Genomic DNA, 271,851 nt, shown 5'->3' with positions numbered 1-271,851 from the left:
AGAGCTTCATGGCAAAGGGTGTGAATAGTTATGTACAACTGATTCCTTGGGTTTTTTTAATAGTTTTCAAACGTCTAAAAAAAACCCTATGTTTTTTACATGGTCATTATGGGATGCTGTGTGTAAAATTTTGAGGGGAAAAAATGATTTAATCAATTTAAAAAAATGACTATGACATACCAAAATGTGGAAAAAGTGCAGTGCTGTGAATACATTCCAGATGCACTGTACCTCATGAATACACCAAGAGTGATGACAATCGGGGCAGTACAACTGAAGTTATCTCAATCAGAAGTGAAATATTGCATGCATGACTGACTGACTCCCTGCATATACTGCAATAAAATCTGGCACACTGGCTGTACTGTGTGAAAATGTCACATTTTTCAAACTGTTTTTCATGTCACAGATGTCACATTGGTATCATTAAACCACACTGTAGATTTTTTTTTAGAGCTGGTACTTAAAATTTTAATAAATATTAATAGAGTGAAACAGTATTTGTTAAGGTGGTTCTGTTGCAAAAAAGTCAATAACATTGCTAAAAGGTAACATTCTTATAATTTTTTAATTTATATAATTTACCACTCTTCATAACTTAAATATTGGTGTAAAGGTTTTGTTGGAGTTTTAAAATACTAAGAAAAGTCTACCTGACAGATCCTGTAGATCTTGTGTGAACGTAAGAACTTCCATGGCTAAAGTTTAACGGTCATGTCATTGTTTTACAGTGTGAAAGTAGCAAGTAAATATTCACCTCAACAACCACTGAAATAATTTATTAAAAAGCAGAAAAAGCACTTGTAAAATGTTTTACTTTTTTAAGTAATTTTTTTTCTTTATACATGATGTTTTTGTCACAACAACAACAAAAAATGTGATGTAAGTGAATATTTGTGCTGAATATCAAGCTTTTTTAACGGCTTCTTACTCTGCTTTTGCACATTAAAAACATGTAGGTTGCTATTTTTGTTTGCACTGTTACTGCATTGTCATAAATCTACAAATTTAAGGTTTTTAACATTTCAACAATACCAGCAGAGATCACTAAATTTGGAAAGTTCGGCATTAACAGTTATTTCGTAAACCTTACTTGTCACAGTAACCAGTAGTTTCCACTCAGTTGTGGTTGTCACACTGTAAAAAATGTCCGTGAAAATTACAGTGAAAAACTGTGAAATGGCAACAGGAATAAACCATAAAGCAAAAAGAAGCTTATTGTTGTAGAATAAACATTGAATTACCATAAATTTAAAAACTGTCAAAAATGTTATTTTTAATTGTTTTAACATGTGAAATATATGGTGAAAAGCTGAAATGGTGACAGCATTGGACAGTCATATTAAAAATAGCACATTACTGTATTATTCACACAATATCACCCAAGTCATCCAGAGGCATACATTTTTAACTTATGGTTCAAATTTTAACCTACTCATTTTGGACAAGTTATTTAAAATTACTGTCATGTCTGAAGTTTTATAAAGTGAAAATATCAGATATATGTTTTCGTTTTAAAATAATGTGCTAATTTTTAAGAACCAATCAGTGTTTAGCAGAGGCACTTTTACCCAGAATGCTTTGCAGTCTGTGTTTGTTACAAAACCTCAGAATTAGTGCATTATTCAACATTAAAAGATATATGTTATATTTTAAGTTTGTACAAATGAAGTACATTTTAACTTTTGTACAAATGACAGAATTGACATTAATGACATTAATTCTATCAGTATTTTTACAAAACCATAAGATAGTATGACTTTATTTTTCAAGACCTCCGCCTGACCGGAGCATTATGATTAGTAAAGAGCTGATTTTGTGGGTGCTGTCAGGATTTGTCTGTGCAGCTTCATACAGTGGGCAGTATGGACAAACATGGAAGTACTGGCTCATTCTTTGGGTCTTTTGTCTCTTTTGATGTTTTCAAAAGCAATCATGTTAAGTCAATTTTAGCTTCTTAGTAATTGCAGATGTACCAGAAAAAACACTGGAATTTATCGATCATCTGTAACTTCCGATACATTTTTGTGCTCTTGTTTTTAGCAGGAATAAACCATAAAATAGGGTAATAAATTATGTGGAATGGATAGAAATTCACCTTAAAAGCAAAGGGTTTATACTGTGAATTGAACAGTCATACCGTCAAGGCATAAATAATTATGCTGTTGTTTTAACAGAAATTGACCATAAAATAGGACAATAAATGCTGTGGAATGGATAGTATTTCACTTAAAAAGCAACAGGGTTACATTGTGAATTGTACAGCTCACATGCGGTGTGATCAAGCTGAGTGCTGGTGCATTAATTACATACCAAAGCAGAAGATAATTGCGTGTCAAACCAGCCAAAACGTGGTCTAAATCAGTATTTGTGTTATTGAAACAGCACAAAATTAAACTGCCATGAAATTAAATAAAATTTGGGATAGAAAAATACAAAACTTAACCTTCCAGCTTTGCTGCTTTACCTCAGGGAGCTTTGGTGGCTGTTGTCTCTGATGTGTTGGCTTGGCACTGATCCGTTAGCTCTCCATAAAACATGCACAGAGAGTCCCGGAAGATGATCCTGGTGCACCCAACCTGTGATTATTTCAGCTTATGTCCAAAACATGCCCATGACTAAAGATAAACACCACCCTCTAAATAGCAAAAAATATGTTGGACATTTCCAAAATTGATTGACACTATGTGTTGTAGACTGTGCACAATAGATCAATACAGGGTCTAAAAAAAACACCCTGTTTCACAGAAATTTGTACATTTTATTAAAAAGTAATCAAACAAAATAACAGACCTTTTCAAATAATGCAAAACCTGCATTGTTTTTTAAGTTTATAGCCCAGTGAAAATTAGTAGATAAAAGGAAAATGTAATTTGAAATATTCAGGAGACTTTTTTTCTCCAGCCAGAAGGTTTAGTTTTCACCCTCATCTCTTGCTGCTGTTGTTGTTTATTTATTTATTTATTTTTTATTGTTTATTTGCAGGATTATACAAAGGAGAGATGAATACATTTTTACAGAACCTTAGTGGAATGGTTGGGCACAGGCCAAGGAAGAACCCATTCAATCTTGGTGTGACCTGATCAAGGGACAGATCAAAGGTCACAATCAGGATCAAAGATCAGTATTTAGGTTCAACGGTCAAGAATGAAATATAAGCAATAAGCAAAGGTGATGGTCGAGCAGTTAACTGCATTTTTTTTTCCCACTGCAGAAGGTTCCCGGTTCAAGGCCACTCCTACCCATTCTCCATGTTACTGTATGTGGCGTTGCTTCAGAAAGGATGTAAAACCTGTGACAAATCAACATGCAGACGTATCTCGGATTTCCTGTAACAACCCTGAGTGAAACAAGGGAGAAGCCGAAGGAACTTAGGATCAAATATTTGACATAAAGATCAAACGTCAGGAAGCTGATCAAAGATTAATGATCAATGTCAAAATTCAGGACCAAAGTTTAATCAATCAGGACCAGCAGTCAGTATTCCAGCTCAAAAACCTATATTTTGGTAAAAGATTAAAGATAAGAATCACCAGACATAAACATAAAAAATTTATGATCAATGTAAAAGTTTAAGATCAAAGTCCAGCAATCAAAATCAAAAGTTATTGCCCAAGACTGCTGCACCCAGCGATGCTCCTCGGGTTGTTTCTAAGTCAGTAAAAACACAAGGACACACAATTTTACAATCCATCCTCCTCCAAGGTGCAGCATATTAATTTAAGCATATTTTATTTAGCTGCGGCTCATATGGACACTGGACGCAGACCTGGACTTACAAAGTTGCCATCAGCATTCTACTCCTGTTTTCACTCCAATTCCACCTCAAATGTCCCTGACACCTGAATCCAGATGACTTGTCATTTATGGAAATTGTGGATGCATTAGGATTTCGGCAATGCATTCGGGATTCGACGCACATTAGTGGAAATACCCTGGATCTGGTTCTTGCACGTGGTATTGCTGTCACAAATATTGACATCATGCCTCTTACATCAGTGGTTTCTGATCACTCACTTATTAAGTTTACAGTTTCACTGCCGTGTTTAGTGGAACAACAACCTTATTTATCATTACAGTGATACATCAACTCCTCAACTAAGACTGAACTACAACCCCTGGCAAAAATTATGGAATCACCGGCCTCGGAGGATGTTCATTCAGTTGTTTAATTTTGTAGAAAAAAAGCAGATCACAGACATGACACAAAACTAAAGTAATTTCAAATGGCAACTTTCTGGCTTTAAGAAACACTATAAGAAATCAAGAAAAAAAATTGTGGCAGTCAGTAATGGTTACTTTTTTAGACCAAGCAGAGGGAAAAAATATGGACTCACTCAATTCTGAGGAATAAATTATGGAATCACAAATTTTCATCCCCAAAACTAACACCTGCATCAAATCAGATCTGCTCGTTAGTCTGCATCTAAAAAGGAGTGATCACACCTTGGAGAGCTGTTGTACCAAGTGGACTGACATGAATCATGGCTCCAACACGAGAGATGTCAATTGAAACAAAGGAGAGGATTATCAAACTCTTAAAAGAGGGTAAATCATCATGCAATGTTGCAAAAGATGTTGGTTGTTCACAGTCAGCTGTGTCTAAACTCTGGACCAAATACAAACAACATGGGAAGGTTATTAAAGGCAAACATACTGGTAGACCAAGGAAGACATCAAAGCGTCAAGACAGAAAACTTAAAGCAATATGTCTCAAAAATCGAAAATGCACAACAAAACAAATGAGAAACGAATGGGAGGAAACTGGAGTCAACGTCTGTGACCAAACTGTAAGAAACCGCCTAAAGGAAATGGGATTTACATACAGAAAAGCTAAACGAAAGCCATCATTAACACCTAAACAGAAAAAAACAAGGTTACAATGGGCTAAGGAAAAGCAATCGTGGACTGTGGATGATTGGATGAAAGTCATATTCAGTGATGAATCTCGAATCTGCATTGGGCAAGGTGATGATGCTGGAACTTTTGTTTGGTGCCGTTCCAATGAGATTTATAAAGATGACTGCCTGAAGAGAACATGTAAATTTCCACAGTCATTGATGATATGGGGCTGCATGTCAGGTAAAGGCACTGGGGAGATGGCTGTCATTATATCATCAATAAATGCACAAGTTTACGTTGATATTTTGGACACTTTTCTTATCCCATCAATTGAAAGGATGTTTTGGGATGATGAAATCATTTTTCAAGATGATAATGCATCTTGCCATAGAGCAAAAACTGAGAAAAACATTCCTTGCAAAAAGACACATAGGGTCAATGTCATGTCAATGTCTCGAACCTGCAAAGCTGATCAGAGAAAGTTGGAGCCAGATTGATGAAGAGTACTGGTTGTCACTCATTAAGTCCATGCCTCAGAGACTGCAAGCTGTTATAAAAGCCAGAGGTGGTGCAACAAAATACTAGTGATGTGTTGGAGCGTTCTTTTGTTTTTCATGATTCCATAATTTTTTCCTCAGAATTGAGTGATTCCATATTTTTTCCCTCTGCTTGGTCTAAAAAAGTAACCGTTACTGACTGCCACAATTTTTTTTCCCCTGATTTCTTATAGTGTTTCTTAAAGCCAGAAAGTTGCCATTTGAAATGACTTTAGTTTCGTGTCATGTCTGTGATCTGCTTTTTTTCTACAAAATTAAACAACTGAATGAACATCCTCCGAGGCCGGTGATTCCATAATTTTTGCCAGGGGTTGTAGAAGCTAGATTGCCTGATGTCTTAGCCTCACTTTTGACAAATACCCAGTCAGTAGACAGACTTGTGGATAGTTTAAAGTCAGTGCTCAAAACGACACTCGACATGATTGTACCACCTGTGTTGAAACCGCGCTCCCCCAAATCGCAGTCACCTTGGTTCAGTGGTTACCTGCGTGACCTCAAGCATAAAGCAAGAAGTCTAGAATGGAAATGGCGTTGTTCAAAATTAGAAGTATTCCACCTTGCATGGCGTGATGCTATCTTAGACTATAAGCATGCACTATTGGCTACAAAACGGACCTATTACTCTGATTTGATCAACAAAAACAAGCATAACTCAAAGTTCTTGTTCAACACGGTGGCAACACTTATTCATGGACAACCACCTGTAGTTTGCTCTCCTTTTACAGCACAAGATTTCCTGGATTACTTTGATAAGAAAATAGATAACATTAGGTTGAACATATCCCAGCATGCCTTAACCCAGCCACTACACCCTGCTATTGAGGTGGGCGCCACTACTGAGGTATTACCTAGATTTACAGAATTTGACAGTATCTCTCTAGACATGCTGACGAAACTCGTAATGTCAACAAAAAGCACAACCTGTTTATTTGATCTTATACCAACAAAACTGTTTAAGGACCTGTGGCCCACTCTTGGGCCGATTGTGCTGGAAATTATTAATCTTTCTTTAACTTCTGGATCTGTTCCTAAATGTTTCAAATATGCAGTGATTAAACCATTACTTAAGAAACCTAATCTTGACCCTAGTGTACTGACAAACTATCGGCCGATATCAAATCTATCATTTTGCTCTAAAATTCTGGAAAAAGTGGTGTCACGGCAGCTTGTAGACTATCTTACTGAGAATAATCTCTTCGAGCAGCTGCAGTCTGCTTTTAGAAGATATCATTCCACAGAAACGGCTCTCACTAAAGTAGTGAATGATCTTCTGCTTACAATGGATTCAGACACCACTACGGTTCTGTTGCTGTTACATCTCAGTACTGCATTTGATACAGTGGATCATCATATTCTACTTGATAGGCTGGAAAATCATTTTGGGATTACTGGGAGTGCCCTTGCATGGCTGACGTCATACTTGACCAGTCGTTCTCACTGTGTTTTGTACAGTAACACTACCTCTAACCTTAGTGACATAAAATTTGGGGTTCCTCAGGGGTCTGTCTTAGGCCCCCTGCTTTTCTCCCTTTATATAGCACCCCTTGGGCACATATTGCGGCATTTTGGGATTACCTTTCACTGCTATGCAGATGATACTCAGTTATATATGCCGATAACTGCTGGTAATCTGGTTCACATAAAATCCTTAGAAGATTGCCTTGCATCAGTGAGAAGTTGGATGTCTAGAAACTTCCTACTTTTAAACTCTGAAAAGACTGGAATGATGGTTCTTGGTCCAGTGAGACATTGGCATCAATTTGACTAGTTAACACTCAGCCTAGGCCCGTGTGCCATACATCACACTGACAAAGTGAGGAACCTTGGGGTAATTTTTGATCCTTCGTTGTCCTTTGGCCCCCACATTAGAAATATTACTAGGACTGCTTTCTTCCACCTGCGAAATACAGCGAAGATTCGTCCCATCCTGTCTATGGCTGATGCTGAGACCCTGATTCATGCGTTCATCTCTTCTAGATTGGACTACTGCAATGTTCTATTTTCTGGTTTACCGCAGTCCAGCATTAGGGGTCTCCAATTGGTTCAGAATGCTGCAGCCAGACTTTTGACACGAAGCAGAAAGTTTGACCACATTACACCCATTTTGGCGTCTCTTCACTGGCTTCCTGTCCCAGTGAGATCACATTTTAAGGTTCTGCTACTACCCTATAAAATTATTCATGGACTGGCACCTCCCTACCTAGCTGACCTAATTAAACCTTACGTACCGGCCCGGGCTTTACGTTCTCAGAGTACAGGACTACTTTGTGTCCCTAAGGTGAATAAGAAGTCTGCGGGTCACAGAGCTTTCTCTTATCGTGCCCCTGTTCTGTGGAATGATCTCCCTGCGTCAATAAAACAATCAGATTCTGTGGAGACTTTCAAGTCCAGACTTAAGACGCACTTATTTTCCCTTTCATATGGCTAGCATACTGGTGCAGTTTTGTTTTACGCTTTTTACTCTTTTGATTCATGTTATTAGTAATTGAAGTGGGCCACGGCCTCAACTTCATCTAAATTCTGGGTCTTTTAGTGAAGCTTAGGGCTAGCGGCCGGCGATCACTTTAGTATTTCTTCTGTTTTCTTGTTGATTAATGCTGGCAAATTATACAGTATTTTTTGTCTTTCTGATGCCTGATTCTGTTTTTTCTCTGTTTAAGGTGCAGCTCCATCCAGAGATGGGAGTTGTGTTTGTGCTGGCGATCCTCCTGTCCTGTGATTCTTGTATATTCATCCGTGAATTGCTCTGTGAATTATTTCTGTAATTTATGTTTGTAGCATGGCCCAAGCAGAGGGTCACTCCTTTGAGTCTGGTCTGCTTGAGGTTTCTTCCTCAGAGGAAGTTTTTCCTTACCACTGTTGCTCTGGGGGTTGGTAAGGTTAGACCTTACCTGTGTGAAGCGCTTTGAGGCAACTCTGTTGTGATTTGGCGCTATATAAAGGAAATAAATTGAAATTGAAATTGAATTGAAATTGTAGGAGCACTGCAACTGACACAAGAGTTATGTGTGTTGAGTCTGAGATTTACTGCCAATCTGGTTTAAGTGCACGCCCAAGGCTCGAAGTCATAATTAACAATGTGGGATTTGGACTCTCAGGTTTCCACTTTATTCCATAATCAGAGTGATAAAGTGGCACTAAGCTGGTTTGGCTGTAAATTTGTCGTTGGTAATAAGGAGAATGGCTGCAAGCCTGCATGCATGGAAGGAATTCACGTTTTAATTGGTGGCTGAGTCTTGTTATGTCATAAACAGTGTTTTATGACTTGATGGCTCTTGGGAATGTATCATCTGGCAAAGTGTGAAGTGTCTCTCGTGACTGCAAATGTTTCAGTGAGAAAGGCTCAAGAAACACATTTGACACATGACACATGAATTGCCCCCAGCCGCACTCTTTCCCTTTAAACTAAGCTTAGAAAGCTGATTTGTTGTGACGGCACTAGGGGATTTTAAAAAAATCGACAAGGAGGGCAAAAAATAACTGGATTGTGTGAGTCTCTATAATGTTGTACACAGTTTGTTTCCAGGGCGATAGGTTTACTGAGGTGGTATCCGCAAGGTGAGGCTCCGAGCTGTCGCGCCAAAATAAGCAGTATTTTTAAATGAGAGTCCTTGGACTTAAATAGTCAAGTCAAGTCAAGCCTGGGAGTATGTGCTGGTCCATTCCCATATCACTAAAATAACTATCTGTCTGCCCCAGCCAGATGAAATGTGGCCATTCTCTTGGCCTTCACCAACTACTGGGGGTTCTCAACCCTCAGGCACTTGCGTGCTGGATCATGCAGAGACACATGGGCCACATGGCCAAAATATCTTAGCTGACGCGCCCTCATAATGCAAGTGATACTCCTTATTCTAGTCTCTCTTAGTAACTACTTGATTGATACAAAGTCATTCCAATGGTACCAAAAGGAACCTATGAAGACACCAAGTACCAAAGACATCCAGTCTTCACCTTCGGTCACTGGGTCGTGTCCAAGTCTCACAACCATGCAACAAGACAGGCAACACCAGGACTCTAAAGGACTGCAAAGGTGTCAACATCGCCAAACACCTCTGTCCAGTGATCTCATGACTCCATAAGATCTTCCCAGGTGCCTCTTGATCTCAAAGGCAGAGGAGGCAGAATTATGTATGTCACTGCTGAGATAAAGTGAATGTCTCTACAAGTTCAACTCTTTCACCACATACAGATACACATCTGATGGCCGAGTCCAGGAAGTTGTTAAAAGTCTGACTTTTTGGGTTTTAAACAAAAGGTGTCAGACAAGGTACCACAGTCTCATGGCATTAGTAAATTTGGGAGCATTTCCATTTGATGCTACCAACTTAATCCAACTCTATTCACGTTTGGCACCAGGTACTTTCTTTTTGCACTGCCAGTTGTAGTACCTCTAAGTTGTCCTAGAAATGATGCATGAAACTGCTGTTGTGTCATCTTCGAAAATGACCCGTTTGGCCATTGCATGTAATGATGATGCAGCGATAGTGACAATTCTCTCTGACCAGTCAGTAATCTGCAGTGTTTTTACACCACTATTTGCTCACTTGGAACCACTACAAAGGTTATAACAAGAACAAGACCAGGTACGAGGCACCAGGTTCGGCCAATGGAAACCCAAAAAGGCGGGTACAGTCAAGTTGATACCATAAAAATGGCGTTAAACTAATTTCTATCCCAAGACATCAAATTGTGATGCTTTATATATTTTTTGATCTGTGCCCACACTTTTGTAAATTGTGCAAACAGATTGCAAAAACTGTGAAATGAATGTAATACAAGATTACACAATGAAAGCTGTAGAATGTACAATGAAAGTCCAAGACACAACACAAAAATGACCTTAAATCTACACTTTATCAATCAATCAATCAACTTTTTTCTTGTATAGCGCCAAATCACAACAAACAGTTGCCCCAAGGCGCTCCACATTGCAAGGCAAGGCCATACAATAATTATGAAACACAGTCTACGTCTAAAGCAACATAACCAAGGGATGGTCCAGGGTCACCCGATCCAGCCCTAACTATAAGCCTTAGCGAAAAGGAAAGTTTTAAGCCTAATCTTAAAAGTAGAGAGGGTATCTGTCTCCCTGATCTGAATTGGGAGCTGGTTCCACAGGAGAGGAGCCTGAAAGCTGAAGGCTCTGCCTCCCATTCTACTCTTACAAACCCTAGGAACTACAAGTAAGCCCGCAGTCTGAGAGCGAAGCGCTCTAATGGGGTAATATGGTACTACGAGGTCCCTAAGATAAGATGGGACCTGATTATTCAAAACCTTATAAGTAAGAAGAAGAATTTTAAATTCTATTCTAGCATTAACAGGAAGCCAATGAAGGGAGGCCAACACGGGTGAGATATGCTCTCTCCTGCTAGTCCCCGTCAGTACTCTAGCTGCAGCATTCTGAACCAACTGAAGGCTTTTTAGGGAACTTTTAGGACAACCTGATAATAATGAATTACAATAGTCCAGCCTAGAGGAAACAAATGCATGAATTAGTTTTTCAGCATCACTCTGAGACAAGACCTTTCTGACTTTAGAGATATTGCGTAAATGCAAAAAGGCAGTCCTACATATTTGTTTAATATGCGCTTTGAATGACATATCCTGATCAAAAATAACTCCAAGATTTCTCACAGTATTACTAGAGATCAGGGAAATGCCATCCAGAGTAACGATCTGGTTAGACACCATGCTTCTAAGATTTGTGGGGCCAAGTACAATAACTTCAGTTTTATCTGAGTTTAAAGCAGGAAATTAGAGGTCATCCATGTCTTTATGTCTGTAAGACAATCCTGCAGTTTAGCTAATTGGTGCGTATCCTCTGGCTTCATGGATAGATAAAGCTGGGTATCATCTGCGTAACAATGAAAATTTAAGCAATACCGTCTAATAATACTGCCCAAGGGAAGCATGTATAAAGTGAATAAAATTGGTCCTAGCACAGAACCTTGTGGAACTCCATAATTAACTTTAGTCTGTGAAGAAGATTCCCCATTTACATGAACAAACTGTAATCTATTAGACAAATATGATTCAAACCACCGCAGCGCAATGCCTTTAATACCTATGACATGCTCTAATCTCTGTAATAAAATTTTATGGTCAACAGTATCAAAAGCAGCACTGAGGTCCAACAGAACAAGCACAGAGATAAGTCCACTGTCCGAAGCCATAAGAAGATCATTTGTAACCTTCACTAATGCTGTTTCTGTACTATGATGAATTCTAAAACCTGACTGAAACTCTTCAAATAGACCATTCCTGTGCAGGTGATCAGTTAGCTGTTTTACAACTACCCTCTCAAGAATCTTTGAGAGAAAAGGAAGGTTGGAGATTGGCCTATAATTAGCTAAGATAGCTGGGTCAAGTGATGGCTTTTTAAGTAATGGTTTAATTACTGCCACCTTAAAGGCCTGTGGTACATAACCAACTAACAAAGATAGATTGATCATATTTAAGATTGAAGCATTAAATAATGGTAGGACTTCCTTGAGCAGCCTGGCAGGAATGGGGTCTAATAAGCATGTTGATGGTTTGGATGAAGTAACTAATGAAAATAACTCAGACAGAACAATCGGAGAGAAAGAGTCTAACCAAATACCGGCATCACTGAAAGCAGCCAAAGATAACGATACATCTTTGGGATGGTTATGAGTAATTTTTTCTCTAATAGTCAAAATTTTGTTAGCAAAGAAAGTCATGAAGTCATTACTAGTTAAAGTTAATGGAATACTCAGCTCAATAGAGCTCTGACTCTTTGTCAGCCTGGCTACAGTGCTGAAAAGAAACCTGGGGTTGTTCTTATTTTCTTCAATTAGTGATGAGTAGAAAGATGTCCTAGCTTCACGAAGGGCTTTCTTATAGAGCAACAAACTCTTTTTCCAGGCTAAGTGAAGATCTTCTAAATTAGTGAGACGCCATTTCCTCTCCAACTTACGGGTTATCTGCTTTAAGCTACGAGTTTGTGAGTTATACCACGGAGTCAGACACTTCTGATTTAAAGCTCTCTTTTTCAGAGGAGCTACAGCATCCAAAGTTGTCTTCAATGAGGATGTAAAACTATTGACAAGATACTCTAACTCCCTTACAGAGTTTAGGTAGCTACTCTGCTCTGTGTTGGTATATGACATTAGAGAACATAAAGAAGGAATCATATCCTTAAACCTAGTTACAGCGCTTTCTGAAAGACTTCTAGTGTAATGAAACTTATTCCCCACTGCAGGGTAGTCCATCAGGGTAAATGTAAATGTTATTAAAAAATGATCAGACAAAAGGGAGTTTTCAGGGAATACTGTTAAGTCTTCTATTTCCATACCATAAATCAGAACAAGATCTAAAATATGATTAAAGTGGTGGGTGGACTCATTTACTTTTTGAGCACAGCCGATAGAGTCTAATAATAGATTAAATGCAGTGTTGAGGCTGTCATTCTCAGCATCTGTGTGGATGTTAAAATCGCCCACTATAATTATCTTATCTGAGCTAAGCACTAAGTCAGACAAAAGGTCTGAAAATTCACAGAGAAACTCACAGTAACGACCAGATGGACGATAGATAATAACAAATAAAACTGGTTTTTGGGACTTCCAATTTGGATGGACAAGACTAAGAGACAAGCTTTCAAATGAATTAAAGCTCTGTCTAGGTTTTTGATTAATTAATAAGCTGGAATGGAAGATTGCTGCTAATCCTCCACTTTAGAAGAGTAGTCTTGATGCAGCAGTCTTGAACAACTACAGACCCATATCAAATTTGCCATTTTTAGGGAAAGTCCTGGAGAAAGTGGTTCACAAACAGCTCACTGACTTTCTCGTTTCTAATAAGGTTTTTGACACTTTCCAGTCGGGTTTTAGGCCACAACACAGCACAGAGACAGCTTTGATTAAAGTGACAAATGATATCCGTGTAAACACAGATGCAGGCAAAGTCTCAGTCCTGGTTTTGCTGGATTTGAGCGCTGCCTTTGACACAGTGGACCATGGGATTCTACTACAAAGGTTAGAAAATTGGGTGGGAATCACTGGTACTGCATTAAATTGGTTTAAGTCCTATCTTGAAGACAGGACATACTTTGTTGAAATTGGAAATTGTGTCTCGAACAAAGTGGCGCTGACCTGTGGGGTTCCCCAGGGGTCTATCCTGGGACCACTCTCATTCAATTTGTACATGCTACCATTGGGTCAGCTGATACGTAGCAATAATGTATCTTACCATAACTATGTAGATGACACTCAGATCTATGTGTCATTGACAGCAGGTGAACTGGGGCCTGTAGATTTACTCTGTCACTGCATCGAACAGATTAGTTTGTGGATGCAAAACAACTTCCTCCAATTAAATTCAGATAAAACTGAAACCATTGTCTTTGACCCACAGAAACAATGAGAAAGTGTCATCAGTCACCTCGAGTCTCTCTCTTTAAAGTCTAAAGATCAGGTTAGAAACCTTGGAGTAATCATGGACTCAGACCTGACTTTAAACTGTCACATCAAATCAGTAACATCAGCAGCTTTTTACCATCTAAAAAACATTGCTAAGATTAAAAATATAGTGTCCAAATCGGACTTAGAGAAGCTGATCCATGCTTTTATCTTCAGCACATTGGATTATTGTAACGGCCTACTCACTGGCCTTTCGAAACGAGCTGTTAAACAGCTACAGAACATCCAAAATGCTGCAGCTTGAGTCCTGACAAGAACCAGGAAATATGACCACATTAGTCCAGTGCTCAGATCTCTGCACTGGCTTCCAGTCGCTCAGAGAATAGACTTTAAAACAGCTTTGCTTGTGTACAAGTCTCTTCATGGTTTAGCACCAAAGTACATCTCTGATATGTTAGAGCCATATGAACCATCGCGGGTCCTGAGATCCTCTGGGACTGGTCTTCTACTGGTCTCCAGAGTCAGGACTAAACACAGAGAAGCAACGTTTCAGTTTCATGCAGCTAAAATCTGGAATAAACTCCCTGAAATGGTGAGACTGGCTTCATCTGTGACAATGTTCAAATCCAGGTTGAAAACTGTTCTTTTCAGCTTGGCGTACGAGAATTGAGAGTCATCTATTTGCCCTCTTCTTTTTAAATGTAGTTTTAAAGTGATATTTATGTTTTTATGATTTTGTGTGTTTTTGTGATTCTATCTGTATCTTGTAATGTTTATGAAGCTGTGAAGCACTTTGAATTGCCTTGTGTACGAATTGTGCGCTATAAATAAATACAGTGGTGTGTGTGCTCCGTGAATATCTATGGATGGTGTAGAAACATAAACAGTGACAAAGCTGTGTGAAAATATTGGAAAACTGTGGATTTAGATTGCAAAACCATGCGCATAGATTGACTACTCTGGGGCACAGTTTTGCAATCTGTTTGGATAGTTTATAAAGGTGTGGGTGCGGACTGAAACAATTGTGCAAACGGTGATATAAGCACCAAATTGGCACAAATACTCCTTAGACTTTACTCTTTTGAAAAAACCGACTGGCCGTTTGAATTTTCAGTAGGCGGCCAGGTAGGGGTCAATTGAAGAATTACACAGGGATCAAAATTTAAAATGCTCAAATTATTTTGAAAACTACACCACATTATTTGTCTGATCATAAAGATTCCAAAAAGGTATAGTTTGGACTATCTATGACTGAATGATCAGGAGTTATGGGGTAAAAACAGCAAAAATGGTGACAAAGGTCAGTTTCAGTTTGTACAGGGGTCAAAAGTTAAAGTTCCTTCAATTTTGGTAAAAAGTGATGCAAATTATTGGTTGAGCTAATAGGATTAATAAATGGAATAGTTTTGATTGTGTTGAATGTTGGTCTCCAAAGTAAAGGTCAAACAAGGTCAACGTCCACTGGATTCTATGACATGTGACATATGTTACCCCGTAACGTGATAACTAAGCATGACACATGGTCCAAACTATTCCTTTTAAAAACCCTGTTAACTCAACTAATAATTTGCCTCTTTTTTTTTTTACCGAAAATGGAGCAACTTTAACTTTTGACCCCTGGCTAAAACATTACTGTTACTTTGCTTGCCTCTACTGGTGGTTGGCTCTCACTGCGGTATTGTATCACTTCCTGTTCCGGAGCACAGCGGTGTTTTTCTGTATCTGTTAGCTGTTTAATCTGCGCAGTTAGATTGATCTAGTTATCTAGATTACGATTTGTTTCCCAGTGTAATCTTGACGTGCCTTAACTAAAGCACTCCTTCTGCTGAATCACCTCTAAATTATTTACACATTATTCACTTTGCGTGTTTTTAGGAATCCGCTAGCTTAGCGTAGCTACTAGCTCTTAGCCGATTTAGCATGGCGGCTTCTCCTGTCTCTCCCGCACTTTTCTGCTCTGGGTGTGAAATGTTTAGTTTTTCCTCGGCCTCCTTTAGCAGTAATGGTACTTGTAATAAGTGTAGCTTATTCGTAGCTTTGGAGGCCAGGCTGGGCGAATTGGAGACTCGGCTCCGCACCGTGGAAAATTCTACAGCTAGCCAGGCCCCTGTAGTCGGTGCGGACCAAGGTAGTTTAGACGCCGTTAGTTACCCCCTGGCAGATCCCGAGCAGCCGGGAAAGCAGGCCGACTGGGTGACTGTGAGGAGGAAGCGTAGCCCTAAACAGAAGCCCCATGTACACCGCCAACCCGTTCACATCTCTAACCGTTTTTCCCCACTCGGCGACACACCCGCCGAGGATCAAACTCTGGTTATTGGCGACTCTGTTTTGCGAAATGTGAAGTTAGCGACACCAGCAACCATAGTCAATTGTCTTCCGGGGGCCAGAGCAGGTGACATTGAAGGAAATTTGAAACTGCTGGCTAAGGCTAAGCGTAAATTTGGTAAGATTGTAATTCACGTCTGCAGTAATGACACCCGGTTACGTCAATCGGAGGTCACTAAAATTAACATTAAATCGGTGTGTAACTTTGCAAAAACAATGTCAGACTCTGTAGTTTTCTCTGGGCCCCTCCCCAATCAGACCGGGAGTGACATGTTTAGCCGCATGTTCTCCTTGAATTGCTGCCTGTCTGAGTGGTGTCCAAAAAATGAGGTGGGCTTCATAGATAATTGGCAAAGCTTCTGGGGAAAACCTGGTCTTGTTAGGAGAGACGGCATCCATCCCACTTTGGATGGAGCAGCTCTCATTTCTAGAAATCTGGCCAATTTTCTTAAATCCTCCAAACCGTGACTATCCAGGGTTGGGACCAGGAAGCAGAGTTGTAGTCTTACACACCTCTCTGCAGCTTCTCTCCCCCTGCCATCCCCTCATTACCCCATCCCCGTAGAGACGGTGCCTGCTCCCAGACTACCAATAACCAGCAAAAATCTATTTAAGCATAAAAATTCAAAAAGAAAAAATAATATAGCACCTTCAACTGCACCACAGATTAAAACAGTTAAATGTGGTCTATTAAACATTAGGTCTCTCTCTTCTAAGTCCCTGTTGGTAAATGATATAATAATTGATCAACATATTGATTTATTCTGCCTTACAGAAACCTGGTTACAGCAGGATGAATATGTTAGTTTAAATGAGTCAACACCCCCGAGTCACACTAACTGTCAGAATGCTCGTAGCACGGGCCGGGGCGGAGGATTAGCAGCAATCTTCCATTCCAGCTTATTAATTAATCAAAAACCCAAACAGAGCTTTAATTCATTTGAAAGCTTGACTCTTAGACTTGTCCATCCAAATTGGAAGTCCCAAAAACCAGTTTTATTTGTTATTATCTATCGTCCACCTGGTCGTTACTGTGAGTTTCTCTGTGAATTTTCAGACCTTTTGTCTGACTTAGTGCTTAGCTCAGATAAGATAATTATAGTGGGCGATTTTAACATCCACACAGATGCTGAGAATGACAGCCTCAACACTGCATTTAATCTATTATTAGACTCTATTGGCTTTGCTCAAAAAGTAAATGAGTCCACCCACCACTTTAATCATATCTTAGATCTTGTTCTGACTTATGGTATGGAAATAGAAGACTTAACAGTATTCCCTGAAAACTCCCTTCTGTCTGATCATTTCTTAATAACATTTACATTTACTCTGATGGACTACCCAGCAGTGGGGAATAAGTTTCATTACACTAGAAGTCTTTCAGAAAGCGCTGTAACTAGGTTTAAGGATATGATTCCTTCTTTATGTTCTCTAATGCCATATACCAACACAGTGCAGAGTAGCTACCTAAACTCTGTAAGTGAGATAGAGTATCTCGTCAATAGTTTTACATCCTCATTGAAGACAACTTTGGATGCTGTAGCTCCTCTAAAAAAGAGAGCTTTAAATCAGAAGTGCCTGACTCCGTGGTATAACTCACAAACTCGTACCGTATTCACTTTATACATGCTTCCCTTAGGCAGTATTATTAGACGGTATTGCTTAAATTTTCATTGTTACGCAGATGATACCCAGCTTTATCTATCCATGAAGCCAGAGGACACACACCAATTAGCTAAACTGCAGGATTGTCTTACAGACATAAAGACATGGATGACCTCTAATTTCCTGCTTTTAAACTCAGATAAAACTGAAGTTATTGTACTTGGCCCCACAAATCTTAGAAACATGGTGTCTAACCAGATCCTTACTGTGGATGGCATTACCCTGACCTCTAGTAATACTGTCAGAAATCTTGGAGTCATTTTTGATCAGGATATGTCATTCAATGCGCATATTAAACAAATATGTAGGACTGCTTTTTTGCATTTGCGCAATATCTCTAAAATTAGAACGGTCTTGTCTCATAGTGATGCTGAAAAACTAATTCATGCATTTATTTCCTCTAGGCTGGACTATTGTAATTCATTATTATCAGGTTGTCCTAAAAGTTCCCTAAAAAGCCTTCAGTTAATTCAAAATGCTGCAGCTAGAGTACTGACGGGGACTAGAAGGAGAGAGCATATCTCACCCATATTGGCCTCTCTTCATTGGCTTCCTGTTAATTCTAGAATATAATTTAAAATTCTTCTTCTTACTTATAAGGTTTTGAATAATCAGGTCCCATCTTATCTTAGGGACCTCGTAGTACCATATCACCCCAATAGAGCGCTTCGCTCTCAGACTGCAGGCTTACTTGTAGTTCCTAGGGTTTGTAAGAGTAGAATGGGAGGCAGAGCCTTCAGCTTTCAGGCTCCTCTCCTGTGGAACCAGCTCCCAATTCAGATCAGGGAGACAGACACCCTCTCTACTTTTAAGATTAGGCTTAAAACTTTCCTTTTTGCTAAAGCTTATAGTTAGGGCTGGATCAGGTGACCCTGAACCATCCCTTAGTTATGCTGCTATAGATGTAGACTGCTGGGGGGTTCCCATGATGCACTGTTTCTTTCTCTTTTGCTCTGTATGCACCACTCTGCATTTAATCATTAGTGATCGATCTCTGCTCCCCTCCACAGCATGTCTTTTTCCTGGTTCTCTCCCTCAGCCCCAACCAGTCCCAGCAGAAGACTGCCCCTCCCTGAGCCTGGTTCTGCTGGAGGTTCTTCCTGTTAAAAGGGAGTTTTTCCTTCCCACTGTAGCCAAGTGCTTGCTCACAGGGGGTCGTTTTGACCGTTGGGGTTTTACATAATTATTGTATGGCCTTGCCTTACAATATAAAGCGCCTTGGGGCAACTGTTTGTTGTGATTTGGCGCTATATAAAAAAATTGATTGATTGATTGATTGATTGTACAAACTGAAAGTGACCTTCGTCACCATTTTTGCTGTTTTTACCCCATAACTCTTGATTATTCAGTCACAGACAGTCCAAACTATACCTTTTTGGAATCTTTATGATCAGACAAATAATGTGGTGTAGTTTTCAAAAAGATTTGAGCATTTTTAATTTTGACCCCTGTGTAATTCTTCAATTTACCCTTACCTGGCTACCTATTGAAAATTCAAGTGGCCAGTCGGTTTTTTCAAAAGAGTAATGTCTAAGGAGTATTTGTGCCAACTTTTGTGTTTGTATCACCATTTGCACGATTTTGCTCTAAATATTCTCTTAGCTGCTGCATTATGAGGGCATAGTTCATGAGGTTATCTACAGAATTTCAACACAAGCTAAAGTAACTGACCATAGAAGGTCATCTACAAATGTTGCCGAAAGACACTAACAAAGTGTCACACTGATTATTTGAAATGAAAATATGGATACTTCTCCTTTTTCTTTTTAATTTTCTTCTTCTTTGTCTTCTTCCTCTGCATTTATTGCCACTTGTTTCTTGGATGAACGTGTCTAACCAGCATTCATGTACAGTCAACCCTGCACATCTTCCAAACTCAGCCTGTATAACCGGGAGCACATTTAACCCACTACGAGGTCTGTGAGAAAACTATCCGACCTTTTTATTTTTTTCAAAAACTATATGGATTTGAATCATGTGCGCTTGCATCAGACAAGCTTGAACCTTCGTGCGCATGCGTGAGTTTTTTCACGCCTGTCGGTTGCGTCATTCGCCTGTTGGCAGGCTTTGAGTGAGCACTGGTCCACCCCCCTCATCAGATTTTTATTGTTTAGGAATGGCGGAGCGACTGCCGCTTTGTTCCATGAAAATTTTTTCAGAAACTCTGCCAGACAGCCAGATGGAAACCATTTGGAAGATTCAGATGGCTTTCGGTGAAGATTCTATAGGTATCACACGGATTAAGGACCATTAAAACTGAATTAAAAACGGCCCACGGCGGCGGAGGGCACACCACGCCCCGAGCGGCCATCGACAGGCTGGAACGAGCAGATCACTTCCAAATTTAAGGCTCTGTTGATGCAGGACGTCGTGTGACTAGAAGAGAAGTTTCAGAAGAGGTCGGGATCAGCACTTTATCGGCACATTCCACTGTTAAAGGAGATTTTGTAATGAAAGACATGCGGACAGATTCTCGCGTCGCGACGCAGCCGCTCATGGCGCGGGACAAACACCACCTCCGTGTTGAAACCATTCGTAAGATTCAGACGGCTTTCGGTGGCTTTACAGTCGAGTGAGTATTTGAGAAATTGTTTAACAGCTGGGTATGTTACAACTTGTCCTGTGAGACTTCCAACACGGAGGTGTTGTTTGTCCAGCGGTTAAATAATTGACCAAGCATGACCGTCACTAATTTCACACCTAGGGCTTTGAATATATGAGGCACACACCCACAGTGAAACATACAGGATACCACTCTGCAAAATTAATGATCAGCTTTTGCTCGCGATAATGAGGATTACAAAGCCAGAAGCCCTCCCTCAACAAAACAGCCACCGCTATCAGATGTCACTTTACACAAGCAAAGCTCCACATTCTGCACCGCGCATCTTGCACGCAACTGCGATGTATTATAGCGTATTACTACACTATAACTGTAGCGGATGTGTGTGTGTATGTATGTGGTGACCCTCACTCTACACACACACACACACACACACACACACACACACACACACACACACACACACACACACACACACACACACACACACACACACACACACACCAGGCTGCAGCCATACAAGATGCCCAATTGCATACAAAGAAATTTGTTTATAGAGGGCAAGTTTATTATATTTTTTATGCCCTGTGCAGCACCTATTGCTCGCAAAAACTTCATATTTGGTGGGTACATGCCTTGGAGGAGTACTTCACATGGGTTCAAAGGCCAGTGACCTCGACCTACTTTTGAAGGTCACCTATGGTCACAACTGTCAAATCCTTCGCCGCAACATAGCTTGGCACCTATTGCTCGCAGAAACTTCATATTTGGTGGGTACATGCCTTGGAGGAGTACTTCGCATGGGTTCGAAAGGACCTTAGTGATTTTCCAGTCAGGCGGAGATTTGAACCGAGGATCTTCTGGTCTCAAACCCAGCACCTTAACCACTGGACCATCACCTCCCCCAATTTTTATTGTCTGTCAGGGACTACGGATGGAAATTAGCCCATGGCTATAATCTGACATATTTACACTTTATGTGTTCATTAATATGTGTTGTCCCTTTTAAATAAATAAATGAAATGAAACAAATGTTAGAGGTTAGCGGTAACCGATAAACCGCTAAATTTATTAGCGGTTTATCGGTTTAGCATTATAAAAATGAACTCTTCAGTTAGCGGTTTAATGGTTATCAAAGCGAACTTTTCAGTTAGCTTTGCTCACCACTGGTAATTTGTAATGTGCTCTGCCCATTCTCAACAGTACTGGAAGACGAAGATGAAGAAAAAAGGTCTTTATTGTCATTGTACGAGGTCTGTCCAAAAAGTAACGGACCTTTTTATTTTTTTCAAAAACTATATGGATTTGAATCACGTGTGATTGCATCAGCCAAGCTTGAACCTTTGTGCGCATGCGTGAGTTTTTTCACGCCTGTTGGTTGCATCATTCGCCTGTGGGCAGGCTTTGAGTGAGCACTGGTCCACCCCCCTCGTCGGATTTTTATTGTCAGTGAAATGGCAGAGCGACTGCCGCTTTGCTCCATGAAATTTTTTTCAGAAACTGTTAGAGACAGCCAGTTGGAAACCATTCGAAAGATTCAGATGGATTTCGGTGAAGATTCTGTCGGCGTCACATGGATTAAGGAGTGTTAAAACTGTATTAAAAACGCCCACACCACGCCCTGAGCGGCTATCGACAGGCTGGAACGAACAGATCACTTCCAAATTTAAGGCTCTGTTGATGCAGGACGTCGTGTGACTAGCAGAGAAGTTTCAGAAGAGGTCGGGATCAGCACTTTATCGGCACATTCCACTGTTAAAGGAGATTTTGTAATGAAAGACGTGTGGACGGATTCGCACGTGGAGACGCAGCCGCTCATGGCGCTGGACAAACAACACCTCCATGTTGGAAGGTGAGACTTCCAACATGCACGTCTTTCATTACAAAATCTCCTGTAACAGTGGAATGTGCCGCAAAAGTGCTATGTCCACCTCTCTTGCCATTTCTGTAGTAGTCACACGATGTCCCGGATCAACACAGCGTTCAGTTTAGAAATGATGTGGTCGTTCCAGTCTGTCGACGGCCGCTCGGTGTGCCGTGCGCCCTCCGCCGCTGTGGGCCGTCTTTAAAAAGGTTTTAACACTCCTTAATCCTTGTGATTCCGACAGAATCTTCACCGAAATCCATCTGAATCTTTCGAATGGTTTCCAACTGGCTGTCTCTAACAGTTTCTGAAAAAAAATTTCATGGAGCAAAGCGGCAGTTGCTCAGCCATTTCACTGACAATAAAAATCCAATGAGAGGGGTGGACCAGTGCTCACTCAAAGCCTGCCCACAGGCGAATGACGCAACCGACAGGCATGAAAAAACTCACGCATGCGCACAAAGGTTCAAGCTTGACTGATGCAATCACACGTGATTCAAGTCTATATAGTTTTTGAAAAAAATAAAAAGGTCCGTTACTTTTTGGACAGACCTCGTACAATACACACAATGAAACGTCATCACACAGCTTCTATGAGGACAACAAAGATGGTGGACGGTGGCTCAAAAGTCCGCGGAGTTAACTTTTCAGCAAAAAAAAGACTAAATTTCTATCTCATATCATTAATAAAAAGTTATTTATAATTTAGTAAAGCTTGGTCTCAGCTGTCATATACAACGCCGTCGGCCCCAGAGGGTTAATCCCTTAGATCTTCAGCAAATGTATTTATAAAGAGAAACTGCATGAACTGCAGGTTTTTTTTATTTTCTAATAAGTATATTCATTGAGGAGAAACAAATGCTAAATTATTGTTGTGTCGTAACTTAATTTTTGTTCAGCCTTTGTGACCCGTCTTCATGAAGTTAGATGCAAAAATGTTGAAATTGGCCCTATCCTGCAATGATAAGGAATCCTTAAAAAAATTTCTGGATCCGGATCGTGTTCTGGATCATTACCAAAATTTAATGACTTCTAGGTTACGCCAAGATACACCCCTAGTAAAGTGAAAGAGAAGCAAGAGCATCTACAGGAGGAGCTGGAGGCTCAGAAGAAAATCATGGAGAAAGAATGGGTAGCTGTGAAGGCACAGTTTGAGAAAGAACTGAAAGTCAATCAGGAAAACTACCTGAAACAACTGGAAGCCCACAAGACTGAGTGGAGAAAAGAAATGAAAGAGAAGCAAGAACGTCTACAGGAGGAGCTGGAAGCTCAGAAGAAGATTTTAGAGAAAGGACTGGCGGCTGTAAAGACACAGTTTGACAAAGAACTGAAAGCCGAGCAGGAGAAGAACCAGAAACAGCTGGAAGCTCACAAGACTGAGTGGAGAAAAGAAATGAAAGAGAAGCAAGAACGTCTACAGGAGGAGCTGGAAGCTCAGAAGAATATGATGGAGAAAGAACAGGCAGCTGTGAAAGCACAGTGTGACAAAGACCTGAAACCAAAGTAGAAAAACTACCAGAAACAACTGGAAGCCTACAAGTCTGAGTGCAGGAAAGAAATGAAACGGGAAGAAGCCAGACACCAAGAGGAACTGGAAGCACAGGAGTCCGGATTCAAAAAGATAATTGAATCTAAGACGGACAAATCCTGGATGTACATTTTTGGTGGTGTTTGTCTTGTTGCTGGGTTCCTGTCAGCAAACTTTCTGACAAATTAGGTCCCGGATGAAACTGATTGAGGAAACATCTGCCGAAGACTGCATTTCGTGTTGACCCTTTGATGAAAAAAGTTAAATTTTCTGAAAATTCTGGAGTGTTTAAAACATTTACACACACACACACACACACACGAACACAAGCACACAGCCGGCTGCAGCCATACAAGATGCTCAACTGCACACAGAGAGAAATTTGTTTATAGAGAGCACCAGTGGTGGGCACAGTTCCGATAATTCAATAGCCGATAATTAGCTAAGATAATGTTTTCATTATCGGATTATCATTTCAGATAACTTTGAAAACCATTATCTGACTAATTATCTTCCGATAAATTTTTGTTCGATAATTTTTAGACCGTTAACGTGGCAAACAAAGCTGAACAGCTACAAACATTTATAAAATTTTAAATCAGTTGAGCACCTACCTGTTAAAGGTTTTGTAGCAGATGTCTATCCTCTGCAAGCAAAGAACTGGTCATCTCTCACACACACACACACACACACACACACACACACACACACACACACACACACACACACACACACACACACACACACACACACACACACACACACACACACACACACACACACACACACACACACACACACACACACACACACACACACACACACACAAAACTCATTTCTTTTAACCCCATACTGATATGATAGCAATATCACCCAAGTCATCCAGAGGCATACATTTTTAACTTATGGTTCAAATTTTAACCAAACTAATTTCGGAAAAGTCACGTGTGAAGTTTTATAAAGTGAAAATATCAGATATATGTTTTAGTTTTAAAGTAATGCACTAATTTTTAAGGTTTTATTGGGGACATGCTGTGTCCAGGTGCATTATGGGTATAGGATAATCTCAGTATGTTCACGACATGAAAAATGCATTTGAGACACTCTGATCAGGCTCCACGGATAACAGCATTAAACTCTAGTGCCTAAAACTCTTGTGAATATATTCTCTGGGTTTATAGATGTTATTGTGTTTGCATTTATTAAATTCCACACATCTTAAACGTAGCAGAGTAGCAGCAGACACAGATTATCTGGAATTTTGTTTTGGCAAGTCTCTACTGCCATCTACTGGCCAGTAGTGTTCATGGCAGTATTCAAACTGAAGCTGGGCTGATATTTTCAATCACTGTACTCGGTTCAAGCTCAGCTGTACCACAGAACCGCACGGTGTAAAAGTTCTGACCGCACGATTTATGTTCTCACACACATTGTACATTCAAAAACCACACATCTGTCTCATGTTTCCAGAAGCAAAATGTAAACAGAAGCTTTTTTTTTCAAACTTAATTTACAAAAACTCTCAATGGGAGACATCAAAGTTAAAACAAAACAAAACAAAAAAACATTACAAGACAGGTTTGCGGTGTTTGCACAGGCACAGTGCAAGAGGTGGTCTTGAGATGTTAAACGTAACTCGTTACTCCATGTATACTAAAGATGCAGGACGCGCGATTAACCTGAAACTCGGTGTGATCCAAAAAATTCTCGCACCAATGAAAAATCAACTGAAAAAGGGCCAAAACTCGCACTGGCACCAGTAGATCATGGCAGTGTTGTATTTATTTTTGAGCACGGTTATCTAATTACAACTTGGCTTTTTTTTTTTTTGAAAATGCCTTTTTTTACAAATAAAAAATGGAATATTTTACAAAGCACATTTATCTGTAAACACCAACACACGACACACCTCACCTTAACTTGTAGGTTTACATAACCAATTAGTGAGCGGAGGCACATTTTACCCAGAATGCCATCTGTCTGTGTTTGTTACAAAACTTAAGAATTAGTGCATTATTCAACATTAAAAGATATATGTTATATCTTAACTTTGCACAAATGACAGAACTGACATTAATGGAGTTATTCTATCAGTATTCATTTTATTTATACACCAAACCATAACTCAGCACTGCTTTATTTTCCAAGACCTTGGCCTGACGGCAGCGTTGTGATTGGGTAAAGAGTTGAGCTTTGTGGCTTCTCTAAGCTGCGTTTGTGCTGGAAGCCATGTAGTAAACTGGAGCTTCCAGCAGGGGGCAGGGCACTCAAAGACAGAAGTGCTGACTCATTGTTTGGGTCTGTAGTTGCCTTTGATGCTTTCAGAAACAATCATGGTGTTAAAACTCAAAATCAGCTTGTTAGTAGTTGCAAGTGTACCGGAGACAATACTGGAATTTATCGGTTATGTGTAACTTCTGATACATTTTTAGGTGGTTTATCGTTTTAACTTTATCAAAGATAACTTTTCAGTTATCTGATTATCTGTTATTGAAGTTAATTTTTTGGTTATCTGTGCCCACCAGTGGAGAGCACACACACACACACACACACACACACACACACACACACACACACACACACACACACACACACTCATCTTCAACCACTTAATACAATTAAGGGTCGTGGGACGCTGGAGAATATCCCAGTAGTCATAGAGTGCAAGGCAGGGTACACCCAGGATGCCAGTCTGTCGCAGGGCCACATATAGACAAACAAACACATTCACACCCGACACGCACACCTATGGACAATTTAATATTCCTAATCCACCTAGTCTGCAATTTCTTTGGATGTGGGAGGAAGCCGGAGCACCCGGAGGGAACCCACGTAAACACGGGGAGAACATGCAAACTCCACACAGAAAGGTTACAGGTGGGAATTGAACCCATGACCTTCTTGCTGTGAAATGAGTTTACGCTGGCCTATTTTGCATATTTCAAAATATTGCGAAAAAACTATTGAAGCACAAGTGGGCATAACACCCATTGGAAAGAGCTCACTATGCCAATGACAACGGTATATCGTTTTCTTATGTGCGAGTGACAGATCAGAAGTTATGAGAAGATGTTTTTAGGAAAATATTTTAATTATTTATAACACCACCTAGCAATTTTCACTGGCCATTAATATGATGCTGGTAGTTTGCAGTGGTGGGCCCAGTTCTGCTAACCGCTAATTAGCAAAGCTAATGTTTTCGCTACCAGAGTAGCTTTTCAGCTAACTTTGAAAACCAATTAGCTTTGGCTAAATTTAGTTCCGCTAACTTTCAGTCCACTAACATTTTTTTTTTTACTGCTGGTTAAGTGAGTAAATTTAATGGTCAAAAACATTTTTACAAAGTTTTTTTTACCCATTCTAATTACAGTTAGACACAAACCAACACTAGGACCAGCACCCAGGAACCAACTTGAGATGTAGAGACGCTGTCTTGCTTTGGGGCAGAGAAAGGAGGAGACCCTAAATAAGCCTTTTTTTTTGATTGTGGGAGGAAACCAGAGTGCCCAGTATTGCAACGTACCATTGAAAATGCTTTTTAATTTTCAAAACATTGATGCATTATTCGACTCACAAATAAAATGAATATTCAATCAACCTATTTGAATATTAATTTTCATCTTCAAAGCTGCAGAAGAGACCTTCATCTGGTCCAGAGAATCCAGCATAATATCACCTGCTTCTAAATAAAAGGCTCTTTCAACAGCAACTATTTTATTATTTTTTAAAAAGCTGTTTCATTTTATATTTTAACAATAAATGAACGGATCATTAAAAATGTCCACAAAATCAAAGTCAAAACACATTTGCACAGGTAGAAGCTCGCCACTTATTGTGCTCAAATTCATATTTTAGAAATGACTCTGTCCTGATAACAACATTAAAGGCAATTACATATTTTGATGTAATTACAAGTTGAAATGACTATAAAAAAATCATCATGAGGTTTATGTCACAGAAATCCTACTTTACAATCAGTGGCGGTCCTAGAGTGATTTACTCCCCGGGCGAAACCCCCTGTGTGCCCCCCCCGCGCACACTAACGTGGCCACCACCTCCGCCCCACCACCCATGAAAACACTAACTTCGTCCAGAACACCCACAATTCCACAAATTAACTCACAACAGCTATTTTCAAGAACAAATTTCCGGTTTTAATGACTACTGCAATAACAAACACAAAGATAAACAATAATTACTTCAATAAAGTTTTTGAACATAAAAAAACAAAAGACTCAGTGACTTCACATTACAACTATGTACAGTACAGGTATTTAAGAAAGCACAACTGCACTACAGCACCACCCGATGGTCACAATATTGCACTTCATTCAGTTTTACCAACAGAGTGCACTTTGCATTATCATATCATCATTATTCACCATAATGAACAAGACTTAAACCTCCATTAAAGTCGCACCATATAAATAAGTGCTCACTATCCGTGATGTGAAATTCCATCGAGTAGGAGCATTTCTGGGCAACCTTGAGCAGCCTGCAGACTCAAGAAAAGACATCCTCTTTGTGGATTTTGAGAAAAATGTGGCAAACCCAGAGAGTGATGCAAAAAATATTCTGCACTCAGATAAGCATTTAGCCCCCTGAGACAGAACCAGATTCAGTCTGTGTGCATAGCAATGCACAAACATTGCACTGGGGGCTATTGCTTTAACTTTGGCCTGCAAACCATTGAGAGCTGAAGCCATGACAGCAGACATGGCTTCTTCGTAAGGAAGACTATCAAATGGCTTCGCCAAAATCCGGTCCACAACATTCAAATTGTCTGCCATTATGTGCAGCTTGCTACCTAGCTAGCTCGCTAGCTGGGACTGGCGCGAGGCTAGTGTGAAGTTTGTCCGCATGTGAGTGCTTTTTGACGTTGGAGGAGCTCAGCAGCACCCGCTGCTCTGTAGGAACAGAAACTGCGAAGTCAGCAAGAGTGATAGAAGTCAGTCTCCAAACACAAGCAGCCACAAAAAAAACACCAGAAATGGAAGCTCGATTTGTCGTTAGTCGTTTTTAACAAAGAAAATGCCGCTAAGATGATTAGGAAATTCTCCAGTTCAACTCAGAACAGAATGAAAATTAAAAAATGCTCCCACGGATGTTTACACCAAAAGATCGCTCATTTCGCTGTCAATCAAAAAGGGATTCAGCCTCAGACAGATCATCCAATCATCATGCAGAAGCTGAGCGTCCGGGCCAGACGAGGCCAGCCCACTGCCCCATAGACCCCCAGAGACACTGAGCGTCCGATGGGCGGGACAAAGCCCAGCATTTATCCAATGACTCGTCTCGTTTCACTGCACTCTTTGCTTCGCTTTTGAACTCTGTCTACACTGTTTAAAGCACTGTGAAGCTGCTAGAATGAGTGAGAGGAAAGCCGCGTCATTACCAGTGATAAGAAGTTGATTCTGAACAAAAGTTGAGGATGTTGCAGTAATCCTGGAGGAATGCATTATTTTGTGCGAGTTGCGAGATGTACCAAATGGCTTTGCGATGCTGATTGGACTACTTTACTGCATCAACATTGATTATCCTGATGGACTAATGGACACCTTCGAGGTCATTCAGAAGGTAATCATGGACATTGGGGGAAGCACCTGCTCTGCTCGGGCTCATGGACTGCACAACAAATTGCTTCAGCACACAGTGTAGAGATGTTCTACCCTGTCATTTGTATTCTAACACTATTTGTTGAATGTTTTCAGTGTCCTGTTTACACATATGACACACACAGATGTTCTGCATAACAAAGTAGCCACCTATTTCCACATTAGTTAAGCCATACCTGTTTCCAGTACATTTTCAAAGAATTACAAGGAATGTGAAAGAAAAGTTTTAGTTTTGTGCAAGTTTTGTTTTGTGCTGGAGTTACAGGCACACACACACACAGCCTCAGTAACTGTACATGCAGACAGGGACCGTAATGAGCAGCAAGAGCAGTTGGCTGCCATTCATTCTCAATGGACGCTGGCATCGTAGGGTGCTGGGCGCCAAGGTGCTCTATAATGCCAGTGTCCATTTAGAATGAATGGCAGTCAAGTGCTCTTGCTGCTTGTGATGGTCCCTCTCTGTGTATCCCCAACCCACACACTGACACGTGGTAAGAGACAATCTGTCGTTTTGTTCTGTTTGTAGTTATGTTAATGATTTAAAAAGCTGTTTTAAGAATAACTTGAAATGAATGTTTACTGAATAAATTGTTTCAGAAATTAATTGGTTTTACTTTATGCTCTACTTGGTAGCCTATTGTTTTCAAACAAAGTAGTTGAAGATGGCCTTTCTCAACACAGGATTTTTGTCAGATTCGAACCCTGACAGCTGCAGTTAAGAGTAAGCCTTTGATACATTCTGTAAAAAAAAAAAAAAAAAAAAAAAAAAAATCCCAAGTTGACTTAACTTAAAATAATTTGTAACCTCGCTACCTTAAAATTTTGATTAAGGCTAGCAAATTATTTCAGGTAATTTCAACTCACAACTAAGTTGAAATTACTTGATATACCTTGTGAGCCTGATTTAAAAGTGAGTTGAGATTACTTGACTATTGTTGTTGATGGAACAAAAAATATTTGTTTATTTGACTAATAAAAGACACTTCCCAGAACAAAGCAATAAGTCATGTGAACTTGGTCTTTAAAGTTGGAGACACTAAGTTGTAAATTCAAATTACCTAAAATAATTTGTGAGCCTTAATCAAAATTTTAAGGCAGTGAGGTTACAAATTATTTTAAGTTGAGTCAATTTGGAATTATTTACAGTGTACCCACAGATAGGCAGTGTGAAGCAAACACCTGGAATTGAACCAGGTTCCAGACATTGGTCATCCAACTCCTACCCAGGCTTTCAAAAGTCACATAGAATGTCCACTGAAGCCTTTCTGAGCTTCATCAACATTTTTAATGATAAAAACAAACAGATGGTAATTTATGCATGGAAAGATGAATATTTCTTTTCAAGTTATGCTTAATAAATCATACAGTGTAAATTGCACATTGTCCTCAAAACATCCTCGAGTATGACTCCATTATCATTAATATTATATATATCCATTTTTTAAAACTTGGAGTAAAAGTTATGTCTTTCACAGTGTCACTGGCGAGGTAATGCATACAATTAGCAGTTACATTTTGTCATTACAGTTTTCCATTATTACAAAGTCTGTGAAGATTTGTTTTCAGCTCATCAATAAACAAGTAGCACAAAAGCGTGAGTGAAAGTGAATCACATCCACCAATCATTCCTGTATGGTAGAGTGGCCAGGTGGAAGCCACTCCTTAGTAAAAGGCACATGGCAGCCCATCTGGAGTTTACCAAAAGGCATCTGAAGGACTCTCAGACCACGAGAAACAAAATTCTCTGGTCTGATGACACAAAGACTGAACTCTTTGGCGTGAATGCCAGACATCATGTTTGGAGGAAACCAGGCACCATCCCTACAGTGAAGCATGGTGGTGGCAGCATCACGCTGTGGGGATGTTTTTCAGCAGCAGGAAATGGGAGACTAGTCAGGATTGAGGGAAAGATGAATGCAGCAACGTACAGAGACATCCGGAATGAAAACCTGCCCCAGACTGCTCTTGATCTCAGACTGGGGCAACGGTTCATCTTTCAGCAGGACAATGACCCTCAGCACACAGCCAAGATATCAAAGGAGTGGTTTCAGGACAACTCTGAATGTCTTTGATTGGCCCAGCCAGAGCCCAGACCAGAATCCGATTGAACATCTTTGGAAAGATCTTAAAATGTCTGTGCACTGAGACTCCCCATCCAACCTGATGGAGCTTGAGAGGTGCTGCAAAGAGAAATGGACAAAACTGTCAAAAGATAGGTGCACCAAGCTTGTGGCATCATATTCAAGAAGACTTGAGGCTATAATTGCTGTCAAAGGTGCATCGACATAGTATTGAGCAAAGGGTGTGAATACTTATTCCACATGATTTCTTAATTTTTTTTCTTTTCTTTTTTTTGAATAGATAGATAGATAGATAGATAGATAGATAGATAGATAGATAGATAGATAGATAGATAGATAGATAGATAGATAGATAGATAGATAGATAGATAAATAAACTGGGGATTCCTGGAGCTTAGGCCTGGGTGGAGGGAGGCAGGCGAGCACCTGATGACAAGCCATGGGGCTCAGATGGTCTCAACCCAAAGAAACAACACAGTGTTGCCTCCGTGTGGTCTCTGCACCCACAAGATGAGAATGAAGGTCTGATGTGCTGTTTGACTGGCAGTGAATGGGGCACAGGCTCACACGATCTGACACTCATCCACTTCACACTGTGGAATCCAGGGATAAACTCTGGTGCCAGGGCCAACATAGGAATTACTATCAAGACACATTTTTTTTTCTAATTCCATCTTTTGATGTTGCCAAGTTGAAACTGTGTGGAGTGTTAAGTGCAGTTTCGGTGCTATATTATACGGCAGACAATTAAACTGCCAACAGCAACCAGAAGATTGGCGTGGACAAGTACATCTGGGCAAGTACATCAACATGGTGGAGATGGGCATCATCGACCCCATCAAGGTGGTGAGGATGGTGCTGCTGGATGCAGTGGGAGTCGCCTCCCTGCTTGCCACCACTGAGGTGGTCATCACAGAGATCCCAATGAGGACAAGGAGCTGCTGGGAGGCGGGATGGGTTTCTAAGGTTGTCCCCTCAAAGCACTGTACAGAGTAATGGGCGGGGCTGCACCTGGAACAGGTACTGTGCAGGAAGCACCGCCCCTCCACTAAAAGTCTCCTTTCTGGTGAGGAAAAAACTGACCTTCAAAGCTGGTGTTCCTTGAGCGCGAAACCTCCATTAAAGTCGCACCATATAAAAAGTCCAATCTGAGGCTAACCCAGACTGCCGTATATGACACAGTATTTTTTCCTTTTTATTGTTGTTTATGCACGAATGACACCAGATCAAATTCCTTGTATGTGAGAACTTAATTCGATTCTGATTCTGATTTTTTAAAGTAATTTTGGTCATGTTTACTTCTACTACCAGTCATTTTTTGACTTTGTTTCCAAGGTGCTTATTTTGGCTTCTTCTGGAGAGGGAAGTCTCTAATTCGATGCTTGTCTTCACAGACGTTGCTTGTTTCTGGCAATACTTCTACTTTGATGACTCAGTTTCTTTATTGATGACCTTCCACCAATTGCATGAAATCACTTTAATAATGAGCAATGCTTTCCAAAAAGCACAGACAGAATGCTTCTGCAGACGCAACAATGGCCAATTCTTTTTGAGAATGGATCACTCAGAGTATTCTATTTTCGGTCCTGTGACACATTATTAAAAAGTGTTCTCCATTGCAAAGTTTACTGTATAGGGGCATAAAATTTGATTTGGCTGATAGAGAAATGGCTAAAAGTGTAAAAAAAATTGCAACACAAGATTTGACAGAGACACCTGGTTCTGTTCCATCAGTTAATGGATGTCTTGGAGAAGCATCTTTTGGTGGAAGACTCTGGTCTTTCACTCATAGAGCATGTTTGTCTGCAGAAAAGCTCCTTGTAAAGTGAACCGGTGAGACGTTCATTCATTATTCATAGCATTCAAGTGTGGCCGTGCCTCTCCGTCTACTGGGAAGGACCTTTTGTATTCGACACGATGCTGTTGCACTGCTGGCACGTTTGTCTCGTCACATGAAACGATGAGTCCAGGCTCAGCGTGAACTGTACCAGCACCATGTCATGGCAGTCAGTGCATTTTCTAAAGACTGAGCCAAATGTGGGATCACTGTATTTTATTCTGTTTGATGATAGTGTAGCTAAAAACAAAAAATGGAAACGTAATATTGTCAGAACTGATGTAAAGCTCTGCTGAATAATACTTAGCCATAAGACTCAAATGCAAAAATGAGGTTTGTGCGTGCGTGCATGTGTGTGTGTGTGTGTGTGGCTATTTTGGCATTTTAGTGTGAATTTCAAATATTGAATCACTTGGTTTCCACTTGTGTTGTGTAACTATGGCCTTTCCCGTTAGCCATTCTAGCTGAGAGCACAACTTCTCAGTGCTAAAACGTGTTTAAAACCACTACTGGGTGGGGAGGTGATGGTCTAGTGGTTAAGCTTTGGGTTTCAGACCACAGGATCCTTGGTTCAAAACCCAGCCAGACCAGAAAATCACTAAGGGCCCTTGGGCAAGGTCCTTAATCCCCTAGTGTATAGTGAGCGCCTTGCATGGCAGCACCCTGACATCGGTGTGTGTGTCTGTGTGAATGTTTCTGTGTAGGCTCTCAGTTGTCCAGGTGGTTTCCATAGTAGAGAAGCTTGAATCTTCTACTGGACTGGGTTGCTTGACGTGAGGACGTTTCGCTTCAAATCACAGAAGCTTCCTCAGCTAAAATTCTTGCTCTGGTAGTCTGACTTCTGTCTTGACTCTTGTAGAGAAGAATAAACCAGAAGCCAACAAAAGCTGGAGTTTTTTAACCTAACCAGACCCCACCTACTGAGAGGCTGACTGCTATAGGCTAGTGACTAAACAATAGCTCTAATTAGCACCTATTGTGCTCTAGTTAGCACTCTCCTAATGACAGGATGGAAGCCTTCCCTGATGGCTCCCTTGACGACTCTCTCCTGATGACGTGAATGACTCATTACCATGAACAAAAGACTGAAACTGCTTTGACCTGAGTACCACATTGTAAACAGGGGACAAAGCGTGTCTGAGACCCGCTATATATATTGTGGGCACCTTCAACACACAGCCCTACAGGTGCCCACAACTGCAGAGGGAAGGGCTAAAGAGCAACAACTGGTACGGAAAGCCCTCACAGTATGTGGGTACCCATGTTGGTCCCTGGACAAAGTGCAGAAGTCCCAGAAAACAAAGAGACCAGATAGACTGGAGATGGAGACAAGAAGAAGAGGAGTGTCTCTCCCTTATTTAGCAGGAGTAGGGGAAAAACTACAGAGGATCTTCAGACAGCACAAAATCCCAGTTTACTTTAAACCAGTCAACACCTTGAGACAGAAATTAGTTCACCCTAAGGACAGGATCCCTAGTTACAAACAGAGCAATGTAGTGTATTATATCAGATGTCAGGAAAACTGTAATGAACACTACATAGGTGAGACGAAGCAACGTTTACACAAGAGGCTATACCAGCACCACAGAGAGGTCGTCAGTGGACCTCAGTCTGCAGTTCATCTCCACCTGAAAGACACTAACCACACGTTTGAGGACAAGGAAGTTAAAATCTTAGCCAGAGAGAAGAAATGGTTTGGGAGAGGGTCAAGGAAGCATTCTTTGTAAAACAGTTGAAACCCAGCCTTAACTGCGGAGCAGGTCTCAGACACGCTTTGTCCCCTGTTTACAATGGGGTACTCAGGTCAAAGCAGTTTCAGTCTTTTGTTCATGGTAATGAGTCATTCACGTCATCAGGAGAGAGTCGTCAAGGGAGCCATCAGAGGAGGCTTCTGTCCTGTCATTAGGAGAGTGCTAACTAGAGCACAATAGGTGCTAATTAGAGCTATTGTTTAGTCACTAGCCTATAGCAGTCAGCCTCTCGGTAGGTGGGGTCTGGTTAGGTTAAAAAAACTCCAGCTTTTGTTGACTTCTGGTTTATTCTTCTCTACAAGAGTCAAGACAGAAGTCAGACTACCAGAGCAAGAATTTTAGCTGAGGAAGCTTCTGTGATTTGAAGCGAAACGTCCTCACGTCAAGCAACCCAGTCCAGTAGAAGATTCAAGCTTCTCTCCAAAGTCTGTGTGAATGTGAAGCATAACTGTAAAGCACTTTGAGCATCTGATGCAGATGGAAAAGTGCTATATGAATACAGTTCATTTACCATATTCAAGTATTGAGGATGGCAGAGCAACTGTTTAGTTAATAATAATGTATGATTTGTTATTGTGGGCAACACGGTAGATTAGTGGTCAGCACGGTTGCCTCACAGTAAGAAGGTCATGGGATTGATTCCCACCTGTTGCCTTCCTGTGTGTAGTTTGCATGTCCCCCCCATGTTTGCGTAGGTTCCCTTCGGGTGCCCTGGCTTCTTCCCACATCCAAAGACATGCAGGTTAGGTGGACTGGAATCTTTAAATTGCCCATAAGTGTGTGTGTCCCTGCGACATGTGTTGCATGTGTGCATGTGACGTGTGCATGTGTCCCTGCAACAGACTGTTGTCCTGTCCAGGGTGTACCCTGCCTCATGCCCCATGACTGCTGGGACAGGCTCCACCTCCCCCAGCCCCACGCCATGACCCTTAATTGGCGTAAGCAAAGACTTTGCATCCATCTGTCCGTCCATCTGTCTGTGCTCAGCATAACGCCATTCCTGTAACTGTCAGGGTGTTCAAATTCACAGGGACCGTTCTTGGGACACAGACCTTGGACAAGTTCAAAGATGGCTAACCTTGACCTACTTTAAGTGGTCAAAAGATCACATTCTGTTTCCTAATTTTAGGCTGATACAGCCGAGGGGATTTTAGCATTGCTTTATATTTTACATTATTTACATGCACCCCCCCACCCAAAAAAAATGTTCTATTGCTGCCCTTACCATATACCTATAAATGATACACCAATATAATTGGATAAAACACTAAAGAATAAATAGCAATACACCCTTTTCGCAGACAGGTAATATTTTTCATACCACCCAAGTAATCAGCCAATCCGGACAGTGGAGCAGCGCCACGATGAAGAGGCGCGGTCAGAGGAACTGTGAAATACTGTTGAGTCACTATTAATAATTTCTTACATGTCCAACATCGTAGGTTGATCGTTAAAATTAAATTCGTTAGTTCTAAAAGCCATCATAATTATTTATAGGAAAACGTTCTATTATTTTTCTACTAAGGTTGAACTTTGAGTGTTTACAAAGGAGAGAAAAGTGAGAAAATGTTAATGCCTGTTTGAGGAAAGTGTATAAAGTGTGTAGTGAGGGGTTTTACAGCCGTAAAACATCTATAATAATTGTAAAAAATAACGCTGACTACTTCGCAGATTTCGCCTATCACGGGTTATTTTTAGAACGTAACTCCCGTGATAAACGAGGGACCACTGTATATGATAAAATCGTTATCAAGTTATTCACCAATGAATATGGCTTTTTACACCCTTCAGAAAACCATACAACATTTATCATTTCTAGGTATATGATAAAATAGTTATCAAGTTGTTTTACCAATGAATATGGCTTTTAACACCCTTCAGAAAACCATACAACATTTACCTTCGGTCTCAGCGTGTATGGTTTTCTTCAGGGTGTATAAAGCCATATTCATTGGTGAACAACTTGATAACTGATAATGCTAAAATACCCTTGGCTGTATGAGGCCGTTTTGACCCCTTAAAATAAGTCAAGGTTAATCATCTTTGAACTTGTCGAAGGTCTGTGTCCCCAGAATGTTCCCTGTGAATCTGAAGACTCTGGCAGTAATAGGACCGGACTAAATCTAAGCACAGACAGACAGACAGACAAACTGACGGACGCAAAGTCTTTGCAATACCAGATGGTCATATTTTGGCCACAGGTAATAAAAACAAAAAGTCTGACTTGAGAAATGATCAAATGAGTTGCAACAAAATGCGTCTTCTCAGTCTAATAACTCAGAACATTCCTAAACTATCGACTTTGGATAACTGATTAAATTTGGTGATTAGATTGCAATTATCCTAAAAAAACATCCTTGATGTCCACCCAGGGCTGGTGCTGGCCATGTGGGTGCCTAAGCACAAATGTTTTGTGGTAGATTCTGTTAATTACTGGATTGTCTCAGTTTTAAGAGTCAACACAATACCGTGGGCAGTACGAAAAAAATCTTCACACAGAAAAGCTTTTGAATTTTAAAGTCTTTACTTATAAATACAAAATCATAACACAATGTACATATTTATTATATACACACACAGATGGGGCACACAGACACTGGTGTCAGCAGAGGCAGAACATCCTCCTGAAAGCCTGAGTCAGGTGTCTCCTCCAGGTGGTCCTGGTCTCTGCTTGTGCCTCTAAAGATCACACAGAAATATTTGTTAGATTGAATAAAGCAATAAAGATACGAACACTGTGGGAACCGTGGAACATCTGACTCTCCACGCTGGATGGCTGCTCGTTCTGCTTCCTCCTGTATGATGGGGTGAGGTCCTGAGTCAGATCCAGATTTTCCTCGGCCCAGACAAGATGTTGGCAAAGTGTAGTGACACGGACCCACAACAGGGGGCGTAAATGAACAGACAATGGATAAGCCAAAATATAACAATTTAATGTTGCAAACTGTGCACAACAGAATACAGACAAATGCAGTTTGTGAATGATAATCAATTATACGAAAAGTGACGTGTGGGCATGCTCAAGGATAGAAGACGTCCGTCCAGAGAAGAGCCGGGTCCCACACGGCTTCCACCGCCAACGGATCTAAGAACACCGGAGCCGACAAGCCCTGAATCTCCAGGTGGCCACCGTCTCCAGCTGTCAGACCTGGTACTGCTGGCAGGAAGCAAAGACAGTTAATGGTGGGTGTGTGGATACACACCCAGTAAATCCTCAGACACAGAAAACAGTTCTTCCAGGAGGGAGCACCTCCACCTCCGAAATAGGAATACGTCAGCAGCTCCTGTTACCACTTATCTGGTTGGAGTGAGAGGCGAAGATGTCGGCACTCTCACAGACCGCCAACCCAGCTGACAAGTCACCACAGGACAACGGCTGCAAACAGATCACACGTAAGTCAGCGTTCAGACTCAGCAGAGAATATTACCTAGTTTGATAGATGATATCTCGGCAGCGAGGTGGAGTTGCTGCCCGGCTTTTATGGTGATGTGGTGATGATGAGTGACAGCTGGTGCTGTTAATGAGTGACAGCTGTCACTCCCGGTTGCTCCGACACCCTCTCGTGCCTGAAGCCCGCACTTCAGGCAGGGCTCCCTCTGCTGGTGGGCCAGCAGTACCTCCTCTTCAGCGGCCCACATAATAGGTCCCCCCCCTCAACGGGTGCCTCCTGGCGCCCGACCAGGCTTGTCGGGGTGTCAGGTGTAGAAGTCGGCAAGGAGGGCCGGGTCCAGGATGAGGCTCCTCTTCACCCAGGAGCGTTCCTCAGGTCCATACTCCTCCCAGTCCACCAAGTACTGGAACCCCCAGCCCTTCCGACGGATGTCCAGGAGCCGGCGTACTGTCCATGCCGGCTCTCCATCGATTATCCGGGCAGGAGGTGGCGCCGGTCCGGGGGTGCAGAGTGGTGAAGTGCGGTAGGTCCTTGACACATGAAAGACAGGATGGATCCGCAGTGAAGTTGAAGCTACCAGCTTCACTGCGGCCGGACTGAGGACTTTGAGGATGGGAAACGGTCCAATGAATCTGTCCTGGAGTTTGCGGGATTCCACTTGTAGTGGGATGTCCTTGGAGGATAGCCAAACCTCCTGCCCGGGCTGGTATACAGGGGCCGGGGAACGCCGGCGGTCTGCATGGGCCTTGGCCCTCATCCGGGCTTTCAGCAGGGCAGAGCGGGCAGTATGCCACACCCGAGGGCACCTCCTGAGGTGGGCCTGGACCGAGGGCACCCCGACCTCTCCCTCCACGAGCAGAAACAATGGGGGCTGGTACCCCAAACATACCTCAAATGGGGAGAGGTTGGTGGCAGATGAAATTTGGCTATTGTGAGCGTACTCGATCCAGGCCAGATGGTTGCTCCAGGCCGTCGGATGTGCGGAGGTCACGCAGCGGAGAGCCCGCTCCAACTACTGGTTGGTCCGCTCTGCCTGTCCGTTCATCTGGAGATGGTACCCGGACGAGAGGCTTACGGTGGCCCCCAGTTCCCTGCAGAAACTCCTCCAGACTTGCGAGGAGAACTGGGGACCACAGTCGGTGACAACGTCAGATGGAATCCCATGCAGACGTACGACATGGTGGACCAGGAGGTCTGCTGTCTCCTGGGCCGTCGGGAACTTCGGGAGGGCCACGAAGTGGGCCGCCTTGGAGAACCGGTCCACTATCGTGAAGATGGTGGTCATGCCCTGGGACGGCGGGAGGCCCGTGACGACGTCCAGGCCGATGTGGGACCAGGGGCGGTGAGGCACAGGTAGCGGTTGAAGGAGTCCCTGTGCCCGTTGGTGGTCAGCTTTTCCCCTGGTGCAGGTGGTGCAGGCCTGGACATACTCCCGGATGTCGGCTTCCATAGACGCCCACCAGAAGTGCTGTCGGACCGCTGCCATGGTTCTTCGCACCCCTGGGTGACAGGAGAGCTTGGAACCGTGACAGAAGTCCAAGACCGTAGCTCTGGCCTCTGGTGGGACGTATAACTAGTTCTTTGGGCCAGTTCCTGGGTCCGGGTTCCATGCCAGGGCCTCCCGGACGGTCTTCTCCATGTCCCAGGTGAGGGTGGCCATGACAGTGGACTCGGGGATGATGGTTTCCGTGGGATCTGACAGCTCGGTTTTGACCTCCTCTTCGTGAACCCGGGACAAGGCGTCAGATCTTTGGTTCTTGGTCCCGGGGCGGTAGGTGATTTGGAAGTCAAAACGCCCGAAGAACAATGACCAGCGGGCTTGCCTGGGGTTCAGACGCTTGGCGGTCCGGATGTACTCCAGGTTCCGATGGTCAGTGAAAACCGTGAATGGAACCGCAGCTCCCTCCAACAGGTGTCTCCACTCCTCAAGAGCCTCTTTCACCGCAAGGAGTTCTCGATTGCCCACGTCATAGTTTCGCTCAGCCGGGGTCAACCTGCGGGAAAAATAGGCACAGGGGTGGAGGACCTTATCGGACTCCCTGCTCTGGGACAGCACGGCTCCTATCCCTGAGTCAGAGGCATCCACTTCAACTATAAACTGGCGGTTAGGATCGGGCTGCACCAGAACTGGCGCAGTAGAGAACCTGCATTTCAACTCCCTAAACGTGGCTTCGCACCGATCCGACCAGGTGAAGGGGACTTTGGAGGAGGTCAGGGCTGTCAAGGGACTGACCACCTGACTGTAATCCCTAATGAACCTCCTGTAGAAATTTGCAAAGCCGAGGAACTGTTGCAGCTTCCTACGGATTGTTGTTTGGGGCCAGTCTCTCACCGCTGCAACCTTGGCCGGATCAGGGGCGACGGAGTTGGAGGAGATTATGAACCCCAGGAAGGACAAAGAAGTGCGGTGGAACTCGCACTTCTCGCCCTTCACAAACAGCCGGTTCTCCAACAACTGCTGCAGGACCTGACGTACATGCTGGACATGGGTCTCAGGATCCGGGGAGAAGATGAGTATATCGTCTAGATATACGAAGACAAACCGATGCAGGAAGTCCCGCAAGACGTCATTAACCAAAGCTTGGAACGTCGCGGGCGCATTGGTGAGGCCGAACGGCAGGACCAGGTACTCAAAGTGACCTAAGGGGGTGTTAAATGCCGTCTTCCACTCGTCTCCCTTCCGGATTCGAACCAGTTGGTACGCATTCCTAAGATCAAGTTTGGTGAAAATTTGGGCTCCATGCAGGGGCGTGAACACCGAATCCAACAGAGGTAACGGGTATCGGTTGCGAACCGTAATTTCGTTCAGCCCTCTGTAATCGATGCATGGACAGAGTCCGCCGTCCTTCTTGCCCACAAAAAAGAAACCTGCACCCATCGGGGAGGTGGAGTTCCGGATCAACCCGGCAGCTAACGAGTCCCGGATGTAGGTCTCCATTGATTCGCGTTCTGGACGTGAGAGGTTGTACAGCCTGCTGGATGGGTACTCAACGCCCGGGATCAAATCAATGGCGCAATCGTATGGCCGGTGCGGGGGGAGAGTGAGTGCCAGATCTTTGCTGAAAACGTTAGCAAGATCATGGTACTCCTCAGGCACCGCCGTCAGATTGGGGGGAACTTTGACCTCCTCATTAGCTGTCACACCGGGTGGAACCGAGGATCCTAAACATTCCCGGTGGCAGGTTTCGCTCCACTGCGTCACAACCCCAGACGGCCAATCTATCCGGGGATTGTGCTTTACCATCCATGGAAATCCCAAAATCACTCGGGAGGTAGAAGGTGTTACATAAAACACAATCTCCTCCCTGTGATTCCCAGACATAACCAATGTGACAGGCTGTGTCTGGTGTGTGATTAATGGGAGAAGGGTGCCATCTAGTGCCCCTACCTTCACCATTGAAGAAGGAGCCCAACTTCCTTTGCCCATCTGCTATCCAGCAGATGCCTTTCCGACCCCGTGTCCACCAGTGCTGGGGCGTGAAGGGGTAGATCCCCACTCAGGATCATGACTGGGATGCGTGCGGATTTATGGGGTTTCCCCACGTGAGTGTTATGACCCACCCTTAACCCAGTCTCTAAGGGCGGGTGTTGTAGTTTAACCACTTGGGGCACGTCCTCTGTACATGCTCACTCGAGCCACAGAAAAAACACTCCCCACGGGCCAGCCTCCGTTGTCTGTCATTTGATTTAACTTTGGCCCTGCTCGTGTCCATAGCTTTGTCAGCAGGGGGAGCTGTTGCTACACGGAGCTCTCTGGCTGTGGAGCGTGGGGACGGCGGCACCCTTTCGGACCCGGAAGAAAGAGGGACTGCTCGTGCCCGGCCATGCCCTTCGCCCCGCTTCCGACGATGTTCTTCTAATCGGTTGTCTAACTGTATAACCAGGTCGACAAGCCCGTCAAAATCCCGTGGTTCGTCCTTAGCCATCAGGAGACCGTCTGTTTATGAAGGCAGCGCAGAGTGCAACGTTATTCCAGCCGGACCTCGCTGCCGCGATGCGGAAGTCGACTGCATACTCGGCTGCACTCCGACGCCCCTGTCTCATTGACAGCAGCACGTTTGAAGCAGTCTCCCCTCTATTGGGGTGATCAAACACTTGCTTGAACTCCTGCACAAACCCAGCATATGTTGTTAGGAGCCACGAATTCTGCTCCCAGAGCGCCGTAGCCCAGGCGCATGCCTCTCCTCGAAGCAGATTTATTACATAAGCCACCCGGCTTGCATCTGACGCGTACATGACGGGACGCTGTGAAAAGACGAGCGAACACTGCATTAAGAAGTCTGCACACGTCTCGACACAACCTCCATACGGCTCCGGAGGGCTTATGTATGCTTCAGGGGATGGGGGGGGGGGTTCGTTGAACAACCACTGGAATGTCTGTATTTGGTACTCGGTCAGCAGGAGGAGGCGCTGCAGCAGCGCCCTGTGTGTGCGCTTCCACCCGAGCGGTGACAGCCTCCATCCTCCGATTGAGTATAACATTCTGCTCGGTTACCAAGTCCAACCGAGCAGTGAAGGTGGTTAAGATTTGCTGCAGCTCACCTAACACGCCTCCTGCTGGTGCTTGTGCACCTAGCGTTTCCATTGGTGGTTCATCCGATGGTTGACACCCCTCGGGATCCATGGCGTTGGCCAAGATATCCTGTTGGGAAAGTGTAGTGACACTGACCCACAACAGGGGGCGTAAATGAACGGACAATGGATAAGCCAAAATATAACAATTTAATGTTGCAAACTGTGCACAACGGAATACAGACAAATGCAGTTTGTGAATGATAATCAATTATACGAAAAGTGACGTGTGGGCAGGCTCGAGGATAGAAGACGTCTGTCCAGAGAAGAGCCGGGTCCCACACGGCTTCCACCGCCAACGGATCTGAAGAACACCGGAGCCGACAAGCCCTGAATCTCCAGGTGGCCACTGTCTCCAGCTGTCAGACCTGGTACTGATGGCAGGAAGTAAAGACAGTTAATGGTGGGTGTGTGGATACACACCCAGTAAATCCTCAGACACAAAAAACAGTTCCTCCAGGAGGGAGCACCTCCACCTCCGAAATAGGAAATACGTCAGCAGCTCCTGTTACCACTTATCTGGTTGGAGTGAGAGGCGAAGACGTCGGCACTCTCACAGACCGCCAACCCAGCTGACAAGGCACCACAGGACAACGGCTGCAAACAGATCACACGTAAGTCAGCGTTCAGACTCAGCAGAGAATATTACCTAGTTTGATAGATGATATCTCGGCAGCGAGGTGGAGTTGCTGGCTTTTATGGTGATGACAGCTGGTGCTGTTAATGAGTGACAACTGTCACTCCTGGTTGCTCCGACGCCCTCTCGTGCCTGAAGCCCGCACTTCAGGCAGGGCGCCCTCTGGTGGTGGGCCAGCAGTACCTCCTCTTCAGCGGCCCACATAACACAAGAGGTTCATCTGCCACTTCCGTCTGCAGACTGTCCTCTTCAACATCCGTCTCCAGACTGTTCTCGTCCAAGGGATGTTTAAGAACATCGAGAGGTCTGATCCGCTGTTCGTTGTTGAGGCACATCGTGCGTTTCAGAAGGTCCACAAACTCACAACCCTCCTTCTCTGTGGTATTTGTGTCCATCATCTGGTGAAGCAAGAAGTCAGAAAGACATGTCACATGAACCAAATGACTGGTGGCCATCATAAACTCCATAGATCTTGGACAAACCCTCTGTGACATCACCAACAGGTTTTCTTTAAAGAGGTTCTGAAGCTCAAATCATGCAGCTTTTGATGTTTCCATTTTGATCGTTCGTACTGAACCTAAGACCATTAATGGATGAAGAGGTGCAGGGGCGGATTCAGGGTTTTGTAAAGGTGTGTGTGTGTGTGTGTGTGTGTGTGTGTGTGTGTGTGTGTGTGTGTGTGTGCGTGCGTGTGTGTGTGGAGTGGGGGGGGGGAGTGGGTTTGTGAATGTGTCTCGCTCTGGGGCCATGCCCCCCCTGAAAACTTGTAATTTTTTGTGCCATTTCCTGCATTTTGGTGCATATTCTTCTCTGTGATTATAGAACAGGTTCTATAACCTGTGTTTTATTCATTTGAACTTGTGTTGTACGATCTTGAATGTGATGCTGTGAAGTTATGATGACAAGTAACAGTACCCGGTTGCAATACCAGGCTAAAGTACCAGACTGGGATGAATAAATCCTGAAAACATTTGCATCTTAGAGTTATCGAACAAACCAAAGCTAACGGGCTAACCTTGGTTTGGGTCTTTTATTAATGTGTATTTTACAGACTGGGTGGTGGGTTTCGTGACGGGTGGTTTCGGAGCTGATATTAAAACTTATGACAAGTTTATTGTCTCAGTAACTGTGGAATATCTGTGACACAAACCTCACCAAGCTGCCCAAACCTGCTAATGGTGCTATTATACAAATGAAATAACAAGAAACTTTCACTGGACAGAAAAGCCAACACAAACTTCTTATTTGGTCTTTTAGTGACATTAACAGCACAACAATCCACATGATCTCAGATACTTAAAATAAAATGCTCTGGACACAGCTGTCAGTCAAAGTGAGCACTCTGCTAATTATTCATAAACTGATGAAGTGGGAACAAACTATAGAGGCCAAAACTGCTTTCTGCACGAGGGCGTAAACTTTTTTTTCTGTTTGAAAACTGGACATTTAAACATGCAGGTCAATGGACAGTGACTCACTATAGGAGCCAGCCTCAAGTGGCCATTCAAGGAATTGCGTGATTTGTTATTTTTGATTTTGCTTCATTTAACAGGACCAGAGTTTGGAACTTGGTGGTCACTCAGTCAGTGAATTAAACATTGGAGCCATACATTTGTTGAAGGTGGTTGAAGGAATGACTGAGAGGCCACGAATGAGCAGCTACCTCCATGATGTCCTCCAGACAGGTCAACACCACTGTTCTGGTGCCAGAGAATTTGTGCCCCGTCTGCATCTGAATCAGTGCAGGAGTCTGCAAAGAGACAGTGTTAGAGTTAACGCTCAGAAAAAAATGTATGTATGTATGTATGGATGGATGGATGGATGTGATGGTACCTTCAGTGTCCAGGTGTCCTGACCGTTGATGCGCCGTCTCTCAAAGCAGTGAGCGGAAAAAAGAGCGGACGGACGGCGGAGACAACCGGAGAAAAGTTAAACAAAAATGAAGGATTACGCCAACAAACACAAACCTAGCCATAACGTATTTTGCCCAATCGTTTTGGAAGAAGTTTGATTGATTGATATTTTTTTTCCACGTTGAACGAAGATTTGTTGAGTTGAAACGTTTTATTTTCCTCCTTCCATTTTTTTTATTTTATTTTTATTATTATTTATCCTGAACAACTGTATGTTGGTGCACAAACTAAGCTAGCATGTTGTAAGTGAATTTATATTTGTTATTTAGCTCACTGTGTAAAGTGAGTTGCTAAGCGCGACCAGGATCAGCCGCCATGTTACCACTCGCATCTTTCTCCATATCTGTAACCAGGCACACGTAACTTTATTCTTTGCTATTTTGTTTTTAAAAAATGCCTTCATGTGCAACTATAAACTGCGTAAATCGCTCATTTAAAGGCTGTGGACAAACATTTCATCTGTGAGTATGATTGAAATAGGAAGTAATGGAAAATAATTTAAGAGTTCTATACCTTATTCCAGCATATAGACATAGATAATAATAATAAGTGGCTTGTGTGTAGCCACATGTTGAGTTTTGTGTTGGGAGAACTATTTTAACACAGTAGTTTCGGGTCTACTAAAATACGAAATGGCGTGAAATGGAGCCCGATAATCATGAAATGGAGGTAAAATGTAGCAGGCTGACCCAGACTGACTCCAAATATGATTAAATATGATTCATTTAATTTCTTTTATTTAGGTATTATTAAGCAAAACAGGGACTGATAATAATGTAACGGGTAAAACATAGCGAAATTGAGCAAACTGACTCCAAATATGACTAAATATGATTCAATTAATTACTTTTATTTAATTATTTTTAAGTGAAATGGGGACTGATAATAATGAAAGAGGGGTAAAACATAGCGAAATTGAGCAGGCTGCCTAAATATGATTCAATGAAGTACTTTAATTTTTTAGTGAAATGGGGATTGTTTGTTTATATATATATATATATACGAGGGCTGTCAATAAAGTTACGGTCCTTTTTATTTTTTTCAAAAACTATATGGATTTCATTCATATGTTTTTACGTCAGACATGCTTGAACCCTCGTGCGCATGCGTGAGTTTTTCCACGCCTGTCGGTGACGTCATTCGCCTGTGAGCACTCCTTGTGGGAGGAGTCGTCCAGCCCCTCGTCGGAATTCCCTTGTCTGAGAAGTTGCTGAGAGACTGGCGTTGTTTGATCAAATTTTTTTCTAAACCTGTGAGACACATCGAAGTGGACATGGTTCGAAAAATTAAGATGGTTTTCAGTGAAAATTTTAACGGCTGATGAGAGATTTTGAGGTGATTCTGTCGCTTTAAGGACTTTTCACGGTGCGAGACGTCGTGCAGCGCTCTCAGGCAGCGTCATCAGCCTGTTCAAGCTGAAAACCTCCACATTTCAGGCTCTATTGATCCAGGACGTCGTGAGAGAACAGAGAAGTTTCAGAAGAAGTCGGTTTCAGCATTTTATCCGGATATTCCACTGTTAAAGGAGATTTTTTTAATGAAAGACGTGCGGACGGGTCCGCGCGTCGGGACGCAGCCGCCGCGACGCTCCGCCACAGGAAAAACACCTCTGTTGAAAGCCTTAAGGACAAGTTGGAACATGTCCTGCCTGTTAAACAATTTCTCATATACTCACTCCACTGAAAGCCATCAAAAGCCGCCTGGATTTTACAAATGGTTATCAACACGGAGGTGTTTTTCCTGTGCCGCCGCACGTCCGCACGTCTTTCATTAAAAAAATCTCCTTTAACAGTGGAATATCCGGATAAAATGCTGAAACCGACTTCTTCTGAAACTTCTCTGTTCTCTCACGACGTCCTGGATCAATAGAGCCTGAAATCTGGAGGTTTTCAGCTTGAACAGGCTGATGACGCTGCCTGAGAGCGCTGAGCGACGTCTTGCACCGTGAAAAGTCCTTAAAGCGACAGAATCACCTCAAAATCTCTCATCAGCTGTTAAAATTTTCACTGAAAACCAGCTTAATTTTTCGAACCGTGTCCACTTCGATGTGTCTCACAGGTTTAGAAAAAATTTTGATCAAACAACGCGCCAGTCTCTCAGCAACTTCTCAGACAAAGGAATTCCGACGAGGGGCTGGATGACTCCTCCCACAAGGAGTGCTCACAGGCGAATGACGTCACCGACAGGCGTGGAAAAACTCACGCATGCGCACGAGGGTTCAAGCATGTCTGACGTAAAAACATATGAATGAAATCCATATAGTTTTTGAAAAAAATAAAAAGGACCGTTACTTTATTGACAGCCCTCGTATACACGAGGTCTATTAGAAAAGTATACGACCTTATTATTTTTTTCAAAAACCATATGGATTTGAATCACGTGTGACAAGCTTGAACCCTCGTGCGCATGCGTGAGTTTTTCCACGCCTGTCGGTTGCGTCATTCGCCTGTGAGCAGGCTTTGAGTGAGGAGTGGTCCAGCCCCCTCGGCGGATTTTCATTGTCAGGAAATGACGGAATGATTTGGGCTTTTTTTCCATCAGAATTTTTTCAGAAACTGTTAGAGACTGGCAGCTGGAAACCATTTGAAAAATTTATCTGGCTTTCGGTGAAAATTTTACGGGCTTCACAGAGAATAAGGACTGTTACTACAGCTTTAAGGACGGCTTTAAGGACGCTCGGCGCGCCGCGCTCCGTGCCGCCATCGAGAGCCACAAACCACCAGATCATTTCTAAACAGATGGCTGTATGGATCCGTGACCGTCGTGTGCACTTTCTCTGGTTATCACAAGAGCTGGACATCAACCATTTTCCGGCAGATTTTACTTTTAACAAGAGATTTTGTCATGGAAAGTCGAGCGGAGGCTTTGCGCGTCACAACTGATTTGCTGATGGAGCGAGACAAAGGAACACCTCCGTTTTGGTCTCACAGGATGGCTTTGAGATGGCGTTCAGACAGCTGTCGGTGGTTTTTCGAGTGATTATCCGAGAAATTGTGGATGTGCCTGGACATGCCAGAACATGTCCTGTGAGGCTTCATCACGGCGTTGCTTTGCGCTATGCGGCACCACAGCAACGCACGGAATTCCTCCGCACGTCTGTCTCAATGTGCCGAAAAAGTGCTGATGTCCACGTCTTTTTACAATTCCTGTGCTAGTCAGACGACATCCCGGATAAAACACAGCGTCCAGTTTGGAAATGAATGGCACATTCCACTGTTACAGGAGTTTCTGTCATGGAAAGATGAGCGGAGGCTTCGCGCGTTGCGGCGGTGCCGCATGGCGCACAGCAACGCCGTGATGAAGCCTCACGGGACATGTCTATCTCGGCTTTCAATGCTTACCAGTCCAGTAAGTATCAGTGAAATTGTGGCGAGCTGGACATGTCCAAACTTGTCCTCTGACACGCCGAAACAGAGGTGTTCCTTTGTCTCGCTTCCAAAGCAAATCGGTCTTTACGCGCAAAGCCTACGCGCGGCTTTCCATGACAAAATCTCTTGTTAAAAGTGAAATCTGCCGGAAAATGGCTGATGTCCAGCTCTTGTGATAACCAGAGAAAGAGCAGACGACGGTCTCGTATCCACAGAGCCATCCTTTTAGAAATGGTCCGGTGGCTTGTGCCGCGTTGTCGCAGCTCGGAGCGCAGCGTGCCGAGCGTCCTTAAAGGGGTCCTTAAAACTGTAGTAACAGACCTTATTCTCTGTGAAGCCCGTAAAATTTGCACCGAAAGCCAGATAAATTTTTCGAATGGTTTCCAGGTGCCTGTCTCTAACAGCTTCTGAAAAAATTCTGATGGAAAAAAAATCCTTTTCATTCCGCCATTTCCAGACAATGAAAATCCGACGAGGGGGCGGGACCACTCCTTCCCAAGGCGTGCTCACAGGCGAATGATGTCACCGACAGGCATGGAAAAACTCACGCATGCGCATGAGGGTTGAAGCATGTCTGACGTAAAAACATATGAATGAAATCCATATAGTTTTTATAAAAAATAAAAAGGAACGTTACTTTATTGACAGACCTCGTATATACGAGGGCTGTCAATAAAGTATAGGTATAGGTATAGCTGAAAACCTCCACATTTAAGCCTCTGTTGACCCGGGACGTCGTGAGAGAACAGAGAAGTTTCAGAAGAAGTCGGTTTCAGCATTTTATCCGGATATTCCACTGTTAAAGGAGATTTTTTTTAATGAAAGACGTGCGGACGGGTCCGCGCATCGGGACGCAGCCGGCGCGGTGCGGCGGCACAGGAAAAACACCTCCGTGTTGATAACCATTTGTAAAATCCAGGCGGCCTTTGATGGCTTTCAGTGGAGTGAGTATATGAGAAATTGTTTAACAGCTGGACATGTTCCAACTTGTCCTTAAGGCTTCCAACGGAGGTGTTTTTCCTGTGGCGGAGCGTTGCAGCGGCTGCGAGCCGACGCTGCAATCCGTCCGCACGTCTTTCATTAAAAAAATCTCCTTTAACAGTGGAATATCCGGATAAAATGCTGAAACCGACTTCTTCTGAAATTTCTCTGTTCTCTCACGATGTCCCGGGTCAACGGAGGCTTAAATGTGGAGGTTTTCAGCTTGAAACAGGCTGACAATGGTGCCTGAGAGCGCTGCGCGACGTCTCGCACCGTGGGAAGTCCTGAAAGCGACAGTATCACCTCAAAATCTCTCATCAGCCGTTAAAATTTTCACCAAAAACCAGCTTAATTTTTCGACCCGTGTCCACTTCGATGTGCCTCACAGGTTTAGAAAAAATTTTGATTAAACAAAGCGCCAGTCTCTCAGCAACTTCTCATACAAAGGAATTCCGACGAGGGGCTGGATGACTCCTCCCACAAGGAGTGCTCACAGGCGAATGACGTCACCGACAGGCGTGGAAAAACATTGGAGCCATACATTTGTTGAAGGTGGTTGAAGGAATGACTGAGAGGCCACGAATGAGCAGCTACCTCCATGATGTCCTCCAGACAGGTCAACACCACTGCTCTGGTGCCAGAGAATTTGTGCCCCGTCTGCATCTGAATCAGTGCAGGAGTCTGCAAAGAGACAGTGTTAGAGTTAACGCTCAGAAAAAAATGTATGTATGGATGGATGGATGGATGGATGGATGTGATGGTACCTTCAGTATCCAGGTGTCCTGACCGTTGATGCGCCGTCTCTCAAAGCAGTGAGCGGAAAAAAGAGCGGACGGACGGCGGAGACAACCGGAGAAAAGTTAAACAAAAATGAAGGATTACGCCAACAAACACAAACCTAGCCATAACGTATTTTGCCCCATCGTTTTGGAAGAAGTTTGATTGATTGATATTTTTTTTCCACGTTGAACGAAGATTTGTTGAGTTGAAACGTTTTATTTTCCTCCTTCCATTTTTTTATTTTATTTTTATTATTATTTATCCTGAACAACTGTATGTTGGTGCACAAACTAAGCTAGCATGTTGTAAGTGAATTTATATTTGTTATTTAGCTCACTGTGTAAAGTGAGTTGCTAAGCGCGACCAGGATCAGCCGCCATGTTACCACTCGCATCTTTCTCCATATCTGTAACCAGGCACACGTAACTTTATTCTTTGCTATTTTGTTTTTAAAAAATGCCTTCATGTGCAACTATAAACTGCGTAAATCGCTCATTTAAAGGCTGTGGACAAACATTTCATCTGTGAGTATGATTGAAATAGGAAGTAATGGAAAATAATTTAAGAGTTCTATACCTTATTCCAGCATATAGACATAGATAATAATAATAAGTGGCTTGTGTGTAGCCACATGTTGAGTTTTGTGTTGGGAGAACTATTTTAACACAGTAGTTTCGGGTCTACTAAAATACGAAATGGCGTGAAATGGAGCCCGATAATCATGAAATGGAGGTAAAATGTAGCAGGCTGACCCAGACTGACTCCAAATATGATTAAATATGATTCATTTAATTTCTTTTATTTAGGTATTATTAAGCAAAACAGGGACTGATAATAATGTAACGGGTAAAACATAGCGAAATTGAGCAAACTGACTCCAAATATGACTAAATATGATTCAATTAATTACTTTTATTTAATTATTTTTAAGTGAAATTTCTCTGTTCTCTCACGATGTCCCGGGTCAACGGAGGCTTAAATGTGGAGGTTTTCAGCTTGAAACAGGCTGACAATGGTGCCTGAGAGCGCTGCGCGACGTCTCGCACCGTGGGAAGTCCTGAAAGCGACAGTATCACCTCAAAATCTCTCATCAGCCGTTAAAATTTTCACGAAAAACCAGCTTAATTTTTCGACCCGTGTCCACTTCGATGTGCCTCACAGGTTTAGAAAAAATTTTGATTAAACAAAGCGCCAGTCTCTCAGCAACTTCTCATACAAAGGAATTCCGACGAGGGGCTGGATGACTCCTCCCACAAGGAGTGCTCACAGGCGAATGACGTCACCGACAGGCGTGGAAAAACTCACGCATGCGCACGAGGGTTCAAACATGTCTGACGTAAAAACATATGAATGAAATCCATATAGTTTTTGAAAAAAATAAAAAGGACCTATACTTTATTGACAGACCTCGTATATATATACGAGGTCTGTGAGAAAAGTATCCGACCTTTTTATTTTTTTCAAAAACCATATGGATTTGACTCACGTGTGATTGCATCAGCCAAGCTTGAACCTTCGTGCGCATGCGTGAGTTTTTTCACGCCTGTCGGTTGCGTCATTCAACTGTGAGCAGGCTTTGTGTGAGCACTGGTCCACCCCTCTCGTCGTTTTTTTATTGCAAATAAATGTCTGAACGATTTGGAGCTTTGCTGCATCAATTTTTTTCCAGAAACTGTGAGAGACCTCCAGGTGGACACCGTTTGGAAAATTAATATGGCTTTCAGGGACGATTTTATGGGGATTACACAGATTAAGGAGTGATCCAGATGGTTTAAAGACCGCCCACAACTGCTGAGAGCGCGCTGCGCTCCAAGTGCCGATCGACAGGCTCAAACAACCAGATCATTTCCAACGTGAAGGCTTTGTTGATCCGGGACGTCGTCTGACTTTCACAAAAAGGCAGAAGGCGTGGACATCAGCTCTTTTTCGGCACATTCCACTGTTACAGGAGTTTTTTTCATGGAAAGAAAAGCGGAGGGACGCGCCACGGAGCCGTTCATTACGCGGCACAAAACCACCTCTGTGTTGGTCTCACAGGATGGCTTTCAGGTGGCTTTCAGATGGCTGTCGGTTGCTTTTCAGTCGTGTGATTATCTGAGAAATTGAGCATGAGCTGGACATGCCCCAACATGTCCTGTGAGGCTTCATCACGGCGTTGCTTTGCACCATGCGGCTCCACCGCGACACGCGGAACTCCTCCGCACGTCTGTCTCAATGTGCCAAAAAAGTGCTGATGTCCACGTCTTTTCACAATTCCTGTGCTAGTCAGACGACATACCGGATCAAGACACCGTCCAGTTTAGAAATGAATGGCACATTCCACTGTTACAGGAGTTTTTGTCATGGAAAGAGGAGCGGAGTTCCGCGCATCGCAGTGGAGCCGCATGGCGCAAAGCAACGCCGTGATGAAGCCTCACGGGACATGTTGGGGCATGTCCAGCTCATGCTCAATTTCTCGGATAATCACACAACTGAAAAGCAACCGACAGCCGTCTGAAATCCACCTGAAAGCCGTCCTGAGAGACCAACACGGAGGTGGTTTTGTGCCGCGTAATGAACGGCTCCGTGGCGCTTCACTCCGCTTTTCTTTCCATGAAAAAAACTCCTGTAACAGTGGAATGTGCCGAAAAAGTGCTGATGTCCCCGCCTTCTGCCTTTTTGTGAAAGTCAGACAACGTCCCGGATCAACAAAGCCTTCACGTTGGAAATGATCTGGTTGTTTGCGCTCGGAGCACGGCACGCTCTCAGCAGTTGTGGGCGGTCTTTAAACCGTCTGGATCACTCCTTAATCTGTGTAATCCCCATAAAATCGTCCCTGAAAGCCATATTAATTTTTTGAACGGTGTCCACCTGGAGGTCTCTCACAGTTTCTGGAAAAAAATTGATGCAGCAAAGCTCCAAATCATTCAGACATTTATTTGCAATAAAAAAATGACGAGAGGGGTGGACCAGTGCTCACACAAAGCCTGCTCACAGGTGAATGACGCAACCGACAGGCGTGAAAAAACTCACGCATGCGCACGAAGGTTCAAGCTTGGCTGATGCAATCACACGTGATTCAAATCCATATGGTGTTTGAAAAAAATAAAAAGGTCGGATACTTTTCTCACAGACGTCGTATATATATATATATATATATATATATATATATATATATATATATATATATATATATATATATATATATATATATATATGTGTGTGTGTGTGTGTGTGTGTGTGTGTGTGTGTGTGTGTGTGTGTGTGTGTGTAAAAGCTTGCTGATGATTACACAAAACTTGTGTAAACATTGATTAAAGAATCATAATTTTTAGAATTGAATATTTGTCCCAGTGAGATCTGAGTAATTGAGAACAGAAGGGGAGAAAGTTAGTAAAAGAAAAAAGGAAATAAAGCAAATAGCTAATCATGGCAAACATTGATTAGGAGGGATGAAGGTTACATTATCTGGAGAACAAAAATAAGGAAATGAGAGAATCAGCTCAGTTATTACATGAAATTGCTGATGTTCTAATAAGCCGTCTATGTGCGACCCATATAACTTGCAAGTGGTAAGATGGCACCCGTTTTCTTCAGTGGTTTGTACAGCGTGTGTGGTCCAACGAGCTATCCAGTGTTATATTCAGATCAGTGAGCATGACAGTCTAATGCCGCGTTCACACCGGGCGTGATCAGACGCTACAAATTCGCGGGGGTCGCGTGGCGACGGATGTACCTCCTTCGCCCGGTGTGTTGCTCTGCTTTTGCTGTGAAAATTCGCCCCGGTGCGTCATCAAATAGGAGGAGCTTCCATTCCGCTCGCCGGTTCCGGTTGTTAGTCAAGTTAACATGACGGACCTTGATCACATGGAGCGAGTTGTTGTGGAAAGCTCCCAATACAGAGAGTATCATTATTTGCTGCAGGAGCTGCGTCTGGATGACGGTCGCTTTCAGTGGTCCTTCCACCTCTGCGGGACCCAGTTTGAGGACCTCCTGTCCCGTTCATGCGCGCACATATAAACAATAAAAAAAAAAGAAACTCCGCTGCTTGCTGCAGCTCGCTCCCCCCAAAAAACTCTGTCATAATTGTGTTTAGAAACCAGTCACCATTTGTTTTATTATACATCTGTGTAGTTAATAAGTAAAATAATCTTCAGGGACGATTCGCTCGTGTGCGCACGTAAAAAAAAAAATGAAAGAAACTCCGCTGCTTGCTGCGGGGCTGCTCCTCGCTCATCCTCAAAAAACTCTGTCATAATTGTGTTTAGAAACCAGTCACCATTTGTTTTATTATACATCTGTGTAGTTAATAAGTAAAATAATCTCCACGGACGATTCGCTCACGCCCGCACGTAATATAAAAAGTGAAAGAAACTCCGCTCCCCCTGCTGTGGGGCTGCTGCTCGCTCCAAAAACTTTGTCATAATTGTGAAATAAAGGACAAAAGAGGCATAAGTCCTGCTCACAGGCTGCTACCAGAGACAGGACATGTTCACATCTTCAGTCAAACTCCAGACATCTCCACATCACTACATATTCAGTCCCTGATTGGTCATCGCGACGAGAGGAAAAAAGTTCAGATTTTTGAACTTGGGGAGGAGGGCAACATGACGTGATGAGATGCAATATCGCACCACAAACACAGCAATCGCTCAAAATCGCTTCACTCGCGTTGCTTCATTCGCGTCCATCGCGTTGCGCTGCATGACTTGGCGCCAAAACACGTCCTTACATAGGGATTACATGGCAACCTGTCGCTGCAGTCGCTCGCGTCGCGCCCGGTGTGAACGCGGCATAACATAAGCCCCAGTGTCATCGTGGATTTTTATTTATCTTTTGCTTCAAGGATGTGAAGTTACATAATAGTGCAAAACCCATCACACATTGTGCAAAAAGAATGATTTAAATATCTAAAGGACACTGGATTACTTCATCGCATCGCTATGGCTGCCAGGAGTTAAGGTTTTTTAAAATCTCATTGATCACTCACCAGCCCGGTAGTTGGCGGTAAATGCACCTTAAGAAGCATGTGAAAAAGGCGGCAGCTTTTAGTTCGCAAAATCGAGATAAACTGTGACATCTAATACTGTGTTTTACTGCTTTTGAAAGATGATGACAGTGTTTGGGGTTTTATTTTTTTATTCATTAATTTTTCATGCGTTCTTGTGTGTTTGTGATATTTGAATTTACCCAGCAGCCCCTGCAGCGCTTAAAGTGAAACTGGTTTATCAGAAGCCAACAGTGTAATCTGATGTGGCCGCGTCCGAATCAATACTAAAAGTTATTGGTTTTCTGTAATAAAGATAAAATTTTTTAGCAGTTTATCGGTTTATCGTCGTAAAAGATAACTTTTCAGTTATCTGATTAATGGTTATCAAAGCTAAGTTTTTGGTTAGCTGTGCCCACCACTGCCTGCTGAGACACCAGATCACGAATGAAATCATCTGCTGAGGTGATTGGTAGTAAGGAAAACCTGCAGTGTCTCGGCCTTTCACGGCACATGATTCTTCGCTCCTGCACTAGAGAGTATTAAAGTGATGCAGTGGCTTTAAAAAAAACATAGACTCTGCATCTGGAAGATTCAAGTTCTTACATGAAAAACAGCAGAAAAACTCTCACTAATCCTCCAAGTCATTATACTTTCGCTCTCCTGAAATGTTAAAGACGAGAACAACGTGGTTTTCTTCTTTAAAAAAACTGGCAATATTCCGATGTGGCAACAATGATTCCATTGCACAGTCTGGATCGTTACCTGCATGATCAATCAGTCTGTGTGCGCGGTTCTCCTAGGCTGAAAGAAGACAAGAGGAGAGTCCTGCACTGTCTTCTCCTGACAGTGCAGGACTCTCCTCTTGTCTGTAGCGCAGCGCCGAGACGTGCAGGCCGCGGCAGCCTTTTTTGTCAGTGGAAAACTGTCTGCTAGAGGTGGGCAGATCGATCCTAATATCGATAATATCGATACCAACGCTGGTACTGATATTGAACGATCCTCGTTTAAAAAGATCGATACTCAAGCTTTTTTCTCTCCGCACTGACTGCTGTGCATGCAGATTCATCAAAGTCTACTCTCTGTCTGCAAGAGCAGCACTGCGCTGCGTCACACAACATAGAGCAGCACACCCTCCCCCCTCTGGTCTTTTGTTGTTGCGCCGTCACGTGGCTCAGCGGTGCCAGCCAACAGCCATTCAGGTAGGCTCAGCCTGGCCCGCCCACTTTTCAATATGAAAAAGTATCTGTATCGATATCAGCGATACTGGGCCTGTATTTACTTGGTATCGGATCAATACCAAAATTCCCGGTATCGCCCACCTCTACTGTCTGCTGTGACACAGGCGGTGCCACATGCACAGAGGCTGCCCACGCTGGTTCCTGCTTGTATGCCTCCTCCTCCAATTATTTTTGCTTATACCTATTAACATGCTTTACACAAATTTTAGATATATCATTGCTAGTAGCCTATTAGCATGATTTTTCACGAGCTTGGTTTTTGTGATGCTCCCAGGCAGCATGGTGCCATACACACAGTGCGTAATTTGCGTGTGTGGAATGACGGCACTGGGTCCACCCATTTGATTCATCTTCGACTGTGCATGTTCCAGTAAAGTGCACACAGTTTTTGGCAGGTTGGCAGAACATGGCACAACACCGTCTTCTGTGCAGAGATATACACTGAATGTAATGGGTTTCAGAGCGGCGCACAGTGCTTCGCACATTAACAATGCAGTTGCTACCTAAGCAAATGGAATTTTTATGTTTATACTAGCTGTGCAAAAGTTAGATTTAGGAGGCACAGGCACACTCAAGGCTACACTGTAGTTCTATCATGGTAGCTCATATTTTTATAGATAACGAAATTGGTAAAAATGTGTCCACTGACGCCAAGTCCAAAGAAGAAGTTGCTCCTCAATTATTTTCATTTTTTATATATCAATACAACTGTGACTGGAATAGATTCAGCATGTAAGAACACATAGAAAACAATACAATTACATTGATTTAAAAAAATGTAAGAAAAAGGTTTTAGCTTGGTGTGACATTGTCATGCTTTGTGCCTGTGCTTTAGGTTTTTATGGTTTTCTCTGTGCTGGGTTTTTACTGCCTGCTCTTTTTCTGTCCCTATCTCTCTTGCTTGTGTCTCTTGGTGCTTGGTGGTGGGCGTTGCACTCGGTTTTGGCCACACCCAGTTCTGGATCTTTCCATACACCTGTTTCTAATCTGTATCTCATCACCAGGGTGTATTTATGTCCCACTGGTGGCACTACTCCTTCGCCAGATCGTTGCGCCTTGTGCCTTCTCTTCCAGCCTTGTGTTCCATGTCTCCAAGTCCTGCTACCACGTTGTGTTTCGACCACCTGCCTGTTTGTATTGACCATGCCTTAAGCCTGATGTTTTTGATCTGTTTGCTTGTTTTGGACTGCCTTGCCGTGTACCGGACCCCACTGAATCCTTCAGTAAATGCCTTTATGAACCAAAGCTACGTTGTTGAGTCCTGCAATTGTGTCCAGACATTTCTGTCCACCATTCCTGATAGAACGATCTGGCCAACAATGGACACAGTGGACTCGAACACATTCCAGCTAGCGGTTCGTTAACATAGCCGCCAGCTAGCAGAACAGGAAGATCGCCTCAGAGACCTGAGTTCTGGCATCAGCGACCTCGCTAAACGGCAAGACGCTTTCATGACCTCTGTAAGCTCACAGATCGATCAGCTTATAGCTGCTGTGACACATCAGGCCTCTTCTGACTCGTTCCCCACCATTAACAACCAACCACTTCTGGGAGCGAGTGCTGCCCCGCCGATACCTAAAGCTGCTCCAATTTTTTGTAATCAGCTGTCTCGACCTGAGAATCCGGAGATGCTACACCTTTTCTCACCCAATGTGAACTTCACTTTGAGTTAATGTCAGCAATGTTTCTGTCCGATTGGACGAAGATAGCATTCATCATTACTCATCTGATCGGCCAGGCGGCAGCGTGGGCCTCGGCAGAGTGGAGCAGGCAGTCACCGGCATGCGACTCCCTCCAGGCGTTCAAGACTGCTTTTCTCCGAGTTTTTCAGCACACATCACCGGGACGTGAGGCAGCCCGTTCCCTCATGCGGCTCCGGCAGGGAAGCAGGCGAGTCGCTGACTACGCCATCGACTTCCGCATCCTGGCAGTACAGCGTGAATGGAACCCGGCGGCACTCCAGGATGTGTTTTTCCGGGGGCTGGATCTGACCAGATCCAGAACAAACTTGTTGCCATTAATCTTCTGGAAAATTTGGACAAACTCATCGCACTCACCATCCGCACCGACCAGTCTCACCAACCGCGGACCAGTCTCAACGCGACGCACGCCTCCCAGCTCAGAGCATGGAGTGGACTCCAGCTCACCACACTGGGTCTCCTCCTCCTGGCTGCAGCGCTCCACATCCTTCCACGGAAGAGCCCATGCAGTCGGATTGCGCCCGGCTAACTGCTAAGGAACGGCAGCGACATAAAGACCTGGGCCTTTGTTTTTACTGTGGGCGGGCTGGACATGTGGTCACTGAGTGTCAATCCAGGGGTGCCCTTGCACGGTCACAACCAGTACTGCGGGTGAGTCAGAATTCCATTTCTTCGGTAACTCTTCAAAACGTAATCACAGCCAGGTTTTTCTCAGAGCATGTATGGTGCCAGTGTTTATTGACTCTGGCTCAGACGCTAATTTGATGCAATCTTCTTTCGCCAGGTCCCTACATCTTAAATTAAACCATCTCCCATATCCTCTGGTGATGCATGCTGTGGACGGCCATGAGCTCGGTCGTATCACTCATTGCACTGAGTCAGTAAGGCTGATTATTGCAGAAAATCACTCTGAGACGATAAGTTTTCACGTATTTGATAAAATGACTCATTCGGCTATTTTGGGGCACCCCTGCAATGTCCACAGTTAAATTGGTCCACGGGACAAATTAGTTCCTGGGGACCCGACTGCGCAGGTCGGTGCCTAATCAGTTCCGCTAAAACAGTCTGAACATCTACTTCCGATCTCACTGGGGTTCCTTTGTGTTATCATGACCTTGCAGAAGTTTTTAGTAAAACCAAGGCTAAATCGCGACCTCCCCATCGTCCTTACAATTGTGCCATTGAGCTACTTCTGGGTACCAGTTCTCCACAAGAAAAAACGTTTTCTCTGTCTGCCCCTGAATGCATCGCCATGAATGAGTATATCCAGGAATCATTAGAGGCAGGTTTGATTGGACCCTCATCTTTGCCCGCAGGGGCGGGGTTCTTTTTCGTGGAAAAGAAAGACAAGTTACTCCATCCATGCATAGACTATCGCGGCCTTAATGATGTTACTGTCAAGAACCGTTATCCCGTGCCTCTCATCACCACTGCGTTTGAACTACTAGAGGGCCCACAATCTTTGCCAAGCTTGACTTACGTAACGCATACCATTTAGTGCGTATAAGCAAGGGGATGAATGGAAAACAGCATTCAATACCCCTACAGGCCACTATGAATAAGTTTGTATTTGTTTATCTGGACGATATTCTGATTTTTTCTCCAGATGAAGAAACTCACATGCGGCATGTTTGCTCAGTTCTGGAGACCCTGTTATGCAATCACCTATCTGTAAAAGCTGAAAAGTGTGAATTTCATAGATCCACTGTGTCGTTTTTAGGGTTCGTGATCTCAAAGGGGGAGATTCGGATGGATCCAGGGAAGGTGGCAGCAGTTCACGATTGGGTTACCCCTAAGAACCGAAAGGAGGTACAGAGATTTCTTGGATTCGCTAATTTTTACCGTAAATGTATCCGTAATTTCAGTTCCATAGCCGCACCACTGCACGTCACCTCATCCCTCCGGGCCTTTAATTGGACTCCTGAGCGTGATGAGGCCTTTCAGGTCCTAAAGAATCGCTTTACAGCAGCCCCCGTACTACTCCTTCCTGACCCCGCCCAAGAGTTTATGGTTGAGGTTGACGCTTCCGACATAGGTGTTGGAGCAATCCTGTTTCAGTATGACCCATCTGACAAGAAATTACACCCATGCACTTATTTGTCTAAAAAATTATCTCCTGCAGAACGTAATTATAGTGTAGGTGACCGAGAACTGCTGGCGGTTAAAGTGGCCCTGGAGGAGTGGCGCCATTGGCTTGAGGGGGCACAAGTGCCATTCTTGGTATGGACTGATCACAAAAATTTAGAGGATTTGCGCTCAGCTAAACGATTAAATTCCAGGCAGGCTTGTTGGGCTATTTTCTTTAGCCGTTTTAATTTTGTACTGTCATACCGCCCTGGATCCAAAAACGGCAAACTGGATGCACTCTCCCGACAAGGGGATCCTTCTATTGCTCCGTCAGAGCCTAGTACAGTCCTTCCAGAGTCTTGTCTTGTTTTTGCCATCACCTGGGATATTGAGTCTAAGGTTCATTCTGCTGTACGTGACGTACCCGTTCCTCCAGGGTGCCCTAAGGGGAAACTATTTGTACCTGCGTCTCTAAGAGGGGAAGTTATATGCTGGGGACATGACAGCCGGTTTGCCTACCACCCAGGCATCAAGAATGCTTTGCGCATCGTTCAGGAGAGGTTTTGGTGGCCTTCCCTGCTTTACGATATCACTGATTACGTCAAGGCCTGCCAGACCTGTGCTATGCATAAATCCTCCACACACTCACCATCCGGTAAATTACTGCCTTTGTCCATTCCAACAAGACCTTGGTCTCACATTTCCATTGACTTTGTCACAGGCCTCCACCCCCTCTAAGTGGTACACAGTAATATTAACGGTTGTGGATCATCTCTCTAAAATGGCCCATTTTGTACCCTTGCCAGGACTACCTACCGCCAAAGAGACTGCTGAAGTTTTGTTGAATAACGTTTTTAGACTGCATGGTATCCCACAGGGCATAGTCTCTGATCGAGGGCCTCAATTCGTTTCTCATTTCTGGAAAGAGTTCTGTCGCCTGCTGGAGGTCACCTCCAGCCTAACCTCAGGACACCACCCACAAGCCAACGGCCAAACTGAAAGAGTTAATCAAGAGTTGGAAAAGGGCCTGTGTATCCTGGCTTCTCAGCATCTGGCCACCTGGGCCTCACAATTAGTGTGGATTGAGCTAGCACATAACTGCTTACCATCTGCATCCACAGGCGACTCCCCATTTCATGTGTCACATGGATTTCAGCCATCTTTGTTTCCTCCCACAGACTTGAACCCCCGGGTGCCCTCTGCCTTGTCCCTCATCCTTCACTGCTGACAAACCTGTGAGTGGGCTAGTCAGGCTCTGCAACGTTCGTCAATGGCCTATAAAACCGCAGCCGATAGGAAGAGGTCTTCATCACCAGCCTACACCCCAGGTCAGAAAGTCTGGCTCTCCACTCGCCACCTGCCCATCCATGGCCTCCCCAGGAAGCTCACTCCCAGGTTTGTTTGTCCATTCCCCATCTCTAAAGTGATTAACCCTGTTTCAGTCCGTCTGCTTTTGCCCAGGTCCATGAAGGTGCACCCCACCTTCCACGTCAACCATGTGAAGCCTGTCCACACTAGCCCTTTGTGCCCTCCGGCCGTTCCCCCGCCTGCCGCCTGGTTTGTGGGTGGTGGGCCAGTCTTCTCTGTTCAGCGCCTCCTGGGATCTCGGCAGCATGGGAGGGGGGTGCAGTACCTGGTGGACTGGGAGGGGTATGGGCCTGAGGTACGGTCCTGGTCCCCTCCCGCTTCATTCTGGACCCGGACCTTATCGCGGACTTTCACGCTCAGCACCCTGGTTCCCCTGGGCCGTGAGGGGTCGGCCCTTAGAGGTGATGGTCCTGTCATGCTTTGTATCTGTACTTTAGGTTTTTATGGTTTTCTCGGTGCTGGGTTTTTCCTGCCTGCTCTTTTTCTGTCCCTATCTCTCTTGTCTGTGTCTCTTGGTGCTTGGTGGTGGGCGTTGCACTCGGTTTTGGCCACACCCAGTTCTGGATCTTTCCATACACCTGTTTCTAATCTGCATCTCATCCCCTGGGTGTATTTATGTCCCACTGGTAGCACTACTCATTCGCCAGATCGTTGCGCCTTGTGCCTTCGCTTCCAGCCTTGTGTTCCATGTCTCCAAGTCCTGCTACCACATTGTGTTTCGACCACCTGCCTGTTTGTATTGACCACACCTTAAGCCTGATGTTTTTGATCTGTTTGCTTGTTTTGGACTGCCTTGCCGTGTACCGGACCCCACTGAATCCTTCAGTAAACACCTTTACGAACCAAAGCTATGTTGTTGAGTCCTGCAATTGTGTCCAGACATTTCTGTCCATCATTCCTGATAGACATGTATGTTTTTTAAAATTGTATATCAAACAATGTGTGTGCAAAGTATGGTGCTTTCACCATAAAAAGCACAATAATAGTGACATTTTGCACATTTATGCTCCACTAGGAAAATGTGAATTTTCTGATGAGGTTACAGTGGAACACTGAAATCTTTGAGTGATACGGGGGGTCCCTGCCCTAGGACCTCCTGTGATTCCATGCAGTAGTTCAGTCCTAATGGTGAGATCGGATTGTGATACACTACATATGCTGAGGCAGCAGCAATTGGTTTATAGAGAACTCACATCTGTGTTCTTTTCAGAGTAGTCGATATCAACCAAAAGCTGCTCAAAACAGATGCAGCAGAGATCCAGATTTGTAAAAGGTGCGATATGAGACACTGTGCACCAGTCGTGTACTTTTGCTCTGAACAAACCTGAGGTTTGTAATCTAATTTCAGTCTAAAGCTCTTTTCTGTCTTTGCTCAGCAGCTATAAAACAAGTCATCCTTACTTTCTGCTTTTGTCAGGTGTGGCATTGCAGTTCTCATTTATAATAATCACTATCTAGCCTCCTCCTCGGATGCAATGATCCACATCTCTGTATTTCTCCCCCCTGTGTTGCATTTGACTTTTTTCCTCTTTCCTGCTGTTCCTCTCTCTTTGCCTCCATGGAACCAGTGGTACCACTTTTTAGCTTTTCCGCCTGCATTGTTAGAGGCCTGGGGGTTTACGACTACCTTATCTCGTTTAGCAAAATTAACAAAGTGACAAAAAGTCAATGGCTGGTTTAATTAACCAAGAACATGTTTGTGGGTTTCTGAAACTGCAGCAGTGTTTCCTGTGACACCTAGAAAAATCACAAGACATTAAGGAAAGCAGTTGTGCATCCAATCAAAAAAAAAAAAAAAAAAAAATTGGTAGGCGGTGTGTTTTTGGATGGTTGACAACCTGGCAACATAATCATGTTCTACATGTGATGTTAGGCAGGTGAGATGATCATGGTAGAGTACATTAGGAGTCTGGACCTTCAGGTGAAAGGATGAGGCACAACAGTTTGCCAACAGATGCAACCTACATCCAGGAGCATGCGCTGGTGCCTCATGTTGCCACATGATGCCAACCGCCCAGGCAGACAACTGGTCCATCCCCACCTCTGAAAAGTATCTTCTGCACCCAGGTGAAACATGGGCATGTTCTTGGCCTTCTCCAGCCCCTGGTGTCCTCAACACTGAGGCACCTGAATGACAGATCATGCACAGAGAACTGCACCACATGACCAAACTGTCATAGGTGACACTCCCTCACAATGCAACTGATGCTCCTCAGCTTAGCAACCGTTTGCTTGATAGAAAGTCAACCCAGCAGTACCCAAAGATCGTCCACTACACGGCAGCTCCAGATCCAAACCAGAGAAGGCTCATGTGGGTGGACGCATGGAACGTCTTTTGCCTGAGAAAAGATTGCCCCCCCCGCATTCTGCAGGACTGAAAGTGTGTGGTCATGTGCACACAGAACACATTACAACATTTGTCTTTGTACTGTTTTCATTTGAGTACAAGGTTCAAATGGTGTGAGATGATTAACTTTCTGATTTTCTTTACTTTTTATAGTGTTCCAACTTTTAGTTATTTAAGCTAAAGTTTTTTTTTGGGGGGGGGGGGGGGACTGTGCAGTACATGGGCAGCACAGTGGCTTAGTGGTTAGCACTGTTGTGTCACAGCCAGAAGGTCATGGGATTGATTCCCACCTATACCCTTTCTTTTTGGAGTTTGTATATTCTACCTGTGTTTACATGGGTTCCCTCCAGGTGTTCCGGCTTCCCCCCACATCCAAAGACATGCAAGTTAGGGGAAATGTGTTAGTCTGTCTATTTGTGGCCCTGCGACAGGCTGGCATCGTCCAGGGTGTGCTCCCCCGCCTCAAGCCCTATGGCTGCTGGAATAGGCTCCAACCCATCGATACGATTTTGGATAAGTGGTTGAAGATGAGTGTGTGTGTGTGTGTGTGTGTGTGTGTGTGTGTGTGTGTGTGTGTGTGTGTGTGTGTGTGTGTGTGTGTGTGTGTGTGTGTGTGTGTTCAGTACATTAGTTAACAGATGCAGGAGTCCAGGTGAATTTTTTCTCAAATTATTAGTCTGTGTTTTAAAGGGATGGTGTATGTGTGTCTCATTTGCATGTGTCTCACTTTGTGATTTATGTTCTGGAACATAGGGAGGGGTTTTCTTTGGTGTGAGGTGGTTTGGGGTGTAAATTGTTGTTATATTTCATTGTGGTCTTTCACTTTATACATTTCTTCTGTTGTTTATGCATGTTTCTGCTGTAAGGAACATTGAGTTTACTCAAGTAATAAAATATAATCTACAAGTAAATTGTCTTGTTTTGTCTTTCGTGGTGAAAGTTAAAAGAAATTTATGATGACACATTTTCCAACTTTTACAGCACATTCACCGGGTCTTTTTTGGGAGTAAACTATTTAATTCCTTCATTGCGTTGGTCTACCACAAGGTCTGCTGAATTTATTTGATTTTTATCATATATATATATATATATATATATATATATATATATATATATATATATATATATATATATATATATATATATATATATACATACACACACACACACACACATACAGTGCACCCGGAAAGTACTCACGGCACTTCACTTTTTCCACATTTGATGTTACAGATTTAGTCCAAAATGGCGAAAGTTCATTTTTTTCCAACAAAATTCTACTCACAACACCCCATAATGACAACATGAAAAAAGGGGTTTTGAAATTTTTGTAAATCTATTTTTAAAAAAAGCCTAAGAAGTCTATCTTTGGGCAGTTTTGTGTTTTCGTCAAGGTTAGCATGGTGACATCACTTCCTGGTGTAGCTACTTGCTAACAGCTTTGTTTCTGGTATATTATGTAAAAGCTAGCAAGAAATAAACACTTATAAAACTGAAAGCACTGCTTTTGTAACCTGATAACACCTCTGGAGGCATTTACAAGACATTTTGCGGATGTTAGCTTGCGGCCTACGTTTTGCTAACTCAAAGCTAGCTTACTATGGAGTTAAATCTGTCTCATTAATAACTGCAAATGAGAGTGATCTACAAATATTACTTGATTTGGACAACATGTACAAATGATGATTTGATTTGAACATGTACAAACTACGTAAGACAATAGGATCTCAAATAATTAAACAACTGCAAATTATACTGTACATAAGTTCCTTTGGCTGCTCCCTTGTTTTTCACTCAAGGTCACCACAGCAAATCCAGTGTGGAGCTGCATGTTGAATTGGCACACATTTTGCACCGGATGTCTTTTGTGATCAATCAATCAATCAACTTTTTTTTTTATATAGCGCCAAATCACAACAAACAGTTACAATAATTATGAAAAACCCCAACGGTCAAAACGACCCCCTATGAGCAAGCACTTGGCCACAGTGGGAAGGAAAAACTCCCTTTTAACAGGAAGAAACCTCCAGCAGAACCAGGCTCAGGGAGGGGCAGTCTTCTGCTGAGACTGGTTGGGGCTGAGGGAAAGAACCAGGAAAAAGACATGCCGAGAAGGGGGGCAGAGATCGATCACTAATGATTAAATGCAGAGTGATGCATACGGAGCAAAAAGAGAAAGAAACAGTGCATCATGGGAACCCCCCCACAGTCTACGTCTAAAGCAACATAACCAAGGGATGGTCCAGGGTCACCCGATCCAGCCCTAACTATAAGCCTTAGCAAAAAGGAAAGTTTTAAGCCTAATCTTAAAAGTAGAGAGGGTATCTGTCTCCCTGATCTGAATTGGGAGCTGGTTCCACAGGAGAGGAGCCTGAAAGCTGAAGGCTCTGCCTCCCATTCTACTCTTACAAACCCTAGGAACTACAAGTAAGCCCGCAGTCTGAGAGCGAAGCGCTCTAATGGGGTAATATGGTACTACGAGGTCCCTAAGATAAGATGGGACCTGATTATTCAAAACCTTATAAGTAAGAAGAAGAATTTTAAATTCTATTCTAGAATTAACAGGAAGCCAATGAAGAGAGGCCAACACGGGTGAGATATGCTCTCTCCTGCTAGTCCCCATCAGTACTCTAGCTGCAGCATTCTGAACCAACTGAAGGCTTTTTAGGGAACTTTTAGGACAACCTGATAATAATGAATTACAATAGTCCAGCCTAGAGGAAATAATGCATGAATTAGTTTTTCAGCATCACTCTGAGACAAGACCTTTCTGATTTTAGAGATATTGCGTAAATGCAAAAAGGCAGTCCTACATATTTGTTTAATATGCACTTTGAATGACATATCCTGATCAAAAATGACTCCAAGATTTCTCACAGTATTACTAGAGATCAGGGAAATGCCATCCAGAGTAACGATCTGGTTAGACACCATGCTTCTAAGATTTGTGGGGCCAAGTACAATAACTTCAGTTTTATCTGAGTTTAAAAGCAGGAAATTAGAGGTCATCCATGTCTTTATGTCTGTAAGACAATCCTGCAGTTTAGCTAATTGGTGTGTATCCTCTGGCTTCATGGATAGATAAAGCTGGGTATCATCTGCGTAACAATGAAAATTTAAGCAATACCGTCTAATAATACTGCCTAAGGGAAGCATGTATAAAGTGAATAAAATTGGCCCTAGCACAGAACCTTGTGGAACTCCATAATTAACTTTAGTCTGTGAAGAAGATTCCCCATTTACATGAACAAACAGTAATCTATTAGACAAATATGATTCAAACCACCGCAGCGCAGTGCCTTTAATACCTATGACATGCTCTAATCTCTGTAATAAAATTTTATGGTCAACAGTATCAAAAGCAGCACTGAGGTCCAACAGAACAAGCACAGAGATAAGTCCACTGTCCGAAGCCATAAGAAGATCATTTGTAACCTTCACTAATGCTGTTTCTGTGCTATGATGAATTCTAAAACCTGACTGAAACTCTTCAAATAGACCATTCCTCTGCAGGTGATCAGTTAGCTGTTTTACAACTACCCTCTCAAGAATCTTTGAGAGAAAAGGAAGGTTGGAGATTGGCCTATAATTAGCTAAGATAGCTGGGTCAAGTGATGGCTTTTTAAGTAATGGTTTAATTACTGCCACCTTAAAGGCCTGTGGTACATAACCAACTAACAAAGATAGATTAATCATATTTAAGATTGAAGCATTAAATAATGGTAGGACTTCCTTGAGCAGCCTGGCAGGAATGGGGTCTAATAGACATGTTGATGGTTTGGATGAAGTAACTAATGAAAATAACTCAGACAGAACAATCGGAGAGAAGAGTCTAACCAAATACCGGCATCACTGAAAGCAGCCAAAGATAACGATACATCTTTGGGATGGTTATGAGTAATTTTTTCTCTAATAGTCAAAATTTGTTAGCAAAGAAAATCATGAAATCATTACTAGTTAAAGTTAATGGAATACTCAGCTCAATAGAGCTCTGACTCTTTGTCAGCCTGGCTACAGTGCTGAAAAGAAACCTGGGGTTGTTCTTATTTTCTTCAATTAGTGATGAGTAGAAAGATGTCCTAGCTTTACGGAGGGCTTTTTTATAGAGCAACAAACTCTTTTTCCAGGCTAAGTGAAGATCTTCTAAATTAGTGAGACGCCATTTCCTCTCCAACTTACGGGTTATCTGCTTTAAGCTACGAGTTTGTGAGTTATACCACGGAGTCAGACACTTCTGATTTAAAGCTCTCTTTTTCAGAGGAGCTACAGCATCCAAAGTTGTCTTCAATGAGGATGTAAAACTATTGACGAGATACTCTAACTCCCTTACAGAGTTTAGGTAGCTACTCTGCTCTGTGTTGGTATGACATTAGAGAACATAAAGAAGGAATCATATCCTTAAACCTAGTTACAGCGCTTTCTGAAAGACTTCTAGTGTAATGAAACTTATTCCCCACTGCAGGGTAGTCCATCAGGGTAAATGTAAATGTTATTAAAAAATGATCAGACAGAAGGGAGTTTTCAGGGAATACTGTTAAGTCTTCTATTTCCATACCATAAGTCAGAACAAGATCTAAAATATGATTAAAGTGGTGGGTGGACTCATTTACTTTTTGAGCAAAGCCGATAGAGTCTAATAATAGATTAAATGCAGTGTTGAGGCTGTCATTCTCAGCATCTGTGTGGATGTTAAAATCGCCCACTATAATTATCTTATCTGAGCTAAGCACTAAGTCAGACAAAAGGTCTGAAAATTCACAGAGAAACTCACAGTAACGACCAGGTGGACGATAGATAATAACAAATAAAACTGGTTTTTGGGACTTCCAATTTGGATGGACAAGACTAAGAGACAAGCTTTCAAATGAATTAAAGCTCTGTCTAGGTTTTTGATTAATTAATAAGCTGGAATGGAAGATTGCTGCTAATCCTCCGCCCCGGCCCGTGCTACGAGCATTCTGACAGTTAGTGTGACTCGGGGGTGTTGACTCATTTAAACTAACATATTCATCCTGCTGTAACCAGGTTTCTGTTAGGCAGAATAAATCAATACGTTGATCAATTATTATATCATTTACCAACAGGGACTTAGAAGAGAGAGACCTAATGTTTAATAGACCACATTTAACTGTTTAGTCTGTGGTGCAATTGAAGGTGCTATATTATTTTTTTCTTTTTGAATTTTTATGCTTAAATAGATTTTTGCTGGTTATTGGTGGTCTGGGAGCAGGCACCGTCTCTACGGGGATGGGGTAATGAGGGGATGGCAGGGGGAGAGAAGCTGCAGAGAGGTGTATAAGACCACAGCTCTGCCTCCTGGTCCCAACGCTAGACAGTCACAGTTTGGAGGATCCAAAAAAATTGGCCAGATTTCTAGAAATGAGAGCTGCTCCCTCTAAAGTGGGATGGATGCCGTCTCTCCTAACAAGACCAGGTTTTCCCCAGAAGCTTTGCCAATTATCAATGAAGCCCACCTCATTTTTGGACACCACTCAGACAGCCAGCAATTCAAGGAGAACATGCGGCTAAACATGTCACTCCGGTCTGATTGGGGAGGGGCCCAGAGAAAACAACAGAGTCCGACATTGTTTTTGCAAAGTTACACACCGATTTAATGTTAATTTTAGTGACCTCCGATTGGCATAACCGAGTGTCATTACTGCCGACGTGAATTACAATCTTACCAAATTTACGCTTAGCCTTAGCCAGCAATTTCAAATGTCCTTCGATGTCGCCTGCTCTGGCCCCCGGAAGACAATTGACAATGGTTGCTGGTGTCGCTAACTTCACATTTCTCAAAACAGAGTCGCCAATAACCAGAGTTTGATCCTCGGCGAGTGTATCGTCGAGTGGGGAAAAACATGCAGCTCCACATTATCCCATAATGCCAATCTGAAAAAAAGTTTTTTTTTTAAATAAATTTATTAATAATAATAAAAATGCCACAAGCTTGGCACACCTATCTTTGGGCAGTTTTGTCCATTTCTCTTTGCAGCCTCTCTCAAGCTCCATCAGGTTGGATGGGGAGCATCGGTACACTGTCATTTTCAGACCTCTCCAAAGATGTTCAATCAGATTCAGGTCTGGGTTCTCGCTGGGCCACTCAAGGACATTCACAGAGTTGTCCTGAGCCACTCCTTTGATATCTTGGATGTGTGCTTAGGGTCATTGTCTTGCTGAAAGATGAACCATCGCCCCAGTCCTGAGGTCAAGAGCACTATGGAGCAGGTGTTCATCCAGGATGTCTCTGTACAATGCTGCATTCATCTTTCCCTCAATCCTGACTAGTCTCCCAGTTCCTGCCACTGAAAAAAACATCCCCACAGCATGTTACTGCCATCACTATGCTTCACTGTAGGGATTGTGTGAGTTCAGTCTTTGTGTCATCAGCAGTACCCAAGGATCGTCCACTACACGGCAGCTCCAGATCCAAACCAGAGGAGGCTCATGTGGGCTCATGTCTGTTGGTTAAGGTCTAGTGGTTAAGGTGTTGGGCTTGAGTCCAGAAGATCATGGGTTCAAATCCCCGCCTGACTGGAAAATCACTAAGGGCCCTTGGGCAAGGCCTTTAATCCTCTATTGCTCCCGGTGTGTAGTGAGCGCCTTGTATGGCAGCATCCTGACATTGGGGTGAATGTGAGGTATAATTGTAAAGCGCTTTGAGCGTCTGATGCAGATGGAAAAGCGCTATATAAATGCAGTCCATTTACCATTTATCATCAGACCAGAGAATTTTGTTTCTCATAAGTCCGAGAGTCCTTCAGGTGCTTTTTGGCAAACTCCAAGGAGTGGCTTCTGTTTGGCCACTCTACCTTACAGGCCTGATTGGTGGATTGCTGGAGAGATGGTTGTCCTTCTGGAAGGTTCTCCTCTCCACAGAGGAATGCCGGAGCTCTGACAGAGTGACCATCAGGTTCTTGGTCACCTTCATGACTAAGGTCCTTCTCCGATCACTCAGTTTAGACAAGCGGCCAGCTCTAGGAAGAATCCTGGTGGATCCATTTATGGAAGATGGAGGCCACTGTGCTCATTGGGAACTTCAAAGCAGCAGAAATGTTTCTGTACCCTTCCCCAGATTTGTATCTTAACACAATCCTGTCTCGAAGGTTTACAGACAATTCCTTTGACTTCATGCTTGGTTTGGCAGCACAGTGGCTTAGTGGTTAGTGCTGCTGTCTAACAGCAAGAAGGTCATGGGATCGATTCCCATCTGTGAAGTTTGCATGTTCTCCCCGTGTTTGCATGGGTTTCCTCTGGGTGCTCCGGTTTCCTCCCACATCCAGTCTCCTTTGCAAAAGAGGCCTTGATCTCAATGGGACTAACCTGGTTAAATAACCAGGTTTAATTGTGTTCTGACATGCACTGTCAACTGTGGGACCCTATTGTAGACAGGTGTGTGTCTTTCCAAATCATGTACAATCAACTGAATTTACCCCAGGTGGACTCCAATTAAGCCGTAGAAACATCTCAAGGATGATCAGTGGAAACTGGTTGCACCTGAGCTCAATTTGAGCTTCATGGCAAAGGCTGTGAATACATATGTTTTTATTTAATAAATTTGCAGATATCTCAAAAAACTTTTTTTTCTTATATTGTCATTATGGGCTATTGTGTGTAGGATTTTGATGGAAAAAAAATAAATGTCAACCATTTTAATAAGGCTGTAATAAAAAAAATGTGGAAAAAGTGAAGCGCTGTGATACTTTCTGGATGCACACCGTTTGTGTGTGTATATATATGAGGTCTGTTAGAAAAGTATCTGACCTTATTATTTTTTAAAAAACCATATGGATTTGAATCACGTGTGATTGCGTCAAACAAGCTTGAACCTCATGCGCATGCGTGAGTTTTTCATACCTGTCGGTTGCGCCATTCGCCCTGTGAGCAGGCTTGGAGTGAGGTGTGGTCCACCCCTCTCGTCTATTTTTTATTGCGAATAAATGTCTGAACGATTTGGAGCTTTGCTGCATCAGTTTTTTTCCAGAAATTGTGAGAGACCTCCAGGTGGACAACCGTTCGAAAAATTAATATGGCTTTCAGGGACGATTTTATGGGGATTAAACAGATTACGGGGTGTTACTGCCGCTTTAAGGACGGCCCACAACTGCTGAGAGCGCGGCGCGCTCCCAGCCCCCATCGACAGGCTGACACCCCGCTGGAACAACCAGTTCATTTCCAACGTGAAGCTTTGTTGATCCGGGACCTCGTCTGACGTTCACAAAAAGGCAGAATATGTGGACATCAGCACTTTTTCCAGCACATTCCACCGTTACAGGAGTTTTTTTCATGGAAAGAAAAGCGGAGGGACGCGCCATGGCTCCGTTCATTACGCGGGACAAAACCACCTCGGTGTTGGTCTCTCAGGACAGCTTTCAGGTGGATTTCAGACGGATTCCGGTTGCTTTCCAGTCGTGTGAATATCCGATTGTGATTGTGCATGAGCTGACATGCCAGAACATGTCCCGTGAGGTGGACGCGTGGTGGAGCAGCTTCTCTTTCCATGACAAAAACTCCTGTAACAGTGAAATGTTGCCGTTCATTTTTAAACTGGGACGACTGTCTTGATCAGGTATGTCATCTCTACTAGCACAGAATTGTGAAAAGACGTGGACATCAGCACTTTTCCGGCACTTCACCTGTGGGCAGTCTTTGAGTGAGGAGTCGCCCACCCTCTCGTTTTTTTCATTGTTTAGGAATTGCTCAGAGACTGCTGCTTTGTTTGATCAAAATTTTTTCAAAACTGTAAGGCACAACTGAGTGGACACCATTCGTAAATTCAGCTGGTTTTCGATAAAAGTTTAAACGGCTGATGAGAGATTTTGGTCTGGTAGTGTCACCGTAAGGACGGCCCACGGCGCCTGACGGCATCTGCACTTCGAGGCGGCAGAGTCTCGCCGTTCAAGTTGAAAACTTTCACATTTCAGGCTCTGTTGACCCAGGAAGTCGTCAGAGAACAGAGAACTTTCAAAAGAAGTTGGCATGAGGAGTTTATTCGGACATTCCATTGTTAACGGACATTTTGTAATGAAAGAACGTACGGGCAGAGTCGCATGTCGGGCCGGACCCGACCGCGGGCGTCGCGACAGGAAAAACACCTCCGTGTTGGAAACCTTAACGGGCAAGTTGGAACATGCCCAAACTGTTAAACAATTTCTCAGTTACTCACTTGTTGAAAGCCATCAAAAGCCGCCTGAATTTTACAAATGGTTTTCAACACGGAGGTGTTTTTCCTGTCGCGGCGCACACAGATTCGCCGAGTCATCACGGAAACGACTCGGCGAATTTGCGCGCACGTCTTCATTAAAAAATGTCCTAAACAGTGGAATGTCCGCATAAAGTCCTCATGCCGGCCTCTTCTGAATCTTCTCTGTTCTCTCACGACGTCCTGGGTGAATTAAGCCTTAAATTAGGATATTTTCAGATCGAAACAGGCCGACGACGGCGCCTGGAAGCGCTGCAGGACGTCCCGCTCTGTGGGAAGTCCTTACACCGACAGAAACACCCCATAATCTCTCATCAGCCGTTAAACTTTTTCACTGAAAACCAGCTTAATTTCTCGAATAGTGTCCACTCGGATATTCCTCACAGGTCAGAAAAAATTTGATAAAGTGCGCCGTCTGGAGCAGCGTGTGAAACAAAGGAATTCAGCCGAGAGGGCGGACCACATCTCACTCAAGGCCTGCCTACAGAAAATGACGTCACCGACACGCGTGAAAAACTCACGCATGAGCACGAGGGTTCAAGCATGATTGTGTAATCGCACGTCATTCAATCCATATATATATATATATATATGAAAAGCTGCTTTCAAAATCACTGATCACAATCAGTGATCATATCTAGGGTCTGGAAATTCAATTACACCTACATGTAAATTTAATTACATCTGCTACTAATTTAGTCATGTATGTGATGATAAGATTTTTCCATGCAACAAACCCATACTTATATGGTATATGTTTTGTTGTAGGTAATTTTCACTCACTCACTCCTCTTCAACCGCTTATCCAGGACCAGGTCGCGGGTCAGTAATTTTGTTTCCTCAATTTGTAAATTAGGTTTTCACTTCCCAGCTACCATAGTTCGAACTGATAGCATTCATTATTATTATTATTATTTTGAGTTGACATTTTAACAAATACATAATTAAACCCCATTAAAATAATAATAAATGTTTTGGGCAGTTTTAAACTTTATTGTAAAATTGAAAATTAAAAATATTTTTCATTTTCCAACACGGCCCACCTGCAGTATAATTCTTGTCCACCACAATTCTGTGACCCACGCTTTGGGAAACGTTGCATTGATGTATCAATAATTATAGCAGATGAGTATATATTTTATTGTAAAATGGACCATTCTGCATATTGAACACTTTAGTTTTTGTATTTTAATGAGCTGTCTATGTAAAAATCAGGCGGCTGCCTATGTAGGTGTCCACATGGCCTGACTCTGATTTTGATCAAATTTTCACCAATTACCCTTCAAATAGACTGATTTGGTAAAGTTTGTTTTTCCATCAGGCAAAATTTTATTTGCGTTTGGTCAATTCAAAATTTGATGTCAAAACAGCCTGAAGTCTTGTTACATTAAAATATATAGTAAAAATGCCCAAATTTGAGGCAACATTGCCCATCTAGAAGTGCGTGGTTTGAAAAACTGGCTATGGGGTATCATCACCCATCATCCAGATATCAAAGATTCATTGTCTGTCTGGCAGAACTTTTTTGTATATTTCAGTTATTCAAATTTTTCAAAATTCATATGTTGCCCTCCCAGGGTCAAATTCTGGAGGAGTAGGGAAATTAAAAAATGGTCATAATGCACACAACTAAATGACGCCTGCACACTTTCAAAATAAGGTGAATTAAGTGAACAGAAAGTTAATTATTGCAGTACTGAGCCTGTTGCCTGTAGTATAGTTAAACATGTGACTGATTTATAAAAAAGTCCAGTCATGCCTGAAACCAGATTGCAGCCATGCCACAGCACCTGACGCTGCTGGTAGGTTATATCTCAAATTATTCCATGTATTGTGATTGACTAAAGAAAAACTGTAATGTGTATCTACATTAGTAACATTCATTGTAATTAGCTGCAGTTCACTGATCACTTCTTCATTTGTGCAGCTGGAATGTCCTGTTGTAATCGCTCTCATTTTGATCTCTGGTATTGGCGGAACCTTTCAGTATGGATTCTGTGTATGTTCCATGACCTCTCCCTCTGATGTAAGTAAAAGTACTTCATGACTCAAAGTCAGGCATAAATTTGCAAATTAAATATTGTATAAAAAATGAACATGTTTGAGAAGAAAATGGTAACAAGTGAATAATGTGCTTGTGATCATTTCAGTTCATAAAGGAGCTGGTGAACAAAACTTGTGTGCAGAGATACAATGTGTTCTTGGAGCAATGGCAGGTGTCTCTCATTTGGTCCTTTGCTGTATCTATTTTCTGCATTGGGGGGTTATTTGGCTCATTGGTGGCGAGTCAACTGGTCTCAAAGTGTGGCAGGTCAGTATAAGGTGGACTACACAAACTGAAAACATGCAACTTTGTTCATTTTTACCCAAAGCCATCAAATATGGCCATTGGGTATTGCAAAGGCTTTTTGTCCATCTGTCCATCTCTCTGTCTGTCTGTGCTCAGCATAAGTCCAGTCCTATTACTGCCAGACTCTTGAAATTCCAGGGGAACATTCTTGGGACACAGACCTTGGACAAGTTCAAAGATGGCTAATTTTGATGTATTTTAAGAGGTTAAAAAAAAAATCACATTCTGTTTCAATCTGATCCATTTTGTTTTTGAGTGACACAGGTGACAAACAATCAGAGTAGAGCTGCACTGTGACATTATTCACTGGTCTCTTCAAAACTGCTTTGTTTTTGTGTTTCTATATATATATGTTTCTCATATATTATGTAAACACTAGTGAGAAATTAACACACCCATAAAACTGAAAATGCTGTTTTTGGAACCTAATAACACCTCTGAACTTTTATAATATTTTATAATTTAAAATGAAGTAACATAAAATCTGGAAAAATGTCAAGTTGTGAATACTTTATGAATGCACTGTATACTTAGAACCTTAAATACAGACAAACATCCTCAAATTATGCTAATTAGTCATTCAGAAACCCTTACAAGTATTTTTTTAATCCGTTTCTGGAATCTGCTGAACATTCGGCGCTGTTTATGTGAACTGTTGACCCGCTGGAAATCTGTCATGTTGAAGGTTTTTGCTATAGGTAAGGTAGCATATGTAAGCTGTGCAGTTATCCTTTGCACAGGCCTTCAAAAGGTACTTTTAACTCCTGATTAATTTTACTGTTGTTGCCAACAAAACTCACAATGGGCGTCATGTATCAAAGTTGCGCACTTGTGGCGTAAATTTATGGTGTAAATTTGAAGTACACCAAAGTTGCCGTGACATGTATCAAGCAGTGCGCACCTGCCCATTTCCAGCGTACGCCCGACGTGACCTTGATAAATGCGGCGGGTGAAAACAATTGTAATTATAACAAACACCCCATAAATATTCAGACTCCGCTTCAGACACACTCTCATTTTATGACATGGAAGCCAGGAAGACGGCAAAGAAAAAGAACTCCACCAATCACGATGCGTGCCAATAGAGCGTCAAAAGCGGCCGTCGTATCAATTGTTTTGTAGTATAATCAAAAAAGTGTTACTGTGGTACCTCATTTATCGCGGGAGTTACGTTCTAAAAATAGCCCATAGTACGCGAAATCCGCAACGTAGTCAATGTTATTTTTTATAATTATTACTATAGACGTTTTAAGGCTGTAAAACCCCTCACTACACACTTTATACACTTTTCTCAATCAAGCATGAACATTTTCTCACGTTTCTCTCGTGTGTAAACACTCTCAAAGTTCAAACCTGAGTAGAAAAATAAGACCAACCTGTTTTCAGGCCCAAACATTTGTTTGAGAAATAAAATAGAACGTTTTCCTATAAATAATTATGATGGCTTTTAGAACTAACAAATTTAATTTTAACGATCAACCTACGAGGTGGACACATAAGAAATTATTAATAGTGACTGACCAGTATTTCACAGTTCCTCTGATCGTGCCTCTTCGTCCTGACGCTGCGCCTTTTTCCACTGAGTCACACCTCGCTGCAGGTGTCTTTTTCCGAGTGAAGAACACAGTTATGAGTAGTTGTTGGCGCTCTTTTTTCTTCTAGGCGAGAAGATTCTTATAAACAGACACGCAGAACACAGTGCACTGTAAAAAAAAACAAAAAAAAAAACAAAGCATGCAAAATTGGACTAAAAAAATCCACGAAACTGCGAGGCCGCGAAAGGTGAACCGCGTTATAGTGAGGGACCACTGTATTCTCTTTCCACGTCAGTAATTCTTGACATGTTGATATTTGCTCGCTCAATTAATAAGACACGCCTAATTTTTCAGATTTCTTTATTTTTAAAATTTATTTATTTATTTTATTGTAACAAACGAATGGAGAAGACAAAACCTGATTGCAGCACGGGTGAAGGGAATGACAACACTACAGTTGTAATTATCAATTTCATTGTCTAAAACGATCACACCACATAAAGTTAAGCTCAGCGCTGCTCAGGCTCCAGGCTCTGGAGAAAAAGGCGAGCAGCGCTTTCTTTGCGGTCAGCGCTGAGGTCACGGATCGTGCTCGATAGATGAACAATCCCACAAAAGCGGAATTTGTATTAATTATTATGTAGGACAATCAAGAAAGTGTTATTTATGTAACATATGCATTGATTTGTATAATGGTACTGTTTTATCATGTTGATCATTTTTATGTGGATTCCAGCGCTGGTTCATTTTGGCGTATAATTTACACCACCTCTCGACCTGGTGTATATTTTCAGCGCAGCGTACGCCAACGACCACATTGATAAATGCCAAGTAGCGCAGCCATTTTGGCGTACACCCCATATACACTCAAATATCGCCGTACGCACGTTGATACATGAGGCCCAATGTGTTTTCTTCCACAGAAAACAATGTTTGCTGTTCAATAATATTTTTGCTGTAACTGGAGGTGTGCTGATGTTTCTGAGCCAAAGAGCCATGTCGTTCGAGATGATCATGGTGGCGCGTTTACTCTATGGCATCAACGCAGGTGAACGCATCACATCGCCATGCTGTCAATCATTTAACCTTACAGAAAATCATTACATTCAAAGCTCCTTCTCTCTCTTTAATCATTATTAACTGTACTGCAAACTTATGACCTTTTTTTGGCTGCAGGAGTCAGTTTCTCCGTTCACACGTTATACGTCACTGAATGCTCCCCCAAGAAGCTGCGAGGGATGGTCAGTGTGACTAGTTCTACTTTCATTTCCATAGGGAAGTTCTCCGCGCAGCTGCTGGGGATCAGGTCAGGTGGCTGCTGTCGTACATATTTTGGTCAGCTAACGGATCATGTGTCATAAAGATCAATTTATCATTGATACTGCACTTTGTTTTTGTTTTTTGCATAGAAATTCTGTACAAATAGAGCAAATTTATTTGACTGTCATTGAAAATGATGAAATTAACAACAGGCTTTCATGCAAGAACATTTTCATAAACTGAAATGCTACATTCAGGAAACACTTGGAACTTCATATAACTGCGTAAATGGTGTGTAAACATATTGAAAGGTACCCATGTGTTCACAAAGGTAGTGAATTAACATAAATAAGGCCCCTACAATACCATATAAGGCTATGTGCCCCGCCCATATATGTCAAAAGTGGAAGTTTATGAGTTCACAGGTTGACGTCGTGCTGTCAGAGCTCTACAAAAAAGTCTGTGTAAACAGTGCAATTAAGAGACCTGCTGAAGGCAGCGAATCGGGAAAAAATAACGAGCGCTATTAATGCCATGTCACCCGAGGGTCGGACTGAAATAAAAAAAGAAATAGTTCAACATAAAAATGGATTTAACATAAAGTCTTGCCACAGTGAATGGAATGAGAGGGGCTCGAGGGTCAGTCTCCATCATGGTGATGAACAAAATGAAATGTGCCATGAGTGAGACGTTCATATTGATTTTGTACTGTTAAACAACAGCATTGAAGATGCCATGTCTGTGGTTGGGAGGGGTCACCCAAAAATGCTTGTTTGCATCTGTTCACCTTCGTACGAGACACATCAGGTGACAGCCTTCCCAAAATTTAACATCTCTCAAACTGGTTGACTGTTCCCTTGGCGGTTGGCGTGAGCTTTGCGATTCTTGCACATTTCCCCAGTGAGGTATAAATAAAGGAATATTGTATTTTAAATGAATAATATTGTTAGGCAGTATGACTGAATTTAGAATGAAAATATACTGTGTGCTTTACACAGCACAGTATAAATGTACAAATGAATACACACATATGTCTGCAATGGTATTTTTGACTATGTATGCATGACTTGTGATTTCATTAAGCAGTCATTCATACCAATCACAAATGTTTTGCTGAACAATATATGCTTTAGATCGTTCATCTCTGCTTATTTTTTTGTTGAGATATAATAAATAAGGTGTTTTTCAGACCATATATTTCCTTGACCTTTACTTAACATCTCCAAAATGTAATCACCTCTAGATATCTCTCTAAGTAACATTCCTACCAAATTTGAAGGAAACCCGGGCGGCTATTTTTGAGTTATCTTTTTCACAGACACACAGTTCCACTTTTGCCGCTTTGCCAATACACAAGGTAATTATGTTATGAATTTAAATATATTTGCCCAGTGACAGACTGCAGACCTGTCCAGAGTGTATCCTGTTTTTAGCCCAATGACCGCTGGGATAGGCTCTAGCTCCCCGCGACTCTTAATTGGAGAAAGCGGTTGAAGATGAGTGAGTGAGGTTTAGAAAATGAATGCATTTACTCATCACACATGACTCTGATTACTGGTCTGATCCACTCTTAGTTTCTGTTTCATGGCTACAAAAAACTCAAAATATGTAAAAATTGGTAAACGAGGGATGTCCTTTTAAATCATTTGTGTTGGTTCTTGTTTGTGCACAGTCCAGCTCTGATGACCATGACTTTCTGTTCTTGCAGTGAGATATTCGGCACAGAAGACATGTGGCCCTGGCTGCTTGGTTTTAACTGCTTCACTGCACTAATCCAGCTCCTCACGCTGCCTCTCCTCCCAGAATCTCCCAAACACCTGCTGCTGGATAAAGGAGACCGACAGGCCTGTGAGAAAGGTAGCAGCAGGAGAACAGTGCCAAAACAATGAGCAGATTAATTGATTCGGTAGGAAAATAACATGAAGCCAGAAACCACAAGGATATGCCATGGTGTTACAATGCTGTTTATAGTGTCAGGAAAAAAAAAAAGTATTTTGCACAATTTAACCTGATTAAAGTGGATTTAAAATGTGCAAAATAAACCATTTGTTTCTAAATTGACTGGTTTCTGGTCCTTTATAAGATAAGCTCACCCTTAATTATCTTGAAGGAAACTGTTTTGCCATAGTAACAAAACAGAGACTTTAAACAGGATTTAAGCAAGTTGAAAGTCAATATTTGCAATTTTTGAACTTGTTTTAAATGGCTAAACTCCAAAAAAGAAGAAAAAAGTGTTTCAAAACTGGTGGTAAACTTGGTTAAAAAAAACAAACAACAACAAAAAATGTATGTCAGAATCCAAAACAGTATTTCCAATTTTGGTCAACTAATGGTCAGACTTTTGCCAGTGTTTTTATTTGTATTTTTTTTTTAATGGGCTGAACTTGATCCGTTTAGTCCATGGGCCAAGCAGGTTTTCGGTACCACTTAAGGTGGCAAAACAGCAGTCAGAATCCAGCCTCAGTGTACCATGGCCTACACAAAAATGTATGATAACCATCCCAGGGTGGCAGCTGTAGCCAGCTAGGGGTCTTTGAAGAATTACACAGAGTTCAAAATTTAAAAATGCTCCAATCATATTGAACGCTATACCACATTATTTATCTGATCATAACAATTCCAAAAAAGTATAGTTTGGACTATCTATGACTAAATGTTCTGGAGTTATGGGGTAAAAACAGCAAAAATTGTGACAAAGGTCAGTTTCAGTTTGTACAGAGGTCAAAAGTTAAAGTTGCTACAATTTTGGTACAAAGTGATGCAAATTATTGGTTGGGTTGATAGGATTCTAAAAAGGAATAATTTGCACCATGTGTCATGCTTAGTTATCATATTACAGGGTAGGGTTAGGTACAATCCAAACTATACCTTTTTGGAATAGTTATGATCAGACAAATAATGTGGTGTAGTTTTCGACATGATTGGAGAACTTTTTAACTTTGACCTCTGTGCAATTCTTCATTGACCTCTACCTGGCTACAGCTACCACCCTGTGATGGCTGTCATACATTTTTGTGTAGGCCATGGTACTACACTGAGGCTGGATTCTAAGTGTCATTTCGTCACCTTAAGTGGTACCGATTAGGTCAAAATTGATGGCTGGCTCATGGACTAATTGTTAAGATAATCTACAGATGAAACTATTACAATATTTGTTGGTTGCAGTTTTGCTGTAGGTATATCCTAAGCATATGTTAAAGGTGTAAAACGGTCACTGTGGTAACTGTGGTGCTGTCTCAGCTTTACGGAGGCTGTGGGGCCACATGGACTACAGCATGGAGGTGGAGGAGATGCTGCAGGAGAAAGCTGCTCTACAGAACACCCGAAGCCACACCGTGATGGAGCTGATCAGCAACAAATCACTACGGTGGCAACTCATCACTGTCATTGTTACCTTCACTACATTACAGTTCTGTGGCATCAGCGCTGTGAGTATGATGGAATACACTCAAAGGTCAGCAAGTTCTGGGAGCCTCTCAGCTGGGGCTGTAACTCAGAACAGAATTTCATTTAGCGTACCATAACCCTACAACATTTTACATTTGCTGCTCAGAATCCTTTGTTTCACACCAACAACTAAGCAAGTTCATGCCACACAGATAACACAATATATATAAAGTATTTATTTATTGCTTTCAATATTGTACTGCTGTAAGAAAGTTTTGTTTTTCCTTGTAAAGCAACTCAGTCAGAAACTTGTTCAAATTGGTGATTGGAGGAATGACAGACAAGCATTCACAACAAATCAAAGCGAGCAGCGCCACCTACAGGGCTGAATACCGACTGTGCTTTTTGTTGTTAGTTTCTGTCCTTGCATTTCCCCAAATTTTGAGAATTTGCAGGTGTATCATATTATGTTTTTTAAACATTTGCTGTTAGTAGTTACTAGTTATGCTGCTGGTTATTATTATTATTATTATTATTATTATTATTATTATTATTATTATTATTATTATTATTATTATTATAACACTTAAAAACTGCAAAGTGCTTAAAACAGTTCAAGTAACAAATCAGACACAAAATCAACACAAACAAACAAATGAGTTATTTTATATTTGTAAAATTATAATTATTATTTTATATTTATTTATTTATTTCCTACACTATTTGTTTGTTCCCTCAACTAAATATTGTAACCAAAAAACAAAACAAAAAACAAAACAAAACAAAACAAAAAAACAAATCCATGTTATGTGTGTATATAAATTCTCAAACTAAGAATTTATAAAAATTGTTGAGAGTTTCTGCAGTGGGTGTTTGCAAAACCCATGTAAAAACAATATCTAAAAATCAGTAAAATTGTGTATTGGCAAACAGCTTTTAATGGAAAAACTAAGAATGTGAACCATTTCGAAATTTAAAACCACCTTCAATTTAGAGAATGTGCATTGTCACACAAATTAAGCAAACAACAAAGAGTCAAGTAAATTAGATCAATTTATTTTGCTGTGAACAGTATATGATTGATTCTGATTCGATGAATGCTTCTAAAACATCAGTAGCGTGCTTCTTAGTACCTTCTTAGTGTCTTTGGCATCCTTGGAGTTCAGTATTTCCACCAGTTCCTCCTCTGTGAACTCAGCAAACCTCGCTGGCAGACGATTTTCTGCTGTTGTTGACATGTTTGTTGCCATTTTTTTCAACCAGCGTCTGTCAGCTAGTTCCTGACCTTCGTATGCCGCGCTCTGATTGGCTAGCTGTTGGTCAGTGGGAAGCGATCCAATAGACCTTTTGGTCCTAGCCTTTTTGGATCCTTTTGGATCCAACATAACTTTCTGGTGCCAAGCATGCCAAAATACAGGTAAAGATGGACAGGAAGGCTAATCTGTGATTGCCTGCATTAAATGTTTTCACTCATATCATACATCAGATTTATTCGCATTAACAGTTTGGTCACTTTCAGTTATTAATTCATTTTCTACCATGTATCCGGGTACGGGTCGTGGTGGCATGAGACCAAGCAGCTCAACCCACACTTCCCCATATTTGGCTATGTCTTGTAACTCTTCTCAGGGGGTCCACAGGCGTTCCCAAGCCATCTGGAAAATATAATCCCTCCTGGCTCTTCCCGGGGTCTCCTTCTATAATTGGACATGCCTGGCAGACATCAGCAGATAACCAGGTGTCATCCTCACCAGATGCCTGAACAATCTCAGCTGGCTCTTTTCGATGTGAAAGAGCAGTGGCTCAACTGCGAGTCCCTCCTATGTAGTTGAGCTTCTGTCCAGTCCAGATCCCCAACAGAGGAATCTCATTTACGCTGCTTGCGTCCATAATCTCATTCTTTCGGTCATTACCCAAAGTTTATTACCATAGATGAGGACAGGAGCGTAAATCCAGTCACATTCATCATTGAATTCAAAGCACTCTATTGAACATGTGTTTACACTCACTACTGGTTTCAAGCGCCACTGAAACTACAGATCCCTCCATGAGAAAAGCTTACTTTAAAATGGCTGACTGTAGATTTTTTCTGACTGAAACACATCAAATATCTAACATGGTTTGTTGTGTCTCTGTGTACTTTGCAGGTGTTATTTTATTTGTTTGAGGTGTTTCGTGCGGCAGGAATCCGTGAGCACCAGTTGTGTTATGTTGCTATGGGAACAGGACTGTGCGATTTGCTCACCGCTCTGGCCTGCGTGAGCTATTCACACAAAATTTACTTTTCAGCTGTAATATCATCATGACATCCTAACATACTAATTGTCCTTTTTTTGACTCTTACTTGTGATTCAGGATCATGAGGTGTTTGTCACATCTTCTAATGTATAGTTACAGCGCCCCCCGTGTGGTTGTTGAATTATGTGCAGGTCTAAACAGGTGACTCGTCTTTTGATGTTTCAGTTCATGATCGTTGGGAGGATAGGGAAGAAAGCTCTGCTCTTCAAAGGATACATGGGGATGTCCACTACACTCGTTCTTCTCATCATCACTTTATACCTGAAAGTGAGTCATCTCGCCATCGCCACCTACACCACAGGGGCGTGGCCACAAACTGTTCACTCACTGTTCACTACAGGTCACCATTGTAGTGTTTCAAACATTTTGAAATGGAGGAAGTTAATATTCCAAATCTAAAACAAGAGCAATCTGAGATTTCTGATGTCCACCAAGGGTTGACTCAAAATAAAAGACGTGATTCACATCGTGACCTGGACTTTACCTGGATCCGGATTCCACAACACAATGCAATAATAATTGCATACCGATCCAGATGTTGCAATCTGATATTTAATTCACAAGCTGAAAGAAAATAGTGTCTTCCTGATCTTGGTTTTACATCATGATGTTGTATGTTTCTGCTGCAGAACCTGCAAACTGATCTGGATCACTCCCAATATCCCACACTAACATGGTCTTACATGTGATTTAAATTTTGTCAAGATCCATCAAGCAGATTTGAGATGATATTCAAAATTTAAGAAATGATCCAGAATTAGGATCTTCCTGATCCACTCCGAAATTTATTGGAGTCTTCTGTGGTGCAAATTTGGTGAGAATCCTTGAAGTAATGTATTCTTTTTCCAGAAATCTTGGTGAGGAATCTGCATCCTGATCACCTCCAAAAGTTAATGGAGTGTTCTGTGGCCTAATATCTATCTGTGGTGAAAATTTCATTAAAATCAATGCAAGTAGTTTTGATGTAATCCTGCTAAAAGACAGACAAATAAACACAGATGATTTTATTATGTCAAATCAAAAGATCCGTTAGTGTTGATTTTATATAGAATTTTCCAGTGGACATGACAGACCAAATGTGCCCCAACATTGGGCAGCCTGGGATGAAGAAGAAGCCTTAACAGAAAAACAGCCTTAATAAAAAAATAAATAAACCCTTTATGAGGGTTTGTGTGTATCTTGTTGTGTGGGCCGCCAGAAGAGGAGGTACTGCTGGCCCACCACCAGAGGGCGCCCTGCCTGAAGTGCGGGCTTCAGGCACGAGAGGGCGCTGCTGCCAAGGACACAGCCGAGGGTGACAGCTGTCACTCATTATCTCTTGACAGCTGTCACCCATTCATGCTTCATCATCTCACTCCATAAAACCCGGACGTCATCTCCACCTCATTGCCGAGATATCGTCGAACCGTTCATGTACTAATCTCAGCTTTAAAGTAAACTGTGTGTCAGTCTGAACTCTTTTTTGCAGCCGCTTTCCTGTGGTGTTCCTTATCTGAGAGACCGGTGTTTGGTGTGATCAGCGATGGCTTCGCTTCACACCTCTACCAGATAAGTGGGTAGACAGGAGCTGCACGAGTGTGTGTTAGAGGTGGAATTCCCACCGTTGTTGTTACTGGGTGTGCACACACCCATATCTTATTGTCTCTGCTCCCTGCCAGCAGTACCAGATCCGACCTTCGAAGACGGTGGCCACCTGGGGACTCGGGACTTGGTGGCTCCAGTATTCTCCGGGTTCGGTGGCGGAGGAAATCGTGTGGTTCCGGTTCATCTCAGGACAGACGTCTTCTGTCCTTGAGCCTGCCCACACGTCACCCTTGTGATTGACTGTCTGCAAAATTTCACATTCCTCTGTGTTGTGCTCATTCACAACAGTAAAGTGTTCATATTCGACTCTTTCATTGTCCGTTCATTTACGCCCCCTGTTGTGGGTCCGTGTCACTACACTTTCACAACAGGATATCTCGGCCATCGTCATGGATCCCGAGGGGCGTCACCCATCTGTTGGACAGCCAGTGGAAGAGCAGGGTGCACAGGCATCTGCAGGAGGCGTGCTCGGTGAGTTGCAGCAAATCCTCACCGCCTTTACCGCTCGGCTGGATTTGATGACCGAGCAAAACGTCATCCTTAATCGCAGGATGGAGGCTCTCACCGCACAGGTGGAAGCGCGCGATCAGTGCGCTGCTGCGGCTCCTCCTCCTGCCGACCCGGTGCCGGATATTAACGTTCCACTGGTCGTTCAACGAACCCCCCCACCATCCCCTGAAGCATACATAAGTCCCCCAGAGCCGTACGGGGGTTGTGTGGAGACGTGCGCGGACTTTCTGATGCAGTGTTCGCTCGTCTTTGCACAACGACCCGTGATGTACGCCAGCAAGGTGGCTTATGTTATTAACTTGCTTCGTGGTGAGGCACGCGCTTGGGCTACAGCGCTTTGGGAGCAAAACTCACGGCTCCTTACCTCTTATACTGGTTTGTGAGGGAGTTCAGAACCGTGTTTGATCACCCTAACAGAGGAGAGACCGCTTCAACAGTGCTGCTGTCAATGCGACAGGGGCGCCGGAGCGCAGCCGAATATGCAGTCGACTTCCGCATCGCGGCTGCGAGGTCCGGCTGGAATAACGTTGCGCTCCGCTCCGCCTTCATAAACGGACTGTTGTCGGTCCTGAAGGAGCACCTGGTAGCTAAGGAAGAACCGCAGGATTTAGATGGGCTTATCGATCTCGTTATAACGGTTAGACAATCGGTTGGAGGAACGCCGTCGGGAGCGAGACGAAGGACGTGGCCGGGCACACGCCGTCCCTCTCCCTTCCGGGTTCGAAAAGGTTCCGCCCTCCCCACGCTCCACAGCCTCAACGCTCCGTGTGGCTACAGCTCCCCCTGCTGACGAAGCTATGGACACGAGCAGGGCCACATTTAGACCACCTATCAGACAGCGGAGGCTGGCCCGCGGGGAGTGTTTTGTCTGCGGTTCAAATGAGCACATGCAGAGAGACTGCCCCAAGCGGTTAAACACCAACGCCCGCCCCTAGAAACTGGGCTAAGGGTGGGCCAAGACATTCACGTGGGACATACACATATTTCCACATGACTCCCAGTTACAATCCTAAGCGGGGATTTAACCCTTCAGCCCCAGCACTGGTGGACACGGGGTCAGAAGGGAATCTGCTGGACAGCAGATGGGCAAGGGAGGTAGGGCTCCCTCTGGTGGTGCTCCCTTCACTATTGCAGGTGCGGGCACTAGATGGCACCCTTCTCCCTTTAATCACACACAAGACACAACCAGTAACTCTGGTGGTGTCTGGAAATCATCGGGAGGAGATCGAGTTTTTTGTGACTCCTTCTACCTCCCGCGTGATTTTGGGCTTCCCATGGATGTTGAAACACAATCCCCAGATTGATTGGCCGTCTGGGGTTGTGGTTCAGTGGAGTGAAACCTGCCATCGGGTGTGTTTAGGATCTTCGGTTCCTCCCGGTTTACATACTAAGGAGGAGGTCAAGTCCCTCCCAATCTGACGGCGGTGCCGGTTGAGTACCACGATCTTGCTGACGTCTTCAGCAAGGATCTGGCACTCGCCCTTCCCCCGCACCGTCCGTACGATTGTGCCATTGATCTGATTCCAGGCGTTGAGTTCCCGTCCAGCAGGCTGTACAACCTCTCACGACCTGAGCGTGAATCAATGGAGATCTACATCCGGGACTCATTAGCTGCCGGGCTGATCTGGAACTCCACCTCCCCGATGGGTGCAGGTTTCTTTTTTGTGGGCAAGAAAGATGGCGGGCTCCGTCCATGCATTGATTACAGGGGGCTGAACGAGATTACGGTTCACAACCGATACCCGTTGCCGTTGTTAGATTCCGTGTTCACCCCCCTGCATGGAGCCAAAATCTTTACTAAGCTGGATCTTAGGAATGCGTATCACCTGGTTCGGATCCGGAAGGGAGACGAGTGGAAGACGGCATTTAACACCCGTTAGGTCACTTTGAGTACCTGGTCATGCCGTTCGGCCTCACCAACGCCCCCGCGACGTTCCAAGCCTTGGTTAACGACGTCTTGCGGGACTTCCTGCACCGATTCGTCTTCATATATCTGGACGATATACTCATCTTTTCTCTGGATCCTGAGACTCATGTCCAGCATGTACGTCAGGTCCTGCAGCGGTTGTTGGAGAACTGGTTGTTTGTGAAGGGCGAGAAGTGCGAGTTTCACCACACTTCTTTGTCCTTCCTGGGGTTTATCATCTCCTCTAACTCCGTCGCCCCTGATCCGGCCAGGTTGCAGCGGTGAGAGATTGGCCCCAACCAACAAGCCGTAGGAAGCTGCAACAGTTCCTCGGCTTTGCAAATTTCTATAGGAGGTTCATTAAGGGCTACAGTCAGGTAGTTAGCCCCCTGACCTCTCCAAAGTCCCCTTCACCTGGTCAGCTCGGTGCGAAGCCGCGTTCAAGGAGTTGAAATGACGGTTCTCTACTGCTCCAGTTTTGGTGCAGCCCGACCCTAGCCACCAGTTTGTGGTTGAAGTGGACGCCTCTGACTCAGGGATAGGAGCCGTGCTATCCCAGAGCGGAGAGGTTCTTCACCCGTGTGCCTACTTTTCCTGCAGGTTGACCCCCCGGCTGAACGGAACTATGACGTAGGCAATCGAGAACTCCATGCGGTGAAAGAGGCTCTTGAGAAGTGGAGACACCTGTTGGAGGGAGCGTCTGTGCCGTTCACGGTTTTCACTGACCATCGGAACCTGGAGTATATCAGGACCGCCAGGCGGCTGAACCCCAGGCAAGCCCGCTGGTCACTGTTCTTCGGGCGTTTGACTTCCGATCACCTATCGCCCCGGGACCAAGAACCAGAGATCGGATGCCTTGTCCCGGGTACACAAAGAGGAGGTCAAAACTGCGCTGTCGGATCCACCGGAGCCCATCCTTCCTGAGTCCACTATCGTGGCCACCCTCACCTGGGACGTGGAGAAGACCGTCCAGGAGGTCCTGGCACGAAGCCCGGACCGGGGAACTGGACCAAAGGACAGACTATACATCCCACCAGAGGCCAGGGCTGCGGTCCTAGACTTCTGTCACGGTTCCAAGCTCTCCTGTCATCCGGGGGTGCGAAGGACCGTGGCAGTTGTCCGGCAGCGCTTCTGGTGGGCGTCTATGGAGGCCGACGTCCGGGAGTACATCCAGGCCTGCACCACCTGCGCCAGGGGCAAGGCTGACCACAGGAAGTCCCAAGGACTGCTCCAACCGCTTCCTGTGCCTCATCGCCCCTGGTCCCACATCGGCCTGGATTTTGTCACGGGCCTCCCACTGTCCCAGGGCAACACCACCATCCTCACGATAGTGGACCGATTCTCCAAGGTGGCCCACTTCGTGGCCCTCCCGAAGCTCCCTACGGCCCAGGAGACAGCGGACCTCCTGGTCCACCACGTCGTCCGTCTGCATGGGATACCTACTGATGTTGTCTCAGATCGTGGTCCCCAGTTTTCCTCTCAAGTCTGGAGGAGTTTCTGCAGGGAACTGGGGGCCACCGTGAGCCTCTTGTCCGGGTACCACCCACAGACGAACGGACAGGCAGAACGGGCAAACCAGGAGTTGGAACAGACCCTCCGCTGTGTGACATCCGCACACCCGACGGCCTGGAACAACCACCTGGCCTGGATCGAGTATGCACATAACAGCCAGGTGTCTTCTGCCACCGGCCTCTCCCCGTTTGAGGTGTGTTTGTGGTACCAGCCCCCATTATTTCCCGTGGTTGAGGGAGAGGTCAGTGTGCCCTCGGTCCGGGCCCACCTTCGGAGGTGCTGTCGGGTGTGGCGCACCACCCGTTCTGCCTTGTTGAAGGCCCGGACGAGGGCCAAGACCCATGCAGACTGCCGGCAGTCCCCGGCCCCTGCATACCGGCCCGGGCAGGAGGTGTGGCTATCGACGAAGGACATCCCGCTTCAAGTGGAATCACCGAAACTGATGGACAGGTTCATCGGACCCTTCAGAATCCTGGCAGATCCTCAGCCCTGCCGCAGTGAAGCTCCAACTCCCAGCTTCACTGCGGATCCACCCGGTATTCCACATCTCCAGGATCAAGCCACACCACACCTCACCCCTCTGTGCTCCCGGTCCGGCACCGCCTCCTGCCCGGATCATTGACGGGGAGCCGGCCTGGACAGTGCGCCGGCTCCTGGACATCCGTCGAATGGGCCGGGGGTTCCAATATCTGGTGGACTGGGAGGGGTATGGACCCGAAGAATGCTCCTGGGTGAAGAGGAGCTTCATCCTGGATCCGGCCCTCCTGGCCGATTTCTACCGTCGACACCACCGATAAACCTGGTCGGGAGGCGCCAGGAGGCGCCCGTTGAGGGGGGGGTCCTGTTGTGTGGGCCGCCAGAAGAGGAGGTACTGCTGGCCCACTACCAGAGGGTGCCCTGCCTGAAGTGCGGGCTTCAGGCACGAGAGGGCGCTGCCGCCAAGGACACAGCCGGGGGTGACAGCTGTCACTCATTATCTCTTGACAGCTGTCACCCATTCATGCTTCATCATCTCACTCCATAAAACCCGGACGTCATCTCCACCTCATTGCCGAGATATCGTCGAACCGTTCATGTACTAATCTCAGCTTTAAAGTAAACGGTGTGTCAGTCTGAACTCTTTTTTGCAGCCGCTTTCCTGTGGTGTTCCTTATCTGAGAGACCGGCGTTTGGTGTGATCAGCGACGGCTTCGCTTCACACCTCTACCAGATAAGTGGGTAGACCTGAGCTGCACGAGTGTGTGTTAGAGGTGGAGGTGGAATTCCCACCGTTGTTGTTACTGGGTGTGCACACACCCATATCTTATTGTCTCTGCTCCCTGCCAGCAGTACCAGATCCGACCTTCGAAGACGGTGGCCACCTGGGGACTCGGGACTTGGTGGCTCCAGTATTCTCCGGGTTCGGTGGCGGAGGAAATCGTGTGGTTCCGGTTCATCTCAGGACAGACGTCTTCTATCCTCGAGCCTGCCCACACGTCACCCTTGTGATTGACTGTCTGCAAAATTTCACATTCCTCTGTGTTGTGCTCATTCACAACAGTAAAGTGTTCATATTCGACTCTTTCATTGGCCGTTCATTTACGCCCCCTGTTGTGGGTCCGTGTCACTACACTTTCACAACATATCTGTGAGCTTGTTATTGAGTTTTAGTACTTATAAAATGATAGCATGTGATTTATTGTGTTAACAAACTGGAGGGGATCAGCAGCCTGACTGTCAATGATAACGCCAGAAACCGTCTCAGTTTGGGGCACAAAATGGGACATGTGGTCGCCCTCGGGTTGGGGGAGTAGGTGTTGGAGTTGGGATTAGACTTAAAGTTTTGTGAAGCAATTGGTTCATTAACTGTTTCAAGAATTTCAAAAACAGTAACTATTACTAGTTTTTCCAGCATTGTGAAACAGTGAATCATTTTACAAAGTAAGTCTTCATTTAGTCTTTTAAAACAGATTCTCTTTAATTTACCGTTTTGTCTAAGTGAATTGCTTTGTGAAACACAGTCATTTCAATAACTGTTCTCCAAGCATTTTAAGACAATGAATCATTTTGTGCGCAAGTGTTTCGTTTTATTTTGTTTTTGAATTTTAAATCGCTGATCTTATTTTTTTTGACTGAATCCATTGGTTAATTTACTGTTCTGTGACGTTTCGTTTCCTCCTCAGGATAAGGTGTCCTGGATGCCGTATTGTAGCATGGTCCTCGTTTTTATGTATATCATCTGTTTTTCCAGTGGACCGGGTACGTTTAACACTTGAGGTCTCTGCTGAAAGACTTTAATGAAATCTAACATTCATCAGTGATGCCATTATTGTACCATGTTTAAATCCTGTTGGCGTACTTGTCACTTTCAGGTGGAACAACAGTTTCTCTTCCAGGAGAAATATTCACTCAGTCGTACAAATCTGCTGCATTTACCATCGCCTGCATGCTCAACTGGATAGGGATGTTTTTACTGGGGATAATATTCCCTATATTAGTGGTAAGCACAAGATCTGATCACAGAAATTAACATTTCTTACCATCTAAGACACCATCTAAACTGGACTCAAAACTCCTTCTTTTAAAGGACAGTCTGGGCTACTTTTGCTTCATCATATTCCCGTTTTTTCTGCACCACCGCTGGACTGTTCGTTAGGCTATACGTGCCAGAGATGAAAAATCTGACAGTGCTGCAGATCGCCGAGGAGTTCCAGAAGCTTCACTGCAGATCTGCACAAAAACTCAACAAACAGCAGCAGAGCAGGATCAAAATATGTCAGACCAAATTCTAATTCTGGTCAAATTCAAGTGTGAAGCTGTCAGCAGACAGAGTGGCCTCCAACCACACTGACACAACACCTCTGCAAAGCATCATCAATCAGTGTGCTTTCCCCCCTGATGAAATAAACCTGATTTCAAAAACCAGTTCAAAAAACATTTTTCATGAGACAATCGGCAAGTGAAATTACACACAGTATCGGTTAACCTGAAATATACAGTCCTGTGCTAAGGTTTTAGGCACCCCATGTTCATAAAAGTGCAGTATTTGATTTTGTTGTTGTTGTTGATGTTAAATGCTTCATTGTATCACTCTGGAAAAAAGGAAACATAACTTAAATGTGTACATCGGTGGCACATGATCACAATGGGTCCAAATAAAAATTTTTCTTGTGTTTCTCAATTAGACACGTAAGAAAATGATCTTATTTGGACACATTCTGATCACGTGCCACCGATGTAAATATTAATATCAATTAAATCCAACAGACCTAATAATAACGGGCAGCATGGTGGCGGGTATACAAAATGAGTGAGTGAATAAGTAAATAATGATAATAAAAAATGTAGGCAGCATGGTGGCTTAGTGTTTAGCACTGCTGTCTCACAGCAAGAAGGTCATAGGTTTGCTTCCCACCTGGTACTTTCTAACTGGAGTTTGCATGTTGTCCCCGTGTTTGCATGGGTGCTCTCCAGGTGCTCTGTTTCCTCCCACATCCAAAGAGATGCAGGTTTGATGTAGGGCTTCAACAGACGATTATTTGGATCATCGATGAATCTGATGGGGTTTTGACATGATTAATCGATTAATCGGATTAGCGGGGAATTGTTTTTTTTAAATGTGCCAGGGAAACCATTTTTCTCTCCTTCCATCACTTTATTTAATAACAGAACATTATTTGAAAACTTAAAATACTTGAAAATCAACAAATTGTCAAATGTCCCTTGGCTGTTGAAATATAAAATAATAAAGAATAAAACAGTTTATAATAAAGAACAAAATTAATTATTTCAAATGACATTGCTTTATCAAAGTGCTGAGTTGCCGTAACACAACATTGAATATATAAATGTTATAAAATATATGGTGAAAAAAAGAGGTATTTTTGTTGCTCCAAATGAGCAATTAGCATAACCAGTTAACCATAAAACCTAAATCAAAAAGCCAGATTCATTATTTGTGCAACATTCTCTGTATAACTTGTAAACTATGTGGTCATTTCACAGTGACACATGACTCATGTCTCTTTCTCTAAAATTGTATCATTATTAGTTATTATTACTATTATTATTGTTGCTATTATTATTATATAAATACAATTAATTATATATAATTATAATTTATTAATTAATTAATTAATCAATTAATAATTTAATTATTATATAATTATAAATTTTAAAAATTATAATTTGTAATACATTTGACTCTTTTACGACAACAAACGCTGAGCCATTAATTATTATACAGAAAACAAATGCACAAACATGCAGAAATGCCAGCAGCTTAATACTAACTTTAACATTGAAAACGCCATAGACATGCTAATGCATAGCATCGGCATTAGCATAAAATACATCTATCAACTGTTTCAGAAGACCATAACAGGTCAGTTTAACATAAAAAGGTAAATATTCCTCACAGACATATGCTCTTTAGGGTTTTAGTGGGGAAAAATTAAGATAAAGTAAGATAAATAAAACAAATGAAACCAACGAAGCAGCAGCTCGAAGCACTTCTTCACTGGTTCAACATTCAAAGCAAAGCTCGGTTGATTATATGGAAGAAATGAAACATTTGCGGTAAAACAAAGTTATTTAGCAACTAATCGATGACTTAATTAGTTGACAACTATTTAATAATCGATTTTAATCAATTAACTCGATTAGTCGTTTCAGCTCCAGTTTGATGAAACTTGGAACCTTTAACATTGAGTGTGTGTGTGTATGTGGCCCTGCAACAGACTGGCATCCTGTCCAGGATGTACTTCTCACACCCTGTAACTGCTGGGATAGGCTCCAGACCCCCAGTGACTATTAAATGGAGTAAGCAAGCATAGAAAATGGGTGGATAATAAGTGCAACTTATACTCCAGAAAATATGGTATGTCCCTTTTATCAACATGGGGGCTCCATGAGGGGCCCACTGCCTTGGAGATAAGAAGGTTCATTTTAACCTTATGAAAACACATCGTTTAGTTGCTGAAGGGAATTTATACACTAATGAACAGGTGGTTATGAACTCTATTCAGTTTGAGCCGACAAACACCCCTAAATCAAACACTGTACTTTTCAACATTTCTTCTATGATTTGAGCTGTATTTAGGTTTTTCCGACAGTTCCAGTAAGTTTTCTTCATTTAGATTTTAAAGGCTGTTTGACAATAAAATAACCCTTGTTTTATCTTAAACTGGAAGATGTTCCACAATGGATTGGGCTTTGGACATTTACACTTTGTTCAACTTTGCCCTTGTAGTGTAAAGCCATGTTTGACCTTTGAGGTCTGCATGCATAACATCCAGGATAAACCAATGGGAATCAGATCATCCAGAATGCAGGACACTCCATGATCGCTGCAGGACAACAACTGGGTGTTAATCCGCTCAGAAATCCTGCTGAATTGTGGCGTGTTTAATCTGAAAGCACATGGAGTACTTTAAATGTGATTTGTGCGGAAAAAACAAAAACCTGTTTGGGTCACAGTGGGACTCAGAGTACAGGCTGAACTTCTCCCAGTTACGCAGGCGAGCGGCCCCGCCAACATGTGTGCACTTCTGATAAGACAATCTACACACTGAAATGTGCAACAGCTCAAAAAAACCCCACACAAACAAAAATCCTAAAGCTGTGCGTGTGCGTCATACTGATGTTTACATCATCAACACGCAACCACCTGTCTCAAGGAAGAGCTTCGAGAGAAACATCACTCATTTTAAATGACTCAGCAGTGACGGACTTAAAACAAGAAAACCCCAACGATAGCAACCTCCAATTACAGGCTGGACCGGGTCCAAATGGACACAGTGGACACAGATGACATCAACACCTTTGATGAACACAACACCAACACAACCTCTGACCAAAGGTGAGTCCTTTGACTTTGATCAGAACTTATCAACTGGAGGCCCAGGGGCCAGTTATGGCCTGAAGAACTTTAGATCTGGGCCACAGGTTAAAGCAAATGATCGACTGAAACACTGTGACCATGTACATACAGGGTGGGCCAATAAAATGTTACCACTTTTTGATCGTACACAATTTTATGAAATGAGAATTTATTCAAAAATTTTATTTACAGACTTGTAACAGAAGCATCAAATTAACATTTGATACCAAAAGTTTCCCACTTTGTCTCTTGTTTTCCGCACAGTTCAATAATTGATGACGTGTTCAATCCACGCTCCTCTTCAGTGGATTACAAAAGTGGTAACATTTATTGGCCCACCCTGTATGTGTTAGTGTGTAAATAACACATTCTCAATAATGTCTTGGATTTTCATGTGAAAATAATACAAATATGTTTTAAATGTTTACTGTTGGCTACAAGATGACACAATTTTCTTGTTGTCCGACAGTACTGTTCTGTAATAAATAATTCTGATAATTAGAATTTTTGTTAAAATACAAGATAGACATAAATGACTGAGTGTGAATACTAAGAAGTAAACATCCATGTTCAATCAAAACATGTTTTAACCTTAGCAGTACAGCATACAGAAAACTACGGTTGCTTATAATAGTTAATATAATTCTGTTACAGAGTTTCAGCTTCTCAACTAACATTCACATTATTTGCTTAAAACAGTTTTACAAAATTAATGGAGCTTCCAATAATAGTTACAATTTAGAAATGAGGGAACAAGTCCAAAACATTTTTTTAGGGGGGGTTGCATATCTAATATTGATGCCTCAGAAATGCATCAAACTCTAGAAGTTTTGTGAGATTCAAACTGATGCCTTGGCAAGTTTTGTTTCTGTCAGAATGTTATGATGTTAATAATACTTATTTAAAATTATATCTGAGGAAACAATACACAGATCTCAGAGATGTAGATCAGCCGCTTCCACCCTGTTTGAAATGTGACATAAACAGTTGAGCAAAAACAAATAAAACAAATCCATGTCTCTGAAAGTTTGTGAGCTTAATTTTGCCAATAAATAAATAAAATAATTTTATATGAAGCATCTTAAAATTATGACATGAGTCATAATTAGAAAGCATTTTCTGATAGCGCTGAATAGGAATGCCCACACCATGATTATTTTGGAAATGCTAAGACATAAATTCAAGTTAAAACCCATAATTATCAATACTAGCATGTAATTACAAGAAAATAAGCCTTTATTACATCATAATTAAGTGATATTAAGTCATAAATATTGGCAGCTAAAGATTTAAAGTTAGTAAACCAAAATTATATGATATAGATCATAAGCAAAAGAAGAAAGCACAGTCCTGAGATAATAAGTAGTAAATATGGCAAAGTCATGATTAAACATTAGCAACCCATAATGATTGAAATTTAATCATAACTACAAGGTTTTCAGACATATGAGGTACTGTCTAATAAATATCACGATGTGTGTCCTAGTTTCTAGTACAGAATTATGAGAAACTAAATCACGGCTTCTAGATAACTTACAAAAGCAAAAAGAGGAAGACATCACAATTATGTTAATTATAAATAATAATTATGAGACACAAAGCCATAATTATGAAAGTCTTAATTTTTTATGAGATACTAAGTTATTCTTTATGATGTAGCAATTTTTAACAGTGATTAGCAGTTTTATAAATGAGCAGCTCATATTTTGGCTTCAATATGATTTAGTATCATTATTTTAAAAACTTTTCAACATTTTTTCGGATATGCGCCGATTTGTAATTCTGCGCTATTCTATGTGTGACGGGGTATAAGACTTGCTCTCATATAACTGTAAGATGATGTCTTAGATGATTTAATACCTTTTCTTTTTAATTTATTGGAATGGGCCTCCTAACAGGTTAATTTCTGGCTTCTACTAACAGGCTTGTGATCACTTTCATCACCAAGTCACATAACTTTGTTAAAGGGGATGACGTTTTCTCTGTGGTCATTATCTCCTGAACCCCAAAGTGGTGAAACATGACTGTAGATATCTTTTTGTGATGGTGTGTTTTTGATGACAGGGTGTTTGTCAACAGAAGTCTGACTCTGGGGAACATCAGATGCTACGGCTTTGACATGGACTACACACTGGCAAGTAGGTGATATTGTCACCAAACGAGCCTTTGGGCTGGAAACAGTTTCACAATAATTACTTACTTGCACCAGGTCCGACACCAGATTTCTCAGAAACATGTGGACCAATTTTTAAAAAACTTGGAGGAAGGGAGAGGCACGGACCCGGAAACAACTAGAGGTCGGCCGATTATCGGTACCGATCATCAGTCTGGCCGAATATCGGTTGTCTCCTAGAAAGAACATTACTTTGTTTGCATGACTCTGGATCTGGTGCATTTAGGACTTCTAATTTTTTTTGTCACATTATGAGATTGGCCATTTAAAAAATGATTTTCTTAATTTCACATGGATTCAATAAGGCACAACCCTTTAATTATGTCATTTTATTCTTTTGGTGTCTTTGCAGTGTATAAATCTCCTGACTATGAGAACCTAGGGCTTTGTGCTGATAAGAGACAGGCTGCTGTCTATTGGCTACCCTCATGAGATTATACGCTACAGTTATGACTCGCAACTTCCCCACACTGTTTGTTCTCACTGTTATAATTCACATCACATCAATACCATCCTTACTGAGGGAGCAAAACAGTAAACACTTAAGAAAAAGCCTGTGGGTAAAAACAACATGAAAACAATGATTCTTCACATTTGCTGTCTTCAGCATAGAAAAATTCAAACTAACGCAGCAAATTTCTTACATTAATTTTCCACATTGCACACCAGAAGCCAGTATTTGACATGGCGCAATAACTATATGTAATATGTAATTAAATTGTCCCAGTGGCTCAGTTTTTACAAAATAAACGGATAAAGATCATTTTTGCTGTGTTAGCTCCATAAATTAAAATGTTTCATTTTCAACATAATTTATACATATGCACTGTGAAATTTGAAAGGAAATCAGCTCAACCTTTATTTTATTTTTATTTTACCACTATGTTATTTGTTGTATTTTATTAGTTTCATTAATTTGTCCAGTAAACACAATTTGGAATGTGCATTATCACTGTCAGCTGCTGTGGTTGGGTTCTGAATTGTGACCCCAAAAGCAGAGAACCAGTATTGCAACAGATAACAGAATATTTACAGAGGAAGCTTTCAAATGGTGAAACAGCACTGTAATGTGGCACAAATACCCTTAGACATTACTCTTTAAAAAAAAGAAAAGAAAGAAACCAGAGTAACCACTTTTAATAGGAAGGCCAGGTAGCGGTCAATTGAAGAAATACACAGGGGTCAAAATTTAAAAATGCTCCAGTTATATTGAAAATTATACCACATTATTCATCTGATCATAATTATTCCAAAAAGGTATAGTTTGGACTGTCTATGACTGGAATGTTTTGGAGTTATGGCGTTAAGCTTGGAATGCCTGACTGAAGACATTAAATGTTGTACAAATGTTTACAAGTTCAAAAAAAATGCATAAGGGTAAAATTATGAGAGAATACAGTAAATTAGAAGAAAGGGAATGCAGCTGCTGAAATGTAAGGACATAACTGTCTTATATGTCAGACAGACAAACCATGGTGTGCATACAACAAAAAAAAACTAAGAACCAGCAAGCAGAAATCTGAGAAGCAGAGTTTAACAGGCAACACAGAGGATGCAACACAAATATTTAATGATGTTTATTTGATGTTTGGTGATGACAAGGAGGTGGTTGTTGCGGTTGGAACTGTGGAAGTTATGGATTTTTTTATGAATTTATGTTATTAGGGACAATGGTTACAAGATTTATCTTCTATTGTTCCTTGTTCATGGAAATGTTTCTTCATGAATAAATAAAGTAAAGTAAGTTATGGAGTAAAAACAGCAAAGATGCCCTGATCTACCGGAAAATTGACAAGACGGCGGCATCAAGAACCACGGCCCCTCGCTTGTCTGTCATGATTAACGAGGTGGGCAAGGCAGTGCATTCTCAGACTGCGATGACTCTTGAACTCAGACACATATTGGATGACATCTTGGAGCAGATGCGCACCTTGCAGATGAAGATGAAGATTTTGGAGGCCGGGGAATATTCTTAATTCATAATGGGGATTGGTTGTTCAAGTGTAAGCTGTAAAGTGTTTTTTCACCTGCTCAAACCACAACACGGCAGGCTTATCAGCCTGAAGGACAAATTGCCCGACAGTTTTCCTCCAGAGGAATGTCTTCTTGGCCTTGGTGAACATTTGGCTGTTTCTTATCTCAACTCACAAAGACAATAAACTGTTTCACAGGACTGAAGCATGCTCCACTCCCTCTCCCCACCCCCCCCCCTACCCCCCATCACACACCCCACTCTGGCTTCTGCTCACATCATCCCTTCCCTTCTGCAGGGGCAGCGCGGGTTTAGCTGCAGCTGGTCCCCTCCCCCCCAAGCTGACGGTGGTGCAACTCAGGGTTGCTGCGTGACCTTCACCCACTTGCCTCAATTTGGATAATGGGCTTCTTCAAATTTAGTGCACATAAACAATGTCAAATGTGTATGTGCTGTCTTTAATTCTGATGTGTGCCATTATTACGGTAAACAAGTAATAATTGTGGACTAATTGCTGTCTGAGGTAACTGGAGTGTAAACATAATTTCTCCACCGTGAGATCAATAAAGTGTATCTCATACACTGCAATTTGCAAGTTCACCCACTTACAAGTTATGGAGGAGGCTGACATTTTCAGCGTATGTGCAGTTCTACGGTGAGAGACAGAATCTAAAAAAAAAAAATGCATGCATTGCATGAAAAAGGTATTTGATACATTAGAATTCTGGCATTCACAGACCTCTTAGTTCTCCTTTAAGAAGCCCTCTTGTCTCCTCTCATTATCTGTATTACCTGCACCTGTTCGAACTCATTAGGAGTATAAAAGACACATGTGCGCACACACAAACAAACCCCAACCTCTCCACAATGGCCAAGACCAAAGAGCTGTGTAAGAGCACCAGGGATAAAATTATAGACCTTCACAAGGCTGGAATGGGCTACAGGAGAATAGCCAACAGCTTTGTGAGAAGTCTACTACTGTTGGTGCAATTGTCAGAAAATGGAAGGATTCAAGACAACAGTCAATCTCCCCTCGGTCTGGGGCCCCTTCCAAGATCTCACCACGTGGGGTATCAATGATCTTGAGGACGGTGAGGAATCGGCCCAGAATTACACGCCAGGACCTGGTCAATGACCTGAAAGAGCTGGGACCACAGTCACAAGGAGGAATTTGTAACACACTACACCATCATGGATTAAAAACCTGCACCGCACTAAAGGTACCCCTGCTCTAGCCTGCACATGTCCAGGCCCGTCTGAAGTTTGCCCATGACCATCTGGATGACCCAGAAGAGTCATGGGAGAAAGTCGTGGTCAGATGAGACCAAGATAGAACTTTTTGGTCGAAATGCCACTCGCCGTGTTTGGAGGAAGAAGAAGGATGAGTACAACCCCAATAACACCATCCCTACTGTGAAGCATGGAGGTGGAAACATGCTTTGGGGATGCTTTTCTGCACAGGGGATGGGACGACTGCACTACATTAAGGGAAGGATGAACGGGGTCATGTATTGCGAAATCGTGGCCAAAAACCTCCTTCCCTCAGTCAGAGCACTGAAGATGGGTCGTGGCTGGGTGTTCCAACATGACAATGACCCAAAGTACACAGCCAAGATAACCAAGGATTGGCTCTGTAAGAAGCACATCAAGGTCCTGAAGTGACCTAGCAGTCTCCAGACCTGAATCCAATAGAAAATCTCTGGAGAGAGCTGAAACTCTATGTTGCCCAGAGACAGGCAGTAATCTGAAAGATCTGGAGAAGATCTGTATGGAGGAGTGGGCCAAAATCCCTGCTGCAGTGTGTGCAAACCTGTTAAGACCTACAGGAACGTTTAGTCTCTGTAATTTCAAACAAGGTTTTTGTACCAAGTATTTTCTGTATTTCTAATCTATCAAATACCTTTTTCATGCAATGAAATGCAAATAAATTATTTAAAACTCATACAGTGCGATTTCCTGAATTTTTTTTTTTAGATTCTGTCTCTCACAGTAGAACTGCACATACGCTGAAAATGTCAGCCTCCTCCATAACTTGTATGTGGGTGAACTTGCAAAATTGCAGGTGTATCAAGTACTTTCTTTCCCCACTGTATATAATATACAAATAATGAATGTTGTATGGTTTGTTCCAGCTTTCACCAAATGAAATATTCATTCCAAAGAATTTAAAAAAATTCATTATTTGTTTTAATATAACGGCTAAATAGATCTTGTCATTTGATATTTTATAATTTCTAAACAACAGAAAAGGGACTTACATTTTACTGTTCCACTGCTGCTAAAGTCCAATGTGACTGTAGTCGGTGATGCAGTGCACTGACTTTGGACTTTACATAAAAACAAAAAGGAAGACTTCATGTAGTTTCCTCAGTCCAGCCAAAAATCACATCAGCTTTTCAGCTTTTCACCTGAACAGCTCTTCATGCATCCATACGGCTTACAGCGGAGTGGATTGTGTTGTGTGTGTGTGTGTGTGTGGTGTGTGTGTGTGTGTGTGTGTGTGTGTGTGTGTGTGTGTGTGTGTGTGTGTGTGTGTGTGTGTGTGTGCAGACTGCAGTGGTACCAAACATGGAATCAAAATTTGCACTCTAAATGGAACCAAATGCACTCTAAATGCAATGCAATACAAATGGGACAAGTAATCCATGTCATGTGACATACAAAGTACCAGTCAAATGACAAGGATCCACTCAGGCGTTATAAAAATGGAATAGTTTGCACCATCTGTCATGCTTAGTTGTCACGTTACAGGGTAACATATGTACATGTCCTAGAATCCAATGGATGCCGAACTTTATTGCACCTTTATTTTGCAGACCAAACATTCAACACAGTCAAAACAATTCCATTTATTAATCATATTGGCTCAACCAATAATTTGCACCACTTTTTACCAAAATCGGAGCAGCTTTAACTTTTCACCCTGTACAAACTGACATTGACCTTTGTCACCTTCTTGTTGTTTTTAACTCCATAACATTCAGCACAGATAGTCCAACTATACCTTTTTGGAATCTTTTTATGATCAGACACATAATGTGATATAGTTTTCAATATGATTGGATCATTTTTACATTGTGACTCCTGTGTAATTCTGCAGTTGTCCACTACCTGCTCACTTATTGAAAATTTATGTGGCCATTTGTTTTTCAAGAGTCTTGAAGGAGTATTTGCACCAATTTTGCCACACATACTCCAGAAATGAACAATGTTTTACCGTTTTTCTGCTCCCCCTACCGCAGGACACACTCAAAAAGTGATGTTTAATCAAAGTCAAGCGCAGTATAGAAGGTCATACACACTGTGATCTTTGTTTTAAAACACAACGTCCAAAAATCAAACAGCAAGGTCAAAGGTCATGAACAAACAAATGCAGGTCTAAACAAGGAAATCTGACTTAGAAGACACAAAAACACAGAAAAACCATGGCGGCATAAAAAAAACAAAAAAAAAAAACTAAGAACCGCAAGCAGGAATCTGAAAAGCAGAGTCTAAACAGACAAGCAGGTGATTACAACTGACCAAGGTGCACTGATGGCGAATCAGTTTCAGGTGTGAGCACACCAGGTAGAAAGCAAACAAACAAGAACAGATAAGGACTGTGTCAAAGTAAAACAGGAAGTAGGGGTAAACCTGATGAGCCAGTAGACTAAAACCAAAGTAGGACATTTAACAACCACTTAATTTAGGGCCTTATAAACTAAAGCTCATTAACACTAAAACAAGACTGAAACCAATTATCGTGTACACTTAAAGGATAAACCAGAACTAAAACTACTAAAGAGTTACACGGACAGACCCAGAAACAATTTGTAGAACACAAACTTAACCAAACACTGTAAGACTGTAGGATAAATATAAAACTGGGAATGAACCACTAGATGCAACCCCCCCCCCCCCCCCCAAAAAAAAAAACTGGAACTTGAACAGCAGTCAGCAGGTTTTAGTAATTCAGTTCTATATAGACATGTAGGGCGATCCTTTAAAAAAAAAAAAAACAGAGAACACATAAAAACTACACTGTGCCAAAGACGGAAAATAAAAAATACTAAAATTTAAAAAATCTGAAAAAATTTATTGAAAATAAAACAGCTGAGTCAAAGTCAGAAATTAAGAAAAGGTTTTTCAGCTTTTCAAGAACACAAAAATTGCTGTCTGGTTGTTTTTTTCAGTTGATGTGTAAATAACTCTGTTTCTTCTTTGAACCCTCAGCGGTTTAGTGATTGACACAAATATGGGAACCTGCTGAAGGTGGATTCAAACGGGAATATTTTAGCCTGCAGTCACGGCTTCTACTTCTACAAAGGGTAACGTATCAGAGTCCGTGAAGGCATCAGAAAAATGCTGTTAAATTATACAGCAGCACATGACCAAATGATATTTAAATGCCATCTGATGGTGGAGATATTAATATTATGGACACAAATCAGAATAATTATTCAAACATCATAATCAATGCAGATTTGTGCAATACATTTTTGAGAATAAACCATTAACACCTTTGATCGAGTGTCTAAGACTGATCTGATCGGAGTCAAACTGCGTGAGTCATTCAGTTTTTCAATATACATTCAATTTTCAGTCACTTCTAAAAAGTTTTCAGAAACACTCATGAGTGTGAATACTTTGGATATTAGTTAAATCCTTCTGTTATTTAATAACAGTTAAAAAATCAACAGCTAATAATTTTGTCAAATCAGAGCTTTTGAATGTGATTTTTACCTGATGGATGTTGTGATGGACAAAATACAACTTTACCTCATCTCAATACTGTGCTATGAAGAGTCTGTAGGAAACAGAAACCTACACATTAATCACAGAAAGAATGTGATTTTACTTTTTTTGGAGTTATTATTAAAAATGTTCCAGTATAAAAGCGCTCACTCTGCTTTCTTGTAGATTTTTGTCTCACCATCAAAACATGTACAACTGTTGTATTTATTTATTTATTTATTTATTTTATTGTATACTGACCAGGACTGCTTTTTTCCCTAATAGGCAAGAAATTCAAAGTTATTATCCCAACAACTTTATTCAGAAAGGAGACACTGACCGCTTCCACATCCTCAACACCCTTTTTAATCTTCCAGGTACAAATAACTTTTATTGTCCTTTATGATATTATTAAAAAAAATCACAATAGTCAGACAGGCTTAAATCACATGTATTCATATGATGTTTTCTGTCATTGACACTGACTGTATGGAATTAGTTTGTGTGAAAATTGCTGGAATAATAATATCGCTCACTCACTAGTTCTCACTCACTCCAATTAAGGGTCACGGGGGCGGGGCTGGAGCCTATCCCACCAGTGGAATAATAATAGATATTTTTAAATCTACAGTACAAGAAGTAATAACTACTCTTGTTATTATTTTATTTGTGTGAGTCTGGAATTATGGGCCCAGAACACATTATTATTGTGTAAACTGATATCATGTTTGATTTTCATGTTTTTAATAATTGTGTTTTTAATTTTTGTGTTTTAATTTGGACTGCATTGTAAAGATTATTTGAACAGAGTTGTACAAAGTATTATTTGTTATTGTTATTTTTTAATTGTTGCATTATTATTATTATTTAAATACCTATAAATGGACACACGTAGGTATAAGTTAAATATATGTTATTTGTAAAATGAAGAAAACTTCCCTTTCTTATATTTCACAACTTGTGTGTACGAAAAAATGTACGTATTCAACCTATCACATTAAAATTTATTAAAATTAATTACACAATTTTTAATCCAATACATCAAATAGCGATGATTCACTGAAGCCTCTTGGGGCTGCTCTATACATGATGTCCTTTCATGTTATAAGTTTATTCGCTGTATTGTACGGTGGCCAATAGGGGCCACAACATTTCCAAATTACGACAATAGAAAGTACAGAAAACATTTACGCATCAAACAAACAAACATTTGCATCAACATAATAACAGGTTGTTCCATTCAAAAAATGTCTTGCAAATTGAAAAACGCTTGCAAACACAGAACACGAAGAAATGTCACCTACAGCATGTTACAGAAAATTCAGACGACATGCGTGAAATGAGAGACACTTTGCAAAGATCCACAACACATCAGAAATTATGAGAACACAAAAACAAGCTTCTGTCCAGAAGACGTTATCTGACCTTTATTCTTCAGTGTGTTGCAAATTAAATAACAAAATGAATAAATACATAGCTAGCATAAGAGTAAAATCACAATAAGGCAAATAAATAAAAATAATTTAGTCAGTTCCGCTGATCAGGTAGAGATCACAAGTGGAGCGCTGCGATGCATGAGATGGTCAATCAGTAAATGTTATCAGGGCAGAATCCTCTTTTTGGGTTGCTGGTACTTCTATTATGTTTTGATGGTTTGTGGCTTTTTGGGTGTGATGTGTGAATTTGCAGTAGACGTGCTATCATATAAAATTGTTATGTGTACTATCGGTTCAATTTGTTTGTGTCCTCTGTGTTTACAAGTAGGTTGTTTTTTCTTCAGTTAGCAAGACATTTTTGATAAACTACCTCTTGTTGAATTGATGCAGCTGGAGGTTCTGTTTATATTTGTAAGTATTCTTTGCATTTGCTAGTGTTGTGGCCCCTATCGGCCACAATAATATTAATGGCAAAAATGTGTATCATACTTTTCAGAATGCTGTTAAACCTCACCTTAACCTTTAACCCTAATTTCCACTCTACCTGTAACAATACGTTGCTCTTCTGGAGAACACATTTAACAAATTAAATTATGTAATTGTACTTTGCAGAGACATACCTCTATGCCTGCCTTGTGGAATTTTTCACGAATTCCCAGAGATACAAAAAGTGAGCAAACATTTACCCTTTTTACTGCTCCCACTCTTCTTGTTGTATACACCTGTGTTCCGTCAACAATTTTAAATTCACCGGTGAATGATTTGTGTCTGTTGGTAACTTTCTTGCAGCCTGTTGAATGGTTACCAGCACGGTGACTTGTTTATGTCCTTCAGAAGCATGTTCCAGGATGTCCGCGATGCAATGGACTACATTCACAATAGCGTAAATTGTGATAATCTGACCTTTTTAATAACGCATTAACACTCGAAGGAACTCACACTTGAATAACAGTTATATCTTTGTGCGTCTATAGGGAACTCTGAAAGATGCAACACTCAAGAATATGGATAAATACGTTATCAAAGATGTGAGTAGTAAACTGAAATGTTATAGATTTAACAAATTGATTGAACAAGTTTACTTTTACAATCTGGTATATGTATATTAAAATGTTGGAAATCAAATGCCTGAATGCTATATTAAGCTTTGACAGTTCCCCATTTTAATGTTGCTGAAAATGAAATAGATGGGCATCAGCGGAGAGCCTGTAGCGGAGATCTGAATGAACTCAAACCTTAAAAATGTATAGTGTAGTTACTCATATTAACATGTTCTTGCTTTTTATGATTATTTACGACAGGGGCTTTCAACCTTTTCTACTCTAAGTCCCATTTATTCATACTTTTTTTTAAAAGGTCCTCAATTATTTTACAATCAATTGTAAAGTATGTTAATGAATTGTAACATCACTCCCTGTTCCAGATGGGAGACCAGGAATTAAATAAATACAATTAAAACAAGCCAATCTGGATTGTTGCAGAACTTTAGTCTTTTTAGGTCAAATAAAACACTTTTTTTTTTTGCTTCAGTAATTATGGTTTTCACTATCTGTCCTTACATCACAGCGTAGAATGTTCACTTGTCAAATGTAGAGTGTCAAACTGATGATGTTTAAAGTTTAACAAATCATATATTATTTCTTATAATAGCTACATGTTATACGTTGTATGTGTTTAAAACATCTTTTTCATCATACATTAGATTAATATTGTACTCTATTGTACAATACTAAGCACCAAATCACACAAACAGTTACAATAATTATGAAAAACCCCAACGGTCAAAACGACCCCCTATGAGCAAGCACTTGGCCACAGTGGGAAGGAAAAACTCCCTTTTAACAGGAAGAAACCTCCAGCAGAACCAGGCTCAGGGAGGGGCAGTCTTCTGCTGAGACTGGTTGGGGCTGAGGGAAAGAACCAGGAAAAAGACATGCCGAGAAGGGGGGCAGAGATCGATCACTAATGATTAAATGCAGAGTGATGCATACGGAGCAAAAAGAGAAAGAAACAGTGCATCATGGGAACCCCCCCACAGTCTACGTCTAAAGCAACATAACCAAGGGATGGTCCAGGGTCACCCGATCCAGCCCTAACTATAAGCCTTAGCAAAAAGGAAAGTTTTAAGCCTAATCTTAAAAGTAGAGAGGGTATCTGTCTCCCTGATCTGAATTGGGAGCTGGTTCCACAGGAGAGGAGCCTGAAAGCTGAAGGCTCTGCCTCCCATTCTACTCTTACAAACCCTAGGAACTACAAGTAAGCCCGCAGTCTGAGAGCGAAGCGCTCTAATGGGGTAATATGGTACTACGAGGTCCCTAAGATAAGATGGGACCTGATTATTCAAAACCTTATAAGTAAGAAGAAGAATTTTAAATTCTATTCTAGAATTAACAGGAAGCCAATGAAGAGAGGCCAACACGGGTGAGATATGCTCTCTCTGCTAGTCCCCATCAGTACTCTAGCTGCAGCATTCTGAACCAACTGAAGGCTTTTTAGGGAACTTTTAGGACAACCTGATAATAATGAATTACAATAGTCCAGCCTAGAGGAAATAAATGCATGAATTAGTTTTTCAGCATCACTCTGAGACAAGACCTTTCTGATTTTAGAGATATTGCGTAAATGCAAAAAGGCAGTCCTACATATTTGTTTAATATGCACTTTGAATGACATATCCTGATCAAAAATGACTCCAAGATTTCTCACAGTATACTAGAGATCAGGGAAATGCCATCCAGAGTAACGATCTGGTTAGACACCATGCTTCTAAGATTTGTGGGGCCAAGTACAATAACTTCAGTTTTATCTGAGTTTAAAAGCAGGAAATTAGAGGTCATCCATGTCTTTATGTCTGTAAGACAATCCTGCAGTTTAGCTAATTGGTGTGTATCCTCTGGCTTCATGGATAGATAAAGCTGGGTATCATGCGTAACAATGAAAATTTAAGCAATACCGTCTAATAATACTGCCTAAGGGAAGCATGTATAAAGTGAATAAAATTGGCCCTAGCACAGAACCTTGTGGAACTCCATAATTAACTTTAGTCTGTGAAGAAGATTCCCCATTTACATGAACAAACTGTAATCTATTAGACAAATATGATTCAAACCACCGCAGCGCAGTGCCTTTAATACCTATGACATGCTAATCTCTGTAATAAAATTTATGGTCAACAGTATCAAAAGCAGCACTGAGGTCCAACAGAACAAGCACAGAGATAAGTCCACTGTCCGAAGCCATAAGAAGATCATTTGTAACCTTCACTAATGCTGTTTCTGTGCTATGATGAATTCTAAAACCTGACTGAAACTCTTCAAATAGACCATTCCTCTGCAGGTGATCAGTTAGCTGTTTTACAACTACCCTCTCAAGAATCTTTGAGAGAAAAGGAAGGTTGGAGATTGGCCTATAATTAGCTAAGATAGCTGGGTCAAGTGATGGCTTTTTAAGTAATGGTTTAATTACTGCCACCTTAAAGGCCTGTGGTACATAACCAACTAACAAAGATAGATTAATCATATTTAAGATTGAAGCATTAAATAATGGTAGGACTTCCTTGAGCAGCCTGGCAGGAATGGGGTCTAATAGACATGTTGATGGTTTGGATGAAGTAACTAATGAAAATAACTCAGACAGAACAATCGGAGAGAAAGAGTCTAACCAAATACCGGCATCACTGAAAGCAGCCAAAGATAACGATACATCTTTGGGATGGTTATGAGTAATTTTTTCTCTAATAGTCAAAATTTTGTTAGCAAAGAAAGTCATGAAATCATTACTAGTTAAAGTTAATGGAATACTCAGCTCAATAGAGCTCTGACTCTTTGTCAGCCTGGCTACAGTGCTGAAAAGAAACCTGGGGTTGTTCTTATTTTCTTCAATTAGTGATGAGTAGAAAGATGTCCTAGCTTTACGGAGGGCTTTTTTATAGAGCAACAAACTCTTTTTCCAGGCTAAGTGAAGATCTTCTAAATTAGTGAGACGCCATTTCCTCTCCAACTTACGGGTTATCTGCTTTAAGCTACGAGTTTGTGAGTTATACCACGGAGTCAGACACTTCTGATTTAAAGCTCTCTTTTTCAGAGGAGCTACAGCATCCAAAGTTGTCTTCAATGAGGATGTAAAACTATTGACGAGATACTCTAACTCCCTTACAGAGTTTAGGTAGCTACTCTGCTCTGTGTTGGTATATGACATTAGAGAACATAAAGAAGGAATCATATCCTTAAACCTAGTTACAGCGCTTTCTGAAAGACTTCTAGTGTAATGAAACTTATTCCCCACTGCAGGGTAGTCCATCAGGGTAAATGTAAATGTTATTAAAAATGATCAGACAGAAGGGAGTTTTCAGGGAATACTGTTAAGTCTTCTATTTCCATACCATAAGTCAGAACAAGATCTAAAATATGATTAAAGTGGTGGGTGGACTCATTTACTTTTTGAGCAAAGCCGATAGAGTCTAATAATAGATTAAATGCAGTGTTGAGGCTGTCATTCTCAGCATCTGTGTGGATGTTAAAATCGCCCACTATAATTATCTTATCTGAGCTAAGCACTAAGTCAGACAAAAGGTCTGAAAATTCACAGAGAAACTCACAGTAACGACCAGGTGGACGATAGATAATAACAAATAAAACTGGTTTTTGGGACTTCCAATTTGGATGGACAAGACTAAGAGACAAGCTTTCAAATGAATTAAAGCTCTGTCTAGGTTTTTGATTAATTAATAAGCTGGAATGGAAGATTGCTGCTAATCCTCCGCCCCGGCCCGTGCTACGAGCATTCTGACAGTTAGTGTGACTCGGGGGTGTTGACTCATTTAAACTAACATATTCATCCTGCTGTAACCAGGTTTCTGTTAGGCAGAATAAATCAATACGTTGATCAATTATTATATCATTTACCAACAGGGACTTAGAAGAGAGAGACCTAATGTTTAATAGACCACATTTAACTGTTTTAGTCTGTGGTGCAATTGAAGGTGCTATATTATTTTTTCTTTTGAATTTTTATGCTTAAATAGATTTTTGCTGGTTATTGGTGGTCTGGGAGCAGGCACCGTCTCTACGGGGAGGGGGGTAATGAGGGGATGGCAGGGGGAGAGAAGCTGCAGAGAGGTGTATAAGACCACAGCTCTGCCTCCTGGTCCCAACGCTAGACAGTCACAGTTTGGAGGATCCAAAAAAATTGGCCAGATTTCTAGAAATGAGAGCTGCTCCCTCTAAAGTGGGATGGATGCCGTCTCTCCTAACAAGACCAGGTTTTCCCCAGAAGCTTTGCCAATTATCAATGAAGCCCACCTCATTTTTTGGACACCACTCAGACAGCCAGCAATTCAAGGAGAACATGCGGCTAAACATGTCACTCCCGGTCTGATTGGGGAGGGGCCCAGAGAAAACAACAGAGTCCGACATTGTTTTGCAAAGTTACACACGATTTAATGTTAATTTTAGTGACCTCCGATTGGCATAACCGAGTGTCATTACTGCCGACGTGAATTACAATCTTACCAAATTTACGCTTAGCCTTAGCCAGCAATTTCAAATGTCCTTCGATGTCGCCTGCTCTGGCCCCCGGAAGACAATTGACAATGGTTGCTGGTGTCGCTAACTTCACATTTCTCAAAACAGAGTCGCCAATAACCAGAGTTTGATCCTCGGCGAGTGTATCGTCGAGTGGGGAAAAACATGCAGCTCCACATTATCCCATAATGCCAATCTGAAAAAAGTTTTTTTTTAAATAAATTTATTAATAATAATAAAAATGCCACAAGCTTGGCACACCTATCTTTGGGCAGTTTTGTCCATTTCTCTTTGCAGCCTCTCTCAAGCTCCATCAGGTTGGATGGGGAGCATCGGTACACTGTCATTTTCAGACCTCTCCAAAGATGTTCAATCAGATTCAGGTCTGGGTTCTCGCTGGGCCACTCAAGGACATTCACAGAGTTGTCCTGAAGCCACTCCTTTGATATCTTGGATGTGTGCTTAGGGTCATTGTCTTGCTGAAAGATGAACCATCGCCCCAGTCTGAGGTCAAGAGCACTATGGAGCAGGTGTTCATCCAGGATGTCTCTGTACAATGCTGCATTCATCTTTCCCTCAATCCTGACTAGTCTCCCAGTTCCTGCCACTGAAAAAAACATCCCCACAGCATGTTACTGCCATCACTATGCTTCACTGTAGGGATTGTGTGAGTTCAGTCTTTGTGTCATCAGCAGTACCCAAGGATCGTCCACTACACGGCAGCTCCAGATCCAAACCAGAGGAGGCTCATGTGGGCTCATGTCTGTTGGTTAAGGTCTAGTGGTTAAGGTGTTGGGCTTGAGTCCAGAAGATCATGGGTTCAAATCCCCGCCTGACTGGAAAATCACTAAGGGCCCTTGGGCAAGGCCTTTAATCCTCTATTGCCTCCCGGTGTGTAGTGAGCGCCTTGTTATGGCAGCATCCTGACATTGGGTGGAATGTGAGGTATAATTGTAAAGCGCTTGAGCGTCTGATGCAGATGGAAAGCTGCTATATAAATGCAGTCCATTTACCATTTATCATCAGACCAGAGAATTTTGTTTTCATAAGTCCGAGAGTCCTTCAGGTGCTTTTTGGCAAACTCCAAGGAGTGGCCTTCTGTTTGGCCACTCTACCTTACAGGCCTGATTGGTGGATTGCTGGAGAGATGGTTGTCCTTCTGGAAGGTTCTCCTCTCCACAGAGGAATGCCGGAGCTCTGACAGAGTGACCATCAGGTTCTTGGTCACCTTCATGACTAAGGTCCTTCTCCGATCACTCAGTTTAGACAAGCGGCCAGCTCTAGGAAGAATCCTGGTGGATCCATTTATGGAAGATGGAGGCCACTGTGCTCATTGGGAACTTCAAAGCAGCAGAAATGTTTCTGTACCCTTCCCCAGATTTGTATCTTAACACAATCCTGTCTCGAAGGTTTACAGACAATTCCTTTGACTTCATGCTTGGTTTGGCAGCACAGTGGCTTAGTGGTTAGTGCTGCTGTCTAACAGCAAGAAGGTCATGGGATCGATTCCCATCTGTGAAGTTTGCATGTTCTCCCCGTGTTTGCATGGGTTTCCTCTGGGTGCTCCGGTTTCCTCCCACATCCAAGTCTCCTTTGCAAAAGAGGCCTTGATCTCAATGGGACTAACCTGGTTAAATAACCAGGTTTAATTGTGTTCTGACATGCACTGTCAACTGTGGGACCCTATTTGTAGACAGGTGTGTGTCTTTCCAAATCATGTACAATCAACTGAATTTACCCCAGGTGGACTCCAATTAAGCCGTAGAAACATCTCAAGGATGATCAGTGGAAACTGGTTGCACCTGAGCTCAATTTTGAGCTTCATGGCAAAGGCTGTGAATACATATGTTTTTATTTAATAAATTTGCAGATATCTCAAAAAACTTTTTTTTTCTTATATTGTCATTATGGGCTATTGTGTGTAGGATTTTGATGGAAAAAAATAAATGTCAACCATTTTTAAATAAGGCTGTAATAAAAAAAATGTGGAAAAAGTGAAGCGCTGTGAATACTTTCTGGATGCACACCGTTTGTGTGTGTATATATATATGAGGTCTGTTAGAAAAGTATCTGACCTTATTATTTTTTTAAAAAACCATATGGATTTGAATCACGTGTGATTGCGTCAAACAAGCTTGAACCCTCATGCGCATGCGTGAGTTTTTTCATACCTGTCGGTTGCGCCATTCGCCTGTGAGCAGGCTTGGAGTGAGGTGTGGTCCACCCCTCTCGTCTATTTTTTATTGCGAATAAATGTCTGAACGATTTGGAGCTTTGCTGCATCAGTTTTTTTCCAGAAATTGTGAGAGACCTCCAGGTGGACACCGTTCGAAAAATTAATATGGCTTTCAGGGACGATTTTATGGGGATTAAACAGATTACGGGGTGTTACTGCCGCTTTAAGGACGGCCCACAACTGCTGAGAGCGCGGCGCGCTCCCAGCCCCCATCGACAGGCTGACACCCCGCTGGAACAACCAGTTCATTTCCAACGTGAAAGCTTTGTTGATCCGGGACCTCGTCTGACGTTCACAAAAAGGCAGAATATGTGGACATCAGCACTTTTCCAGCACATTCCACCGTTACAGGAGTTTTTTTCATGGAAAGAAAAGCGGAGGGACGCGCCATGGCTCCGTTCATTACGCGGGACAAAACCACCTCGGTGTTGGTCTCTCAGGACAGCTTTCAGGTGGATTTCAGACGGATTCCGGTTGCTTTCCAGTCGTGTGAATATCCGATTGTGATTGTGCATGAGCTGGACATGCCAGAACATGTCCCGTGAGGTGGACGCGTGGTGGAGCAGCTTCTCTTTCCATGACAAAAACTCCTGTAACAGTGAAATGTGCCGTTCATTTTTAAACTGGACGCTGTCTTGATCAGGTATGTCATCTCTACTAGCACAGGAATTGTGAAAAGACGTGGACATCAGCACTTTTCCGGCACATTCACCTGTGGGCAGTCTTTGAGTGAGGAGTCGCCCACCCTCTCGTTTTTTTTCATTGTTTAGGAATGGCTCAGAGACTGCTGCTTTGTTTGATCAAAATTTTTTCAAAACTGTAAGGCACAACTGAGTGGACACCATTCGATAAATTCAGCTGGTTTTCGATAAAAATTTTAACGGCTGATGAGAGATTTTGGTCTGGTAGTGTCACCGTAAGGACGGCCCACGGCGCCTGACGGCAATCTGCACTTCGAGGCGGCAGAGTCTCGCCGTTTCAAGTTGAAAACTTTCACATTTCAGGCTCTGTTGACCCAGGAAGTCGTCAGAGAACAGAGAACTTTCAAAAGAAGTTGGCATGAGGAGTTTATTCGGACATTCCATTGTTAACGGACATTTTGTAATGAAAGAACGTACGGGCAGAGTCGCATGTCGGGCCGGACCCGACCGCGGGCGTCGCGACAGGAAAAACACCTCCGTGTTGGAAACCTTAACGGGCAAGTGGAACATGCCCAAACTGTTAAACAATTTCTCAGTTACTCACTTGTTGAAAGCCATCAAAAGCCGCCTGAATTTTACAAATGGTTTTCAACACGGAGGTGTTTTCCTGTCGCGGCGCACACAGATTCGCCGAGTCATCACGGAAACGACTCGGCGAATTTGCGCGCACGTCTTTCATTAAAAAATGTCCTTAAACAGTGGAATGTCCGCATAAAGTCCTCATGCCGGCCTCTTCTGAATCTTCTCTGTTCTCTCACGACGTCCTGGGTGAATTAAGCCTTAAATTAGGATATTTTCAGATCGAAACAGGCCGACGACGGCGCCTGGAAGCGCTGCAGGACGTCCCGCTCTGTGGGAAGTCCTTACACCGACAGAAACACCCCATAATCTCTCATCAGCCGTTAAACTTTTCACTGAAAACCAGCTTAATTTTCTCGATAGTGTCCACTCGGATATTCCTCACAGGTCCAGAAAAAATTTTGATAAAGTGCGCCGTCTGAGCAGCGTGTGAAACAAAGGAATTCAGCCGAGAGGGCGGGACCACATCTCACTCAAGGCCTGCCTACAGGAAAATGACTTCACCAGACACGCGTGAAAAACTCACGCATGAGCACGAGGGTTCAAGCATGATTGGTGTAATCGCACGTCATTCAAATCCATATATATATATATATATATGAAAAGCTGCTTTCAAAATCACTGATCACAATCAGTGATCATATCTAGGGTCTGGAAATTCAATTACAACCTACATGTAAATTTAATTACATCTGCTACTAATTTAGTCATGTATGTGATGATAAGATTTTTCCATGCAACAAACCCATACTTATATGGTATATGTTTTGTTGTAGGTAATTTTCACTCACTCACTCCTCTTCAACCGCTTATCCAGGACCAGGTCGCGGGTCAGGTAATTTTGTTTCCTCAATTTGTAAATTAGGTTTTCACTTCCCAGCTACCATAGTTCGAAACTGATAGCATTCATTATTATTATTATTATTTTGAGTTGACATTTTAACAAATACATAATTAAACCCCATTAAAATAATAATAAATGTTTTGGGCAGTTTTAAACTTTATTGTAAAATTGAAAATTAAAAATATTTTTCATTTTCCAACACGGCCCACCTGCAGTATAATTCTTGTCCACCACAATTCTGTGACCCACGCTTTGGGAAACGTTGCATTGATGTATCAATAATTATAGCAGATGAGTATATATTTTATTGTAAAATGGACCATTCTGCATATTGAACACTTTAGTTTTTGTATTTTAATGAGCTGTCCTATGTAAAAATCAGGCGGCTGCCTATGTAGGTGTCCACATGGCCTGACTCTGATTTTTGATCAAATTTCACCAATTACCCTTCAAATAGACTGATTTGGTAAAGTTTGTTTTTCCATCAGGCAAAATTTTATTTGCGTTTGGTCAATTCAAAATTTGATGTCAAAACAGCCTGAAGTCTTGTTACATTAAAATATATAGTAAAAATGCCCAAATTTGAGGCAACATTGCCCATCTAGAAGTGCGTGGTTTGAAAAAAACTGGCTATGGGGTATCATCACCCATCATCCAGATATCAAAGATTCATTGTCTGTCTGGCAGAACTTTTTTGTATATTTCAGGTATTCAAATTTTTCAAAATTCATATGTTGCCCTCCCAGGGTCAAATTCTGGAGGAGTAGGGAAATTAAAAAATGGTCATAATGCACCAACTAAATGACGCCTGCACACTTTCAAAATAAGGTGAATTAAGTGAACAGAAAGTTAATTATTGCAGTACTGAGCCTGTTGCCTGTAGTATAGTTTAAACATGTGACTGATTTATAAAAAAGTTCCAGTCATGCCTGAAACCAGATTGCAGCCATGCCACAGCACCTGACCGCTGCTGGTAGGTTATATCTCAAATTATTCCATGTATTGTGATTGACTAAAGAAAAACTGTAATGTGTATCTAATAGTAACATTCATTGTAATTAGCTGCAGTTCACTGATCACTTCTTCATTTGTGCAGCTGGAATGTCCTGTTGTAATCGCTCTCATTTTGATCTCTGGTATTGGCGGAACCTTTCAGTATGGATTCTGTGTATGTTCCAGGACCTCTCCCTCTGATGTAAGGTAAAAGTACTTCATGACTCAAAGTCAGGCATAAATTGGCAAATTAAATATTGTATAAAAATGAACATGTTTGAGAAGAAAATGGTAACAAGTGAATAATGTGCTTGTGATCATTTCAAGTTCATAAAGGAGCTGGTGAACAAAACTTGTGTGCAGAGATACAATGTGTTCTTGGAGCAAGGCAGGTGTCTCTCATTGGTCCTTGCTGTATCTATTTTCGCATTGGGGGGTTATTTGGATCATTGGTGGCGAGGTCAACTGGTCTCAAGTGTGGCAGGTCAGTATAAGGTGGACTACACAAACTGAAAACATGCAACTTTGTTCATTTTTACCAAAGCCATCAAATATGGCCATTGGGTATTGCAAAGGCTTTTTGTCCATCTGTCCATCTCTCTGTCTGTCTGTGCTCAGCATAAGTCCAGTCCTATTACTGCCAGACTCTTGAAATTCCAGGGGAACATTCTTGGGACACAGACCTTGGACAAGTTCAAAGATGGCTAATTTGATGTATTTTAAGAGGTTAAAAAAAAAATCACATTCTGTTTCAATCTGATCCATTTTGTTTTTGAGTGACACAGGTGACAAACAATCAGAGTAGAGCTGCACTGTGACATTATTCACTGGTCTCTTCAAAACTGCTTTGTTTTTGTGTTTCTATATATATATGTTTCTCATATATTATGTAAACACTAGTGAGAAATTAACACACCCATAAAACTGAAAATGCTGTTTTGGAACCTAATAACACTCTGAACTTTTATAATATTTTATAATTAAAATGAAGTAACATAAAATCTGGAAAAATGTCAAGTTGTGAATACTTTATGAATGCACTGTATACTTAGAACCTTAAATACAGACAAACATCCTCAAATTATGCTAATTAGTCATTCAGAAACCCTTACAAGTATTTTTTTAATCCGTTTCTGGAATCTGCTGAACATTCGGCGCTGTTTATGTGAACTGTTGACCCGCTGGAAATCTGTCATGTTGAAGGTTTTTGCTATAGGTAAGGTAGCATATGTAAGCTGTGCAGTTATCCTTTGCACAGGCCTTCAAAAGGTACTTTTAACTCCTGATTAATTTTACTGTTGTTGCCAACAAAACTCACAATGGGCGTCATGTATCAAAGTTGCGCACTTGTGGCGTAAATTTATGGTGTAAATTTGAAGTACACCAAAGTTGCCGTGACATGTATCAAGCAGTGCGCACCTGCCCATTTCCAGCGTACGCCCGACGTGACCTGATAAATGCGGCGGGTGAAAACAATTGTAATTATAACAAACACCCCATAATATTCAGACTCCGCTTCAGACACACTCTCATTTTATGACATGGAAGCCAGGAAGACGGCAAAGAAAAAGAACTCCACCAATCACGATGCGTGCCAATAGAGCGTCAAAAGCGGCCGTCGTATCAATTGTTTTGTAGTATAATCAAAAAAGTGTTACTGTGGTACCTCATTTATCGCGGGAGTTACGTTCTAAAAATAGCCCATAGTACGCGAAATCCGCAACGTAGTCAATGTTATTTTTTATAATTATTACTATAGACGTTTTAAGGCTGTAAAACCCCTCATACACACTTTATACACTTTTCTCAATCAAGCATGAACATTTTCTCACGTTTCTCTCGTGTGTAAAACACTCTCAAAGTTCAAACCTGAGTAGAAAAATAAGACCAACCTGTTTTCAGGCCCAAACATTTGTTTGAGAAATAAAAATAGAACGTTTTCCTATAAATAATTATGATGGCTTTTAGAACTAACAAATTTAATTTTAACGATCAACCTACGAGGTTGGACACATAAGAAATTATAATAGTGACTGACCAGTATTCACAGTTCCTATGATCGTGCCTCTTCGTCCTGACGCTGCGCCTTTTTCCACTGAGTCACCACCTCGCTGCAGGTGTCTTTTCCGAGTGAAGAACACAGTTATGAGTAGTTGTTGGCGCTCTTTTTTCTTCTAGGCGAGAAGATTCTTATAAACAGGACACGCAGAACACAGTGCACTGTAAAAAAAAACAAAAAAAAAAACAAGCATGCAAAATTGGACTAAAAAATCCACGAAACTGCGAGGGCCGCGAAAGGTGAACCGCGTTATAGTGAGGGACCACTGTATTCTCTTTCCACGTCAGTAATTCTTGACATGTTGATATTTGCTCGCTCAATAATAAGACACGCCTAATTTTTCAGATTTCTTTATTTTTAAATTTATTTATTTATTTTATTGTAACAACGAATGGAGAAGACAAAACCTGATTGCAGCACGGGTGAAGGGAATGACAACACTACAGTTGTAATTATCAATTTCATTGTCTAAAACGATCACACCACATAAAGTTAAGCTCAGCGCTGCTCAGGCTCCAGGCTCTGGAGAAAAAGGCGAGCAGCGCTTTCTTTGCGGTCAGCGCTGAGGTCACGGATCGTGCTCGATAGATGAACAATCCACAAAAGCGGAATTTGTATTAATTATTATGTAGGACAATCAAGAAAGTGTTATTTATGTAACATATGCATTGATTTGTATAATGGTACTGTTTTATCATGTTGATCATTTTTATGTGGATCCAGCGCTGGTTCATTTTGGCGTATAATTTACACCACCTCTCGACCTGGTGTATATTTTCCAGCGCAGCGTACGCCAACGACCCCATTGATAAATGCCAAGTAGCGCAGCCATTTGGCGTACACCCCATATACACTCAAATATCGCCGTACGCACGTTGATACATGAGGCCCAATGTGTTTTCTTCAACAGAAAACAATGTTTGCTGTTCAATAATATTTTTGCTGTACCTGGAGGTGTGCTGATGTTTCTGAGCCAAAGAGCCATGTCGTTCGGATGATCATGGTGGCGCGTTTACTCTATGGCATCAACGCAGGTGAACGCATCACATCGCCATGCTGTCAATCATTTAACCTTACAGAAAATCATTACATTCAAAGCTCTTCTCTCTCTTGTAATCATTATTAACTGTACTGCAAACTTATGACCTTTTTTTGGCTGCAGGAGTCAGTTTCTCCGTTCACACGTTATACGTCCTGAATGCTCCCCCAAGAAGCTGCGAGGGATGGTCAGTGTGACTAGTTCTACTTTCATTTCCATAGGGAAGTTCTCCGCGCAGCTGCTGGGGATCAGGTCAGGTGGCTGCTGTCGTACATATTTGGTCAGCTAACGGATCATGTGTCATAAAGATCAATTTATCATTGATACTGCACTTTGTTTTGTTTTTTGCATAGAAATTCTGTACAAATAGAGCAAATTTATTTGACTGTCATTGAAAATGATGAAATTAACAACAGGCTTTCATGCAAGAACATTTCATAAACTGAAATGCTACATTCAGGAAACACTTGGAACTTCATATAACTGCGTAAATGGTGTGTAAACATATTGAAAGGTACACATGTGTTCACAAAGGTAGTGAATTAACATAAATAAGGCCCCTACAATACCATATAAGGCTATGTGCCCCGCCCATATATGTCAAAAGTGGAAGTTTATGAGTTCACAGGTTGACGTCGTGCTGCAGAGCTCTACAAAAAAGTCTGTGTAACAGTGCAATTAAGAGACCTGCTGAAGGCAGCGAATCGGGAAAAATAACGAGCGCTATTAATGCCATGTCACCCGAGGGTCGGACTGAAATAAAAAAAGAATAGTTCAACATAAAAATGGATTTAACATAAAGTCTTGCCACAGTGAATGGAATGAGAGGGGCTCGAGGGTCAGTCTCCATCATGGTGATGAACAAAATGAAATGTGCCATGAGTGAGACGTTCATATTGATTTTTGTACTGTTAAACAACAGCATATTGAAGATGCCATGTCTGTGGTTGGGAGGGTCACCCAAAAATGCTTGTTTGCATCTGTTCACCTTCGTACGAGACACATCAGGTGACAGCCTTCCCAAAATTTAACATCTCTCAAACTGGTTGACTGTTCCCTTGGCGGTTGGCGTGAGCTTTGCGATTCTTGCACATTTCCCCAGTGAGGTATAAATAAATGGAATATTGTATTTTAAATGAATAATATTGTTAGGCAGTATGACTGAATTAGAATGAAATATACTGTGTGCTTTACACAGCACAGTATAAATGTACAAATGAATACACACATATGTCTGCAATGGTATTTTTGACTATGTATGCATGACTTGTGATTTCATTAAGCAGTCATTCATACCAATCACAAATGTTTTGCTGAACAATATATGCTTTAGATCGTTCATCTCTGCTTATTTTTTTGTTGAGATATAATAAATAAGGTGTTTTTCAGACCATATATTTCCTTGACCTTTAACTTAACATCTCCAAAATGTAATCACCTCTAGATATCTCTCTAAGTAACATTCCTACCAAATTGAAGGAACCCGGGCGGCTATTTTTGAGTTATCTTTTTCACAGACACACAGTTCCACTTTTGCCGCTTTGCCAATACACAAGGTAATTATGTTATGAATTTAAATATATTTGCCCAGTGACAGACTGCAGACCTGTCCAGAGTGTATCCTGTTTTAGCCCAATGACCGCTGGGATAGGCTCTAGCTCCCCGCGCCTCTTAATTGGAGAAAGCGGTTGAAGATGAGTGAGTGAGGTTTAGAAAATGAATGCATTTACTCATCACACATGACTCTGATACTGGTCTGATCCACTCGTCGTTTCTGTTTCATGGCTACAAAAAACTCAAAATATGTAAAAATTGGTAAACGAGGGATGTCCTTTTAAATCATTTGTGTTGGTTCTTGTTTGTGCACAGTCCAGCTCTGATGACCATGACTTTCTGTTCTTTGCAGTGAGATATTCGGCACAGAAGACATGTGGCCCTGGCTGCTTGGTTTTAACTGCTTCACTGCACTAATCCAGCTCCTCACGCTGCCTCTCCTCCCAGAATCTCCCAAACACCTGCTGCTGGATAAAGGAGACCGACAGGCCTGTGAGAAAGGTTAGCAGCAGGAGAACAGTGCCAAAACAATGAGCAGATTAATTGATTCGGTAGGAAAATAACATGAAGCCAGAAACCACAAGGATATGCCATGGTTGTACAATGCTGTTTATAGTGTCAGAAAAAAAAAAGTATTTTGCACAAGTTAACCTGATTAAAGTGGATTTAAAATGTGCACAATAAACCATTTGTTTCTAAATTGACTGGTTTCTGGTCCTTATAAGATAAGCTCACCCTTAATTATCTTGAAGGAAACTGTTTTTGCCATAGTAACAAAACAGAGACTTTAAACAGGATTTAAGCAAGTTGAAAGTCAATATTTGCAATTTTTGAACTTGTTTTAAATGGCTAAACTCCAAAAAAGAAGAAAAAGTGTTTCAAAACTGGTGGTAAACTTGGTTAAAAAAAAACAAACAACAACAAAAAATGTATGTCAGAATCCAAAACAGTATTCCAATTTTTGGTCAACTAATGGTCAGACTTTTGCCAGTGTTTTTATTTGTATTTTTTTTTTAATGGGCTGAAACTTGATCCGTTTAGTCCATGGGCCAAGCAGGTTTTCGGTACCACTTAAGGTGGCAAAACAGCAGTCAGAATCCAGCTCAGTGTTACCATGGCCTACACAAAAATGTATGATAACCATCCCAGGGTGGCAGCTGTAGCCAGCTAGGGGTCTTTGAAGAATTACACAGAGTTCAAAATTTAAAAATGCTCCAATCATATTGAACGCTATACCACATTATTTATCTGATCATAACAATTCCAAAAAAGTATAGTTTGGACTATCTATGACTAAATGTTCTGGAGTTATGGGGTAAAAACAGCAAAAATTGTGACAAAGGTCAGTTTCAGTTTGTACAGAGGTCAAAAGTTAAAGTTGCTACAATTTTGGTACAAAGTGATGCAAATTATTGGTTGGGTTGATAGGATTCTAAAAAGGAATAATTTGCACCATGTGTCATGCTTAGTTATCATATTACAGGGTAGGGTTAGGTACAATCCAAACTATACCTTTTTGGAATAGTTATGATCAGACAAATAATGTGGTGTAGTTTTCGACATGATTGGAGAACTTTTAACTTTGACCTCTGTGCAATTCTTCATTGACCTCTACCTGGCTACAGCTACCACCCTGTGATGGCTGTCATACATTTTTGTGTAGGCCATGGTACTACACTGAGGCTGGATTCTAAGTGTCATTTCGTCACCTTAAGTGGTACCGATTAGGTCAAAATTGATGGCTGGCTCATGGACTAATTGTTAGATAATCTACAGATGAAACTATTACAATATTTGTTGGTTGCAGTTTTGCTGTAGGTATATCCTAAGCATATGTTAAAGGTGTAAAACGGTCACTGTGGTAACTGTGGTGCTGTCTCAGCTTTACGGAGGCTGTGGGGCCACATGGACTACAGCATGGAGGTGGAGGAGATGCTGCAGGAGAAAGCTGCTCTACAGAACACCCGAAGCCACACCGTGATGGAGCTGATCAGCAACAAATCACTACGGTGGCAACTCATCACTGTCATTGTTACCTTCACTACATTACAGTTCTGTGGCATCAGCGCTGTGAGTATGATGGAATACACTCAAAGGTCAGCAAGTTCTGGGAGCCTCTCAGCTGGGGCTGTAACTCAGAACAGAATTTCATTTAGCGTACCATAAACCCTACAACATTTTACATTTGCTGCTCAGAATCCTTTGTTCACACCAACAACTAAGCAAGTTCATGCCACACAGATAACACATATATATAAAGTATTTATTTATTGCTTTCAATATTGTACTGCTGTAAGAAAGTTTTGTTTTTCCTTGTAAAGCAACTCAGTCAGAAACTTTTCAAATTGGTGATTGGAGGAATGACAGACAAGCATTCACAACAAATCAAAGCGAGCAGCGCCACCTACAGGGCTGAATACCGACTGTGCTTTTTGTTGTTAGTTTCTGTCCTTGCATTTCCCCAATTTTGAGAATTTGCAGGTGTATCATATTATGTTTTTTAAACATTTGCTGTTAGTAGTTACTAGTTATGCTGCTGGTTATTATTATTATTATTATTATTATTATTATTATTATTATTATTATTATTATTATTATTATTATTATAACACTTAAAAACTGCAAAGTGCTTAAAACAGTTCAAGTAACAAATCAGACACAAAATCAACACAAACAAACAAATGAGTTATTTATATTGTAAAATTATAATTATTATTTTATATTTATTTATTTATTTCCTACACTATTTGTTTGTTCCCTCAACTAAATATTGTAACCAAAAAACAAAACAAAAACAAAACAAAACAAACAAAAAAACAAATCCATGTTATGTGTGTATATAATTCTCAAACTAAGAATTATAAAAATTGGTGAGAGTTTCTGCAGTGGGTGTTTGCAAAACCCATGTAAAAACATATCTAAAAATCAGTAAAATTGTGTATTGGCAAACAGCTTTTAATGGAAAAAACTAAAGAATGTGAACCATTTCGAAATTTAAACCACCTTCAATTTAGAGAATGTGCATTGTCACACAAATTAGCAAACAACAAAGAGTCAAGTAAATTAGATCATTTATTTTGCTGTGAACAGTATATGATTGATTCTGATTCGATGAATGCTTCTAAACATCAGTAGCGTGCTTCTTAGTACCTCTTAGTGTCTTTGGCATCCTTGGAGTTCAGTATTTCCACCAGTTCCTCCTCTGTGAACTCAGCAAACCTCGCTGGCAGACGATTTTCTGCTGTTGTTGACATGTTTGTTGCCATTTTTTCAACCAGCGTCTGTCAGCTAGTTCCTGACCTTCGTATGCCGCGCTCTGATTGGCTAGCTGTTGGTCAGTGGGAAGCGATCCAATAGACCTTTTGGTCCTAGCCTTTTTGGATCCTTTTGGATCCAACATAACTTTCTGGTGCCAAGCTGCCAAAATACAGGTAAAGATGGACAGGAAGGCTAATCTGTGATTGCCTGCATTAAATGTTTTCACTCATATCATACATCAGATTTATTCGCATTAACAGTTTGGTCACTTTCAGTTATTAATTCATTTTCTACCATGTATCCGGGTACGGGTCGTGGTGGCATGAGAACCAAGCAGCTCAACCCACACTTCCCCAATATTTGGCTATGTCTTGTAACTCTTCTCAGGGGGTCCACCAGGCGTTCCCAAGCCATCTGGAAAATATAATCCCTCCTGGCTCTTCCCGGGTCTCCTTCTATAATTGGACATGCCTGGCAGACATCAGCAGATAACCAGGTGTCATCCTCACCAGATGCCTGAACAATCTCAGCTGGCTCTTTTCGATGTGAAAGAGCAGTGGCTCAACTGCGAGTCCCTCCTATGTAGTTGAGCTTCTGTCCAGTCCAGATCCCCAACAGAGGAATCTCATTTACGCTGCTTGCGTCCATAATCTCATTCTTTCGGTCATTACCCAAAGTTTATTACCATAGATGAGGACAGGAGCGTAATCCAGTCACATTCATCATTGAATTCAAAGCACTCTATTGAACATGTGTTTACACTCACTACTGGTTTCAAGCGCCACTGAAACTACAGATCCCTCCATGAGAAAAGCTTACTTTAAAATGGCTGACTGTAGATTTTTTCTGACTGAAACACATCAAATATCTAACATGGTTTGTTGTGTCTCTGTGTACTTGCAGGTGTTATTTTATTTGTTTGAGGTGTTTCGTGCGGCAGGAATCCGTGAGCACCAGTTGTGTTATGTTGCTATGGGAACAGGACTGTGCGATTTGCTCACCGCTCTGGCCTGCGTGAGCTATTCACACAAAATTTACTTTTCAGCTGTAATATCATCATGACATCCTAACATACTAAATTGTCCTTTTTTTGACTCTTACTTGTGATTCAGGATCATGAGGTGTTTGTCACATCTTCTAATGTATAGTTACAGCGCCCCCGTGTGGTTGTTGAATTATGTGCAGGTCTAAACAGGTGACTCGTCTTTTGATGTTTCAGTTCATGATCGTTGGGAGGATAGGGAAGAAAGCTCTGCTCTTCAAAGGATACATGGGGATGTCCACTACACTCGTTCTTCTCATCATCACTTTATAACCTGAAAGTGAGTCATCTCGCCATCGCCACCTACACCACAGGGGCGTGGCCACAAACTGTTCACTCACTGTTCACTACAGGTCACCATTGTAGTGTTTCAACATTTTGAAATGGAGGAAGTTAATATTCCAAATCTAAAACAAGAGCAATCTGAGATTTCTGATGTCCACCAAGGGTTGACTCAAAATAAAAGACGTGATTCACATCGTGACCTGGACTTTACCTGGATCCGGATTCCACAACACAATGCAATAATAATTGCATACCGATCCAGATGTTGCAATCTGATATTTAATTCACAAGCTGAAAGAAAATAGTGTCTTCCTGATCTTGGTTTTACATCATGATGTTGTATGTTTCTGCTGCAGAACCTGCAAACTGATCTGGATCACTCCCAATATCCCACACTAACATGGTCTTACATGTGATTTAAATTTTGTCAAGATCCATCAAGCAGATTTGAGATGATATTCAAAATTTAAGAAATGATCCAGAATTAGGATCTTCCTGATCCACTCCGAAATTTATTGGAGTCTTCTGTGGTGCAAATTTGGTGAGAATCCTTGAAGTAATGTATTCTTTTCCAGAAATCTTGGTGAGGAATCTGCATCCTGATCACCTCCAAAAGTTAATGGAGTGTTCTGTGGCCTAATATCTATCTGTGGTGAAAATTTCATTAAAATCAATGCAAGTAGTTTTGATGTAATCCTGCTAAAAGACAGACAAATAAACACAGATGATTTTATTATGTCAAATCAAAAGATCCGTTAGTGTTGATTTTATATAGAATTTTCCAGTGGACATGACAGACCAAATGTGCCCCAACATTGGGCAGCCTGGGATGAAGAAGAAGCCTTAACAGAAAAAACAGCCTTAATAAAAAAATAAATAAACCCTTTATGAGGGTTTGTGTGTATCTTGTTGTGTGGGCCGCCAGAAGAGGAGGTACTGCTGGCCCACCACCAGAGGGGCGCCCTGCCTGAAGTGCGGGCTTCAGGCACGAGAGGGCGCTGCTGCCAAGGACACAGCCGAGGGTGACAGCTGTCACTCATTATCTCTTGACAGCTGTCACCCATTCATGCTTCATCATCTCACTCCATAAAACCCGGACGTCATCTCCACCTCATTGCCGAGATATCGTCGAACCGTTCATGTACTAATCTCAGCTTTAAAGTAAACTGTGTGTCAGTCTGAACTCTTTTTTGCAGCCGCTTTCCTGTGGTGTTCCTTATCTGAGAGACCGGTGTTTGGTGTGATCAGCGATGGCTTCGCTTCACACCTCTACCAGATAAGTGGGTAGACAGGAGCTGCACGAGTGTGTGTTAGAGGTGGAATTCCCACCGTTGTTGTTACTGGGTGTGCACACACCCATATCTTATTGTCTCTGCTCCCTGCCAGCAGTACCAGATCCGACCTTCGAAGACGGTGGCCACCTGGGGACTCGGGACTTGGTGGCTCCAGTATTCTCCGGGTTCGGTGGCGGAGGAAATCGTGTGGTTCCGGTTCATCTCAGGACAGACGTCTTCTGTCCTTGAGCCTGCCCACACGTCACCCTTGTGATTGACTGTCTGCAAAATTTCACATTCCTCTGTGTTGTGCTCATTCACAACAGTAAAGTGTTCATATTCGACTCTTTCATTGTCCGTTCATTTACGCCCCTGTTGTGGGTCCGTGTCACTACACTTTCACAACAGGATATCTCGGCCATCGTCATGGATCCCGAGGGGCGTCACCCATCTGTTGGACAGCCAGTGGAAGAGCAGGGTGCACAGGCATCTGCAGGAGGCGTGCTCGGTGAGTTGCAGCAAATCCTCACCGCCTTTACCGCTCGGCTGGATTTGATGACCGAGCAAAACGTCATCCTTAATCGCAGGATGGAGGCTCTCACCGCACAGGTGGAAGCGCGCGATCAGTGCGCTGCTGCGGCTCCTCCTCCTGCCGACCCGGTGCCGGATATTAACGTTCCACTGGTCGTTCAACGAACCCCCCCACCATCCCCTGAAGCATACATAAGTCCCCCAGAGCCGTACGGGGGTTGTGTGGAGACGTGCGCGGACTTTCTGATGCAGTGTTCGCTCGTCTTTGCACAACGACCCGTGATGTACGCCAGCAAGGTGGCTTATGTTATTAACTTGCTTCGTGGTGAGGCACGCGCTTGGGCTACAGCGCTTTGGGAGCAAAACTCACGGCTCCTTACCTCTTATACTGGGTTTGTGAGGGAGTTCAGAACCGTGTTTGATCACCCTAACAGAGGAGAGACCGCTTCAACAGTGCTGCTGTCAATGCGACAGGGGCGCCGGAGCGCAGCCGAATATGCAGTCGACTTCCGCATCGCGGCTGCGAGGTCCGGCTGGAATAACGTTGCGCTCCGCTCCGCCTTCATAAACGGACTGTTGTCGGTCCTGAAGGAGCACCTGGTAGCTAAGGAAGAACCGCAGGATTTAGATGGGCTTATCGATCTCGTTATACGGTTAGACAATCGGTTGGAGGAACGCCGTCGGGAGCGAGACGAAGGACGTGGCCGGGCACACGCCGTCCCTCTCCCTTCCGGGTTCGAAAAGGTTCCGCCCTCCCCACGCTCCACAGCCTCAACGCTCCGTGTGGCTACAGCTCCCCCTGCTGACGAAGCTATGGACACGAGCAGGGCCACATTTAGACCACCTATCAGACAGCGGAGGCTGGCCCGCGGGGAGTGTTTTGTCTGCGGTTCAAATGAGCACATGCAGAGAGACTGCCCCAAGCGGTTAAACACCAACGCCCGCCCCTAGAAACTGGGCTAAGGGTGGGCCAAGACATTCACGTGGGACATACACATATTTCCACATGACTCCCAGTTACAATCCTAAGCGGGGATTTAACCCTTCAAGCCCCAGCACTGGTGGACACGGGGTCAGAAGGGAATCTGCTGGACAGCAGATGGGCAAGGGAGGTAGGGCTCCCTCTGGTGGTGCTCCCTTCACTATTGCAGGTGCGGGCACTAGATGGCACCCTTCTCCCTTTAATCACACACAAGACACAACCAGTAACTCTGGTGGTGTCTGGAATCATCGGGAGGAGATCGAGTTTTTTGTGACTCCTTCTACCTCCCGCGTGATTTTGGGCTTCCCATGGATGTTGAAACACAATCCCCAGATTGATTGGCCGTCTGGGGTTGTGGTTCAGTGGAGTGAAACCTGCCATCGGGTGTGTTTAGGATCTTCGGTTCCTCCCGGTTTACATACTAAGGAGGAGGTCAAAGTCCCTCCCAATCTGACGGCGGTGCCGGTTGAGTACCACGATCTTGCTGACGTCTTCAGCAAGGATCTGGCACTCGCCCTTCCCCCGCACCGTCCGTACGATTGTGCCATTGATCTGATTCCAGGCGTTGAGTTCCCGTCCAGCAGGCTGTACAACCTCTCACGACCTGAGCGTGAATCAATGGAGATCTACATCCGGGACTCATTAGCTGCCGGGCTGATCTGGAACTCCACCTCCCCGATGGGTGCAGGTTTCTTTTTTGTGGGCAAGAAAGATGGCGGGCTCCGTCCATGCATTGATTACAGGGGGCTGAACGAGATTACGGTTCACAACCGATACCCGTTGCCGTTGTTAGATTCCGTGTTCACCCCCCTGCATGGAGCCAAATCTTACTAAGCTGGATCTTAGGAATGCGTATCACCTGGTTCGGATCCGGAAGGGAGACGAGTGGAAGACGGCATTTAACACCCCGTTAGGTCACTTTGAGTACCTGGTCATGCCGTTCGGCCTCACCAACGCCCCCGCGACGTTCCAAGCCTTGGTTAACGACGTCTTGCGGGACTTCCTGCACCGATTCGTCTTCATATATCTGGACGATATACTCATCTTTTCTCTGGATCCTGAGACTCATGTCCAGCATGTACGTCAGGTCCTGCAGCGGTTGTTGGAGAACTGGTTGTTTGTGAAGGGCGAGAAGTGCGAGTTTCACCACACTTCTTTGTCCTTCCTGGGGTTTATCATCTCCTCTAACTCCGTCGCCCCTGATCCGGCCAAGGTTGCAGCGGTGAGAGATTGGCCCCAACCAACAAGCCGTAGGAAGCTGCAACAGTTCCTCGGCTTTGCAAATTTCTATAGGAGGTTCATTAAGGGCTACAGTCAGGTAGTTAGCCCCCTGACCTCTCCAAAAGTCCCCTTCACCTGGTCAGCTCGGTGCGAAGCCGCGTTCAAGGAGTTGAAATGACGGTTCTCTACTGCTCCAGTTTTGGTGCAGCCCGACCCTAGCCACCAGTTTGTGGTTGAAGTGGACGCCTCTGACTCAGGGATAGGAGCCGTGCTATCCCAGAGCGGAGAGGTTCTTCACCCGTGTGCCTACTTTTCCTGCAGGTTGACCCCCGGCTGAACGGAACTATGACGTAGGCAATCGAGAACTCCATGCGGTGAAAGAGGCTCTTGAGAAGTGGAGACACCTGTTGGAGGGAGCGTCTGTGCCGTTCACGGTTTTCACTGACCATCGGAACCTGGAGTATATCAGGACCGCCAGGCGGCTGAACCCCAGGCAAGCCCGCTGGTCACTGTTCTTCGGGCGTTTTGACTTCCGGATCACCTATCGCCCCGGGACCAAGAACCAGAGATCGGATGCCTTGTCCCGGGTACACAAAGAGGAGGTCAAAACTGCGCTGTCGGATCCACCGGAGCCCATCCTTCCTGAGTCCACTATCGTGGCCACCCTCACCTGGGACGTGGAGAAGACCGTCCAGGAGGTCCTGGCACGAAGCCCGGACCGGGGAACTGGACCAAAGGACAGACTATACATCCCACCAGAGGCCAGGGCTGCGGTCCTAGACTTCTGTCACGGTTCCAAGCTCTCCTGTCATCCGGGGGTGCGAAGGACCGTGGCAGTTGTCCGGCAGCGCTTCTGGTGGGCGTCTATGGAGGCCGACGTCCGGGAGTACATCCAGGCCTGCACCACCTGCGCCAGGGGCAAGGCTGACCACAGGAAGTCCCAAGGACTGCTCCAACCGCTTCCTGTGCCTCATCGCCCCTGGTCCCACATCGGCCTGGATTTTGTCACGGGCCTCCCACTGTCCCAGGGCAACACCACCATCCTCACGATAGTGGACCGATTCTCCAAGGTGGCCCACTTCGTGGCCCTCCCGAAGCTCCCTACGGCCCAGGAGACAGCGGACCTCCTGGTCCACCACGTCGTCCGTCTGCATGGGATACCTACTGATGTTGTCTCAGATCGTGGTCCCCAGTTTTCCTCTCAAGTCTGGAGGAGTTTCTGCAGGGAACTGGGGGCCACCGTGAGCCTCTTGTCCGGGTACCACCCACAGACGAACGGACAGGCAGAACGGGCAAACCAGGAGTTGGAACAGACCCTCCGCTGTGTGACATCCGCACACCCGACGGCCTGGAACAACCACCTGGCCTGGATCGAGTATGCACATAACAGCCAGGTGTCTTCTGCCACCGGCCTCTCCCCGTTTGAGGTGTGTTTGTGGTACCAGCCCCCATTATTTCCCGTGGTTGAGGGAGAGGTCAGTGTGCCCTCGGTCCGGGCCCACCTTCGGAGGTGCTGTCGGGTGTGGCGCACCACCCGTTCTGCCTTGTTGAAGGCCCGGACGAGGGCCAAGACCCATGCAGACTGCCGGCAGTCCCCGGCCCCTGCATACCGGCCCGGGCAGGAGGTGTGGCTATCGACGAAGGACATCCCGCTTCAAGTGGAATCACCGAAACTGATGGACAGGTTCATCGGACCCTTCAGAATCCTGGCAGATCCTCAGCCCTGCCGCAGTGAAGCTCCAACTCCCAGCTTCACTGCGGATCCACCCGGTATTCCACATCTCCAGGATCAAGCCACACCACACCTCACCCCTCTGTGCTCCCGGTCCGGCACCGCCTCCTGCCCGGATCATTGACGGGGAGCCGGCCTGGACAGTGCGCCGGCTCCTGGACATCCGTCGAATGGGCCGGGGGTTCCAATATCTGGTGGACTGGGAGGGGTATGGACCCGAAGAATGCTCCTGGGTGAAGAGGAGCTTCATCCTGGATCCGGCCCTCCTGGCCGATTTCTACCGTCGACACCCCGATAAACCTGGTCGGGCGCCAGGAGGCGCCCGTTGAGGGGGGGGTCCTGTTGTGTGGGCCGCCAGAAGAGGAGGTACTGCTGGCCCACTACCAGAGGGTGCCCTGCCTGAAGTGCGGGCTTCAGGCACGAGAGGGCGCTGCCGCCAAGGACACAGCCGGGGGTGACAGCTGTCACTCATTATCTCTTGACAGCTGTCACCCATTCATGCTTCATCATCTCACTCCATAAAACCCGGACGTCATCTCCACCTCATTGCCGAGATATCGTCGAACCGTTCATGTACTAATCTCAGCTTTAAAGTAAACTGTGTGTCAGTCTGAACTCTTTTTTGCAGCCGCTTTCCTGTGGTGTTCCTTATCTGAGAGACCGGCGTTTGGTGTGATCAGCGACGGCTTCGCTTCACACCTCTACCAGATAAGTGGGTAGACCTGAGCTGCACGAGTGTGTGTTAGAGGTGGAGGTGGAATTCCCACCGTTGTTGTTACTGGGTGTGCACACACCCATATCTTATTGTCTCTGCTCCCTGCCAGCAGTACCAGATCCGACCTTCGAAGACGGTGGCCACCTGGGGACTCGGGACTTGGTGGCTCCAGTATTCTCCGGGTTCGGTGGCGGAGGAAATCGTGTGGTTCCGGTTCATCTCAGGACAGACGTCTTCTATCCTCGAGCCTGCCCACACGTCACCCTTGTGATTGACTGTCTGCAAAATTTCACATTCCTCTGTGTTGTGCTCATTCACAACAGTAAAGTGTTCATATTCGACTCTTTCATTGGCCGTTCATTTACGCCCCCTGTTGTGGGTCCGTGTCACTACACTTTCACAACATATCTGTGAGCTTGTTATTGAGTTTTAGTACTTATAAAATGATAGCATGTGATTTATTGTGTTAACAAACTGGAGGGGATCAGCAGCCTGACTGTCAATGATAACGCCAGAAACCGTCTCAGTTTGGGGCACAAAATGGGACATGTGGTCGCCCTCGGGTTGGGGGAGTAGGTGTTGGAGTTGGGATTAGACTTAAAGTTTTGTGAAGCAATTGGTTCATTAACTGTTTCAAGAATTTCAAAAACAGTAACTATTACTAGTTTTTCCAGCATTGTGAAACAGTGAATCATTTTACAAAGTAAGTCTTCATTTAGTCTTTTAAAACAGATTCTCTTTAATTTACCGTTTTGTCTAAGTGAATTGCTTTGTGAAACACAGTCATTTCAATAACTGTTCTCCAAGCATTTTAAGACAATGAATCATTTTGTGCGCAAGTGTTTCGTTTTATTTTGTTTTTGAATTTTAAATCGCTGATCTTATTTTTTTTTGACTGAATCCATTGGTTAATTTACTGTTCTGTGACGTTTCGTTTCCTCCTCAGGATAAGGTGTCCTGGATGCCGTATTGTAGCATGGTCCTCGTTTTTATGTATATCATCTGTTTTTCCAGTGGACCGGGTACGTTTAACACTTGAGGTCTCTGCTGAAAGACTTTAATGAAATCTAACATTCATCAGTGATGCCATTATTGTACCATGTTTAAATCCTGTTGGCGTACTTGTCACTTTCAGGTGGAACAACAGTTTCTCTTCCAGGAGAAATATTCACTCAGTCGTACAAATCTGCTGCATTTACCATCGCCTGCATGCTCAACTGGATAGGGATGTTTTTACTGGGGATAATATTCCCTATATTAGTGGTAAGCACAAGATCTGATCACAGAAATTAACATTTCTTACCATCTAAGACACCATCTAAACTGGACTCAAAACTCCTTCTTTTAAAGGACAGTCTGGGCTACTTTTGCTTCATCATATTCCCGTTTTTCTGCACCACCGCTGGACTGTTCGTTAGGCTATACGTGCCAGAGATGAAAAATCTGACAGTGCTGCAGATCGCCGAGGAGTTCCAGAAGCTTCACTGCAGATCTGCACAAAAACTCAACAAACAGCAGCAGAGCAGGATCAAAATATGTCAGACCAAATTCTAATTCTGGTCAAATTCAAGTGTGAAGCTGTCAGCAGACAGAGTGGCCTCCAACCACACTGACACAACACCTCTGCAAAGCATCATCAATCAGTGTGCTTTCCCCCCTGATGAAATAAACCTGATTTCAAAAACCAGTTCAAAAAACATTTTTCATGAGACAATCGGCAAGTGAAATTACACACAGTATCGGTTAACCTGAAATATACAGTCCTGTGCTAAGGTTTTAGGCACCCCATGTTCATAAAAGTGCAGTATTTGATTTTGTTGTTGTTGTTGATGTTAAATGCTTCATTGTATCACTCTGGAAAAAAGGAAACATAACTTAAATGTGTACATCGGTGGCACATGATCACAATGGGTCCAAATAAAAATTTTTCTTGTGTTTCTCAATTAGACACGTAAGAAAATGATCTTATTTGGACACATTCTGATCACGTGCCACCGATGTAAATATTAATATCAATTAAATCCAACAGACCTAATAATAACGGGCAGCATGGTGGCGGGTATACAAAATGAGTGAGTGAATAAGTAAATAATGATAATAAAAAATGTAGGCAGCATGGTGGCTTAGTGTTTAGCACTGCTGTCTCACAGCAAGAAGGTCATAGGTTTGCTTCCCACCTGGTACTTTCTAACTGGAGTTTGCATGTTGTCCCCGTGTTTGCATGGGTGCTCTCCAGGTGCTCTGTTTCCTCCCACATCCAAAGAGATGCAGGTTTGATGTAGGGCTTCAACAGACGATTATTTGGATCATCGATGAATCTGATGGGGTTTTGACATGATTAATCGATTAATCGGATTAGCGGGGAATTGTTTTTTTAAATGTGCCAGGGAAACCATTTTTCTCTCCTTCCATCACTTTATTTAATAACAGAACATTATTTGAAAACTTAAAATACTTGAAAATCAACAAATTGTCAAATGTCCCTTGGCTGTTGAAATATAAAATAATAAAGAATAAAACAGTTTATAATAAAGAACAAAATTAATTATTTCAAATGACATTGCTTTATCAAAGTGCTGAGTTGCCGTAACACAACATTGAAATATATAAATGTTATAAAATATATGGTGAAAAAAAGAGGTATTTTTGTTGCTCCAAATGAGCAATTAGCATAACCAGTTAACCATAAAACCTAAATCAAAAAGCCAGATTCATTATTTGTGCAACATTCTCTGTATAACTTGTAAACTATGTGGTCATTTCACAGTGACACATGACTCATGTCTCTTTCTCTAAAATTGTATCATTATTAGTTATTATTACTATTATTATTGTTGCTATTATTATTATATAAATACAAATTAATTATATATAATTATAATTTAATTAATTAATTAATCAATTAATAATTTAATTATTATATAATTATAAATTTTAAAAAATTATAATTTGTAATACATTTGACTCTTTTACGACAACAAACGCTGAGCCATTAATTATTATACAGAAAACAAATGCACAAACATGCAGAAATGCCAGCAGCTTAATACTAACTTTAACATTGAAAACGCCATAGACATGCTAATGCATTAGCATCGGCATTAGCATAAAATACATCTATCAACTGTTTCAGAAGACCATAACAGGTCAGTTTAACATAAAAAGGTAAATATTCCTCACAGACATATGCTCTTTAGGGTTTTAGTGGGGAAAAATTAAGATAAAGTAAGATAAATAAAACAAATGAAACCAACGAAGCAGCAGCTCGAAGCACTTCTTCACTGGTTCAACATTCAAAGCAAAGCTCGGTTGATTATATGGAAGAAATGAAACATTTGCGGTAAAACAAAGTTATTTAGCAACTAATCGATGACTTAATTAGTTGACAACTATTTTAATAATCGATTTTAATCAATTAACTCGATTAGTCGTTTCAGCTCCAGTTTGATGAAACTTGGAACCTTTAACATTGAGTGTGTGTGTGTGTATGTGGCCCTGCAACAGACTGGCATCCTGTCCAGGATGTACTTCTCACACCCTGTAACTGCTGGGATAGGCTCCAGACCCCCAGTGACTATTAAATGGAGTAAGCAAGCATAGAAAATGGGTGGATAATAAGTGCAACTTATACTCCAGAAAATATGGTATGTCCCTTTTTATCAACATGGGGGCTCCATGAGGGGCCCACTGCCTTGGAGATAAGAAGGTTCATTTTAACCTTATGAAAACACATCGTTTAGTTGCTGAAGGGAATTTATACACTAATGAACAGGTGGTTATGAACTCTATTCAGTTTGAGCCGACAAACACCCCTAAATCAAACACTGTACTTTTCAACATTTCTTCTATGATTTGAGCTGTATTTAGGTTTTTCCGACAGTTCCAGTAAAGTTTTCTTCATTTAGATTTTAAAGGCTGTTTGACAATAAAATAACCCTTGTTTTATCTTAAACTGGAAGATGTTCCACAATGGATTGGGCTTTGGACATTTACACTTTGTTCAACTTTGCCCTTGTAGTGTAAAGCCATGTTTGACCTTTGAGGTCTGCATGCATAACATCCAGGATAAACCAATGGGAATCAGATCATCCAGAGTGCAGGACACTCCATGATCGCTGCAGGACAACAACTGGGTGTTAATCCGCTCAGAAATCCTGCTGAATTGTGGCGTGTTTAATCTGAAAGCACATGGAGTACTTTAAATGTGATTTGTGCGGAAAAAACAAAAACCTGTTTGGGTCACAGTGGGACTCAGAGTACAGGCTGAACTTCTCCCAGTTACGCAGGCGAGCGGCCCCGCCAACATGTGTGCACTTCTGATAAGACAATCTACACACTGAAATGTGCAACAGCTCAAAAAAACCCCACACAAACAAAAATCCTAAAGCTGTGCGTGTGCGTCCTCACTGATGTTTACATTCATCAACACGCAACCACCTGTCTCAAGGAAGAGCTTCGAGAGAAACATCACTCATTTTAAATGACTCAGCAGTGACGGACTTAAAACAAGAAAACCCCAACGATAGCAACCTCCAATTACAGGCTGGACCGGGTCCAAATGGACACAGTGGACACAGATGAATCAAACACCTTTGATGAACACAACACCAACACAACCTCTGACCAAAGGTGAGTCCTTTGACTTTGATCAGAACTTATCAACTGGAGGCCCAGGGGCCAGTTATGGCCTGAAGAACTTTAGATCTGGGCCCCAGGTTAAAGCAAATGATCGACTGAAACACTGTGACCATGTACATACAGGTGGGCCAATAAAATGTTACCACATTTTTGATCTACACAATTTTATGAAATGAGATTTATTCAAAAATTGTTATTACAGACTTGTAACAGAAGCATCAAATAACATTTGATACCAAAAGTTTTCCCACTTTGTCTCTTGTTTTTCCGCACAGTTCAATAATTGATGACGTGTTCAATCCACGCTCCTATTCAGTGGATTACAAAAGTGGTAACATTTTATTGGCCCACCTGTATGTGTTAGTGTGTAAATAAACATTTCTCAATATGTCTTGGATTTTTCATGTTGAAAATAATACAATATGTTTTAAATGTTTACTGTTGGCTACAAAGTGACACAATTTTTCTTGTTGTCGACAGTACTGTTCTGTAATAAATAATCTGATAATTAGAATTTTGTTAAAATACAAGGATAGACATAAATGACTGAGTGTGAATACTAAGAAGTAAACATCCATGTTCATCAAACATGTTTTAACCTTAGCAGTACAGCTACAGAAAACTACGGTTGCTTATAAATAGTAATATAATTCTGTTACAGAGTTTCAGCTTCTCAACTAACATTCACATTATTTGCTTAAAACAGTTTTACAAAATTAATGGAGCTTCCAATAATAGTTACAATTTAGAAAATGAGGGAACAAGTCCAAAACATTTTTTTTAGGGGGGGTTGCATATCTAAATATTGATGCCTCAGAAATGCATCAAACTCTAGAAGTTTTGTGAGATTCAAACTGATGCCTTGGGCAAGTTTTGTTTTCTGTCAGAATGTTATGATGTTAATAATACTTATTTAAAATTATATCTGAGGAAACAATACACAGATCTCAGAGATGTAGATCAGCCGCTTCCACCCTGTTTGAAATGTGACATAAACAGTTGAGCAAAAACAAATAAAACAAATCCATGTCTCTGAAAGTTTGTGAGCTTAATTTTGCCAATAAATAAATAAAATAATTTTATATGAAGCATCTTAAAATTATGACATGAGTCATAATTAGAAAGCATTTTCTGATAGCGCTGAATAGGAATGCCCACACCATGATTATTTTGGAAATGCTAAGACATAAATTCAAGTTAAAACCCATAATTATCAATACTAGCATGTAATTACAAGAAAATAAGCCTTTATTACATCATAATTAAGTGATATTAAGTCATAATATTGGCAGCTAAAGATTTAAAGTTAGTAAACCAAAATTATATGATATAGATCATAAGCAAAAGAAGAAAGCACAGTCCTGAGATAATAAGTAGTAAATATGGCAAAGTCATGATTAAAACTTAGAAACCATAATGATTGAAATTAATCATAACTACAAGGTTTTCAGACATATGAGGTACTGTCTAATAAATATCCCGATAGGTGTCCTAGTTTCTAGTACAGAATTATGAGAAACTAAATCACGGCTTCTAGATAACTTACAAAGCAAAAAGAGGAAGACATCACAATTATGTTAATCTATAAATAATAATTATGAGACACAAAGCCATAATTATGAAAGTCTTAATTTTTTATGAGATACTAAGTTATTCTTTATGATGTAGCAATTTTTAACAGTGATTAGCAGTTTTATAAATGAGCAGCTCATATTTTTGGCTTCAATATGATTTAGTATCATTATTTTAAAAACTTTTCAACATTTTTTCGGATATGCGCCGATTTGTAATTCTGCGCTATTCTATGTGTGACGGGGTATAAGACTTGCTCTCATATAACTAACTGTAAGATGATGTCTTAGATGATTTAATACCTTTTCTTTTTAATTTATTGGAATGGGCCTCCTAACAGGTTAATTTCTGGCTTCTACTAACAGGCTTGTGATCACTTTCATCACCAAGTCACATAACTTTGTTAAAGGGGATGACGTTTTCTCTGTGGTCATTATCTCCTGAACCCCAAAGTGGTGAAACATGACTGTAGATATCTTTTTGTGATGGTGTGTTTTTGATGACAGGGTGTTTGTCAACAGAAGTCTGACTCTGGGGAACATCAGATGCTACGGCTTTGACATGGACTACACACTGGCAAGTAGGTGATATTGTCACCAAACGAGCCTTTGGGCTGGAAACAGTTTCACAATAATTACTTACTTGCACCAGGTCCGACACCAGATTTCTCGAAACATGTGGACCAATTTTTAAAAAACTTGGAGGAAGGGAGAGGCACGGACCCGGAAACAACTAGAGGTCGGCCGATTATCGGTACCGATCATCAGTCTGGCCGAATATCGGTTGTCTCCTAGAAAGAACATTACTTTGTTTGCATGACTCTGGATCTGGTGCATTTAGGACTTTCTAAATTTTTTTTGTCAACATTATGAGATTGGCCATTTAAAAAATGATTTTTCTTAATTTCACATGGATTCAATAAGGCACAACCCTTTAATTATGTCATTTTATTCTTTTGGTGTCTTTGCAGTGTATAAATCTCCTGACTATGAGAACCTAGGCTTTGTGCTGATAAGAGACAGGCTGCTGTCTATTGGCTACCCTCATGAGATTATACGCTACAGTTATGACTCCAACTTCCCCACACGGTTTGTTCTCACTGTTATAATTCACATCACATCAATAACCATCCTTACTGAGGGAGCAAAACATTAAACACTTAAGAAAAAGCCTGGTGGGTAAAAACAAACATGAAAACAATGAATTCTTCACATTTGCTGTCTTCAGCATAGAAAAATTCAAAACTAACGCAGCAAATTTCTTACATTAATTTTCCACATTGCACACCAGAAGCCAGTATTTGACATGGCGCAATAACTATATGTAATATGTAATTAAATTGTCCCAGTGGCTCAGTTTTTACAAAATAAACGGATAAAGATCATTTTTGCTGTGTTAGCTCCATAAATTAAAATGTTTCATTTTCAACATAATTTATACATATGCACTGTGAAATTTGAAAGGAAATCAGCTCAACCTTTATTTTTATTTTTTATTTTTACCACTATGTTATTTTGTTGTATTTTATTAGTTTCATTAATTTGTCCAGTAAACACAATTTGGAATGTGCATTATCACTGTCAGCTGCTGTGGTTGGGTTCTGATTGTGACCCCAAAAGCAGAGAACCAGTAGTGCAACAGATAACAGAATATTTACAGAGGAAGCTTTCAAATGGTGAAACAAGCACTGAATGTGGCACAAATACTCCTTAGACATTACTCTTTAAAAAAAGAAAAGAAAGAAAACCAGAGTAACCACTTTTTAATAGAAGGCCAGGTAGCGGTCAATTGAAGAAATACACAGGGGTCAAAATTTAAAAATGCTCCAGTTATATTGAAAATTATACCACATTATTCATCTGATCATAAATATTCCAAAAAGGTATAGTTTGGACTGTCTATGACTGAATGTTTTGGAGTTATGGCGTTAAGCTTTGGAATGCACTGACTGAAGACATTAAATGTTGTACAAATGTTTACAAGTTCAAAAAAAATGCATAAGGGTAAAATTATGAGAGAATACAGTAAATTAGAAGAAAGGTGAATGCAGCTGCTGAAATGTAAGACATAACTGTCTTATATGTCAGAACAGACAAACCATGGGTGCATAAAACAAAAAAACTAAGAACCAGCAAGCAGAAATCTGAGAAGCAGAGTTTAAACAGGCAACACAGAGGGATGCAACACAAATATTTAATGATGTTTATTTGATGTTTGGTGACTGACAAGGAGGTGGTGTTGCGGTTGGAACTGTGGAAGTTTATGGATTTTTTTATGAATTTATGTTATTAGGGACAATGGTTACAAGATTTATCTTCTATTGTTCCTTGTTCATGGAAATGTTTCTTCATGAATAAATAAAGTAAAGTAAGTTATGGAGTAAAAACAGCAAAGATGCCCTGATCTACCGGAAAATTGACAAGACGGCGGCATCAAGAACACGGCCCTCGCTTGTCTGTCATGATTAACGAGGTGGGCAAGGCAGTGCATTCTCAGACTGCGATGACTCTTGAACTCAGACACATATTGGATGACATCTTGGAGCAGATGCGCACCTTGCAGATGAAGATGAAGATTTTGGAGGCCGGGGAATATTCTTAATTCATAATTGGGATTTGGTTGTTCAAGTGAAGCTGTAAAGTGTTTTTCACTGCTCAAACCACAACACGGCAGGCTTATCAGCCTGAAGGACAAATTGCCCGACAGTTTTCCTCCAGAGGAATGTCTTCTTGGCCTTGGTGAACATTTGGCTGTTCTTATCTCAACTCACAAGACAATAAACTGTTTCACAGGACTGAAGCATGCTCCACTCCCTCTCCCCACCCCCCCTCCTACCCCCCATCACACACCCCACTCTGGCTTCTGCTCACATCATCCCTTCCCTTCTGCAGGGGCAGCGCGGTTTTAGCTGCAGCTGGTCCCCTCCCCCCCAAGCTGACGGTGGTGCAACTCAGGGTTGCTGCGTGACCTTCACCCACTTGCCTCAATTTGGATAATGGGCTTCTTCAAATTTAGTGCACATAAACAATGTCAAATGTGTATGTGCTGTCTTTAATTCTGATGTGTGCCATTATTACGGTAAACAAGTAATAATTGTGGACTAATTGCTGTCTGAGGTAACTGGAGTGTAAACATAATTTCTCCACCGTGAGATCAATAAAGTGTATCTCATACACCTGCAATTTTGCAAGTTCACCCACTTACAAGTTATGGAGGAGGCTGACATTTTCAGCGTATGTGCAGTTCTACTGTGAGAGACAGAATCTAAAAAAAAAAAATGCATGCATTGCATGAAAAAGGTATTTGATACATTAGAATTCTGGCATTCACAGACCTCTTAGTTCTCCTTTAAGAAGCCCTCTTGTTCTCCTCTCATTATCTGTATTACCTGCACCTGTTCGAACTCATTAGGAGTATAAAAGACACATGTGCGCACACACAAACAAACCCCAACCTCTCCACAATGGCCAAGACCAAAGAGCTGTGTAAGAGCACCAGGGATAAAATTATAGACCTTCACAAGGCTGGAATGGGCTACAGGAGAATAGCCAAACAGCTTTGTGAGAAGTCTACTACTGTTGGTGCAATTGTCAGAAAATGGAAGGATTCAAGACAACAGTCAATCTCCCTCGGTCTGGGGCCCCTTCCAAGATCTCACCACGTGGGGTATCAATGATCTTGAGGACGGTGAGGAATCGGCCCAGAATTACACGCCAGGACCTGGTCAATGACCTGAAAAGAGCTGGGACCACAGTCACAAGGAGGAATTTGTAACACACTACACCATCATGGATTAAAAACCTGCACCGCACTAAAGGTACCCCTGCTCTAGCCTGCACATGTCCAGGCCCGTCTGAAGTTTGCCCATGACCATCTGGATGACCCAGAAGAGTCATGGGAGAAAGTCGTGGTCAGATGAGACCAAGATAGAACTTTTTGGTCGAAATGCCACTCGCCGTGTTTGGAGGAAGAAGAAGGATGAGTACAACCCCAATAACACCATCCCTACTGTGAAGCATGGAGGTGGAAACATGCTTTGGGGATGCTTTTCTGCACAGGGGATGGGACGACTGCACTACATTAAGGGAAGGATGAACGGGGTCATGTATTGCGAAATCGTGGCCAAAAACCTCCTTCCCTCAGTCAGAGCACTGAAGATGGGTCGTGGCTGGGTGTTCCAACATGACAATGACCCAAAGTACACAGCCAAGATAACCAAGGATTGGCTCTGTAAGAAGCACATCAAGGTCCTGAAGTGACCTAGCCAGTCTCCAGACCTGAATCCAATAGAAAATCTCTGGAGAGAGCTGAAACTCTATGTTGCCCAGAGACAGGCCAGTAATCTGAAAGATCTGGAGAAGATCTGTATGGAGGAGTGGGCCAAAATCCCTGCTGCAGTGTGTGCAAACCTTGTTAAGACCTACAGGAAACGTTTAGTCTCTGTAATTTCAAACAAAGGTTTTTGTACCAAGTATTTTCTGTATTTCTAATCTATCAAATACCTTTTTCATGCAATGAAATGCAAATAAATTATTTAAAACTCATACAGTGCGATTTCCTGAATTTTTTTTTTAGATTCTGTCTCTCACAGTAGAACTGCACATACGCTGAAAATGTCAGCCTCCTCCATAACTTGTATGTGGGTGAACTTGCAAAATTGCAGGTGTATCAAGTACTTTCTTTCCCCACTGTATATAATATACAAATAATGAATGTTGTATGGTTTGTTCCAGCTTTCACCAAATGAAATATTCATTCCAAAGAATTTAAAAAAATTCATTATTTGTTTTAATATAACGGCTAAATTAGATCTTGTCATTTGATATTTTATTAATTTCTAAACAACAGAAAAGGGACTTACATTTTACTGTTCCACTGCTGCTAAAGTCCAAATTGTGACTGTAGTCCGGTGATGCAGTGCACTGACTTTGGACTTACATAAAAACAAAAAGGAAGACTTCATGTAGTTCCTCAGTCCAGCCAAAAATCACATCAGCTTTTCAGCTTTTCACCTGAACAGCTCTTCATGCATCCATACGGCTTACAGCGGAGTGGATTGTGTGTGTGTGTGTGTGTGTGTGTGTGTGTGTGTGTGTGTGTGTGTGTGTGTGTGTGTGTGTGTGTGTGTGTGTGTGTGTGTGTGTGTGTGTGTGTGTGCAGACTGCAGTGGTACCAAACATGGAATCAAATTTGCACTCTAAATGGAACCAAATTGCACTCTAAATGCAATGCAATACAAATGGGACAAGTAATCCATGTCATGTGACATACAAAGTACCAGTCAAATGACAAGGATCCACTCAGGCGTTATATAAAATGGAATAGTTTGCACCATCTGTCATGCTTAGTTGTCACGTTACAGGGTAACATATGTTACATGTCATAGAATCCAATGGATGCCGACTTTATTTCACCTTTATTTTGCAGACCAAACATTCAACACAGTCAAAACAATTCCATTTATTAATCATATTGGCTCAACCAATAATTTGCACCACTTTTTACCAAAATCGGAGCAGCTTTAACTTTTCACCCCTGTACAAACTGACATTGACCTTTGTCACCTTCTTGTTGTTTTTAACTCCATAACATTCAGTCACAGATAGTCCAAACTATACCTTTTTGGAATCTTTATGATCAGACAAATAATGTGATATAGTTTTCAATATGATTGGATCATTTTTACATTGTGACTCCTGTGTAATTCTGCAGTTGTCCCCTACCTGCTCACTTATTGAAAATTTATGTGGCCATTTGTTTTTCAAGAGTCTTGAAGGAGTATTTGCACCAATTTTGCCACACATACTCCAGAAATGAACAATTTTTACCGTTTTCTGCTCCACTACAGCAGGACACACTCAAAAAGTGATGTTTAATCAAAGTCAAGCACAGTAGAAGGTCATACACAGGTGATCTTTGTTTAAAACACAAAGTCCAAAAATCAAACAGCAAGGTCAAAGGTCATGAACAAACAAATGCAGGTCTAAACAAGGAAATCTGACTTAGAAGACACAAACACACAGAAAAACCATGGGTGCATTAAAAAAAAACAAAAAAAAAAAACTAAGAACCAGCAAGCAGGAATCTGAAAAGCAGAGTTTAAACAGACAAGCAGGTGATTACAACTGACCACAGGTGCACTGATGGCAGAATAAGTTCAGGTGTGAGCACAAACAGGAAGAAAGCAAACCAAACAAGAACAGATAAGACTGTGTCAAAGTAAAACAGGAAGTAGGGTAAACCTGATGAGCCATTAGAATAAAACCAAAGTAGGACATTTAAAACCATTTAATTTAGGGCATTATAAACCTAAAGCTCATTAACACTAAAAACAAGACTGAAACCAATTATACGTGTACACTTAAAGGATAAACCAGAACTAAAACTACTAAAGAGTTACACGGACAGACCCAGAAACAATTTGTAGAACACAAACTTAACCAAACACTGTAATGACTGTAGGATAAATATAAAACTGGGAATGAACCACTAGATGCAACCCCCCCCCCCCCCCCCCCCCCCAAAAAAAAAAACAGCTGGAACTTGAAACAGCAGTCAGCAGGTTTTAGTAATTCAGTTCTATATAGACATGTAGGGCGATCCTTTAAAAAAAAAAAAAAACAGAGAACACATAAAAACTACACTGTGCCAAAGACGGAAAATAAAAAATACTAAAATTTAAAAAATCTGAAAAAATTTATTGAAAATAAAACAGCTGAGTCAAAGTCAGAAATTAAGAAAAGGTTTTTCAGCTTTTCAAGAACACAAAAATTGCTGTCTGGTTGTTTTTCTTCAGTTGATGTGTAAATAACTCTGTTTCTTCTTTGAACCCTCAGCGGTTTAGTGATTGACACAAAGTATGGGAACCTGCTGAAGGTGGATTCAAACGGGAATATTTTAGCCTGCAGTCACGGCTTCTACTTCTACAAAGGGTAACGTATCAGAGTCCGTGAAGGCATCAGAAAAATGCTGTTAAATTATACAGCAGCACATGACCAAATGATATTTAAATGCCATCTGATGGTGGAGATATTAATATTATGGACACAAATCAGAATAATTATTCAAACATCATAATCAATGCAGATTTGTGCAATACATTTTTGAGAATAAACCATTAACACCTTTGATCGAGTGTCTAAGACTGATCTGATCGGAGTCAAACTGCGTGAGTCATTCAGTTTTTATCAATATATTTGCATTCAATTTTCAGTCACTTCTAAAAAGTTTTCAGAAACACTCATGAGTGTGAATACTTTGGATATTAGTTAAATCCTTCTGTTATTTAATAACAGTTAAAAAATCAACAGCTAATAATTTTGTCAAATCAGAGCTTTTTGAATGTGATTTTTACCTGATGGATGTTGTGATGGACAAAATACAACTTTACCTCATCTCAATACTGTGCTATGAAAGAGTCTGTAGGAAACAGAAACCTACACATTAATCACAGAAAGAATGTGATTTTACTTTTTTTGGAGTTATTATTAAAAATGTTCCAGTATAAAAGCGCTCACTCTGCTTTCTTGTAGATTTTTGTCTCACCATCAAAACATGTACAACTGTTGTATTTTATTTATTTATTTATTTATTTGATTGTATACTGACCAGGACTGCTTTTTTCCCTAATAGGCAAGAAATTCAAAGTTATTATCCCAACAACTTTATTCAGAAAGGAGACACTGACCGCTTCCACATCCTCAACACCCTTTTTAATCTTCCAGGTACAAATAACTTTTATTGTCCTTTATGATATTATTAAAAAAAATCACAATAGTCAGACAGGCTTAAATCACATGTATTCATATGATGTTTTCTGTCATTGACACTGACTGTATGGAATTAGTTTGTGTGAAAATTGCTGGAATAATAATATCGCTCACTCACTAGTTCTCACTCACTCCAATTAAGGGTCACGGGGGCGGGGCTGGAGCCTATCCCACCAGTGGAATAATAATAGATATTTTTAAATCTACAGTACAAGAAGTAATAACTACTCTTGTTATTATTTTATTTGTGTGAGTCTGGAATTATGGGCCCAGAACACATTATTATTGTGTAAACTGATATCATGTTTGATTTTCATGTTTTTAATAATTGTGTTTTTAATTTTTGTGTTTTAATTTGGACTGCATTGTAAAGATTATTTGAACAGAGTTGTACAAAGTATTATTTGTTATTGTTATTTTTTAATTGTTGCATTATTATTATTATTTAAATACCTATAAATGGACACACGTAGGTATAAGTTAAATATATGTTATTTGTAAATGAAGAAAACTTCCCTTTCTTATATTTCACAACTTGTGTGTACGAAAAAATGTACGTATTCAACCTATCACATTAAAATTTATTAAAATTAATTACACAATTTTTAATCCAATACATCAAATAGCGATGATTCACTGAAGCCTCTTGGGGCTGCTCTATACATGATGTCCTTTCATGTTATAAGTTTATTCGCTGTATTGTACGGTGGCCAATAGGGGCCACAACATTTCCAAATTACGACAATAGAAAGTACAGAAAACATTTACGCATCAAACAAACAAACATTTGCATCAACATAATAACAGGTTGTTCCATTCAAAAATGTCTTGCAAATTGAAAAACGCTTGCAAACACAGAACACGAAGAAATGTCACCTACAGCATGTTACAGAAAATTCAGACGACATGCGTGAAATGAGAGACACTTTGCAAAGATCCACAACACATCAGAAATTATGAGAACACAAAAACAAGCTTCTGTCCAGAAGACGTTATCTGACCTTTATTCTTCAGTGTGTTGCAAATTAAATAACAAAATGAATAAATACATAGCTAGCATAAGAGTAAAATCACAATAAGGCAAATAAATAAAAATAATTTAGTCAGTTCCGCTGATCAGGTAGAGATCACAAGTGGAGCGCTGCGATGCATGAGATGGTCAATCAGTAAATGTTATCAGGGCAGAATCCTCTTTTTTGGGTTGCTGGTACTTCTATTATGTTTTGATGGTTTGTGGCTTTTTGGGTGTGATGTGTGAATTTGCAGTAGACGTGCTATCATATAAAATTGTTATGTGTACTATCGGTTCAATTTGTTTGTGTCCTCTGTGTTTACAAGTAGGTTGTTTTTTTCTTCAGTTAGCAAGACATTTTTGATAAACTACCTCTTGTTGAATTGATGCAGCTGGAGGTTCTGTTTATATTTGTAAGTATTCTTTGCATTTGCTAGTGTTGTGGCCCCTATCGGCCACAATAATATTAATGGCAAAAATGTGTATCATACTTTTCAGAATGCTGTTAAACCTCACCTTAACCTTTAACCCTAATTTCCACTCTACCTGTAACAATACGTTGCTCTTCTGGAGAACACATTTAACAAATTAAATTATGTAATTGTACTTTGCAGAGACATACCTCTATGCCTGCCTTGTGGAATTTTTCACGAATTCCCAGAGATACAAAAAGTGAGCAAACATTTACCCTTTTTACTGCTCCCACTCTTCTTGTTGTATACATCTGTGTTCCGTCAACAATTTTAAATTCACCGGTGAATGATTTGTGTCTGTTGGTAACTTTCTTGCAGCCTGTTGAATGGTTACCAGCACGGTGACTTGTTTATGTCCTTCAGAAGCATGTTCCAGGATGTCCGCGATGCAATGGACTACATTCACAATAGCGTAAATTGTGATAATCTGACCTTTTTAATAACGCATTAACACTCGAAGGAACTCACACTTGAATAACAGTTATATCTTTGTGCGTCTATAGGGAACTCTGAAAGATGCAACACTCAAGAATATGGATAAATACGTTATCAAAGATGTGAGTAGTAAACTGAAATGTTATAGATTTAACAAATTGATTGAACAAGTTTACTTTTACAATCTGGTATATGTATATTAAAATGTTGGAAATCAAATGCCTGAATGCTATATTAAGCTTTGACAGTTCCCCATTTTAACATGTTGCTGAAAATGAAATAGATGGGCATCAGCGGAGAGCCTGTAGCGGAGATCTGAATGAACTCAAACCTTAAAAATGTATAGTGTAGTTACTCATATTAACATGTTCTTGCTTTTTATGATTATTTACGACAGGGGCTTTCAACCTTTTCTACTCTAAGTCCCATTTATTCATACTTTTATTTTTAAAAGGTCCTCAATTATTTTACAATCAATTGTAAAGTATGTTAATGAATTGTAACATCACTCCCTGTTCCAGATGGGAGACCAGGAATTAAATAAATACAATTAAAACAAGCCAATCTGGATTGTTGCAGAACTTTAGTCTTTTTAGGTCAAATAAAAACACTTTTTTTTTTTGCTTCAGTAATTATGGTTTTCACTATCTGTCCTTACATCACAGCGTAGAATGTTCACTTGTCAAATGTAGAGTGTCAAACTGATGATGTTTAAAGTTTAACAAATCATATATATTTCTTATAATAGCTACATGTTATACGTTGTATGTGTTTAAAACATCTTATTTTCATCATACATTAGATTAATATTGTACTCTATTGTACAATACTAAAAATTACCTTCAACTTGAATAAATTCAGGGCCCACTAATGGGTCACGGACCAGTGGTTGAGAAAAACTGACTTACAAAATATATTGTTGGTGAAATTATTAAATTTCTATGTGGACTGTTTACTCACTGGTAGTACTGTGGTGTAAAGTTTGTTGTTTGTTGATAAAGTTTGTTGTAATCAGAGGTGAAATGGGCTAATAGCTAATAAGGGCCACTTCGGTAATAGCTAACTTACACTGAAAAAAGAGAATAGTTGAACCAGCTTTAAAAAAAAAAAAAAAAAAGCATTACAATTGGTAAAACCTGAATGAATTAAGTTGTTTGAACTTAAGTTTGTAAGTTAGATCAACTCTAGATCAACTCTAACTTCCAAACTTAAGTTCAAACAACTTAATTCATTCAGGTTTTACAAAGTGTAGCACTTTTTTAAGTTTTTTTTTTTTTTTCTTTTCAGTGTACCAGAGAGGTTTGGAGTGTATTTCATGTTGTAGCTCTGTAATTTACATTGCCTCAGTTAGGTTTTATTCTGTTATTTGCTTTTGTGTCAATATATTATGAATAAAGTTTTTAGGAGGAGTCATAACATAAAGTCTATGGATAACAGACTAGCTCATGCTAACTTCAAAAGCTGGTGGAGATTTGGTAGAAACCAGCACTCTAGGAGATTTAAAAACAAAAACCTGAGATAGCCATATATCTTTCATAATTTCAAAGTAGGTTCAGTTTCATTCATTCCTTCCTAATGTCCCCCCCGCCCAAAAAAAATAAAGACATTGAAAATGAAGGTGTCATTAGAAGTGTTTATAGAACTCAGATGCTTGATGAATGTTTTAATAAAACCATGGTTGTTAAAAAGTGAACATATCTTTTAAAAGAATGATAACTGTTTTTTGGTTGTGGGATAAATGAACAATTTCTTTACAGCCAAATCTCCCTGTAATGTTGAAACGGATTAAAAAGGTGGCCAAGGTTTTTCTTGCAACCAACAGTGACTACATCTACACTGAGGTAAGTTTCCAACAAACACCAAACAGTATCATCAAGGATTCATTTCATTTCAAAGTAGCACCTGTCTAACATTTTGTTTTGCCATTTTCTTTAAGCTCATAATGAAATACTTGCTTGATAAGGTAAGGTGGCTCTGATTTTGACTTCTTTGCTTTTAGTGAATTTTACTTGTTGGCAATTAAAGTTTTGATGCCGTACCTCCGTCTTTTTCTCCTTTGTTCTTCACACTCGTCTGTTGCCACAAAAAAAGTCCTGGCGCTCCTTCTTCGACCTTGTTGTTGTGGATACAAATAAACCGCTGTTCTTTGCAGAAGGAACAGTACTAAGACAAGTGGACACGGTGAGAAAGAGTCATGTGCTTTTATATTTTATAAATGTAGAACTGCAGTAAGTTTAAATTATATGTTACATATTAAACAGGACACAGGAAAACTTAGGATTGGAACTTACACAGGTGACCTTCAAAATGGGACAGTGTACTCTGGAGGTGAGATTCATGAGTTTTTCATCCATTCATTCATTCATTTTTCTACACCCACTTATTCCAGTTAAGGGTCACGGGGGAGCTGGAGCCTGCCTCAGCGGAGACGGGTCACTGGGTCTATTGCAGGGCTGCATGAGTGTTTATTAATTTATTTTAGTAATGACAACAGAACACCTCTACAAGGAATAACTAATTGCATACAAAGGATGCTGGATCATAAGAATCAGTTTCATTTTAAGTAAGTTAATTTTTAAAAATCTACAATACTCTTAATAGAAACTATATTTCAGCTTTACTAAAAAAAACCTTGTAGCTCTAATGTTTTTTAAAAAGCATTTTTGACATCCTATGGTCCTAAGTATCATTAATATTGGCTGTAGGGAAGGTACATAAGGTTTTACAAAACCTGCCATATATGGGACCAGTTGACCATTCAGTGATGTCAGCTAATATTGTTAAATTTAGGAATCCTGGTTAAAAGGATAATACTAAAATATAGTGGGTACGTCATAAGTCCCGAGATCCACTGCTGCTGGTGCTTATCTTTGCATTCTGTAGCATGAAGTGGATGAGTCTGCGACTCCCCCTGGTTTGGAAGCCAGTCCGATACAGGTTACTTCACCTGCACCTGAAGAGTCTTGTTCAAGGACATGAACAATGTAGTGCACTCTGTGATGCACATCTGTTTCCTCAACAGAAGCCCTCTCACTTGACACATTTATGCCTTGAAGTTGATGACGGGTGCCACTTTGATTGGTTAATTTCTTTTTTCAACAGTAAGTTTTATGTTAGTTCCATCTGTAAATTTAATAAAGATCTGATTGTAGGATCCTCAGACATTGTCTGTGATCTGCTGGATGTCAAAGGTAAGAACATCCTCTATGTTGGAGACCATATCTTTGGTGACATCCTCAAATCTAAGAAACACCAAGGCTGGAAGACATTTCTCATCGTCCCAGAGCTCACCAAGGAGTTGCAAGTATGGGAAGATAAGAAACGTAAGAGTAAACGGATCTTTGTTGTTATATGTCTGGAATCCTTTTGGAGAGTTTTAATGATTTTCTATGATTTGCAGATCTTTTTGAAGAGCTGAAAAATCTTGACATCTTCTTAGCTGACCTTCACAAGTGAGTCTTGTGACACAGATACTGTACATTTTAAATCAAGCTACTGTGTGTGTTATAGATTATTGGAAAATAAGTAAGTTCTTTTGGCTGTTATGCACGGGGTCACCACAGCACATCTGAGATGCATTTGCATGTTGATTTGACATGTTTTACGCTGGATGTTTTACGCTGGATGCCATTCCCTCCGTTAACAGGCAAACAGGGATAAACAACCTGATTAGCTGAGGTAAAAGTGTCAAACTGTTCTGATATGAGCAATGAGACATTACACTGACATGTATAAATTCTAAAATAATGTCAGTCACCTTCATAGTTGTTGACATTTGTGTTCTCTGTCTGAAGGCAGCACACCAACGGTCGTGAACAATATCCCAACATCATCGCCATCCACACCAGAATAAAGGTGAGACACTGATCAAAAATTAAGTTAATAGTTTCAAAGATAATAAAAAAAATTACGTTTTGATTGAAATGATTCATGTAGTTTTTCATTCAGGTTTGAAAACTGAAATAGCATTAGTCAAACCATTATTAAAGGGGTCATATTGTACAAACATTTATTTTTTATCCACTTTTACATTTTGATGTGTTTGAGTTTTCATGTTGAACTTTCTCAAACTCCCACAATTCTATGAGTGTGCGCACAGAAATTATCCTACTATAAAGATAATTTAGGACTAACGCAGCTTTTAGACTTCTGTGACATATGTTCTGTGTTCATATGTTGTAAGATATTAACATATGTTATATGTTAATTCTGTGAGACATACAAACCTACCATCCCTGGTTCTCAAGACCAGGCACCTAAGTGGCTCTACTCTACTCTTTTCTACTCTTCTTCTTTTTTTTTTTTTTTTTAGATATTTAGATATACCTTAGTATACACTAGTAGAGTTCTACCTTAGAATTGGAATGTATTATAGAAGATATACCTCACTGAATTTTTCATATGTAACAGAAATACTCCCATACCCACAAAACATCAGAGTTTCTCAGAATTGGTTGGTTCACCAAAAGGTTTGGTCACCTGCCACCACTGCAATAAGAGGGTGAACGTGTGAAAATGTTCTGGTGGGACGTACTGGTAAATATCGGTCATTTTGGGCAACTGGGCATGAACGTCGGGCCTCTGAAAATGCATACCGCCCTCCAAAAGCATGTTACTGTATTATTATGCTAATCTGCAGTGTGTCAGGTTACATCCTTTTACACTGTCCGGCGACATCTGTGTTTTTGCAGGTGCTGACGAACAGAATGGACACCTCCTACGGTCAGATGGGCAGCCTGCTGCGCAGCGGCTCCAGGCAGACGCTGTTTGCCAGCCAGCTGGTGCGTTACGCGGATCTGTACTCTTCATCTGTTCTCAACTTGCTGCACTATCCCTTGAACTACCTGTTCGTAGCTCCTCCAGTGCTGGTCAGTCCTCTGACTTATGGAGAAACCCTTCCATTGTTCATCATGCATCTCTTCACTGTCACTAATTTACTCTTCCAGCTGCCCCATGAGACCATCAGTGTGGGTTTAACATCACCAGAGCTCACTGTCACCAACCACACCATGAAGAAAAGCTGAGGTTTTACAGTCGTTACCACACAGAGGCCATCTTTGTCACAGTCCAATAAATGATACTTTTATCTTTTATCTTTAGTCCTGTCATTAATTACTAGGGGAGGTACGACCACTACCTTTGCACCCACCAACATATAAACAACTTAAATATCACAGAGATTCAATGATAAGGGTCTGTTGATGGCCATTTTGGATGCCATTTTGAATCTTAAACCCATGAATGAATTTAGTTTAGGCACAGATGAGTTTGCTGTGACCTGCAATGGTCTTCTCATTGAATCTCTGTAATATTTAACGTTGTTTATATGTTGTTTAAAGGTGTTTTAGTGAAAAACCCTATCTTGGCGGCCATCTTGGACATCTGGCTTGAGGTCAGTTTTTATTTTTGGGAACATCCTGATTGTGTTTTGGGGTCATCTAAGGAACCTAAAAAAGTTGCTTTGGTTTAGTCCTAGGGAAGGGTGCGCAAAGGTAGTGGTCGTAGCTCCCCTAGTAAATTCATCTTTAGAAAGAGAGTAAAAACACTGTCTTTTGGACAGACAGATGTAATCAGCACTGTGCATGAAGATACTTTACAACGTACTCTGATCTGCTGCGAACGCTTGTGTGCACGTGAAGCTTTTTTAATGCCATGATGTGTCCTTTTTGATAAAATGATTTTATGTATACACAACATAGATTCATCTGCATGAGCAAACATTTTAATCCTGTTAATCTCTAAATAAATCGTATATATTAAGTGCATCACTGTCATTGGTAGAGCATGCTGATATCTACTACATTCTACTGAAAAACATGAGGATATTAGAGGGTTAAAAAGCTGTTTTTAGATGTCACTATGTGCCGGGAGTCAGTCACTCACTCAGACTTGGTATAGGCATTACACATATCGACTCCAAGACATTTATTTAGTTCACTGTCAAAAGGTCAAGGTCACTAGCGTGTACCTTCTAAAAATCTTTTGAGAGCAATAACTTCTTTTGTAATTGCCCAGTTGTCGGCAAACGTGGTACGTATGTTATGTATATTGACCCCAAGAAGCCTGTTGTCTTTGGGGTCAAAAGGTCAAAGGTCAAGGTCAACAGAGCATTCGTTGTAAAAGCCTTGAGGGCAGTAACTTTCTTAACTGGCTGATTGTCTCCAAGCTTGGTTTGTGTCTTGAAGAGATGACTTTGGTGCACACCTGGTGCTTGTGGGTGGGCCAGATGGACTAGTCCAATGACTACAACTGATGTCAGTCACTTGTCATTTCATTAATTTCTGGAATCTTTTGGTATTTTTTCCATGCAGATGAAAAAGGTAGTCAACTATCTTCCATTATTAGTATTTCTCCCATGAAGGTGCAGGAGAAAATGTGCACCTGCCTTTTTTTTTAAAAATAATAATAATTATTATTTTACCATTTTTTGAGGCAGGGGCAACAATGTAAAATTAAACATTATTTCTACAAAGTTGTATTTATATACATTAAAAATTCATGCCCACACAGTTATTCAAATTAAATCAAAATGTCAATGACGTCACAATCGTCTGAAGATGAACGTTTCCCTTCTGCACTTCACCCTATTGTCCACTGGGTGGCACTAAATCACCTCTAACCTGAGGAACGTTTCTTCGGTGTGAAATAACTGAATAGATAATTGTTTATTAACCATAAAGGAGCCCTTGTTATCTGTCAAAATGCTCGTTTTAACACAGACGGACTCTCTTGATCATCTAATCAGTCATTTGAATTTGCAGTCGCTTGTGCCCTGCTGCAGAACACCAGATTCCTCTGGCTGCACCTTAAAACATTCCAAATATGACATTTGCACAGCGCACCACCCTCACATGCACGCGCAGGCGCGCGCGCTCATCATCTGGAGTTCAGACTGTTCTCTCATTCGAGCTGAACTTTCATCAGCAGACAACTGAGAGGAACTTATCCTCTCTCTGTGATTATGTTTGTCTTTTCTCCTCTTCCTCCTCCCAGAGTTCAGACACGTTTGGCTGCTGCAGAAAAGTCTGAAAGCTCACTGCTCATGTGGGGTCTTGATCTCCTCTTTGCAGGAGGGTGTGCGGTGCTGAAGCTCAGAGACACCTTTAAGTTTGAGCTTAAGCCCACACAGTGTGCATTTGTGTTTGTTGGTTTACCGAGTGGCTGTTTAAATGGAGGCCAGCTGCAGACATCTGGATCTATTAACAGAATTTTATTTCCAGTCAGTGAAGGTGTGCAACTGTTGGCTGCTGCGTCTGCGTCATCTTTCAAATTAAACGACGTTTAATTTGAAAACTGTTCTTCCTTGCATCCTTTTTTAAATCTCGTTTTAGAATTTGTATATGCATAAAAATGCCAAATCTTTTCTATTTTACTGTGTGAACAAACTAAAGTCATTCTGTGACATTTGATTAACAAAATCAAATAAACATTTTTCCGCATCCTAAAATGTGATGCAATAACTAATTTTATTTAAATAATAACGATAACCATCAGATCACACCTATAACCAGACTGTGACGATGCTCATGTTTAAAACATTTCAACTGCAAATGTTGATAAATTGTAGGTTTGACTTTATTTTTAAGTAAAAAAATAAAATAGAGCAAATAAAATATGGGGAAAATAGTTAATAATGCAAATACCCACAATATACACACACATTCTAATATATACATAAACTACACAATATAAACATTAAAATATATACATATTAATTACACAATATCTACACATCAACTCATTTCCACTCAGTTAATATTTCTGATCTGATCTAAATGAAATAAATATAGCAAAGATATGTGCAGTGTTTAAAAAGAATCACCTAGTTTGTAACCAAACCAAATAAATAAGATGTGAATAGTTAGTAGTTGTGGAGTTTATGCACATACACTATATACATGTCTCAACACCTCCTCCACCACCCCCACTGTGCACTTCAGTTCCTGGCCTTTAGATGGCATTAAACTGCCCCTCTGCAGAGGGTTTTTTTTTTTTTTTTTTTTTTTTTTTGGAAAACACCAAACTCTGAACTTATATTTGAAGATATAGCAAAGAAATGTATTTTGAGGCTTTTATCCTGATTTAATCATCATTAAATTAATACATGTGCTGTAAATTAGAAAACACTGTAAAGCTTAAATCACCGTTATTCATCTGCTGAAAAATGGTGTTGCATTTAAAATTTTTGTTTTAAGAACTAAGTCGCATTTCTATCTTTAAAGTTTCAGCCCATAGTGGAACATCATGAGAACTGATTTAAAATGTTTCCACTTTCTCACTCTGCATCAAACTGCATATTGCAAGTTGTTATTCTGCACAAATAAATCAAAATGTTTAAGGAATTTAACACTCGATCATATTTTCATTACAAAAATGGCTGCTGTAATATTTAAAGCAGTATTTTGTCCCTGAAAACAATTTCTTTGTCATTTTAATCACAAAAGTGAATAAACATATTTAGTCCTTCATTTGTCACTGTCAGCCTTTGTTATACTTAGGGATAATTCAAGGAACATATTTTAAGTCCTTACAGTATGAATAAAACATTCAACCAAGACCAAATGTTTTCCTGAGAAGCTTCACATTTTTCTAAAATCAACTTATTAGCAGAAATCCAAACTTTAAACTGATAACTAAGCTGTGTTTGAATGAATAGATGTAGGATTTTATCAGCAGATATGAATAATATGAACAATATTTGTCCTCTTGAGTCAGACATTAAACAGAAAACTCACCCACACTCAGAATACTTTAAAATGAATTCTCTCATTTCTTTGCACTCTTGTAGAAAACAGGCAATTAATATTTGTACACCTATTTTTTTTTTTATTCACCATCTTTTTTAATTCTTTCAATGCACACACAGTGTCAATTAAATTATCTGAGTTGTGTCAACTATTTTTTTGTTTTATAGAGAATAAAAAAAATATGTTGTCTTTAGACACATGAACATTACAACAGTTGCATTGTTAAATGAAATGTTAAAGGACAAAATAAAAATTGAATTTTCTTTTTTTTTTTAAATATAAAACCAGGCCAATTTTTCATCAGTTTTACCTCAAAATTCAGCATCAACACAAGGCAAATGAATGCATATTGCAACATAAAAATACTGTTTTATTCACAGTGCTGTTTAGCATACAGTACTTTGCAAAAGTCTACAGCATCCCTTTGTTTCTGAGGGAATGTGATTTTTGATGCATCTTCCTTCAATGGTTTAGCACTTTAAAGACTAAATTCAACATTTCCAAATGTTGATTATTGCAGCCAAACTTGTGCATCCACAAAAACAAATATCAAATTGCAAATCAATTAATAATGAATTCATAGAAGTGTTCTTGTAAAATTATGTAGTAGTTCACCCAATAATGCAGCGTTAAATGTAAAAGACAGTCACATAATATATTTAATCTGTGATTCTTAAATCAAAGAAAAAGCAGACGGAAAAGGATTTTATCAACTCATGAATTGAGTCAAACATTACATAACAGAAAATACTTACACATAGAAAAATACTTTTCATACATTTTCAATAAGTTCTTTATTGTGCAGCAAACAGGCCCAACAGCTCTGTGTGTAACAAATTTTTTAAAAACCTTTTTTACAGTGCATTCGGAAAGTATTCACAGTGCTTCATTTTTTCCCCCCACATTTTAAGTTACAGCCTTATTCCAAAAAGGCTGAAATTCATTTTTTTTCCCCTCAAAATTCTACACAGAATACCCCATAATGACAATGTGAAAAAAAGGTTTTTTCTAGGTTGCTGCAAATATATGTAAAAAAAAAAAAAAAAACAACAAAAAAAAAAACTAAGAAACCACATGTACATAAGTATTCACAGCCTTTGACAGGAAGCTCAAAATTGAGCTCAAGTGCATCCCGTTTCTAATGATCATCATTGAGATGTTCCAACAGCTTAATTAGAGTCCACCTGGGGTAAATTCAGTTGATTGGATGTGATTTGGGAAAAAACACACACACACACACACACCTGTCTACACATTAGGTCCCACAGTCGACAGTTCCTGTCAGAGCACAAACCAAGCATGAAGTCAAAGGAATTGTCTATAGACCTCTGAGACAGGACTGTCTGGAGGCACAAATCTGGGGAAGGGTACAGAAACACTGCTCCTGCTTTGAAGGTCCCAATGAGCACAGTGGCCTCCATCATCCATAAATGGAAGAAGTTTGGATCCACCAGGACTCTTCTTAGAGCTGGCTGCAAGTCAGGGAGGTGACCAAGAATCCAATGATCACTCTGTCAGCACTCCAGCATTTTTCTGTGGAGAGAGGAGAACAATCTCTCCAACAATCCGACCTGTATGGTAGAGTGGGCAGATGGAAGCCACTCCTTAGTAAAAGGCACATGGCAGCCTGCCTGGAGCCAGGCATCATGCTTGGAGGAAACAAGGCACCATCGCTACAGTGAAGCATGGTGGTGGCAGCATCATGCTGTGGGGATGATTTTCAGCAGCATGAACTAGGAGACTAGTCAGAATTGAAGGAAAGATGAATGCAGCAATATACAGAGACATCCTGGATGAAAACCTGCTCCACAGTGCTCTTGACCTCAGACTGGGGCAATGGTTCATCTTTCAGCAGGCCAATGACCTGCTGCACACAGCCAAGATATCAAAGGAGTGGCTTCAGAACAACTCTGAATGTTCTTGAGTGAGAGCCCAGACCTGAATCTGATTGAACATCTCTGGAAAGATCTTAAAATGGCTGTACACAGACTCCCCATCCAACCTGATGGAGCTTAGATAGGTGCACCAAGCTTGTGGCATCGTATTCAAGAAGACTTGAGGCTGTAATTGCTGCCAAAGATGCATCAACAAAGTATTGAGGAACTTATGTACATGTGATTTCTTAGTTTTTTGTTTTTAATGGATTTGCAAAAAAAAAACAACAAAAAAAAAACTTTTCATGTCATTATGGGGTGTTATGAGTATAATTTTGAGGGAAAAATGAGTTTACTCCATTTTGTAATAAGGCTGTACATAACAAAATGTGGAAAAATTGAGGCGCTGTGAATACTTTCTGGATACACGGTAAGCCACCAGCTTTGGCTTGATTACTCTGTCACATAGAAGTTTAGCATTTTCTTAATGAAACATTTGACATCATGCCTATAGTTTTTGCACACGCTCCACTTTAATAAAATACAGAAGACATTCACTCATTTAAGCTTTTAGTTTCTGCACCACGGTTCCTGTATTTGACAGGAAAAGCTGCTCTCAAGCTCCACTGACATGTTGGGTTTCATTCGCTGCTCTATGCAGTCAGATAGCTGCAGAAGCACCACCGTCCCCCATTCCACACATTCCAGGATTTCCCAGAAAGCATTGCAAGCAAGCCCAAACAAGTCACGTTCTTTACTTGGGGAGAATTTCACACAGTCAAGTGAGTGAGGTTTTCATTTGCTTTACAAGTCTTCAGTGCACAATCTGACAAAAACACATTGAACACCTGAGTCACTTCTAACGTTCGGCTTATAAAACTTTGGAGAATAATCCAGATTTTACCTGAGAGTGGAATTCGTTTTTAATGTACTGTATGTTGTTCTGCAGACTGCGGTTGGATGTTTCCAACGGAGAGGCCTGGAGACAGTCATCAAAACAAACACGCCGCTGTGGCGCTTACATTTGGGTTCAGACGCTGGAGCAGTGACACCTAATCTCAACACAGAAACAAAAAGAGAAAGCATAAAGGAGATAGAGGGAGAGAGAGCCTGCTCCCTACATTCCTCCCGCATGTCCCTTCCCCCATCGACTTGCTCCCACTGAGGATGCTCAAAAACACACATCAACCCCCCCACCCCCACGTTTTTTTCCTGCATCTCGTCTGCTTATTTTTACCTTTGGCATGCATGCCGGCAGCATCACAAACAACACAAGGGACAGAAAAGGGAGAGGAAAACTGGTTGCAATGTAGAACTCATTCACCACATGACTTCACAAGAGCTGGAAAAAGAAACTGTATTACCGCACACTGGCAGAGGCTAAATAACACGTGTGTTATTTAGCCTCTGCCAGTGTGTAGACATAGGAATGCTGGCATAAAAAATAAGCAAGTCACAAACTATGGTGCCCCATGGTGTTGGCATGGAGTGCATAAAAAAAAAAAAAAAAAAAAAAAAACACATTTCACTCTCCTCAAATATCCAAACAACCTATTTCTAATAGATGGCACAGGTGATATAACCTTGTTACTGTCCAGTCAAGTAGAGGTTTCCACATAAATAAGTTTTTGTAGTCACTGGGATGGTTTTCCACCTGCTAACAGAGACAGTACGGGTACATAGCCAGAGAGGCAAGGGGTCAAAAGAACCCATCTTTTGAGTAAAGGTGCACTTTTGAGGACATTTTAAAATACAAATAGACTAATAATAATAAATGGATTTTAACCACTAAGAAGTTGTTCAATCACTATTATTCTGAAATGCCCTAGTTTTACTACTACAGAGTTGCACTAAATTAAAAAAAATAATCTGTTTGCTTACCCTTACCAAAAAGTAGTACATGCAAGTATGTTTCAAGTATACTTCCAGTTTACTTTTTATATACTTGTCAGTACTATTTTTTGGTAAGGGTTCATTTTAAAAAGTGTGTTATTTAGCTTCTGTCACTGTGTGGCCTTAAGAACGTTGACATAAAAAGTAAGCGAGTCGCAAACTGAAATTATTCAAGCGCAAATGGAATTGTTGCAACAGTCAGAGCAAAACAAAAAATAAAATGGTGACTAAACTTCCGGAAGAGGGATGCTTAGCTTACAAGCTAACCACGCAGCAACATAACTGCTAGCACTCTGAAATTTTTAATCAAGTGACCTGAGCTCAATTCGTAATGGAATCTCTCAAGGCTGATTTTTTACATCTTTACGTGCACAGACGGTTGCTCCAATTTACAGTTCACCAGTGGGGGCAGCACCACATACAGCGTCACAAAGTGCAGTGTAGAAGAAGCCCTGCTCACCCAGCATACATTCTGGGGTCTGACAAAGGACATTTCACCTGAAAACATAATTTTCAGTGAAAAATTGTACAAAAAAAGTCTGCCCAGACTCATGATCGCCAACGACACAGGAGACCGCAGAAAGACAAGGTTAGCTTCCAGTTAAGGTTTGAATTTGAGCTACCTTCCTGACGCGTTCTGAGGAATCAAGACTGTAGCACAGGGGTGGCCAAGTTCGGTCCTCGACAGTCACCTTCCTGACACTCTTAGTCGTCTCCCTGCACCAACACACCTGAATCCAGTGAAAGGCTCATTAAAAGTCTGCTAACGAGTCTTTCATTGGATTCAGGTGTGTTGGTGCAGGGAGACAACTAAGTGTCAGGAAGATGGCTCTCGAGGATCGAATTTGGCCACCCCTGCTGTAGCACTATAACAGCCAACATGCATTTCATAAAAACAGTTCAGTGTATGTCTAGATGTGATTTCTTAGTTTCATTTTAATAAATTAGCAAAAATGTAAAATAAAAACCTTTTCACCTCATAATTAAGGGGTATTGTGTAGAATTTTGAGGGAAAAATGAATTTCATCCATTTTGGAATAAGGCTGCAACATAAAAAAATGTAGAAAAAGTGCAGCGCTGTGAATACTTTCCAGATCCACTGTATTGGTTGAAGACCGTTGAATTAACTGTTGAAATCTTGGAACTTAAACTTCTGCAGGGTCTGACTTTGAGTACAGTTGATAACTACTAGGGTTGTATAACTGTGCATACTAACACTATCTGCGGTTTCCTTTTTCTTAAATATAGCCTGTTACTACTCAAATATGGTGTGTAGTAGTAAGTCAGATAATTCCTCTCTGAATATTAAGTAGATATCCCAATCAGGCTTTTTTGTTTTTGCCCCAACCATTCATTTAATATTGAGTATTTGCTGAAAGAGTGGGCACTTCCTTTTTCTTAGATATTACACTTTTACAGACTCCCTGGAAGCATATTAAAGTCAATCAGTTGTATATGCTTGACAGTTTAACAGTTCTGCCATGCATTAAGGAAAAAAAAAAACAAAAATTCATCAATCCAAGCTGCTCCTTAATAGTTTTTTTTTTTTTTTTTTTTACTTAGGGCAGCATTGTAGTAGTAAAACTAGGACATTTCAGAATAATAGTGATTACACAACTTTTTTGTTAAAATACATTTATTACTATTTTTTAAAAAATACATCCCCAAAGTGGACCTTTACTCAAACAGGGGGCCCTTCCAACCCCTCGCTTCTCTGGCTACGCACCTGTACTGTCTTTGTTAGAAAAGCCTATGTGGAAAGCGTGACTTGATTGGCCAGTAAGAAGGTTATATCACATGTGCCACCCATTAGAAACAGACTTTTGCATATTTGAAGTGAAGGAGAGTGAAATGCACTCTGTGGCAGCACCATAGGGCAGCACTCATTGACGGAGCACTGCAGTCAGCAGCATGCTTATAAAACAGAGCAAGATTGATGAGCATTGTTGATTATCTGTGTGAATTAACTATACTTTTTTGGGTATTTAAAAAAGAAGAGTATGATGTGATTTTAAAACGTGCACTGCAGGTTTGTGGTAATGCAACTGCAACTGACTCTGCTGGCACCGCGTATTTGAAACAAAGTGACACAAAACAAGCAGTAATTTACCGACTCTGGTTTATCAGATATCAGTCAATTTAAAAAAAAAAAAAAAAAGAAGCCTTGATTGGGCCAGATTCTAATCAATATACCAAGGCCACCTGTCCACCACACGTAAGTCAAATCCACTCATCTTTTTGGTAGACAAATACATTACCTCAATGGCATGGCAGAGGATAAAAAAATGGAATCTGTCAATATAATTGTTCCGTTCGCACCTACCGTAATGTTCAGAAAATGTGCCTCTGAATCTGACAGGGTAGACGATTGCTTTCCATAACGTTCTGTACAGAAGTGATCATTTTTTAGTTTCACATCCAGAAGGACAATTAAGCATGTGCCATTTTAAAGAAACTCAGCAGACCCTACGCTGCAGTCATACAGGCCTCATCCAGCCCCTGTGGGACCAGTTTGAGACCTCAGGTGACTAAAGAAGAAAAACCCTAATGCAACCTGCTTTTCTTGACTTTGAAAGTACAGGCTATAATTTACATTTAGCTCATGCATATGGAACTGGGGAAAGTCTTGTTTGTGCTGAACAGTTTAACAGCAGTTTGGACTGAACCGAAGCCAAATGCTATGACAATACTATTGCACTGCTAGAATAGATGGTACAGTAGTGCAACATTGTCAAAGCAGCTGACCTCAGCATGTGTCAGCACGTGGACATGAGCACAGCCATTCTTCACTGTCAAATTATCTTTAAAATATGCAAGAGCACCGTTTGTGTAGAGTTTTTTAAAAGACTATGGAAATAATCTGTTTTTTAAAAAAAATGATTAAGTCTCTTTGGTGTCCAAGGGTTCTTCTGGATGAGTGTTTAACAAATTCAAAATAGGCAAAAAAAAAAAAAAAAGATGTGTTTTTTTTTTTCCACAATGGAGGTTAAAAGTTGGGCAGTAAAAAGAGGTGTGGGTCTCCGTTTCATCAGCCAATGCCCTTTTAATATTGCACTGCTCATCTCAGTTTCCAGTAGTGCAACAGAAAAAGGGCAGTGGACAACAACATGGACACCATCAGCCTCCACTGCAGATACTGGAAAAAAAGGAGGAAAAACAAAAAGAGTCCTGGAAAGTTTGAAAACTTACAGAGAATTTCAGCAGATATAATGCTGATGTTATACCAAAATGTGGAAAGTTATAAACAACTCCATTAATTTAATACTATTTCTCACTCAGGAGGAAAAAAAAAAAAAAAAAAATCAGGGAATTTCCCAGCATGTGCTGTGACATGCATTCTAATTTGGAAGGAAAATGTTGAACATGTGCTTTAAAAATACACCCACAAAATCGTCAAACTGGCAAAAAAGAGAGAAAGAGATAAAGAAAAATTCCTCTAGAAAATAAGCAGGATCGGATTAAAAATCGAAATTCTTCTTCCATGTGGAAACTGAGTTTCTTTGCCGTGTTTAAGTGGCAATAAGTAAAAATAAAACCCGATCATTAAAGCAGGATCCTGCAACTTTGCGCAGATCACCGCGCTACGTGGACATAAATCGGCACCCTGGAAGCTCTTCCCGAGCTGACAATTCCTCTCAAACGAATTCAAGTGTCCTTGTTTGTTACCTGTTCTCGAAAGGTTTGCGTTTCATCTGTGTGGCAGGCCTACACGCCTCCTCCTGATCGCTGGATCTGCACCGCAAAAACCGCTCCGAGCCTACACCAGAGCCCTGACGACTTGTTAGATTGCACAACAGCCGACAGGCTGCACACAGCTGCAGAAAAAAACAGCCCCCTCACAGCCAGTAAAGCGTTCATCTGTGAGGGGGAGGAAATAAACAAACAAATAAATAATATCGCGTGGTGGGCAAGTTTTTTCTCCCCTTCTACTTGAGCTTCTAGATGCGCGCAACTCTTTGGACAACCTACAATCTTCGACTGTGCCCCGCGCAACTCCCAAGTTTACGCACAGCTCCTGGCATTTTACGCATTTTTTTTAATGCAACAACTCACAGTGGACTCTCTCCCCCCCTCCTCCAAAATCATAGTATCTACAGCCACAGGGAGGGACAATCCGTTAGAGACCGGGGGGGGGGGGGGGGGGCAACAAAAAGTTGTCCATAAAACAAAGAAAAACAATCCTGTGCACAAACAACACTTCACCGTCCTTTGCTTTGGGAATCCACGCCGTCATTCCTAAAAGAAGCAGAGCCAATAAGAACCAAATGCGCAGAGCTGCAAGATTAAAAAGAAAAAAAAAAAAATCACAAGTCTTCCGTGCGCAAGCACACAGCCTCACGGATCCGGACTCCATCTTTGACTACTTGACATTCACAGCCAGCCGGAGCAAATTCCTCCTTTGCATGCCTCCCGCTGATTGGCTGCTTCTTGCGCTAGTCTTTGCTCCGTGACCAGCCATTGGTTTGGATTCGCCGTGTTCCACAGTTCCACCCGACGCGCGATTGGCTGCGCGCACGAGCAGCGTCACGGCGCACAACGAATACCTGATAAAAAAAAAAAAAAAAAAAAAAAAAAAAAAAAACTCCCATTCACAAATTTCTTATCATCCATCTCATTATATCTGGATACTTTATTAGTTTAATCATATTTACTTTTTATGGCGCGTATTAATAAAGCGATTAAAATGAGCGCTTAATTGCCCCCTGAAGACTCAGTAAAATCCTGATCATAAATTCAAATACGGACTAAACCTGTTGTGTCTGCCGGCGGGAGCTGTTTGAAATAAAATGTAGAAATATAACGAGGCTCGTGCGCAACGAGACGTTTCAACGAAATGCTCCAAAAACACCATCTGCGCCAGAGGATGCACGTTTATTGGTGATCTCATTGTGATGAAAAAGTGAGAGATCAATAATCAAATGTGGCACGGAGGTGGATCTATGTGCGCGCGGCCCCTGGCGAAGCTTTGATTGACGCACAGAGAGGAGAAGCGGGCTGTGAAATTTGGCATTCCTGGCCAGAGGAGCTGAAATAATGGCATTATCCAGTGGGAGAGGGCCCACTCTTTAGCCTCAGCCCACTCAGAAGGGATCTGATTGTGCAGCCAGTCGGTTAAAAAAAAAGTTTGATGTAAGGCGGGGCATGATGGATCCAGTGTAGGTCTGGATGTGTCCACGTTTTGTGGAACAAAACTGAATTTATGCAGGTGACTAAAAGTGTAATGTTGTGCCTTTATTTGTCCATACTGAAAACACACTTCAAATATGTTTAAATCTGAAAACTGCACATCACAAACAAAATAAACTTTTTCAAAAAGTGCAACTCAGAAAAGTGGAGTTTACTTTCTCACAAAAATAACACTAAACAATAAAACATATTCAAACTGGATTAAAATCTGAAGCCTGCAAAAGGAATTTAAATTTCATCATAAATAATCAACCAGAGAAATAATTGTAAAAATGATTGTTTCCTAACACCAACAATAAAAAAAGAGATCCACAGCAGGGCAATTATCAAGCAAAAAAATAGTTTGTTCAGCAGCAAATAGTAATTTAACACAATAAAATAATTACATTATTTTAGTGTCTTCACCTATTTATGTCAGACTTCACTTAAAATTAAATTATGCTGTTTTATTATCTTTGATAAATTATAAACTGTTACAAAACTGTGTGTGTGTGTGGGGGGGGGGGGGGGTACATCAACTACTTTAAATAAATGCAGCAGCATTGTTATGTGATTTGTGTTTAACAATATGCTTAATTTAAAAGTTTAAATCTTTAAATACATTTGTTTCAGTTTGGATTATTTGATGCTAAAACAATGAAAATAATTGATTCCTTCTAAAAGTCTCATAAATCTACACAGATGAATAATTTTAAGATGACTTCAGATGATGATTTTCTGACTTAAATGATCCATTTTGCTGTGTTTATGGATTTTAAACCTAAACTAAAACACTCAATTATTACAATAATTCACAATTAAAGGATGAAAAGGTGCACATTGAAAATATTTTATTGTTGTATTAATTAAAGCTACTATCATTTAAAAGATGCATGCAAATAGAATCACACATTGTGCAATAATGTGTGATTATGTAATTAAATATTTAAATTCATTAGATGTAAACATATATGTTGACATGAAACAATTGTACTTTGCTCTATAAAATTACTTGTTTTTGGATGCAATGTTTCAAACTTTAATAAATCAAAAAATTTTGCTTCACGCCATTAATAGAACACATTTAATTAGTTTGAGTTTTGTGAGATTTGCTCTGGTTAAACATTGAAAGTGCAGCTTTGTGGAAACAAGTTAGAGAAAATCATGTCTCTTTTTCTGTTTTGGAAATGTTTGTTCTTTAAATGAGTGTGAGGGGAAAGTACAGCAAACAATCTGCTGAATGACTTTGAAGCGGTGCCTGTGTGAGGTGTCATTCAGGCTGAGAAAAGCCTTTTAAACATGGGAGTTATTGTTCCCTCTTTTTTTCCAGCCTCCCATCCTCTGAAAATGTACCTCCTTTCTTCCTCTGGCCTTTAACCTCTCCCAACCCCCATCCCACCATCTCACGTCTCTCTTCCTCTCTCAGCGGCCGAAGACCAAACAGCTCTGATGGATGATCATCAATAATTTTCTAGTGGGAAAAAGAAAAAAAATCAGGGGGAAAAAGGTTAATGGGTGAGTTTTGGCAGTGTGTACGTATAGGGGGTGGGAAGTGGATTTTGGGTTACTATTTTTTTTTTTTAATGAAGTAGTAGACCCCACCTCGGTGGACCCTGTCCCCTCTACAGAGTGCTCCCCTCCTCCGCTCCTGCCTCTTTCTTGAAACAGACTCTATGGATTGCATGCATGACATTCCAGCTGTGTGGGTGGCACGGCCTTTTTACAGCGGCTCCACCAGAGCACAGGGCTCCTAAACCCACAACAACCGCAGGAACCTCGGCCCACGTACCATCCTCAGCTGCACATCTTCTCCCAAAGCATCACTCTGCACTTTTACCTGTGAAACCCAAAGTTATCAATTAAAGACCCACAGAGGAGGATATGTAACCAGCCAGGGGGCCCCACCTGAAAATTTCAAACCGCCCCCACTGAAGATTCAGTGTTAAATGTAGAACTGTGAGTTGTTGGTTCTTAAAGGTTGACCAATTATGAGTTATCCTTTTAATTCTGGATTAATAGTGCAGCCTCTGTAGACAATCACAGGATGAAAAGAAAAAAAAAAAACCCTAACCTTTTAATTTCATGTATCATCATCATTTAAAATACACCAAGCTGTGTTGGTGAGAAGAAACACATTCACTACTACAAACAATAATCTGGTTTGTTATATCAGCTACCTAAAAATCACTATATGAATGAAGAAATTTCCTTTTATCACACAATACAATCTGGTTATACTAAAAGAAAAAACACCAACTCCCCCATCTTTTAAAAAAATTCAAATTCCCCCCCCCCAGGTAATTTCAGTTTGGCCCCCTGATGTAAAAGGAAAAATCAAGCGAATCACTTTAAAAAGGCTTTTCTTTCCTTTAGTGATAAAATGTTTAGTTCAGTTAATCAATGAAATCAACAGACAAAGCAGCTTTCAGCTGTTCTGGTTACTCAATGGTTAAAATATTCATCAACGAAAGTTTATTTCATCTTCTCAGAATCAAATGTAAGAATTTGTTTTTTTTCCCTGTTTTATTTGAAATCAAGCTGTTCTTACAGCGTTTAGCAGGGTTTGTTTTAAACTGCTGAAAAATGTTAACAAGCATGGAATTGGCTTTAATCATGTCTAAATCAGTAGAAAACTGGGTGCAATTAGTCCAAATAGGAATAATCAGGTTCCACACCAACAACAAACTGGTTTAAATTGCTTTTGAAATGCTTCACATCAGGGTAAACTACAACTTTCAGGTGGGGTTAAAATAGTTTCAACTCAAAAGAAAACTGGTTTCCAGTAGAGTTAATCTTTACAAATAGGAATAATGTAGTTTTAACTGGTTTAAACAGTTGTATACATATACATAATAGTTTAAAGTTAAGTAAAAGTGGTTTAAAGCACTGCTGTGATGCTTTGAATGGGAAAAATTAAGATGTTTTTTCACCTGGCTGGAAATACTTATATATATCAGCAGAAAGCTGCTTTTAACTGGATTTAATTGTGCTAAATGGGAATAAACCATTTCTAATTAGTTTTAAACTGTTCCACAGCCTACTTTGAAATGTTTTAAAAATGCTTTCAACTGTATTTAAATCAATTTGGACCTAATATTATATGTCTTTCAGATGGTTTGCAACATCTGAAAATTAACAGAAAAGTGATTTAAACCGAATCTGATCTTGCTAAATTGGAATAATCTGGTTTAGAGTTGTTTAATATAGGTGCAGGTCAACAACAGTCTGCTTGAAAATGTTTATGACATGCTTTAAGAAGGATTTAAATAAGTCTGGATTAAATATTAGCTATTTTCCAGTTGGTTTGCAACAACTCAAAATTAATAGCAAAGTGGTTTAACCTTTTTTTTTTTCGTATAAAATAGGACAAATCTGGTTTGGGATTGTTTCAAACAGTTCCATGCCAACAACCATAGCTTTAAATGGTTTGGAAATGTTTTATGCAGGATATAAACCACTTTGGGCCAAATATTAGATGTTTTTGAAACAGTTAGGGAATTGTTTGAATCTGGAGCTAATTTGGATAAATACAAATAATCTGGTTTAGGATTGTTTTAAACAGTTTCACACCAGCAACAGTGTGACTTTAAAATGTTTTCAAGATGCTTAAAACAGGATTTAATCCAACTAAAATAAAATTATTCAGTTTTTGAGATGGTTTACAACAGGTCAAAATGAACAGAAACATAGTTTAAACAGGATTTAACCTTATTAAATTGGAATAATTTGGTTTGAGGTTGTTAGAAATACTTCTACACAGCAATAGTTTTAAATGGTTTAAAATGCTTTAAATATAACTTGAACCACTTTGGACAAAATATTAGATGGTTTTCAGATATTTTGTGATGGCTCTAATTCAGTCAGAAACTGGTTTAAGGTGGCCAAATGGGAACAGTTTACTTTAGGATTGTTTAAATAGTTCCACACAAACAACAGTAGTTTTAAATAGTTTAGGAATTCTTTAAACAGGACATTAACCATTTGGCATCAAACATTAGATTTTTTTCAAATGGTTTGTAGCAGCTCAAAATCTGAAAGAAACTGGTTTAAAATTGAGTTAATCTGGTTAAATAGGAATAATCTATCTTTAAAGAGTTGAAGACCAAGAAAAGAGTCGTGTAAACTGTTTTTCAAAATGGTTTAAACTGTATTTAATACAATTAAAACTGAATGTTAATTGTTTCTACCTGTTGTACACAACAATGAAACAATATAAAACCGTTTTTTAACCTTTACTTAACCAGGTTAGTTCCATTGAGATCAGTATCTCTTTTACACAATGGAGACCTGGACAATTATAAAGTTAATTCACCTAACCTTGTTTAAACAGGATTTGGACCAAGTACATTCACCATTGTTTGTTTGTTTTTTTTTAAAAGATAATTTCAAAGAGTTCTAAATAAAAAAAAAAAATGAAAATAAAAACTGGTTTAATCTGGCTAAATATGAACAATCTGTTTTTAAGGTGGTTATAATCCAACAACAATATGGATTAAGATGATTTAAACAAGCATGAACTAATGCAAAGGTGGTTAAACAGGATGTAAACGGGGAGAAACTGGCTCTCTCTCTGGTTCTCTGATGAATATCGTTGTAAAGTTTTGTCTTTGGGTCTGGGACTGTTTATTATTACTGAGGATATTTTATTGACAGATTAATCAATAATGATCTGCAGCTATTACCTTATAATCAAAAACACCTGCGTTTAAATATATATACATATATTTTAAACGCAGGTGTTTTTGATCTTATTTTAATCAAACGTATAGAGCGTGAAACAACAGTGGCTGCATTCACTAACTCGTGATTTCACACTTGTTAAGTTGTGTGCTGTTGTCATGTAATTGTCATTATGCACGGTGATGATGTCATTAATATTACTGCTGCAGTGTTCTTTCACCAGCAGTGGCGGTAAATGGAGGAAGTTCCGCTGTGTGTATCTTGGCGTTAAGTCAATTAGCTGCAATCTCACAGGAACATTGCTGAACTTTACTGAAGCTGCTGGTGGGATAAATCGATTTTTTAACCACAAACGATAAACAGTAAAAACCCGTCCATAACTCGCAGCTCTGTAAGTGTTCACAGAGGTTGTTTTTTCTTCTGAGTGGAGTCCACAGGATGAAAACTCAACCCCATTAACGGAACATCAGAGGAATTCCTCACTTTACATACGGAATGCACTACAGGTCAAAGGGCAAAGGGCCAGAGGGGGATCCACCCGCGCCCAGGCCTTATTTAAACAAGCCTGGAATGCCTGCTGGAAATGAGGAGAAGAAAGGGAAGGAACCTCTCTGCCTTTAACATGAGCTGGGGCCATGACCAATAAATAGCAGCACATTTTAAATGATTTGCATTGGCTGATTTCATGTGCTGCTGCCTTTAAATTTTATTATGAGACATTCTCAGCTATCAGTCAACAGTCACATTCAACTATAATCACAGAGAAGTGCAGGCAGAGAAGCAGATTAATGCTGCTTTTCTTCTTTGTTTCACAGACATTTTATTTTTCATACTTTAGCAAACAGCACGTTTCAAACACCTTTGATCTCACACCAACATTCAGGACTCCTTCAGCAGGAGCTGGTTAATTAGTGGCTGCCCTATCACCTGCCTGATTATAATTTTAGGATCAAAAGGACAGGACTGTCTGAACACAAAGTGCAGCATTCCACGTGTGGTCCAACCTGTCCATTTTTAGGACCATCTCTCCAAAATTTCTTACAAATGACATGCTACAATCCCCATGGCTGTGGTGGAATTCTGTCCACTTCAAAGCCGCAAAGAACCCACTGGCCGCTCTGGCCAATAGGTGAAGAGGGGCGGACCCTGCCTGCCATGACCTCACTGACCTTCCCCACCCCCAGTGTCCTGCTCCTTGTTCTCCATCCATCTGTCCATCCATCCATCCTCGTCAGTGGTTTTGCCTCTGTCTGTCTGTGTGCATCTCTTTGGAATGTCTGTCAGCAATCAATGACATTAAATGTTGAAATTTTAGCTCAAAATGAGGCACATGTGGAAATTAGAGGACACGCAAAGAGCACATTCCTCTGCCAAGGTCCCAGACCCTCCTCACAGGTGTCACATTGTGTCCCCCCCCCCTAACTTTTATACTTAAATACTGTTGGGGCTTCATATTAAACATCCCCATGAGTCCTCCAGTTTTATGGCTGATCATATAGAAATAGCACAAACCTTTAAGTCCCATTTTGCTAATGAAGAAGGTAACTGACTCACTTCATATTAGAAGTTGAGCCACTGTTCTGGTGATGCGCTGCTTGTTCCTCACTACATGCAGGACAAAGTTGAACCCCCTGTATGAGCGTATTCACCGATCAGCCACAACATTGTGAGAGCACCTGCCTAATATTGTGTAGGTCCCCGTTTTGACACCAGAACAGCCATGACCCTGTGTGTTCTAGTACCTTTCCATCAGAACCAACACGATCTTTTTAAGCAATTTGAGCTACAGCAGCTCTTCTGTTGGATCAGACCACATGGACCAACCTTTGCTTTGTACGTGCATCAGTGAGCCTTAGTCACCTTGACCTTAAGATAAGATCAACTGGATTTATCCCAAAGGAAATTATTTTGCCAGAGTACCAAAACAGTAAACAGTGTTTTTTTAACAATAAGTACAACAAATTTATATGAAATGCCTGGAAGACATTTGCACAAGATGTTTGATAATATTGCACATAACTCTGAGTGACTGAAAAACTCTAAACAACTCTGTTTGTGTGACCTTGCCGCCAGTTCACTGGTTGTACAGTAAAACTTGCCTAAACCGCCACTGTATAAATCGTCATTCACACTCACTGGACAAAAGCGAAAGTCCCAGTGCTTTTGTATGGTTTTCAATGTAAGAAACACTGTATATAACGGATTTTGTAGAATGGATTTTCGCTCACATCGGACAAAACACCCTTTCCGATCGTAATGCATTTTCATTAAAAACCCCTCGCATGTAACGGACAGAGCAGCCTGGATGTGCCCAGTAACAGAGGTACGAAATGAAGTTCAGCACTGACACTCGCTGATTTGAGGAAAGTGGGTACCGTATTTCCGTGATTAAAAGCCTGGCCGTTTATTTTTTTTCAAACCGTTGTCAGACACAGGACCTAAACAAGGCCAGGCATAATTCAGGAAAGGCAATTATTAACAAAATGCTGCTTGTTGCGTGCACTGTAATATGGTGTTAAGTTTCACACATATCCTGTGACAAACCCAGCCACTTTAGATCACAGCCCTCTACCTGACTGCGAACCCTCTCTGGAGCCTGAGACGCACCTGATAAATGACGGAGGCCGCAAAAGGCTGTGATTTCTCACTTTTCCGGTTTCACTCCTTCCTCTCCCATCATATTTTAAAACATTTTGCAGCGCGCACCCGATTACATTTTGATCATGGATCAAATACATTTGCCAGAAAAGTCTGCAAATATGACCAACTTTACAACAAGGAGTTAGAAAAAGATGCTCAAATGATCCGCAATTCATGGAGGAAAATTGTAAGTATCATATCGTTGGTTTGGAGGTTCTATAAAGAAGTGAAGCTCCTTGAGGGACAAATTAATATAGAAAAAGCCACTGTTCCTGCAGCAAATTCCATAAAGAAGCGACAGAAAATTTTAAAAGAGTAATGTGCATGTCGATGTCATCGCATGGCCATAGAGTTACAGAGCTTGAGAAGCATAAATCAGGCTTTAGGATTTGAAGGTATCACTCCGCAGTGGACTTAGAAAAAATGGATTTTGTCCATTTCATACATATAACGGATTTTGATTATAATGAACAAAATTCGCTGGTCCACCTGAATCCATTATATATGAGTTTTACTGTACTTCCTTGGACCATTTTTGGTTGGTACGAAACACTACAGAGTGGGACCATCCCCCAAAAGCTGCAGTTTTGGAGAATCTCTGGTCCAGTAGGCCTTGTCAAAGTCACTCAAATCCTTATGTGCCCCCATTTTTCCTGCTTCCAACACATCAATATTGAGGACAAAATGTTAACTTGCTTCCTAAAATATCCCACCCAGAGACAAATGCCACTGTAACGAGATAATCACCATTATTACACTTCACCTGTCAGTGGTCACAATGCAACATATTCTCATAGTGCATTTTGTATGATATGATACGAAAAGTTATACTACATCTGGAAAGTATTCACAACGCTTCACTTTTTCCACATTTTGTTATGTTACAGCCTTATTTCAAAATGGATGAAATTCTTTTTTTGCTCCACAAAATTCTACACACAATATCCCATAACGACAATGTGAAAAAAGTTTGAGATTTTTGCAAATTTGTTAACAATTTAAAAAAGTAAGAAGTCACGCGTACATAAGTATTCACAGCCATTGCCATGAAGCTCAAAATTGAGCTCAGGTGCATCCTGTTTCCACTGATTCTCCTTGAGATGTTTCTACAGCTTAAATGGAGTCCACCTGGGTTAAATTCAGTTGATTGGACATGATTTGGAAATACACACACCTGTCTCCATATAAGGTCCCACAGTTGACAGCGCATGTCAGAAAACAGACCAAGCATGAAGTCAAAGGAATTGTCTGTAAACCTTCGAGACAGGACTGTGTCAAGACACAAATCTGGGGAAGGGTACAGAAACATTTCTGCTGCTTTGAAGGTCCCAATGAGCACAGTGGCCTCCATCATCTGTAAATGGAAGAAGTTTGGATCCACCAGGACTCTTCCTAGAGCTGGGTGCCCAACTAAACTGAGCAATCGCAGGAGAAGGGCCTCAGTCAGGGAGATACTGAGCTCTGACTGGGTGACCCAATGGTCACCCAGTCAGAGCTCAAGCATTCCTCTGTGAAGAGAGAACCTTCCAAAAGGACAACCATCTCTGCAGCAATTCACCAATCAGGCCTGTATAGTAGTAGAGTGTCCAGACAAACGCCACTCCTTTGTAAAAGGCACATGGCAGCCCAGTTGGAGTTTGCCAAAGGGCACCTGAAGGACTCTCAGACCACAAGCAACAAAATTCTTCTCTGATCTGATGAGACAAAGATTGAACTCTTTGGCGTAAATGCCAGGCATCATGTTTGGAGGAAACCAGGCACCATCCCTACAGTGAAGCATGGTGGTGGCAGCATCATCCTGTGGAGATGTTTTTCAGTGGCAAGAACTAGGAGACTAGTCAGGATTGAGGGAAAGATGAATGTAACAATGTACAGAGACATCCTGGATGAACACCTGCTCCATAGTGCTCTTTACCTCAGACTGGGGTGATGGTTCATCTTTAAGCTAAACAATGACCCTAAGCACACAACCAAGATATCAAAGGAGTGGCTTTCGAGGGACACGCTGTTATGTGTCGACGCGGGTTGAGGAGCGGACCTGCGTCTGACGGAACCCAGCGCTAAAATAACCAGAAAGCTGTTCCAATAACAAAACAATTTATTTTTCCACCCTTTGGTGCATAACAACATGTACAAACAAAAGCTGCGTCAGTCTGGCGGAGTGAAGGATGGCACGCTCTCCAGCGCCCAAAAGGATCGAAGCCCGGCGCTTCTGGACCCACGTTTACCGCCAAACACCCCCCAGGTGGACACGACAAACCGACTCTCTGCGAAGGATAGAAAAGGTGAGGTAAGTCAGCAGCTACAACTAATATCCTTCAAAAGGCACACACTATCAGCAACACATTCAGGTCTGTATTTAAGCTTTATGTAAATGAGCAGCTTCTCACAACAGGTGGAGGATCATCAGTCCGCATGCCACGGCAGTGAGAAGCGAGCTGCACAATTCTCATCAAAGTTCAAATATACTGCGTAACAAAATACCAAGTTACTATTAACAATTAGTCAAACAATTAATCACCTCTGATGTGTGCTGACAGCATGTGTCCCTCACCCTTCCTCCTTCACAGGCACGATGTGTCAAACCCAGGCGCGGTCCTCAGAGTCTCACAAACGAACATCACAAGGTCGAGTTCCCGGCAATTCTGCTTGAATCACACATGACTTAAATGCAGAACGCCATCTCATTATCTGCTTCAGCTGAAAGTCTTTAAGGTTGCATGTGAGCACCATCCACAGGTGCTGCTCATCATGTTGATGAGGGTGAAGGACTCTTCTGCCAGCACCTTCTCCACAGACAATAAATTAGTTTGCATACCACCTGGAGAGCAAAGAAAAGAAAAGAACACCAAAACATCTAGCCACACCCCCCCAACACACAACACACGCATCACGAAAGTCCATATCTGGAGTCCTGGTCCTGTGAGACATGACTATTGAGCATGTCCGAACTCTGTGCGACACATCCACTCATCTTTGGAAGAAAGAGGGAGATGCTCCTCTCTGAAGGGGAAGTGAGTCGGGTGGCACGCAGCAGCTACCTTTCAATTAATGGACAACTTTTTTTAAATGTAGTCACTTTATTGTAAGGGCAGGTGGTTCTGTGGGATAGAAATTGGACTAGGGTTTGTTTCCAGGTGTGTGCTTCAAGCTGTTGGTTTCCTTGGACAAGACACTTCATCTGCAACATCCCAGTAAACCTAGCTGTAAACTGGTACCAGCCTTGGCCTAAGATATAACCTGTGATGGATGGATGGATGTCCTGTTCACAGGGAATTGTAGACTCATCTGTTTCCTGTCATGATATCTGGAGATAGACAATGGCCCAATGGGTCTTGGGGCCTGGATAGTACATATTTCTTTGTCATTTTAAAACATTGGTAGGCAAACATCTGAGCACTCAATTCACCTTTGGTAAAAATCCCTGTTTTTCCCTAAGATCCTGACAAATAGATGGTTACTGTGGAGATGTGATGGTGGAGTGGTTGTCTGCCTGTGTGATTGCCATTTGTAACAAAATGATTCCAAAGCCTGGTCAATGCAGCAATCCACAGCACCAGCACATAATCACAGACCGCAGGTCATGTGCAGTCCATAGACCTGACCTGACAAGGACATACAGGTATTAATAAAACACTATGAGTCATAAATGAAACCATGCATTTGGAAACTTGATCATAGTGAACCTATTAGAAACTGCTACTGCTCCAAGACTTAACACGGCATCCCGAAAATACTTTGGCTTCCAAACTGAACATGGCATCCAGGCAAATGCAGTGATCCCAGCACATTTTTCGACTTCACATTACCGACATCAGAGGTCTGATAAAGTTGTTAGCCCCACTGCACAACAGCTCATCCGTTTTCTAGATATGGTCTCTAATGTACTTTAGATGATGACACCTGATTTGACCTTAGAATGACCATTTCATGAACTGTGTTGACAGAATAGGCCAGTTTCTTCACCAAGTTTGACTGAAATTGCTTCTTGCGTTTTAAAGATATTGCAAAAGAAAGACAGACACTCCCATTACAACAGTCTCTTTTCACTTTGGGGTTATGCTAATTGGCACTTTGTGAATCCAGAGCTTACTTTTACATTAAACTTCACTGTAACCCCTTGATGTCTTTTTTTTTCCCGACAGCCAAAGGAACAAAAACATTACCCCCTTCGTAGAGAGAACAAATATGTAAATAAAAATCAAACTTTTTTTAGTAGGACAACTCAGTTTTCTCATTGTTAACTGATACTGTGCTTGCTGGACTATGACGTGACGTCCACACGATTGTTTATTCCAAAATGTTGTGTTTTTAACACATAAAATTAAATAAAAAAAGTAGTGTGACCGCAGTACCTTTGTGGCCGGGACGGCGGTGGGATTGAACCCAGACGACTCGCACTAAACACCATTCCTCTACCAGGTCAGCCAAAGGGGAAATCCCCCCGTTAGCCAAGCTAGCGGGAACATCTTTTGAATCAGGACCCGGGACCTTCATCCCGCTACATATCTCCCCACCATTTTTGACTTTGTCCCGAAGTCACAGGTGCACTTAAGCATGTTCTGTGACTACCCACATCCTGTTCGTGACGCCAGATTGTGACCGCAGGACCTTTGTGGCCGGGACGGCGGTGGGATCGAACCCAGACGGCTCGCACTAAAGACCATTCCTCTACCAGGTCAGCCAAAGGGGAAATCCCCCCGTTAGCCAAGCTAGCGGGAACGTCTTTTGAATCAGGACCCGGGACCTTCATCCCGCTACAGTAGTAAAATCAAGCAAATGACAAAAATAAAGCAAAAGTAGTATTTTTGAATGCTATTCTCCTACAATGCCGCTAACTCTTGGGTCTGCCATTGAGGCAGCCATTTTCCGCTCAAGAACTCAGGCGTTTTCTAGCCAGCACTCTACCAAAATTAATTAATTAATCACATTACTTTGACATGAATGCATTATTTACTTGACCAAACAATGATTCTTCATTTGTTATTTGAAAGATTCAAAAGCTTCTATCAGCCCAACTGGCTGTAAATGTAAACTTAACATTGTTGCTGTTTGTTAGCATGCTAGTACATTTAGCTGTAAACAGGGTGTAATGCTGTTAGAATAAAAGCTGATATCAATAGCATGAAGACGTTGTAATATTGTTTTATAAAGAAAAAAACAAAACAAAACACAAAACTCAGAGATACCAGCAGGTCTTTTATGTCCCAGTGACTTTTGTCATTTATGCAGCATCGCCATCTACTGGAGAAAGATCAGTAATGTAGTTTGTGAGAAAACACTTTTTTGTTTTTTGTTTTTATGTATTCACAAGACATTATTTCAAGTAAACACATGCAAAACATTTCCTTACATCTTCCACAAATAACATAGCAGATTTACACATTTAATAATAATAAAAAATATTATGGTCTTATCTTTACTTATAAATGAAGTCCATGTACCGCTCCTTCTGAACAAAACAGCTTAAAAATCTAATAGTAAGTCCCCTCGACTGCTCCCTTGTTTGCACTCGGGGTCGCCACAGCAAATCCGAGGTGGATCTGCATGTTGAATTGGCACAGGTTTTATGCCGGATGCCCTTCCTGACACAACTCCACATTACATGGATGAATGTGGCAGGGGTGGGATTTGAACCCGGAACCTTCTGCACTGAAACCAAGCGCATTAACCACATGGCCACCACCCCTGCAGCTTAAAAATCTAATATAGCATTAAAAAAGTTTGTTTTTGTTTCAAAGACTTTCACTTAAATTTAATTATCTAAAACAGCACTTGCATTGTGTTGTTAACTAAATAATTTGACTATAAATTAGACAAATGTATTTTGTAATATACTTAGTAATTATAATTCTGCATGCTGTTTTCAAGCTCTGTTTAAAACTCAGCTCAAATGCAATTGAAATTCAAGTCATTCTCAATTCATTTTTGAATTTTGCACAGCCCTATTTTGCAATTGGTTACATTGTATTGTCAAAATTAACTAATTAGAAGTGCGTTTAACATTCTTTCTTAGAACAATTTTTTGTTTACTTGAAATGATAAAAGCAACACGTTTGGTGTTATCTATTCAAAAAGAATCTGCAAACAGTCCAAAGTGTTCTGGATTTAACAAATCATGCAAGGGGTTTACAACCAAAAAAGTGATACATTAAATCAGTTTCCCCCAAGTGAGTAAAGCTCAAAATCCTTAATAGTTTTTATTTCCATACACAGAAATGCATTGGGAACACTGTACATTCTAGTCCAAATCAACACATGAAGAAAAATGGCAAATATCAAATGTGTTATTACTTTACAGAAGATGACAATAAACAATATTAGGCTGTTGAAAAAAAGTGTCTGCATTTTTCTTTACAAACTCAAACATTTACTGTATAAACTGAAAAATGTTTGAAGATTTATCTTTCCTGTGAATCACTGAACTATTATTTAGTTGTATAACCACTGTTTCTGAAAACTGCTTCAAATCTGTGTTGCATGGAGTCAACCACATTCTGGCACTTGTGAACAGATATTCCAGCCCAGGATGATTGGACTATACATTCCACAATTCCTTTGCATTTATTGGTTTTGCCTCAGAAACAGCATTTTTGATGTCACCCCACAACTTTTCTATTGGATTAAGGTCCTGGGATTGGGCTGGCCACTCTAGAAAATTAATCTTGTTGGTCTGGAACCAAGACGCTGCTCACTTGCTGGTGTTTGAGGCCATCGTTTTGTTGAAACGCCCATTTCAAGGGCATTTCCTCTTTGGCATAACACAACATGACCTCTGCAGGTATTTTTATGTATTCAAACTGTTCCATGATAAATAGGCCCGACACCAGTATGAGATCATCCCCATATCATGATGCTTGCCCCACTGTGTACTGACTTGAATTCAGTTTTTGGGGGTCATCTGACAAACAGTCTACGGCCCCTAGACCCAAAAAGAACAATCTTGCTTTCATCAGTCCACAATGTTGTGCCATTTCTCTTTATGCCAGTTGATGTGTTCTTTGTCAAATTGTTACCTCTTCAGCACGTGTTTTTTTTTTTCTTCTTTCATCAGTGGGGCTTCGCGGAGGCTTCTTGTCTACAGGTCAGCTTCACATAGGCGTATTCTAACTGCTACAGTACTCACAGGCCCTTAACTTTAGCCCCTCTCTGATCACCCTGGAGCTGATCACTGGCTGAGTCTTTTCCATACTGGCTATTCTACAATCCATTTGAATGGCGGCTTTCCATTTTTGTCAGTCTTTCTGGTTTTGGTTGCCATTTTAAAGCATTTGAGATCATTTAAGCTGAGCAGCCTATCATTTTCTACAGTTCTTTATATGTTTTCCCCTCTCCAGTCAACTTTTTAATCAAAGTACGCCATTCTTCTGAACAATGTCTGGAACAACCCAATGTACTCAGATTTTCAGAGAGAAATGTGCAACAACCATTATGTACATTTGCTGCCTTCTTCCTTAAATAAGGTCCACATGTTTTCACAGAATGAATGACCTCACTTCACAGTCCTGTTATCCTGAAAACACCACTTTCAATTAATGATTCACTTACACAGAATCAGCAGCATGCATGTTATGACTGTTGGTTTTCTATTACTCTACTACACCTACTATCGAATTATTTGCCATGTAGAAATATAATTTCTACCAAAAATGGTAATTGATTTGGTTAGTGATGTTTGACTATTGTTTTTAATGCAACTGTACAGTGGTATGTAAAAGTTTGGACACTCCTGATGATTTCCATGATTTTCCTTTATAAATCATTGGTTGCTTGGATCAGCAATTTCAGTTAAATATATCATAGCAGACAAACACAATGATATTTGAGAAGTGAAATGAAGTTTATAGGATTTACAGAAAGTGTGCAATAATTATTTAAACAAAATTAGGCAGGTGCATAAATTTTGGCACCCCAACAGAAAAAAATACACCAATATTTAGTAGATCCTCCTTTTGCAGAAATAACAGCATGCTTCCTGTAGCTTCCAATGAGAGTCTGGATTCTGGTTGAAGGTATTTTGGACCATTCTTCTTTACAAAACATCTCCAGTTCAGTCAGGTTTGTTGGTTTCTGAGCATGGACAGCCTGCTTAAAATCACACCACAATTTTTCACTAATATTCAGGTCTGGGGACTGAGATGGCATTCCAGAACGTTGTACTTGTTCCTCTGCATGAATGCCTTAGTAGATTTTGAGCAGTGTTTAGGGTCATTGTCTTGTTGAAAGATCCAGCCCCGGTGCAACTTTGTCACTGATTCATGAACACTGAATCTGCTGATATTGACTGGAATCCATGTGACCCTCAACTTTAACAACATTCCCAGTACCTGCACTGGCCACACAGCACCACAGCATGGTGGAACCACCTCCAAAATTTACTGTAGGTAGCAAGTGTTTTTCTTGGAATGCTAGATTCTTTTTCTGCCATATATACTGCCCCTTATGTCCAAATAACTCAATTTTAGTTTCATCAGTCCACAGCACCTTATTCCAAAATGAAGTTGGCTTGTCCAAATGTGCTTTAGCATACCTCAAGCGACTCGGTTTGTGGCGTGTACGCAGAAAAGGCTTCCTCTGCATTAGTCTCTCATACAGCATCTCCTTGTGCAAAGTGCACTATATAGCTGAACAATGCACAGAGATGCTGTCGGCAGCAAGATCATGTAAGTCTTTGGAGCAGGTTTGTGGATTGACTGACTTCTCACCATCCTTCGCATCAGCTTATCTGAGACTTTTCTTGGCCTGCCACTTCAGGCTTTAACTAGTACTGTGCCTGAGGTCTTCCATTTCCTCACAGTGGAAACTGACAGCTGAAATTTCTGAGATAGCTTTTTGTATCCTTCCCCTAAACCATGATGTTAATCTTTGGTTTCAGGTCATTTGAGAGGTGTTTAGAGGCTCCAATGTTGCCACTCATTAGAAGAGATGCAAAAAGGGGAAACATTCACAAATGTCCACCTTAAATACCCTTTCTCATGATTGGATTCAACTGTGTAAGGAGATCAAGGGTCAATGAACTTACCAAACAAATTTTGTGTTACAATAATTAGTGCTAAATGTATTCAAATTAATAAAATGACAAGGGTGCCCAAATTTATGCACCTGCCCAATTTTAATTAATTATTGCACACTGCGAGTGGGTGTGAATGCGTTTGTTTGTGGCCCTGTGACAGCCTGGCGTCCTGTCCCTGGTGTACCCCGCCTTGCGCTCTTTGACTGCTGATAGGCTCCAGCCCCCTCGACTCTTAATTAGACTAAGCTGTTGAAGATGTGTGTGTAATTATTGCACACTTTCTGTAAGTATTATAAACTTCATTTCACTTCTCAAATATTGTGTTTGTCTTCTATATGATCTATTTAACTGAAATTTCTGATCCAGACAACCAATGATTTATAAAGGAAAATCATGAAAATTATCAGGGGTGCCCAAACTTTTGTATACAACTGTATATAAAGCATTGTTTTTGTGGCTCCATTAAAATAAATAAAAATAAAGGTACAAGATGGAATACTTTTTTTCTAGATCGCATCCTACAAAAGGACACTAAATGTCACACTTTGTAGTTTTTCAAAAAGTAAAACTACAATCAAGGGTTTTTTTTTGTTTCTCTACATTTTAATGTCAAATTTATCAAATTTTCTGATAATTACAGTACAACACACATCTTCAAGAAATGGTTTAATCGGGGCTTTGAGAGCAGAGCCAGTAAGACAGTAGACACAGCTGTTACAGTTAGAGTCATGTTTATTTACAGCAGAATCCTGAACGAGGAAGGAACAAGGGACCAGGACAGGGACAGCGGGAAGGTTAAAAGGACAATAAGTCTTTTAGATCAAGCCCTTCAGGATTCAATGTTCACTACACACTTCTTAATTTATTTATTCACCGTTTGCTATACAGAATCCATTCAGCCAAAAATGTCAACACACCAACAGAGCTACCGCCCTCTGCTGGACGGGAAAGGAGATGGAAAGAAAAATATAAAATGGGGGGCAAAAAAACAAAAACAAAACAAAAAAACAAACAAAACAAAAACCTAAAACTAAAGCACTAAAGATTTCTTTTTTTTTTTTTTTTTTTTACAAACAGGATAAAAAGAAATACAATTTCTATTAAAAAAAATACTTTTTTTTTTTTAAATCACCATGATCATTTATATATGTATATACACATATATGTGTATATATATATATATATATATATATATATAATTTTTCTTTTTGTGTCCATGAAAAGGGAGTGAGGCTGGGATTGTGGTTCCACGATGTCCAAGATTAATCAACTGCAGTGAGTCAGGCCAGACATCCAAACCTGACAGCATTCAGGTCATAATATTCAGCCTTTGTGACATCAGTCAGAGCTGACCAATCACAGTCTTTCTGACCTGTAAGCTCATAGGTCCAGTGCCTCTGTGCAGGCCAGCAGGTTTAAAGCTGCAGTAGCCCTGTTAATACAGTCTGAGAAATGATACACTGTACATTTAACATGCACGGTCAGATAGCATAAAAAAAAAAAGTAAAAAGAGGGGAAAAAGAGCCAGCAAACGGCATTGTCCAAACATCTGTCAGAATTCCTGCTTTGTGCTCCCTCACACATTGTCCAGTACACATTAGTTATTAATCGACAAGCACCACAAAAAGCAGAAGGTAAAGTAAGACTGTTGGGTATCAAATGGCGGCAGTAAAAACACCCTAGACGTTAGCTTCATTTTCTAAGGGTCCACTGATTTACAATCCATTTTTAATTTCTCGAGGGCCTCACAGATTTGCTCTCCTACTTACAGGTCCAAACAGACTTTCTGCAGGTTATTTGTTCAGGCATACGAACGCTCATCGGTACATCCAGACAGTGTTATATGCGTCTTATCTTTTCGACAAGTATGTACGAAAGTAAACATAGTACGTCTACATAACACACTGCCCCCTCACCATCTCTGCGATTTCAGCTCAGAATCTCACAATAGTCAGGCCTTCATCAACTGAGGTGGAACACTGACATTTACAAAGTTCAGATGAAGGAAAGATGTGCCATTTCCATTGATTTGTCTCGTGTCAAATATACAAAGTGAATCGACTATCATAAAGCTCTGACATTTTACTCATCAACTTGTGGAAGCTGAAAATAAGAAGCTTTTAGTGTTTCCCTCGGCATAAATAACTGTATATTTAGCATGGCAAATGTGTGCAACATAAATTCTCTACAAAACCAAGCAAGATGAGTGACATTTGAACATACAGCTCATAATCACCCCCCCAAACCACCACTTTTAATGAGGGTTCACGATGAAAGCAACAAAGCATAAAAATTAACTCGACATTCAGTTACTTTTGAAAAACCAAAACGCTGTTCACGTTTCCAACTGTCTTGATAAAAGGGAGAAGAGACAATTGACCCCTGTTGAAAATAGTTTTCTGTAAGTTTGTACAAGATTACACACAAACCATTTCCATTAGATATGTCATGTGCTTACGACGTTTTTATCCAAAACGCCCAGGCCAATGGAAACCTGACTATTGTCACATGTTCAACATTTCAAACAATAATAATAATAATAAAAACAAAGTATAACATCCACTCATTCACATTTCGCGCTCACAAACACTAGAGCAGGAAACTACCAACCAGCCACAAATGTTTTTATTTTTTTTAACCCATCAACTATGTTAGTATCACACCAACCAATTAGCTTAAAAAACAACAACAACCCTGTTTATGAACAGCACAAATTTATTAAAAATTTGGCTAGTGGCTGGCACTAAGTTTCCCACCCTGTCTGACATGCTCCCAAACAGAAGATACCAAATACATGTGTACACGTATATACAAATAGAAGCGCCCCATCAACACTAGGGGGCAGCTCGACAATTGATAATGCATCATTTCTGTGTATGCCAAGAATAAAACTTTGTAAATAAAATACATATTGTTTGTCTGTGAGACTGGGGAATGGGGACAGCAGTTGAACAGTGAGGAGGAGCAGGAGGAGGTGGGACTCACAGCGAGCATCAGAAGAGGAGCCACTGTGGCTTCAGATGAGGGACAAATTCAAAAACCAGACTCACCTCCCTTACTGTGTAACTGCTCCCAAGCGCCAACATGCCACCTTTTCTGTGCTGCTGGCTTAGATTGTTCCATAATAATAATAATGATCAAGATGATGCTTAAAACAGAAGGGGGGGCAAGCCATGTAACCACAAGTCTAAAAGAGGGGAGGTCTGGCTCTCGCGTTCATATGATTCTGAAGATGAATGAACATACAGAATGAAGAAGTGCGAAGAATGATCAATGGAAAGAAAAATCAGAGTGGAAAATAAAAGAGGGAGGCTGTAATGAAGAAAGAAGAGCAGAGGTAAAAACAGGCAGGACTGAGTGGACAAAGACCAAAGATGAGTCATGTTGGGCGTTGTGATCCACACACTGGTGTCCTTCTGAGGGTTTCACAGAAGACTGGTGGAAAGCATGAACGAGTGATGACGACATGGCCTCACTGTGAGTGCGCCCTCTCTTCTTCCCTCCAGTGGAGGATAAAGAGTCGCAGTCCTCCCCGTGCTGGTTGTGTATCCCCAGGGAGCATCATACCTCCAGGAAGCGGGAGCTGCTGGTCTTGGCATGGAAGGGCTCCGACCACATGCGCCGCAAATCTCCCTGTGGATGAATCATATTCTGGAGTAACTAACCACACGTTTTCACCTGCATCTGGGAAAAGCCAAACTTATAATGATTTTAGTCCAACCAGTTTCTTGGTCAAAAACCTTTTAAGGCTTTGCAACTCTAGGAATTTCTGTTAAGTTGCTACTCTCCACTATGTTTCCTGTACAGTGCAAAATCGGCAATCGCTCCTGTTTCTCTAAACAAAGGGGAGGGGCAATACTTTCATACGGGGCAGACCTCCTGGACTAAATGTGCATGAAGTTCTACTCCAGCTCTGAAAACAATGAACAGAAAAGTTCAGATTACAACACAAACTGAGGGAGTGGTGCTTCGTCCTCAGTGTGTCGCTACATCTAAATAAAGAAAACAGTTGTTGCCAACTATTAGTCTATGGGCCAAGCAGGTTTTTGGTACCACTTAAAGGGACTAAACACTTACAATCCAGCCTCCGTGTACCATAGTATACAATAAAATGTATGCTGGCCATCCCAGGGTGGTAGCTATAGTTAGGTAGGGCTCATTGGAAGATTACATAGGGGCACAACATTTTAAGGAAAAAAATGGGCAAATTATATTGAAAAGTATAACATTATTTGTCTAACATAAAGATTTCAAAAATATAGTTTGACGGAATGTCATGGAGTTACAGAAACATGCTTTCTGGCAAATTTATATAGAATGTTGGTGATGGGTTGTTTATTCAGTTAATGCTCAAAGCTAAAACTGCAAAACACAAACGGCATCAAATTAAAATAACTCAACAGAAACTAGAACGATCTAAACAGCATCATATACAACACGCCCACATTGTACTAGAACATATTAAAGCTTTTCTAATCACTAAGTGCTGTGACACCTGGTTCATTAGTTATCTACCACAGTTCAGTCAAGATGCAATTTAGTGGGATGGGTCGATTATTTTGATTAATCCTAGCAGGTCAAAGAGGGTGATGTAGCCAAAATTAAACATCATGGACAAAGATGATTTATGCAGCCTTTGTAGAAGAAAGCCATTTGGTTTTAGTACATCATCAGTAAAAATTAGGGTCAAATTATGCTATTTAATTAAGTTTCACAGGTACAAAACAAACAAACAAACAAACAAAAAAAAAAAACAATTCCAACTGCACCAACAAAATCTAATCTATGTATTTCCAATATTGATCTTTCTCTACTTTGTGACAAAGTAAATTGTTTGTATTTTGTATCTGACAAGTCCATAGTTTTTCCCTTAACTGACACTACACCACAAAAACAGAGCGTTAAAATCTCAGGGAAATATTTAATTTGTTTTTAACTCTTAAATGCATTATTTTAACATTGTGTTAAACCTTACTGAAGCTGTTTCTCAAAGTGGACCAAATCAGGGTCAATCTAACTCTGTGAAGGTGTAACATTAACACCACAAATGAGTTGAGTCAGAAATCAGAGTTGCTTTCTTGTGACACAGGATGTATTTTTTCAACAGTAGCAGTAAAAACAGTGTTGTTGCCTCATAACCAGAAGGTTGTGTCTTCCGCTTCAATCTATGATCTTAGTCACTATAAAATATAGAGTTATATTTATAGAGTTACTCTAACTATAAAACTAACTACAAAAAGTAACTCACTGAAACCCTAACATAACCTCAGGAATAGTATCACTGTCATTTTTTTAAACATCAAGAGTTTAACTGACACTGAGAAGTTTGCCGTGTAGCTCATGTTGTGTGAGACTGCCTTGGCTGGCCTTTGACCCTTGTAATTGTACCTTCAGATAGGCCATAGTGAGCAGAGGCAGCAGGGTGAAGGGCACCAGGTAGAGCAGAGCGGGCTGAGCCGCACGGTGGATCCTGGAGGCCACAGTGGCGGTCAGCAGACCTGAAGACAGTTTGACATGTTAACGTTGGTTCAACCACCATCTAAACACACTGAAAACTCAAAGCTCAAAACTTAAGTTGAAGAGCATCACATTTTGAGGAAAACATCCAAAAACACAAACACATAAAACTATTAAAAGTCTTGAGCTTTCCATCTTCCTGTCCATTATCTGCTTACCCACAAAGTATCCGATGAGAGTGCAGTGAAAATAGGAAACGCGTTGCATGCGCCCTGACATGTTACCGGGCCCTGGAACCTCCCCAGTTGCTTGTTTCTTGTAGTTGTCGTAACGCAGGACAAAACATAACAGCAGTCCCGGCATCACAATGTCTCCTATTCCCAGCATTGAGAAATGGCTGCCAGTGGAACTACAACGAAAGAACAAAGTAGAAAAAAATAAGGATAAACAGTAGAATACATGAGAGGTGGACAATGTGGATTCTGTCAAGTCCCATGTGTATATCATGCTTTACCTCCAGTATCTACTCTTGCAACCAGAGGACCGTAACATCATAAAACGCACTTGTTTCTGTTACCTAACCCTGAATCTTTTCCAGGTATCAAATTTATATATATATATATATATATATATATATATATATATATATATATATATATATATATATATATATATATATATATATATAATATAAACAGATGGTGACAGACACAGCTAATAAACACTGGCCATCAAAGATCCCAAGGGGAAGAAACAGGATAAAATCTGTATATATTTCACACAAAGGTTTAGCTGGATAGGTGCTAGACCAATAAGACAATGCTCACACAGGTCTCCTGTGTCAGTTGTCAATGACGTTAGTTCCAGTTACGTTTTTACTAAGCTAGCCTAAATGAGTTCACTTGGAGACTAAGGTTTTATCAAAGCACTATTAGATGTATTTTTAAGAAGTGTAAGATGGAAATTCTGAGTTCCCAATTTCAATCAAATGCAGCATGAACTTCAAACCTTGTGCCAGCAGTTACACCTTCATGTAATCTGTAAGATCTCACTGAGCAAAGTCACTATATTTACCATGGAATCCCCCAAAACTAAAGACTTTACCAGCAATGAAATGAACTGTAATTTTGTAAATGAAACAAATTGCCAGTTTTATGAAAAATGGAAAGAGATTGCATTCCCTACTACAGGGTGACACCCCCCCCCCCCCCCCCAAAAAAAAAACAGAACCCATAAAAATTGTAATAAATCCTACAAAGGTACAGCATGTCTTGGATGACCATGACATGTTGGGGAAGAGGATTGGAGCAACATTCTTCCTCAACATGTCTTGATCAACCAAGGAAAAGACATTCTGCCCAGAGGCCTATTTCTCCAACAAATCTTACCATTTGGAGCATAATTTTGAAAGAACATGAAATTTGCTAGACCTTTGCAGTATTTATTACAATTTTTATGGGTTCTGTTTTTGTTTTTTGGTCACCCTGTATATGTCTGTACTGAATTTAAAGTTGCCAAACTAATGGTCAGAGACAAATAGGGGATGGACTATTCGCATAAGTTACTTTGCTACCATCTCTAAAAACTGTGAAAAACCGTAACAGAGTGCTCTTACATGCGTGAGTAGTGTTCAGTAAGGAAGTGTGCACTCAGGTATCAAACTCAAGATAACAGCAGAAGGTGAACAATAGAACTACTGTGTGAGACCCTGAACAATTACATAATGATCACAAACACCACTGCTACCATCCATGTTGTTACAGCGGTCTTACCTGGGAAAGACCAGCTTGCCAGGTAAGGAGAGACGAGGAACATCACGGCCCATCCCTGGCCCTAAGTGAAGCTTCCTGGACAAAACATCTATTGGATTTTCAGCAGGCTGGGTAGCAACTTTGACCATCACATTACTATTGAAGATGTAGGCTGAGAAGAACACCTGCAGGCAAATGCACAACAGTAATTTATCTCTTCCTATTAAGAAATACTCATGTCACCAGAACCCAAAATCACACCCTGTTTTCTCCACTAAGAAGGTTACATTTCCTCTGGCAACTGTAGGCTGATTTGACTTTGAAAATTATTACTCAAATGGTTTTTACTCAGAACAGACAAAACAGTATCAGGAAGGTGATCATTTGGAATACATTCCATGAATTCTGTCTCATCTCATCAGGCTATTAAAGTTTAATTTCTCTGTTTCAGCACATCACTCGTGTCTTTAAATGTCAGTGTTTCAATCTTGCTGAAAATAAAGCATTTTAAAAGCCCACACTGAGCTGGATTTGAAGACGCCACTTCTCCGTGTATTTGAGGGATAGAAATGTTGCTGAACACACAGCAAGATGACGAATGTTCAGAAGTGTCAGTTTAAATGGCTGCAACATTTATCAAAAAACAGTTCTATTTGAGGTTCAGTTTGCCACTAAGTAAAATCTATTCTTGTTCATGAAGTTGAAATGTCTTTTTACTTTTTTTTTTAAATCAAGTAAGATTGTGCAGTCTTGGAACGTTCTAGGACACATCTTATTACTATGCCAATCATAAAACAGAACAAAACTGAGCACAATGGAAGGCAGTCCTTTCATTTCTACAAAGGTAACAAGCAAATATATACTTACAGAGTATCAAAATGTCTACCATTTAATCTTTGGCTAATAGTTTAAACACTTGATTTTATGCAAGTGATCTAGATATTATATATGAGTTCTGTAAACAATTTGATAATTAAAAAAAGTTCTCATCTAAACTGATTTTAAAACTATATGCACATTGGCACTGTACATAGCGTAAGTAATGTTACACTGAGTTCAGAACTGTATACAGCAAACTGTTTCAACCACATCTAAACATGTTCTGTAGTTCATATCACCAACATATTAATGCAGTATCACAAGTACATTTTTGGGATTGTTCATGTATTTTTCAAGCGCAGAACTACATGAATCAACAATTGATCTGTAACGACACTGAGGAAAGGTCTGTAAGCACTCTTAACTGCAAATAATTTGCACTTTTAGAATGCACATTGTATTTTTCACCATTTTCTAAATCATATACATATGATGTGTGTGGATGTGCCATCATTTTTTTTTCCCCCCAATGAAAGGATGAGGGAAAATTCCACTACTGCTGGTTGTGAGAGCGGCAGCCATTCACCACGTCAGTACATACCATCAAAAATGACATCTTTTCCACTTGCCGCAGTGATAAGGACAAACTGGACTATAGGACACTATTGGTTAGGTTCATTCCTTTTCTACACCCAGTGAGGGAGAAAGAGGCTTGTCATTATCCAAGTATTTGCCCCAATCCCAGTGAATAAGTCAGTCATTTCCCACCTCACTTAGAGAAATGGGGATCGCAGAGGAACATAACTGAAAAAACATGCCCCCAACAAGCAAACTCTCATAAGAAACAATGACAATCACCAGATTTCTCCAATAAAGAATTCTAACATGGAGTGTGGCAAAAAGATGTTGGTTATTACCAGTCACCTGCTTAGAAATGTTATGCAAAATACATGGGTAGACCAAGCAAGACAAGACATCAAAGCATCAGGATATTGCTTTTCCATTGGTGAAGTCCATTCCTTAATGAATTCTGACACTCAGAAAAACCAGAGGCGCAATAACAAACTGATTGTGACTTTGTTGTTGATTCCATTGCCAACATTAGGCAATTCCATAATTTTTCCCTCTAATTGAAAAATAACATTACTTTAAATTTCAGTTAAATGAGGACTGTCTCATGAAGCCAGACTATTATTTCGTTGTACCACCCCATACAATGACAATAAAGACTATTCTATTCTATTAAGCTCTTGATCAAAAACTGTTTTGTGTCATAGTTTTGATCTATTTACTGGTTACAAAGTAAGAAGGCTGGATGAACACCTACTATGTGTGGTGATTCCATGGAATACTATAAACTCAGAATTCTATAAATTACAGGTCAGGTCAAATGGCTTGGACTGTGTAGAAGAATCCGTGCGAAGATTGATTCTACTTGAAACAACTAACTTTCTCACATGTACTCCCATCAAATAAAAAGCAGCATACCATTCAGCTCATGTTTGTCTAGTGCAGCAGAATTGCAAACATAAATAGTTTGTACCCCCAGGGAAATGACACTTAATGCGGTGGTGAGCTGGCTGGTTGCTAGGCACAAGAACAATTGCAGAAAATTGTGGTGTAGCAGAACAATTTGTTTTGTTGTCACTTCTGTTTGTTCTGTCTGAATGTGGTATGCATGGGTGCGTGAAATGCCATTTTTGCTCCATTGTAATGTTATCTCTGACCTTTTTCTTTCTAACCACTTTCTCACATGAATTGAATAGAAGAAGCATACACTGACTTGTTTAAAGAAATCTGTGAAAGTGATGATTTACTGTAAATTCTTCAAAGGGTGCCAATAACCATGTCATGGGTTCATTAATGTCAATTTGTTTTGTTTTGTTTTTTATTTCCCTGTATGAAAGCATTTTGACTATTGTTTAATTAGTTGAGATATTTTATTAACCATTATGATAGAAAAATTAAATTTTTATTTATTTCTGAACATACTTTAATATATGTCTTAAAAAGTAAATATAAGGTGCCAATAATGCTGTATGATTCAGCATTCAAACAGTTCTCAAAGCATTGCATAAAGAGGACAATGCAACTCATCTTTAATCCTCTTTCTAAGAAGCAATGTTATTATCATCTGAAAGAAATGTACAAGTTATCTGAAAGAGCTACATGCTCCAATTTCCGTTGTGTAATTAAATGATACAAAGTACATACTGTAGTGCATGAAACTGGGAATAATGAATTTTTTATTGTCTTGTTCACGAGTACAAATTCACATCATAAAAATGTTCATTCACAAAACTGAGGTGCTTGATTTTGTTGACAGTTTCACTGTCCTTTTCTACTCCCTATATTCACTGACCCAAAGTAATTACAGTTACAGTGCTGTAAAAAACCTCTAAAATTAGCAGGACATGAGAACAGCATGTTCGGATTTTTCATTTGGTTCAGTTATTATTCTGCTTCTTGTCTTTGAACAGTTTCCTTATAAGGTCTTATTTTCTACAGTACATCCTTATTAACACAATTTGACTGGACTAAGCGGTAGAAGATGGATGGATGGATGGATATTTGATATCAATTACCAAGTTCTTCTATTCCCTCCAGACAATTCCTAAAAGGAACATGTACAGGTTACCCTCTGTTACTGGGTAACAGAGGGTAGCCGAATAGAGGTTTATTCAAATGGATGTCTTGAACTGTAAGTTATCTGGAAGTCGCAGCTCACATGTCAGCTGTGTTTGTGGCAAACTATGGAGATGGGTGCAGTTCTTACCCAAAACACGTCATAAATGAGCAATCCTGACAACAGCAGGCAAGACACCTTCAGACTGGGAAGCCTTACGAAGGCTATCATAGCAACGCACAAGCCCATGGCTAACGCTAAAGGGAGGGAAATACACAACAGTTAAAAACAGGGCACCACATTTCTGCAGAAATTAGCTAAAATAGCTCAATGAGAATCGACCACTCTCAAAGGTTTAATTAATTACAAAAGAAATTCTGATTGATGCCTCCTGCTCATAACATTTTGATACACTAACACCGATTTATATTCAACTTCTGGGTGCACAAGGTATGTCTGGATCAGACACTAGAGGGTGTTAACATCACATGTGGGAGAATGTCAGGGTTTACACACACACAGACACACACAAATCTGTTTCAACTGCAACAGCTTCATTTTATATCATAAAAATCACATATATTCAGGAGTAGAATTTAAAAAGTGTGAGACATGGTATTAATTCAAACTGCAGGATTCCCATCAGTAGTGAAATCCTTGGGAATTCTAAAATCTTACATTTCAAAGGATATGCAAGCATTGAAATGAATAAATAAATTCCAATTTAAATCTTAAATCAGATTTGACTTTAAGTCAGATTTGTGGCTTTCCTGAAGTCCACGATCATCTCCACTGTTTTCTGGGCGTTGAGCTCCAAGTTGTTGCTGCTGCACCAGGTCACCAGCCGGTCCACCTCCCTCCTGTAGGCAGACTCATCCCCATCCGAAATGAGTCTGATGAGGGTGGTGTCGTCCGCAAACTTAATGAGCGTTACGGAGTCGTGGCTGGAGGTGCAGCAGTTAGTGTAGAGGGAGAAGAGCAGAGGGGAAAGTACACAGCCCTGTGGAGATCCTGTGCTGAGAACCCGAGTGTTCGAGACATTTTTCCCAGCCTCACACGCTGACTCCGGTCCGTCAGGAAGTCTGTGATCCACCTGCAGGTGGAGTGGGGCACGTGGAGCAGAGAAAGCTTGTCCTGGAGCAAAGCTGGAAGGATGGTGTTGAATGCAGAGCTGAAGTCCACAAACAGGATCCTAGCATAGGTTCCTGGGGAGTCCAGGTGCTGCAGGATGGAGTGCAGGGCCAGGTTTATGGCGTCATCTACAGACCTGTTGGCTCTGTAGGCAAACTGCAGGGGGTCCAGGAGGGGGTCGGTGATGGACTTCAGGTGGGATAAAACCAGGCGTTCGAAGGTCTTCATGACTACAGACGTGAGAGCCACAGGCCTGTAGTCATTAAGTCCAGTGATGCGTGGTTTCTTGGGGACTGGAACTATGATTGAGGACCTGAAACAGACTGGAACATGGCATGACTCCAGGGAGGTGTTGAAGATCCCCGTGAAGACTGGGGCCAGCTCATCAGTGCAGTGTCTCAGGGTGGCAGGAGAGACACAGTCTGGGCCCGGGGCCTTACGTGGATTCAGCCTTTTGAAATGTCTCCTCACGTCCTCCTCTTGGACCGAGAGGGCAACAGGGGGAGTGGGGAGGTCCAGAGTGTTTGAATATCCAGTTGTGTGGGGGGTGGGGAGGTGTGAGTCCTTGTCTTCAAACCGTGAATAGAAGACGTTCAGGTCGTTGGCCAGCTTGAGGTCGTCAATAGAACGAGGTGCTCTGGGCTTGTAGTTGGTGATCTCTTTCAACCCCCTCCACACAGAGGCCGAGTCGTTGGCAGAGAACCTTTGCTGCAGACGTGAACTGTACATGGATTTAGCCATTGCCACCTCCTTGCTAAATCTGTACTTTGCACCTCTATAGCTGTCTCTGTCTCCTTCTCTGAAAGCCACCTCTTTCTGCTGACGGAGCTGCTGGAGTTTAGGTGTGAACCAGGGCTTGTCATTGTTATATCTCACCCTGGTATGCTGTGGGATGATGCTGTCTTCACAGAAATGAATATATGACGTCACAGTGTCCGTGTAGTCATCTAGACTGTCTGTTGAAGCCTTAAACATATCCCAATCCGTGGTGGCCAAGCACACGCGTAGCTCCTCTACAGCTTCATTGCTCCACATTTTAGACGTCCTCACAACAGGTTTAGAGAGTTTTAGTCTCCGTCTGTACGTGGGGATCAAGTGGACCATCACGTGATCTGAGAGTCCCAAAGCTGCACGGGCCACCGCACGGTAGGCGCCGCTCACTGTCGTGTAACAATGATCTAACATGCTCCCTTCTCTCGTCGGGCATTTAACAAACTGTTTGTATTTTGGTAATTCCTGACTGAGATTCCCTTTGTTAAAATCGCCGAGAATTATAACAAGAGAGTCCGGAAAGTCTCTCTCCACGCTCATAAGCTGATCCGCGAGCACTCGCTCGGCCTCGTGCATGTCCGCGCTTGGTGGAATATACACAGAGCAAAGTATGAAAGAGTTAAACTCACGTGGAGAGTAGAACGGTCTGCAGTTTATGAGGAGATATTCCAGAGAGGGACAGCAGTGTTGGGAGATCACAGTCACATCGGAGCACCAGGCGTTGTTGATATAGAAGCAAAGTCCTCCCCCTCTAGTTTTTCCACCAGAGAGTGCTCGGTCTCTGTTTGCGTGGAGGAGTTGGAATCCCTCTAGTTGGAGCGCGCAGTCCGGTGTCTGTGCATTTAACCACGTCTCCGTGAAGCACAGTACACAAGATGAGGAGAAATCTCTATTCTTCTTCATCAGCAGTGCCAGCTCATCCATCTTGTTGTGGAGTGAGCGGACGCTGGAGAGAAATATCCCAGGTAGGGGCGTGCGCGTGCCCCTTCGTCTGAGGCGCATGAGAGCTCCAGCGCGTTTCCCTCTCCGCCGTCGTCTCACATTTTTGGCCAAAAAGTGAACCAGTTCAGCTGCAGGCACTAAAAAAACTGGCGTAATGTCCGTGGGTGTTGATGATTTGATGTTTAGAAGCTCCTCGCGGGTGTAGGGACACGATGACATGATTCACGCACAAAAACAGACAAAACAGGGAGCACCAGAATACCAGGGCGCCTTCACGTGGCGCCATCTTGGACCATGTTTAGAGGATGAAAACAACCCCAAGAAAACCATCCCAACCATGAAGCATGGGGGTGGAAACATCATACTCTGGGGGTGCTCTTCTGTAAAGGGGACTGGAGGACTGCACCGTACTGAAGGGAGGCTGGATGGGGTCATGTATTGCGAGATTTTGGCAAACAACCTCCTTCCCTTGAAGATGAGTCATGGCTGGGTCTTCCAGCATGACAATGACCCCAAACACACAGCCAGGGCAACTAAGGAGGGGCTCCGTAAGAAGCATTTCAAGATCCTGGAGTGGCCTGGCCAGTCTCCAGACCTGAACTCAATAGAAAATCTTTGGAGGGAGCTGAAACTCCAAACCTGAAAGATTTGGAGAAGATCTGTATGGAGGAGTGGACCAAAATCCCTGCTGCAGTGTACAAACCTGGTGAAAAACTACATGAACGGTTGACCTTTGTAATTGCAAACAAAGGCTACTGTACCAAATATTAACATTGATTTTCACAGGTGTTCAAATACTTATGTGCAGCAGTAACATACAAATAAATTATTAAAAAAAAATCGTACATTGTGATTTCCGGATTTTTTTTTTTTTAGATTATGTCTCTCACAGTGGACATGCACCTAAGATGAAAATTTCAAACCCCTCCATGATTTCTAAGTGGGAGAACTTGCAAAATCGCAGGGTGTTCAAATACTTATTTTCCTCACTGTGAGTACTGTGAAATTTTTCAGCTTTTCCAAATGTGAAAACATGTATTCCAAGTGTGAATACATGTTATCATTTCTAGTAGACCTGCCCTGTTAGCAAGTAATTTACTTGAAATACAATTCACAAATTGACAACAATGCATTGCCCTGTCTCACTGGGGTGATCCTTATTTTGCAAAGTTTTGAAATTTAAATTTCTGACACCCTGAATACGTTCCAAATGCTGAAAAAGCTTAACAGTGGCCCAACCCACCCTCAACAACATATCAAAAGTAAGTCCTGATGAATCCTTCTGGCATCACTTAGAAATTTAAGATGGCCTCCACAGGTAAATTTCAAGCTTTAGTTAGTGTAGCATTATATAAAAAAAAAAATTTCAATGCTTTCGAGCTACCTCTAAAAATTAATTTATACCAACAAAATTTTACACAGCATGTTTTTTCATCAATTGGAACCTATTCATGGGGTCAGAGTTATTAAATTTTAAAACTTTGCAAAAAAAGGACTACCCTACTGCCTCACGCCCTATGACACTGGGATAGGCTCCACCTCACCCATGATCCTTAATAGGAATAAGCGGGAACAGTGAATGAATGAACTAACAGTGCATGCACATTGATTTGTCAGAAAGCAATTTGCCATTCGACACTGCGGTCTACAAAGATGAGTAAGAAAGATTCACTAACAGAACATTAAGGATGAGTTGTTTTATTTTCATATTCTGCAGCATCTTAATTGGAATCTATGCCAACTAAAATGCATACTTACTGCAGAATGTAATGGGTTTTTTTCTGTTCTGTCAGTATATTTGGTCAGAAAACGAATAGAATTTTACCGTATATATTAATGAAATGATTCTGATAGAAAAATGATTATTTTGAATTTGTATATTAATTCAGAATGTTGACACTATATATTATACATGTATATTTTCCTTCCCGTGTCCAAGTAGAACATGCACACAACAGTCATGACAGAATGACGTACCGTCCATGAGAAGCCAGTGTCCAGTCAGCACCCAGATGAGCACCAACATGACAGAGAGTGAAAAAGAAAGGAGCTCGGCAAGAGTAAAACGCCCACAACAGCCAAAGGAAATCCTACAACAAAACACACAGCAGAGAAGAATCGTCTTAGTCATACATTATAGACTTAAAGGAATCATTTGAATAAATATGAGTCGAGCCGCTGCTCCTCCACATCGAAAGGAGTCAGTTGAGGTGGCTCGGGCATCTTTTCCGGATGCCCCCTGGACGCCTCGTTGGAGAGGTGTTCCGGGCACGTCCCATTGGGAGGAGGCCCCGGGGAAGACCCAGGACACGCTGGAGGGACTACATGTCTCGGCTGGCTTGGGAACACCTTGGGGTTCCCCCGGAGGAGCTGGGGGAGGTGTGTGTGGATCGGGAGGTCTGGGCGGCTTTGCTTGAGCTGCTGCCCCCGCGACCCGACTTCAGATAAAGCGGACGAAAATGGATGGATGGATGGATGATTTGCTTCATTATCAAGGTAAAAACTCCTTTTGGTGCAAGTGCATTTAGAAATGCATAATTGTGCTATGAAATGTATAGAAATTGCCATTCAATAACTGAAACATCCCACCACTAAGCAGGAGTATCTGCAAAATCTAATGGACAAAGAACAAAGTTGACATATGAATCGTATAAATGATAAATAAACTGCACAATATGATATGAATGGAACTCTGTCACTAAGTCAATGAACTTTACAAACTCTATACAAGAAATTGACATTTATGAAATTGCACAGTCATACCCCACTCTATGTAGAGGGATTTTGGGTTGGAGGTGGAGTTAACGCTGGCTTTGTAAAGCATAGAATGGGCAGTGCAACAGTATAGGAGGTTCTGAATTTGTAACTGGAGAGGTGGTGCTCATATTTGTTACTGAAGAAAGGCAAAGTGTTGCTGGTGATTCCCTGAATTTTATTACTGCTTTGTATGGGAACAGCTGATATTTCCTTACACTTGACCTGGTGTCGAAAGACTTCAGAAACTGCACAGGGAGGTTGGAGATGATGTATATAATGTATGGTTATTCAAAAATAATCCAGACACCAATTTCATTTTTTATTTACTTCAACAAATCATTCAACCGATATACAACCCCTAAACCAATGAAGTTGGGACGTTGTGTAAAATATAAATAAAAACAGAATACAATGATTTGCCAATCCTCTTCAACCTATATTCAATTGAATACACCACAAAGACAAGATATTTAATGTTCAAATTGATATTTATTGTTTTTGTGCAAATATTTGCTCATTTTGAAATGGATGCCTGCAACACATTTCAAAAAAGCTGGGACAGTGGTATGTTTACCACTGTGTTACATTACTTTTCCTTCTAACAACACTCAATAAGCGTTTGGGAACTGAGGACACTAATTGTTGAAGCTTTGTAGGTGGAATTCTTTCCCATTCTTGCTTGATGTACGACTTCAGTTGTTCAACAGCATGGGGTCTCCATTGTCATATTCTGTGCTTCATAGTGCGCCACACATTTTCAATGGTGACAGGTCTGGACTGCAGGCAGGCCAGTCTACTTTTAACACATGTAGAATGTGGCTTGGCGTTGTCTTGCTGAAATAAGCAGGGACGTCCCTGAAAAAGATGTTGCTTGGATGGCAGCATGTGTTGCTCCAAAACCTGGATGTACCTTTCAGCATTGTTGGTGCCATCACAGATGTGTAAGCTGCCCATGCCATGGGCACTATCACACCCGATACCATCACAGATGCTGGCTTTTGAACTTAGCGCTGGTAACAATCTTGATGGTCTTTTTCCTCTTTTGTCCGGAGGACACGACCTCCATGATTTCCAAAAACAATTTGAAATGTGGACTCATCAGATAGGGATGTGAATCGTACAACAACTCACAATTCAATTCGATTCCGATTCTTGGGGGTGACAATTCGATTTAGAATCGATTTTTGATTCAAAGAGCTCTGAGAAATAGTTATATTACTTAAAAAATGTTTATGTTTAAGAAAATGCAGCTTTACAAGGTTAATCAAGTGATTCTAGATGTAAATTTACTTATCTGCTTTGCTCGTTTAGAGTTGGCTGGCAGTTTAGCGAAGCGCTGGTCAGTCGTCGGCAGAGACCGCTGCTCCGCTCCTTTTAGCTCTGGGTGATAGCGTAGCATGTGGGCTTGCGGATTTGAAGTGTTTCCGAAGTACTTGACTTTCATTTTGCAGATTCTGCACACTGCATAAGTCATGTCAAGCTCCTTCTTACGCAGCAAATAATACAATCCAAAATGCGCTCAACCATTTGCCTTCAGCAAAGACGGTGCTAGCTGAATTACCTCTTAGTCCGCCATGCTAAGCTTCAGCTCATGAATGTTTGAAGCACGCCGGAGCCTCCCCTCATGGGGATGCTGCAGTACGGATGCCGTTGCCTGACAAACAGTACACGCAGCGAGTAAGCAAGAAAATGTTTTAAAAAGTGCTTTTTAAAAATCGATTCTTGAACATTTTGGATCGATTCAGAATCGTAATAAATAAGAATCATGATTCGGACGTGACTCGATTTTTTTCCGGCACCCCTTTCATCAGACCACAGCACACTTTTCCACTTTGTGTCTGTCCATTTTAAATGAGCTCAGGCCCAGAGAAGGCGGCGGCATTTCTGGATGTTGTTGATGTATGTCTTTCGCTTTGCATCCTTTACACAATGATGTCGGTTTTTAATGCAGCCATTCAATGCTGGTGTTCAGCCTTGCCGTTTACGTGTAGAATGTTCTCCAGATTCTCTGAATCTTTCGATTATATTATCGAGTGTAGATGACGGAATCCCTAAATCCCTTGCAATTGAACGTTGAGAAACATTCTTAAACTGTTGGACTATTTTTTCATGCAGTTGTTCACAAAGTGGTGATCCTTGCCCCATCTTTGCTTGTGAATGGCTGAGCCTTTTGGGGATGCTCCTTTTATACCCAATCATGACACACACAATTAGTGTCCTCAGTTCCCAAACGCTTACTGAGTGCTGTTAGAAGGAAAGGTTATGTAACACAATGGTAAACATACCACTGTCCCAGCTTTTTTAAAGCATGTTGTAGGCATCCATTTCAAAATGAGTAAATATTTGCACAAAAACAAAGTTTATCAGTTTGAACATGAAATATCTTTTCTTTGTGGTGTAGTCAACTGAATATTGGTTGATGAGGATTTGCAAATCATTGTATTCTGTTTTTATTTACATTTCACACAACATCCCAACTTCACTGAATTGGGGTTGTATCTATATTACTGTATTTTCTGGAGTATAAGTCGCACCGGAGTCACATTGGTGCAAAAATGCCTCTGTATATTACTGCTGCATACCTGAAGATGTGCTTAAAAACAGAAACAGCACTGGATATTTATTTATTTATTTATTTGAGGACATCCTTACTTGTTCTGTGGGGAGCAGGGTCTGGTCAGATACTGGCACATTGGCAACAAAAGGAATGCGAATGCAATTGTTGCAAGAACTGAGGACAAAGAGAGAAGAACAAAGAACAGCAATGAGACTAAATACACCTAGAGCACTTGTTGCAGTATTCAGTCAGTGCAATGGAGATGTTACAGTTCTTTACTTTTTTAAACAATGGGGCATATAGTGCTTCCTAATTTAGTATCATTTGACACTTGACTAACAAATCAACAGGCTACTTGGGGTCACTATGTCTAATACATGGCGCTGTAGGAATAATTCAGCATCACTGTAATTTTTACCAGTGTGGAGTATTTTGAGCATAACAATACCAGTAAAATACTCTTTGATCAGTTAGATATATTGTGTTCTCCAGTATATTGTAGGGGAGGTTAATCAAACTATTTCTGAAAATTCTTCCAGCAAAGCCCCAATCACTGATGTGGCTCTAGTAATGGGGTATGAATAATAATAAAAATCTATTATTAATAATTGTACAAATAATTTCTCTCAGTTGGTTTTATTCCTAAGGTTTGGGAGTTCTTTCTATTAGCAGAGGTATAACAGCACTCCCCCCCCCCTCACTGTTCTATATAAATCAGTTTCAAGCTCAAGGTACGAATCAAATGATAGTGCATCCTAGCCAGGTTTCCTCATATGGGCATAGAACTAAAAACAACATGAAATTAGAAAGTTGGAACATCACTTGCAATGTTTAACAATTAGTAACCACATGTACCTGCAGTGCAAATGGTGAAGACCACCTGTACCGAGTCAAAGAAGAAGAACATGACTAGCAGAGACACAGAGGCTCCTATGGGCAGGAACAAGGCCTGTGTAGAGTCTATGGTCTGAATACCTGTAAAATAATACAAGTACCCATTCATTACAGTAATAAGGCTTTAAACATAGCTTCACATGGAGAAAGCTCTTGAAGATTTGAAGGGGAAAAAAAAAAAAAAAAAAAAAAAAAACTGATCTGCAAAAACTAACAATCTGATTAAATCAGTGCAATTATTTGGACTGTATATTTAAAGCCTTGAAATGAAGAAGACACTCACTGTTGTTTGTGTTGCTGTTATTGAAAGAACCCGTTGTTGAGGGGTTACCATCTTTATCCTTCTCCTGGTTCTCACAATCCATGTTTAATGATCTGTGGGAGGGAAGGAAACAGAGACAGATAGCGACAGAGTGCTGGTTTCAGTAATCAGGATCAAGGTGCACAAGCATTTGAATGTACAAACATAATCCTGCATGTATTAGCACCTCCCTATCTGGTAGTTCAAATTAAACCTCAGGTACCGGCCTGTGCTCTGTGTCCTCAGGAGGCAAGATTACTGTATTCCCAAAGCAGAAATATTCAGTAGGTCACAGAGCTTTGTTACCTGCACATTTTGTGTGGAATAGTCTGCCTACTGACATAACACAGTCCGATTCTTTGGAGTTATTTAAATCCAGATTAAAGTGTCATCTAATCTCTATATCGTATAATTTTTACAGACTTTGCAGTGTTGCATCTCGCATGCCAAGCGTGATAAATTATGTGCTACAGGATTTATCATTCAAATTGTGCTATATGTGACAAGAATTTTGTAGAGGCAGCAGATGAAGTATTTTGCATTTGTATTTTTAAAGATGGGAAACTTGACAAGACACAGGTCATTTGGAAAGAATCCCGTGGCTGTTGCCGCGCCACACTGCAAGAATGGTAAGAAAGTATCTCAAATTACTTTTGCCAAGGTGGTACTGTTTCTCAACGAGTGACTCACTTTAAATCACTCAAGAGTGATGTCTTACTGCACTGTTTCAGCTCTGACAGTGTGATCAAACAGGTTCCAAATATGGCAGAACCAATTCCTGTTCCTTAATATTGCATCTGGTAAATTTGCTGCTTAGAAATCCTCTGCCTCTAGTGGAATCAGACAAAGAAGAATACCATAGTACCATACTGAATTGCAGCTTCTTATTTTCTATTTAAATTTTTGGTATAATTTCTTTGCAACATGTTGAATCGCATCGTATCGCACCAAATTGCGTCATATCGCATTGTGAGGAATTGAATCAGTGTCAAATACATATCAAATCGCATCAAATTGGGAACAAGGATGAACCGTAGCAGGGCATAGTTTTCATGTCATAGCAGGGCTATGAAATGAAAACTGTGAAATCTGAGGAAAATAAGCAAGGGGTCTGGGGGGCGCAGGCCCCCAGGAGCCGGGGATTAGGGCCCGCAGGGCCCCAGAAACCAAATTAATTTTGTATCTAATGATACATTTTCAGCATCTCCTGGAAGAAAAAAAATCTCAAAAGAAGCACATATTTAAATGATCCTAGATTCAACCTTTCATTTGAACAGTCAATGTTAACGTTGAAATAACAGAATATGACATGGAAGTAGGAGTCGTTTTCCTTTTAATTGTAAACCAAATTATGGATTAACTCAGAACATAAAATGTCACAAACCAACAGGCGCTGTTAAGAACGCTGGACTTTGGGGGTCAAACATGTTTGGGCCTGGTTAGGCCTGCCACTATAACAATTTTGGCTGGATGATATACAGTAGTGTTCAGAATAATACTAGTGCTATGTGATGAAAAAGATTAATCCAGGTTTTGAGTATATTTCTTATTGTTACATGGGAAACAAGGTACCAGTAGATTCAGTAGATTCTCACAAATCGAACAAGACCAAGCATTCGTGATATGCACACTCTTAAGGCTATGAAATTGGGCGATTAGTAAAAAAAAAAAAAAGTAGAAAAGGGGGTGTTCACAGTAATAGTAGTGTGACATTCAGTCAGTGAGTTCGTCAATTTTGTGGAACAAACAGGTGTGAATCAGGTGTCCCCTATTTAAGGATGAAGCCAGCACCTGTTGAACATGCTTTTCTCTTTGAAAGCCTGAGGAAAATGGGACATTCAAGACAGTGTTCAGAAGAACAGCGTAGTTTGATTAAAAAGTTGATTGGAGAGGGGAAAACTTATACGCAGGTGCAAAAAATTATAGGCTGTTCATCTACAGTGATCTCCAATGCTTTAAAATGGACAAAAAAAAAAAAAAAAACAGACACATGGAAGAAAATGGAAAACAACCATCAAAATGGATAGAATAATAACCACAATGGCAAAGGCTCACCCATTGATCAGCTCCAGGATGATCAAAGACAGTCTGGAGTTACCTGTAACTGCTGTGACAGTTAGAAGACGCCTGTGTGAAGCTAATTTATTTGCAAGAATCCCCCGCAAAGTCCCTCTGTTAAATAAAAGACGTGCAGAAGAGGTTACAATTTGCCAAAGAACATCAACTGGCCTGAAGAGAATGGAGGTATATTTTGTGGACTGATGAGAGTAAAATTGTTCTTTTTGGGTCCAAGGGCCGCAGACAGTTTGTGAGACAACCCCCAAACTCTGAATTCAAGCCACAGTTCACAGTGAAGACAGTGAAGCATGGTGGTGCAAGCATCATGATATGGGCATGTTTCTCCTACTATTTTGTTGGGCCTATATATTGCATACCAGGTATCATGGATCAGTTTGGATATGTCAAAATACTTGAAGAGGTCATGTTGCCTTATGCTGAAGAGGACATGCCCTTGAAATGGGTGTTTCAACAAGACAATGACCCCAAGCACACTAGCAAACAAGCAAAATCTTGGTTCCAAACCAACAAAATTAATGCCTCGCAGATGTGAAGAAATCATGAAGAACTGTGGTTATACAACTAAAGACTAGTTTAGTGATTCACAGGATTGCTAAAAAAGCAGTTTGAACATAATAGTTTTGAGTTTGTAGCGTCAACAGCAGATGTTACTATTATTGTGAATACCCCCTTTTCTACTTTTTTTTTTTTTTTTTTACTAATAGCCCAATTTCATAGCCTTAAGAGTGTGCATATCATGAATGCTTGGTCTTGTTGGATTTGTGAGAATCTATTGAATCTACTGGTACCTTGTTTCCCATGTAACAATAAGAAATATACTCAAAACCTGGATTAATCTTTTTAGTCACATAGCACTACTATTATTCTGAACTCTACTGTATTGCCAAAGAAAATATCATGATACTCGATAACAAGACTGCCACAACTAGTCGACTAGTCATGACTTCATTGATGACTAATTTAGTAGTCGATGAGTCATTTGCTTTGAATCTTGAATCAATGAAGCAGTGCTTCGATCCGCTGCTTCGCTGGATCTTTGCTTCGCTCCTCTTCAGAAGCAGCAACACCGCTTCTTATTCCCTCTCAAAGCCAAAGTAAAATAAAATATGTCAATCTTGAGTCACTTTTGTGCGGATTAAAGTGACTAACTGGGACTCCTGTCTTGCTGGGAGAAAGAAACGAGAATCGTCCTCCATTCCGTTGCTCCAGATGCTGCTCTGCTCTCTGCTGATTTGAGTCTGCTCGGAATTTATAACTTCAAAGCAAATTGCCGTTTAAATCAAATGACACCTCTTTCCAAACATTGCAATACACACAACAAACTGCAATCGATCAAAAAATTTTCTTCCCAAAATGAGATGTTCTGGCTGACGTACAGCAGCCCAAGACTGTATGACTGCAGACATGCAGGCTCCAGCAGCCAGTTAAGCTCAGCTCAGACGTATGGAGAGACATCCATGCCGTTAATGTCTGAGAAATGCTTTTAAGAAAAACTACAGATTTTTGTCTATGTCCAGAGATCAACAATCCACCATGTTGAGTTTATTTATATCCAGAGATCAAGGATCCAGTGACCAGTTTCATATTTATTTACTTTAAAACGCAATAAATTGTTGTTGACACAAAAAACCTGTAAAGCCTACTTGTAGCACACAGAAAATTCACAAGAGGTATCGATAAGGAATTGGATTGATAAGAAAAATTGGATGGGGTGGTGATGTGTATGGTGCATTTTTAGGTTGCTTGTATTTCAAGTTTTCGTTGTCACTGCTTTCATGCAAAGTCGCCAAACCGGCTCATTTGCATTGGGTTCTCACTCATTCGACTTCAATCACAAATGTTCCCACACCGGAGCTGTGGAATTAGGCTTTGATACCAAGTCCACATACTCTTCAAAACTTTCTGGATACAACAGTGCAGTCGATTCACCTGGCTGTTTACTATGGGATGCTATTCAATCTGGCATGCACTTCAATCTGTGTGTGTATGGTCGGAGTGGCTCAGAGCCCTAAGCCCACAGCCCCTCCTCCTGCAGACAGCAGGCTGAGAGGGACAAAAGCAGCATGGATCACTGGAATGTCAGTGACAACAAACACACATGTAAAGGGAGATATATTGAGGCAAGGAGAATGATTGTGTTTATCTTTACATATGCAATAAGTTGATATTTCGATTATTGCAAAAAGGCCTAGGCAGGCTACGATTTTCTTATGAGTACGCCATAAAGCCCCAGACTGTAGCTTGAGTTGGTCAACCAGGGGGGCCAAATCATAACTGTAATCCAGTGTACATTAGTATGTAACACTTCAGAGGTGGATTATGTTTATTCTTGCCATTTTAGTTTTTCTATGTTCTGAAATAATGCTGGTGCGCCATATTAATGTGCATTCGCCTTATTGAGATATCCCATCATCCTCTTCGCGCCAGAGAGTCGCTGTCTAAAGAACATTGAGAATACACGTGACGACAATTGCAAATGAACATTATGTAATTTTTAAGACACTGCATGCACTGCTACATTTAATCTGCGTGAATCTTCATAAACGCAAAACGAATGTCAGACATTTTATATATATATTACTCTGGAACAAAGAGGTCAAACAATGTTGTAAAGGACAATAAGCAGGACATTAAAGAGGAAACTTCACTTTCCCCCACAATGACATGAACAGGAAGCGATCGTGATTCACAGCAACTCCCAATGAAAATAACAGAGAAATGACCTGAACTTCTTGCATGTTTACGTATCTGTATGGAGCCAGTCTTAGGTGCTGCATATGCTTGTGAACTCCATGGACATTTACTTCTAAATCTTACCAAAGTGATGGAAGCAAAATAACTCGCCTGCAAATGAAGTTATTTGCATTGTTAGTAAGGCTGGAGCATTCACTTCACAAATATAACATCTCCCTTCCAGCATCTTTGAAGTGCATTTCAACATCATATTACCTTGAATTCAGCAAAGTGGTGTGGGTGATGAGACCGTTTTCTTCTTACAGTCACTCTTCAAAAACATTTCATATGAATTAGCTTTCCACCTCGAAGCTGCAGTTGTATATTTTTTTAATAAATATATTCCCCCACACCATGATGCACAAGGTGTACACCATTATAGCAGATGTACACACTGTGCATCTAATACCCACACATCCACAAACAACTTCTACTGAAATAGCAAACCCAAAGACCACGAACACTGGTTCATGTCAAAATTTAGGCTTATTCATTACACTTACCTGAAGCTGCCATAAACGATGAGAAGGATGGAGATGAGGAAGGTGGACACCTGGCTGGAGTCAACGAGGGAGTATGCCCTGAAAAGGAAGAGCGAGACTGTGACATGCTGCCAAACATTTTTGTCACAACAAATTTCATATTTTGGTCATTTTGAATATGGCCTTTGATGACCACTATCAAGGTCAGCAGTGAGAACAGTTTAAAAAAAAAAAAAAAAAAAGAGGCTGTATTTATTTGGTGGTATGTACTCCAAGTGACACTACAAAGCTCCTTGAGTGACAGGCTGCTCCACCCAAATTGCGTGAAGGAGTGATACTGCAGGTCCATCCTTCCTGCTGCTGTTCCCAGTAAACCACTCAGATCACTCAAATCATTAATATCATTATAGTAAATTATTTTTAGCCATTTGCAATAATACTACAAATTCTGTGGAATAATACTTGTACATTCGTGTACAATATTACAAAACATATTTTATTGTATATATTATTAGGGATGCAATGATCCACAATTTTTCACTTCAGATCCGATCCCTGAATTTGGATATCTGCCGAGACACATTACTTTTCCGATCAGATACCAGAGCCCTGTTTGCTTTATTATTATTATTATTATCATCATTACTGTTGATTTTATATGAGGATATTCTTAAAAAGGAGACCTGAAAATTCAGCTACAATCTGCCAGAAAGGTGTATCTAAGACGAAAGCCTAGATTTGATGGTTTGGTGAAAGAATTAAATACTTTTATTTTTTTTTATAGATTTTTGTAGTCTTATTTTTATAGACTTCAAGTGAAAAGACAGCACTATCTCTCTCTGTTTGTCCCTCCTTCTCAATTTTCAAATTCAATGGAACTTTACTGATATGGGAGACATGTTTAAATTAAGTCCTATTTCTCTCCCTCTGCCTGTCTCTCTCCCTGTCTGTCTCAGACAGCAATTGTTAAGAGTAAAAAATAAGTTCTCTCTCTCTCCCTCCCTCAGTCTCTCTCTTTCCGTCTCACTGTTTCTCATGCTGCGCAAAGTTCTAACTTTCTGGAAACATGAAGCCTTTCAACTGTAAAATAAAACGTAAACTTCTAAATATATCATCAGTGATGCTCACGTGCAGGATTTTAATGGAAATTTTTTCCCTTTCAGCGGACAGAATCTCTGTTCGGCTGTCCTCCTCAGCTGCGATCTGAGTTGGTGTTTCAAAGCACACATTTTCAGCAACAATTCAGTTAATTTTTTGGAAAAATCTGTGCTCGACAAACAGACAATATGAACCTGAGAGCCAGGAGGAAATTTGCCGCTATCTGCAACTAGAACGCTGTAGAAGAGAGCTCTCTCAAACAGCTCGGCTTCAGAAACCTCCCCTCCTCCTGCTCGGCAGCAAACAAAGCAGAGAGGAAACAGCAGCAGGTGAGAGGATTCACAGTGGCTCCTCGCGTATCGGAAAACGTCACGGGTTGGATCGGTATTTCCCGATACTTGAATTACGTCGGTATCAGAAGCCGATCCCGATAACGGATCAGTCGCAACCTTAATTGTTATTCCGTATTTTGGTAATTACTTTTCTTTTACCTTATTTTTTGCATATTTGCACTGTTGTTCTGTGACTGTTCCTGTGCTGCTGTCACATTGTAAATTTCTCCATCATGGAACTATTAATGAATCATCTTATCTTAAGAACATTTTTAACTCACTGTCACAGCCTGGCTAAAAAGTCTCTTAAATCATAGAAAATATCATAGCTCATCCTGTTCACACCTGGATGCTGACCAGTATAACAAGCCTGATGTGTTAGCCACTGATGTGAACAGGCCTTGTTCTTGGGCAGTACGCACGCACAGGTTGAACCTTCTTTTCCCCCTATTTTATTTTTTTGAACACGATGCATGCACTATCTGTTCGACTGTGCCATCTCAAAGGTATTCTCAAACACCTCTACGCTCCCCGGCACACAACATGCAGTAACACACTGCATTTTGCAATAAGAAAAATGGCAGTGCTGCAGATCTATACTCATCCCCTAGAGATCACAACAATCTATCATATGCAAAACCAACAAAGAAAGGTGAAACAACTGAATACTGAAATACGACTTGCAAATTATTTTATATTTAAGAAGTAATGCATTCAATAATCATTAAGATGAATGTAAATTCACATAGTTGTAGACACACTTGAACAAAGTCTTCAGCGTCACCTCCTTACAGTAGCACTTTTTAATGAGTTTTTTATTTTTTTATTTTAGCTTCTTCTAAATATGATCATCGCTGTTAACCTGCAAAGACTGCTCAATAAAGTGTTACATTACATCTTATGGTATTTTAACTTTTTAACAAATCAGGGCTCTGCATTAGGATCACTTGTCTAACATACAAGGAAAATTTTACATGTGTAAAAAATGTATATATATATATACATATATATATATATAAAAAAAAATTGGTCCACTGGCATACCTGATATAGCACATATGGCATCAAAGTGTGTTTTATGGCTGCATAATATTGGAAAAACTGAAACGCCAATTTCTTCCTGTGATATATTTTGATATGAAAAAACCCACAAATGTTTACACTTACAGTACATCATAATGACAACATGTAAAAAGGTTTGGTAACACTTGTCAACACAAGTTTTTGGGGGTTGTCTTGAAGATAACTAACTTGATATTAATCAAAGCGACACAATCAGAAGTTCTCTTTGGCCTTTTTGGTCTTCAGTTATATGCCAACTTGTCATTACAAAAACCAAATGACACTTAATGACAGCAGTCAAACATTTATGACTGACATAATTTTCATGACACATTCATGACTGTCATGTAACAGCTATGACAGGTTCATGTCACTATTATGACAATACCTTCAAGTAAAGTATTACCAAAGGTTTTTGAAATTTTTGCAAATTTATTTAAAAAAAAAAAGGAAACTAAGAAATCACATGTACACAAGTATTCACAGCTTTTGCTCCATACTTTGCTGATGCACATTTGGCAGCAATTACATTTACAGCACCTCTCAAGCTCCATCAGGTTGGATGGGGAGCATCAGTGCACAGCCATTTTCAGATCTCTCCAGAGATGTTTAATCGGATTCAAGTCAGGGCTCTGGCTGGGCCACTGAAGAACATTCAGAGTTGTCCTGAAGCCACTCTTTTGATATCTTAGCTGTGTGCTTAGGGTCATTGTCCTGCTGAAAGATGAACCATTGCCCTGGTCTGAGGCCAAGAGCGCTCTGGAGAAGGTTTTCATCCAGGACATCTCTGTAAATTGCTGCATTCATCTTTACCTCAGTCTTGACGAGTCTCCCAGTTCCTGCCGCTGGAGAACATCCCCACAGCATGATGCTGCCACCACCACGCTTCACTGTAGGGATGGTGCCTGGTTTCCTCCAAACATTACGTCTGACATTCACACCAAAGAGTTCAATCTTTTGTCTCATCAGAGCAGAGAATTTTGTTTCTCATGGTATGAGAGTCCTTCAGGTGCCTTTTGGCAAACTCCAGGTGGGCTGCCATGTGCCTTTTACTAAGGAGTGAATTCTGCCTGGTCACTCTACCATACAGGCTCTGATTAGTGGATTGCTGCAGAGATGGTTGTCCTTCTGGAAGGTTCTCCTCTCTCCACAGAGGAATGCTGTAGTTCTGACAGAGCGATCATTGGGTTCTTGGTCACCTCCCTGACTAAGACCCTTGTTCCCCGATTGCTCAGTTTAGGGTGGCCAGCTCTAGGAATAGTCCTGGTGGATCTGAACTTCTTCCTTTTACAGATGATGTAGGCCACTGTGCTCATTGGGACATTGAAAGCAGCAGAAATGTTTCTGTACCCTTCCCTAGATTTGAGCCTTGAGACAATCCTGTCCCGGAGGTCTACAGACAAATCCTTTGACTTCATGCTTGGTTGGTTTTCCGACATGCAGTCAACTGTGGGACCTTATATGCAGACTAGTGTGTACCTTTCCAGATGATCTAAAATCAACAGAATTTTACTCCAGGTGGACTCTAAGCTGTAGAAATATCTCAAGGATGATCAGTAGGAACAGGATGTACCTGAGCTCAATTTTGAGCTTCATGGTAAAGGCTGTGAATACTTATATTCAAGTGATTTCTTAGGTGTTTGTTTGTTTTACTTTTAATAAAGTTGCAAAAACTTAAAAAAAAAAAAGTGTTCACATTATTATTATGGTGTATTGTGTGTAGAAGTTTGAGGAAAAAAATGAATTTCATCCATTATGGAATAAGGTTGTAACATAATATGTGGAAAAAGTGAAATACTGTGAATACTTCTGGGATGCACTGTAACTTGAAGAGCTCTATTTACCACTGAAAGAATGATACTGCCCATTCCCTGAACCATCATGGTTCCCTGATGGTTCAGGGAACCATCCCTGAACCATCCCTTAGTTATGCTGCTATAGACTTAGACTGCTGGGGTGTTCCCATGATGCACTGAGTGTTTCTTTCTCTTTTTGCTCTGTATGCACCACTCTGCATTTAATCATTAGTGATTGATCTCTGCTCCCCTCCACAGCATGTCTTTTTCCTGGTTCTCTCCCTCAGCCCCAACCAGTCCCAGCAGAAGACTGCCCCTCTCTGAGCCTGGTTCTGCTGGAGGTTTCTTCCTGTTAAAAGGGAGTTTTTCCTTCCCACTGTCGCCAAGTGCTTGCTCACAGGGGGTCGTTTTGACCATTGGGGATTTTACGTAATTATTGTATGGCCTTGCCTTACAATATAAAGCACCTTGGGGCAACTGTTTGTTGTGATTTGGCACTATATAAATAAAATTGATTGATTGATACTGTAGCAGAATACATAAACAGAAAATACAAATAAATAATTACATATAGATTTTTTTTTTGGGGGGGGGGGGGTGTTTTTAAGTTGAGAGATTCTGCAAGGAGCAGTCATCAAATTACCTGTGTTTGGTCAAAACCATCTTTTCTGCACCCAAACTAATGGGAAGACATCAGGATTCCATCCCTGTCTGCACCCCATCGAATGGGCAGTACACAAGTGGAAATATTTTAATTTGAACTAGACTCAACTGTCTTCAAGTCTTGCAAAACATTGCTTTCGTCTTGGCACCGTAGTGAAGCCAGGTCCACCGTTTCATTTACTCACTATCTGTAGTTTACATTTGTGGGTTTCTGTTGTTCTTTTCTCTGGCTTTTGCATCAGAGCGTGCAACTTCAGAAACATGCTTGCAGTCACAAAATATGAAGTAAGCATGATTTTCCTTTCCTTGTAGCGCAATTCGTGTTTTCTTTGAAAGGTGGCACTTTAGGACTGACCTTCCTAATAGCCAATTTATGAGTTCACTGAAACTCCAGAGGGAAATGAGTGTAATACATGAAGTAGGACAACTACATGAGTAACTTTACTTGTCTGATCAGAATGTTTACTGGACAAGTGTTAATGCTGAGCTTTGCAAACTATACTTTGAATACATTAGCAATTAAAAACAATCTTCACTGAAAGTCAAACCATTAAGAGCCAACTGTGACATCATGCAAAGACACGTCCATCCATCCATCCATCCATTTTCTTCCGCTTTATCCGGAGTCGGGTCGCAGGGGCAGCAGCTCAAGCAAAGCCGCCCAGACCTCCCGATCCACACACACCTCCTCCAGCTCCTCCGGGGGAACCCAAAGGCGTTCCCAAGCCAGCCGAGAGATGTAGTCCCTCCAGTGTGTCCTGGGTCTTCCCCGGGGCCTCCTCCCAGTGGGATGTGCCCAGAACACCTCTCCAGCGAGGCGTCCAGGGGGCATCCGGAAAAGATGCCCGAGCCACCTCAACTGACTCCTTTCGACGTGGAGGAGCAGCGGCTCGACTCCGAGCTCCTCCCGAGTGACCGAGTGTGCTGCGACCAGGACGAAAACCACACTGCTCCTCCTGAATCCGAGGTTCGACCATCGGTCGAATTCTCCTCTCCAGTACTCTGAAATAGACCTTACCGGGGAGGCTGAGGAGTGTGATCCGCCTATAGTTGGAACACACCCTCCGGTCCCCCTTCTTAAACAGAGGGACCACCACCCCGGTCTGCCAATCCAGAGGCACTGTCCCCGATCACCACACGATGTTGCAGAGGCATGTCAGCCAAGACAGCCCCACAACATCCAGAGACTTAAGGTACTCAGGACGGACTTATCCACCCCAGGAGCCCTGCCACCGAGGAGCTTTCTAACCACCTTGGTGACTTCGGCCTGGGTAATGGATGAGTCCGCCTCCGAGTCCCCAGTCTCTGCTTCCTCTTCGGAAGATGTGACGATGGGATTGAGGAGATCCTCGAAGTACTCCTTCCACCGCCCGACAACATCCCCAGTCAGGGTCAACAGCTCCCCACCCGCACCGTAAACAGTGCTGGTGGAGAGCTGCTTCCGCCTCCTGAGGCGTCGGACGGTTTGCCAGAATCTCTTCGAGGCCGACCGATAGTCCTCCTCCATAGCCTCCCCAAACTCCTCCCAGACCAGAGTTTTTGCCTCTGCGCCCGCACGGGCTGCGGCACACTTGGCCTGCCGGTACCTGTCAGCTGCCTCTGGGGTCCCACCTACCAACAAAGATAAGTAGGACTCCTTCTTCAGCTTGATGGCATCCCTTACTTCAGGTGTCCACCACCAGGTTCGGGGATTGCCGCCGCGACAGGCACCAGAGACCTTGCGACCACAGCTACGAGCAGCCGCATCGACAATGGAGGTGGAGAACATGGTCCACTCGGACTCCATGTCTCCAACCTCCCCCGGGATCTTGGAGAAGCTCTCCCGGAGATGGGAGTTGAAGACCTTGCTGACAGAGGGTTCCGCCAGTCGTTCCCAGCAGACCCTCACGATACGTTTGGGCGTGCCAGGTCTTACCGGCTTCCTACCCTCCCAGCGGATCCAACTTACCACCAGGTGGTGATCAGTCGACAGCTCTGCCCCTCTCTTCACTCGAGTGTCCGAGACACGTGGCCGAAGGTCAGATGATACGACTACAAAGTCGATCATCGACCTCCGGCTCAGGGTGTCCTGGTGCCATGTGCACTTATGGACACCCTTGTGCTCGAACATGGTGTTCGTGATGGACAACCTGTGACTAGCACAGAAGTCCAACAACTGAACACCACTCGGGTTCAGATCGGGGAGGCCGATCTGAACTCGAGTGGTGCAAAGACACGTGTGGATCATAATTCCATGGTAAAATAAAGAACAACACTAGAGATATTCTTGTTGCAAGTAATATCAGCATAATTTTAAAAATATACTCTCTGGAATGGCACAGAATAAAAGGTTATTTTGCAGTGAAAATGCAACTAACCTCTGGTCTGCATCCCACACCATATGTGCATGTTATTGAATTTTGGGATAGAGACTAGACAAAATTAAGAGAAGGTGATCAAGGACACACAAAATGTGGTCCTCTGCTCAGGGTCACTGATAACACTATCACACGGAAGATGTTTTAGCACTGTAGTTTGGTCTGAATGATCTTCTAGGGAAAAGAAACCACAGTTTTTGGATTATTTATTTCTTAAATATGACTAAAGGGAAACCACAATCCTCACTGAGCTTCTTTTTTTGAGCTCTTCATGAACATGAATTTAACTGGCTCTGAAATAACTTGTAAAATTATATCAGAGTAAAGTTGTATGTCAAGCAACGATGACCACTTCTCCAGAAAAATGCATCATCAGATTTCTTGCTGCGATAGTGATACTGCTTCTAAGAATGAGATTGTTCTCACATAAAAGATCTAGGTTGTTGAAAGAGACTAGACTTTACGGCCGACCTCATAATGCAGGCCTTTTTGTGCAGCAAAGACAAGGCTGGCATTGTGATGTGCTGCCTTCAGTTAGTTGAGAGGTGTGGATCTGACCTCAATTCTGACCCATCTACAGTAGTGTTCAGAATAATAGTAGTGCTATGTGACTAAAAAGATTAATCCAGGTTTTGAGTATATTTCTTATTGTTACATGGGAAACAAGGTACCAGTAGATTCAGTAGATTCTCACAAATTCAACAAGACCAAGCACTCATGATATGCACACTCTTAAGGCTATGAAATTGGGCTATTAGTTAAAAAAAAAAAAACAAAGTAATCTTTTTAGTCACATAGCACTACTATTATTCTGAACAATACTATATCTCTAGTCTTACCCTCCAGCAATTAGTGTGGAATTCAGTTTTAAAAGATTTAAAAAAAATAAGCCCTGACTAAAAATATGGCTTGATCACTGCTTTACCTTGCTGGACACATTAATGCTGCACTTAATTTGTCTTTTACCTCCCTGAATGATCCCACAATGTCTTTAACAACACTCAATACTGAAAGCAATTGGTGAACAGATGTCTTTTTGGTCATAATTAATACAAAAACAAGATACCAAAAACTGCTGTGGCAAAGTGACAAAGACTTAAAAAAAAAAAAAAAATCCTAGTGGGAAAGGACAGGGAGAAAAAGGACCATAATGTCCAGAGAAACTTTGCATCATGCTCATGCAGTAAAATCCTCTGATGTGCTTTGTTCTTTGCAAGCAACAGATGTTGAACTTTAATCTACAGTACAGCACTTTGCTCAGTTTTCGCTGTTTTCTCATTCTTTTTGGTCGCAATTTTCTCTAAAAGCTCCGCCCACAGCTCAGAGTGCATATGTCACAAACTGTTGTAAAAAACCCCTGCCAGCCCTCCCCCTGCTGTCCATGTGCATTTGTTTTCAAAGGAGCTGGCACACGCAATCTGTGGAACCACGCCAAGAAAGTGACAATACACAGAAATACAGGCCAGGTTTGCATCTGCTTTGCATGCTTCTTCATCTTTCAGTTCTTGATATTCCAAGAAAGCCTGACTGAGGTTGACCCATCTGTGGCCCCTCGCTCCGTTACACGCTTTTTCTCTAGTGGTTTTCTGTATTTTATTTTTTGCTGGCTCTGCCATGACGATGAACATGTAAGAAATAAAGCCTTCACTGACTTGTTATTATAGCTGCTAGCTTACCGGTGAATCGACAGGGCCCAAGCATGTATGTGTTAGCAGTTCATGCTTATCGCAAGACCAGAGATTCTCATTCAAAGGCCAGTGTCAGCGTCACTGAAGCTGCAAGGCTGGTTTTCTTCTACAAGACATCTAATGGGGAGAAAGCGCCCCCCCCCCCCCCCCAATTCTCCACAAAATACTTCATTTAGTGATTACAATTACTCCCAAACTGTAAAAGAAAGGTACAAATGTTGCATAGTTCCTCTTCAATGCCATTTGTCACTCCTAAATTTACCTGACATTTTAAAGACATTTCATTCTCTTGATATTAATCTCTCTCTCTCACACACACACACACACACACACACACACACACACACACACACACACACACACACACACACACACACACACACACACACACACACACTTTTCTCAGTTTAACCAAAACCTTATACATTTACTTTCTCTTTTATTCATACAAGCTATTTTTTTAACAGTAAAGCACTGTGTATCAACAAAGTTGAAATTCCAGGTGAGTCTGATGGCACTAACAAACACTGAAATACAACGCTGCGTTATTTTTATTATTTTAAGTAACTAGATAACGATGAATGAAGTAATGTAGTAGCGCATGTAAAGAAAATTAAGACAATTCTGCAACATAAGCAGACAGCATTTAAAATTTATGGTTAATAAAAAAAAACATTACAGACTATGACATACATGCAATGTAAATTCACTGATATTTCTGTTTTTGAAAACTATATTGACAAAAACAGAGCTACGTGTTCAGCACATTACTTGTACAGTTAAGACAAATGAACAAATATTTACACTAGTCACTATTAAATCACCCAGGTGAGTTCCCAGTTGTACGAAGCATACAAAAAACAAACAACCACACTGTGATGGGACATGTACAGTATCACATAATGAATGGGGTTAATGATGTGGTTTTAGTTTTGTGAAAAACATGCAATAAAAATATGTTCTGTATTCCTTTGCACACAATTGCCAGCAGAACTCTGTCTCTAGTAAATGCTGTATTAGTGTTTTTTTTTTTGTTTGTTTGTTTTTTTACAGACACTTAAAGGAACCAGCAAACACTGACCGAGCTCGGCTCATTCAAACATTAAACAAACAAACATTCAGTTCTGCTGTACATCAGACAAGAATTCACAGGTTTCACTAGCTGCGGTTACATGGACCAAAAGTAATCTGATTGAACAACCAGATTGAATAATCGGATCAAAATCACGCCATGTAAACAGCTCCATCTGATTAGAATAGCCCAATCCGATCGAAATTACGATCGGGTTAGAGGAGGTGGTGTAACCCTGTTTTTAACCCGATCGCGTTCCATGTAAACGGCACGTCGGATTGTCCGCCTGTGAGGAGCATTACTGCGCATGTCTGTTACGTCACATCACCACGTGATGCTTCCTGCTCTGTGTTCGCGGAAATGGCGACAGAAAAAACAGCTGGACTTTACAAGAGACAACACTTGTCAATGTTTTAAAAGAATTTACAATAAGTGGAAAAGTTTGATGGACGTAAGTTGGCAGCACAGACTTCTTGTGTCCGGAGTTAGCAGGTCAGTAGAGCAAATTAAGAACCGCTGGGAAGCAACGAGCGCTTTGTACAAGGAGAAGCTACACGAGCAGAAGCAGTGCGGCTCCAACCAGCTTCACTTATTATGAATTAATGGAGTAATAATCGGAGGTCGACCCTCTCCAAGGAGCACACTGGAGTAGAAGTCGGTTTTACACCGGAGGAAAGTTCACCCGAGACACCGGAAAGCCTGGAGGTAAGTCCTGATAAAATCACGCTAACTCAACGTTCCTTTTTTTTTATTTTTTTACGAGGCATACTTTGAGCCAAATATGTGGCTTTAGTTGAGGTTAATGTTGGGGATTCATGTTAAGTTATCCCATAAGTTTATTCTCAGAGTAAAGTGCATGAACACAGTCTGTCATCGAGTTAACCAACACTCTTTATCCTCGTTCACTTTAGTGCATCACGTTAATTTCTGCTCTCATATATACAGATGATGATGATGTAAAGAGTACATCGGAGGAGATTGATCACAGTAGATCTCCACAACCTGAAGACCACAGAAGAGCCTCCAGACAAAAAAAAAAAAAAGAGTAATATGCTGCTAAATAAGACCACAGTGAGTTCTTGAACTTTCCTCTAGAGCTTGTTGAAAAAATAACGTTCAAAGTCATTGCATATTTATTTATTTATTTATTTATTTGGAGTGCTTTATTTTTTAGAAATGGTAATATTACAGAGTTCCAGCAGAATATGACAGTTAATATCCTTTAGACAGTTGAGACACAAACATATTTTCATTTCAATTTTGTTTTCCTGTTTTGAGCTTTGTGAAGTCAAAAGCCATGTGGATGAGTACAACATATTTGAATACAGAAGCAGGATGATTCTTTGGTATAATACATGACTGAGAGATCCACAAAGAGAAAAACAAACTTTTTTCTTTGCTAACTGAAATTATACATTATTTCTAGATCGAAAGCCATCATCTGGTGATGCCAAGCTCCTGGGTGATCGCTCAACCCAACAGAGATCTTTCCTGGACAACATGCAACAGCAGCACGAGAGGAATCTGGAAAGAGAAGAGAGGCTTCTTTCCAGGTTTATGGAAGAAAGTATCTGCTCAACTGAAAGCATTATAGCGCAACTGTTTAATGGTCTTCAGGCTCTCCTTTCTCAGTCCTACTCATCAGCTCCACATTTACATGAACAAAGTTAGTCTCGGACCTAGTTGAGACAAGCATGTAACAGCCCGAAAACTACCACGCGTTCTGAGTGTTACTTCAAATACAGCTGGATTTTCTAAACTGCAGCAGCTATAGAATTTCCAATCTACTGAATATGCTCGGAATGACCAGTACATGTTTAGAAGGGACACAGAAGAGTGTAAAATTTCAAATTTTTATATTTTAAGAAAAAAACAAAACAAAACCAAAGCATTAGATCAAACAACCTACATACAGTCTGGAATCACCACATATTTAGTATCTTAAACTTTCTGTTGTGGATGTTCCCTGATAATCTTTAAAACATTTAAGAGCTCTAGATACTGCTGTCTACCAAAGATAAAAGGTTTGTTTTGTATTTTCCACTTTAAATGCATATTCTTTTGATAACAGTAGGAGTGAAAATAAAAATGTAATATTTGGAAAATGTTCATTTTCTTTCGATGTGTGGTTATACATTGACCCACTTATTTTAACCATTTTCTCTTAAAATATAAAAATAGAAATTTTACACTTTTTTTTTGACCCTCCCAAAGATGTACTGGTCATTTTCAACATGTTCAACACCTTGGAAAATCTCTAGCTGCTGCTGTTTAGAAAATGTTTAGAAGTAACACTTGGGATGAAAAAGGGCGTGACCATTTAGGGCTGTTAGTCCTGGACAGAGATTTTGGCACATATCTCAAGTTGTTCATTGGGGTCATATTAGTCTGGAACAGGTGATTTAACCTCTCCTAAATGATGTGCACGCATCCCAGGTAGGTCCTCTACTAAGTCCACTATTTCATCACAAATCACAGCGAGCCACCTGACCACCTGACACAAGTTCCCACCTGCCACATCGGCACACTCAGAATAATCAAAATAACAGTGGACTACAGCCTACACAACATGCAGAAACTGAATATAAGAAACTGGCCCTGATGTTTAGTTTCTTCAAATTTTTCCTGGAAGCATGTAATTTTGCTGACAAAGAGAAACCTTTAGGGTTTGGTTTTATGATCTGACATCACAGTAGTGGCAGTTTAAGAAGTAATGCCAAGCTCTGATGGAAGTGAATAAAAGTTTTTAGCACTATATTTTATTTTTAACCAAATTGTTGTGGTGCTGCCAGGTTTTTATTTGATAAAACACCTGGCAAAAATTATGGAATCACCGGCCTCGGAGGATGTTCATTCAGTTGTTTAATTTAGTAGAAAAAAGCAGATCACAGACATGACACAAAACTAAAGTCATTTCAAATGGCAACTTTCTGGCTTTAAGAAACACTTTAAGAAATCAGGAAAAATAATTGTGGCAGTCAGTAATGGTTACTTTTTTAGACCAAGCAGACGGGAAAAAATATGGAATCACCCAATTCTGAGGAAAAAATTATGGAATCATGAAAAACAAAAGAACGCTCCAACACATCACTAGTATTTTGTTGCACCACCTCTGGCTTTTATAACAGCTTGCAGTCTCTGAGGCATGGACTTAAAGAGTGACAAACAGTACTTTTCATCAATCTGGCTCCAACTTTCTCTGATTGCTGTTGCCAGATCAGCTTTGCAGGTTGGAGCCTTGTCATGGACCATTTTCTTCAACTTCCACCAAAGATTTTCAATTGGATTAAGATCCGGACTATTTGCAGGCCATGACATTGACCCTATGTGTCTTTTTGCAAGGAATGTTTTCACAGTTTTTGCACTATGGCAAGATGCATTATCATCTTGAAAAATGATTTCATCATCCCAAAACATCCTTTCAATTGATGGGATAAGAAAAGTGTCCAAAATATCAACGTAAACTTGTGCATTTATTGATGACGTAATGACAGCCATCTCCCCAGTGCCTTTACCTGACATGCAGCCCCATATCATCAATGACTGTGGAAATTTACATGTTCTCTTCAGGCAGTCATCTTTATCAATCTCATTGGAACGGCACCAAACAAAAGTTCCAGCATCATCACCTTGCCCAATGCAGATTCAAGATTCATCACTGAATATGACTTTCATCCAGTCATCCACAGTCCACGATTGCTTTTCCTTAGCCCATTGTAACCTTGTTTTTTTCTGTTTAGGTGTTAATGATGGCTTTCGTTTAGCTTTTCTGTATGTAAATCCCATTTCCTTTAGACGGTGTCTTACAGTTCGGTCACAGACATTGACTCCAGTTTCCTCCCATTCGTTCCTCATTTGTTTTGTTGTGCATTTTCGATTTTTGAGACATATTGCTTTAAGTTTTCTGTCTTGACGCTTTGATGTCTTCCTTGGTCTACCAGTATGTTTGCCTTTAACAACCTTCCCATGTTGTTTGTATTTGGTCCAGAGTTTAGACACAGCTGACTGTGAACAACCAACATCTTTTGCAACATTGCATGAAGATTTACCCTCTTTTAAGAGTTTGATAATCCTCTCCTGTTTCAATTGACACCTCTCGTGTTGGAGCCATGATTCATGTCAGTCCACTTGGTGCAACAGCTCTCCAAGGTGTGATCACTCCTTTTTAGATGCAGACTAACACGCAGATCTGATTTGATGCAGGTGTTAGTTTTGGGGATGAAAATTTACAGGGTGATTCCATAATTTATTCCTCAGAATTGAGTGAGTCCATATTTTTTCCCTCTGCTTGGTCTAAAAAGTAACCGTTACTGACTGCCACAATTATTTTTCCTGATTTCTTATAGTGTTTCTTAAAGCCAGAAAGTTGCCATTTGAAATGACTTTAGTTTTGTGTCATGTCTGTGATCTGCTTTTTTTCTACAAAATTAAACAACTGAATGAACATCCTCCGAGGCCGGTGATTCCATAATTATTGCCAGGGGTTGTATCTATAATTCAAACTGTAAACCGTTACTAAGACCATCTACTGTACATGTGTATTTTTGTCACCAAAATATTTTTTCATAACTAGACTTACTTGATTTTCAGCATTCTCCACTTTCAGCATGGCACACTTGTCAACAAACATACATGTACATGTATATCCTCAAATACATGTACATGTATAATCCAATGTTCTATGTCCATTGAACTGTCAGACCATATAAGGTTTATATTTAGTCGATGTGATCTCCACCTATAACACTGTATCACAAGATCATTGCTTCACTTTATCATACTGGACTAATTATATATGAGGACTGTTTCACTGTGTCGCATCATTTCAAAAAAGCGCTATCTCGCGCGCGCTCTCTAGAGAGAGATTTTTTATTTTGAGGAGTCTGTCTCCTTAAAATAAACCCTCTCTCTGTCTCTGTGTGTGTGTTAAAATAAACGCACACTCGCTGCATAAAAAATAATAAGAAGAAGAAGAATACGAAGAAGAAGAATACAAAGAATACGAAGAAGAAGAAATTACTGTTTTTGAGCCGCACCACACCATGCAGTAGAGAACAGAGCGCACTTCCACAGAGGCAGAAAATAGCACTGAAACTGGTGCAGCATGGCACACGCGACTGTGTGCACACATTAAAACGCGAACACACGCAGCTGCAAGTATGAACGAACACTGTTAAGCCTCGGCCCCACCGAGTGAAGGAGTGAAGAAGGAGCCACACACCCTGTTTTTTTTGTTTCGTGAGCTATCGTGGCAGTATAGTGGCTAAGAGTGGTTCTTAGAGGCATTATCTTCAGTTAACGAGGCTCCTCAGAGGCATTATCTTCAGTTAACGAGGCTCCTCTCTGTGCGTGGCGCTAATTTCAAGATGTTCAAAATTTAGCAACAACAGCGTGGCGCAGTTTGTGTTCGAGTTACTGCGACGGCTTAGAGGGAATTTGCGTGGTGATTACGAGTCTGCTGAAAGCCCATTATCCATGTGCCTGGCAGTTACGCAGGACCTGAGAGGCTATTTTTGGAACGGCTCTTGCGCACACAATTCCACCTGCTCTGTGCGCTGAGGTCTATATAAATAATGTAATCATTTTCTGCTAAACCTTGGATGCTGAAAACACCTCTAATCACTTCTGGAATCACAGAGGACTGTTTCATCTGGACGCTTTTTTTTCCCCCTCTCTTTCCTGCTCCATGTGGAATATATGAGGTCTGTGATAAAACTAACGTACCTTTTTATTTTTTTCAAAAACTATATGGATTTGAATCACGTGCTATTAGATCAGACAACCTTGAACCCTCGTGCGCATGCATGAGCTTTTTCATGCCTGTCGGCTACGTCATTCGCCTGTGGGCTGGCTTTGAGTGAGGAGTGGTCTACCCCTCCCGTCGGAACCTCTTTGTCTGACAACTTCCTGAGAGACTGGCGCTTTGCTTGATCAAAATTTTTTTCCAAAAACTGTGAGGCACATCGAAGTGGACACCATTCGAGAAATTCAGCTGGTTTTCTGTGAAAATTTTAACGGCTGATGAGAGATTATGGACTGTTGCTGTCGCTTTAAGGACTGCCCATGGAGCCGGACGCCTCGACGCGCCCTGAGCCGTCGCTGTCTGCCTGTTTCGAGCTGAAAGCTTCCAAATTTAAGCCTCTGTTGACCCAGGACGTCGTGAGAGAACAGAGAACTTTCAGAAGAGGTCGGGATCAGCAGTTTATCCGGATATTCCACTGTTGAAGGAGATTTTATTAATGAAAGACGTGCGGACGGGTCCGCGCGTCGGGACGCAGCCGGAGCGGTGCAGCGGCACAGGAAAAACATCTCCGTGTTGATAACCATTTGTAAAAACCAGGCGGCTTTTGATGGCTTTCAGTTGAGTGAGTATCTGAGAAATTGTTTAACAGCTGGACATGTTCCAACTTGTCCTTAAGGCTTCCAACGGAGGTGTTTTTCCTATGGCGGCGCCGGCTGCGTCCCGACGCGCGGACCCGTCCGCACTTTCATTCATTACACGCAGATATAGAGCTCAAACATTGGGAAAAAGACGGGAGCAGTATCTTAAGACTGGAAATAGTTACAAAGCAGCCATTAAGAAAGTCAAAAAAATTTCCCGGAGAATTTTCTGTGCAGAAGCAGAGGAAAAAAGTGCCTCCTCCGAACTGTACAGAATCTTGGGAAAAGATCCAGTCAATCACCTGCAGTTTGTTTGTCCACCACAGGGCATTCTGCTCCAGTTACACTTTCTGGGGGCTACTGAGGAGCGTCCAGTGGATGAGCCCCCTTGTGTCCCCACTGTGGAAGACTGAACTATAGCAGGTTTGTGGCATTGTTAGGATTTTCCCTACTCTTCTACAGAAGGGCTTGGATGTGCTAATCAATACTGAGCTTGTTACGAGAATTGGGAGAACCCTATCCTATCGACAGTATGGATTAGGCTGTTTTGTCGATATTCAGGGAGTATTTGATAATGTATCAGTTGATTCTATCAAAGTAGCTCTGCAGTCCAAACATGTGAGCAGCACTGTAATCAGATGGATTAGAGCCATGTTTCAATGTACAAGGGCAACAACTTCACTTGATGGTACAGTGGCAATGGCAGTGAAGTGTGGGTGTCCTCAAGGAGGGGTTCTCTCTACTCTTTGCTGTTACTTCTTATGGACAGCCTTCTCACTGAGTTAAATAATCTCAGACTGTACAACCAAGGGTATCCAGACAATTTAGCTATCTTTATTAAGGGATTCTGTTTGAGGACTGTTTCACAACTCGTGCACAATGTTGTAAGGATAGTAGAGAAGTGCTGTGTCCAACAGTTTGCCTATGAATTCTCATAAAACAGTTAAGGTCCTCTTCACAAATAAGAGTCCCAAATTCAGTCTAGTTCTACCACAATTGGGTGGTATCGAGCTAAGACTATGAGTCAGTTAAGTTCCTTGGTGTCTATTTACATAAACTTAACTGGAACAGACACATAACTGGGAAATGTCATAAGGCAATTCTCAGTGTACAACAGTACTGTCGTAAACTTTTGTATTGTCATACTGTCAGATGAATATAGGGAGTTAGTCGCAATGTGATCTACACTTTGGTGGTAAGACCGTGCTAAGTTATGCTGCAATAGTTTGGTTATGCTGACTCATGTTCAAAGAGTGGCATGCCTTTGCAAGTGTCTTCAGGACAACACCGACAGCAGCTTTAGAAGTACAGTAAAATTCACCTAAGCCGTCATCATATAAACCGGATATTTGCACTCATTGGACAAAACCAAAAGTCCCAGTGCTTTTGTATGGGTTTCCATGTAATAAACGCGGTATACAACAGATTTTGTGTTACAGATTTTCACTCACATCTGACAAACCTTCCTGTCCGATTGCAATGCATTTTCATTAAAATCTCCTCACGTGTGCCGGACAGAGCAGTCTGGACGTGCCCAGTACCAGGTATGAAATAAAGTTCAGCACTAACACTCACCGATTTGAGGAATGTGGTACCGTATTTCCGTGATTAAAAGACTGGCCGTTTATTTTTTCAAACCGTGTTCAGACCTGGTGCCTAAACAAGGCAGAGCAAGGGAGGCAGATCACAGAGGGGCTGTGAACAAGTGCACTGCACGCTGAATTCATTTTGATAACGGATCAATATGTTTGGCAGAAAAGTCCCTAAATATGACCAATTTTACAACACAAAGTCATAAAAATACACTCAAATGACCCGCAATTCATGAAGGAAATTGTACTCCTTACTTTTGGTTTGGAGGATGACGACTGTATAAAGATGCTCGTTGAGGGAAATTAATTCAGAAAAAGCCACTGTCACTGAAGCAAATTGTATAAAGATGCAATGGAGAACTTTAAAAGCATCACGTGCAGGTCGATGTCATTGCATGGCCACAAAGCTGGAAAAGCATAAATCAGGCTTTAGGATTTCAAAGTACGACTGCAGTGGACTTAAAAAAAAAAAGGAGTGACTCATCCAAATGTAATGTTATTAATGCACATAATGACTGGCGCATTTCAGATGAAGTTCTGACCCGGTCATTAAATGAGGTAGGTCCCGATTCAGGATTCCCCACAGACTGTTTGTCCGTTTTATACATATAGCAGATTTTGATTATAACGGACATAATTCACTTGTCCACCTGAGGCCATTATATGCGAGTTTTATCATACTTCTGAACTTGGCCTCTCTGGACGTCTACATTGTTGGAGAGGCAGCTTTTACATCAGTAAGGCTGCACCAGCTGGCCAAGTGCCGAAGACGAGCAGATGCCAGTCATACCTTAATCAGGGAAAGAATATCAGTGGATCTTCCGCTTATTACTTTAACATGTGATGGGTTGGGAAAAAAGGTATCCTTTTATGAATAAATTTAGTGCAGTGATAACAGGGAGAGAGTCATGGTCAGACCTGGCTCTGAACAACCTCACTTGTAATCACTTGTTTTACAAACGGATCATTGATCAGGGGGAAAGTCGGAGCTGGAGAGTTAATACAACATGACGGCCTGACAGAAGAAAAGAGCTTTGCGCTGGGCAGATGCACCACCGTCTTTCAGGCTGAGATGTTTGCTGTCATTCAGTGTGTGGAGTTCCTGATTCACCTTAATTTTATGGGTAAGAGTTTTTATTTACTCAGATAGTCAGGCGTGTATACGAGCTGTTAAAGGGCCACTCTACTTATTAGCTTTGGTGTGGGAGTGTGCCCAGGTGCTTAACACACTGGGAAACATTAAGGATGTAGTTGTACTGTGGGAACCTGCTCATACAGGCATTCCAGATAATGAGAGAGCAGGCCAGGTCGCAAAGCCAGGGAGCTCAACTAAATTTGTAGGTCCAGAACCCGTTGTAGGGGGGTCAACTGCTGTGCAGAAGACCGCCCTCCAGAACTGGATCAGGAAGCAGCACCACAAATGATGGCAGAGCTTGAGTGACTACAAAAGTAGCACTACTCGGTTTTTTGCTTTTCCACTAGGGTTAGTACCTGGTACCGGGTGCTTTTTTAAGTACCTGCTCAGGAGCGGTTCCAAGCGAGCCGAGCCAATACTAAAATGTGACGTCGTCAACAGGCTGCCGGCCACTGATCGGTCAGAGAATGTCGTCAATGGATGAGTCATGAGCGCGCCGTCCGAGACGAAAATCAAAACCCGCCATTTTAAATCGTCACAGCGGCGTTACAGCGACCGTCTTTCTTTCCTTTCACGGCGAGCTTTTTTTTTTTTTTTTTACTTGCACAAAACCACACCGTGGTCTGTGGATGAGTTGCGGACGTTTGTGTTTGGTGGCGGAGGAGAGAATACAGAGAGGTGGATGGAGCGATCCGAAATGAGAAAATCTCCCAGTCTTTGGCTGCGCCCGGCTCATCGGACATTACAGCAACGCAGAGAACAGCTGAAAAAGCTTAAAAGTGATTACAGGACCAGAACGACCGGAGTAGGTCGGACCGTAAGGGCTGGAAACGGTTCGACCGCAGAAACGCTGTTTACGGACACCGAACGGTGTACAACGGGAGGCAGGATGACCATGACGCGGCTTTAGAAGCGACAGATGGTGTTTTTGTGACTGTCTGTAGTCTGCTTGGAAGGACCGTTTAACGTTACTTATCCCATTGGTGGGAAGTAAACAAATATTGTGAGTCTAAACTTGTGTTAAAGTAACATCGTTGTCTCATGTATGAGGACACAGTGAGCTAGCTGATTGCTAACTAGTGAGCTAGCTAGCTAACTCCGTGCTCCGCTTTAAAGTATTAACTTCTGACAGAAAAACACCTAAAGTCAGCATGACAATAAATGTGTACATTTGACTCAGTGCCATTACTGTGATTTTTTTTTTTTTGACATGTCGCCATTTTGTGTTTTTGTTGAAGAATCCAGTTCCATAAGCGAGGGTTCGACCACCAGCTTCAACATCTGTATCAACGGTAAGAATAATGTCTCACATCACATAACTTCCACAAATACGATATATATACAGGGTGACACCCCCTTCAAACACACACACAAAAAAAAAAACCAGAACCCATATTGTCATAAATCCCACAAAGGTCCAGCAAATTTTGCTGGACCTTCCAAAGTTTCAGTTATCTTGGTCGCTTTGCATTAGTCATGTTCTTTCAAAATGATGCTCCAAATGGTCTGATTTGTTGGAGGATCATTTTGAAAGAACATAATCTTTATGCAAAGTGACCAAGATAACTGAAACTCTGGGGAATGATCATACAGAGACTGAAGGTTTTTTTTTTTTTTTTAACTTGCTTTCCCATTTCTACCTTCATTATTGTCCAGGCAAGAGAAAAAGGAGCTAGTTCCAGCAAGCAAATCTGTCCATCTTGAGTGATGTTGAGGCTGAAGCTGAAGCTGAAGTGGGCCCGGTGTGATCGACACATCCGACTGATCCTTGAGGAAGCAACGGTGGTGGAAGCTGCATTTAATCAGGCATATCTTGGCGTGCTGGGTGACCTTGTGCATGCGATGCATGACCTACACCCCCACCCCAGACTAGAGACACATGAAACTTTTGTATAGTTTGTGTTGCTTTTGTATTTGCTGTTTTTTTGTTGCAGTAAACAAATTGACTCATGTGACTGTATCATAATTTGTCATTTCAGGCTGAGTCAACAGTAAAACACATTTTGTCATTGATGTTTTGGTGCAATGAAGGTTCATTTCTAAGAATTTTTCATTTGGGTTTTTGCCGCTCCAGAAGACACTGCACATTACACCTGGCTGAATCTTTACACAGATGCTGGAATAAGCATGTCTAAACTGAGATTTTACCAAATGGTTTTTAACATAAACAAAAAGGTTTAGTCACAATGATAGCACCATTACATCAAGGAATTTTGAACAACCAGTTTTACTGTCTGTTTACTTCAATTTACATTTATGACCCCATTAAATGTAAAACTTATTTTATGACTGGATTATGCTTCAACAGCTTTACAAACTGTTAGCCTTTAAATCAGTAAACCTTGGTAACTTACAAATCAAACTGATGTTACACAAAAGTGGAGACATTTCAGCAAAAAGTACAAAAATTTATTCAAAATTCATAGTGAAACATAACATGTATAACATGATGACGACAAAGGTGTCCCATTCCATGGCATGAACCTTTGCAGCGGTGACTCAGAAAACCATCTGAAACACATACACACAGCATACATATTTTAATTAGTGCTGTCAGGTTATTAAAAAAAATAATCTAACTGATTACAGGGTTTGTGGTTACTTAATCTAAATGAATCATTTAATTGCAGGTATATTTAAAAAAAACTCAGAATGTGTGTGGGATTTAATAATAAGGTAAAAAAGGTTCAGGGTTATTTTGTTACATATCAAGGAGGTATTAAACAAGCTATAAAGTGATCTTAAATTGGGAGAACTGTCTAATTTGGATGGGTTAAATGCAGACAAATTTCATTGTATGTGTACAATGACAATAAAAGGCTATATTATAAAGAATGTCTATAAAAACAATTGTGGGAGTTCGGAGGCTGATTCTTTCTGCAGAATATGACTCCTTTAATAATTATGTTATTAGATTTCACATTTTAAATTTGTCCATTGAACATTAAAATCTGGATGAAAAACAAACAATGTGATTAAGGCTGTTCGAGTTTAGTGACGTCGTTAATTAACGGTCATTAAAACCGAATCAACATTTTGTGCGTGAACGTCAGTAAACGCACAAACTCCCACATTTGAGATTTAACAATAAGTTATCAAAGCAAGTTACTTTGGTAAAAAAAAGTATTGACATTAATATGTTTATTGCTCTCAGAAACGCGCCTTTATTTACAGACCAAGTCACGTCAAAACAAAACGGAGCAAAGTGTGACTGAAGGCCTACTAGGTATTGTAATTCATCTAAATTAACGCTTTACTTTGACAGCCACAATTTTAATAGTTAATAGCGACAGCCTGCAGTTATTACTTATTTACGAGCTACTTAGGAAGCTAACGATTAGCTTACCGTCATGCTTTGCCTCTTCGTCTCTAGCAGCTTGTATCGTCTCGTCTTCATCTTCATATTGTTGTATGAATTCCCAAAGTCTTCTGTACTTCTCAAGCGTGCTTTGTCTCGCCACCAGAAACTTTCTCTTAAAAACTCAGAGCAGTAAACACACGGAATCCGCCATTGTTTATGTTTGTGTCGCGTATAAAACGACGTCACTGCAGTTTGCTCTGCTGACCCCGCCCACATTGAAGAGGTACTATTTGCAGTAGAAAAGGACACGCTTGGAACCAAACTGAGTAGAGTAGAGCCGAGTAGTGTTCAAAATGGGACAGTCTAGTTGCGCCACTTGTGATGTAAGTGCAAGACAATTGCAGCCTTAGAAGCCTGCGGCTGCTGAATTAAGGCACAGCCTGGGTTTTAAGAAAACCTATAATGAACAAAAAAAGCCTATATGTAGCATAAAATAATAGCAACAGTGTCAATGAATTGCTATCACATCAGCTTCTTGCAGCTTACCATCTGTCTTGCTATCACACCAACTGGAGTACTGTCACTTAGTACAACCCCTGGCAAAAATTCTGGAATCACCGGCCTCGGATGATGTTCATTCAGTTGTTTAATTTTGTAGAAAAAAAAAGCAGATCACAGACATGACACAATACTAAAGTCATTTCAAATGGCAACTTTCTGGCTTTAAGAAACACTATAAGAAATCAAGAAAAAAAAAATTGTGGCAGTCAGTAACGGTTACTTTTTTAGACCAAGCAGAAGGAAAAAAATATGGACTCACTCAATTCTGAGGAATAAATTATGGAATCACCCTGTAAATTTTCATCCCCAAAACTAACACCTGCATCAAATCAGATCTGCTCGTTAGTCTGCATCTAAAAAGGAGTGATCACACCTTGGAGAGCTGTTGCACCAAGTGGACTGACATGAATCATGGCTCCAACACGAGAGATGTCAATTGAAACAAAGGAGAGGATTATCAAACTCTTAAAAGAGGGTAAATCATCACACAATGTTACAAAAGATGTTGGTTGTTCACAGTCAGCTGTGTCTAAACTCTGGACCAAATACAAACAACATGGGAAGACTGTTAAAGGCAAACATACTGGTAGACCAAGGAAGACATCAAAGAGTCAATACAGAAAACTTAAAGCAATATGTCTCAAAAATCGAAAATGCACAAAAAACAAAACAAATGAGGAACGAATGGGAGGAAACTGGAGTCAACGTCTGTGACCGAACTGTAAGAAACCGCCTAAAAGAAATGGGATTTACATACAGAAAAGCTAAACGAAAGCCATCATTAACACCTAAACAGAAAAAAACAAGGTTACAATGGGCTAAGGAAAAGCAATCGTGGACTGTGGATAACTGGATGAAAGTCATATTCAGTGATGAATCTTGAATCTGCATTGGGCAAGGTGATGATGCTGGAACTTTTGTTTGGTGCTGTTCCAATGAGATTGATAAAGATGACTGCCTGAAGAGAACATGTAAATTTCCACAGTCATTGATGATATGGGGCTGCATGTCAGGTAAAGGCAGTGGGGAGATGGCTGTCATTACATCATCCATAAATGCACAAGTTTACATTGATATTTTGGACACTTTTCTTGACCCATCAATTGAAAGAATGTTTGGGGATGATGAAATCATTTTTCAAGATGATAATGCATCTTGCCATAGAGCAAAAACTGTGAAAACATTCCTTGCTAAAAGACACATAGGGTCAATGTCATGGCCTGCAAATAGTCCGGATCTTAATCCAATTGAAAATCTTTGGTGGAAGTTGAAGAAAATGGTCCATGACAAGGCTCCAACCTGCAAAGCTGATCTGGCAACAGCAATCAGAGAAAGTTGGAGCCAGACTGATGAAGAGTACTGTTTGTCACTCATTAAGTCCATGCCTCAGAGACTGCAAGCTGTTTATAAAAGCCAGAGGTGGTGCAACAAAATACTAGTGATGTGTTGGAGCATTCTTTTGTTTTTCATGATTCCATAATTTTTTCCTCAGAATTGAGTGATTCCATATTTTTTTCCCTCTGCTTGGTCTAAAAAAGTAACCGTTACTGACTGCCACAATTTTTTTTCCTGATTTCTTAAAGCCAGACAGTTGCCATCTGAAATGACTTTAGTTTTGTGCCATGTCTGTGATCTGCTTTTTTTCTACAAAATTAAACAACTGAATGAACATCCTCCGAGGCCGGTGATTCCATAATTTTTGCCAGGGGTTCTATAAGAAAATAGATAACAGATTCTTTATTGTTATTGTAACAGCACATTGAAAAGTAAGGTGCAAGCCTTTCAGTACAGATATAAACCTAAGTAAACCACGTGCAGAATTGAAAAGTCTGGAGAAGAAAACACCTTTTCGACCCAACTGCTATATAATACTTATCCATGTGTTTTCGTTACCCCTTAAGATAGGTCAGTTTGATATGCAGAGTGCAGTGGTAGGTGAATTTAACATAGAACTTTAAATGTGATTTTAAACTACAGAGGCACATTAGCAATGCTCTTTAACAGAGAAATAAAATTCAGACTGACATTAAAAGCACCTCTGCCATTGCTCAGCAAACACTGTAATGCGGCACATACAGCTCCCCACAGAGCTGTGTGAAGGCACAGAGATGGAGGTTTGTGACTGCTGGATTAAACAGAGGCCTCTGATATGGATCAGTGCTTATTAATTTGATACCAATATTCCATAACATATCATAATCAGGACATGAAAACTGATGGAGCTCAAGTAAGGTTATGGGCTAAATTCAGCAATAACACTTTATACAACTGAGCACGATGTGTTTCAAGGTAAAGAAAAAAAAAAAACCCTGAGGTGATAAAATAGTATGCAACAACAAATCAGGGTGTTACGAGGACAATGGTCACCTCAACATTTCCACCTTGCTGCCTTATTCTACTTGTCTCCCATTATGCTGCCCTGCTCAAGAGCAGTAAGGTTTATTGACAGTTATCACAATTCATAATTTTTTTTATTCTGGCTGTCATTTACTCCAGTTTACAGTTGACACTGGGTGGAGCAGCCATGACTCCTCCAAATTGGAAATTAGCATTTATCTGCCTCCACTTTCTGATCCAATTATGGATGTTATAGTCTACATCGATCAGGAATAAAAATGTCATCTATGATAAATGCAATTTTACTGGCACGATTACTCTCACATTTCTTTTGGGGTGGTGTCTTATGTGGACTGTGGCCAAAGTAGAAATGGACAGAACAGATCACAGACGAGAAGAAACAGATTAGGGTCAGAATTGTCAGTGTCAGAATTAGTGCACAAGACCCATGCCTGAACAAAATCACTCACGAGTTCCACTGGCAGCACAACAGTTTCCATCTTTATTTTGGAAAATGCAGACCACAACAACGTGCTTGTTCCTCATAAGACAAAAGGTCACCACAACTTTTCCACTTTTTCTCCCATTATGCTGCTCTGCTGAAGAGGAGTAAGGTTTGACAGTTACCACAATGTTTTTTTTTTTTTTTTACTCTGGCTCTCATTTACTACAGTTTACATAGTAATGCAGTAATTAAAATTAATAAAATCCCATCTTTTTTTAATTTTCTATAAACACATACCCTCTGTCGAGCAGGTGACAGGGCTCTCCCTAAGCAATGAAATAATGGCGCTGCACCATTATGTTAGGATCTCAGTGTCATCATGCTGATTTTCAAATTTAGGATGTTACTTCTCCTTTTCCTGGGTAATTTCACTTAAAATTTATCAAAATGTATCGGTCTGCATCCACGCACCATCATCTTCCACGGCACCGTTGTTTTCCTTGGAAATCTCTTGAACAGTCATTGCAATGCTCGATATTAACGCTTGCCCACTCAACACTGATGAATGAATAACGCGATCGGATTAGTGCTCCAAGCCCCTCTCGACCGACACAGCAATTTAATTTTCAGCTGCATTTTGAATAAAATCTCAAAAAAACAAAAAAAACAAAATCAACATATTTAAGTGTAGGGCTGCAGGTATCGATTATTTTAGTAATCGAATATTCTATCGATTAATCGAGTAATCGGATAAAAAGTACTTCTGCGTTTTTAAACATCAATAGTCCAGCCCTCTCCCTAATGGCACAATGCCACTGCTCCAAAGTTTTGGAATTTTGCTGAAATGGCGATGGGATGTGGCTTTCTGTTTTGTTTTCTCCAACTTGTAAAATGTAACAATTTTTAAGTTTTGTTTTGTTTTTTTATAAAGGTTGATGGACTGGGTCCCTGCATGATTTTTTTTAATCCCTCTTTCTCTGCAATTCAGCAGATGCATTTAAGATAAGATAAGAAAAGCCTTTATTCATCCCTCAATGGGGAAATTTCAGTGTCACATCACAGCATAGAACAGTAGGAATAGACAGAAGAGCATGCAATAAAACGAACAAGCATCTCTTAAAAACAAGAACTAAAAAAGCACTGAGTGCCGGGTAAAGCTAAGGCTACCATTGTTCAGTTCAATGCTGCACTGCCGGGATGATGTACACTGTCGGGATGTGAGAGTGATCAGATAAAATGACTTCAGCGTGAAATGTACAATAAGTTACTCTGATATTTACAATATGGACAGGTTAAAATATAAGTACTATATATATGTAATATGTAGTGTAATATATGTAAAGTGACCTGATTGCACCATAAGTTAAATTATTGCACCTAATAAATACAGCAGGTAATGACATGATTTGTCCTGGTTGCTATGGTTACCACAGTACTAGCATTGATCATTGTACAGTCTGACAGCAGCCGGGAGAAACGATCTGCAGAATCTCTCCATCACACAGTGAGGGTGGATGAGTCTGTCACTGAAACTGCTCTCCAGAGCAGACAGAACGTCCTGCAGGGGGTGACACTCGTGGTCCAGCATAGATGTAAGTTTAGCCAAGACCCTCCTGTCCCCCACCTCCTGCACAGAGTCCAGAGGACAGAGCAGGATTTCCTGATGATCTTATCCAGTTTTGTACTGTCCCTCTCTGTGATGCTGCTGCTCCAGCAGACCACACCATACAGGATGAAAGATGCCACCACACATGTCAGGTGGAGGTTGAACATGCAGCCTCGCAGCCAGGTTTTTTATTATTATTTTATTTAAGTTACCGTGTTCGTGAAGTGTTGTGTGTTGCCCAAAAAAGCAAAAATTAAAAAGTCAAACACTCAGTGTGAATCTGAGGGAAACAGAAGAAAGCGTGGACTTCAGCTGTTTGTCAATGTAGCCAGGGACTGAGCTGTGACTCGCCCGGTCTGAGAGCCACTCACACTGGTCAGAGAGAGACAGCAGCCGGCCGCCGGGTCAATAGTCCCTTCCCACGTAGCGCAGACCGTTTGTTTTTTAAAAATAGACAAACACACTGCTTCGCTTTAAATGCACAGTAAGTCTATTTCAGATGATCAGCATGGACCATCTTTCTCTTAAAAGCCTTTATTTTACTGTGTGTCACGTTGGAAAGCGGTAGTTATCGTTGCTAATTTAATTAGCTGTTATGCTCCAGTCTTCTGTTTTTTTTTTCCTGCGGACATTGCAGCGCCACATACAGGCCTGGCATATGTACTACAATGTCAAACGAATCTTCGAGGCAAAGAATTTGCCTCGAACATTTTTTTGTAATCGAATTATTTGAGTTACTCGACTAATCGTTTCAGCCCTATTTAAGTGATGTCCATGGAGCGGCCGACGTGTTTTTCTGATTGACTCAAAGGTTCACATTAATGCCATCCTGACGTGAACTCAACAAGGCTGGATGCATTACCATGTTCCCCAGGATGCACAGCTATGTGTTGAAAAGCAAAAAACACAGCGTCATCTCTCTGTCTCACAGCGCAGCAGCGGTGTGAGTTGTACAAACATATTTACATGTTTGTTTTTTAAAGTTGATGCATATCCTCTGGCTGTGCTAATGCAGTTAAGTAGTGGTTAACAGGCCAGGATCTGCAGAGAGTAAAACAGTCGGCATACGCTGACTAAATTGTCAAGGTATGACAGCAGGGCTTGACATAAACCAATTTGCCCCACTGGCCTACAGGGAAAGTAGAATTTAGAGGTTATTGGCCCACAGTGTAGGAGCACTGGCCCATGGTTTTGCACACAAGAGTTTGTGATATTCCACCCTGAAATCCTGCAAATAAAACTGCCTATATAATATAAACTAATCCCAAAAAAAAAAGAAAAGTCTATGGATCATGAAGTTTACAAAGAATAGAATTTATCAGAGGGGATTCTTAAGTGTAAAAAAATAAAGTGACTCTCATAAAATTTAGAGGGCATTATCAACCCCCAGAGTTGGCTAACTCACAGTCACAAATGTAAAATACAGATGTAGGTCCATGTCAAAACCAAAAAAGCATGCCTTGTCTGGATTGGAGTTATAGATCTAAAAATTGGAAAAAAAAAAAAATAAAAAAAAAAAATAATATATATATATATATATATATATATATATATATATATATATATATGCTTGGCTCCTTTGCTAATGCCGTCATCGTGGGGTTTCCACAAAGGCAAGCTGGTTAGACTTTTAAACTAACTATTGTTTAATTTTATATGTACTAATGTCAGCTCTCCCCGGTTTTTACGTGAACGAAGCCATACGCACACACACAGAGGCCACTTGGCTATAACAAAAAGATAACAGTAATACACTGTAAGTACACATAGAAATTAAAGCAACAAGAGTACCCAACCCCAGTGTATCTCCTATAAACACACACACAGTACAATGGCAAATCACTGGTGTAGCAATGAAAATCAATAACAAAGCTATAGACAATCTTTCTTACTACAAGTGGACTGCACTAGAGATAACTTGGACCAGACATAGAAAGCCTTTTCCTTTGGTCTGCACACAAATACAACTGCTGTGGTCATATCTGCCCAAATGAATCACAATAAAGGGGTAAATCAACCAGAATCCATTTTAATCAGACTAAAAAGTAGAAGAAGAAATAAGTCTTATAAGTCCTATAAGCCCTTGCATGAGTGCGGTGCGCGTTGCTCCATTACAGAACAGTCTCATGTCAAGACACTCTCAAAGTAAAATGAAAATAAACCCTACCCACGTCACTGAGAAGGGAAAAAAAAAACCCCTGAAAGGTCATCCACTTGTGATTTCCAAAGTCCGCTCCACCAAAGGAGTCCCCATTCACAGATCTCGCGCAATTGCCAGCTGGTGTTGCGGAGCTCCTCACAAAGTTCTCTCACGGTTAGATAGAAAGTCCACTATCTCCTGGAAATAACATATTCTGACCTTTTCCCCAATGTAAAAAAAAAAAAAATCCATCTGCGTGTAAAAAAAAAAAAAAAAAAAAAAATAGCGCCATGAAGACATTCCGCATGCACACTCATGGCGGGACCATTCCGCGTGCACACTCATGGCGGGACTAAAACAGTGTAAAGTAACACAAACAGCAGCATCACCACACGTTAAGATTCAAAATCTGACAGACTCTGTAAAAGCTAAGAGTTTTGGGGTGAAGTGTGTCATCTCCTGTCCCTCTGTACAACCTATGTAAATACGAACCTTGACTTTCGAATGAAAGCTCAGAAGCTTCGTTATTGGAGGAAGCAGTGTTCGTTTCACTGTCAGCCAGCCATCGGGAAGTTTCTGCTTTTCCTAAAATGTACATTAAACGCTGAGAAATGGCAACAAATGCAGACTAAAATGCAGCGTAATAAGTTTTCCAGAAATGCACCTACTAACTCAGGGAGGAAAGCTGGACCTTTTGATTTGTATATATCAGGGTTCATTATTATTTTAGTATTTGCTTATTTATTATCCTTGGCTGTATGCTGTGCAGTACTTTGTATCTATATAAATAATTACTTAAATTTTTTTATTTTATATATATATATATATATATATATATATATACACACACATATACATACATACACACACACACACACAGTAGTGTTCAGAATAATAGTAGTGCTATGTGATTAAAAAGATTAATCTAGGTTTTGCGTATACTTCTTATTGTTACATGGGAAACAAGGTACCAGTAGATTCAGTAGATTCTCACAAATCCAACAAGGCCAAGCATTCATGATATGCACACTCTTAACGCTATGAAACTGGGCTATTAGTAAAAAAAAAGTAGAACATGGGGTGTTCACAATAACAGTAGTGTGGCATTCAGTCAGTGAGTTCGTCAATTTTGTGGAACAAACAGGTGTGAATCAGGCGCCCCCTATTTAAGGATGCACCTGTTGAACATGCTTTTCTCTTTGAAAGCCTGAGGAAAATGGGACGTTCAAGACATTGTTCAGAAGAACAGCGTAGTTTGATTAAAAAGTTGATTGGAGAGGGGAAAACTTATACGCAGGTGCAAAAAATTATAGGCTGTTCATCTACAATGATCTCCAATGCTTTAAAATGGACAAAAAACCAGAGACGCGTGGAAGAAAATGGAAAACAACCATCAAAATGGATAGAAGAATAACCAGAATGGCAAAGGCTCACCCATTGATCAGCTCCAGGATGATCAAAGACAGTCTGGAGTTACCTGTAAGTGCTGTGACAGTTAGAAGACGCCTGTGTGAAGCTAATTTATTTGCAAGAATTCCCAGCAAAGTCACTCTGTTAAGTAAAAGACGTGCAGAAGAGTTTACAATTTGCCAAAGAACACATCAACTGGCCTGAAGAGAAATGGAGGAATATTTTGTGGACTGATGAGAGTAAAATTGTTCTTTTTGGGTCCAAGGGCTGCAGACAGTTTGTGAGACAACCCCCAAACTCTGAATTCAAGCCACAGTTCACAGTGAAGACAGTGAAGCATGGTGGTGCAAGCATCATGATATGGGCATGTTTCTATTATGGTGTTGGGCCTATATATCTCATACCAGGTATCATGGATCAGTTTGGATATGTCAAAATACTTGAAGAGGTCATGTTGCATTATGCTGAAGAGGACATGCCCATGAAATACATACATACACTTTCAACCTAAGGGCTCCAGTAACCTCCCCCTTGGTGCACCCAGTCACCATAGCAAGTTTGATGTCGACTGCTGAATGATTTTGGCTGTGCATAACGAACACACACAGACATACATACCCACTAAGATAAAGGGAGGTTAACTTATTTTAATGCATGAACTACATATTAGGCAAGAGAAATGTGCCAACTCTGTTCATGAAATACAAAGAACCATGAAGACATGATTGTTCTCCCAATTTAAGATAAAATGTGGTAAATAAATGGACTGCATTTATATGGCGCTTTTCCATCTGCATCAGATGCTCAAAGCGCTTTACAATGATGCCTTACATTCACACAAATGCACTCACATACCGATGTCAGGGTGCTGCCATGCAAAGCACTCACTAAACACCAGGAGCAACTTGGGGATTAAGGACCTTGCCCAAGGGCCCTTAGTGATTTTCTGGTCAGGCTGGGGTTTGAACCGAGGATCCCCTGGTTTCAAACCCAACGCTTAATCACTAGACCATCACCTCCCTGATTACATTTCTCCCTGGTAACAGTTTAAATAGCTAGACTGTCAAAAGTGCAGTCAGCCAATCATGAAGCTATGTTATGTTAAATTTATGTTTAATATCCTACAAAGTGAAGTATTGCAATTTAGTGAGCTTTTGTTAGAAAGTCATTTACTGACCAAAAACAGCTGGGGCTGGTGAATGGATATCACATCGTGCACATTCTACTGTCACAGTGAAGTTAGTGGCTTTCTCAGTGTTCTGACTAAACACTGGTTTTTACTCCAGTGCTGCTGTATGTCACTGGCTAAAGCAAACAGAATTATGGGTATTCAAACAACATGGAGCCTTTTGGACACAGATATACAGCTCATAACTGTGAAATGAAAATTGTGAAATCCAAGGAAAATTTGCAGGGGTCTGGGGGCCATAGGCCCCCAATTTTCAATTTCAATTTATTTTCATTTATATAGTGCCAAATCACAACAGCGTTGTCTCAAAGCACTTCACACAGGTAAGGTCTAACCTTACCAACCCCCAGAACAACAGTGGTAAGGAAAAACTCCCCCTGAGGAAGAAATCTCAAGCAGACAGACTCAAAGGGGTGACCCTCTGCTTGGGCCATGCTACAAACATAAATTACAGAACAATTCACAAACAAATATACAAGAAATGCTATTGGCGCACAGGACAGGAGGATTGCCAACACGAATACAACTCCCATCTCTGGATGGAGCTGCACCTTAAACAGAGAGAAAAACAAAACAACAAAATCAGGCATCAGAAAGACAGAAAATACTGTATAATGTGCCAACCCTAACCCTAAACTTCACTAAAAGACCCAGAATTTAGGTAAAGTTGAGGCCACGGCCTGCTCCAATTACTAATAAATGAATTAAAAGAGTAAAAAGCGTAAAACAAAACTGTACCAGTATGCTAGCCATATGAAAGGGAAAATAAGTGTGTCTTAAGTCTGGACTTGAAAGTCTCCACAGAATCTGACTGTTTTATTGACGCAGGGAGATCATTCCATAGAACAGGGGCACGATAAAAGAAAGCTCTGTGACCCGCAGACTTCTTAGTCACCTTAGAGACACAAAGTAGTCCTGCACCCTGAGAACGTAAAGCCCGGGCCAGTACGTAAGGTTTAATTAGGTCAGCTAGGTAGGGAGGTGCCAGTCCATTAATAATTTTATAGGTTAGTAGCAGAAGCTTAAAATCTGATCTCACTGGGACAGGAAGCCAGTGAAGGGATGCTAAAATGGGTGTAATGTGGTCGAACTTTCTGCTTCGTGTCAAAGGTCTGGCTGCAGCATTTTGAACCAATTGGAGACCCCCAGGAGCCAGTCTTGGGCCCTGTGGGATCCCAGAAACCAAATTAATTTTTTATCTAATGATACATTTTCAGCATCTCCTGGAACAAAAATTCTCAATATTAGTGCATATTTAAATGACCCTGTAGTCAACCTTTCATTTGAACCATCAATGATCATGTTGAAATAACAGAATATGATGTGGAAGTAGGACCTGGAATGATTTTCCTTTTAACTGTAAACGAAATTATGCATTAACTCAGAATTAAACTACATGAAATTCATGAAGACTGAAAAACCACAGCTAAAGCTTGGAGAATATTTTGAAAATCGTGGTAAAATATCAATAACATACCTTATAGTAAAAAAGTCACATATTCTTGTAAATTCCTGTAAATCCACTCAAAGTCAGTGTCTTTTTCCCATGAAAAAAGTCTACATTAATAAAAACTCATTTACATTCTTGTGTAAAGTCATGTAAATCCATTCAAAGCAAGTCTTTTTTTTCCCAATGAAAGAAAGTCTAGATTAATGAAAAAAGTCATATAATCTCATCTAAAATCATGTTTGAACAGCACAATGTTTATTTTCCAGAGAGAAAAATTCTTACTGCGTTTCCTGAGAGCACAGTTCACTTTTCCCGTTTCTTTTATCTTTCAGGTGTGTTGATGAAGCCAGCGACAATTCCACAGATTCTCGTCCTTATCAGACTTTTTATAAAGTCTTTTTCACCATCTTCTCTCTGTCCGACGTCGGTCCGTGACAGAGACATGTTGCACAAGTCTTCTTTTAAAAACGTTCGAGCTCTAAAGGTCTGCGATATCCACATGCTACGTTTAACTTAAGCTTTGCACAAAAAAGCTACACAGCGTCGCCACAGCAATCAACCAGTCCCACTTTACGACAACTGTTACAACAGCCAAGCTTTTTTCTCCTCGAAACTCCGCGGATCCGAGGACACTGATTAGTACACAGATCAGTGTCCGCGGTCTTTTAAAACTTGCATGATGTTGTAAAAAAAGAACACTTTGCAATAGACATTTTAAAAACTCAGTGACGATCACGATTACAGAGTGAAACACTAACACCCCTCGTCCTACCCATGATAAAAACTCAGCGGATCCACAAAATTCCGCGGAGTTTTCACCGCCCTGCATAACAGTGCACCATCTCCGCTGCACGAACAACTTCAAACGCTACAAAATAACAGAAAATGGAGAATTTCAACACTTTCATCAAACACCAAAAATTGCAGGTGAAATTCAGCTCACAGAAATAACATACTATGCCATGAGACGATGTCTGGAGGGCCATCAGGCTAACAAGTGCCACTGCCACCCCAGAATTTTAGCAAAATAATGAAAAAAACAACACTAAAAATACATTAATTTATAAATCAAAAATCTTTTAGGTGCATCTGCAGCGCTCCGAACAGTAATGTGTGATGCTGCTCAAGAGCACCGGGCCTGAAAGCAATTCTCGGGGAAACGCTACAAATCGTGGTCACAATAAAGACAAGCAGACCTGTGCACATTGTTCAAGATAACATGCAAAACAAAACATTTCTGTAATGCATCTGTAGCAAAGCATGCTAGTTTACACAATGTAACAAACAATATTACAGCTTTTGAGAGTGCCATCATTTCCCCTTTGTAGATGGTGTCAAAATGAACATGTCAAGTCATCTTAAAATGTATTTCTCTCCCTTACAGTAGTTATGGGTTTCATGCAGAATAGCTGCCTTTTATAAATCACAGCTTGTGACAAAAACACTCTGAATGATGATCTTAGTTACAAAGAAGCATTGTAAATATTTTATCATCCATAACTAGTGGGATATGGATCCCATCCTAATGGGGCTTCAGAGAGCATAAACTACAAACACCGAAGTGCTGCTCAAGCTACATTGTGCTTTACTGTATGGGACTTACAACTTATGACTGATGTCTTCTGACAACTACAAGGTTATCATCTTCACCAGGTCCTTGTTCTTCACATGTCGCTTAAATGATCCAAGATAAACTGGATGATCCAGGTTCCACTGATCTCAATCATGCTAATCTGTTTTTTTTTTCAGTTCATCAAATCAAGGTGAATATTTGATTAGATGAACTGCTGATAATCACCCGAGATGACTATGTGTTCAATGATACGAATCGTTATTATATCATGTTTTGAGAAATGATGTAGAGCCCCAGTTAGTTAAAACAAGTGCTCACTGAACGTCTATTTTAAGATTATATAGTCTATAATATTGAGACTAGTACCTGCTGGAGAAGCCAAAAGATCTGACATTTAATAATATTCCAGTAATAGCCTACAAATGATTTGATCTGTACAGTATATCCAGAAAGTATTCACATCACTACAAGAAGTAACACAACTAATCTGTTCTACCACCTCAAGACAAAACATGTCACTGAATACCCACATTGCCAGGCAATGCAGCCAAGATCCAGTCCAACGAATGCACGAGGGAAAAAACAAAAAAACAAAAACAAAAACAGGAACTGATCCAGACCTCCATCCAACAGTCATTTTGAAAAGGTACTCCTTATAGTAGGAAGAGCCCCATATGGATTGAAATTACCAGGGCCACTGTTTATTTGTGTAAGGATATGGTCTCTTTTCAAACAGTAGAGAGACGCGGCTTTAAAGCCATGATCACAGCTACTGATCCACGATACGAGGTGCCAAGCCGAAAATGCTTTACAGAAACAGAAATGCCAAAACTGTATGAGGAGCTCCTCGAAAAGACTGAAAAAGAGTTGTGTGACCTGAAATGTTTTGCCACCAACAATGGACCTGTGGTTAAGCGGTACCATCACGGAGCCTTTCATCAGCCTGAACATTCACTATGTAACGGATGATTGAAATCTTGGCAGCCGGTGTTTGCAGATGCCGTACTTTCCTGCTGAACATACAGCTGAGGAGATATGCATTTAGAGATGTAGAATTTCCCTCTATTCAGTTTGTATAGCCAATGGTATTTTAATGTTGCATTTGTGTTAAGTGATGTTCATTCAAAGGTGGTGGAAAAAGGATAAGCTTCATGTGTCTTTGGACATTTTAAGGGACTGTTTGTCAATCAGAGAACAATCAAATCTGCGAAAGCTGATTACATGTCAAATTTAATTGTGTCAAATATTAAGAGACCCCAGGTCCTGTTTAATGTTTTAAACAAATTAGTGAATCCTGTGGAGTTAAACAGTGTTTACTCTCAAACATTATGTGATAGCTTTCTTAACTTTTGACACAGAGCTGACCAAGGACATGAAAAGAATCATCCTAGAATACTTCAACAAGAAGTACTCAGACCCATAAACTGTTGACCTGCTAGATATGGCCTCCTTCACTGACCCACGGTTTACAGAAACATATATAGCTGATGACTGCCAGGAGTTCATCAAGACCAGAGTGGTAGCAGAAATTCAGTCACTTTTGGAGGTGCAAATTGCAACGGTCACACACAACCACAGAAGCTGGAGCTGATAGTGCTGACACCCTCTCTACTTTTAAGATTAGGCTTAAAATTTTCCTTTTTGCTAAAGCTTATAGCTAGGGCTGGATCAGGTGACCCTGAACCATCCCTTAGTTATGCTGCTATAGAGTTAGACTGCTGGGGGGTTCCCATGATGCACTGAGTGTTTCTTTCTCTTTTTGCTCTGTATGCACCACTCTGCATTTAATCATTAGTGATTGATCTCTGCTCCCCTCCACAGCATGTCTTTTTCCTGATTCTCTCCCTCAGCCCCAACCAGTCCCAGCAGAAGACTGCCCCTCCCTGAGCCTGGTTCTGCTGGAGGTTTATTCCTGTTAAAAGGGAGTTTTTCCCTTCCCACTGTTGCCAAGTGCTTGCTCACAGGGGGTCCTTTTGACCGTTGGGGTTTTTCCGTAATTATTGTATGGCTTTGCTTTACAATATGAAGCGCCTTGGGGCAACCGTTTGTTGTGATTTGGCGCTATATAAATAAAATTGATTTGATTTGTTTTTTTAAATGAGAAGACACCAGTTTTTCTGTTTGCATCTTTTGTGTCCTTTAAGAAAATACTAAAACATTTGGTGCCTTCTGCAGTTTTGCAGAGCTTTTATTGTAAGAAACTAAGTTTCTTTACAGTAGTGCAGTTACGGTAATTTCTTTACAGCAGTAGTATACATCAAAGTATATGTGCCTTATACTGGAAGTATTTTCATTTTATTAAGAGAACAAAATGTTTAAAACCAAATGTGTTACATTAGGCTGCAGGTAAGAAACTTTATGTTTGAAAGACATTTTTATTTAAAGTAAATGTGCATTACACAAAATAATTTTCTTTGCCTAATACTTACAGTATTTTCAGTACAGTGTATGTTACTTCACTAAAAAGACACCATTTTTTCCTGTTCTCTGTATCTTGCATTGAAGAACCAAGGACTTAAACTAAGTGTAGTGCCTTTTATAACGGTTGCCATTAATGGAAAGAAACCTAATGCTTTAAGTTTTTCTTTGTTAGAGTCTCTGCAGCTTGTGTACTTGAATTTGATCTGCAACATTATGTAGTAAATTACAGTTTTACACAATAAATGTTCTCAAAACCTCATGCTAAATTTCTTTCTTTTTAAAGAAATATATTCAGAAGTTTGGCTTTCCTAAAATGGTTCTATTTATTGTAAAGCATATATTGTGATATATATTGTTATCACAAGAGAATGCAATGCATATTGCAATATGAATTTTAGGCCATATTGCCCATCCCTAGTAGAAAGATATGTGCCTTTCCAAATCATGTCCAATCAACTGAATTTACCCCAGGTCAACTCCCAATTAAGCTGTAGAAACATCTCAAAGATGATCAGTGGAAACAGGATGGACCTGAGGCTGTGAACACCCCCCCCCCCCCCCCAAAAAAAAACATTTTTTTCACATTGTCATTATGGGGTATTGTGTGTAGAATTTTGAGGAAAAAAAAAATCCATTCATCCATTTTGGAATAAGGCTGTAACATAAAATGTGGGGAAAGTGTAGTGCTGTGAATACTTTTCAGATGCACCGTAGACGTCTGTGTGATGTGGTTATGGCAACAACACACAGACAAGAAGAAGAAAACATTAGTATGAGAAGTATCAAGGCTTTAATCGAACAACTCTGCACTGACACTTAAATGAAACCACTTTAAAAACCATTATCAGACTAATTATCTTGCAATAATTTTTTGTCCGATAATTTTTAGACCAATAATGTGGTAAATAAAGCTGAATAGCTACAAAAATTTATAAAACTTTAAATCACTTGAGCACCTACCTGTTAAATGTTTCGTAGCTGATGTGTAGTTCTACCCTCTGCAAAACAGAGAAGAGCTGCTTTAAGAAGAAACCGCTCTATCTACAAAGGAGAACTGGTCCCCCCAAAAAAATAAACTCATTTCTCTTAACCCCATACTGATACGTGGGCAATATCACCCAAGTCATCCAGAGGCATACATAAAAACCCTATAACGCCAAGTTTATCATATTTGATACAGGATTTTCTGAGATGTCTGATTCATCAGTTTCTCCCCAAAAAACCCATTGTATACAATGATATACTTGTAGTGCACAGACAAACCACCAGATGTCAGTATCTTATGCATCAGAGGGCCTTCAGATGAGACATTCATAATGGCTGCCTGAAACAAGTGATCCAAAGTAATTTCCCTAAGAAAATGCAGCATTTTATAGGTTTGAAATGTTATGTTTGCTCTGGATTTAAAATGGATGTTTTTATGCTAGAACGCCCAATGTAGCAAATGTGATACAAATAAAAACTCATTCAAAAAGGTTTTTGTTTGTTTTTTTTTTGTTTGTTTTTTTGGTGGGTTTGTTAAAAGGTCCAATAAAGACTCTTGTTTCAAAAAATTAGAATTTTCTGACAATTATTTCACAGGGTGGGCTTTATAGGGTTAACTTATGGTTCAACTTTTAACCAAACTAATGTCGGACAAGTTATTTAAATTAATGTCATATCTGAAGTTTTATAAAGTGAAAATATCAGATATATGTTTTAGTTTTAAAGTAATGCGCTAATTTTTAAGGTTTTATTGTGGATATATGCTGTGCCCAGCAGTGCATTATGGGTAGGATAGGGTAATCTCAGTACATTCACGACATGAGAAATGCATTTGAAACACTCTGATCAGGCTCTACGGACAACAGCATTAAACGCTAGTACCTAAAACTCTCGTGAATATATTCTCTGGGCTTATAGACATTATTATTGTGTCTGCGTTTATTAAATTCCACGCATCTTAAATGTAGCAGACACTGATTATCTGGAATTTTGTTTTGGCAAGTTTTCAAGGTCTCTTCTGCCATCTACTGGCCAGTAGTGTTCATTCGCCCTATTGACATATCCAGTAATCCCTTGAATGCCAGAGAGTCGCTGCAGTCAACAACATATAGAGAATCAACACGATGACAGTTGTAAATGAATATTATACTACAAAAATACATTTTTTATGCTTTTCGTCACGTTAATAAGAGACTGCATGCATGATACCCTGAAAACTTGCTAAAACAATTGTAACAAATAATCCGTGTCTGTTACGCTTAATCTGCATGGAATTTAATAAACGCAAACCGAATTTCAGACATACTATATATATTAGCCTTGAACAAAGAGGACATACAGTGTTGTAAAGAACAATAAGACTTTAAAGAGCAAACTTCACTTTCCTCCAGAACGACATGAACAGGAAACAAGTGTAGCTCACAGCAGCTCCCATTGAAAATAACGGAGAGACAGCCTGTGATTCTCGCATGTTTACATAAAACAAACACAATAACGTCTATAAACTCAGAGAATATATTCACGAGAGTTTTAGGCACAATATAAAAATAGTTTTATGATGCGATGTTAATGGTGTTGTCTGTGTGCAGCGGACGGTTAAAGTGCCGCGTGATCAGTGTCTCAATGCAGTTCTCAATGTTACTGAGATCTCGCAGTGCAGCGACCTCTCCAAGGTTTTGTGGGATTTGAAACGTCAATAGGGCGAATAGCCAACATTTGTGTGTGAAGACAATATTGAGTGCACATTTTACAACATCATAAAACGTGCGCACATTCTCTCCACATGCAAAACATTTTGCAATGACACTTCCAGGGCTCCGTAAAAATGCCTGTTTATATAAATAAAAAAATGGAATATTTTACAAAAGCACATGTATCTGTAAACATCAATACATGACACACGTCACATTAACGTGTTGGTTTACATAATGAATGACTGAATCAATTAGTGTTTAGCAGAGGCACATTTTACCCAGAATCCTTTGCGATCTGTCTGTTTGTTACAAAACCTCAGAATTAGTGCATTATTCAACATTAACTCATTGAGTGCCATTGACGCTTAAACGCGTCTTTTCAGATAGTAACGCTCAACGCCAAAGACGCGTTATCGCGCCAATTACTTTTTTATGGGGGGGGGGGGGGGAAATCAGCTGATCTAGCTTGTGTAAAAAAAAAAAAAAAAAAAAAAAAAAAGAAGACTTGTAATCACAAGGGAACCCATTCTGTGGGTGGTAGCAGTGTGAATGTGGACCGGAGCGCGGCTCGCTCTCCACCGTTGTGCGGACGTCTTACGGTTGTACCGCTCCTAATCCGACTGGTTTCCACCTGGCTGTCTGTCAAACTGTGATGCAGTCGCGCTGCTCCAGTCGTTCCGTCTTTTTCCTTGGAATGAAAAAACGGCGAGCGCACGACACACACCTCACACAAAGGCTGCTTACAAGCAAATGACGCAATCGACAGGCTCATGCAAGCACACGTGACTCAAATCCATCAGGTTTTTGAAAAAATAAAAAGGTCCGATACGCGGGAGCCAGAGGGAAGAGACAGACGGCGTCCCTCCCCTGACGTTTTTTTTTTTTTTTTGGTGCATTATACAATAGGATCACTTTTCATAATGTTTGAGATGTCACTGAAGCAAAAACAATTATAATCAAAGACATTTTCTCCTTGAAATGTTGCTTGTCACAAAAAGCCAATTTTCTCAATTTTTTGTCAGAAATCAGCATTTTTAGTGCTACCCACCCATGGCTGGCACTCTGAGTTAAAAGATATATGTTATATTTTAACTTTGTACAAATGACAGAATTGACATTAATGGAGTTATTAAATCGGTATGAATGTTATTTATAAATCAAAACCATAAGTCAGCACTGCTTTATTTTCCAAGACCTCTGCCTGACCGGAGCATTGTGATTGGTAGAGAGCTGGGCTTTATGGCTGCTCTCAGCTTGCTTCTGTGCTGGAAGCCATGTAGTAAACAAGAGCTTCCAACAGGGGGCAAGATGTTCAAAGATAGAAGTGTGGGCTCATTGTTTGGGTCTGTTGTTGCTTTTGACGCTACCAGAAGTGATCATGGTGTTAAAACTCAAATTGAGTTTATTAGTAGTTGCAAATGTACCAGACAATACTGGAATTTATCGGTTATCGGTAACTTCCGATACATTTTTGGGTGGTTTATCGTTTTATCTTTATCAAAGATAACTTTTCAGTTATCTGATTATCTGTTATCGAAGTTAAATTTTTGGTTATCTGTGCCCGCCACTGAGAATAGAGAAGTAGGCATTTGTGTTAAGAGATGTGTACCGACTTTGTTGATAACCTGAAAATATGTCTAATGAGATAACAGGATGTTACATGTATCTAAAATCCATGTTATTTATTTTAAATAGAGGGATGCCGAATTATGTGATGCTCTGTCCAATACAAAAGTACATGTACTATTTCATAGGGTGAAGTGGCAAAGGTATTTCTGTAAAATATTTTGCTCCCGGTGTTGAATTTTTGTGCTGCACTGATTAGAGCTGCCACGACTAGTCACAACTACGTCGACTATTGAAGTCATTTACTTTGAAACTTGAACCAATGAAGCAGTGCTTCGGTCTGCTGCTTCCTTGCATCTTTGCTTCGCTCCTCTTCAGAAGCGACAATTCCGCTTCTTATCCCCTCTCAAATCCATTAGAATGTCAATAGTGAGTCACTTTTGTGTGGATTAAAGTGACTAACTGGGACTCCTGTCTTGTTGCGAGAAAGAAACGACAACCGTCCTCTGTTCCACTGCTCCAAACGCTGCGCCGCCGAGTCAAGTTAGAAAGATTGAGCCCGCTCGGAATGAACAACTTCAAAGCGAATCGCCGTTTAAATCAAATGACACGTCTTTCCAAATGTTGTAATGCAAGCAATAAACTGCAATCAATCAAAATGTTTTTTTTTCCTCCCAAAATGAGACACCCTGGCTGACGTGCAGCAGCCCAAGACTATATGGCTGCAGACCTGCAGACTCCAGCAGCCAGCTGACCTCAGCTCAGACGTATGGAGAGACATCCATGCCATTAATGTCTGAAAGGAAATGCTTTTGACAAAAACTACAGATTTATTTTCTATCCAAGTCCAGAGATCAAGGATCCACCATGCAGAGTTTATTTATGTCCAGAGATCAAGGATCCAGTGACCAATTTCATATTTATTTACTTTAAGACTCAATAAAATGTTGACATAGAAATCTTGTAAAGCCTACTTGTAGCACACAGAAAATTCACAGGAGGTATCGGTAAGGGAACTGATAAGGAATCAGATTGATAAGTGGAATCAATAGATAAAATGTGATAAGCTGCAATTTACATATGATCCAAGTAGTCGACTAATCGCAAAAATAACTTGACTAGTCGACTATCAAAACAGTTGTTTGTGGCAGCCCTAGCGCTGATAAATTCTGCTACCCACACCAGATGGCAGCAGACACATTCTGCCAATGCGTATGCTGAGCAAATAAATGTGTGCACGCCTGTGATGTTAAAATTGTGAAACTACATACCGTATTTTCCGCACCATAAGGCGCACCTAAAAGCCTTAAATTTTCACAAAAATCGGCCGTGCACCCTATAATCCGGTGCGCCTTATGTGCGCACTGAATTCCAAAATCTGTAAAAACGACCGACGTTGTCTTTGACCGTCGGAATATCGGACCATTTCCCGCTGACACAAGGACGTAATATGTAACGTACGTACGCTAGCAGCGTAGAGTACGTACCCTGGCAGCGATAAACCAATCGGAGAACATTACGTAATACGTAAAGTATGTACGCTGGTAGCGTAGAGTACGTACGCTGTTAGCGATAAACCAATCAGAGAAGAGTCCGTGGTACGTACACTTACCTCCGCCACTCCTCTGGCAGGTACCGTATACTACAGGTATCCTGCAAAACAACATTTGTTTGTCTAAGGACCCCCAAAAATGGCGCCAGTGAAGAGACATGCTTACGAGGCACAATTCAAACTGCAGGCCATCAGTTACGTGGTTGTTCACTGGAATAGAGCAGCTGCGAGAGGAAACAAGAAAATGAACTGCGCCAAGTTAAAAAGACCAAACGGAGTTTCCATAGAAACAAAGCGAGGTGGCCACAGCTAGAAGACCAGCTGTTCAATTCAGACACAGAAGATGAAGACTTCGATGGATTTGTGACAGAACCATAATAAAAAATAATGTGAGTAACATATTGTTAAATACCGGCAGTTCAAAGTTGTTAAAAAGTTAAAATAAACTCATCGTTTTGCTTCCGTGACCTTTTTTTTTTTTTTTTTGTAGACTATATGTTTTAGCGTGTGCCTTTTGTAAAGGTTAAGTACCCGCTAATTGAGGGTGCGCCTTATAATCCGGTGCGCCTTATGGTGCAGAAAATATGGTAAATATCACTGAACAAAGAAGACCTGCCTGACGGGGCAAACATCAGCAAAATATTTCTGCCTGAATGTTCACTGGTGCTGGTGCTAGTCTGTGACTGAGGCAGCACGAAATTTTAATGAGGCCATCGCCCATGCGGTAAAAACCCTGCAAGAATATAATTTATGTTATTGATTTGTTTTGTGTTTTTAATCTAAATCTACATACTAACTAGTAATCAAGGTTGTCAGATAAATGTAATGAAGTAAAAAAGTACAATATTTGCCTCTTGCAGTATAATGTCACGGCAATCCCTTGCTGACGAGGAAGATTGACTCTTGACTAGGGATGGGTATCGAGAACCGGTTCCTTTCGGGTATCGTTAAGAAATGATTCGATCCACCAACATCAATAACCTTTTTACTTAACGATTCCCTTATCGGTCCTTCAGAGTGGCCGTTGTTTTTGGGGGTGTGTCAGGAAAATTATAATTTCTCTACATTGATTACAGACCCTGCAGCAGGTCTGTAATCAACTTCTCTGCAGCGCGGCTTTGCTTTGAACCTTGAACCAATCGAAGCAGTGATTCGATCATTGCTTCGTTGGTTAATATTTTTCTTTCGCTTTCCCCCGCTAAAACCCTAAAGAGCATATGGCTGTATTATTTACCTTTTTTATGTCAAACCGACCTGTTATGGTCTTCTGAAACAGTTAATAGATGTATTTTATAACTTAAAAACGGAACCGATGCTAACACGTTAGCATGTCTGTGGCATTTCAATGTTAAAGATAGCATTAAGCAGTTGCAGCTGTCAAGTGTTTGTTGTCGTAAGAGAGTCAAATGTATTATAAATTGTAATATTTTTTAAATTTATTTTTGTTTATATATTAATAATAGTAGCAAGCACAATAATAGTAATAATAACTAATCTAATGATTATATACAATTTTAGAGAAAGAGACAAAAAGAACCTGAATTAAAACACAACAGAAAATATAAAACCAACTAACAATGAACATGCATAAATAAATACATACATACAGAAATTAAGTGTTTCCTGTGAACACCTAGTGACTGTTACACCTCCATTTCATCCCTGTCTTATGTAAGTTTAATGACAGTTCGTTTCGGTCAAACCATATTTTCAATGTGTTAATTTCTTCAGTGATTTCCTCCAGAACTATCTGCCAAGCTAGAAAACTGCTGTATCCTAGTAAGAGCAGCATACTACTGGAATGAATTTGAATAAGTTGTTTGTTTTTTTTTTTCCCCCCCTCACCAAAATGGATGCTGCACTCACTGCAGTTTATTGTCTGGAATAGTCCCAGATTGCATTTCAGAGGTTCTAGAATTCAAACATTTTCGTGCATGTGGTGTTGGGGGGTAATTTTTGGTTTCAGCTTTTTTGTTTTTCACCACTTTGATCCCTGAATATGTGAAATCGTGAGTCACTTTTGTATGGATTAAAGTTACGAACTGAGACTCCTGTCTTGTTGCGAGAAAGAAATGAGAATCATCCAATTGTCCAATGTCAAACACACTTGAACTGAAAAATGACCTTTCCAGAATGACAGCCAGCCTTCCAGATGTCATTGTAAAGGTAAGATAATTATTTGATAATTGATTGGAGTGGATTTGTGAAATTATTATACTATCAAGGTGGGCAGATGCTACACTTTGTTGTAAGCAGTGAGTACAATTATCACTAACAGAATATAATCAAAGATAAATTATTCATTCCCTGTTCAATATCAGGGACATTGGTCATCATTAATAATGAATATTAATCATAACAACAGAAGATTAAAATAAAGAGGTAAAAAAAAGCCTCAACCAAAATTAAATCTCGAACAGTATTGATAGCACGTGAGATTGTTAAGATCAGTAAAACTCATAACATTAATAAAATAGCCAATTATATAAAATAAAATTACTATATTCTTAGTTACACTGTATTTTACAGGCCATCAAGAATTGTTTTAATGCTAAACTGGATAGCGAAGAAGGTGTTTTGCAGCAGCCACTTGTCCCAAGTTCAAACTTCGTTGCCTGAAGGATGAGATCAGAGAGAACACGTGAAGAAGCTTCTTGCAAAAGAGTTTTGTAAAGCTGCTCCTCCTGCTGACGATGCTAATGTGCCCCAACTGCCAGACAGCCCAGCTGAAATGGACTTTTTTGATTTTGAGAACCAGCCCACAGAAGGCTTCTCTGCAGAAAAAGAAGCAGCTGACTATTTAAGGTCAGGGTATGAGAGCTTGAGATTCTAAATCAGTTCCCAAGCCTCAAAAAGATGTAGATGAAATACAACACTTCCAACTCCATCCAGTGCACCACAGCAACGGCTGTTCAGTTTAGGTGGATTCGTGTTTTCCACAAATAGGAACAGACTGTCTCATAGGAGGTTTGAGAAGCTTCTGCTAATGTGATATAATGACTGTTTCACTCCAAAACAAAACAAAAACCATAGGGGCTTGTCAGAGTAGTCATAAAATAAGACTGGACTAACAGCCTAAATGTGGCATGCAACAGCATCTTCTGTTTTGGTAAACTCATTATTACTCCTCTGAGCATTTTACCAGTTCTGTTAAAAGAAGTAAATGTTAGTAATTTGGAATACTTTCAGGAGAGACTTTATTATTATTTTATTGCTGTATTTTATTTACATCTATTTGAATGAAGGAGACAAAAAGATTTTTTATTTTATATGCTGGAATATGCAGAAATATAACCTAACAGAAGAAACCTTTTTTTTTTTATTAAAGTATGGTTGAATGTGCATGTTCAACAATTTTCTTCAAGTCAGAGAGTGTTGCAGTAAATTTAATTTTTGCTTGATTAATCCTCGAGCCCAGGCAAAATTCTTTTTTTTTTTTTAAACACATTTTACAAACTTCCTGTCTTGACAGTGGCAAGGCTCCCATTTTGACTTAAATGGGAACTGGTCGGTAATTCATGCAGATCCAGTTTGTCTATAGTAGGCTGTGTGATGAATGATACGCGCACAACTTGTGCAGCAAAGTACAGAAGAGTTGAGAGGGAGAGGATTAAAAGATTGAAACTAATAAAACAAGTTTTAAAAAGTCTTTCATTTGACTCAATTTCATATGACAAATATGAAGAAAGAATAGAATTATGCTGAAAGGTCTATGACTTTAGATCATATTCAGGTTGTGTATGTTTTTGAAAAGCAGCTAAGTAAAATAATTAAAGTAAGTTACTTTTGGAAATAAAGTAATCAGTAAAGTAAATAACTGGATTGATTTCTTGGAGAAATAATCAGTAACTAATTACTATTTCCAAGTAGCTTGAACAGCACTGTATATATAATCGAAGCTGTATAATATGATCACATGACAAAAACTTAAACTGGCAAGATTCACCTAACATTTACCGCCTGGGCCTCAGCAGTCAGGTCATTCTCATTCATGGAAACAGGTCAATCTCAAACATCAATTATACAGCAAACACTTAACTGATAAAGATTGAACTGACTTTTAATATGCCTTACACATTTCTGCAGAGATGCCCGCTAACGACCAGACGGATGTCACAATGCCAAGTTTAAACTACAAGTGTCATGCAATGTTTGTGGAATGCCAGCTAGCATTAGCTAACTTAGCTCAAGGCAGAACCTTTGTTATTATGGGCAGCGCATCGACAATAAATCCCGACAGCTAGCTTTCGCTCGTATCTTCAAAAAACAAAACAAACAAACAAAAAACACTGACACGCAAGGTTTCTCTTATAGAGTATTATTACAAAATCCAGACACAAAGACCTGGCTATATGTGCGAAAGAGTAATTCAGCCGGTGACAAACCGTTAGCAGCGCAGTTAGCTGCTTTAATATCAGCTGGTGCGTCTGGTTAGCCGCCGCTAGCTACGCGGCTAGTAAGCTAAAGTTAGCGATAATTTAAATGTTATAATGACTGAAATGTCACTCCACTTGCACGACGGCACACTTCAAAATACTCAGTCACGCAGAGCCGAACGTTCGCATTAACTGACAGGAACTGGCTTAGCTGCTTTATGTCAAACAGGTTTGTTGGTATCACAAGCTAACACTGAGCAGCTAAGCTGCTAACCGCACTCACCAGGATGAGTAGCCCTGCTCCGCCATATCGCCGAAAACAGAGGGTTCTTCCGCGGCACACACAGATTCAGGTCCCGGTGACAACCCGCTGGGACCTCGTCGATGCCTTTCTTCTCAAAATGCGACGACCTAGCAGTCTCTCCTAGGTGACGACATGGTCACACATCCCGGCGCCAGCTAGTAATCACTAGCTGAAGGATCGCGGCAGTCGAAATGATGGTTTGCTATCGTTAGGTGGACAAGACAAAGCACCCCGAAAAAAAGGCAGTGATGTTATTTTCGTCGGGCTTTTTTATTTTTAACGTCTTGCTGTCGCCCCCAGACGAAAGGGTTCTGTCCTCGAAGGCGCTACAGCCGCTGTAGATCCATAATCCAGCGCGATGTGTCCAGTAAATTCAGATATGCCTCCAGGTTGTTATGGAAGACGCTCAGCTTTGTTTTCAATGGCGAGCATCGCGGGAACGCGCACAGTCGCCTCGCTCGCTGTGGAGGTTCACAAGTGGAACGCGCACGGAAAGCTTCGTGCACTGACGCTTCTCCAGCAGCAGGCAGCAATGCAGCTTCTTCTCACATACTACAAACGTTATGAAGACTGCAAAATTAAAAAATAAATAATGACATTTGGGGAAAAAACATGGCTGCTCACGCATTAATATTAGTGTAACATTCATGTATCCATTATCGGACAATTAAGATTTTTTTTGGAGATGGAAAACGTGTATTTTTTTAAAACGATAATATTAAATGTAATTTTAATCCAATTACAACAGGTGATCCCAGATGCACACACAGGTCCACACACGTTTTGTAATTTTGCTTCGACTACACCACAAGGGAAGTAAAATAAAACTATGCTTCAGAAGCAAAATTAGTTACATTTTATCTTATTCAATTTTAGTCATTTTCTGCTGTTGTTTTTCTGTCGTTTTTAATAGAAATAGGTCGTGTACTTTTTAGTTATCCTTGGAATTTGACATGTACTCTTCAATATGTTGTGATATTACAGATACAGATTCTTTATTGTCACTGTAACCAGTACAACAGAAGGTAAGGTGCAAGCCTTTCAGTGCAAATATAAAACACACACAGACTTGAAAGGTCTGGAGAAGAAAAATTTAACCGAATGAAAGAGGTATGTCCAGAGGGCAAATTAAAAAAGAAAAAAAATTATAAGAATGTAGTAGGAAAAAAAGAGATTGCACATAAACAAAGACAAAAGTATGTACAAAACTGTGGATATTTCACTGGCAGTGGATATTGCATACATTTTTAATTTAACCAGGTTAGTCCCATTGAGATCAAGATCTCTTTTGCAAGGGAGACTTGGGCAATTATAAAGTTTACAATTCACCTAACCTGCATGTCTTTAAATGTAGGAGGAAACCAGAGCACCCGGAGGAAACTCACACAAACACTGGATTAACATGCAAACTCCACACAGAAAGGCCACAGGTGGAAATCGATCCCATGACTTTCTTGCTGTGAGGCAACAGTGCTAAGCACTAAGCCAGTGTGCTGTCTAAACAAATATTGCACTAATTTCAAGTGTGGCAAGTGACATGGCTACAGTATTTGGTTCCAGTGGGATTGAAAGCTCTAACAGCAGTTGGGTAGAAACTGTTTTTCAATTTATTTGTACTTGTTTTAATGGTACTGTACCGTCTGCCTGATGGCAGTAGCTCAAACAGAGAGTGTCCAGGGTGGGATGAGTCCTTTAGGATGGTGTTGGCTCTTCTGAGACAGTAAGAGCCATGAAGGTCCCCCAGTGTGGGTAGAGGGCACCCAATGATCTTCTCTGCCATTTTGGAAACCCCCTGGAGCTCTTTCTTGTTTTCTCCCATGCAGCTGGCAAACCACGTACAGAGACAGTATGTGAGGATGCTCTCCATGGTAGAGCAGAAACTGGAGACATTCGTCACAAAATGCCCCGCGCGCAGTACTATTTTCCATGTAAAGTGCAGTAATATGTACATGTGTGGGGTAGGTATTTGGTTGAACCCTCATGTGTTTGATGTAAACTGGGATACACAGTGGAAAAATTGGAGATTGACATATTTATTTAGAATATGTGGCCAACAGTGACCATAAAAAGTTGGTAGCCTTCAAACAAATGCAACTATTGGTAATTTTTTAAAAGTAGGTCAAGGCCACCAACGTTCGAAACCACGCGAAGTACTCCTCCAAGGCATGTACCCATCAAATATGAAGTTTCTGTGAGCAATAGGTGCTGAGCTACGTTGTGGCAAAGGATTTGCCAGTTGTGACCACTGGTGACCTTGAAAAGTAGGTCAAGGTCCCGGGCCTTCAAACCCATGCGAAGTACTCCTCCAAGGCAAATGCCCACCAAGTATGAAGTTTCTGCGAGCAATAGGTGCAAAGCTACGTTGCAGCGAAGGATTTGACAGTTGTGACCATTGGTGACCTTGAAAAGTAGGTCAAGGTCACTGGCCTACGAACCCACTCGGAAGTACTCCTCCAAGGCATGTACCCACCAAATATGAAGTTTTTGCGAGCAATATAGGTGCCGAGCTAAGTTGTGCCGAACAAATTGCGGCCGGACAGACAGACGGACAGCCGAAAGGACGGACAACCCGGATGCTATATTGCCCTGCCTTGTGCCACAAGCGCCACGTGGGGCATAAAAAGTCATGAGCAATCTCTGGTTTATGTCATTTTTCCTGAGGATTCTCAGAAAGTGGAGTCTTTGCTGTGCCTTCTTTACCAAGTGTGTGGTGTTCCTTTCCCAAGTCAGTTTCTCATCTATGTGGACACCCTGGAAACATAAGTCCCTGGCCCTTTCCTTACCCTGTTGCTCCAGGTGGGTCAGCGTGGTGTGGAGGGCAGAGGTCACGGCATCCTCTGTTGACCTGTTGGCCTTGTAAGGAAATTGGTATGGGTCTTAAGTGGGGGTTATGAGTGACATGATGCGACTTCTAACCAGTTTTTCAAAACACTTCACCACCGGTGTGAGTGCAACAGGCCGGTTGTCATTGAAGCTGGTTATGGGAGATTTCTTGGGTAGGGGGACTATGGTGGAGGTCTTCAGGCATGAAGGGACAGCAAACTGTGTCAGGGACGGGTTGAAGATTTTGGTGAAAATCCTAGCAAGCTGGTCTGCACAGTCTTTCAGCACCCGTCTGGTGCCATCGCCAGGGCCCGTTGCTTTGCATGGGTTGAAACCCCTCAGCTTGCGCCTCACCTTGAGCTCCCCCGCCGTGAAGTTACTCTCAACCGCTGGCAGCAATGTGGCTGCTCCTGACGTCACCTTCAGCAGCTCTGATGCCTTGTTTGTAGTTGGTGAGGTGCTGGACTGCCATCCATGCCTGCCTGTTGTTGTTGCCGGCCAGGCGGTCGACAGTCCTCCTCCTGAAATCCTCCTTGGCCTTCCTGATGCCTCTCTTCAGTTTGGCACGGACAGTGCTGTAGAAAGCCCTATCACCAGCTTTGACAATGGAGTTTTTCCTTCAGCAGCTGCTTCACCTCCCTGGTCATCCAAGGTTTCTGATTGGGGTAGATCCAGATGTGTTTCTCCACTGTGACCGTATCTATACATTTCTTGATGTAAAAACATTAGTGTCTATAAACACATCCAGGTCCTCATCCTAAAAGATGTCCCAATCAGTGCTGTTGAAATAGTCCTGCAGCTGCTGAGAAGTACCGCCTGGCCATATTGTTTTTATATACACTGTATTTCAAAATAAAATGGATGTGATTGTAGTGTAGACTTTCAATTTATTTCAGGGGTTTAAAAAAATATTGCATTAAACATTTAGGAATTATACACATTTTTATAAACAGTCCTACCATTGTTAAAGCCAATAACTAATTGGAAAGATTTAACATAAGTATTATTGTTTATACAAATCATCTGTTTTCCAACCAGGTTTCTCCAGGCAGGCGGTTCTCAAAAACGGAGTGATCACACAAAAAGGAGACAAGTGACAAAAGCTGCCAAGACAACTCCTTCAGAGCTGTCATGGGCCTCTGTGGCTGTGATTGGAGAAACTGTGTACTGTGCAACATTTGTTTTGTCCGTTGCATCAACAATAACCCAGGTTCATTGTGGAGTTGCACAGAGAAGGATTTTCACACAAGAAAACAGAAGAAATCTTGGGTTGAGTCTCTCATGTGCTGCTGGCAAACTAGAATTTACGAGGTCATTTTATGTCTTGTTTTTCCAGAAAATCCTCCTCTACGACATGTCTCTCTCTCTCTCTGACACACACAAACATATATTCTTCTTTTGGCTGCTCCCTTTAGAGGTCTACACACCAAGTCAACCTTTTCCATCTCATCCTGTCCTCTGCATCTGCCTGTCACCCCAAACACCTGTATGTCAGTCCTCATCACATACATAAACCTCCTCTTTGGCCTCCCTGTGTTCCTCCAGCTAAGATGTCTCAATCCTCTGCATGCTTCTCCTTATATACCCTGGGTCCCTCCTCTGTACATGTTCAAACCATCTCAATCTCACCTCTATAACTTTGTCTCCAAACTTTTTTAATGTCTTCCCGGTGATATAGAGCGCATGAAAAGTGACTGTTTTAAAGTTCTCCGTTGTGTCTTTATGCAATTTTTTTGAATTAATTTGTCCCTCAACGAGCATTTCTTTCTACAGTCAACCTTCAAACCAAAGGTTAGGTGTAAATGGACTGCATTTATATTGTCAATTAAAGGTGCACAGTTTCCTCCATGAATTACGGGTCATTTGAGCAGCTTTGTAGTTTTTTGACTACGTGTTGTGAAGTTGGTCATATTTGCGGACTTTCTGCCAAATGTAATCAGTGTGCGCACTATTAAAATAGAATGGGAGAGGAAGGTGTGAAAGCGGAAAAGTGACAAATCACAGCCTTTTGCAGCGTCCGAATTATTTAGCAGGTACACGTCAGACTTCGGGCACTATTTGAAAAAATAAGTGTGTTTTTTTAATTAAATATAATACGGTATCCACTTTTCTTGAATCAGTGAGTGTCAGTGCTGAACTTTAATTTCGTACCTCTGTTACTGGGCTTGTCCAGACTGCTCTGTCAGTATAAGGAGGTGATTTTAATTGAAATTCATTGCAGTAGGACTTTTTGTCCGATGTGAGCGAAAATCCTTTATACAAAATCCGTTATATACGGTGTGTATTACATGGAAAACTGTACAAAAACACTGGGACTTTTGGCCAGTGAGTGCAAGTTATTTATACGGTGATGGTGTAGGCGAGCTTTACTACTCGGGCTTTTATTACCGAGATGTCATCAGTAACCCGACTGATGACCACATTCTTCACCCATCCAGCCACGAAGAAGCCGTAGGCGTCCCTACAGTGAAGCATGGTGGTGGGAGCATCATGCTGTGGGGATGTTTTTCAGTGGCAGGAACTGGGAGACTGGTCAGGATTGAGAGAAAGATGAATGCAGCAATGTACAGAGACATCCTGGATGAAAACCTGCTCCAGAGTGCTCTTGACCTCAGACTGGGGTGACGGTTCATCTTTCAGCAGGACAATGACCCTAAGCACACAGCCAAGACATCAAAGGAGAATCAAAATCAGAATCAGAATAGCCTTTTTTTGCCAAGTATCTTCAAAGAATACAAGGAATTTGAATCTGGTTGTACTGTACTCTCTTTCTACAAGCATCTACATATAAATATACACTAAACACCGAATAATTCACAATACAAATGTGCAAATAAAATGTGCAATAAAAATGTGGGCAAAGGAGAAACAGACCACCAGATTGAAGTTGTACATGAGGTATATGAATTAATGAGTTTTATGGCAGGTTATATTGTTCATCAGTGTGATGGCCTGTGGAAAGAAACAGTTCCTGTATCTCATTTTGATGTACAGAGCTCTGTAGCATCGACCAGTACTAGTAGATTCTCACAAATCCAACAAGACCAAGCATTCATGATATGCACATTCTTAAGGCTATGAAATTGGGCTATTAGTAAAAAAAAGTAGAAAAGGGGGTTTTCACAATAATAGTAGTGTGGCATTCAGTCAGTGAGTTCGTCAGTTTTGTGGAACAAACAGGTGTGAATCAGGTGTCCCCTATTTAAGGATGAAGCCAGCACCTGTTGAACATGATTTTCTCTTTGAAAGCCTGAGGAAAATGGGACATTCAAGACATTGTTCAGAAGAACAGCGTAGTTTGATTAAAAAGTTGATTGGAGAGGGGAAAACTTATACGCAGGTGCAAAAAATTATAGGCTGTTCATCTACAATGATCTCCAATGCTTTAAAATGGACAAAAAAAAAAAAACAGAGGTGCATGGAAGAAAACGGAAAACAACCATCAAAATGGATAGAAGAATAACCAGAATGGCAAAGGCTCACCCATTGATCAGCTCCAGGATGATCAAAGACAGTCTGGAGTTACCTGTAAGTGCTGTGACAGTTATAAGACGCCTGTGTGAAGCTAATTTATTCGTAAGAATCCCCCACAAAGTCCCTCTGTTAAATAAAAGACGTGCAGAAGAGGTTACAATTTGCCAAAGAACACATCAACTGGCCTGAAGAGAAATGGAGGTATATTTTGTGGACTGATGAGAGTAAAATTGTTCTTTTTGGGTCCAAGGGCCGCAGACAGTTTGTGAGACGACCCCCAAACTCTGAATTCAAGCCACAGTTCACAGTGAAGACAGTGAAGCATGTTGGTGCAAGCATCATGATATGGGCATGTTTCTCCTACTATGGTGTTGGGCCTATATATCGCATACCAGGTATCATGGATCAGTTTGGATATGTCAAAATACTTGAAGGTCATGTTCCCTTATGCTGAAGAGGACATGCCCTTGAAATGGGTGTTTGAACAAGACAATGACCCCAAGCACACTAGTAAATGAGCAAAATCTTGGTTCCAAACCAACAAAATTAATGCCTCGCAGATGTGAAGAAATCATGAAAAACTGTGGTTATACAACTAAATACTTGTTGGGAAGGTGTGGTAGCACGGACCCACAACAGGGGGCGCAAATGAACGGACAATGAGTAAGCCAAAAAGTAACAATTTAATGTTGTGATAATACACAACTAAATTTACAGAAATTTGCACAGTCAATAAACACCAGGTGACATGTGGGCAGGCTCAAAGATAGAAGACCCCCGACGAGAGAGAAGCCGCATCCCACACGGCTTCCACCAACAACGGTCTGAAGAACACCGGAGCCGCCAAGTCCCGAGTCCCCAGGTGGCCTCTGTCTTCGGCTGTCGACCCTGGTACTGCTGGCAGAAAGCAGAGATAAGATGTATGAGTGTGAGTCCGCACACTCAGTAATCCACAGTCCATACACAGTTAGGAGGGAGCACCTCCACCTCCAATCACACACTCGTACAGCTCCTGGTTTAACCACTTATCTGGGTTGGGATGTGAGGCGAAGCCGTCGCTGTCACACCAAACGCCAATCCCTCAGACAAGGAAACACTCCAGGAAAACAGCTGTAACAGAAGTTCAGGTTATACACACACAGTGTCTGTCAGCAGAGAAAATTACCTTTTCAATGGTAGTCGATTTCTCGGCGGGGAGGTGGAGTTGCAGTCCGGCTTAAGTAGTGGTGTAGATGAGTGACAGCTGGTGCGATGAGTGACAGCTGTCACTTCCTCTGGGTCTGGCGCCCTCTCGTGCTTGGAGCCCGCACTCCAAGCAGGGCGCCCTCTGGTGGTAGTGGGCCAGCAGTACCTCCTCTTCAGCGGCCCACATAATACTAGTTTAGTGATTCACAGGATTGCTAAAAAAGCAGTTTGAACATAATAGTTTTGAGTTTGTAGTGTCAACAGTAGATGCTACTATTATTGTGAATACCCCCTTTTCTACTTTTTTTTTTTCTAACAGCCCAATTTCATAGTCTTAAGAGTGCAAATCATGAATGCTTGGTCTTGTTGGATTTGTGAGAATCTACTGAATCTACTGGTACCTTGTTTCCCATGTAACAATAAGAAATATACTCAAAACCTGGATTAATCTTTTTAGTCACATAGCACTACTATTATTCTGAACACTACTGTATATGTAAATATTGATATATAGCCAGTGTTGTGAAAAGTAACTTTGACAAGTTACTTTTTTAGTTATTTTTTTAGTTGCTTTATACAGTTACTTCATTAGCAGCATTATGCAATTACTTTATTGCAACTAATAAGTAATGTAACTAATAAGGTAACGAGTAATGTAACTTGGTTACTCGTAAGATTGAGCAATCAGCAAAGTAACTAATAGTTACTTTTCTGAGTACTAAATCTTAAAAATAACCAAATTAGATTATAAGTAACTTTATTAATTACATTCAGCAGCTGCCGACAAGGTGTCCGCAGCTGCTAATGAACTAACTGTATGAAGTAACTTTAAAATATAACTGTATAAATGAACTAATGAAGTAACTTTCCAAAGTTACTTTCCCCAACACTGTATATAGCCTAATCACATACTGTCTCTTCAAATTACTAAAATAGTTGACTTTACTGCCACTATCTGCTTCTCTCTCTCACAAACACACACACACCTTCAACCGCTTAGTCCAATTAAGGGTCGCTGGTATGAATGTGTTTGTTTGTCTATATGTAGCCCTGCAACAAACTAGCATCCTGTCCAGGGTGTACTCCGCCTCGCGCTCTGTGACTGTCTGCTTCTTTATATATATATATATATATATATATATGTAACTGGTAGTGACTGACTCTGCGTTGTGTTTGAAGAAGGAGAGTTTCAGACGTGGGTGTCTTTGGAGGTCGTCTCCATTTAATTTCTGACAAACAATGAAATAAAAAATAAAAATCCTCCGGTCTGCTGTGAAAGTGTAGTGACACAGACCCACAACAGGGGGCGCAAATGAACGGTCAATAGATGAGCCAAAAAGTAACAATTTAATGTTGTGAAATGTGCACAACGAAATACAGACAATCTCAGAATATAATTACAGTCAAATCACAAAGGTGACGTGTGGGCAGGCTCGAGGATAGAAGATGTCTGTCCTGAGAAGAGCCGGAACCACATGATTTCCGCCACCACCGAACCTGGTGAATACTGGAGCCGCCAAGTCCCGAATTCCCAGGTGATCACCGTCCCCGACTGTCGGATCTGGTACTGCTGGCGAGAACAAAGACAGTCAAGTGTAGGTGTGTGCACACCCAGTAACAATAACGGTGGGAATGCCACCTCCACCTCTCACTCAATACGCTGATGAATGTACAGTGATCCCTCAGAGGAAAAGAGTGTCGTCCTGCACTCACTCAGCCTCCACAGGAAGAGGGACCGGTACTCCTGCAAACACTCACAATATACAGATATAGATAAACACAAATGGCTGAGTCTATTACCTCCAATGAAGTATGATATCTCGGCGATGAGGTGGAGATGACGTCTGGGTTTTATGGGGTGAGATGATGAAGAATGAGTGACAACTGTCAGGAAATAATGAGTAACAGCTGTCACTCCCGGCTGTGTCCGTGGCGGCAGCGCCCTCTCGTGCCTGAAGCCCGCACTTCAGGCAGGGCGCCCTCTGGTGGTGGTCCAGCAGTACCTCCCCTTCTGGCGGCCCACACAACACGGTCAGTGGCTTCAACACGACATGCCCCTCTCCCTCGGACATCAGTAACAAAAGGGCCGGCCACAAATAATACATTAAATCATTTAAACGGGATATAACATACCTGACAAACAATGAAATAAAAATCCTCCGGTCAGTGGCTTCAACACGACATGCCCCTACACAAATTAAATGACACATATGTTTCAGCATATCACAGGTACTTTATAACAAACCTAAACTAGCCGATAAACTTAAGCAAATGCAATTAACCAAGGCTAAAACAGAAATTCCCTCCCGAGTGCAAGACAACTTACTTCTACCTTGGACATCAGTAACAAGGGGAGAGGAAAGGCGCAAAAACGCTACTTATAGAGGACGGTGTCACATTAAAATGTGAACGTAAGGGGACAGGTGCATATTGAAGTTCCACATACTGACCTGGAGGCCCAACCTGTCAGGTATTAACTAAAATAAATGAATAAAAATAAAATCAAGGTTACACAGATTTTGTGTAATTCTACCAATAGCTAATGTACAACATATTTTTGCATACACACATTGTTGCTGCATAATTGACCCTGTTACATATATATATATATATATATATATATATATATATATATATATATATATATATATATATATACGAGGGTAGGCTGAAAAGTTCTAAGGCTCCCCATGAAGGAGTAAAGCATTAACTGCATTATAGTGAGCCTTAGAACTTTTCAGCCTACCCTCGTATATATATATATATATATATATATATATATATATATATATATATATATATATATATATATATATAAGTGCGGGCAAGGGTGTTCACTTCAGCAGCGGAGGTGAAGTTCACCTCCAAAAAAAAAAAAAAAGAATGACTTCACCTCCTCTGATCACTTCAGAGCTCTGAAGCCAAGCTGAGCAGCGGCTCAGCTCAGCTCACCTCCGAGCTGACAGCCGGTGTCCCGACAGAACACTGAAGCAGAGCAGGAACTTGCTAACAGATGCTCCAGTTGTTAGCTGGTAAGCTTTCAATCTGTGTGTTTTTCCAGATGCTGTTTAGATATTTATGGAGTACGTTCATGTCCGTTCATGTGCATTTTTAGCTTTCTGGTTTGTAAAGAAAATACGCTTTTAGACCGAAAGAAAATACGTGTTCAGACCAGTTGTCATGGAAACCGGTCCAGCCAGATATGGGAAAATATCTGACCGGTAATCAGCCAATCAGAGCGCGCGTAGCATCACAGCCATATTATAATCAGTTTTATTGCCAGTTTTCTTCAGACAAGTCAGGGAATGGAAACATGAACATTTCCAAGTCACTGAATATGTCTTGGATTTTATTTACATTAATTATGAAGAAATATAAAAGTTTCTTTCACCAAAACATCAAATCTAGGCTTGCATACTTTCTGGCAAATTGCAGCTGAAGTTTCAGGTTTTGTTTTTAAGAAAATCGTCCTCTACACCACTTCATCAGGAAGCTGGATTTTTTATATATATATATATATATATATATATATATATATATAATTTTATCTTTATTGAGCCCAACAGGTTTTATACAACGTAGGATATTTCTTTTTTTGTCATAGATTCGCAGCTGGGGGAGGTGTGTGTGGATCGGGAGGTCTGGGCGGCTTTGCTTGAGCTGCTGCCCCCGCAACCCGACTCCAGATAAAGCGGAAGAAAATGGATGGATGGATGGAGATTCGCAGGATCTATGATAGATAGAAAAAGCAAAGAAAGGAAAAAAGAAAACTTAATCATAGAGAAAAGAACTATCAGAATTTTCCATCTGTATCCATTGTTATGTATCAGCATCAGATTTCTTCCCAGGTCCATTTTTAAAAATATTTTTATGTGTTAACAGTATGAACAGTTTGAACATAAGGGAGAGTTTCAAGGACTTGCATGTAAATAGACAATTACAACAATAACAACAAGAACAAGCAAGACTCAAATAAAATCTGATCTTAAAGAACTTCCCCTTAACAGTATAGAATGACTGTAAACCAACACAACGTGAACATTTAATAAAGTAGAAAAAAAAAAACAGAAAGATGTCTCCCACAATATGGGTCTTACTTATGACCTTCCACCAGGTGGCGGTAGGTGACTTTGGGGGAAAACCTCCCTCTCCATAAGTGGGAGGGCCCTCAGAGGTGTCAGCGTAGCAAAGTTCCATGTCCATTTGTTGTCCCGATTCTTAGAAATATAACTTAGTCGCTAGGTCATCTATACAGTCACATCACTCTAATATGGGCTGTTTACTGTGCAGTCACATAATCAAACTCACCATTCCAGGGCAGGGGATTGAATCAGTTGAAGAATCTATTTGCATCCAGCTACCAACCACTGTCCACGGTTTGGGGTGGCTCATCTCTCCAGAAGGCTTGCAGCCGCTCTTTGAAGTGCGGGGTTCGAGAACGGCTTTCCACTTGTCGGACTCGTCCGCTCCTCTGCCAGCTCAGGTTTTGAAGGCACTCCATCATTGTCTCAGGTGCTTGACAGGCACGATGTTGAATCCCTTCCTAGCCAAGACTTCTGTGGTCTCTTCCATGGTGTCGTAGATCTTGTCTCCTTCCTGGTACTTCACTTTTAGCCGGGCAGGGAACAAAGTTTGAAATTTGATGTCTCGCTCCTTGAGAACTTTTCGAACTTCTGCATATTCTTTTCGCCTTTGCAAAATACGCAGCGGGTAATCGTTGTCAACATTAATTTGTTTTATTCTTCCAACATCAAGGCCTTCTTTTGCCATGCTTTGCTAAATGCCATCTCTTTGGTTCAAAAGCTGGTGAATTTAACCACGACAGATCTTGGCTGCGCATGTGGAGGCGGCTTAGGTCCTCATGAGCGATGGGCTCCTACAATTTGTAGAGCCGTTGTATCCGCAATGTCGAGATTGTCACCCAGCAGTTGTTCTATAAACTCAGTCACTGTTGCGCTGGAATCCCATATGAGCGGGTGTTTTCTCGTCGTGAGCAGCTCTCCTGCTTGGTTAACTTTGCCTCCATTTGAGCATGGAGTTTCAACACTTCTGACAAAACATCCTCAACATGTTGTATTCTTTCTTCAGCCTTTTCAATTCATTCTTCGGTCTCCTCCAGTCTATTGTTGGTTTTTGTTATTTCTCTTTTGATTTCCTCCAGTTGAGATTTATTATCCTGTCGAAAATCTCATAATTCCTGGAGGATCAAACCCAGATTAGCTGTGGGTTCTCCATCAGGGTTAGCCACGTTAGCCTCGTTTGCCGTGTCAACATTTTGGGCCCCTGTTTGCCTTGTTTTTTAAAGTTCTTTACCGTCTTTTTTTACTCGTAGCTGACATCCTTGCCCCTCTTTCTCAATATGTTTGCTTCGTTAACGTAGCTTAATGTTTAAGAGGCAGGGAAAAAGTTCAATACTCGAGAGCCATTCCTCTATGCTCCCATCATGTCCGTGTCATGGCCGAAAGTCTGGATTTTATATTTTTAATTCATTTATATCAAGTTGTAGAGATTTGCTTTCAGTTTGAGTTTAAGGAAGATAACTTTAGATTTATTTATCTAAAGTTGTGTCACTGGTGTGTCACTCAGACAGCAAAAGTATGAGGTTATTTAAAAATAAGTCCTTCAGAGAGTAAAATTAAGAGGTTACATAGGATTTATACAGAACAGAGGAGGAGTAAATTACCTGTATTTCTTTCAGCCTCTAGTTACGATGGATTAAATGTGCTGATACTTCATTGCGCCTGCACTGAGTGGAGCGGGTCAGATGACTGGTCTAAGATGGCATCCCCATGGCTCGTCAGCGCCAACAGGCAATAGCGGTCGATGTGGTGTCTACTCTTTTTTAATGTCTATGCTGACAGGTAGGAGCTGGCACAGACAGGTTGGAGATTTTTTGTTAGAGAATTTCGAGGATGATAGTGTTGAACACCAAGCTGAAGTCCATGAAGAGGATCCTCAGCACCTGTAGAGTCCAGGTGTTGCAGGATGTAATGCAGTCCCATGCTGAACGCATCCTGAAGTGACCCGTTTGCTTGGTAGGCAAACTGTAGGGGGTCCAGCAGGACTGCTGTGATGTCCTTCAGGTGGCTCAACATCAGCCGTTCAGAAGACTTCTTGACTACAGATGTCAGGGCGACGGGCCTGTAGGCATTTAGTCCTGTTATGGAGGGGTTTTTTTGGTGGGGGGGGGAATGGGATAATAGTGGAGAGTTTGAAGCAGAATGGGACCTCACACAGCTCCAGAGATCTGTTGAAAATTCAGGTGAAGATGGGGGCCAGCTGGTCAGTGCAGGCTCTCAGACACGAGGGAGACAAAAATCAGGTCCTGGAGCCTTCTTGATCTTTTGTCTGCAAAACTGCTGGCACACATCCTCTTCACAGATCATTAGTTGGGGTGGGGTTGCAGAGGGGAGGGGAAAAGAGGTATCCAGGGGGGCAGGTAGTGTATTGTTGTTGTGGTAGGTGAGGGGTGTGAGAGGATCTCTCTCAAACCAAGTGTAAAACAGGTTCAGCTCCCCAGCCAGTCAGGGGTTCTCCACGGGGTGGGGGGATGGTCTCCTGTAGTTGGTGGCATGCTGAAAACCTCTCCACCCTGTTGCAGGATCGTTTGCTGATAATTTTATTTTCAGCCTATCAGAGTAGCTCCTCTTTGCTACTTTAATCTCCTTTGTCAGCACATTCCTGGCCTACTTGTACAGAAGCCTGCCGCCACTGCAGTAGGCCTCAATGGCCTGCTGAAGCTGTCTCAGTTTCCCAGTAAACCAAGGTTTGTTGATGATGTATGTGCAGAAAGCTTTGGTCTGCACACACAGGTCCTCACAAAACCTGATGTAAGATGTCACAGTGGGGTTGGGTATCGAAAACCGGTTCTTTTCGAGAATCATTAAGAAATGATTTGATCCACCGACATCAATAGCCTTTTTGCTTAACAATTCCCTTATCAGTCCTTCAGAACGGTCGTTGTTTTAGAGGGTGTTTATCGGGAAAATGATCATTTCTCTGTGTTGATGGCAGACCCAGCAGTGGGTCTGCAATCAACTGCTTCTGCAGTGGCTCTACTTGAAGCAACGAAGCAGTGCTCTGACCCACTGCTTTGCTAGTTCTCTGCTTCGCTGCTTTTCAGAAGCGACAAGTCCGCTTCTTAACCCCTCTCAAAGTCATTTAAAGATGTTAATTGTGAATCACTTTTGTGCGGATTAAAGTCACTGGGACTCTTGTCTTGTTGCAGGCAATAAACGAGAATCATTCTCTGTTCCGTTCACACAGCTCCAAGCACTGTGCCTCTCTTTGCTGAGTCAAGTTGGAAATCCCAGCCTGACCGGAAAATCACTAAGGGCCCTTGGACAAGGTCGTACTTGCTCCCAATGTGTAATGGGCAGCAGCCTCACATCAGGGTGAGGCATTGATGTGTAAAGCGCTTTGAGCATCTGATGGAAGAGATGGAAGCGCTATATAAATGCAGTCCATTTAAGATAGGTGTGCCAAGCTTGTGGCATCATATTCAAGAAGACTTGAGGCTTTAAATGCTGCCAAAGGTGCATCAACAAAGAACTAAGCAAAGGCTGTGAATATTTATGTACAGGTGCTTTCTTAGTTTTTATTTTTAATAAATTTGCAAAAGAAAAAAAAATCATGTTGTCATTATTGGGTACTGTGAACAGAATTTTGAGGAAAAAAATGAATTTACTCCATTTTGGAATAAGGCTATAACATAACAAAATGTGGAAAAAGTGAAGTGCTGTGAATACTTTCTGTATTTGGTATTTCCAATAAATGTATGGGTTTTATCCTTTTGATTCTAACTCCTTCATTTTTTTCTGTTTGTATATGTATATGTATATTTCTGTGTTTATTATTTCTGGTACGAATATTATGTTGGACTGTTTTTTTCTGTTAGTGCAGCAGATAGCACAGGAATCTTTAAAATGGTGATACAAGCACCAAATTTGGTACAAATACTCCTAAGACATTACCCTTTTGAAACGTTTGGACTATCTATGACTGAATGCTATGGAGGTATGTGGTTAAAAAAAAAAAAAACAGCAAAAATGGTGACAAAGGTCAGTGTAAGTTTGTAGGGGTCAAAAGTTAAAGATGCTCCAATTTTGGTAAAATGTGGTGCAATTCAGTCATAGATAGTCCAAACTATATCTTTTTGGAATCTTTATGATCAGACAAATAATGTGGTATGCCTTTCAATATGACTGGAGCATTTTTACATTTTGACCCCCGTATACTGCTTCATTGACTCCCACCGGTCTGGTTTATCAACAGAGTAATGTCTAAGGAGGATTTGTGCCAAATACGGTGCTTGTATCGCCGTTTGAAACATTGGTTCAGTTATCTGCTGCTTATGTTTGTCTGGCTTTTCCCACTAGGATTACTCAAGTCCATTATTCATTGTGGTGCAGACGAATGTGCTCTACAGAGTGCCCCTTCTGTGCAGAGTTGCAGTAAAAGCCAA

At 41.1% G+C, this 271,851-nt stretch overlaps 3 protein-coding genes, 3 long non-coding RNA genes and 1 pseudogene across 14 annotated transcripts; 4 read left to right on the top strand and 3 right to left on the bottom strand.

Moving 5' to 3' along the window:
* Nucleotides 1-43,979: 43,979 nt before the first annotated feature.
* On the bottom strand, nt 43,980-45,502 carry LOC117529188. Its single transcript, XR_004565942.1, has 3 exons — nt 45,447-45,502; nt 45,277-45,363; nt 43,980-44,011 (listed from the first exon to the last, which is right to left on the bottom strand). It is a non-coding gene; the product is annotated as an uncharacterized LOC117529188 (long non-coding RNA).
* Nucleotides 45,503-75,300: 29,798 nt separating this feature from the next.
* On the top strand, nt 75,301-92,684 carry LOC117529853 (solute carrier family 2, facilitated glucose transporter member 5-like). The gene is given in 13 exon segments (XM_034192730.1): nt 75,301-75,348; nt 75,474-75,572; nt 75,697-75,857; nt 78,355-78,479; nt 78,608-78,737; nt 80,400-80,548; nt 81,932-82,119; nt 84,226-84,336; nt 84,542-84,643; nt 92,051-92,126; nt 92,240-92,367; nt 92,455-92,487; nt 92,489-92,684. Coding segments are annotated over 13 exon segments (1,497 nt in total). The 5' UTR covers nt 75,301-75,324; the 3' UTR covers nt 92,660-92,684.
* An 11,112-nt stretch (nt 92,685-103,796) lies between these two features.
* On the top strand, nt 103,797-107,183 carry LOC117529854. 4 transcript variants are annotated; one of them, XR_004566127.1, is made up of 6 exons: nt 104,104-104,200; nt 104,892-104,983; nt 106,371-106,453; nt 106,655-106,712; nt 106,832-106,925; nt 107,017-107,180. It is a non-coding gene; the product is annotated as an uncharacterized LOC117529854 (long non-coding RNA). The 4 variants fall into 4 exon arrangements; XR_004566125.1 differs by having other exon boundaries at nt 103,797-104,200; nt 104,892-106,453; nt 107,017-107,183; XR_004566126.1 differs by lacking the exon at nt 106,371-106,453 and having other exon boundaries at nt 107,017-107,175.
* A 3,812-nt stretch (nt 107,184-110,995) lies between these two features.
* Nucleotides 110,996-134,188, top strand: LOC117529294 (annotated as a pseudogene).
* A 2,964-nt stretch (nt 134,189-137,152) lies between these two features.
* On the top strand, nt 137,153-153,601 carry nt5c2l1 (5'-nucleotidase, cytosolic II, like 1). Of its 6 annotated transcripts, none has more exons than XM_034192040.1 (17): nt 137,153-137,238; nt 139,326-139,399; nt 139,790-139,907; nt 145,656-145,751; nt 146,452-146,543; nt 148,215-148,272; nt 148,392-148,485; nt 148,577-148,630; nt 150,266-150,349; nt 150,445-150,471; nt 150,600-150,689; nt 151,531-151,609; nt 151,700-151,831; nt 151,909-151,960; nt 152,303-152,363; nt 153,200-153,376; nt 153,455-153,601. In XM_034192040.1, exons 1-17 carry the CDS (start codon nt 137,168-137,170, stop codon nt 153,530-153,532), a joined length of 1,437 nt encoding a protein of 478 aa, XP_034047931.1. In that variant the 5' UTR covers nt 137,153-137,167; the 3' UTR covers nt 153,533-153,601. The 6 variants fall into 6 exon arrangements, 4 of the variants coding, with proteins under 4 accessions (XP_034047931.1, XP_034047932.1, XP_034047930.1 ...); XM_034192041.1 differs by lacking the exon at nt 151,531-151,609 and adding an exon at nt 150,770-150,836; XM_034192039.1 differs by lacking the exon at nt 151,531-151,609 and adding an exon at nt 150,770-150,836 and having other exon boundaries at nt 151,661-151,831.
* Nucleotides 153,602-159,616: 6,015 nt separating this feature from the next.
* On the bottom strand, nt 159,617-166,621 carry LOC117529826. The gene is made up of 2 exons (XR_004566116.1): nt 164,689-166,621; nt 159,617-160,181 (listed from the first exon to the last, which is right to left on the bottom strand). It is a non-coding gene; the product is annotated as an uncharacterized LOC117529826 (long non-coding RNA).
* Nucleotides 166,622-184,221: 17,600 nt separating this feature from the next.
* Nucleotides 184,222-256,382, bottom strand: sppl3 (signal peptide peptidase 3). Its single transcript, XM_034191654.1, has 11 exons — nt 255,885-256,382; nt 207,843-207,920; nt 202,510-202,601; nt 202,188-202,307; nt 201,428-201,506; nt 197,996-198,108; nt 193,325-193,431; nt 189,751-189,914; nt 188,197-188,387; nt 187,910-188,019; nt 184,222-186,154 (listed from the first exon to the last, which is right to left on the bottom strand). The coding sequence occupies exons 1-11, from the start codon at nt 255,908-255,910 to the stop codon at nt 186,083-186,085; spliced, it is 1,152 nt and encodes a 383-aa protein (XP_034047545.1). The 5' UTR covers nt 255,911-256,382; the 3' UTR covers nt 184,222-186,082.
* Between the last annotated feature and the right edge of the window lie 15,469 nt (nt 256,383-271,851).

Source organism: Thalassophryne amazonica, chromosome 17 (assembly GCF_902500255.1).
Source record: "Thalassophryne amazonica chromosome 17, fThaAma1.1, whole genome shotgun sequence".
Taxonomy (NCBI): Eukaryota; Metazoa; Chordata; class Actinopteri; order Batrachoidiformes; family Batrachoididae; genus Thalassophryne; species Thalassophryne amazonica.
Note: the sequence above shows the minus strand (reverse complement) of the source record. Positions and strands in the feature narration are given on the sequence as shown.

Bases quoted from the DNA above. Each gene is read 5' to 3' on its own strand.
- nt5c2l1 (XM_034192038.1), top strand. From the start codon at position 137,168: ATGGACACAGTGGACACAGATGAATCAAACACCTTTGATGAACACAAC. The intron at 148,273-148,391 runs GTGAGCAAACAT...ACTTTCTTGCAG, and splicing joins AATTCCCAGAGATACAAAAA to CCTGTTGAATGGTTACCAGC. The intron at 148,631-150,265 runs GTGAGTAGTAAA...ATTTCTTTACAG, and splicing joins ATAAATACGTTATCAAAGAT to CCAAATCTCCCTGTAATGTT.
- sppl3 (XM_034191654.1), bottom strand. From the start codon at position 255,910: ATGGCGGAGCAGGGCTACTCATCCTG. The intron at 202,602-207,842 runs GTAAGTGTAATG...TCCCTCCCACAG, and splicing joins ATCGTTTATGGCAGCTTCAG to ATCATTAAACATGGATTGTG. The intron at 193,432-197,995 runs GTACGTCATTCT...CCCTCCCTTTAG, and splicing joins ACACTGGCTTCTCATGGACG to CGTTAGCCATGGGCTTGTGC.